At 38.9% G+C, this 288,358-nt stretch overlaps 3 protein-coding genes, 1 long non-coding RNA gene and 1 pseudogene across 14 annotated transcripts; 2 read left to right on the top strand and 3 right to left on the bottom strand.

Moving 5' to 3' along the window:
• The first annotated feature begins 14,390 nt into the window (after positions 1-14,390).
• On the top strand, positions 14,391-28,635 carry CD7 (CD7 molecule). 2 transcript variants are annotated; one of them, XM_072645414.1, is made up of 4 exons: positions 14,391-14,479; positions 23,974-24,288; positions 25,982-26,088; positions 27,460-28,635. In XM_072645414.1, the coding sequence occupies exons 1-4, from the start codon at positions 14,419-14,421 to the stop codon at positions 27,562-27,564; spliced, it is 588 nt and encodes a 195-aa protein (XP_072501515.1). In that variant the 5' UTR covers positions 14,391-14,418; the 3' UTR covers positions 27,565-28,635. The 2 variants fall into 2 exon arrangements, with proteins under 2 accessions (XP_072501515.1, XP_072501516.1); XM_072645415.1 differs by lacking the exon at positions 14,391-14,479 and adding an exon at positions 17,892-19,960.
• A 29,752-nt stretch (positions 28,636-58,387) lies between these two features.
• Positions 58,388-60,055, bottom strand: LOC140523975 (nuclear pore complex protein Nup50 pseudogene; annotated as a pseudogene).
• Positions 60,056-63,584: 3,529 nt separating this feature from the next.
• LOC140528008 (uncharacterized) lies at positions 63,585-97,873 on the bottom strand. Its single transcript, XR_011975019.1, has 3 exons — positions 97,796-97,873; positions 87,830-87,873; positions 63,585-65,342 (listed from the first exon to the last, which is right to left on the bottom strand). It is a non-coding gene; the product is annotated as an uncharacterized lncRNA (long non-coding RNA).
• A 52,493-nt stretch (positions 97,874-150,366) lies between these two features.
• Positions 150,367-212,636, top strand: CSNK1D (casein kinase 1 delta). Of its 6 annotated transcripts, none has more exons than XM_072645408.1 (11): positions 150,377-150,790; positions 159,821-159,931; positions 175,014-175,162; positions 182,596-182,824; positions 183,360-183,530; positions 184,226-184,374; positions 188,011-188,182; positions 191,747-191,886; positions 209,875-209,940; positions 210,763-210,936; positions 212,397-212,636. In XM_072645408.1, exons 1-10 carry the CDS (start codon positions 150,715-150,717, stop codon positions 210,850-210,852), a joined length of 1,353 nt encoding a protein of 450 aa, XP_072501509.1. In that variant the 5' UTR covers positions 150,377-150,714; the 3' UTR covers positions 210,853-210,936; positions 212,397-212,636. The 6 variants fall into 6 exon arrangements, with proteins under 6 accessions (XP_072501512.1, XP_072501509.1, XP_072501510.1 ...); XM_072645409.1 differs by lacking the exon at positions 212,397-212,636 and adding an exon at positions 211,860-212,163; XM_072645413.1 differs by lacking the exon at positions 150,377-150,790 and adding an exon at positions 153,855-157,252.
• On the bottom strand, positions 207,102-269,449 carry SLC16A3 (solute carrier family 16 member 3). Of its 5 annotated transcripts, XM_072645404.1 has the most exons (7): positions 269,288-269,449; positions 245,480-245,543; positions 219,726-219,974; positions 217,653-217,796; positions 215,574-216,338; positions 212,174-212,496; positions 207,102-211,427 (listed from the first exon to the last, which is right to left on the bottom strand). In XM_072645404.1, exons 2-6 carry the CDS (start codon positions 245,541-245,543, stop codon positions 212,210-212,212), a joined length of 1,509 nt encoding a protein of 502 aa, XP_072501505.1. In that variant the 5' UTR covers positions 269,288-269,449; the 3' UTR covers positions 207,102-211,427; positions 212,174-212,209. The 5 variants fall into 5 exon arrangements, with proteins under 5 accessions (XP_072501505.1, XP_072501504.1, XP_072501507.1 ...); XM_072645403.1 differs by having other exon boundaries at positions 207,102-212,496; XM_072645406.1 differs by lacking the exons at positions 245,480-245,543; positions 269,288-269,449 and adding an exon at positions 241,051-241,183.
• Positions 269,450-288,358: the final 18,909 nt, after the last annotated feature.

Genomic DNA, 288,358 nt, shown 5'->3' with positions numbered 1-288,358 from the left:
CATGGAGGTAATGATGAGAGGAGCTTGCCAAATGGGTATAGCAGGAAGAGTGTAGCAGGAAGAGAGAGTGAGGCAGAACTGAGGGAGAGAACAGGTACAGCTGAGGCAGAGTAGCTAGCATGAGTGAAAGACTAGGGAAGAAGTTAAACTGGGCTCAGGCAATAGAAGACCTTAAAAAACAAGTTAGCAGACAACTAAAGGAGAACCAAGAAAATGCTGAGGAAAATAACAGCTTTATAAGGAGGCTAATTCAATTGGAAAAAGAGGTCCAAAAAGCCAACGAGGAGAAGGAGGTTTTAAAAAGCAGAATTACCCAAATGGGGGAGAAGTTTCAAAAGCTCACTGAACAAAATAATTCATTGAAAGAGAGAATTGAGTTCAGGGAAACAAATGACTATGAGTTATGATAATGTTTAATATAAAATTTTGGAATAATCTCTTTGTTCTCTCTGAGGCAAACTCAGAGAGTGCCTCTTCCTATGTCAGCAAAAGCCAGCCAGGGCTGACTCTACATTCCTTGGGAGACCTTTAACCTAGGACACTATCTTGAATAATGGGACTTTCCTTTATATCTTGTTATCTATAGACACATACTATGTTATGGCATATTAATGGCAAAGAAAATATAGACATCTTAGGTCGTAATTTCAATTGAAACTTTGTTTACCCTTTCCTGTGTCAGCTATTTCGAGTACCTGTTTAGGACAGGAAGCCTGGTGGGATTTTCTTATTGTATGTCACAGAGACTATATGTTTACACAGCCTGGAATCGCAAGGCCCAACTGACATTGCTTTGTTAATTGTCCTGTCTTACTAAATTTATGGTTTGCTTAATTAGGAGAGTTTCTTTCTCATGGCAAAATGTATATAAGCTGGAAGATTTCTGCACTGGGTAGCCAGAACATTTCTGGCTCCATAATGCATTATGTTACCGTTGTCTTTAATAGGGAATTGATTAATTAATTAATTAAATCGTAAAATGTACGCATTTAGCCTGTTGCCTTTTCTTAATAAAGTTTTCAGGTCAACAGTTAAACCAAGCAGAAAGACTAGGAGAACTTGCTTATGGGGAGGCTTAAAGGAGGGAAGGCTTGAGGATGGTAGTCCTCCCTCTATTGGTAACGTGTACAAACTTCTTTGTTACCATGGTGTTGGCTTTCTCATTTTGGTTTTGTCTTTGAGGAAGAGAGTTTATATTTTTAGAATTTACCCTGGAAATACGCATGCATATCTATAGCAACTGCTGTTGGTATTGTATTGGTGTTACAAATGGAAATGAGAATGGGATTGCAAAATATAAAATCTCTACTTGGAAACGGGAAGGCTCTAGGCAAGGAAATAGATGTCCTGGGATGGGAGGATGAGAATGGCAAGAGAATGGTTAAAAGCACAGGACTTTGTGAAAACTGGGAACTGAGGCTACAGAAGGGAGAACCCAGAGATTTAGATAGATGTTTTCAAGGAATACCAGTAGAACCAGGGAAAGAAATAGCAGGCGTATGTAGAAAAGGATGGGCATGGTTAACAAATTATTGTATTATATGTAAAAGTAGAGAACAATTGCTAAAGGAAAGGTTTAGCTGAAAAAGGAGTCAGCTGATTTGCATGAGAAGTTTTCTATGCTACAGCATCCAAACTTTCCTTTAAAAGAGGAAGCTAAAAAGTATAAGGTGATAACAGAAAAGACAGTTGTGAGAGTATCTTGGAAAAAGAAGAAAAAATTAAGAACAGGTAAGTGAATGCAACTCTTGCATCTGTGGGGCCTGATTGGGACCGACACCTGGGAGAAGACACGTGGAAGGAAAATGAAACAAATTTAGATGAAGAAGCTTCTTGGAATGTGGGTGCATGTCCAATACTGCAAAGGAGAACCAGGGGGGCCACACAGTGCTTAAGGAAGTGACTGAGGATTTTACTCAGGAGGAGGTCACAGATATTTTAAGTTACTTCACCCAAAAAATGAGAGAATCATTAGCATCTTGGGTGGTGAGAATCAGTGATGAAGGGGAATATGGAAAGATAATACAGATTGTTTGAAATTAATAGATATTAGTCAGAATTCTTTTGTACAACCACATTTTAGTGATTACCATGTTCAAGGAAGTAACAATGGAACTAATTTGTTAGCTTTAGCTGCTGAGGGATACAATAGGCAGTGTCCCACTGACTCTATGTGGCTTGATGGAGATAGACCCTGGTATCCACTTAGAGACTGTATGAGAAAGTTAAAGGAAGAGGTAATGAAAACTGCAATTATGATTGGAGATGCATATGCATATCATAGCACTCCCTTAACAGTTTCTCATAGAAATTTAATAGTGAAATCTGCTCCTCCTGCTTATAAACTGAATTCTGGGCACCTTCTTTCAGAGGTGCTGGATAAGATCTCACAGTTAGGTGACTTAGGGGAATGGGGAAAAGATAAATTTCCTCAATAGAGAAGAGCAAATAGCCAGCGGATTCAAAGTGGAATCAATAGATTCACAAGGAAAGAAATGTTTACTGCTTTATTAAGAGCAGGGATACATTTTGGAAGAAGAGATAGTTTTTCAGCAAATGAACTGTATTGTAAGATGTACTGAGAAAAAGGACTGAATATTAGACAGAACAGGGAAGTAAGAACTGCCCCTATAGAGTCTCCTGAATCATTTTATCCAAGTTCATCACACCTGTAGGGAGAAGAGGAAATTGGCCAAGCCTCAGATCAGATTAAAGAAGTACACAGATGGGATCACAGACCCCATATCAGTTTAACCATATACTGGGAAAATGGATCAAATACTGTAACTGTTGTTAATTCGGGAGAAGATGATTACCAAATTGTGCCTTTAACTCATATATTTTACCATGAATAAGGCTATGATAGTGGGTTCATGGACTCCAGAAGCATAATTGCTTCTGGTTATTGTCTCCTTATTCTTTTTGGCCTTTGTTTGTTTGTTTAACCTGTTTGCTAGATTTGTCTCCTCCAGCCTTAGTGCTCTCCACTTGTAGATGACTGACTGCTTAAACTGGATATGACCCTCTGTCCAAGACTGTGATGTGTCACCCCTGGACCTGTCACTGACCAAGTTCTGAATACCTGCTAAAGAACTGACCCCTTAAATGGGACCTTGCAAAGCAGGTCTACATCCAGTAGACAACTCTACATCCAGTCTCAGCAGAAAGCGGTTATAGAAGAAGAGACCTTCTCCCCTTACCCCATTGTAAATTCTGCTACTTATAACTTAAAACAGGGTAGAATTGTTTCTCTAATTCATGGTTGTGGCATAATACATGATACCTTGATACATGATACAGTGATACATAATACATGGAAAACATCCATCTTTCATGTCTATTAAGCTCACGTAAAATCTTTCTAAAAACTCATAGCTTTTTTCCTTTCTTCCTAGTTCAATATGTGCTGATATCATCATTAATCAATTATCACAAATTAATAATCAAAAATAATACAATCACATTTTGGGATTTTACATAGAAAGCAAATGTATGAAAAATCAGAAGGACACATATTATAGTTATTCTGATTGGATTAATGCCCTGCATATCCACCCCCAGGTCAAATGTCTTTTTTTTTTTTTTGCTTTTTATCAATTATTATAAAAACAATTTAAGACATTATTAAGAAAAATTTGGAGTTCCAAATTCTCTCCCTCTCTTTCTACCTCCTCTCCCCCTTCCCTAAGACAGTAAGCAATTTGATATAGATTATGCTTGTGTAATCATGTAAAATATATATTTCCATATTAGTCATGTGGTGAAAGAAAACACAGAACTGAAAATAACACAAATTTAAAAAGTAAAAAATAGTATGCTTTGATCTGCAGCCAGACTCCATCAGCTCTTTCTCTGGAGATGGACAGCATTTTTCATCATGAGTCCTTTGGAATTGTCTTGACTCACTGTATTGCTGAGAATAGCTAGGTGTAATGCCAATGTGATACCCACAGCAGCCACTATGCATATGCATGTGTATTTCCAGGGTAAATTCACAAAATATAAACTCTTTTCCTCAGAGACAAAGCCAAAATATTTATTCAGATGCCAGATAGCCAATTCCACCATGGTAACAAAGAAGTTTGTACACATTACCAATAGAGGGAGGACTGCCATTCCCAAGCCTTCCCTCCCTTAGGCCTCCCTATAAACAAGCTCCCTTAGGCAAAATTACTCCCTCTCTCACTCATGCTAGCTGCTCTGCCTCAGCTCTACCTGCATTCTCCCAGCTCTGCTTCACTCTCTTTCATCTCTGCCCTTCCTGTTCCATCCATTTGGCTAGTTCCTCCCACCATTGGTTCCATGTGACCCAGGCTGTGGGCTGAGCCAAAGCTCAAAGCAGGTCACATGTGTTTATTGAGGGGGAAGGGAAGATTTTCCAGTTCCCTTAACGTTACAAAATCTAATGGGAGAGACAACATACAAACAACTATATACTAACTCGATACATGTAGGCTAAATTGGAAATAATAAACAGAAATAAGGCACTAACATTGTGAGGGGCTAGGCTAATCTTCTTATAGAAGGTGGGATTGTAACTGACACTTGAAGAAATTCAATAAAGCCAGGAGACAGAGATGAGAAGGGAGGAGATTTCAGGAATGGGGGAGCATCCAGTGGAAAGTCCTAGAACCAAAAGATGAAGCATCTTGGGCATGGAACAGCAAGGAAGCCAGTGTCCCTGGATCTCAAAGTATGGGGAGTGGGGTGAGTAAGGTAAAGTTGGATATGCAAGGGGGAGTCCGGTTTATGAAGGGCTTTGAGTGCCAAGTAAAAGGTTTCATATTTAATCCTGAAGGTGATAATCTACCCTGAGCACTAGAAGATTTGTTTCTGGTTAGGAAATGCCAATCCAAAGATTCCTGGATGATGATCTCTGGAATAAAGGGATGGAGATGCAAAAGATATAGATGAAAAAGTTCAGAATCTATTCCGTACATCAGCCCCACACTGTAGAATTCTTTCTACCTTCTTTATAACTGTAGGAAGCAATAAATGTACATTTCTGGAACAAGCCATGTTCTTAAGCCAGTTCTGAAGAGGCTTCTTCCTTCCAGATTTTCTTCTCAGGTTCCAAGAGCATGTAGGAAAGCTCAATATAGACTCAATATAAAATAGAGTTACAGAAGAATCATTACACTAAGAACACAAAGTTTACCTGAAATTTCAAAAGATTTCAATTGTTGCATCATGAGGGTCTGAATTGGAAAATGAGTCTTTCTCTCTGTTAACATTATCAGATAGATGCTTCACAACGGAAAATAATTTTACACTCCACAATTATCAATGCTATTTTTACGTAAATTGTAAGGCCTCATGGTCTGTATTATCTGTGATTCATATGACAATCAAATTTCAAATTCAAACAATGATTCCTCACTATTCCACTGCTATAGTAGCTTATACTACTTAGTTGAAAGTTACCAATAGGGTTTATCTCTTACGTGTATTACAAAAAAAAGTGAGACATCATTTTACACTTGCCCTTATCAATAGAATTTGCTGTGTGAGGAGAAAGGCAGGGACATAGCAGCATTAGTTCTGTCTAATTTCAGGTATGAGTCATAGGAAGCCAATTGTATGAAAGGATGTCATAGTTGGGCTCAGAATTAACCAGGTGGGAAAATGTCTTGTATGGGAAGGAAATTGAGTCGGGAGGGTCTTTATCTTTAGTCTTACTAAGGTTCCTTCCCCAATTATTCCTTAAGGACAGATATCCAGTGATGGGAATTCACTGATGCCACTCCCATTGGGCTGCTGACATTTTTCCTAAATGATGGACTAGAGACCTTATGAGAGGTCAGACACATAACTGAAATCAAAACTTAGAAATATATCAAATTAAAGTCCCACCATATTCTGCCTTAACTAGCAAAACCTCATTAATCATATGTCAAGGCAGAATGTAATTATTATGTTCATGTGAATTCATACAGTATTCATTAACAGATAAAGCTTTCATATATTCAATATAGTTGATGGAAGCAAAATTCACTATATGTATATGTGTATGTGTGTGTATACATATATATGTATGTGTGTATGTATATGTATGTGTATATATATGTGAGTGTGTATATGTATGGATGTATAATCCTAAAGAATATCTAAATAAATACATGACAGATTTTAAACCTCCCCACTTTTTCTCCTATGTAGATAGGATAAAGGAAGAGGAAGTGCATCTGGCCACTTTAGGTTGGCTTCAGAATACAACTTGCCAATATCAAAACCATTATAAGTTCTAAAAAAAGCTTTAACCCACCGAGTAAATTGAAGGGAGGAACTACCACAGGAAATGACAGAGAGGCAAGCTGGCTGAATGTTGGATAAGTTAGACAAGAAGCACAAATACTCCATTCTGGAGTTTTACATGAATACAGTGAATACCACCTTACACACAGTGAGTAGTTGTTTAAAAATGTAACTTTACTACACACTAATTATTAACAGATATAACATCATGATTACCTAAATGATCTCAGATGAAACTCACTTATTATTAAAAAATAGACTCCTGGATTTCCTGTTTTGGCTGGGAGAGGTCCTAGTTCCTTAGCCTTCAGAGTTTCACAGTACTGTCTGCAACGCTCATCCTAAAGAACTTCACAAAGGTCTCTTAAGAGGATTTTACTAAGATTTTCTACCAACAGTAAATCATTTGCTCCATTATTATTATTTTCTTAAAACAAAAATACCTAATTAAATATTAAGTTTTCAAACATATTTGTTGTCAAATTTTTCGGATACATTTATGATCTAACTGTATTTTTTTATTCTCTTTTTTTTACAAGAGAAAATTTTGCATACCCAATATCTACTAATTAAAACATGAAATTTATTACTAGTGAAATGACAACAATTCAGTGAAATCCACTTTAAAATTGTTACAAGGAAAATCATCTCTCCTACCTTCTTCAGTATTTTATTAAGTACATCCAATAACGTCTAAAATGTAGTATAGAGTTATCCAGTTTGGAGCAATTACAGTCATCTAAAGAGGTAGCAATACTTGATTTATGTAGTGTTTACCACATGCCAGGGATTCTTTTTTTTTTTTTTTTAGGTTTTTCTGAAACCTGCTTCCTGTAGTACTTTAGAAAGTTTAGGTTTTGATTTCTCAATTATTACTTGAATCATTTGCTAGCTTACATTAAAAGGCAGTTATAAATAGCAAGACTGAAGTCTTTCCCTTTAGGAGGCTAACAGGGGAAAATATAACCCACTGAATGATTAATAGTTTGGGTTTCTTTTAACTGTCTTGCTAAATGAATTTTGCTATTCAATTCATAAGATGCTAAAATTAATTTAGTCTAATGACATCAATTTATTTGCAATCTATTGCAAAGTAGCTTTACCTATGCAGTTGCAAATTCAGATCACACCTCTGATTGAAGTTCAATCCTCCTATTCAATCAGAAGAATTTGAGGCAAAAAGTACTTCATTATTACAAATTTTTTTTCAACGATTGTTGTCACTTTCACTTTAATCACTCAGGAGGGAAATGGTTTCTCTAATAGCGTTTCACAATATCTTGGAAAATTTCACAGAACAGTATGTTTTAAAAGCATATTTTCCCAATTAAAAGAGAATTCATGTTTCTAATCATATATCTAATATTCCTCCAATTTTCACAATGCAAGAAAACTAAAAGTCTAAAGAATATCTGGACTTCCAGGAGCCAAGATGGCTGGGTAAGCAGTAAGTTACCCTCATTCTCCTTTACTGACCTTGAATAACCCAGAAAATACCACCCCAGGAAAAATCCTGGAACAGTGGAGGGAGCAGAAAGATAGGGTGCAGCAGGTTTTTGGCTCATGAGGCTAGGGGGATTAATGGGAAAGGTTCCTCTTGCTGTGGCTGACTGGGACCAGTACAGAAAAGGAGGTGGCCTGGCCAGCCAACAACATTCCCCAGGAGGAGATCCTGAGCCCCAGAGTGATAGAGCAGGTAAGTGCCAACGCCAAGACCACTGTGTGCCTTTCCACAGACAGGGAAACCTGCAGACACCAACGTGGAGAACCACCACACACCTCACCCCTCGAGCTTCAGTATAACCTGAGTATAACCACATCTGGCATCAACACACTCCAGTCACCACCACCACCAACTCCAGCTTAGCACCAGGTAAACTATTGAATCTACAGCCTCCAGCTGCCAGAACCTGAAGCCCCAGTAAGCAAAACCAATAACCAGCCCCCTAGCCCGCAACACTGCCCCCTACACACACACACACACACACACACACACACACACACACACACACACACACACACACACACACACACGCAGTGCCTCAAAAGCAGAGATCCACTCTCAAAGCCAGGGAAAAGGCAAACACCATGAGCAAGAAACAACATAGAAAATCAAAGACCATAGATTCTTATTATGGGAACAGGGAAGATCAAAATACAGATTCAGAAGAGAACAACATTGTCACTATACCCACATCTGAAACCTCAAAGGGCAATGAGAACTGGTCTCAAGCCCTAAAATCCTTCTTGGAAGAGCTCAAGAAGGATTTAAAAAGTCAAATTAGAGAGATAGAAGAAAAATTGAACAATTCCTTTAAAAATACAATTAAGAAAATGGAAAAAAATACACTGGAGAATAAAACATTTTGCTTTTTAAGCATAATGTCAAATTTCTCAAGTTCTCAAGTCAAATTTCATGTATTCAGTTAGATAGAATCTTAACTTAGCATTCTTAGAAAATCGACCATGTTATTATCTTTGGTATACTATTTAACCCCAAACCCAACAACAATAGCTGACATTTGTATATGACTCATTATATCAATCACTTCAGAATCATTCAGTCATTCCTTTAACCCTGGAAGGTAAGTGCCATTATTACATATATATATACATATAATATAGTAATTATATTATATTATATATTAACATATTATATACTATATTAAGTATATTATATAAATATATATTAAATATATTATAATTATAATTACCCACATATATTAATAAAAGTGACATGATTATATAATATTAATATTATATATTAAATGTATAATCATTATTTTCCCCTTTATATATCTAATCAAACTCTGTAATATACTACAGTCACAATGTAGCTTGAAAGTTTTCAACCCAATCAGTTTTTGATTTATAATCACTAGTGGTAGTAAACAAACCTCATTTTTCACAGAGGTCCATTATTTTTAGTTGATTCACATTAAAAAAAAATAACACAACAAAACCTCATGGTGATGATGCTCCCAGAGCTCATAACTACTTCTTTATTTCTTTGAATGACCCAAAGAGCAAAATAAATTCCTTTAATTTTTCTAACTTAACTCAACCAGTGTACCTTAAAGTAGTTCTTTAAAAAAAATTACCTACATTCCCTTTTAAAAAAAATTTTCTTCATAAGATCAAAACCATTCCTCAAATTTCCTTTTTTTTTTCAAAACTTCAACCCCTTTTCTTTCAAGCCCTGCATTCACATTGTGTCAATGCGATCTCCAAGTTTTGTTAAACTCTATACCTACTCTCTTCTCATCCCTACTTGCTTCCTCAAACTGTCCATTTTTTTAAATTTTATAAAAACTCTTCAAAACTGGACCTTTCTTGTTACCTTATCCAACACTTTTCTTACTTTCCTATTTGTGCAATTCCTCTAGTTTTTATTTTCCCAAAATATCCAAGACTGACTACAGACTTATCTTTGTTCATTATACTTTAGCACAAGTTTTTATTACTCAAAACCAATGAATTACAATTCTACCACCCTTTTTTGGCTCGTTAAGGCTTACAAATTCACAATTCTTTCAGATTTCTTTCAGACCCATCATTTTTATAAGTGACAAACACACAACTTACTAAGGGTAAATACAAAATTTAAGGTCCCTTTGAGTTCCTAATTGATGACCTTGGAGAAGAAGTCATCTATCTCCTCAAAGTTAACCTCTTTTATGCTAGAAAAATATTCATCTACCTGTTTCATGACCAAGGCCCAATTATGGCATGGGAATATCACAGACATTGGTATCTTAAAAGTTCTTGTCATTGCCTCACTATAATGTTATTATTACCATTTACTTTATTATATTGAACACTTTTTTCTCCACATTTAATCTGCCTTCCTTTTCCAATATATAGTTTAATGCTAATTAGTGCTAATTTTGGCGTAACAATTAACATCAAGAAAACACAGGTGCTCCATCAGCCACCACTACACCATCTCTACGTGCAACCATCAATCATAACAAATGGAGAAGTTTTGAATGCTGTGGATAAGTTCACTTCCCTTGGAAGAGTACTTTATAGGGATGTATACATTGACAATGAGGTTGATGCATGCATTGCCAGAGCTAGCTCAGTGTTTGGGAGGCTCCAAAGGAAAGTATGGGAGAGAAGAGGTATTAGACTGAGTAACAAACTGAAGGTCTACAGAGCTGTTGTGCAGACCCCATTGTTGTATACCTGTGAAACATGGACAGTCTACCAGTGCCACGCCAGGAAACTGAATTGCTTCCATTTGAACTGTCTTAGGAAGATTCTGAGGTTCACCTGGCAGGAGACACTGAGGTCCTCACTCGAACTAATCTGCCAAGCATTGAAACTATGCTTTAGAGAATGCAACTCTTATGGGCTGGGTGAGAAGAAGTGATACAACAAAGCTCTTAAGGTCTCTCTCAATAACTTTGGAATTGATTGTGTAACATGGGAGACGCTGACTCAGGACTGCTCAGTATGGTGTGCCCACATCAGAGAAGGTGCTGTGCTCTATTGAAACAGCCCAAAGGAAACATAGGATAAGCAAATTTGGAGTAGCCACCCCAAATGGTCACATGGACTATCTGCACCCAATCTGTGGAAGATCATTCTGAGCACATATTGGTCTGATCAACCACAGTCGGACACACTGAAACTTGAATTTATCATAGTGATATCATTTTAATCCTCTTCGAGAATGAAGGACAACAACCAACCATATGGTTTAATAGCATTGTGTAAAAGAAGCTTCCATTTTGGTGCTATTGACTGTGAATGATCTTCATTTCTAGATTTCATTTCAAGGGGGAATTGCTTCTTCCTTTTACAAAGTTTTGATATTTTCCAATATTAATTTTCCAATTTTATAGGTTATTGGCTTTTTAAATTTTCCATTGATTTTCAATGAACAGAAATCCTTATCACATTAATTTAACTTTAAGTTCACCTAAATGAAATATGGCTGTATAATTACTAATGGTAATAATTTTAAAATTAACTTTCACAAGGGTCATTAATTGCCAAGATTTCAAATTTTAGGGTCCAATATTATCAATGTAATTATGCTTCATATTTTTATATTTATATTTGACAATGAGACAAGAAACATCCTGAAATAATTTGCAGATTCTGTTCTCTCAAAATTCTTAGTTTTTTATACTAATACTTATAAGCTATATATTCCTTTTATTTTGATCTTTTGTAGTATGAGCATCCTCTATTAAGTGTGTATACACTTAATTCATTACTATACTTTACTATAATGCTTTATTCTCAATTAATTCTATCTTCAATAATTCTTATCCTAACTTACTATAGCCTTACTTACTATAGTTCTACCAAAATACAATTCTGAAGTTATTTTCACTTCCATTGATTTCAGCACAAGTTTTATTGTGCTTCTAAACACTTGATTTAAACTACAGTAGTACCATTAAATTTCACTTACTTTCAGTTGCCTCCTTATTTCAACTAGTTTTTGGCACTTTGGGATTCACTTTCAATCTGAGGTTTCCAGTCAGGACTTGCTTGGTGCCTTCAGGTTGGTTGTTTAAAAGCTCTAAGCAACAAAAGAGTAAATAAATTCCAACCCTACTTACTTTTATTCTTTTGTAATCTAAAGATAATCTAAAACTTTCCTGTTCTACCTTCTAATAATAAAAATTCACACTTCTTTCCTGCAATAAATTTGTCTCAACTTTAAGTACAGTTTGTAAGTATACCTTTAATCTACACCAAAATTAAAATCAATTTCAAAGAGTGATACCCAAAATTTCAGATAGACAACTAACTGAAATTGCTTAGGGCTCAGCAAAATGTGTTTCTTTTTGAATTCTGAGTTGTGGAATTATTTAAACTCACCAGAGTTTCATTTTAATTTCTGCTACAGTATTTCCTAAGTTTTTTTTATTTTAACTCTTCTCTGAATTTTATTGAATTTCTATTTTACTAAATCTCTCCAGAACAGATTCTGTGATTAACAAAAGACTTCTTAAGATTCAACGGCAACTTTTAAGTCAATCTCTAGTCATTTTCAAGTTTCTTTTATGGAATAACTGATCTATCAATTTATGTTTTTGTTAAAACTTCACAAAGTTTGCTGGTACCTCAAAAGCTCATCAAAGTGCTCATAAAAATTTCCAAATCATAATTAGAATTTTCCAGTAGAGAAAAACAAATTTTAATTTCTAATTATTTTTTATTGTTTCTCCTGGTTTATTAGACCACAAGGCATGGAACAAAACAAGTACTTGAAGGCACCTGCTAACATGAAGTAGCACAAAGCACAGATAAGACATAACAGATTTCCCATTCTCTTAAAGATTTCCCTAATTGTATAAAGTCCCTCTCTATCTGCAGCAAGGAGTCCACCATTCCTCAGCTTAGTTCTATCATTCAGAAAACAGACACACAAAGAACATATAACAAGACTTGATACATCATTAAATCAGGCATGAACTCCTAAATTTTCTCTAGGAGATTTTACCTGTCTCGTCTATTAAGTATGCAATTTATGACAATCCTGTGGCTGAGGTCCTGTTGTCAGTCTAAGACTAATTCTTCTGCTTATTATTTGTTTATGTTTTTTATTATCTTACCAGTAAGAAAATGTAATTTAGTAACAATGTCAAATTGCTTTAGTCTAATTTGTCAATTGGGTTCATCTAATTAAAGTATACTTTGTATGTGTATATATGTATGTCTATATATATATACACACACATATATACATATGTGTGTATATACACACACACACACACACACACCACTATTAAAATTGTACTATTTATTCCTGTAATTTGGTTACCTTTTCCTCTAAGTATTTAAAGTCTATGTCATTGAGTGAGAATATATTAAATGTTGACATTGATTTATTATCTATGATGCCTCTAAACAAAATATAGTTTCCCTATTTTAACTATGTTTTTACTGTTACCTAGTCTGAGATTGTGATTGTTAATCCAGCTTTTTTGAATTCATGATTCATAATAAATTTTGTTACAGTACCTTGTCTTAGATATGTTAACCTAATATTTCAAGTATATTTCTTTTAAATAATATATTATTGTATTTCCCTTTCTAAATTTATTTCATTATCCTCTACTGTTTTATTGTTGAGTTCATTCTATTCATGTTCAAGGGTATGATTGTTAATTGTATGTTTTTTTCTTTCTTCCCTTTCTCATGTTCTTCTTTACAAAAAAAGAAGGTGATGAAAGGAAATTTGTGGTTAACATTCCTGATCTGTAAGTACAGCGATCCATTTTCCCCACCTAGCCTCCTAACACAGGTTCTTGGTCCTTTCTTTTTTTTCAGTCTCAGTTTCATGTTTCATCCTTTGATAATGGAGTTCATTTTGTTCATTACCAATCCTATCCTCCTTTTAACTTCCCTCCATTCCCACTCCCTTTCCCTACCTATTCCCCTGTTAAATTTGACACCAGACTCTGTGTGTGCGTGTATGTGTGTGTGTGTGCAAGAGAGAGAAAGTTAACCTTCTTTCATGTGATTCAAATGTACATGAGGTTCGTATGGTGCCCAATTATGTTCCCAAATTCACACTCAGAGTTGGTGCTCTGATGACTTTGAGATTCTAGGGTCAACTCCATCCCCAAATGAATTAAGATTAGAACTTTGAATAGGCTTTTCCCTAAGAGTTTCACCACGATGTCTTAGAATCTCCTTTCTTCTTCCTTCAGGGCTCAGTTCATGTGCCATCTCCTATGAGAATCCTTCCATGATCCCCTACTTACTAATAAGCTGCCCAAATTATTACTTATATACTTGTCTATTTACATGTTTTATCTCCCCAGTAGAATTTTAGCTTCTTTAATGGAGAGATTTTGTTGTTTTCTCTTTGTCTCTCCAGCAAGTTAGAGCAGTGCCTTGCACATAATGGGTGTTTAATAAATCAGTAATAAACATTTATTAAGCACCTACTATGTGCTGTCTGGACTGGACTGTATAAGGTTACATTATCATGGGGAATAATCACAATGCTTTCCATAAAATGAAAACGTTACCATGAAGTCACAAGTCAGGAAGTTAAAAGTTTACATTAACTTGTTTTGAATGAGGGTTTTTAAGTGTGGTTAGAACCAAGAGCTATATGTGGTTTGCACACCTTTTTTCTTTTTTTTGCTGGAGATCAGACTGCCAGAACTAAGGTGAACTTGGGTGAAGATGTTTCAACTGCTGAGGCTCCCAGTGCTCTTCTTGTGTCTCTCCAGGACGCCAGGAGAAGGTATGTGTGTTATACCACAGGCATCTTTGGGTTCCTATTTGATAAAGGAACCAAGAAATGCTTATGGATGGAGCATCTCAGTAGCTTTCAACCTCTTCCTATGATCTCTCTACCCATTTCTTTTCAACAGTTATGAGATCTCTACCCTATTTGAGTTAATGCAGCATAACACATGGAGAGAAAACCTGGGTTTTCTGGTCCTGCCTCAGGACTTACTGACTGGGTGTGACCATCAGCAAGTTACTTAATCCTGTATCTCCTGAGGCAACTTTCTAAGACTATAAAATATAGAGAAGGGACTGAGCTGTGTTGTGGAAGGGAGTTTCTGTCCCTATACTGATGAAATCTGGTCCAGACTGGGATTCTTTAAAAAACCAAAAAAAAAACCCCAACTTTGTTGGGTCCTAGGAACTCAAAGGAATAAAATTAAACAGCTTGCAGGTGAAGTTTAAATTCTATTTGTGAGGCTGAAAGGAGGATATCGAATGTTAACAAAATAAGAATAATGCAAGGTAATTTGAAGAGGGAGAAGGCACTAAGATATGGGAAGGGAGGTAATAAAGAAAGCTGTACCTGAATCGCATTTTGAAGGAAGACAGGGATTCTGAGAGCTGGAGATGAAGAGGAAATGCATTCTGAGCAGGTAAACAAACTGCAAATTCATAGTGGTGGGAAATAAGAACTCAGGAAATAGATAGTATAGTCTAATATGGATGATCCATAGAGCTCTTGAAGAAGACTGAAGTTGGAAAGGTAAGTAAGAGACAAATTGCAAAGAACCTTTCATATCAGGCTGAGGACTTTATATTTTATCCTAGAAGCACTGCCTGTGCCTTCAGAAGATGATTTTGGCAGTTGTGTGAAGGCTGCAAAGAGGAATGCCAGGGACCAAGGAGATAAATTTGGAGGCCATTATAATAGTCTGAGCCAGAGGTGATGGGATGCCTGAACTAGGGACATGGAAAGAAGAGAATGGATGTAAGAAATGTTAAGGAAAGAGAATTAACAAGACTTGGCAACTGATTAGATATTGGGACTGAAAGAAAGGAAAAAATCAAGAATGCATTCAAAGTTATAAATCTGAATTACTGAGAAGATAATGGTACCCTAAATAGAATTAAAGGAATTTAGAAGAGAAATGGGTTTAGGGGGCACAATAATTAATTCTCTTTTGGAAGCAATAAATTTAAGGTGCTGATGAGGCATCCAGGAGATGTTTAACTGGGAAATTGACAATATAGGCTGAAATCCACTTGTAATAGTAATAGGTGAACATGTAGATTTGTGACCCATTTTCATAAAAATCATTCCATCTTCATGATATCATATATATACGTATATACATATACACATACATACATACAGCAAGTGTTTTAAAAGTCAGTGCAATTTTAAGCCATTAAAGTTTAAATGTACATATATATGGATAAATAGATCTATAAAGATTTGTATATATCAAATATATGTCTCCTTCTCTCCAGCTACTCAGCCACCACCTGAGTTCAGCCTTATCATTTCTTGCTTGTACTACTGCAACAAGTTTCTGTCTCCTTGACTCCAATCTCCTTCCACTCCAATCCATCCTCTTTTCATGGGCCAAAGTGATTTTTCTGGCTCTATTTCATCTCCAGGATTAAATATCAAATCTTGTTTGCCCTTCACACCTGGCTCCTTCCTGCTTTCAAATCTTCTTACATTTTACTTCCCTATACATGCTCTACATCTGCTTCCTATTCATCACACATTCCATTCCAAGACATTCCATTTCCCAATTTGTGTCAGCAGTGGCTATCTCTCATGCCTGGAATGCTCTGCTCTGGCACTTTGCCTCTTAATTTGGCTTTCCCAAGTGTCCTTTAAGGTTCACCTCTAATCAAAGAAGCAAAGAAAAGATGGGCAGCTCTCAACACAGCACATAGCATTTATTAGATAGGCTTTCTTGAAATGGAAATTTATATTTTGAATCTCTTACATTCTGCTGTGCATGTGGCAATGCTTTTTTCTTTTCTTATTTTGTATCTAAGTTAATGATATGTTTCTTTTTTCTCTATTGTATATTAAGTTTTAGTATTTAAGTATAAAAGAAAAGAAAAAAGTTAAAAAAAAAGATGAAACTAATCTCACTTTCTGAAGGTCATTTCCCATTCCCTATCACACACACACACACACACACACACACACACACACACACACACACACACACACACACACACAAAACCTCCCCACTACTAGTGACTTTCATTGGAAATTACCTTCTATTTCCTCTATGGACATGTTGTCAATCCCATCAAGAAAGTGAGCTCCTTGAGAGCAGGGACAGTGTTTTGGCTTTTTTTTTTCATTCCCCAGAGCACAGTACCTGACACATAGTAAATGATTAATAAATGCTTACTGGCTGATGAGAGAAAAAGAGAGAAAGAGGGAGAAAGGAAGAGAGAGAGAGAGAGGGAAACAGAGAGAGAGAGAGAGAGAACCAAAGAAAGAATGATAGATAACAAAGACATGGGAGGGTATTAAAAAGAGGGGTTGACTGAAAAAGAAAAGGGTTACCTGTTCTTCATAGATTGGGGTAAAGAGGGAGAAAATGGATGAAAATATGACAGTTTTGATATGGAGACTAGGTAAGATGAGGGGGTTTGTGATGGATAGTTTCCATTTTCTCTGTAAAGTAGGAGGCCAGGATGTCTGGTAAGACTGGGTAAAGGTTAGGAAGCAGAAGCAAGAGTTTCCAGAGAGACTGGTGTGGGCCTGGATAGAATGAGGATGATGAAGCTTGAGCTACCCAACCCTCACCCCACAACCTCACCCCCAGAGCCTGGATATTTCCACCAGCTCCACCTACCAAGTTCAGGAGAGCAGTCTGAGACTGAGACAAGAGATGTATCTGTGACAATTTTTTGTTCAACTTTCTGTTCAGAAAAAACATGCCAGACTAATTTTGCCTTCCCAGAACAACATATATTAAATTCAAAGTTGACCTAGTCTTTGGTGCTTGTTCACATTTCTATTGTGTTAATATTGAAATCCAGTATAACATAAAAGTGTGATTAACCTTAGCAATTTCTGATTTGTGTCTCATTGGTGGCAAGGGGATAAAAGTATGGGGCAGTGATCCGCATGCTAAATACAAAGAAAAAAAATCAGAAAAAGAGCATCAGTTTGGTCAGAAATTGTCCTGATCTTCCTGGCTGGAGACTCTGAAGCTAAATGAAAAAATCTTAGTGATTTATGCTTAATGACTTCCCAAAGCATGAATCCAATTTTTCTCCTAGGCAAAAAGGTAAGGGGTTGTTTCTTCTAGAAAAAGATTGGTCTTTGTGAGGGATTATTTGGACAAAGTGAAAAGATTCTGCCTGGCTGCTATGAGAGAGGAAGGTTTAGGATTCTCTACTCCATCTCCCTCTAGTCTTCACCTTGCAGTGTGGGCGTTGTTAGTCTTTTCAGAAATTGCTATAGTCAACGATACCTTTATCCTCTGCCAGTTTTCAATATTAATTGAAAGCAAGTAGGAAGGAAGAAAAGAGGAATAGGCAAAATGACTGTTTGGTTTCAATCTTTCATAATGGACAATTCAGTAATAACATTCTGCCTACAAATCCTCCTCAGCCTAATTCACAAGCTCCTTTCCTGGCTGTGGTAGGTGGAGGTGGTGGTTGGAGCATCTGAACTTCAAGGGCTGCTCAGACTCCATCAGCTCTGCCTATCTTCATTTCCACTCCAGTCTCAAGTATAGAGTGTTTAAGCTCATTTCTGAACTTGCCCTCTTGTGAGACTGCTCCAAGGGAAGGAGAAGATAACACTATCTCTTTAAGACACAATCTCTCTTTAGACAGGGGAAACAAAAAAAAAAGAGAAAAACAAACTGAAGATGTCCTACCTATCCATCAGACTTCATTTTATCTACTTTAAACGCTTTGGTAGAAGAAATTCTACATTCCTTCCCACTGTTGGAAATTTTGCAGTCCCTTGTAACATCAGTTATGACATTACTGGCATTTGTAATTACATACCACAGGATCAACATATCAGCACTTTCCAAAAGAAGAAAGATTAATCCAGAGTCCCAGGCAATCACCTTAGGGCACCATTCATAGCAAATACATATCAACCGTACATGCCATAGACATATCACAGAGGAAAGTATCTCTTGACAGGCTATTTAAGTGATTGAAGGTCTAAATTGTATACAGGACATGTTATGTACACATCATAGAAGCACACACATATCTAAAGAACATAAGCAAATATGTGTAGTAGCAATCAAATAGGTCTACAGGATAACAAAGTATACAAAATAGCATAGTATGCACAAATAAACACGTAATGAAAACTATGCATACTCAGCAGGCTTAGGTACCTGTACTACATGCATGATAACAGCACAAAGGCAAATAAACATGAACAAGAAAATACCATAACAGAAGAATGTACAATAATAGAAATCTGCATCAATGAATATATGAAATTACACGTGAAGCACACAGTACATGAGTAAACATGGGCATCTGAAATTATCTCTCATTTAAAGTTTAGAGTACCCAGCTTGGAAGATACTAGTAGTTTCTGATAGAGACTATTTTCTCTGTTTCATTCTTGTGTAGGATACTGTCATGTCTCATTCCCACTAATGAAACACACACAGAGCAGAAATTGCTATGGTTTATCACTTCTTTATCTTCAACCAGTTTTTAATACTATTTGAACAGAAATATTAGCAAACTTCAAAGAGCAAGATGAGCTTTGGATGTGCAATTACATGAGAAGTACAAGATACTTGGGTATATGCAAATAGTGTCATCTAACAGTCAAACACTATAATCTGGTAAACATTAATATCAATTAAAATCTGATAAACACTGACATTTTCATTGGGCAAAGATTTATACAATTGCCAGCCTGTAGCACCACAAGTTAATTTGGTCACTACATTATGATTTAGCCTACCCTTCTCTGTGGCATGTCAACCTATCTGCCCATGGTCATAGTTCTCAGTAGAAATATAAACCTGAATCCTTAGAAAGTTCCTAAAAATTCTAGGCACTTAATATATATTTGTTAACTGATGAATCTCTAAACCTGATTTTGTATAGGGTCAAAGTGACTAGTAATGTGACTCTGCTGTATGAGTTATATTTGTACTACATGAATCTCTGCACCTGAAATTCTAGGCAGAAAAGAGTCAATTCTCCTTCCTTTTTTTGAAAGGGTTATTGGGAAGACAATAACCCTGGAAAGTTTATTTATTGTTCTCTTTTGACAGTTGAGGAAACTGAGGCAAACAGAGGTTAAAGTGGCTTGCACATATCCAGTAAGCATCTGAAGATGGATGTGACTGTAAGATAAATGTTCTACCCACTGCCACCAGCTGTCTAGTAATAATCCTAGTAACAGTAATATCAGGCATCGATTATAAAGTGCTTTAAGGTTTGCAAAGTACTTTACAAAGATTGCTTCATTTTGCCGTCACAACATCCCTGAGAGGTGGGTATTATTATTACCACAGCCATTTTGCAGACTAGGAAACTGAGACAGGCAGAGGTTAATTGACCTGCACAGGGTCACACAGCTAAGAAATGTCTAAGCTTGTATTTGTGCTCAGTTCTTCTGGACTGCAGGCTAGCACTCTAGAGTAGTGGGATCACAAAGTAGCAACATCTTTGATAGCTCTTCATTGTGTAACAGCAAAGTGCTTTCCAGAAAAATTGTTCCAAAGCTTATTGACAAGCAGGATCAAAGACTCACACTTCACAGACCTACCAAAAATGAATTTGATCACTTTTCTCCTTTCCACCAAGTTGAAGAGTACAAGGTGGCCCCCAGAGTTGTCTAACTTTCCTTTTTTCAGATAGTCGTTGAACTATCTGTTCCATAACCTTTGACAATTTATCTAACATATTGGGAAACAGATCATACTAATAAATTTCTGTTAATTTCTTACATATTTTGCATATCATATTTTTTCAAAAATTTTTGTAGCAAATAATCTGGTTTCACAAACATATACATGCAAGCACACACACATATATGTACTTTATCCTGGCTGCACTGCTTCCTATTATGTAAAACTCTCTCTCTCTCTTTCTCTCTCTCTCTCTCTCTCTCTCTCTCTCTCTCTGTTTCTCTCTGTTTCTCTGGCTCTCTCTCTTCTTACATAAAAAATCCATCTCTCTTTGGCAACCATTTCTATACTTCATTCACTTGAAGTTTTTTGTCAGAAAGGAATATAGTCTTCCTTATTTCATTAATAATATTCTCATTTCAGCCTAAGCACATAAAGACTTTCTAGGTTATTTAATATTATTCACTCTATTTGCAAAAAAAAAAAAAAAAATTCTACCTGCATTGCCCCACATATCCCTTTCTCCTTGAAATGGGAACGTCTTCCAAAAATCGCTTCCCCTTCTCTCTCCACCTTCTTTGCTCTGGTTCTTTTTCTCTCATTATTTGCCTCATTATTATTATTTCTCTCATTCTTAATTTGGTATTATTAATTAATTTTCCTCCCAATTCTTTTCTCCCCACTTTTCCTTAAAGCCTATTTGCATCATTCAGTTCTTAATCAAGGCAAAATGGCTATTGTTTTATTATTTTTCTGTCATGACCACATTGCTATATAGCAACTAGGTACGCATAAGTGCTTAAATACTATGTCTCGATCTGTGGTTTTGGTGGTTTTGTAAATTAAAAGCTGCCATATTTTCTTTGTGTGCTCCTAATTTTTTAAATCAATATAAATTCTTGAATTGCCATCTTTTGTCTTGAATAAGAATTCATAGCTTGCCAATTTCATATTATAATCTTTAACATTTTATATATCATTGAAAATGATTTTCTCATTCCTAACTTATGTAAGAAAATCTTATGCAATTATACTTGCTGCTTTTTGAGAGGATGCTTTGTTCTTTGATTACTGCATAGTCACATCCTTGTGACTGTAATGTTGTAACTTGAAAATCGTGTGTCTGGATGATTTGAATTTGAGTTTCATCTGTTGTCATCTTTTGAAAGCCTGCAACCTGTTCCTTTTTTGCAATATTTCTAGGAAATTTTCCTGCATTATTTCCTAAAGAGTGGTATTAGTCTCTTTTCTTCTTCACAATTTTTGGGAAGTCTGATAATTCTTAAATTTTCTGTCCTTGTTTTGTTATTCAGAATCTAACCTTTTTGCCTGTGTCAATCCCAATTCTTTTTCAGGATGTGAAGTTTTATTGGTCATTTTTCTTCTTTCCTATTGTTTTTACCATTTTGTTTTCTCCTGAAATAATTTTGTTTTTCACTGAGCTTATTGTTTTACTTATAATTGTTATGTATAGTTCTATACTATCGATTTTCATCATCTGGCTTGAAGGTTTTAGCAATAGGTCTTAGAGTAAGTATAGTGACATACAGATATTGACTGTGGCAGGAACATGCAATGGAGAAGAGAGACTGGGAGCAAGGAGACTTATTAAAAAGCAATCTCAATAATCCAACGAAGAGGTTATGAGGACCTAAACCAACTATACAGAGTCTACAATTGTTCCTGGACTTCTTTGGTTTCAAAAGTCTGTGATCTGATTTTTGCAGCAAGCTTGACTTTACACTGAGAAAAGGAGCTACTTGTTAAAAGATTTCTGACCATACCCTGGCATGTGGCTCTTATAATTCTTGATTTTTTCATACTTGCAAAGAATTTTATAAACTAATTTAGTCATCCCAGAATCAATCCTATTCATTGCTATGTAATCCCCATTCATTGTTATGAATAGAAGCTTCATAAGAAAAGCTGGAAAATCTAGCAATCATTTTCAACTAAACACAGCCAGTGCCTGCTTAGTAGAGTGGACCCACTTCTCTAAATCAGTCTGGTCGGTCTGTTCATTTCATTCTTCATCAGGTTACAAAAGTTCTCCAAAGTCTTAATTTTTATAATATCAATAGGGCAAATCATTCTGGTTCTGCTCACTTTGTTTTGAATTAGTTCATATACTGTTACCATGTATTTTTGTAATCATCTATTTCCTCATTTCTTACAGCGCAATAGTGCTCCATCACATTCACATACCACAATTCATTCAGCCCAGGACAGCAATTTATGCAATAACAACAACACTGTAAAAACAAATAACTTTGAAATCTGTGAGATCCATACAATGACCATTCATAATTCCCAAAGATTAATGATGAAACTTGTTCACCATTATAGAGAGCTGATGTATTTAGAGTATAAAATGAAACATATTTTTGTATACAGCCAATGAGGGAATTTCCTTTGCATGAAGCAAAATTTGCTTTTTGTTACAATTGCATATCTGTCACAATAAATTTGTTTTTCTATTCTTTTTCTGTAGTGATATGGGATATGGAAAGGAAGGGAAGGAAAAGAGAGTTCTCTTAATGTTAATTTTTTTTAAAAAATAGAGAAGTAAGGGTTGCTACAGATGTGGAATGTTACATGCACTTTCAGATAAATTCACTGTATCATTATTTTTATTTATCTGTTTTGCTTTGTTACAAGAAAATTCTCATGAAGTGAGGATAACCTATAAATGTACATAATGAAAAAACAAAACCAATTAATAGAACTTTAAAAGTTAAAGAAGACATCAATATGTCAGTGTTTGTTGTCACAGATTTCTCAAAAATATTTAAGTATATTAGGAAATTAGGTTATTTAAAATCGATAATAATCTCTTTGAATTTTTATTGTTGCTATTTTATATTATATTAATTCCTGCCTATAGCCTTTTCCCTTTCCCCTACTCATTGAGTCCTCTCTTATTGTAACCAAAAAGAAAATAGAGAAAAAGAGCAGTTCAGAAAAACCAACCAATTTGATTGTATAAAACAGTACTTGCAATATTCCACATATGTAGTTCCTCAGCTCTGTAACAAAATAAATAAGGTGCATTTTGATCATTTTTTTTTAAAAAAAGAAATATTTTAAGATCTTCCCACCCTCCCTCATCTCCCTTCCCATAATTCATCTGTTTTATGATTAAATTCTCCCATCTCAGTTTTGGGCAGACCTCTAGTGACAGTAGGCTAGAAATGGATAGATATAGGCCTGAAAGGTCCCTATCACCCTGTTCTAATACATCTCTATTATGGGGATTATGTGCCATTATGATTGCAGCATTCATATTTACCAAGTATTTACTAAGTATAATCAATAAGTATTTACTAAGGTTCTATTATTTAAGAGAGGAAACAGTACAGTGGAAAGAGCAGTGACTAAATCTAGAAATCCATATGACTTGACTCCAAATCCTGATTTTTGTGAACTCGAGTAAGTCTCTTAGACCCCCTGGTCTCTCTAGGTCATTTTACAGATAAGTTTGAATTTTTTCATCTATAAAATGAAAGAGAGAGCTTGAGAGGAGTAAAGTGTAATAAGACTGGAAATCAAGGTGGGAGTTACACTGTGCCACACAGAAATTGGCATGTCATTGCCACTGAGCCAGAGTACAGCATTCAGTGCAATGGGAATGACTTCTTTGTCTCTTCCTTTTTAGAAGTGAAACAATTTCCCCCACTCATCATGGCTCAGGAAGGGGATGCAATCAACATCACCTGCATTACCGTTGGAAAATCAGCTGGGATCTACTTGAAGCGAAGTACTGTCAGGCTCATGGTAGTGACACATTTCTCAAAAAAAAGTGAATCCATCATAACAGAAAGTTACAAGAACCGCACCATCATCTCTGGATCCTTGAATAATTTAGTGATCACAATAACCAATATACAACCGAATGACACTGATGTCTATACATGCCATGCCACAGTATCTGACAATATCCAGGGAAATGGCACCATGGTGGTAGTAACAGGTACTCAATTCTACTCATACTTCAGAAAAGCAAATGCCATTCCCAGAGTCTTTGCTTACACTGTTTCCCCTAATTATAATATATTTTCTCTGCTCTCTGTTTGCCTAAGACCCATTCTCCCTTCAAGGCTCAACCTCAGTTCCATTCCTTTCATGAAACTACACTAGCCCTTAGAAATCCTTTAAAAGCCCCCCCTAGAACTTATGTAATACTTGCTCTCAACCATGTATTGCTTAGTATGTTTTTCGTGTATATGCCCTTTCTTCCAAACTAGTCTATAACCTCCCTTAGAGCAGAGTTTCTATCATTCAACAATTCATTCACTTATTCAATCAACAAATATTTTGAGTATTTACTGTGTACAAGTTACAGTGTTAGGTACTAAGGGGATTAAATAAACATATGGCCCCTGTTCTCAAGGAACTGACAAACTAATAAAGGAAATACAACCAGAATACAAATAATACAAATTAGAATTTAGTCAGAATGTAAGAGAAATACAAACAGAAAGCGAATCTTCTGATATCATAGAGAACTAATTGTGAAGTCAGAGGATCTCCATTTGAATATTGACTTTGCTATTTCTGACTTAGGTGACCTTAATCAAGTCACAAAATCTCTCAGATTCATTTTCTTCCTCTGGAAAATGGAGTAGAGGACATATAAGTTCTCTTCTAACTCTAAAATCTATTTACTCTATGATCATGGGTAAGAATTATTTTGTTTTCTGTATTTGTATCCCCAGCACCTAAAACAGCACCTGACATATGGTAGGTGCTAAATAAATACCTGCTGATTGATAGATCCATCCTATGCTATAAGAATTTAGAGGCAAAAAGCTAGGAGGAGCATGAAAGGCTCCCTAGAGAAGGTACATCCTGAGCCAGACCTTGATGTTTTGTTCAGTCATTTTTTCAGTTGTGTTCTACTCTTCGTGACCCCTTTGGGGGGTTTTCTTGGCAAGGATATGGAGTAGTCTGCCATTTCCTTCTCCAGCTCATGTTACAGATGAGGAACTGAGGCAAACAGGGTTAAGTGACTTGCCCAGGTTCACACAGCCAGTAAGTGTCTAAGGTCAGATTTGAACTCAGGATGAGTCTTTCTGACTCCAGGTTTGACCCTCTATGCACTATGGCACCACCCACCTACCCAAGCTGGATCTTGAAGGGGAAACAAAAGGGGTTCAGTAGAAAAAGAGAGGAGTACACTATGCAGGCATGAACCCTCATGAGTAAAGACATAGACTGAAAAGAATGAGAGACAAGAATAGGACACAATAAGTAGTCCTGAGGTGTTGATTCATGGTGGAGCCTGCCCTAAATTCATCTCCACTCTTTTCCCTAGGATAAAATATAGTGACCAGATCATAGGATCACAGCATCACAGAATATCAGAATATCAGGGACCTTAAAGATCCTCTTTTCCAGTACTCTCATTTTGCAGATGAGAAAAAGGAGGTTCAGAAACATTGAATAATGTGAACACACAGTTAGTAAGTATCAGAGTCAGGATCTGAATTCCTGACACCCAGTACAATGCTTTTTCTACTATTTAAGGACACAGAGATTCTGATGAGTTAAGTCACATGGAAATAGCTGCCCTTTTTGTTTTCACTACTTCCCATCTACCTGTGGGACCCAACTTTAGCTTGTTAGAGCCCTGCAAATCATTCTTCACTTTTTCCTCTTCCTAGAAAAAAAAGGGAAAAGAAAATATGGAAGCCTTGGAGTGATCTTGATTGTAGTATCTTTCTTCATTGGACTGGTCCTGTGGCCTCTGTCCATGATGTTGAAGAAATGGGTAAGTGAATCTGAACTGTGACTTGTGTTTTTTCATTTGGATATTTCCCCACCCAATAGGCTCTCAAAAATCCCAGCAGGAAGAAGAGGCAATATGAGACACAGAAAAACCAACCATTTGGAAATCCCAAATACCATCTCATTTTCTTTTGTTGGGCTCCTTGGAGTGGGGTGTTTAGACTGCAATGTCTATGGAACATTTGGGTCAGAGCCAGTATCAGGTAGGAAGAGCAAGTTGTGTGTGGGGAAGACAGGAGCAGAGTTTAGAAATCATTCGTGGAAATGCTGCGAAAAATCATGAAACATGGAAAGGAATTCTATACGACAAACACTGAAGAGGATGTAGATACCCAAAACTTCATTGTCAGCGACAGTTTGGAGATGCTTTGCTACTCAGAAGCTTGCTTGTGTGCCTGGAGAGAGAGAAATTGCCAGGAAATTCATTGTCAGAGACCTAAATTCATTGTCAGAGACCTAAAACCCCTAGACCTAAGAATTTCCAGTAGAAGAACTTCACTAAGAGTTAGGAGACAGGAGAAAGTAAGAAGTATCTGACTGAATTGTTTTTCCAGAGTGGAAACAAATCTTGAGCTCAGCTCTAATGTGATTTATAATGCCAGTCAGTATTAGACTCCAGGGTCTCTTGGGAGATAGAAATCACTTTGGCTTTATATGTGTGTGGGCACATATACATGCATGTGCATGTGTGTATATGTACATGTGTACAGATATAATTAGAGTTATGGCTATAGTTTTATTATAGGATACATACATGTATCTCATGTACATATACAAGTATGCATATTTTATTGTGTATATGTATGTGTACACATGTGTGCATGTACACATACATACACACTGGATCATGCATAAACATCTACCTGCAAAGTAGACTGAGAAGCCTTGAACAGGATCAATCGTTAACGTCCCTTTCAGGTCTAAAATCTAGGATCCTATGAATTAATTACAGCATGACAACATGAAAACAGAACTGGATTTAGAGACAAAGAAGGAAGGCTGAAATTCTGGCTCTAGCATTTAATACTTTGTGATCCTGGGTGAATCACTACTTCTTTCAGTCTCACTTTCCTCATCTGTAAAGTGATGGCTTTCCGGGTCCTTTATGGTTCCAACTCTTTGATCTCAGATGTGTCCAAAATAGGATTTCATGTCTTCCCACTGCCTTCTTTTACAAATATAAGATGTTATTGTGGAATGAAAAAGATAACAATAACAACAGATTATTACTAGTTAGTGTTTTATTTCTGAAAAGACATCTGATCTAGTCCTAAGGGGACTGCTCAGCTTGAAGGGGGAGAGCTGAGGCATTCAAACTGAACTAAAAATAGGAAAAACTGCTTTTATTTTCCAGGTGTGCAATTTAAGAAAGTCTCAGAATACATCATGTACTGTATATGAAGACATGTCCTATGTCATTCAACGGAACACTTCATGCCAGAACAATCAGTACAACTGACCAACCTCACTGTGGAGACCAAGCAGGAGTACCCTACAGAAAGACATTTTCCTTTTTCCCATTCTGTAACTTCTCTCTGCCTTAGAATAAGGATTTTGGCCTTCCACCAGAAAACAGCCAACACAAATCATCCTAGGGTAAAGGAAATTAAATTGTCTAATGGATTTTAAATTTCATAGAAATGGAAGAGATTGGGTCCAGTATAAGTCAATCTGCTCCCATTCCATTTTACAGACCTGTCAGAGACCACACACATAGCAATTACCAGAGCTGAGATCTGCACCCAGGGTCATATAGGTGGAGGGGAAGAGTAGAAGTGAGAGACTTTTGGAAAGGGGAATGTAATAATATTGCTCCTAAACAGAGTAAAAAAAAAAAGAAATGAGGTCATTGAATTGTCTTTAAAAATATACAAAAGAGAACAAAAAACGGTTCCGAAGAAAACAGACATTGAGATTTGGGTATGAGAAGGAGTTCACCTTTACGCTACAACTGTAGGAAGGAAGCAAGAGACATCAGAGAATGGACAGTTGTCTTAACTTAACCTTCACCCCTCAAGGCAGTATTCTGTATGTTGGCACTGAACTAAACAGTCTGCTTCCTTACTATTCTGTGTCATGTTGCTAGTAGTCTGAATCCTTTACCAATAAGTACTTTGTAAAATGATAATAATAATAAAGATCTATGAAGCTGGCACCCCTAGAGATGGGCTCATGAGTCCTCAGCTTTCAACGCTGTTCTCCTGATGGGGTTTGAATTGTACTTAAGTCTTTAGGGGTATAGAAACTTCTTTTTTTGAGGAGACCATGAGACAGTTTGATATTAGGCCAATGTCCTGAAGGTCACCACATGCATCTGATATTAGGGGGGCCCACAGTGTACCTCTGAGTGCAGGAAGCTAAGGCTTAGTTCAGTCATGCTGGGCTAAGGTTGTGTGCATGAGACTGTCATGTTAGGACTAGCAGGAAAGGATGCTGTGCTAATGATTTCTGCTGATGCTGCGTATCCTTCAATAAAAATAGATATTTCCTGATGCTGATGGAAGAAAATAAAGAAATAACTGTTGATTAAGTGCTGACTATGTGTCAGGTATTGTGCTGAGTGCATTTAATTCTCACAACACTCCCAGGAGGTAGGCGCTATTCTTTTTGTTGTTTAGTCATGTCCAATTCTTCGTGACCCCATTTTGGGGTTTTCTTGGTCAAGAAATGGAGTGGTTTGCCATTGCCTTCTCCAGTTTGTTTTACAGATGAGGAACTGAGGCAGAGTTAAGTGACTTGCCCAGGGTCATACAGGTGATAATTGTCTGAGCCAGGTTTGAACTCATGAAGATTAATCTTCCTGATTCCAAGCCCAGTGCTCTCTATCCATTGTGCCACCTAGCTCCTCTGGTGCTATTATTATCCCCATTTATAGTTGAGGACACTGATGAAGACAGAGATTAAGTGACTAGGAACTCAAGTATTTCCAGCTCCAGGTCTAGAGTTCTATATATGTACCACCTAACTTCCAAACCTATGGGATCAAAGCTCATACTGGTCAGACATTGCCTGGGCTGGCTCATCTGTAATAAGCAGACTCGTGGCCAGACTCCAGTCTAGGTTTATGCAGTAGGGCATAGAAATGCAACATGGAATCATCATAACCATAGCTAGCATTTATATAACAAGCTAAGTGATGCAGTGGATAGAGTACCCAGCCTGAAATCAGAAATACCTGAATTCAAATCCAGCTTCAGACACTAGCTATTTGATACCCGGGGCAAGTCACTTAATCCCATTTGTCTCAGTTTCCTCATCTGTAAAATCATCTGGAAAAGGAAATGGCAAACAACTCCAGTATCTTTGCCAAGAAAACCCTACATGGGGTTACAAAGAGTCAGACACAACTAAACAATAATTAAAATTGTTATCTCATTTGGTCCTTAAAACGATCCTGGAAGGTAGGTGCTATTGTAATCTGCATTTCACAGAAGAAGAAACTGAATCAGAGGTTAAGTGGCTTGTCTAAGGTCAGATAGTTAGAAAGGGTTTGAGACCAGATTTTAATTCAAGTCTTCATGATTCCAGGTCCTAAGCTCTACCCACTGTACCATTTAGGTAAAGGATAGGATTTAGAGTCAGGAGACTTTTGAATTCTGCTCCTAACATCCTGGTCAAATTGCTTAACCTATCTGAGCCTTAATTTACCTGTTGGTAAAAATGAAGATAATAATTTTTGTACTACCTACCTGCACAGGGAATTGGGAGGGAAGATCTTTGCAACACTGAAACACTATTGAAGTGTGAACTATTTTTATTGCAACAATCAGAAATTCTTTGATCTATTTTCCACTAGGTAGAGTGATGTTGGTACAACTAAAACTTCTACTAATTGCTAAACAAAGAAAATATGTGTGACCACATCTTCTCTGCCTTGCATCACTCTGAAGAAATGGTTAGGTTGGTACTCTTAACCACCGAGGAGCTACCTCTTTAGAAAGAGATAAGAACCCTGTTAATATCTAAAACCAGTTAGGAAAAGGGGTTGGACCTGCAATAGCACTGCTTTAAGATACTCCCATAAGGAAATTCTCTCCAGACTGCAGGTTGACACCTCCATAGCTATTAAAACTTAAAACTGCACTAAGACTTTGGAGGCACCCTGTATATAACAGGTATAGTGCTTTTAAGGTTTGCTAAATGATATTTGTCTCACTACATCCTTACAACAACCCTGTAAAGTAGGTGCTATAGTTATCATCATCCCGATTTTATAGATGAGGAAACTGAGGATCAGAGAGATAAAATAACTTGCTTATAGTCACACACGCAGATATCAGAGGGAAGATGCAAAATTTCTTGTGACTCCAGGTAGAGAGGGGCATCTCTACTTTCCCTCCATGTGGTTGGAAAGAGCTATAAGAGATTGGGATAGTCCAGGGATGGGGGACCTGCAGCCTCGAGACCTCATGTGGTCCTCTAGGTCCTCAAATGCTTCCCAGCCACATGTGTCCTCGAGGCCACAGGTTCCCCACTCCTGGATAGTTTATGGACTAGGTTCAAAGATCTATATCCATAGTCTCCTATGTGACAAGCATGTACCATCCATCCTCAACTCCTATAGACCCCTCCCAGAGATAAGTAACTTTCCTTATGCCAGTAGTTCTTCCTGGTCTCCCCTTAAATTACCTTTGATAACACCAACCTTGGAGATGTCACAAGGAAGCTGCCAGTATTGGAATATAAAAATTTTCTTCTCTGCTTGAGAGCAACGTCTTCAATGTTATCACATGTTCAGTCATTTCAGTTATATCTGACTCTTCATGTCCTCATTTGGGATTTTCATGGCAAAAATACTAGAATGGTTTGCCATTCTCTTCTCTAGCTCATTTTTCTTTTTCCAAATGAATAAACTGAGGCAAAGAGGGTTAAGTAACTTGCCCAAGTTTACACAGCTAGCATGTATCTGAAGCCAGATTTGAATTCATGAAGATGAGTCTTCTTGATTCCAAGCCCAGTGCTCTATGCACTATGCTACCACATACATGGAACATTAATGAGGCCCATGAGATAGCTCAGAGTGTAGAGAGCTAAGGCTTGGAACTGCCTATGCAGGATGTGGTTCTCTCCTCATGAACAGCAAGACTGAGCCTTAAGGATCTTCCCAGAAGTGACTTGGCCAGCCTGATGGAGCCATGCTGCGTTAGACACTCAGTGAAATCATTGTTTCCACTTATCATTTCCAATCAGTGCAACGATGTGCCATCTTCCCTGCAAACTTCTAAGCAGAAATTCAATTGCTTACATGGTAACAATTATCTCATTATTACCACATGATTTTTGTAAGGAATGTAATAAGCAAGTTTGCAACTGGCTTGTGCTAGTGGAATCACACTAATAAAGACGAAGGAAGGAAGGAAATAAGTTAAGTGTCTCTATGTGCCAGAATCTGTGCTAAGTGGCTTTCACAAATGTTTTCTTATTTAATTCGCAAGATAACTCTGAGAGGTAGGTGCTATTATTATTCCCATTTTAAAGGTGAGGAAACTGTTAGAAAAAGTCACTGGGTGTTTGAGGTTCAAAAGGATTTGAATCAAAGGGGAAAGACTGAATCATAAATATTTTGGTTAGGGTTAATTTCTTCTCCAGTTGTGTGTGACAACTGCCTTTAGCACTCCCTGCAAACTGACAGTAGTCCCCAGGGGAGTGTAGTAGGTGCAAAATGGACAGCCAAAAGAATTTAAGTAGCACAGCTTCTATTTATCTTGGAAGAAATTCTTGAGGTGAAACATAATAGATGATCAGATATCCTGAAGATAAAGGGAAGAAATACATCCTGCTATCCTGGGGAACAACTAAAGGGATTGTCTTAAGCCTCATACTTATAGATTTAAGTAAATGTCTCAAGGGGGTATTTGTTTTTCATTTAAATTTTTTTAAAAAATATAGTATTTTGGTGGCTATTTTCTATAGGAAAATATGCTGCTATTTTCTTTCTGTGGTACCTGAAATTTGAAGAAATCTGTTTTGTTAGAGATAGATAAATTTCCTAATACTTTTTGATTTAGGTTTAAAAATAAAACAAAAAATTATATCTACTCACACTTATAGGTATATATCTAAAGCACTTTTGTGAATGAGTGTTTATATGGGTGTTTTTTAAAATAGGGAACTTTGGTTTATGCTATATTACTAGAGGTAGGTAGGTGACAGTGGATAAAAAGTATTGGACTTTGGGGGATGGAGCCAAGATGACAGGGTAGGATGGAGAGCAAGGACATGCTCTCCCCGAAACCCTTCCAAATACCTGTAAAAAAAGAAGTGTAAAAATGTTAAAAAAAAAAAAAAAGAAAGAAAGAAAGGAAGGAAGGAAGAAAGGAAGGAAGGAAGAAAGAAAGAAAGAAAGAAAGAAAGAAAGAAAGAAAGAAAGAAAGAAAGAAAGAAAGAAAGAAAGAAAGAAAGAAAGAAAGAAAGAAAGAAAGAAAGAAAGACAGACAGACAAGACAGAAAGGAAGGAAGGAAGGAAGGAAGGAAGGAAGGAAGGAAGGAAGGAAGGAAGGAAGGAAGGAAAAAAGAAAAGCAAATTCTAGAGCAGCAGAACACACAAAATAACATAGTGAAACAAATTTCCAGCCTAAGATAGCTGGGAAGGTCAACAGAAAGGATCTGTTGCACTAGTGTGAGAGAGGAGCGTGGTCCAGCACAAAACACACCAGCACAGACAGGAACTCAGCAAACCTGGAACAGTCTTCAGGAGACTGAATCACTAGCAACTGTGGCAGTTTCCAGACTTCTCAGCCTCCAAAAGGTGGCTAGTTATGCTACTCTGGGCAAGTCACTCACCCTCTATCTTTCGTCAATTTCCTTATCTGTGAAATGAGCAAATAAATAGCGCCTGTCTCTCAGGACTGTTGTGAGGACAAGATGCCACAGTACTTGTAAAGTACTTCCCAGTGCTTAAAGAACTGTATAAATGCTAGCTGTTATTATATGCAATATTTTTCCTCTCCTCCTCCCAAAAAACAACAAACTTTGAAGTTACTGACTTCTACCTGATTGTATGTCTCCCTCAGTAATCCTCTTGGGTCTGTGTCTTATTTAAGTCACTGTTAATCTCTTGCAATTCAACTTATAATTCAACCAAGCACTAATTACCTGGATCATGACAGTGTCAATTTAGTGCAGCTTATGTCTGGAAGGAACTGAAAGTATTGAAAGCAACGTGTTCTATGATGCCCACAAAAAAAAAGTCTTTCCGCCTTGAATACAGACAACAAATATGACGTGAAAGGTCTCAAGAACATCAGCAGTTCTTACATCCTCTAGCCAGAAGATCAAAGAAATTTAAGACATCCTCAAAACCAAACCCCATACCCTCTCTTGGATCATTTCAGTTGTGTCTGACTCTTCATGACCCTTTTTGGGGTTTTCTTGGCAAGGATACTGGAGTAATTTGCCATTTCCTTCTGTAGCCCATTTTACAGATGAGGAACTAAGGCAAACCGTCAAGTGACTTGCCCAGAGTCACACAGCTAGTAAATGTCTGAGTCTGGATTTGATCTATAATAATAGTACTATCAGTATTACTTTTATTATTGTCCTGGGATGCCATGATATGCTTGTTAAAAGAGGCAGGAGAGTAGAGGGGAAAGAGGGCCAGAAGACCCAAGTCCCAAATCCATTTATATCATGAACACATGTTTCTGAGGCAAATCACTTTGCCTCTCCAGGCCTCAGTTTCCTCATCTGCAAAATGAGTTAACGATGACCTCTAAAGTCTTTCCCAACTTTTGCCCCATAGGAGTCACTGGATCATATATTTAATGCTAGAAGGGACTTCAGATTGCATATTGTCCAATCCTCTAATTTTAAAGTTAAGGACTCTGTTGTGTTGTCTTGACAGTGTCATCCACTGGCAAAGGTGGAATTTGAATCTGGGAATTCTAGCTCAAAATCAATTGCTCTTTCTACCATATCATTCTGAATCCAGGGTTCCATGAGACTTCATCAGCATAACTCACCTCATTAAAGAGCTCCTGGCTCTTGCTGCCAATTGCCTTGTATGGAAGTATATACCACTGAGACTTCAGTTTGGGTATAAAAATTCAGAATTAATATAAAAAATATATGAGAATTCATAGAAAATATAATATAAAAAGAATTAATATAAAAAATTAAAATAAAAACAATCTTTAGTCTCCCTCAAATAAAGTCCTTCTTAGACAATGTACAAGTACAACCTATAGCCAGTTCATTTGAAAGTCTTTGTGGTCACTAAACTAAGAATAAGAATCTCTTCTTGATAACCAAACATAGAGATAGATGTTCCTTTTGTTCACAGCCTATCAGATTGAAAGAGGAAGTAGACAGAGGGAACATAAAGGGGAAAACATGCTGTTCAACTGTCCATGGGGTTTTCTTGGCAAAGATACTGGAGTGCTTTGCCATTTCCTTCTCCAGCTCATTTTACAGATGGGGAAACTGAGGCAAACAGGGTTAAGTGACTTGCCAAGGGTCACATAGCTAGTAAGTGCCTGATTCCAGATTTGAACTCTGCAAGATGAGTCTTCCTGACTCCTGGCCCAGTGCTCTCTCCCACTGCACCACCTAGCTGCTCTCATCATTGTTTAGTAATTCTTAAAATTTTGAAACTAAAATTATATACTTTGGTTTTTACAATTGCTATGGAACTTCAACTTTTATTTTATAATTATTATGAAACATAAGTTAGAAATTGTTTGAGGAAGGGATCTTTTCTGATTTAGCAGGAGGAACTCTTCCAGTCAGACCCTCTCTCTCTCTCTCTGTGAGCAGAGGCTTGTACATTTTATAAATCATGTGTCTCTGACAGATTTGGCTAAAATGCAAGAGTAGATTTTTTTCCTTCCACATCTGCTTCACTCTGGTTATCTAATTCCTACCTAATTTGCTGATTAAACTTCTCTTTATCTGTTTTTTCAGTCCTCCACTCAAGTTCACTAACTTTGGTGAGGTTCTCCCTAATGGACTTTATCCCATCCCAGACCTAGACCTTCTCCACTCTCAGTTCAAAAGCCCGCATTAGAACCTTCCTGACTGAGGCCTTACCCAAGCCTTGCAATTCTCCATCTCTGATAAATCTGTATTCTGGCAGAATCAAACCCACAGGAGGCCCTTCCTTCTCAGCCTTGGCCAACAATCCCCAAAGTCCCTGCCTTGCTAAACCTAAATTCTATATATTTGTCACTTCACTTCTTCCTCACCTAGTGATTATTGGTTTTGTCAGTTTATTATCTAACTGTTCTGTTGGTATTTGCAAAGATTTTACTGTACAGTTGATTAAATTTCATTAATTAGTGTCACAAACAAGTTAATATTAAAATGAATACATTTTATAAATGGTATCACTGAAATTAATCTGCTAAAACCCTCTTCTGATGCCTCTACAAGTTGAAACACTGAAGGCTTCCTCATTCTTGAGTCTCAACCCAACAACTGGAAGGACAGATCAGCAATTTTTTTGAAGTATAATTCTGTTTGCTTGCTATTCCCAAAGTTAAATATTAATTTATCTGAAAGCTTCTTGTTAAAGACCAAGGGTCAAGTGGTGGAGGTGATCCCTCCCCTGGCACAGGTAGTTAAAGGGGAAATAAGGAAGAAAGCAGAGAGTTCCCAGACAAGGAATTACTTTTGGTAAAAGTATCAGGAATGAATTGCTGAGATTGAGGCAGGTGCAGCCCCTGGCATAGGTGTCTCTGTACCTGTGGGAGGCCACAGCAGAAAAGAGTCAGAGCCTCTACCCAGAAACTGGGAGGAGGGAGAGGCAGCAACTCCCTAAAAAGTCATTACCCCAAGACCCAGCCCACAAGAATTTCTGGGATCTGAAGATAGGCAGCTCCTAGCAGCTTAAGAGGAGCACTTTTTGTTGGGGAAAACAACTCTTAAATTATATTAATGTAATTTTAAATGTTAATCCACTACTTTTCTCCTTTATTGTAATATTTATTTCATTTTATTATTTTATAATTTATTTCCTGGCATAATTATAATCAAATTATAATTCAAAATTCAATAGAAGAAAAAATTCACTGCCTGCATTTCTTTTCTGGCCATTATTCTTCATTTCATTTCATGATTATTGTTAAAAAATAATTTTGTTGTATTGAGGAGGGGGAGGTATTAAAAACTATCCCCTATGGATGTCTGATAAAGACAATTAATACATGGAAGAGTGTTTCTGATGCTGGCTTGGACTTGTCACACACTTCGTTTGCTAACATAGAAAAATTATAGTAATATAGTATAGGCTTATTGATTTAGACTAGAGCTATAAGAAAATTTCCAGATATCATCTAGCCCAATGATATCAAATTCAAATAAAAATGGGGGCTATTAAAACATATATAAGAGTTGCTGTGGGTCATATGTTGGCTTAGTTTCAAAATATATTATCTTTGTTTTATTGTATTTTTTTTCACTAAATATTTGCCAGTTCTATTTTTCCTCTGATTCAGACCCTGCTCGGGAGTGTTCTGAGTTCTAAGTGACCCAAAAGCCATATGTTTGACACCTCTAATCCGGTCTGCCAAAGCAGGTAAATAAAGTCAGTGTTGTGATTAGGCTTCAAATCTATTAGAAACAGGTTTATTAATGCATCAAGTAGTTATTTGAAGGACAATTATTTACTAAGTATCTTCCCTATCAGCCAAGAGGTCTAGTTTTACAAAGAAAGGTTAATAAGAATTCCAAAGAATTCTAAGCAATTACCTCAACTTAAGAATAGAATGTTTATCTGACAAAAAAAGAAAGACAAGTTGCAAAGCATGAAAAAATCATAATACATAACTTCAAGGACTATAAGATTATGGCAAGTCACAGTCATTCTACATAGTCAGTTCTGAAAACAGGCCTAATTTTATCTGATAATATTCCAAAGGTTGTCAGCAATTCCTCATATCTTGCAGCATGTGCTGGTTTTGGCACATAGACAATCTTAATAAACAATTCAGTTTCATTTTAGAAGCTTAGTTAATCAATTAAGCATTCATTCCTCTTGTGTTTAAATGTTGGATCTAAAATTTGTCTTTGAAACTCTAACATACTACTTTTAACCCAACTACTTTATTTTACAAGTGAGGAAACTGAGGCTTTGTATTAGGTAGACAAATCTCTAGGTTGACAATATAGTCAAGGCTTTTCACATACATACTACTGCTCAGAGCTTATTCAAATAATCAACAGTAAATGAATTACGTCAGTAGGGAAATTCCACCCAGGCATTTGCCAAGCGCCTGCCCTCCCCCTCTACAAACACGTATACACCAAGACTTTGGTTGATTGACCAAGGCTTATTGTTAATTTAGTTGGTTAGCTGATAAGCACTGCCCAATTAAGGCTATTACACAAAGATAGATTAAATGGGTCAACAAGTAGGTAAACCTGCATTGGTTTTTTTATAACAGCAATTGAATACTGCCATGACTCAAGTAAAACCATAAAAACTAAAATCTGAAAGGTCCCATTTATCCAACAAAAGTGGCAAACCTCCAAAGGTAGTCACAGTGGAATCTAGTTTGAAAATGAAAAAAATATTCTGTGATTGACTTCATCCTCTTCTCCTAGAGATTATCTCTTCTCTTGAGTTTATGATTTGGTAATATTTCTCTCTTTACCTTTTCTTTCTATCTATCTGATCACTCCTCCATCTTTTCTGTTGGCTCATCATCCATATCATACCCTGTAACTGTGGGTACAATCCAACCTGGACCCTCTTCATGTCTCACTTTATTTTTTGAACCAAAGATTCAAAACCCAGAGTCAGAGAACTTGGTTTTGTTATGTTTTTTTAATATTTTGATAATTATATTTCAATATGAATGGTTTTCTTTGTAACCCTATAGATTTTATTTTATGCATTTAAAAACATTTATCCTGAGAAGGGGTACATAGATGGCTTCCCCAGCCTTGAAAAAGGGGTCCATGACACATGAAAAGGTTAAGAACCCTGTTGGATACAATCACTTCTTGACTTCATCAGTTCCTCTGGATGTAATTATCATTTCTTTGCAGATGACTCTCAGATTCAGTCCTAGTCTTTCTTCAGACCTTCCATTCCATGTCACCCACTGCTTATTAGACATTTTTACATGGACATGCCATAAGTATCTCAAACTAATTATGACTAAAATATAACTTCTCTTTCTCCCCAAACTCACCCCTTTTCTGAACCTTCCTATAGCTGTTGAGGGCACCACTCTCCATCCATGGTATCATCCTTGACTCCACTCTCACTCATCCCATACTTCTTGTAGTTTCTATCTCTTCAGCATCTTTTTATGTGTCCCTGTCTCTCTACTCACACAGATGCCTTTCTGTCTTTCACCACTTCTTACTTGAACTATTACAAAATCCTCCTAACTTGCTTCAAATCTCTCCTTACTCCAGTTCACCCTACGCTTGGCTGTCAAAATTATTTTCCTAACACATCAAGTCTGATCATGCCATCACCATAATAACTCAAGGGCTACCTATAACCTCTAAGATCAAATACAAGCTCTTACTAGCATTTAAAACCCTTCAGAAACTGGTTTCTTCAATTTAGGAGAGAAAGGAATAGTCTACCTGTCATATCTATGGAGAAGGGAAGAACTTTTGACCAAATAAGAGATAGAGAACATTATGAAATGCAAAATGGATAATTTTGACTAGATTAAATTTAAAAGATTTTGCACAAATAAACCCAATACAACCAAGATTAGAAGGGAAGCAGAAAGCTGAGACACAATTTTTTAATTAATTAATTTTATTTATTTTCAGTGTTCTACAATCACTACCATATAACTTAGATTATTATTTTTCCATCTCTCCCCCCACCTCCCCCCTCCTTTCCTAAGATGGCATACAATTTTATATAGGTTCTACTCAAACATTCTTATTAAATACATTTTCACTATAGTCATGCTGTGTAGAAGAATTAAATTAAATGGGAGAAATCATATAACAAACCAAAATGTAATATACACACAAAAAAATGATCTGCTACATTCTGCGATTGAATTCCATAGTTCTTTCTCTGGATGTGGAAGGCATTTTGCCTTAGAAGACCATTGGGAATTTTTTTCAAGTGCTTGAATTGCTATGAAGTTCCAAGTCTACCAGAAAAAACTCTCACATACTGTGGTCATTGCTATGCACAAAGTTCTCTTGGTTCTGCTCCTTTTGCTCAGCATCAGATTGTATAAGTCTTTCTAGGCCTCTCTGAAGTCTTCTTATTCATCATTTCTTATACTGCAATAGTATTCCATTACATTCATATACCACAATTTATTCAGCCATTGCCCAACTGATGGGCATCCCCTTGATTTCCAGGTTTTGGCCACCACAAAGAGTGCTGTTATAAATATTTTTTGTGCATGTGGGACCCTTTCCCATTTTTATGATCTCTTGGGAGAAACAATTTTTATAGCCAGTGACTCTGATAAAGACCTCATTTCTAAAATATAGAGAGAATTGAGTTAAATTTATAAGAACACAAGTCATTATCCAATTGATAAATTATCAAAGGATATGAGGAAAGAGTTTTCAGATGAAGAAATTAAAGCTGTTTATAGTCACATGAAAAAATGCTCTAAATCACTATTGATTAGACTGCAAGGGTGGGGAACGTGCAACCTTAAGGCCTCCTGTGGCCTTCTAGGTGGTTGGGTCCAGACTTTTGACTAAGTCCAAGTTTCACAAAACAAATTCTTTTATTGAGAGGATTTGTTCTGTGAAGTTTGGAATCAGTCAAAGGGCTACATTTGAGGACCAAGAGGGCTACATGTGGCCCTGAAACTGCATATTCCCCACCCCTGGATTAGAGAAATACAAATTAAAACAACTCTGAGGTACCACCTAAGACCTATCAGCTTGGGTAATATGATAAAAAGGGAAAATACTAAATGTTGGAGGAGATGTGGGAAAATTGGAACACTAATGCATTGTTGCTGGAGTTGAGCTCTGATCCAACCATTCTGGAGAACAATTTGGAACTATGTCCAAAGGGCTGTAAAACTGATTATAAAACCCTTTGATCCAGCAATACCACTACTAGGTTTGTATTGCAAAGAGATCATAAAAAAGGGGAAAGGACACACATGTGCAAAAACATTTATAGCAGCTTTTTTTGTGGTGACAAAGAATTGGAAATTGAGGGCATACCCACCAAATGGGAAAAGACTGAGCGAGTTGTGGTATGTGAATGTAATGGAATACTATTGTGCTATAAGAAATGATGAATAAAAGGATTTTAGAAAAACCCAGGAAGACTTATATGAACTGATGCTGAGTGAAGTGAGCAGAACCAGAACCAGTGTACACAGTAACAGCCACATTGTGTGATGACTAACTTTCATAGACTCAGCTCTTCTCAGCAATACAAAGACCAAAGACAAATCCAAAAGACTCATGATGGGAAATGCTGTCCACATCCAGGGAAAGAACTATAGGGTCTGAATGCAGATGGAAGCAGACCATTTGCTCTCTTTTTGTTGTGGCTGTTGCTTTGTTTCTTCTTTCTTGTGGTTCCTCCCATTGGTCCTAATTCTTCTTTACAGCATGACTAATGTAAAAATATATTTAATATGAGTGTATGTATAGAGTCTATATCAGATTGCACAACATCTTAGGCAGGGAGAGGGGAAGGAGAGGGAGAAAATTTAAAACTCAAAAGCTTTTGGAAGTGAATGTTGAAAACTAAAAACAAAAAAATAATTAAAAAAAAGAAATAATGAGCAAGCAGATTCAGAAAAATCTAGAAAGACTTACATGAACTGATGCTGAGTGAAGTGAGCAGAACAGCAACATTATGTGATGACCAACTTTGGTAGACTTAACTCTTCATATCAATACAATGATCTTAGAAGATTCTAAAAGATTCACAATGAAAAATGCCATCCACATCCACAGAAAAAGCTATGGAGTCTAAATGCAGATTGAAACATGCTCTTTTCTCTTTTTTTTCTTTCTGGTGGTTTTCTCCTCTTGTTCTCATTCCTTTTTTTGCAATGTGTGAGTTAAAAGACCTTTACCCAAAATTTTAAATAAATTCAGAGGCTTCTCAAGGTAAGAACAGAAAGTGATTTATTCAATTCTTGCGAGAAAGGGGCATCCCTCCACCAGGATGGGGCTGATGGAAGGAGGCAACTCCAGAGGATAAAACACTATTATATACCCTAATGCAGAGAATCCTACCTCCTCACTATCCCACCTCTCCATTGGCTGGGAGGTGGACTTACAATCTAAGCACGAAAAACTAGGCAAGACCCAGGAAATATTCACCTATTCCAATACACTTCCTTATTTAATACCTAACTTACTGCTGATGTGGCTATTCTATAACTAAAGTAAAAAAGAGGGGAGGGCAGGGAGGAAAGGGAGCTTAGCTGATGTGGCCATAGTATCAAACAAAGAGAGATTTGATTAACTTCCAAGTTTCAGCCACAATCCATTATGTCCTTATTTGGTAAAAATACCAGTGCTCAGCATTCTCACAGAAAGAAGGGAGGGGAAGGGCCCTGACCACAAGGCTAGATTCCTGGAAATCAGGTATCCAGAAAGAGAGGTCTTATGGAAAAGAAATTTTATTTAGAAAATACAATATTCCCCATATTTTATTATGAAAAGTCTTCACAATGTCTTCATTTCACTCAATCCCTCCTCTTATTTATTATCTGAAGACTTCTCACATTACTGTTGATATAGATTATCTGTTAATTGATCTCCTTCACTTTTTATACTCTCATACCACTCTTTCTTCTCCCTCATACTTTTGTCTATCCTTCTGTCATCATTTGTCTATCCTATCTATCATCAATCTAATGAATCCATTGGCCATCTCTTCTAGTTTAATCATCTCAGAGAGAGTTTTCTGGACAGTGGTGGTGATCACCTACATCATGCAAGGAAGACATAACACCACTTATAACTATGAGTAATAACCGGAGGGTCTGCTTCCACCAGGTATCACCAAACCAAAACCACCAGATGTATTGAAGGGAGAGGACCACGTTTGGATGGGAACATGGGCAATCTTTAAAATTTGTTTCCACACCTAAATCCAATCCTCACATTCTTTCCCCATGATTTCTTCCCTTCACCTATCCCCCTTTATATGAATATAGGAAAGGAGCAAAACTGACCAACAAATTACAAATTACAAGGGGGCAGTCCCCTTGTTATAAGTACAGATACAGAGATTTAAAATACAAAGATAGATCAGTGAATTATCCATTCAGAAGTTCCATCTCATCTGAAGAGGGACATCATCTGATGCAGTTTTCTGACCTAGATGTTCCTTCAGGCCATCTTTAGCACAGCATCTCTGCATCTTCTTCCCTTTATCTTCTTGTAGAAATCCAGATGTCCACTTTCCTACAAAACTGACCTTAATACCACTTTAGATGACCATTCTTAAGCTTTATACACTTATCACTCTTACAAAATCAAAATTGGAACTTTGGCCAATTATCATGTTTAAGAAATCCACATTAGAATCCAGTATTTACATCTTACATTAATTCACTATTCATTTCCCCCATCAGGAGGATGAGATTTCACTAAGGAGTCAATAACAAGCTCCAGCACTTACACAAATACAATAACTATGTATGCTAACTTCACAAGCCCTTGACCTAATTGTCTCTACACTATTACTAAGAATTAAATGACCTTAACTTATTTTTGTTGGTCTAAAGTCCTAAACCTGATAACTTAATTTTAGACTGAACCTCGGATGTTCCCCTACCAACAATCTATAATTTAATAGATCTGATATTAAGCTTGCAAAACCTTTGATTACAGGAGATTGCTGCTAAGAGTAGGGACATTGCAGGGAAACAACATCTCCCTAACTTCATGTCAATTCTAGGCAAGAGTAGATTGTCAACTAGCATCCAGCCAGGTATCAGTGGGGAAATTGAGTCAGGAGAATCCTACCTCAGCCCAGGCTGACCAGCCGCTCTCCCAACCTTACCATGAGATCACCTTTTTCAGTTCATACCAGCATCTGATAGGCTTACTGGCATCATGAATTGGAGGCTCAGACCATCCTTCTTGCTATCCACACCTGGAGTTAGACTCAGAAAAACAGTCGGTTAATAGTCCCATAAAATCTTAAAACAGCAAGCTCCAACAATTAGGTTTCAAATATGACTATAATTTCACAGTGCCTAAGGAATATCTTTTGAAGCAAGTCTTAAGTGGCTTACATGCCTTTCTATACATGTTCTAGTTCCTGATTAAATAACAATCATAAAATCATATTTACCATTAAAACCTAAACTTTTCATCAATGTCAAATTTTACCTGAGGTTACTTGCCTCTAAGAAACTTAAACTAAAATTATTTTCCCCAAACTGAAGATGTCTCTGATTTAGTCTCAGTAATTAATTCAGTCAATTGTTTTAAAACTAATTGCTTTTACATCACTTTGTAACATGGCCCTGGAGAATCTCACCTTGTACTGGCTCTTTAGAGGCCCACAGAGGCATATCACTATGCCTTGTTAATCCAGTTCTCTAGGTTACTGGCCACTCCTCTCCAAACCATGGTGGGAACCCCTATACCATCTGAGGCCACCCTGGGATCCTTCCTCAGTCCCTCTGTAGATCAAAGGAACACAATAGGGAAACTGAGTTAGAAGGATCCCATCCCAGTATGGGGACACAATCGTCTGCTGAGGCTTGTACATTAGGTAATAGATTTCACTAATCAAAAATTTTACCAGGACTCACATCTTAAATTTTAAATTTGTCCTAAAAGACAGTCACTAGAGATTATTTATCACCAAAACAAATTCCTTGTTTAGGAACTCCACATACAAACAATTTACACTTTAGTTAACATCTTTTCTCTCAACATCTCCAATTCAGATTAGATTTTAGGAAGTTCTTTTGTAATGACTGGACTTCTAAAGGAAAAGGGAAATGGGGCCAGGAGGCTTTCTTAAAATTTACCACTGAGCTACCTGGAGCCATAAAATTCCTGATCTCCCTTACCTTGTCCGTTATCTTATAACAAATTAGCTTACAAATATAAATTTGGTAGGTAAGCCTTTCAAAAATCATGCAAAAGATTTTATAAAGCATTTTTTAATACAACTGTCTTCCTCTTTTCTAAGAACAGTTTACAATTTATCACAACACCCTCGTGAACGTAATTGGCAAAAATTACAAGACCTAAAAGCCCAAAGTCTTTTCACATTTAGCCATGTTTCCTTTTACATTCTTTTGTGAATGCTTTATTCATAGCAAAAACTAATTTTAGTTAAAACTTCCTTCTTAACAGCAAAAATGAACTTTTTAATCTACTTAATACATCCTTAGAACAGGCTTGAAAATCACAAATCAGTTCATTAACAATGCAATCTAATATCACAATCATAAATGCCAAATAACAATATCTTTCTGCTTGATCCTGACAGGAAGAGTATTCTCAGATGCCGCTTGTTATTCCTTCACGACAGATTTTAACTTGAAATCATGCCAAGTCTGGATTTATAAAACATTTTAAACCTCCTCTTCTTTGTACTCTCCCTTAAAGAGCTGAAGAGCCCTCTTCCACCTCCCCTCCCTCTCCCAAACCCATCAGACCAGCTCTCCCAGTCTCACTCCAACCTTTAAATCAAATAGGGGGTGGGGGGTAGGCGTAGTCTAAGCACATGGACAGAGTTAATGCTTCTAAATGAAATCTCATTAAAATTCTAAAGCATATTTGCAATTTTTACATACATAGTCTTTTGGTATCAAATGTATTTACTTAATTTAAACACAAAATACAAATTTTAGCTTTTAGATCTCATTAAATCAAAACTCAGCTTTTCACTCCAGACTACCTGTCTTTTACTCTGCTAATTTCCATTATTGATCCTCCTTTGGGTAAGGTAGAGTATTGCCTACCACTCCCATATCTGGGGAGGAAAGATTTTCCCAGATTAAAAAAGTTAAAGAGCCTCTTTGCCCAGGCAAAAGGGTCTAAATAATCTAATACTGACAAAGAGTAACTTCCAAACATGAGACTTGGGAGCTTAATAACTAATAGTAATAATTATAAATCACAGCAAACAATTTTTAAATCTAATAACCTTCCATAACTTTGTCTATTGGTTTCCTAATCAAGCTAAGCATTTTCTTAAGTGGGATGGGGGAGGAGGGAACACAAAGTCCAAACACATCCCACCCATATTCCTCCCTTCCTTTTGTATTTTAAAGGAACCAAATACTCACTACCTCTTCCTTGAGAAGAAACTTAGAGGTTAAAAACCTCATCATTTAATTTAACTTCACAATTAAACTAATAGAGCCACTCTGCAAATACTCTGCAAAGTACCATAAATCTTCCTTTTCACATTCAAAAACTGGCCAGACATTGGTAACAAAATGTAGGTTAAGCATGGATTCTGTATCTGGGTCATTCATATCTAACCCCGACTATTTACTCATGTTCCCTTTTAATTTTTCCAAAAACTCAGATGGAGTTTCATCTTTCTCCTACACTATCTCAAAAGCCTTTTTAATGTTCTAGGGTTTGGGGACAACATTCCTAATGCCAGTTATAATTAACTCTCTCAAGTCCTGCATATGGATTCTATGAGCTTCATTACTAAGGTCCCACAGTGGGGAGGGAGGGGTCCTGAGTGGGGTATTTTTGGTCAGCTGGCACCTCCTTGGCCAGCATTCCCATTCTACCATAGCAGCCTTTCTTATCATGCTCCCCCCTTTTTTTTCACTCCAAATATATCCGTTGGGTCCTAAAAACTGATCTAACTGCTCTGATAAGCCCTGTGGGTCTGCCTTTAAGGCTTTCATTTCTTTCTTAAAATTTCTCGCCTCAGTTGCACTAAGAAGTGCGTTGCACTAAAAAGTGCATTAACGTAGATCAAGCCTCCTTGAGCTGACGGGACCTTTCGTAAAGGAAATAGCTCAGTGGATATTTTTGGTTTCATTTTCAGGGGTAAATGTTCCTGATCTTTTAAAAGTTGTCTCAATTCTCTAAACAGAGGACCATACAGCTTACTAGAACTACATAAGTCCTCCTCCCCTTTGTCTTTCAATTCAGAGGTGGGGGAAAGTCGAGCCACCAAGCCCTCTGCAAGCTGGAGTATATAGGGAGGAGGGAGTGAGAGGAGTCTCAAGGATGTGACTTACATTCTTTCTCCTCTTCCTCCCCCTTTTTTCCTTTTAATACCATCTGCTGGGCTTCTGGTATCCAAAGAGTGGCATAAGTGCCTTCCTCTGAATTAAAGGGGTTTTTAGCATTTACATACAGATTCAATTTTTTTTAGCATACCCAATCTTCTAAAAACCTGTATTTGGGCCATAATGCTCCTAAATCTGCTCCACCCCAGATAAAACAACAATATCTTATCATTTTTCTTTTATTTTTTCCCTTATATTTTGATAATTCATCCCAATTTTGCTAGATTCCTGGAAATCAGGTATCCAGAAAAAGAGACCTTATGGAAAAGAAATTTTATTTAGAAAATACAATATTCTCCATATTTTATTTTGAGAAGTCTTCACAACGTCCTCATTTCACTCAATAACATGACTATGTTTAATATGATGACATGTGTATAACCTGTATCAGATTGCATATTATCTTGTGGGGGAGGGAGGGAGAAAAAATTTGGAACTCAAAATTTTATAAAAGTGAATTTGAAAACTAAAAAGAAAGAAAAAACTGGCTTCTTCCTATTTTTTAGGTTTTTAAAATAGTGTTTAATTTTTAGCATTCATTTTTACAAGATTTTGAGTTTCAAATTGTTCTTCCTCACTTCCCCTCCTCTCTTCCTCAAATGGTAAGCAATTTGATATAGATTATATATGTGTGAATGTGTAAAATATAGTACATTTTATCACATTTGTGAAAGAAGAAACAGACCAGAAGGAAAAACCCACAAAGAAAAATAAAATAAGTGAAAATAATATGCTTTGGTCTGCATTCAGTCTATCAGTTCTTTCTCTGAATGTGGATAGCATTTTCCATCATGAGTCCTTTGAAATTGTCTTGAATCATTGTATTGCTGAGAAGAGCAAAGTCATTCATAGTTGATCATACACAATGTTGCCTTTACTATGTATAATATTTTCTTGGTTCTGCTCATTTCACTTTGCATCAGTTCATACAAGTCTTTCCAGGTTATTCTGAAATCTGTCTGCTCATCATTTCTTATAGCACAACACTATTCCATTACATTCATATACCACCACTTTCTAGTTTTCTTATATATTAATCACATTAGAATTATGTGATTTAACCAGTGCTGGTTCTCGTCACAATGCCGAGCCTTTTTACTAGCTGTCTTCTTATCTGGAATGCCCCCCTCTTCACCTCTGCCTCTTAGAATTCTAGAAGGCAAGGGGTCTTATTGAGCAAGGTAGACTCAGCTGTCAATGTGCAGGGAGAGAGTGAAACTCCTTCCTCTGTGTAGGTGTTAATTTTTTTGACTCATTCCTCCTTCAGTGGGTTGGACCTTCATTTCCAGCCAAGTCCAAGAATGGCCCTGTGGGTTTCTTTAAATGAAACTGAACTTACCTAAAAATTGCTCCTTCAGAGCCTTCTTCTCCAGCTGCACCATGATTGATTTCTAGGTATAACTCAATCCTGAATTCATATCAGGTTTTTGTGGCCTAATCATATTCTCCCTTATTTGTTCTAATAGCTGCAAACCCCAAAATCAACTCCCACTGACCAAACCTTATGTCTCCCCTAGAGTAAGGAACCCTTTCTCCCTTTTATCCTTCTTAATCATTTCATTATAATGTGATGATATTTAGAAAATGGTTTGCAGAACCTAAAGCCCTTTATAAGTGGGCTTGTAGACCCCACATCAAACCATTTTGAATCCCTATTGAACATTATTGCTGTGCCCAGTACTCTGTTACCCTTCACCTAGCCTAGTCTGCCATTGTCTATTATCTCCAAATCACCTTTGGCTACTTCCCACCCTTGATTCCATTCTCTTGGGTCCTGGCCTCTGACCTCTAGTCACCCCAACCTACTGACCACTCCCATCAAGATCCTCCCTAGACTCCTCCTCTAGTCACCCCAGACTATTTGGCCACCCCTAGATCCCTCCCTCCATCTTTCTATATATAAGATCCGCCTTGTTTCCATGAAAATGCTCAAATTCAATCTGGCTCATTTGTCAATACAAGTGATGCTCAAATTCCTTAAGAGTATAGCCAATGCAGAGATTCCTAAAAGTCTGGTCAATATGGTGGATCTCTAATAAACCTGATTTTTCTTTGGCTGAAAGAAGGCTTGAGTAGAAGTCATTCAGGCAAGACCCTCATGTCACAGAAGTCGTAGAAGCTTGGCAAGGCTCTAAGGCTTTTACAAATGTTGTGGCTCAGTCAGCCCTCCAGTCAGCTCCTTTTACTCAGTGGGTGGCTTGGACTAATGTCTCTCGGGAGTCTGGTCAGGCTCCAGGGCTTTTAGCGATTTGAGAGTAGGGCCAGTGCTCTACCAGATTCTTTACTTCAACTTGAATTATAAAAGGATTAGTCTGGGAGTGAGGAGAACATCTGAAATCTCTTTCTGAGCTCCTATGGTCTGCCAGACACTTACAAGCTGTTTAACCCTGGGCAAGTGGTTTAACCCTCTTTGCTTCAGTTCCTCATCTATAAAAAGAGCAAACTTGAAAATTAATGTGTGTTTCTGGTTGGGGAGGGGTGCTGTGTAATTGCTTACAGAATTTTAGTTCCCCAGTATTAACTCGTAAGAATTTTACCTAGTAAGAGCTCCATCTTCTTTCTCCTGCAGACTAGTTGTAATTACTGTTTGTAATTTTGTACTGTGCATAATTTTTTTTAAGGGTTAGAGGGTTGAAGTACTTTGGAAGAATATATCATCTTGCTGGTCACATGACCATAATCCTAGTTCAGTGGAGTCAGACGACCTGATTTTAAATCTATTAAATACTCCTGGAGCCCTGAGTGAATCATTAAACCACACCTAGTTCTTGTTCAGTTGTTTTAGATATGTCCTACTTTCTGTGACCCCATTTGGGGTTTTCTTGGCAAAGATACCCGAGTCATTTGCCATTTCATTCTGTAGCTCATTTCACAGAAGAGTAAACATGGCATGATGACTTGCCCAGGGTCACATAGATAATAAGTATCTAAGATCAGGTTTGAACTCAGGAAGATGAGGCTCAGCGAACCCACCTAGCTGCCTCCCCCTAGCTTCTAGTAGCTGTCCATTCAATTTCATGTTCCTTTTCTGCTTCTTTACATTCACATAAGCAATTTCCCCATGTCTAGATTTCATGCCATCTTAGGCTTTCAAAAACCTTCTGAAATTCTGCAAATTATGGATAATAATGTTTATAATACTTACCCCTACAAGACCGTTATAAGGAAAATGTTTTGTAAACTTTCATGTACCATATGAATGTGAACTATTAGAAAAAGTTCATTTTCTTCAGGGGTTTTTGGTATCTATTTGAGTTTAGCTGCCTTCCATCTCTTTCCAAAAGAGAAGCAATAATGTCAGGTGCCATGAAATTCCCTAGGGAAAGGACTCTATAAATCCTAACAACTCTTGGCCAACTGGCTTCTGTTGCCTCTTGCAAAGGAGACTTAGTCAGATCTGCTCTGGTTGATGTTCCATTCCCTGTCATCAGTCTCTGGCATGCCAGCCTTCCTGGCTTCAGCTTTGCACTCTCACTCTAGCAATACCTTCCCACCTGAACCACAGGTTAACTCTATGATCTAGGGAAGCAGCTGCCTCATACTGACAGGCTGGCACTACAAAGTATCTTATAAAGGAATTAGGGTGTCTCATATCTCTGAATCTATCAAGGATTCTGGGAAATCATAGAACAAAAGAACCCAGAGAGACTTTAAGAATAACCTACTCTGTGAAGCAAGCAGAACCAGAGCACTGTACACAGTAACAGCCACATTGTGCAGTAACTGACTTTGATGGACTTAGCTCTTCTCAGCAATGCAAGGGCCTAAAACAACTCCAAAAGACTCATGATGGAAAATTCCATCCACATCCAGAGAAAGAACCATGGAGTCTGAATGCAGATGGAAGCATACTATTTGTTCTCTTTTCGGTTTGTTTTCCTCATGGTTCCTCCCATTTGCTCTAACTCTTCTGTACAACATTACTGATGTGAAAATATATTTAGTAAGAATGTATGTATAGAGCCTACATCAAATTGCATGCAGTCTTGGGGAGGAGGAAGGGAAGAGAGGCAGAAAAAATTCAAAACTTATGAAAGTGAATGTTGAAAACTAAAAATAATAATTTTTTTTAAAAAAAGAATAACCTACTCTAATCCCTTCATTTTACAAGTGAATTCAGAGAGCTTGTGATCAAGATCATGGCTAGTAAATGGCAAAGCTTGGAGTTTACTCTGGGTCTTCAAATTCCCAATCTTTTTATTGCCTCCCTGAATTCATGGAAAACAGTACTTCTCCCCCTAGGCCTTAGTGTCTAGTACAGGGCCTTGTACCCAGTAGGTGCTCAGTTAAGTGTTTGTTGGTTGACATGGTGACTCTACTGGCAAAATAAGCATTACAACACCCTAACTGTAGCTTGTCTCAGAGAGAGGCTTTTCAGGTTTACCATCAAATCTTTCTCCTTAACCACTTGACATCTCAGTATTGTTAAATCTGATAATCAAATTTGTAGAAAACCCTTCCATTAGATAAGCAGATGGTGTAGAGATAGACCTTTAAGGACACCTCCCATCAAAGGCCTTCAATCGTCCTCCAGATCCTGTTTTGTCATGTTTCCGTTGAAAAATAGCACTTCAAAGCCAAGCATGATTCTAGGCTTTAGGAAATTTAAAAATTTAAATTTAAAAATCTTCCCACTATATTCTAGCTTTTCTTTTAAAAACTTTAATCGAATGTGTAGTGAGAATGTTTGTTGCCTTGACATAACTGCCTCCATTTTGTATTTAGGCCACTATTTTGTGATGAAGTGTGATGGGGTTTTTTAATAGTTTATATTTGTTAAAATATAATAATATCATTATATTATGCAATGTATTGTGTTGAATATTATGTAAGCCCTGTACCAAAGTCCATTCATACAGGACTCTCTCTTTATTGATGCAGATGAATACTCTGCTCTGTGTGAGAAGCAAAGTGGAGTTGGGGAGAACAAGAGAGCTCCACTATTTGAAACTTTTCGAACTTCATTTTCTTCAGTACTCTTCAAACTTTGAGTCATTTTGGGTACTTCTGGCTTCCAGCTTTGAAAAGGAAGAGGCCAACCCCACTTCAGTTTACTGAAGGAAAAGACTCCATCATGAATTTCTCCCTGCCTTGTTATAGTAGAGACTTCAGGGAATTCCCCCTTTGATGAGAGCAAAGGTTTTAACTCTGAAAACAAATGCCCAAAGAGTCAATGAGGTTATGCAACCTCGGATAACTCTGAAAATACCAAAGAGCTCAGACAGCTTATCACAACCACAGTTAGCTCCGAAACATAAAATAATAAAATAAAAACAAATTGCTAAGAGGGATCATAAGCAAAAAGTTTTCTCTATTCTGTTGGAGGAAGGAAACTAGACACATCTACTAGGACCTCTTCTAGTAGGAGACTCAATTTAGTGTGGGCAAATCTCAATACGTATACCAATGACGATGCAGTGAGCTGTAGCCCTGGCAATGAGGGATAACAGCAACAATGAGACAAATTTGATTTTTAGCAGGGCTTCTTGACCAGAACATAGGTACTGCAGGTGCTTGTACAAGTTTGAAACAATTCTAGGATTTTGCTGGTGGCCTCTTGTAGTGAAAAGAAAGGAATAAAAAGAGAGGGGTGGTCTTGGCATGGGGATCCTGAGAAGGGCAATCTCTTTTATTTGAGCTAAATTGTCTCTCTCTCAAAGGGAGTGCTCTTTCATCCTGTAGCATCTCTTTTGTATAACATTCTCTAATTTCTGCTTTACTAGGATTTGGATAAATGGATTTCTTTGCTAAGCATTATGTGTGTTTTTTGTGAAACTAGTATTTGATGGAAAAGGGATCAAGCCTTGGATATACAGTTTGGGATTCCCTTTCCCCCAATAATAATGACAATGCAATCAGAAGTTAAATGGACTCTAGTCATATCCCCTAGATGATCAACATTCAAGGAAACATATATGATTCAAGACCAGTACCCCTTATCTCTGACAACAGAGTGGCCATCAAGCCCCAGTCTCCTGCTTCCCATCCTGGCAAGAAGGAAAGTGCCCTAGAGAAGGAGGAGGGAGGGAGAACTGTTGCAGAGTGAACAAAATCAGAAGAACAGTTTATATAAGGACAATGGCATTGTAAAGAAAATCAACTTTGGAGACAAAGCCAAGGGGGTGGAGAAAAAGCAGGAACTTGCCTAAGTTCTCCTCCAAATTCCCCCAGATACCTTTAAATAATGCCTCAAAACAAATTTTAGAGTGGCAGAATCCCAAAAAGAATGGAGTGGAACAATTTTCCAGCTAAGACAACTAAGGAGAGAAGGTCTGTTGCACCAGGGTGAGAGTGGAACACAGTCCACAGCAGGCCACACCAGTGCAGACCAGGCCTCAGAAAACCAGAAGTAGGCCTTCGGGGGTAACTGAATGGCAGTTTCTGGACCTCTCAGTCCACAGATGGTAAGAAAGTCAGAAAACTGATCAGAAGAAGATTACAGGGATCCTTTTGCTTGAGCTGTGGGCAGGACTCTGTTGTATTGCCCATACTTGGATCTGGATTGAAGTTCAGATCTCAATCTCAGAGTGAAGAAGAGTATTAGGACACCAGAGTTGGTAGGTGCAGGGGAGCTGGTGGTCCACCGTGGAAAAGAGAGCTTGTGGTCATTCACAGACCAGAGCACAGGCTAGGAGAATAGTAAACACAGTTCTCCCTAGATCATATTACCTTGGAAGAATCAAAAACTTACAAGTTTCCTGAATTATCTTTGAAAACAAGTGCAAAAAACCCTGAATCTTCCTCCACCCTGGAAACACTTTAGCATAGAGTTAAGAGTCAAGATATAGGGAGGGAAAATGAGCAAAAAACAGAAAAAGATCCTGTTAATTAAAAAGATTAACAGAAAAAGATACCGTGATGACAGGGAAGATGAAAGCACAAACTCAGAAGATGACAATAAAGTCAAAGCTCCTACATCCAAAACCTCAGAGAAAAATATGAATTGGCACCAGGCCATGGAGGATCTCAACAAGGAATTTAAAAAACAAGTAAGAGAGGTAGAGAAAAAAAATGTGAAGAGAAATGAGAGTGGTGCAAGAAAATAATGAAAAAAGAGTCAATAGCTTGATAAAGGAGGCAAAAAAAAAATACTGAAGAAAATAAAAATAGGATGGATCAAATGAAGAGAAGAATGCCTTGAAAAGCAGATAGGCTAAATGGAAAAAGGTATACAAAAATTCACTGAAGAAGCCCTTAAAAAACAGAGTTGGGAAAAAAAAAAAGCAGAGTTGGTCAAATGGAAAAGGAGGTACCAAAGCTCACTGAAGAAAACAATTCCTTAAAAATTAGAATTAGGCAAGTGGAAGCTAATGACTCCATGAGACATCAAGAAACAATCAAACAAAATCAAAAGAATGAAAAAATGGAAGAAAATGTGAAACATCTCATTGGAAAAAAACAACTGACCTAGCAAATAGATCCAGGAGAGATAATTTAAGAATTATTGAACCACCTGAAAGCCATGATAAAAATAAATAAATAAATAAAAGAACTTAGACATCATCTTTCAAGAAATTATCAAAGAAAACTGTCCTGTTATTATTGAATCAGAGGGTAAAATGGAAATTGAAAGACTACACTGATCACCTCTCAAAAGAGATCCCAAAATGAAAACTGCCAGGAATAGTATAGTCAAATTCTAGAGCTCCCAGGCAAGGAGAAAATATTGTAAGCAATGAAAAAGAAACAATTCAAGTATCATGGAGCCACAGTCAGAACAACACAAGAGTTAGCAGCTTCAATATTAAAAGACTGAAAAGTTTGGAATATGATGTTTCAAAGGGCAAAAGAGCTAGAATTACAACCAAGAATCACCTATCCAAAAGAACTGAGTATAATCCTTCATTGGGGGAAAATGGATATTCAATGAAATAGAAGACTTTCAAGTATTTCTGATGCCTTTCACCAAAGGTGAATAGAAAATTTGATTTTCAAATATGAGACTCAAGAGAAACATTAAAAAAAAAACCATGAAAGAGAAATTATAATTCCTAAAAACTTTCTCATTATTAGGGCAGTTACAAGAATTATACACAGACAGAAAGCACAGATGTGAGTTGAGTATGATGGGATAATTATCTAAAAAAATAAAATTAAGGTATGAGAAAGAAGAAGGAACTGGGAGAAGAGGAAAGTGAGAGGCAGAATAGAGTGAATTTTCTGACATAAAAGAGGCCCAAAAGATATTTTACAGTGGGAGAAAGTGGGCAGGAAGCACATGAACTTTACTCTCATCAGAATTGGTTCAAAGAGGGAATAACATACATGCTCAGTTGAGTGTAGAAATCTATCTTACAGAAAAGTAGCAGAAGAAGGGGATAGTGAAGCAGGTGAGGAGAAGGAGAGAAAGGGGGAGGGGCAGCTGATAGAAGGGAGAGCAGATTGGGGGAGGTAAAAACCAAAAAATCAAAAACAAAACACTTTTGAGATTGAATAGGGTGAAAGGAGGGGGGAAGCAGGGAGGAAATAGGATGGAGGGAAATGCATAGTTGGCAATCATTACTGTGAAAAAATTTTTACAGCAAGTTTCTCTGATAAAGAACTCATTTTTCAAATATATACAAAAGAGTCAAATTTATAGAAATAAAACCATTCCTCAATTGATAAATGCTCAAAGGATAGGAACAGGCAGTTTTCAGAAGAAGAAATCAAAGCTACCTCTAATCATATGAAAAAATGCACTAAACCACTATTAGAGAAATGCAAATTAAAACAACTCTGAGTCTCTACCACACACCAATCAGATTGGCTAATATGACAGAAAAGGAAAGTAAAAAATATTAGAGGGGATGTGGGAAAATTAAAACATAAAAAGTAGAAACTTTACTATTGGTGAAGTTGTATACTGATTCAATCATTCTGGAAAGCAATTTGGAACTATGACTAAAGAGCTGTAAAAGCTTGCATACCCTTTGACTACATAATACCACTACTAAATCTGTATCCCCAAGAGATTTTTTTTTAAAAAGTGAAAAGGACCTATATGTGCAAAATTATTTATAGCAGCTCTTTTAATGGTGATAAAGAATTGGAAATTGAGGGGATGATCATCAGTTGCTGAATGACTGAACAAGTTATGGTATATGACTGTGATGGAATAGTATTGTGCTATAAGAAATGAGGAGTAGAATGCTCTCAGAAAAGCCTACAAAGACTTTCATGAATTAATGCAAACTAAAATGAGCAGAACCAAGAGAATATTTGTAAGTGTAAGTAAAGTGGGATTTTTTTGTTGTTTTCTTTTTGGAGTTCAGTTTCCCAGGATCAGCTAAATTGTAAACATTTGAAGGATTAATCTCCTTTGAACCCTGATAATTCACAGCTGTGCTGAGTCGCATAGGTTTTGTGCCTTCTGGCTCTAAGCCAATCAGGGGCAGAGTCTTTGTTATATATTCTGGGAGGTTGACATTTTGCTTTGGGGGCTCATTTATGATAAGGACCTTTTTATTTCTTGGACCAGACTGTGGGTATCTGTTTGTTAAGACCCCCAACTATTCAGATGTTGGTGTTCTCCTGGTCTGTGGTGTATGTAGGTGGTTGTATTACTTTGTTCATACAGTTGGAGCCCTGTCTGTTGAATCTCTGTGCTAATTTCTCAGCTTGTATTTTCTATACTCACTTTTTTCTACTTATCTGTAATTAAAGTAAAATTGTTTACCTCTTAGAAGCTGTCTTTCCTTTAGAAAAGCACATCAAAGAACCTATGCTAATAAGCCATCTTGGGTTAGCTAGTGTGCTTGCTACTACAACACTGTACACAAAATCCCAGCAATATTGTATGATGATCTACTCTGAATGACTTGACTATTTTCAACAATACAAAGATCCAAGAAAATTCTGAAGAACTTATGATGAAAGGTGCTGTCTATCTCTAGAGAAAAACCGGTGGAGCCTGAATGCAGATCAAAGATATTTTTATTTACTTTATTTTATTGGGGGTTTTTTTGGTTTGCGTTTTCTTTCTCAGTATGACTTATATGGAAATGTGTTTTGCATGATTGCACACGTATAACTTATGTCAAATTGCTTGCCTTCTCAATGGGAGGAGGAGGGAAGACAAGCAGAGAATTTGGAACTCAAAATTTCAAAAGAGAATGTTAAAGTTATTTTTATATGTAATTAGGAGAAAAATAAAATATTAAATAAGAAAAGCAACTTTGAAATGCATAAGAACTCTAATTAAGACATTGACCTCAAGATCACCTATAAAGAAACATGTTACCTGTTTCATGACAGATGGGTGCATGAAGAAACATAAATCTTTGGACATGGCCACTTTATGTTTAAAAATTAAGACAAACTGAGGCAATAAAGTTCCAAGCACATTCATTTTATTGGCGAGACTACTAGTCAACAAAAAACAAAATACGTCTTAGAATCCTCAGAAAGTCAATATACAAAGTAGGGATTAGTGGCCTTCAAATAGTTTTGGGAAGGACAAGAGAACAAAGAACAGGAAGCATCATTGATGGAAAGCAATTCATTGGTTACAAAGTCTGAAGTATCATAGATGGCAACAATATGATTGGCTGGACATTTGGGGCTAGCAACAACCCCTCCTCCCACCCTATTCCATCCTACAGTCAGGAAAAATTGTTTGAACAGAGATGACAGACTTCTTGGAGTCTACTTGCATTCTGTAAGCCTTAGCCTTGTAAATAAGATAATAGATCTCCCTTAATTGTACATGAGTATATGAGGCTGTATAGAGATAATGAAAACGTGCTTCTTTGATTTGTAGGACAACTGAAATTTAACTAACTTAAGGAGAAAAACAACATCTGGACTCATGGACTTCTGAATGTAAGCCAGAGACAAAGAAACATAACTCAGGCAGTTACAGAATAAAATCAATTACAGAATGGAAACAAATACAAAATCAGTATTTATTTATTTTTACCACTGTATGAATTCATTTCCTTGAGTTTTTTTACGTATTATAACAGTGGGGTTTTTTTCTGTTTTTAATCGGAAGAGAGTTCAAATGTAGAAGGTGGCAATACTAATGTCAAAAAACGAGGCCCATTAAAACATTTTTAAATGCACAGAAGAGAAGGAGGCATAGACAGTAGTGGAGGCTCTTTTAATTTGCATTTCTCTAATATTAATTTAGAGTATCTGTTCATATGACTATAGATAGCTTTGATTTCTTCTCCTGAAAACTGCCTGTTCATGTCCTTTGAGTATTTATCAATTGAGGAATGGCTTTTATTTCTATAAAGGTGTCCAGAACATTTGAAAGAAATGTGTGGAATTTATTACATATTTTTTTTCAAAAAAACAAGCAGTATAAAATAGATACTCATGGTTTCATATTCATATGATTTCAATCCTCTCTTATGATCTGCTATGTAAATAAAAATATATTTATGTATATGTATATAGAGAGAGAAATGTTCAAGTTCAGAATATTTAAAAGGAAGGAAAATAAAGAAAAAAATACAACAGTGGAAACAAGGGTTACAACACTTCTCTCCCCTACTCTCCTATCTTCCCCTCCACTCTAAAAATTTTTTTAGGCCTCTTTCATGTTATCTCCAGTGTACAGTGTTATCTATAGTGTCTGAGGTAGCATTTGCTATCCAGGACCCAATTTACCTGTGTGACTACAAATTGGGGGAAGTAGCTCAGAGGAGATGGTACATCATAAAAATAGAAAAACCAAAATTCAAACCCGCATCTGGCACGTTAACAAGTCAACAAACTTCCTGGGCCATCGCCAGTTATCGTGACCTTTGCATTGCCACTGGACTTTGATGACTCTAGAGGAGACAGTGAGGTCAATGACTTTGCACAGCTCTGCCTCATTTCAATCCAATTCACTTGCAAGTCAAGACATCTCTTTCCTAAAGTCATTGGTCCTCTTTGAGAATGAAGGACCACCACCAACAACAGTGTCAGAGGTGAGATTCGAACCAAATTTTCTTCTTGCTTCAAAGCCAGTATGCTTTCTTTCTTCTTTTTTTTAAATTAAAGTTTTTTTTTCTTGACCATATTTATTTTCCCCCACAAAACCTTTCAGAATGCCTATAAGTTCTTAAAAACTCAAAGTAGAAAATTAAGAATAAAAGGACTAAGTTAAAGCGGAAAAAAGTGAATGAATTTTTCACACTTTCTGGCTTCCTTTTTTCTGTGGTAAGATTTTGTACAATTCTTCAGAATTCTCAGTGGTCTTGACACTAATTAGCATCATCTTATGGATGATAGTATTCTTCTCAATGATTGGTGGGTTTGGGACATACATGATGAGAATGTTGTTCTTGTTGGTTTGGAGGAGACAGCTTTGAGTGAAACCAAGACATTCAGAAATATGTTGCTTAAATTGGTGTCAGCTTAAACCAGGAGTTGTCTTCTGACTTCTGGCAGGTTTCAAATGCAGGGTGCCCATGCCCTTCTCTTTTTACTCTTTATATTTTTTTGTAAAACAGTTCGTAGTTGGGACAGCTAGATGATGCAGTGGATATAGCACCAGCGCTGGAGTCAGAAGGACCTGAGTTTAAATCTGGCCTCAGAGAATTACTACCTATGTGATTCCAAGCAAGTCATTTAACCCTGATTGCTTCAAAAAAAACAAAAAACAACCCAACAACCCACCAGTTTGTACTTGAGTAAAAGGCATCCTCTTCTTTGACTTCAGTCATAATTGCTTTGGATGGGTCCTTGTTCTCTTTACCTACCATGTTTGCATTCACCAGTGGACCTTCCCAGGTGAGCCTCCAACATTTTGGGGGATAAGGAAGAGGTGAATTTCATCTAGATCATGTCTGCCAAATATATCTGCATTTCTAGGTGAGAAGGAGAAATTTGCCGTCATGTTGGAGCCCAAGGTGCCCAGAACATAGCTATTGACTTTCTGGCCAAAGTGAAAGGACGCAGTAGTGATATTTCTAAAGCCAGGGACAGTTCCTTGTCAGATGATGTTTCTGTCTTCTTTACTGAATCCTCAGTTTTATATGAATGAAACAAAAAGAATGCCTCTTGTGGCAGCTTTGATGACCCAAAGGCAGGACCAACCTCGTTCTGGCCTTACTCTCCAAACCACCATCTCTGCTACTCCCATGTAACTGCTCATTGCTCTGGAGTGCCTCTCATAGCCTTTAAAGATGGGTACCAGGACAGAGAGTGGGCTGGTGTCTACATGCTTTATGATCCAATTCCCCACAGAGCAATTTAAGGCAGCTAAAGGTTTGTGGTACTTCTGGCACTGAAGATTTTCCTGCGTACCATAGTCAGAGGAGAAAGGCTTCTGGATGTCCCCATTGATCTTGGGATTGGCAGCCTTTTTGTCTGCCCCTAAGACTGAAGAAGAGTCATTGGTTGTGATAGCACCAAACGTTACCGCTGCCTGTGCTGTGACCTTGACAGTAGCCAAGGTGGGTACATAAGACATGCTACTACTTCCATTGGGCAGGTTCTCAAAGAGAATCAGTGCCATTGCCAATCCACCAAGCCCTCCTCTTCTTCCTCCTCTCTTGGAGTTACCAGTTCTCTAAAAACATTATAAAAACCCCTCTATTTTCAGATTCAAAGGCTAAATTCCTTCATTTTGCCTTATTGATAGGTCTATTCTCTAAGACTTCTTCACTTGCCACTGGGACTGTTTTTACTTCTTCCACTTCACCCTCTTGATCCCATTTCCTGTGTGTCAGCTCCTTCTCTGCATTTCTTTTAGCCATTTTCTTGTACCTGTTGCAAGTAGGCAGCTCTTTGTTTCTGCCAGGATGCTTTCCACTAAACCAATGGTGGAGCACCTGAGAGTTCGAGACCACATGTGGTCCTCTAAGTTAGACCTGTATAAGCTGAAGCACGCCAAAAGATTTTGAGCAGCCAGTGAAAAATGTAGAGGAAAATATCCTTTGTATATAGAAGAAATCCTTTGGCATGCTACAAGTGACCCACAGGCAGTAAGCCATCAGTAGGCCACAGATTGTGCAGGCCATGCAGACCTGCTCTAGGTCTCAAGTGTGGCACTTTAACTGAATCCAAATTTCACAGAACAAATCCCCTTAATGAAACAATTTATCCTATAAAACTTGGATTCAGCGAAAACCCCACACCTAAGGACCTAGAAGGCCATATGTAACCTCTAGGTTACCAGTTCCCCACCCTTGCGTGACTAAACCATGCTATAGAAACTATTAAGCAGAGAAAAATTCAGAGAAATTCTTAAGAGAGAGTAGATTCCAAGGAATATAGTGTCTAGACTAATAGGACTGCAATTTTGACACAAAACCAAAAGAAGACATTAATTCTCTAGGGACCTAATGAACTTCAAGACAGTGAGCGAAGCCTGGATTTAGGAAACAAAGTAGAGAGGACTAGCATTCTCTCAGGACAGTAATCTAACAGGTCAGGACGAGAGAAAAACAGCTTAATGAAATAAAGTCAACCTTGAAAAGACAACCTTAACAGTTAACTTTTTTTTTTAAGTCAACTTTAAAAGGATTGTTAAGGGGCAGACAGTGCCATAGTACATAAAGTGATGGGTCTCGAGTCAGGAAGACTCATCTTCATGAGTTCAAATCTGACTTCAAGCATATACTAGCTGTGTGACCCTAGGCAAGTTGCCTCAGTTTCATCATCTATAAAATGAGCTGGAGAAGGAACTGGCAAACCATTCTAGTGTGTGTGTGTTCATCCTTCATTGCCAAAGAAGACCATGTAATCAGAGAAATAATGACATGACTTTCTTTTTGAGTGAGGGAGGGCTGTTCTAGTATCCCTGCCAAGAAAATCCCAAATGGGGTCATGAAGAGTTAGGACATGACTGAAACAATTGAATAACAACAACAAAAAGATTGTTGAATGTCTAAAACCCATAGAAGGCTAAGAGAATAACATAAAACCCTGAACTATGATATCTCAACTGAGAGAGAAAGGGAGGAATAGAGAGAAATTGAAAAAGTTAGTAGTTTTGAGAAGATCAACACGAGACATGGAGGGAAGGGGGAAGAGGGAAATGAGGAATCAGCAGCTCCAGTCTCAGGAGACCAAATGGTTTCAGCCACTCAACTCTGTTCTATGCCTGTCATCCACAGCCCCAGTCATGGCATCCCAGTAATTTCTCCTCATTGCTTCCAGTCTCTTTTGGTCTCCACTGCCCACTATTGTCATGGGGACTCAGCTTGCTGCTGGTTTCTTTGCTTGATGCTGTTGGGGGCCTGTGATACTCTGTTCCACTGACTCTAGAGCCACCCTCTACCCATTCTGCTAGGGCTTAGAAATTTTCCCTAGTGGTTGTGGAGCCTATAAACTACTGTGGGAAATTTCACTTCCTCCCTGAGGCAAGGGCATTGCTACTACTTGGGCATTACCTCCACCACTCTTTGTCAGAGACTAGCAATACCCCCTTGGTTGTTGCCCACTGCCAATGCTATAGGCCAGGGTATCACTATCCTCCTGGCTAGTCCACCATGTTGATGAGTTCAGGAATGTCCATGCAAATCCAAGACTTTCTGGTCAACCATGACAGAGTTTGGGCTCCTCCTCTCAACTGTGGTCATACTCTTCAATGCAGGAAATGTCCTCCTAATGCCAGTCACCTCTGATTGAGAGGAACAGAACCTCTTAATTCCTTGGCCATGAATGTCACTTTCAGAATTGCTCATCTAGGATCAGGAAACAAGATACAAAGCAAAAGAGGAAGCCAATCTTTTTAGGTCAGTACAGCTGCCCTAGCTGTCACGTGCAAGCAGAGAAACATAGAAAGACTTTTATGAACAGATATAGAGTGAAATATGTAGAAACAAGGGAACAATATATCCAATGACTACAAAAAAATTTTTTTTAAACATCACTCAAAGGAAATTGATCTCTGAATAATGGAAAAACTAACAACTGTCCTGGAGAACAGATGATGAAATAAAGTTTCTCCCTCAAGACAAAAAGGTGGGGTACTGCTAAGACAAAATACTATTTTAATAGTCAGACAATTGGATATCTTTGCTTAAATCATTGTCTAAAGGGAAGGTTCAATTTGGAGAGGAAAGTGGTAAATGACTGTGCTATAAAGAAAAAAGGGATTGATATGACATTAAAAATGACCCCAGACCAACCAGACTCTGGAAATATTTGCATCATACAACTATGGGAATTTAAAGGGAATGAAAAAACTAATGGGAACTCAACAAATCACTAGCAGTACATGTTGGTGTGTCTAAGCTTTTCTAAGTGCTTTAGGGGTGGAGAGATGAACTGAAAGGAGTGGTGGCCAAGGGATCTTGAAGATTCATTTTACTTCACAGTTTTGCTAGAGCTTACTCTTGCTAGGGTGGGTGTAGGAGTAGGGGAGGACAGAGAGTGAGGTATGCATGTGGGCTACACCATAAGGACAGGCTCAATCATCTGCAAAGTCTCCAATTGTTCAGTAAAAACTTGACTTCCTTTCATTATGCTGCACATCATGCGTGATTAGTCACCATTATTGCAAAAGCACCACCATTAGTTCCTGCCCAGAACCTAAGAATCCCACAGCACTTGAACATAAATGTCACTAAGTTCACAGGACTGCTTGCCTGACAGAGAGCCCTCAGGTCTGTTGCTTCTTATCTCAAAGGACAATTCTAACTAGAGACTATGTGGTTTTAAGGTATGCTACGGAATGAGCCTCAAACCATAAGGGTAGGGTGAGCTAAAGAAACCGCAGGTCAGAGCCAAGAATTCTGGGACTGTGACAGAATTCAGTTTCAGGTCCTATGAATTAGAACAGTCTTTCCTACCAATGATGCCAATAATAGTAACATTAATAGTGATAATAACAATAGCGGCTAGAATTCTTATAGTGCTAGGGCTTAGTACATGTTACATAGGTATAATATATATTGCACATATATAATGTATATATCACAGCATTATTATCATAATATATAATGCAATATAATGGCCACCTTTTGTAAGGATTTTTAAATTTTATTTTTAATTTATGGAATAAAACAAGCATTTCCATGATATGGTACAAATAAAAAAAAGATGATTGCACATGAAAGTGCAAATCTGCTACATACAACTTGTCATTCCTTTCAAATATACAATAAAATTATCACTGAAATTTCTTTTTTTCTCTCTCTGCACCCTATAGATGGCTACCATTAGACACAAATAAGTGTGTGTATATGTGTGTATACACATATATGTATATGTATGTATATATACATATATGTAAAATTATTCTACACATACTTCTATTTATCAGTTCTTTCTCTGGATGTAGATAGTATCTGTCTAAATATGTCTTCTATAGTTAATCTGGGTATTTATAATAGTTAAAATAACTTATTCACTCAAAATCATTCTAAAATGATATTGCTATTACTATGTACAATGCTCTCTTGGTTCTCATTTTCATTCTTCTGTGCAAGTTTTTTAATATTTTTCTAAAATCATCTAGTTCATCATTTCTCATAGCACAGTAGTATTCCATGACAATCATATACCACAACTTGTTTAGCCTTTCCCCAATTGATGGGCATCCCTGCAATTTCTAGTTCTTTGCCACCACAAAAAGAGCTGCTATAAACATTTCAGAACACATAGGCTCTTTTCCTTTCTCCCCAATTATCTTTAGAAGTAGACCAAGTAGTGGTACTGCTCAGTCAAAGGGTATATTGCAGTTTAATACCTCTCTGACTATAATTCCAAATTGCTCTCCAAAACAGTTGGATCAGTTCACAATTCCACAATGAATTAGTGTCCCAATTTTTCCATATCCCTTCCAACATTTGTCACTCTCCCCTTTGATCATTTTAGCCTGTCTGGTAGGTATAGAATGATATTTCAAGGCTATTTTAATTTGCATTCCTCTAATCAATAATGATTTCGAGCATTTTTTCATATGACTATAAATTGTATTGATTTCTTCACTGGAAAACTGCCTGTTCATATCCTTTGACCATGTATCAATTGGGGAATGATTTGTATTCTTATGGATTTGACAGAGTTCTTTATATGTCATGTTTATATGTTATATGTTCTTTATATGTTAAGTTTGCAAAGCATTTTATTATGTCATTTGATCTCTACAACAACCTTTTGTAGACGGTACTATTATTATCCCCATTTTACAGATGAGGCAACTGAGATTCACAGAGGTTAAGTATCTTGTCCAGGGTCACAGGATTTAAACTCAGGTCTTCCTGACTGGAAGACTAGTATTCTGTCTACTACACCACCTAGCTATCGATTGCCATTTACAATTGAGCCAGGTATCCCCATCCCAGCCTTTACATGTTTTCAGTCTCAGTACCTCCTAGGTACTGCCAGTACCCTAAACACATGGTCTCTCATTCCTACGTCCTATTTGGGCATCCCAGTTTCCTTCCCATCATCCTACCTTGCCATTTATATCCTCTGGCTATGTAACTCCAATCACAACTTCAGATCCTTATAAAGAGGCTCCCCTTCTGATTCCCTCAATCCTTTTTGATGGAAGGAGTTCTCAGGCTGTCTCATAACTTTGCTCATCATGGTAACTTCAAAGAATTCAACTGACTTACCAAACAAAAACAGCCTCACTAACCCTTGTGTCTTTCTGAGTACTTTCAACTTAACTACAGAGAAATCAGAACTACCACCTACAGTGTTTCTCCATCTTCATAACATCTTAAAAATAATGGACTATTAAAGATGGAACAATCATCTGGTTCATGCTACCTAATCAATGCATCAATTACTTCTATGTCTTCTTTAAGTTGCAATTCATGCTCTGCTCAAATACCTCCAATGGCAAGGAATTCACTACTCTTATGAGGAAGTCCATTCTTGTCAAAGGTCTTGTCAAACATTTTCTCAGTTTCTTTTTGCCCTTTTCTTTCCCTCTGCCTAATTAAGTGAGTGAGTGGGGGGCAGGCAACATGGTTTCAAAATGCATTCCCCAGCTATTCTTTTTTTCTTTTAGTTTTTCCCTACTATTTCATTTTTTAAAATGTTTTGTGGATGTTTTACCCTTACATTATAGTTATTTACAGATTTTTCCACCCCATGAGAATTCTCTTGCAACAAAGTAAAACAACTTAGCAAAATTAATAACACAGAATACAGTGGCCTCACCTGAAAGTATATGCATCATTTCACATTGGTAGTATGCCCTCTATTTAAAAAAAAAAAAAGAACAGAAATCAATTTTCTTTCCCACCTCCATCCTAGTTGGGGGATTGGGGGAGAAAAACAATTTGTAACAAATATGTATAATCAAATGAGACATTCTCCCAATGACTGTACACAAAAATGTATCTTATTACCTCTTCATAATGGATATAACATGAAACATAATGAAACATTATCAGTCCTCTAGAATCATGAATGGTCATTGCATTCTTGATTTTGATACCAATCTCTGGAATTTGCTGGCATAAGAGAGAGAATGTGCCTCCACATTTCAGATTAATGTAATCACAGAAGGCATAGGATATCATTACCAAGTACAGAAAAAGTATTCAAGAATTTTCCAACAACCCCATAGGTTAGATAGCTAGGTGCACTGTGACCAAAATCCTAAGCCTAGAGCTGGGAATAAGTGAGTTTAAATCCAGTGTCAGATCCTAGTTGTGTGACTTTGGGCAGGTCCTTTAACCTCTGTCTGGATCAGTTTCCTCATCTATAACATGGGAATGATAATAACCACAGGATTATTCTAAAGATCAAATAAGATAATAATCATTTACCAAAGTGCCCAGCATACAGTAGGCACTTTATAAATGCTTATTCCCTTCCCCACCAAAAAAAATGTCCATAAATCCTTGCCACCAGATGAGTACTGGTGTAAGAAATCTTACAGCTTACAAAGATTCTTACAGCTTACAAACCCATTTGTTTTTAAAGCATAGTTGTTACTGTATAAATTATCCTTCCAGTTCTGCTCACTTCACTCTGTATCAGTTCATGCAAGCTTTTCCATGTCCATTTGAAATCATCTATTTCCGCATTTCTTACAATATGATCGAAATTAACAAAAGTAAGGAGAGCACAGGTACACAAACCTGGTTGAACACAGAAATAGAGAGCATTATCTATATTCCTTACCTCCATTTCCTTACCTCCTCTCACATATCAGTCCTTTGTGATCAGACTTTATATGCCAATATTCCTCTGGTGGCAAGGATTTATTGATTTATCTTTTTTGTGGGAAAAGGAACAAGTGTTTATGAAGCACCTACTATGTGTCAGACACTATGCTAAATTATAATTATTATCTCATTTGATCCTCACAACCATCCTGTAAGGTAGGTATCATTATCATTCCCATTTTATAGATAAGAAAACTGAGTCAGATAGAGGTTAAGTGACTAGCCCAGGAAGTGTCTGACATTGGATTTAAACTCAGTTCCTCTCAACTCTAGGTTTAGGGTTTTGGCCACATTGCCAACTAGCTACCTAACTTATGTTGGAAAATTCTTGAATACTTTTTCTATCCTTAGCAATGATATTCTGGACCTTCTGTGATTATATTTATCTCAGGTGTGGGGGCAAATTTCCTACTCTATGCCAACAAAATCCAGAGATTGCTATCAAAATCTATATCATTCCTATAAATAGATTCTTCCTTGGCTTCCTCCCTTAATTTTGGAAATTAAAACATAGATTGCTGCTACAATTCAATTCAAACTCAATACAAATGCATTTTCTCTAATCCATTATCCCACTCTCCCAGTTATCTAGGCTCATTATCTTAGAGGCAGGCTAGGTGGTGCAATGGATAGAGCTTGGATGTAAAGTCAGGAAGACCTAAGTTCAAATCCAGCCTCAGACACCTACAAACTATAACCCTGGGCAAGTCCTTAACTACTGTCTGATTCAGTTTCTCCAACTGTAAAATGAGGCCTCAATAGCACTTATCTCCCAGGTTTGCTGTGAGGATCAAATAAGATGATATTTTTCTGTGCTTAGCATAATGTTTTAAGTACTTAGTCCAGTGCCCACACATAGTAGGTGCTTAATAAGTGCTTGTTTCTTTCCTTCTTGTCTCTTAATAGGGAAACAAACAGATATGGGGGAAGGGACACTTAAGAGAAAGGATTATAATATGGATGAGATGATTACAATCAAAATAAACTTCCTAATATTAAAAAACAAAATAAAGGTCCCACATGTACAAAAATATTTATAGCAGCTCTCTTTGTGGTGGCCCCAAACTGAAAATCAAGGGAATGCCCATCAATTGGGGAATGGCTGAACAAGTTGTGGTATATGGATGTAATGGAATACTATTGTGCTGTAAGAAATGAAGAGCAGGAAGACTTTGGAGAGGCCTGGAAAGACTTAAATGAACTGATGCTGAGTGAAAGGAGCAGAACCAGGAGAACTTTGTACACAGCAACAACCACAGTGTGTGAGGAACTTTTTTGGTAGACTTAGTCCTTCACAGCAATGCAAGGACCTAAAAAATTCCCAATGGACTCTTGAGGCAAAATACCTTCCACATCCAGAGAAAGAACTATGGAATTGGATCGCAGAATAAAGCAGACCATTTACTTTTGTATTATGTTTTGTTTTGTTTTGTGGTTTCTCCCACTCATTTTAATTCTTCTATCAGCATGACTAAGGTGAAAATGTATTTAATAAGAATATATGTGTGGAACCTATATAAGATTGCACGCCATCTTGGGAAGGGAGTGAGGAAGGAGGGGGAAAGGAAGGGGAGGAACGAGAAAAAACCTAGGATATATGGAAGTGATTGTAAAAAACTGAAAATAAATAAAATAATTTTTAAAAAATAAAATTAAAAAATAAAAAATGGAAAGAAAAGAATTAGAATCTAACAGGGGTGGGTGGGTGGGTGGGAGGGGATGTAGAATACCTCAGATTGTTTCTTAGACATTTGGTCAATGGCTGAATAAATTATTAATACATAGAAGAGAACAGAAAGAAGGTTAGAAGGAAGCACAGAGAAGTAGGACAGTTTTGAAAGTAACATATATAATTTATTATATTTTTTTCTTTATAAAGAAAGCAGTAGAAATTTAAACAAGATTCATAACTTCATTTAGACTTAGCTTTTTGTGTTTTATTGTGTGTATGGAAATGTTCTGTGTGTATGTATGTGTATATATGTAAGGTCAGAATCCTAAAATCTTCCCCACCTTAAAAAGTAAAAACTTAGCATGTTCTATGGGAGCAAAAGATGGATATTTGAGAAGATAAAGACTTTGAAAGAAGCTAAAATTTTCAAAAGTCAACAGAATGATAAATCCATTTCAGGAAGTCTTCTTAGGACTAAATAAGGTAACTGGACAAAAAGATCAGTTTTTAAAATAACTCACCCTTCTCAAATCAATATGAAACAGTTACTAACAAATTGTGAGTACTCATCCATCATTGTATTAGCCAAGTCACTAAAGGTTTTGAAAAGATGTTTCAGAGAATCAAGGAAAGAAGAAAGTAAACTCCTGGAAAGCAGTATCATTTTTCTATTTATTTCTCCAGGTTCTAATATAGTTCCTTGCACATAGGAGACACATTAGTCAGTCATTTTCCATTTAGTAAGCACCTACTATGTGTCGTGCACTGTGCTAAGAAGTAGGGACATTAAAAAAAAGCAAAAATCAGTTCTTACCTCCAAGGAACTCATAGTCTAATGGGGGAGATAACATGAAAACCAACTATGAATAAATAAGATACATACAGGATAACTTGTGGGTAATTTTGGGGAGAAAGCACTAAGATCAAGGATTGGAAAAGTTTTCATATAGAAGTTGAGACTTAAACTGAGATTTGAAGGCATCTAGGGAAAGAAGAAGGTAGATATGATGAGAGAAACATTACAGGCAAGGAAGGACAGCAATAGAAAACACTCAGAGGTAAGAAATGGAATTCTGTGTTCTAGAAGTAGCAATTCTATCTTCATAACATCTCCCTTATGTACACTCTCTTTTCTCCTCTGACACGGCCACCACATTGGTACAGGTCCACATCACCTCACACCTAGACTATTGTAATAGTTGGTGGGTCTCTCTGCCTCAAGTCTCCTCCCACTACAATCCATCTTCAACTCAACTAGAAAACCGATCTTCCTAAAGTAAAAGTCTGAGCCTATCATCCCCCTATTCAATAAACTTCAATAGCTTCCTATTACCTCTAAGATAGAATAAAAAGTCCTCTATTTATCTTTTTTTTAGGCAGTCAGGATTAAATGACTTGCCCAGGGTCACACTGCTAGCAAGGGTCTGAGACCAGATTTGAACTCAAGTCCTCCTGACTCCAGAACTGGTGTTCTATCCACTGAACACCTTGTTGCTCCTCTTTTCCCCCCTTTTTTTCTCTTCCGCTTGACTTTCAAAGCCCCTCATAATATGACTCCTTCTTACCTTTCCAATTTTTTTATACCTTCCTCCCCTCTATGTTTTCCTTGGTCCAATAACACTGACCTTCTTGCTATTTCTAAAACATAATATTCCCTTTCCCAACTGTGAGCACTTTCTGTGGCTGTTCCTCATGCCTGTAATGCTTTCCTTCCTCATGTCTACTTTCTAGCTTCTCTGAATTTCTTCAAATCTCAAGTAAAGTCCCAATTTTTACATAAAAACTTTCCCAGTCCTTAATCTTAGTACTCAACCACTAAGTGAATGGAATGGGGATGTGTGAGAGAGAGTGAGGAGTTGAGGATTACACCTAGCTTCCAAGTATGTATGACTGGGAGGGTGGTGGTACCCTTAACAACAATAGGGATGTTAGGAAGACAGGAGAGTTTTGGGGAAAAGATGATGAGCTCAGTTTGGACATTTTAAGTTTAAGATGTCTTAGGGACACCTAGTTCAAGATGTCTAAAAAAAAGTAGAGATGTGTGACTGGGGATCCAAAGAAAGATTAGGGATTAATGAGTAGATCTGAGAATCATCTACATAGAGATGGTAATTGAAACCATGGTAGCTGACAATAATAACAACAGCTTACATTTATATAGCTCCTTCTGTGTGCCAAGCACTGTGCTAAGCACTTAACAAATATTATTTCATTAAATCCTCGCAACAACTCTGAGAGTCAGGAGCTATTATTATTCTCATTTTACAAATGAGGAAATAGATTAGGTGACTTGCCCAAGTGAGTAAGTATCTGAGACCAGATTTGAACTCATTTTTTCCTAACTCCAGGTCCAACAATTTATCCATTGTGCCACCTAGCTGTTGATGAGGCCATCAAGTGAAATAGAATAGAGGGAGAAGTGAAGAGAACATAGAACAGGGACTTGGGGGACACCTTCCCGTATCAGCAGGTGTGATGCAGATGAAGATCCAGCAAAGGAGACAAAGAAGTGTTCAGACAGATAAGAGGAAAACCAAAAAAGAGCAGTGTCACAGAAACCTGGAGAGAAGAAAGTAATAAGGAGAAGGTAATCAACCATGTCAAAGGCTGTAGAGAAATTAAGAAGGATGAGGATTCATTTCCCAAATATATAGGGAAATGAGTTAAATTTGTAAAAATAGGAACCATTCCCCAACTGATAAATGGTCAGAATATGAAGAGGCAGTTTTCAGAAGAAATCAAAGCTACCTACAGTCATATGAAAATGCTCTAAATCACTATTGATTAGAGAAATGCAGATTGCAACAACCCTGAGGTACCACCTCATACCTATCAGATTGGCTAACATTATAGAAAAGGAAAATGACAAATACTGGAACAGAAGTAGAAAAATTGGGACACTAATGCACTGTCGGTATAGTTGTGAACTGGTCTAACCATTCTGGAGAATAATTTGGAACTATGCCTAAAGGGCTATCAAGTTGTACCCATTCTTTGACCCAGCAATACCACTACTAGATCTGCACACCAAAGTGATGAAAGAAAAAGGGAAAATTTCTATATGTACAAAAACATTTATAGCCGCTCTTTTTGTGGTGGCTAAGAACTGGAAATTGAAGGAATGCCTATCAACTGGGAAATGACTGACAAGTTGTGGTACATGATTGTGGAATATCATTGTGTTATAAGAAATTACAAGTAGGATGGTTTCAGAAAAACCTGGGAAGACTTATGTGAACTGATGCAAAGTGAAACGAGCAGGGAACATTATACACAGTAACAGCAATATTTTAAAGATGATCAATGGTGAAAAACTTAACAACTCTGATCAATACAATGATCCAAGACAATTCCACATTTTCCATGATGAAAAATGCTATTTACCTCCAGAGAGAAATTATCATCTCTGAATACAGATTGAAGCATAATTTTTTCACTTTATTTTTCTTTCTTTTTTTGTAACATGATTAATATGGAAATGTATTTCATATGTATAATTTATATATTGCTTGCTTTCTCAATGAATAGGGGAGGAACTGGAGGAAGAGAGAAAATTGGGAACTCAAGATTTTTTTTAAATGAATGCTAAAAATGAATAATAGATTATTTTTTAAAAAGAAAAATGAGAATTAGATTTGACAATCAAGGAACCAGAGGTAACTTTGAAGAGAGCAATTTCAGTTAAATGTTGAGGTTGGAAAACAGAATGCAAAGAGTTTTAAAAAGAGTGAGAGGAAAAGAAATGGAAGCTCCTATTGTAGACAGCCTTCTCAAGAAGCTTAGCCATAAAGAGGAGGAGAGATATGGAAAGACTGGTAGTGGGAATGGATGGATCAAGTGAGAATTTTGGAGGTTTCTTTGGATGAGAGAGATATGGGGATGTTTGAAAGCAGTAGGGAAGCAACCGGGAGAGAGTGATTAGTTGAAAATTAGTGAGAAAATAAAGATGATAGAGGCAGCAATTCACTGGAGAAGATGCAATAGAATAGGATCACTTGTACAAGTAGAGAGGTTAACCTTGGCAAGGAGAAAAACTACCTCTTCTTACAAAATAGGAGTAAAGAAGGAGACAGTAGCAGAGGACATCTGAGTGGTGTGAGATGAGAAACAAGGGAGAAGAAGGAACTCTTTGCAAATAACTTCAATCTTTTCAGGGAAATATAAGACTAGGTTCTCAGCTGAGAGGGTCAGGGAGGGAGAACTATGGAAGTTTGAGGGTGGAATGAAAAGGTTTGGAAAAACTATTGTAGTGAGTAGGATAATAACTCAATTAGAGAGGCATAAAAGCAAGACATTGCCTCACTGCCAACTGAGATTATGTAATATAAACTTGTAGTAGATCCATTGTAGTAGATTCATGACTTTCTTCAGCTTTGTTCAGTTGAAGATGAGTAGGAATAAATGCGGTAGATGGAATCCAAGACTGGGACTTGACCAGGTATGATTTTTAGAGGATAAAGGGGAAAGGGATTAGAAATAAAAGGATGGCACAGAGCTGAATTGGTTCCCTAAGAAATCAAGATGGGGAAGAAGAAAATAGGGCAGGAGTGATGACCTGAGAAAGAAATAAGGGTGGAGGAGTTAAAGGTTGTTGTGATAATGAACAGCAGAGGAAGAGGGAGAATGGTAACAGATTATGATAAGATAAAGGAATTTCAGAGTTCATGAACATGGATATAGAATACTTGTGGATGGTGATAGGATCAAGGACATGACCTTCTCTGTGTGTAACTGTGATGGAGTGGAAGAATAGATCATAGGAAATTATGAAGCTGAAGAATTGGGGGGCTACAATATTTGAAGGAATGTCATTATGTATGTTGAAGTCCTATAGTATGAGGGCAGGAGTTGGTGAGGAAAGAAAAGATTCACAACCCAGAATTGAGGAAGAAATGAGAGTTTCCTGGAGATCTATAGAAAATACCTGCCTGGGAGGGCGATGGGGGGTGGGGAGGGTGAGCAAAGATGGCAGAGTAACAGCACACACTTTCTAGACCGCTGCCCCCAAGCCCAGCCAAATACCTGTAAAAAAATGACTCTAAACAAATTCTGGAACTGCAGAATCCACAGGATGATGGAGTGAAGCAAATCTCCAGCCCAAGACAGCCTGGAAGTTCCCTAGAAAATGTCTATTGTGTCACGTAGAGGACAGGGAACAATCCAGTATGGGCTGCACCAGCACAAACAAGCCCTGAGCAGACCCTGGGGAGACTGAATCTCTTATACTTGTAGCAGTTTCCAGACTTCAGGACCCCAAAACACTGAAGACAAATTGGAAGGTCAGTGGAAAAAGCCTGTGAGACCAGTGCAGGAGAGTGTAGTGATCTGTCCTCAGCCCCAGGGTGGCAGAGGGGGGAGGGGATGGAGGAACCCAAAGCAGTCACAGCAGCAGCAGGGGCAGCTACAGCCACTGTTTCTGGAGCTCCAGGCCCACAGATTGTGTGGTTACTGACTGGCTGACAGTACATTCCCCACCCCCACTGGAAGCAGAGAACTACCTTGACAAAGAGCTCAAAAGTCAAGTAATTGTCTGGGAAAATGAGCAAAAACCAGAAAAGGAATCAGACTATCTCACTTTGGTGGCAAGAAAAATCAAAGCATGCAAACAGAAAAAAACAAAGTCAAAGCTCCTCTATCAAAAACCTCCAAGAAAAATATGAATTGGTCTCTGGTCATGGAAGATCTCAAACAAGATTTTGAAAATCAAGTAACAGAAGGAGAGCAAAAATTGGGAAGAGAAATGAGAGTGATGCAAGAAAATCATGAAAATGAATCAATTGCTTGATAAAGGAGATCCAAAAGCATGCTGAAGAAAATAACACTTTAAAAAATAGACTAACCCAAATGACAGAAGAGATCCAAAAAGCCAATGAGGAGAAGAATGTCATAAAAAGCAGAATTGGCCAGATGGAAAAGGAGATCCAAAAGCTCACGGAAGAAAATAATTTCTTAAAGATTAGAATGGATCAGATGGAAGCTAATGACTTTATGAAAAATCAAGAAATTATAAGTCAAAATCAAAGGAATGAAAAAATAGCAGACAATATGAAATATTTCACTGGAAAAAACAACTGACCTGGAAAATAGATCTAGGAGAGACAATTTAAAAATTATGGGACTATCTGAAAACCATAATCAAAAAAAGAGCCTCAACATCATCTTTCATGAAATTATCAAGGAAAACTGCCTTGATATTCTAGAATTAGAGGGAAAAATAAATATTGAAAGAATTCAGTGATCACCTCCTGAAAGAGATCTGAAAAAAAAAACTCCTAGGAATATTATAGCCAAATTCCAGAATTCCCAGGTCAAGGAGAAAATATTGCAAGCAGTCAGAAAGAAACACTTTGAGTATTGTGGAAATACAATCAGGATAACACAGGCTCTAGCAGCTTCTACATTAAGGGATTGCAAGGCTTGGAATATGATATTCCAGAAGTCAAAGGAGCTAGGATTAAAACCAAAAATCACCTACCCAGCAAAACTCAGTATAATACTTCAAGGGAAAAAATGGTCATTAAATGAAATAGAGAACTTTCAAGCATTCTTGATTCTGATTTTTGACCAGAGCTGAAATTGTGATTTTCAAATGCAAGAATTAAGAGAAGCATGAAAAGGTAAACAGGAAAGAGAATTCATAAGGGACTTACTAAAGTTGAACTGTTTACATTCCTACATGGAAAGATAATAGATAACTCTTGAAATTTTTCTCAGTATTTGGGTAGTTGGAGGGATTATATACATATAGACAGAGGGCATAGGGTGAGTTGAATAGGAAGGGAAGATATCTAAAAAAGTAAAATTAAGGGATGAGAGAGGAATATATTGGGAGGAGAAAGGGAAAAATGGAATGGGGCAAACTATCTCTCATAAAAGAGGCAAGAAAAGGTTTTTTCAATGGAAGAGCAAAGGGTGGAGGTGAAAAGGAAAAGCTGAAGCTTACTCTCATCACATATGGTTTAAGGAGAGAATAACATGCATACTCAATTTGCTGCAAAAATCTATCTTACGCTACAGGAAAGTAGGGGAGAAGGAGAAAAGTGAGGTGTGGGGAGGATGATAGAAGGGAGGGAAAACGGGAGGAGAAGTAATTAGAAGTAAACACTTGGGGAGGGACAAAATCAAAAGAGAGAATAGAATAAATAGGAAAAAGGATAGGATGAAAGGAAATAAAGTTAGTCTTTCACAAAAAAAGAAAAGAAAAAAATAGCTATCCAGATCTTAGCTAGTTAATAAATATGGATTGAGTGAATCTCAAAGGAGAGTGATGGTGGTAGAGGAAGACCCTAGAAGTGGAGATGGGAAACTAGGAATGTTGCAAATGTCCCTCCCAAACTTATTTCTAACCATGTACAACTCTACTGGAGGACAAATCCCTCTGGACAATAATAGAGTACCTGAATTTGTTCCTCAGTGATTAACATACTTTCACCCCATTATGCCTACACTCTCCCTGTGACTCTGAACCCTCAGTTGCCATAAAAAACCCAGGGCTCAAACCCAGGTCACTATGAATCCAAATCTAGTGCTCCTCTCACTATACCACATTCCTTCTGTACACCGTCCTGTACCTAGGAGAAAATGTATTCACCTTGTAGGACTAGTCTTCAGCTTTAGCAAGCAAACTCCTCTGCAGCAACTCCACAACCTGAGGTAAGTGCAAGTGGCTACATCCTTCCTGCTCATTCACAGGGGAAGTCAAACTCTCAGGGCCACTCTTACATGGTCACCTAGGGAACTTTGAGGTCGTTGAGCTCAAGAGCTGCAGGCAGTCTGCAGAGTGGGTTATAACAATAACCTGGATCCAATTTCTTAAAAAAAACAAAAAGGTATCTATAGCTTGCTTCTTGTTGTGGTCTCAGCTTTGCAAAATTTGTGAACCCTCTACTGAATACAAATGGGTGCCTTACTCCATGGTAACGAGTAGTGGTTGAGAGAGCAACTGAGTTAGAGCAACTGTCATTTTCAAAATCACTCATCTGTATTACTCCTGTAAGAACCACAGTCTTCCAGCTTCTCCCTTTCTCTCACTCAGTCATCCTATCCCTCATGAATGGGGTGGAAGAGCCTTTGTATTTGGTTTGGACAATTCCTCAAGATGATAGGACTTAGTTGCTTAGGAGCCAAGAGCCAATGTGTGTTGGCTCTGAAGTCTATGGGCAATACCTGTAGAGTGACTGAACAGACATAAGGTAAAACGTATGGAGACATGAGCTGGGAGATAGGATTCAAGTTGCTGTTCCAGCACCAACTTTACCATCACGGTGCCTTATTCTTTTAGCCTCTAAGATGAAGGAAATACAAGACCCCAGGGTAAAAATAAATGGGTAGAATGTCATCTGGGAGAGCGGAGGATAGTACTATTTTATTTGTCTTTGTTTGCCTGGGACCTAACAGATTGTCTCGCACACAGTAGTATTTACTTCATTTAATTAACTTGATACCATCTGTAGGGAGAAGAAATATCCTAAGGTCCTATCCGACTCAGGCTAAGTCAGTTTTCCTTTAAAAGTATTGAAACTCTTCTTGATACTTAATTGACTTAGGTCATTGAAATAGCTTCCCGGTGGTCTAGGGCACAAAAACGCCAGGCAAGAGGTGTCAGCAGGAGTCAGACTTTGGTCCATGGAGCATCATGGGTAACACAGGTGTGGAAGCTATACCCAAGTAAATCAGCACTGTCTTCTTGATGAATATCCTTCCCTTGTTCCCAGGCTGTAGCTAAGTAAATTTTCTTTTGTTAATTGTCAGATATTGTACAGGCGTTACATTTGGTTCTAGTTTCAAACCTGAACTACTAGACTGACCTGAGTCACCTGGTCTACTGTGCTATCCTAATGCATGTGAAGAGGTAGCTTCTGAATTTCCTGCTCCCAATCAAGGACTAGAAAGAAAGGAGGTTCCTAAAGGGATGAATAGGACTTCATGGAAGGGACAAGTAAGACTTTTGGGTGGCCAGCAAGGTGACACAGTGGAGGGAGCACCAGGCCTGGAGTTGAGAAGACTCGTTTTCCTAAGCTCAAATCTGGCCTCAGACACTTACCAGCTGTGTGACCTCAGGCAAGTCACTTATCCTCTGTTTACCTCAGCTTCCTCATCTGTAAAATGAGCTGGAGAAGGAAATGACAAACTATCTGGTATCTTTGCCAAGAAAACCCCAAATGGCGTCACAAAGAGTCGGAAATGACTGAAACAGCTGAACTAAAGGCTTCATGATTCTCAGAAACTATCTGTTACTCTTCATCCTGACTATCACAAGTGGTCAGAATGAAACCTTTAAGTCAGAAAATCATGAACTGTTGGGACTGGAAGAGACAGTAGAAATCATCTTATCTAGGGATTCTTAGTCATTTTTATATCATGGACTTCTTTAGCAATCTGGTGAATCCTGTGGACTCAGAATGATGTTTTTAAATGATAGGAGGAAATGCAAAATTTCATTTAGCGGTTAGAAAGAAAAGTCAGATACAATTGAAAAAAATTACACAATGATAACAGGGGGTGTGCTTGTTTTTTAAAATTCAAACCACTTTTCTGGCAGGTATTTCTGAAAGAGGAGGGAATACCCTGAACTTGTGTCCAAAGATGACAACACTTTCCTACCAAATGTTAGATACACAAAAGACTATCACAAGTAGTGACTAGTGAGTAATTTCACTTATCTAAGCAGATAACAAAAAGAAATTGGATAAGCTAGATGGATTAGTATATAACAGAAAACACATAAAGTAAATGAGCTCTCCTTCTAGAAGCAAAATATTTGAGAGAAAGAGAAGAAGAGACAGAGAGACAGACAGAGAGAGAGAGAGAGAGAAACAATTTTTTCATTCAAGGGTAAATTCTTCTATAAAGTCTCTAGAGAGGCAAGCTGGCAATTAGGGCATGTTGAGGAGGAGGCTTTTCTCTATATGTCTGACCTCCAAAGTCTTTTCTCTCTCTCTCCAGAGTTAATCTCCAAGAATCTGGAACATATGTCCTTTCTTGGAGTAGGAAGAAAGAAGTCTTTCTTGGGGAAAGATTCTTTAAATTTCCCTTGAGCTACATTTAAGCAACCCATAACATAACCTACATGGGCAATACATATACCCCATATGCAGGGGTGTTTTCCCATCCAAGTTTATGAATCTAGCCACAAACTCCTTGGAGATCTATGAACTCCAAGTTAAGAATCCATAATCTAGTCCAGTCCTTTCATTTTACAGATAAAGAAACTCATCAAAAGAGATGAAATTACTTGACCAAGGTCAAGAAGCAAAAGTCATGAAACAGCTAAGCTCCTGTTCCCCTGGGTCTTTCTTTATTTCCTTCTTTCTCTTTCTTCCTTATTTCATTTCTATAATTGGAATGCACGATCTAAAGATGCATGGTGTAGTCAATAGAGAATTGGTATCAGAACAAGTGAATTCCAATCCTACCTGGTGGGTTCATGTCCCACTCAGGTGGGACTCCGCAAGTCACTTCAGCTTTCAGTGTCTCAAGACTACAAATTGTAGAGAAGTTGCTGATAGAGGGAATTTCCTTTGTCAATGAAATCATAAGACCAGATAAAAAAAGAATAAAGAATTCTAATTCATATCAGTAGTACTCTACTCAGCAATACATGGATAGGCTGAGGAGAACGTATAAAGAAAAGTGTGGCATAGACTTACAGGTAGCAGGACACCACCTGGTGACCAAACACTATACTCTACCTCTCCAGCAATTAACTCATTGCAGGCAGGGTCAAAGTTGGGAAGTAGTGATAGACTGTATGACAGAAATAAACAGGAATATAAAGAAAACTTTTTCTAAAAAATTTACAGAAGAAAAAAGTGCAGGAAGAAACAGAAATAAGACAATTCTATTACCACTTTGTTCAATTAGGTATAGAGGTAGTAGAAAAACAGACTTTTTTTAAAAACCTCTATAAAACAAAAGTCCATAGTATCCTATACAATATTCTTCCCCCTTCTTTATATCTTGAAATGTGTGTGTCTGTCACTTATTGTTAAGTTTGCAATAAAACTGTTTTTTAATTGTCTAATCATGTTACAGTGTGCTTATAGACAGTATGTCTAGATGTTCAGTTGTTTCAGACTCTTTGTCACCTCATTTAGTGTTTTCTTGGCAAAGATATTGAAGTGGTTTACCATTTCCTTCTCAAGTTCATTTTATAGATGAGGAAGCTGAAGCAAACAGGGTTATGTCACACAGCTAGCAAGGATCTGAGGCCAGATTTAAACTCACAAAAATGAGTACTCCTGGCTTCAGGATCATCTCTCTATCTACTACTGTATATCTAGAAGCCACCACCTAAACCAGCTGTCTCAAAACAAAAAGTACTAATTACTCAAAGCATAGTAGTATAATACATTCTGACAACATTCTCCTTCCTGAATCAACGGACAATTCAAGTGTAGTAACTCTACTGAGTCAGAAGGAATGAATTCAAATCTCAACTCTTCCACTTCAAGCACTGTGACCTTGGACAAGTCATTTCCTTTCTTTAACCTTAGTTTCACCATCTATAAAATGAGGACATTGACTAACTGATCTCTAAGATGCCTGCTAGCTCTAAATCTTATGGTCTTAGGAGTTATAGATCAAATCCTTTTCTGCAAAGGAGATGAGGAAGATCAGAACATTTTCCATCCCTCGATAACCTTTAGGTCAAACACAATGGGGAGATACTGCAATTACAGGGGGAATCAGTCAACATTTGCTATGTGCAGACTCCGATATTCAGCACAAATACTAGGCTACCTTCATATGGTGAAAAGGAAGGCATATTGGAATAGCTATAGGCAGTGGTAAAGTGGATAGGGCTCAGAGTCTGAAAGACATGAATTCAAATCCTACCTCAGACACTTAATAGCTGAATGGGACTATTGAGAGCACTACTCTCACAGGATTATTGGGAGGATCAAATAAGTTGACATAAATAAAGCACTCTAAAAAATCTATATAAATGCAACTATCATAAATATTATTATTTGGAGTCAGAGAACTTGGATTTAATTGTTGGCTGCCCAAAGATAGGTTCATAGACACAAAGTTGGAAGGTTATTGAATATAATCACCTCATTTTACAGATGAGAAAACTGAGGTCCAGGGAAGTTAAGTAACTTGCCAAGGTTACACAGGTAACAAGTAATGGCAAAGCTAACATTTGAACTGAAGACCCCTGACTCCATATCCCATGTGCTTACACAGGCAAGGACTGGATTAGTGCTTGCATAGGTGGGCTAGAGAAAAGAGAAAAAAATCTGAGGTTGAAAGGCATCAGAATTTAGTGGAAAAAAAAAAAAAAAAGAATGGGACCTAGGATAGGGTTTGAGGCCTGAATCTTATTTGTATGACCATGGGAAGTTTTGAAATAATAATATGTCTACAAACTACCAGGTAATAATGAAAAAAGTGCTTTGTAAAAATAAAAACCCTTGAGTCCTATACAAACAGGAGCAATTTTGGCATTCACTATATCCAATCTGTTGCTAAATCTTGTCAATTGTAAACAAGGAGTAGAAAGAGGAGTAACGTGAAATAATTTCAGAAAGGTAGGGTGGAACTTAGAATATCTCTCACAACTACCCACTTCTCTCCTCACTTGCATGGGCCTAGATTGTTGCAATAATCTCCTCATTTTGTCTCCCAGTGTCTCCCCTTGCCAATCCGTTCTCCATAAGGTTGACAAAATAACTTCCCTAAAGCATCAGTCTAGACATGTAACTCTTCTACTCAAGAACCAGCCTTTGGTGGCTCACTATTGCTTCTAGGATACAATAAAAATTTCCCAATTTGACATTTAAAGATCTCCACAGTCTAGTTCCAGCCTTTGAACTTTTTTCACCTCACTCCCCAGGAGGTCTGGATTTATGAGCTGTACAAACAAGATAGAATTGAAGGGAAAGTGAAACAATTTGTTGAACAAAATTCAACAAGGTTGCAATTACCTCCTGGGAAATTTTAATAGGTGATAGGTTTACTTTTTATAACAATAATAACTACTGACATTTACATAGTGCTATAAGGTTTTCAAAACTTTAATATCTCATATGATCCTCACGTTAGGAAGTAGGTGCTATTATTATCCCTATTTTACAGGTAAGGAACTGAGGTACAGGGCAATAAAGTGACTTGCCCAGGGCCACACAGCTAAATAAGTGTCTGAAGCCATATTTGAACTCAAGGTTTCCTTTCTCCAAGTCCAGCACTCTATCCACTATACCACTTGGGTACCTTTTAATGTTTAAATGTTTGTTAATGAATGATTAGAGGTATTTTGTACTTTAAGCATTTAATTGGTGATAAAGGAAATAATTTCCATATACTTGACATCAACTTTGTATAGTGAGTAATATTTCTGGAAGAGATGCTGACCCTTTAGGGTAGAGCCTAGATGAAAGCCATGACTAAGCTTTGTGTAAGGGACTGCGGTAGCTTGATGGCCCAGTGGATAGAGCACTAGTCTGGACTGTGGAAGACTTAGGTTCATATTTAGCTTCAGATCCTTACAAGTTGTGTGACTTTGAGCAACTCATTTAACCTCTGTTTGCTTCAGTTTCTAAAACTGTTAAAAGGGGGTAATAATAGCACATGCACACACAGAGAATTGTTGTCAACAAACATTACTTAATTATCTTTTAAAGAAGTTTTTATCAATTTTTTTGTTTGCTTCTTATGTCACCATAGTTATCTCAAGTATCTCTCTCCTCCCCCTCCCAGAGAGCCATCATATGACAAATTGTATTTTTTAGAGAGAAAGAAAAATCAGCACATGTGATCAATACATTGAAAAAGTCTGGAAACAAGTGTAATGGGTAACACCTGTGAACCTCCCAATTCCACAAAGGGGTAGATGTCTTTTCACATTTCTTCATTCAAGTTCTGAGTTAATAAATATTTATTAAGTTCCTACTATGTACCAAGCACTGCAAAAAACAATGGAGGATACAAATATAAAAAAAAAGAAAGTTTGACCCTGGCCTCAAGGAGCTTACAATCCAATGAGGAACACAACACAAAAGAAAAGCTGGGAGGGCAAGGGAGGAGAAGGTACCTGGCCTGGGAGCATAAGAAAGAAACTGAAGAAGTCTAAAATAAGCACTTCAGGAGAATTCAAAGCTGTCTGAAATGAAGGCTGGAAAATGAGGAGACATCTTAGGATAGGATCAAATTGTGGTGAGGATGAAATGAGAAAGTATTTCTAAAGAGCTTAGCACAGTAGTACTCAGGTGTTTAATAATTCCCTCTCTCCCTCCCTCCCTATTTTCTTTCTGTCCTCCCTCCCTCTTCTTTTCTTTTCTCCCTCCATTCCTTTCTTCCCCAAATTCCAAGCTGGCCACAATGAAAACAAGATGGAATGCCCTCCATTTGTTGTCAGACTCCACCAGGATTGAACTCCATCTATTTGATCACATAACTGGAGGCCCTTTGTGAGAAGCCACCTTTCCCTGCCAGCACACAAATGACATCTATGGGATCTCATCTAGCTCAACACCCTCATTATGAAGTCACTTCTCAAGGGTGAAAGGGACTTGCCCACTATCACCCAATTAGTGGCAGAGCCAGGAATATAATTCAGGTCTCTTGACAACCCCTCTGCTTCCTGTCACGGAGTTGTCACCTCATCCTCAAGTTGCCCTTGAGTTGTTTAAAGGTCTACACCGATGGATAAGCTATAGTATTCCTTTATTTCTTCAACTGAAGTAATTACAAAGAAAACCTGCTTTTTTTCCCTTTCATTTTATGCAGGAGGTCAAACCCATGAAAGTTATATGCCTGACCCCAGCTCTATGCCCTATATTTCTCAGGAAGGGGTGAATTTGAATGAAAGAAGGAGGAAATCCCATAATGTATAAAGTGTGGCATTCTGGGTACTTGATATAAGTTTGCATTGGGGTACTTGATATACGTTTGCACTGGGGTAGAGATGACATGACTTTTGAAAAAAACCTTCAACTTGAACTCCAGAATGGCCACAAGACATTTGGAGGAGGGAGGAATGAAATGCTGTTTTGTGGAAAGACTGGGGAAATCAGTCTGAGATACTGGGTTTTAAACCCATCTGGGATTAGCTACCTAAACTAGGTAACTAAATGGATAGAGTGCGAGACTAGAAGTCAGGAAGATCTAAGTTTTCCACTTAGTAGCTGTGTGACCCTGGACAAGTCACTTCACCTCTGTTTACCTCAGTTTCCTCAACTATAAAATGGAGAAAATAGCGACATCTGCCTCCCAGGGTTGTGAGGATCAAATAAGATAATTTATATAAAGCTATTTGTAAACTTTAGAGTCATAGCAAGGCAAGTATTGTTGTTGACTCGGTGACTTTCAGCAAGTTCCTTTACCCTTTCTAGAACTCATCTTCCTCATTTGTAAAATGAGGATATTGAATGAGATGAATCCCCAAGTTCCCCTCTAGGGCTAAATCTTTAATCCTATGACTATAAGTGATCCCTGCCACCCACAAGAAGTCCCTAAAAAATGAAGTCAGCAGAATCAGGAAAATGCTACACACAAGGCTTGCAAAAAAGAACCAAAAATGAAACTCTTTTGACTAGTCTTGACCCCAGAAAAGAGTTGAGAAAGTGACCCTCCTTCTCTTCTTTGCAGAGGTGGGAGGGGGGAAGGAAGAGGGATTCTGAATGTAGCATATTTCATATCCTCTTACAATGTAGGTGGTGTGTTTGTTTCAGTAAACTGCTCTCCCATCCCCCAGCCTTTTTTATTTCATTGTTACAAGGGACATGTTGCCAGGCAGGAAATATATTTAGAAATGAAGATGATATATAATAATGAAAGATATCAAATAACTAAAAAAACAAAAACAAAAGTCCTTAGATCTTCTGAAGGTAAGTGGCTCAGACCTGTACCTAATATTTTTCTTTCTTTAGGAAAACTTACCCAAAAATGACTGAAGTAAGCAATATGAAAAGAATTCTCAAATCAACTTATTAGGACCAATTCCAGAACACTCACCATCTGGGGACCCAGAGAGGCTACTATATCTCTAGGAAAAAGGGAAGTTAATTTGGGATGAAAAGGGGTGGAGATAGAGAAAAAAAGATTCAGCCTCTGGTAGCTTCTTATTTTAACTAGTTATTCTTACTACCTACATGATAAACTCAATTGTTTCTACGTTGCTTAAGAGTTTTATAGGCACCTTTAAAATTTTCAGTATCCTAAACTAAGCCCAAGTCCATGCCTCCCAGGAGTGTGCTGGAACCAGCTCTAACCATTTGCTGACCCAGTTTTTTTTTTTTTATTTTTTGATAAACATTTTGCTAAGTACATACACCTCAGAAATCTGCAATTGCTACAAATCAGGCTTGATTTATTATTTTGTTGATTAAAAGTGATAATAAGTTGATTGGAAGTGATAGTAATGCAGATTATGCCTAAAAATATATGCATGCATTTCCCTCCTCCCTCCAAAAAAGAAAAGCTTATTAAACATTTAGCAGCATAATCATTGAGCTCAGCAGGTGTATAGTGTGTTAGCCCTTCATAGCTGAAGAAGACCACACCATCAGAGAAATGATGACATGACTTGTACTTGACTTTGTTTTGAGTGAGGGAGGGCTGTGCAGCTCACCAGCCTCACTTCTCCTCCAGAGCCATCTGAATCCAGTGACCAGATATTCATCAGGATGACTGGAGATGACCCAGGATGAGGCAGTTGGGGTTAAGTGACTTGCCCAAGGTCACACAGCTAGTGAGTGTTAAGTGTCTGAGGTGAGATTTGAACTCAGGTCCTCCTGACTCCTGCACTGGTGCGCTATCCACTGCATCACCTAGCTGCCCAGAGAATGAAGTTATCACCACACTGGAGGCTTGGTGATTCTAGACTAGTGTAGTAGTAGTAGTAGTAGTAGTAATAGTAGTAGTAGTCATAGTAGTAGTAGTAATATTAGTGGTGGTGGTAGCAGTAGTAGCAGTCATAGTAGTAGGAGTAGTAATATTAACAATAATAATAGCAGCAATAACAATAATGTATTTATATAGTGCTCTAAGGTTTGCAAGGTGTTTTATATCCATTATCTCATTTGAACCTCACAACACTCCCTGATACTCTATTTACAATTCTGCAAAAACTCATCATCCTTCTATTGCTTATCAACATCCCCACACCTCTACTGGCCCTATACTCTCATGGAGACCAGAAGCAGGAGGGCATCCCTCATTATGGTCAGTGCCTTGTGGATCCTAACAGAATCACTGGCATTGGTCCATTCCAAAAGGAATTCTCTCTTCTTCACAGATGAGGAAATTCTAAGGTAGAGCCAGAGCCAGAGTTCAGATCTCCAGTCTTTATAACCATCTCCCAAAAGGTTCTCTCTTTCACCTTTGGTTCCCTATGTATTCAGAAACTTGAGGAGTGGGGGCAGGCATAAGAGGTAGGAAAGGAGAGCAGAAGAGCATAGTCTATAGTAAAAGAAAATGTTAATGTACAGATGGTCAACCTGGTATCTCGGACTTTATAACTTTAATGACCTATTGTATGGTATTAGGTAAGATATTATCTTTTCTAGTATTGATCACATGACATGGGTAGACACTGGCACAGGACCAGCAAGCATGACATGCCCTCATCAAAGAAGGTGGTTTGCTCTATGAACAAAGCAGAATTGAAGTAGCTCAAAAGAAATGTAAGATGTTCAGATTTAGAGAATCTACCACAAATGTTCATGTGGACTATTCTTGTCCGACCTGTGGTAGAGCATTTTGAGCTTGTATTGGTCTGATCAGCTACAGTCAGACATGCTGTAATTTTATTCTAACTAGTGATATCATTTTAGTCCTTTTCTATAATGAAGGACAACAACCAACCAATCCTTCTCTGGACCTGTTTTTCCTTCAGTGCAATTACAGGAACAATCACTGATTAATAAAGAATCATAAATTGTGGAGCCAAAATGAACCTTAAAAATAACAGTCCAATTGCCCCCCCCTCTCCTCTCTCTTGCTCTTCCTCTCTCTGGAGTGGAGGAAGGGGAAGTAGATCTAGAGCAATGATTTTGTTTGTATGGGGAACTTGGAGCATGTGGGAAACACAACAGGGGTATATACACTTGTGTCAGCTCTTACTCTGCTGATTGTTAATTTTCAGTAAGACCATTTTACACCTCAGAAATTAGCAAAGCTTTGATTGTTTTGATTATCTAAATTTAAACTAAACTTAAAAGTAATGGAGAAAATGTTAAATAATACAGATTACATTTCTAGAGTTAGTGTTGAGACATTTACCAGAACTGCCTTGATATTCCCCTCTCATGTATGGGGTCCCCAGTATGACTATATGTCACACACACACACACACACACACACACAGAGTCAGCTAAGGGAGTAAATCAATTCTAAGCAAATTTATAGTAAGAGAAGGTAAATAGCATATTTCCTAGTACTCCCATTTCACAGATTCTACAAATACACCATAAATAAGAAGATCGAGTACTCATTGGAACTGTGAGTGAGGGACAAATACATAAGAGATATATGTGACAGGCATAACCCTCATATGTAGGGCACATCCTTAGACCATTTATCAGGTGAGGAATGATTATTTTTCCATGCATTTGTATCAATTGTTTAAATATCTTGGAAATGAGACTTTTGTCAGAGAAACTTGCTGCAAAGATTTTTTTCCCCAGTTAATTGTTTTCTTTTCATCTTAGCATCATGAGATTTCTTTATGCAAAAGCTTTTTATTTTATGTAATCAAAATGATCCATTTATTTTTCTAATTTGTTGGCATGTGAACTTTTATCATGTAGAACTATACTATATACTATAACACACTATAAGGTACATACTATAACATCAGTATTATAAGAATGAGCAATCTTAAGGATTTATAAACTAATGAAGAATAAAATTAAGAGAACCAGGAAAAATAAATCACACAATAATAACACCATAAAAATAAACAAGTTGTAAGAAATATGATCAATGCAATGATCATTCATGATTCCAGAGGAAACACAGTCTATTCATTGTTGGGGGTGTAAGCTCAGTTTCATGAGGACAGTCTCGGGCAGGTAAAAGTGAGGACCTCTAAACCTCAGAGTTCTCATGAGGCCCCCCAGGGAACAGCTGCGAATTGAGGCGTGAAACATGGGCTATCTCGTGCATTTCCACCTCTTCTCAGTGGGAAACTTGCTGGGGAGAGCATCCCACCCTTGAGATTGGCCCGTGGTCTGAGCACACCTGTTGTTGACTAGCTAGGGGCTGAGAGCACGCATGGTATTCACGTGCAAACTATGCGGTGGGAGAGCTTAAGTAGGGACAGGAAAGCCTGAAGGCCCTCTTCTGGATTCAGAGTCCCCTCCAGGGGCTCTTCGCGCTGAGGGGCCCTTGGAGGGAAGAGGGTCCCTCCCCTCTCCCGCTCCCATCCTCTTGCTGTACAATCCTTGCCCCTTGGGAGGAGGAGGATTCCTCTCTCCTGGGGAAGAATTCACCCTGCACATGTAACTAAGACCCTGAATAAAGCCTAACCCTTGTTCAACTCTAGAAAGTCTCTTCTCTCAACACGTTTATCCAGTTGGCCACTGAAGACCTGCGAAGGTAAGACTTGGGTAGCCCATCGGCCTCTAGGCCGAACAATTCATTAACTGGGAGGTGATGGATTTAAGGTGAAGAATGACACATATATATTTTTGTGTATAGTCTTTGGGGGAATATTTTTTCCTTAACTATGCATATTTGTTACAAAAATTTGCTTCTTTTTATTTTTCAATAGGGTGGAGGTGGGAGGGAGAAAAATAGATTTCTATTAAATAGTAAGGTGGGGAGGGTGATACAGATGTTGAATGTTTTATGTACTTTCAGACAAAGTCACTATTATTAGTTTTACTTAACTGTTTAGCTTTGTTACAAGGGACCTCTCACAAAGCAGCAGTGATCTGTAAATGCAATATAAAAACAAAATACATCAATAAAACTGAAAAAAAAAAGAAAATCCTCAATCTAAATTTAATTATGGCTTATGTCTAGAACCATTCCCTATTGGGTGTGGCATCTGAGGGTGTGGGGAGGGGGAAGGGGAAAGGAATAAGCATTTACATAATATTTATTGTGTGCCAGGCACTGTGTTAAGCACTTTTTACCAAATATTATTTGAATCTCACAGCAACTCTGTGAGGTGTGTACTGTTATCATCCTTATTTTACAGTTCTGGCAAAGGGAAGTTATGTGACTTGCATGGAGTCACACAGCTAGTGAGTATCTGAGTTTGGATTTGAACTCAAGTCTTCCTAACTTCAAGCCTGGGGCTCTACCTACTGTGCCACAGGGGTTCATTGTTCCACCGGTCTCATGGTAACTGGGTATTCTCTGCTGGTGTCAGACTCTTGCTCCCTGCTGCCAGATTCTACTCAATCTCTTCAGTACCACTTGGCAGCCCTACAAGCTCCTTTCTACTAAGTACAGTAGCCAGACAGGTTCACGACAAACTTCAGCCACAACTTCTACACTTAACTACAAAAGCCAAGCAAAGTACCCCTATGTCTATGTGGGAATCAAAGTATTATGTTCCAGAAAATTATCTCACTTAAGGTAAAATATTTGCTAGTTCCTCCTTGGGTTATCATTCAAATATGTGAGTCAGAATAAAAACTAAGGTAAGGAAGTAAAGTTATTTTCCTCTAGTCATTTAGCCAGCACTTTCACCTTTATTATATATATCTATCAACAAAACCCTAATTGTTTTGGTAATGTATTTTGACCAAAACTTCTGTGGTACAAAAAGGTTAAATGACTTACTCATATTCATACAGCTAGTAAATGTTCACCACAGGACTTATGTAATCCAACTTAACTTCCCCAAAACCCCCAAATTTGGGCTAATAATGATATACCTTTAAAAGGATCACAAAGAGTTGAGAAAATTTTACAAGAGAGGAAAGAAACTACAGTTAACTGTCATTGGAGAAAATTTATAAGCCATTTTGACAAAACTGACATAACTACATTTTGATGAGAATTTCTGAGAATATACAAGTGTTTTAGAGGAAGAGATATTTGCCAACGCACAAGCAGATAAACAGCTAGACTGATAAGATAGGAGTGACTGGAATGGAAATGAGGCTGAACAGCCAGAAGCAATTGACAGCTGGTGAGAATTCCAAATTACTTTGGCTTCAAGGTCCTTCACAGCTGATACATTATTTGAATGTTTTGTTAGGTTTCTTTATTAATTGATACTTAATTGATATTTAATAATTATTGATAGTTAACAATTGATAATTTTAACTTATCTGCCTCAATTTCCCCCTCTGTAAAATTAGGATAACAATAATACCTATCTCCCAGAGTTGTTGTGAGGATAAAATTAGATAATATTTGTCAAGTACTTTGCAAATCCTAAAGTGTTTTATAAATGCTTGCAATAATGTAAATTAAAAGAACAAAAAAATGAAACTCCTCTCTATAATTATAATGACCAGTCTTCACCCCAGAAAACAGTTGAGAAAATGAACCTCCTTTTTTCTTTGCAGAGGTAGGGGGAGGGAGGTTTGAATGTAGAATGTTCCATATCCTCTAATAATGTAGGTGATGTGTGAGTTTCAGCAAACTTCTGGTACCTTTTATTTCATTGTTACAAGCTTCTATTAGTAGTCTACAAAAATCAATATGAGATAATAGTTTGACATAGCAGTCAAAAAAATTTTTTTTAAATCTTGGCCTACTTAACAGAGACACTATGTCTAGTAGGGAGGTAATGCGCATTTACTAAGCACTTCCTAAGTGCCAGGCATTGTGCTAAATGCTTTAGAAATATTGTCTCATTTGATCCTTTCAACATCCCTCCAAGGTAGACCCTGTTATGATCCCTATTTTGCAACTGAGGAAACTGAGACGGAGATTAAATGGTTTACCTGGAGTAGCCAGATTTGAACTCAAGTCTTCCTAATTCCACAATCAGGATTCTATTCATTGCACGACCTAACTGTCCCTAGTGGGGTGTGGATAGGAGTAATAGTATCCTTTAACTCTACACTGATCAAACCATTTATGGAGTATCATTTATGGAGCATTATATTCTAGGTGCCCCTGAGAGAAATGATTATTAATAATCAATATTTGGCGGGGAGACTCAGAGGTCTCCCCTCTTCCAAAGTCCAGATTTTAAATTCAGTCTCTTGAAGGACATTAATGATAATGAGATTGAATTAATTCTCTTCAATCTTGGTCAGACCCCACCCAACTTTACAAGGAACTTAATCTAAAGTGGAGAAATCCTTTGTGTTTGTCCTTCGTAGCCAAAGAAGACCATGCCATCAGAGAAATAATGACATGACTTGCAATTGACTTTGTTTTGGGTGAGGGAGGGCTGTGCAGGTCACCAGCCTTACTTCTCGTCCACAGCCATCTGAATCCAGTGACCAGATATTCATCAGGATGACTGGAGATGACCCAGGATGAGGCAATTGGAGTAAAGTGACTTGCCAAAGGTCACACAGCTAGTGAGTGTCAAGTGTCTGAGGTGAGATTTGAACTCAAGTCTTCCTGACTCCTGCTGTATCCACTGCACCACCTAGCTGCCCTCATTGTTTAAGTAGATGATAGAAGAAAGAGTGAGGAGCCAAGAATGGAGGACAAGGAAGCCCTGACAGGTCACGGTGGTAAAACAGAAATACAAAGAATTCAGAGGCAGAGCCTAAAATAGTCCAGACTAAAGATAAACAGGCCAGCATCTGACATCATAAAAGTCAGTAAAGGGGAAGCCATGTGGCAGAGTGGATAGAGTGCTGGGCTTGGATATACAAATAGGATAAATTGGAGGTAATCAATAGAGGAAAAGCACTAGCATTATTAATAAAGGATTCCTGTAGAAGTTTTTCCTGGGAACTTGATAGAAACCAGGAGGTAAGATGAGGAAGGAGAGAATGCTAGACATGGGCAACATGTCTGGAGGTGGAGAGTCTTGTTTAAGGAACAGCAGAGAAGTCAGTGTCACTGATCATAGTGTGTGTGTGTGTGTGTGTGTGTGTGTGTGTGTGTGTGTGTGTGTGTGTGACTAGAAGGGTAGGAGGGAGCCAAGTTGTAAAGGAGTAAATGGAACTATTTTGCATTTGATCTTCAAAGGGATAGGAAGCCACTGGAGTTTACTGAAGGAGAGGGGATGTGATACTGCAGTCACTGGGAAGAAAATGCTTTTGTAAACTATTTATATTTATATATCTATGCATAGATATATGATACATTTCAGGACCACTCTCTATTATCTGTGCAAATCCTACCATCCTTTAAGGCCCAATTTAATTCTCATTTCCTTCAGGAAACCAACCTTAAGTTCCCAAAGTGATGTCTCTTTCCTCTGAGTTAACCTAAGGCTTACAGTATGTGCCACAGCATTTTAACAATCATATACCATTTTGTATTGTATACCACTGTCTCATGCATATATCTTGACTCCCTCTTGAGATTATAAATTCTGTGATGCCAGAGACCCTGTAATAGGACTGTAAATTTAGCCTTCCAAGGGGCCTTAGAGAGAAGGTTAGGGTTCTCATATTTCCATATCCATTTCTGAATTCCAAGGTATCTAGAATAGTTATCAGGCACTGAAACTTCAGTGGAGACAGATCCTTTTGTCTAGATAGTCCAGGGCTGGGGATGGTCTAAGTATACAGTTTCTCCATCCAAGAATGATATGATGTCACTCCTGGCACCTCATTGAGCACCTACTCTTTGAATTATAGCTGTGAACTTGCTGCCATCGTTGTCTCTGTTCTAAGAGAGAGGGTTAAATGACCATCCTTTTATTAATAACATGTTGACCTTATTAATGAGTATTATTAATTAAATTACCCAGGAAAATATGTATCTCAAACTTTTTTAATCATAACATCCCATTTTAGGAAAGAACTTGATAAGGTGAAGGGAATCCATAAGATGGTAACCAGAATAGCAAAGAGCCATAAGATTATGATTTCTATCAACTATTTGAAAGAAGAGAGGATGTCAGACCTAGAAATGAAAAGACATGGTGGGGGAAGAGAGAGAAATATGCTATTGTTTTAAAGTATTGAAACAGGGGGTGGAGCCAAGATGGCGGAGTAGAAAGACACACATACGGAGGCTGCCCCCACACAGCCCATAAAACACCTGTAGAGAGGGACTCTCAACAAATTTTGGAGCAGTGGAAGTGGAGAACAACAGAGTGGAGGAGATTTCCAGCCCAGGGTGACCTGAAAGACCCACAGGAAATGTCAATTGCACCAGACGTGAAGCGGAGCTCAGAGCATGGAGCCCAGCCCAGCCTTGGCTGTGCATTCACAGCTCATGAACAGCCCTCTGGGGCAGAATCTTCATTCGGGGAAACCCCAGTCCCAGCAGCAGAGGGTCCGCAGATCCCTCAACCCGACAGGTGCCAAAGGTCAGTGATGGGGTTTATTAAGCTGGCCAGGAAGGGAGAAGGGCCTTCACATTGGGCAGGCGGCAGTAGTTCTCAGGGCAGCCCCTACAGCAGCCTGAGACCATAGCTAGATCGTCAAAACCCCTGGGGGCACTGAAGAGTTGAGTCTTACCTCAGCCCTGTGTAGATGCCCTGAAGCAGCTGAATGGAGGCCCTGCCCCCATAGCTTGACTGAATCCCACCCCCCCCAGTGCTAGCTTGGCGGAACTGGAAGTCAGCTGCCTGTGGAGAGGAAACGATGCTAAGATTCTGGGCACAAAAATCCTTCCCTGCGCCCAGACCAGTACATACTTGATTGTGCCACCTTGGAGGAACTGATGTCTTACAGGTCCCCAGAGTATACCCTACTCTTGACAAAAGACCCAAAAGTCAAGTAACTGGTTGGGAAAATGCCCAAAAAAGGGGGGGAAAAAAGACTATAGAAGGTTACTTTCTTGGTGAACAGATATCTTCTCCCATCCTTTTAGATGAGGAAGAACAATGCTTACCATCAGGGAAAGATATAAAAGTCAAGGCTTCTGTATCCCAAACATCCAAAATAAATATTCAGTGGGCTCAGGCCATGGAAGAGCTCAAAAAGGATTTTCAAAATCAAGTTAGAGAGGTGGAGGAAAAACTGGGAAGAGAAATGAGAGAGATGCAAGAAAAACATGAAAAGCAGATCAACACCTTGCTAAAGGAGACCCAAAAAAATGCTGAAGAAAATAACACCTTGAAAAATAGGCTAACTCAATTGGCAAAAGAGGGTCAAAAAGCCAATGAGGAGAAGAAAATGCTTTCAAAAGCAGAATTAGCCAAATGGAAAAGGAGATTCAAAAGCTCACTGAAGAAAATAGTTCTTTCAAAATTAGAATGGAACAGATGGAGGCTAATGACTTTATGAGAAACCAAGAAATCACAAAACAAAACCAAAAGAATGAAAAAATGGAAGATAATGTGAAATATCTCATTGGGAAAACAACTGACCTGGAAAATAGATCCAGGAGAGACAACTTAAAAATTATGGACTACCTGAAAGCCATGATAAAAAAAAAAGCCTAGACATCATCTTTCATGAAATTATCAAGGAAAACTGCCCTGAGATTCTAGAACCAGAGGGCAAAATAAATATTCAAGGAATCCACTGATCACCTCCTGAAAGAGATCCAAAAAGAGAAACTCCTAGGAACATTGTGGCCAAATTCCAGAGTTCCCAGGTCAAGAAGAAAATATTGCAAGCAGCTAGAAAGAAATAATTCAAGTATTGTGGAAATACTATCAGGATAACACAAGATCTAGCAGCTTCTACATTAAGGGATCGAAGGGCGTGGAATATGATATTCCAGAAGTCAAAGGAACTAGAACTAAAACCAAGAATCACCTACTCAGCAAAACTGAGTATAATACTTCAGGGGAAAAATTGGTCTTTCAATGAAATGGAAGACTTTCAAACATTCTTGATGAAAAGACCAGAGCTGAAAAGAAAATTTGACCTTCAAACATAAGAATCAAGAGAAGCATGAAAAGGTAAACAGTAAAGAGAAATCATAAGGGACTTACTAAAGTTGAACTGTTTACATTCCTACACGGAAAGACAATATTTGTAACTCTTGAAACTTTTTTCAGTATCTGGGTAGTTGGTGGGATTACACACACACACACACACACACACACACACACACACAGCACAGGGTGAATTGAATAGGATGGGATTATATCTTAAAAAAATGAAATTAATGGGTGAAAGAGAAATATATTGGGAGGAGAAAGGGAGAAATGGAAGGGGGCAGGTTATCTCTCATAAAAGAGGCAAATAAAAGACTTTTCAGTGGAGGGAAAAAGAGGAGAGGTGAGAGAAAAAACATGAAGCTTACTCTCATCACATTCGACTAAAGGAAGGAATAAAATGCACACTCATTTTGGTATGAAAACCTATCTTACAATACAAGAAAGTGGGGGAGAAGGGGATCAGCAGGGTGGAGGGGGATGATGGAAGGGAGGGCAGTGGGAGGAGGGAGCAATTTGAAGTCAACACTCTTGGGGAGGGACAGGATCAAACGAGAGAATAGAAGCAATGTGGGGCAGGGTAGGATGGAGGGAAATATAGTTAGTCTTACACAACATGACTATTATGGAAGGCATTTGCAAAACTACACAGATATGGCCTATATTGAATTGCTTGCCTTCCCAAAGGGAATGGGTGGGGAGGGAGGGATGGGGAGAAGTTGGAACTCAGACTTTTAGGAACAACTGTTGAGTATTGTTCTTGCTACTAGGAAATAGAAATACAGATAATGGGGTATAGAAAGTTATCTTGCCCTACAGGACAAAAGAGAAGATGGGGTTAGGGAAGGGAGGGATATTAGAAGAGAGGGCAGATTGGTGATAGGGGCAATTAGAATGCTTGGCGTTTTGGGGTGGGGGGAGGGGAGAAATGGGAAGAAAATTTGAAACCCCAAATTTTGTGGAAATGAATGTTGAAAAGTTAAATAAATAAATAAATTTAAAAAAAAATAAAGCATTTAAACAAACATATGGTAGCAGAGGGTGTTCATCTTGTTCTGCTCCCCTCTAGAGCGACAAGCCAGGAGCAACATGTGCATGTTTTTAAAAGAGACATAGTTAGGTTTAACTTTAGGAAAAATATATTAACAGAGTTCTTCAAAATTCTAAAATGGGGAACTTTGGGAGGATAATAGGTTTCCTATGGTGCAGATTTCAAGCAAAAGCTGTTTGTTGGGAGTGTTTGTAGAGCAGATCCTTGTTCAGGTCCGTGTTAGACCAGGGGTTTTTAAGCCTGGGAGCTGTAAATTTGTTTTATATAACTGTATTTCAATGAGTTCTCTTGTAATACTATGTATTTTATGCACCGAATAATATTATTCTTAGGAGGGGTCCCTAGACTTCCCCAGACTGTCAAAGGGCTCCAAAGTTTTGTATCCAAAGGACACCAAGTTAAGAACCCCTGAGTTACAATATAAGTTTTCTGATGTCCCTTCCAACTCCATGAGTTGGTGATATGAGGAGATTGAGGTTCTGAGAGATCTAATGCCCAAAGTCGCAAAGTCAATGGAGCAGTAACTTCCTAAAAAGAAACCAAGCTCATTAAAGGTATTGTTTAGGGTTTATCTTCAAATTTCACTGCTATGAATTTGAAGCTACATCGCCATCTTTCTTTCGCAAATGTTGCCAATGCATTCACATAAAAAATGTTCTTGTACTTGGACACAAGAGGGCACCATTTCCTAAGGAATTGTTCACCAGCACTTCTAGCCCTTGATCCCTAGAGTAAATTGTTGGGTTTGAATTCGTTTTAGGAGAAATACAGATTGCAGAAAAGAAAGATCTCTTTGAAGACACTACAGGAAAAAGGGAGCATTTCTAGTAGATGCTGGAAAAGTATGAAATAATGAAAAGAGTGCTGCAACTGGAGCCAGAAGACCTGGGCTCAAATCACCACTTTTAATCCAGTGAGAGGTTAGGTAGGTTATTTTTTGTTTCCAAGCCTAATTTCTTCATCTGTAAAGCGAGGAGGCTAATCTAGAGTTAGAAGTGGGGAACCTGTAGCCTCAAGTGACCCTCTAGGTCTTCAAGTGTGGTCCTTTGACTGAATTCAACCTTCACAGAACAATTCTCCAAAAGAATTCAGTCAAAGGACTGCCATGGATCCCCTACCCTGTCCTAGAAAGTAGGATGTAGGGGTAAGTCCAGTTCTAGATCTTATTACTTACCAGGTAATTTATTACCTACATTCTTTCTCCCTGGCAACCGAAAGAATGGTGAACCAGGAAGCTCTGATATGCACTCTGTCACTGTTTTCATTGTGAAGTAAGATTACAAGACTAAGTGTGATCTAAGACTTAGTATCTGGACTAAATATGATCTTGACAAGTCAATATGATGAGGGCTGGAGGGGGCGGGAGGTGGTACAAGAAGTCCTGCATGGGCCATCTCCAGAAGAATTCACGAACTCAAACATTGTTGAGGTCAAGGTAAAGATTAATTATGCTTTTCAGTGGGCAAGAGTTCTTACGGAACCTGCAACCTTAGAGAGGTACAGGTAAAGTTTATAGAGGATATTTTATAGTGAAACATATGCCAAATATGCTAAGCAGGTGATTCAGGGCAGGATTAGGGCGTTGTTAAAGAGTGGTTAGTTCTTAAAGGAACATGCACTTTTAATATCTACTTTGCAGGTATTTTATGCAGAGTTCATCAGGGAAATAGCCCAAGGGGGTGAGGAGGGGGCCTACATAGAGGTGTGGTTTTAGGCTTGTCAACTGATGGTCAGGGCTGACTGAGAAATACCCAGGCTGATCTCATCAATGTCTTGTTAGACAAGATAAATGTAAGGGATACTCCTTGTACAGTCCTTGTATGCATGTCTAAGTCTAGATTGGTCAGTGAGTAGTAAACGTCATTATGACCCAGGGCATGGCCCGTTCAGTCAGTACACAGCTGGTTCAGACTAATAAATTCTATAGGTGTAGCTGGCTACTGTATCAGGAAGGGAGATAATGATTGTTACTGTGGCAGTCTGTGTCCTTGGGCTGGGGAGAAACTGCCTGGGATAGTATCTTGAGGTTAGGGACAAACGTGATTTTTAGAGAGAAATGTGGTTTTAGAATTGGGGCCAGGCACATGCACCCAAGCACCCCGTCAGATTCACCTTGTTATCCTCATCTATTTGTCTCCATATTCTCCAAGATGGATGATTTCATGGGTGTGGATGTGAGTATGGAAGCAAGCCGCCCTGCCATGCCTCAGGAGATGGTTTTATGAGGGGCCGTGACCAACCTTCTGTGTCAGATTCTGGCACAACAGACACGTGGCAATAATAATAATAATAGTAGCTAACATTTATACAGTGCTTTAAGGTTTTGCAAGACACTTTGCAAATATTATCTTGTTTGATCCTAACAATAACGCTGGAAAATAGGTGCTATTATTATTCCCATTTTATAGATGAGGAAAGTGAAGCAGACAGGAGTTAAGTGACTTGCGCAGGGTCACACAACCAGTAAGGGTCTTAGGCCAGATTTGAAATTGTGGTCTTCCTCATTCCATGTCTAGTGAGTACTCTAACCATTGTGCTACCTAACTGCCTCTCGTATTTCACTGAGTCAGACTTATAATCCATCCCGTTTGGAAGGAGCTGCCAGAACTTGCATTCTACTGGCTAGACTAGGAAAGCCTAGGAATCACCTCTACTCCACAATGAGCCTTTGGAGTAGGATTCTAAAAGAACTCTACTTTGTGGCTTTATTTTCAGCCTCAAAGAAGATACTGTCCATGACAGATTCTGGATACTTCCCAGCTGTGTGACCCTGGGCAAGTTATTTAACCTCTGTGTGCTTCAGTTTCCTCATCCCACAGCGTTGTTGGAAGGACCGAATGAAGAACTATTTATAAAGTACATTACAAACCTTAAGGAATTATCATCACTTTGGGCACTTCAGTTGTGAGAGAAGGGCTGCTGGAACCCAGAAAAAAGAAAGGAACCTAAATATTGAAAGTAAATTACAAGGAAAAAAACATTATTCTGTCAATCTAACACTTAAGTATTTCCCCAGTATTAAACTTGACAGATAGATGTAAACATAGCACTAGAGGAGGGTGGTATTTTACAGAAGAGTTACTATTCACATGGATTGTCTGAGCCCAGGACAAGTCCTGTGTTTTCACTTGTGCCAGTGAATGCACATCTTGTGATCTGACATACAGCTCCTTTCTTCCTCAGCTCCCACTTAGTCCATTGGTCCTTGAGCTATGAGTATTCTTATAATTTGGTTAGGATGATAGCTTTCAACTGGAGTTTGAGCGAAGGGTAGGCTAAAAAGAAGATTGATTTTCGGTAGTCTGTCTTCAAAAAGACAAGATATTTTGCAGGGAATTCCAATTATAATAATAATAATTAATATTTACATAGTGTTTACTATGTGGCAGACATTGGTCTAAGTACTTCACAATTATTATCTCATTTGATCCTCCAAGCAATCCTGGGAGATAGGTGCCGTTGTTATTTTCATTTTAAAAAGAGGAACCTGAAGTTAAGTGACTTGCCCAGAGCCATACAACTAGTAAGTGTTTGGCATCACATTTGAACTCAGGTCTGCCTGACTCCAGGTCTGGTGCTCTATCCACTGTGACACCTAGCTGTCTTGATGGAAATTCCATCCATCAAAATGCAAATGGATAAAGTGAAGTGAATTGACCTTGGCCACACTGCAGGTCAAAGGCAGCACTTTGTAATACTTTAAATCATACATTCAGCAAAGTTGCAGGATATTTTTTTAAAAATCCACATAATCATCATTCCTTTATATTAACAATAAAACCCAGCAGGAACAACTAGAAAAAGGAATTCCATTCAAGATAACTACAAAAGGTATAGAAACCAAGATACTCCTAAGAAGGGACCAGTACAACTTGTAAACTTCTAGGGTTCATAGATAGGTTAGACTAAAGACAGACTGATTGGTTGCTATAGGTCATGTGACAGGTTAGGATAGAGACAGACTGATGATGGGTGGCACATAAGAAACAGCAGACTGTACAGTGGCAACCCTACATTTTTCCATGGGCTGCCCGAAATCCTTTGGTGGGCAATAATATGTTGTACAGTCTTGCCTAAGAACCATATGAATCCAATAAACAAAAAATTCTTTGCATATAGACCCAAATAATTGGAGAAACATCTAAATGCTTATTAGTAGTCCAAGCCAATATTGCAAAATGATAGTAGTACATAAATTAATCTATTCAGCGCCCTGCCAAACTACCAAAGAATTATATTACAGGGCTAGAAAAAAATCATAATGAAATTCATAAGGAGAAAGAAAAGATTGAGATTCTCAAGTGTAATAATGAAAAAAGTATGAATAAATTTCATTTCAAGTTACACTACAAACTAGCAACTATTAAAACAATTTGGCACCAGTTAAAAAATAGAGTAATATAAAACATAAAGATGCAGTAGGTGAGTGTTTGATAAATCCAAAGACCCCCAATTACTATAGGTAAATAGTCATTATTTTATAAAAGCTGTTGGGAAGACCAGAGAGCAATTTGATAGAAATTTAGTACAGACCATATAGCTCACATTATATATTAACATAAATTCCAGATAGATATATGACTTAGAAGGTGACATTATGAGCAAATTAGAGGAGCAAAGAAGAAATTACCTTTTAGATCCATGGATAGGAGAAGAGTTCATTTCCAAACAAGGGATGCTGAGAATCACAGAAGATAAAATGGATAACTTTGATTATATAAAAATAAAAAGGTTTTGCAAAAACAAAACTAATGCAGCTCAAATTAGAAAAGAAATCACTAACTGGGACAAAATTTTTACAAGTTTCTCTGATAAAAGTCTCACATCCAATACATATGAGGAACTGATTCTGATTTATAAGACAAAGATTCATTCACCAAGAGATAGTCAAAGAATACAAAAAGGCAGTTCTCAAAGAAAGAAATCTGAACTATCAATAAAATGAAAAAAAACTACAAATTACTAATAGAGAAATGCTTATTAAAGCAATTCTGAGTTTCCACCTCACACTTATCAGATTGGGAAAGATGACAAAAGAGGAAAATGACAAATGTTGGAGGGGGTGTGGGAAAATAGGTACATTAATATCTTGTTGGTAGAGATGTTACTTGGTTCAACTATTCTGGAAAGCAATTTAAAACTATGCCTAAAAACTAACCAATTCTATATATTCTTTGACCCAGTGATAGTACTACAAAGCCTATCCCTGAAAGAAATCAAAGAAACAAGAACTACACACACACCCACAGCCACCCCACCCCACACATTTGTGTATTGACTCTTTGTAGAAGCCCTGAACTGGAAATTAAGTGTGTCATGGTATACGAACATCGTAATAAGAAATGACAAAACAGAAAGTTCCAGAGGAAACTGGAAAACTTCTCTGAAGTGATATACAATAAAGTAACTAAAATTAGAGCAGTAATTTATAAAATGACATCATAAAGAAAACAAAAACTCTGATCATTGCAATAATAATAAGCCATGATTCCAAACACGTGAAGATAAAGCACACCAACGACCTTCTGCCAAATACAGAAAGAGACACTCAATTTTAAACAGGGACAATGTGTGAATTTGTTTTGCTGAATTATGCATAATTGTTATGAGTATTCTCCTTTTCTTTTTCTTTATTATTGTTCAATGAGGGGTTGGGGAGATGTGAAACTATGGACGGGAGAGATAAATGCATGTAAAAATAAATTTCTTTTTCAAAAAAAAATTTGTGTTCTTCAATTGCTTAGCATTGTTATCATTTATGAATCTGTTCCCCCTACTTAATATAGAAGAAAATTAAGTAGTCTGGTTTTGCATGATTAATGTGAAGATTTAGGTCACTGTTTAGGTACATTAAGGGATAAGGGATACGTTCCTCCGACAGTGCAGCTGAGGTATAAGAGGAGATAGAGCAGAAAGTAGCTCCACCTGAAAGTCTTAAATACATTGGAGAAACAGAGTATCCATGGAACCTCAAGGTAGCAGCTACCCTCTGGGGAACCGGTCCATAAGTATGAGAGCAAGTTAGATATTCTCCAGAGGAATGTATTCTATTGTGAAGGTTCATCTGGTATATATTTGGAGCCCTCGTGCATTTGCAAGGATCCAGTGGAGGAGTATATGTCCAAGACTCAGAAATAGCATTTTTTAAAATTTTACACTATAATTGGACAGTTTTCTAGTGTGTTTCCTTTACTAGTTTCTTTGTTTGAAATTTTCACTTGTTTGAATGGTTATGAACTAATGACAAAAATGTTACCTCCAGATAGAGAACTGATGGATTAGGACTGCAGACTGAACCATACTTTCTTTTTATTTCTTTTAATTATTAATATGGAAATATGTTTTGAATGACTTCATATGTATAGTGTATATTGTAATTCTTACCTTTTCAGTAGGTGAGGGAGGGAATGGAAAAAGGGAGAGGATTTGGAACTGAAAATCAAAATAAAATTGAATTTAAAAAATAATATTTATGAATTGATATGTTATTTTTCTGTACCCCTTAAGAGTAGAGAAGCTAACATGAGCATCCCTAGTATACTGAATCCTTGAATACTGGTTCCTAGCAATTTGCCTAAAGCACACTATGGAAATTCATTCATATTTTTCAAAAAAACAAACTTTAAAGCAGACCTAAACTGCTTATCTAAACAGCTTGGCTGAGATTCTACAATTCCATAGGACTTTCCTATGGAAGGTTTTACTATTGGCCTAGATAACCCTCCAAATGTATAATTCTTTTTTCAGGGGTGGGGGTGGGGGCAATCTCATACCTGTTTGATGAATTTTCTAAATTTATTTTCCTTTTAAATTAGCACTTGGTCTAATAAGGAATGAATTCAGGCATACATTTGGATTCCCTATGTGTTGCAAGGCTCCAGGGAGAAAGTGTAGGTGCCCAAGCAAGCATTTAGTGCTCTCAAAATGGTCTGCTTTGAGACAAAGTCTGATCACTGCCCTCCAGTACTACTATCTACATATTCCTTATCTGAGTGTGATTCTGATGCAACACGCTTATGAGTTTGCCCATTTGGAGTTTCAGTAGACTATAGCTGGCCTCCACCAGTATCAGCTGGCTGAAAATCCCTGCTGATTAAAAGTAATAGAACTTCAGACTCTACTTTGACACAGTCCTCCTGCCATGCTTACTACTCTGTATCAGAGCTCAGAATGGACTGAAGACTTGAAATGAGACCTCCACTCCTGAGGTCAGAACCACACAATTACTTCTTGCTTCTGAACTTTCTTCTTGCTTTTTACACAGCCTAGTGTCCACTCCTCACCCTGGAAAGTTACTCCTAGATTCATTCCTCAGTCCATTTTGGATCTTTGACCTGAACTGGGTAGTGAACAAATGAGCTGCCAAATGGCACCTATTCCTGCATCCTACAGAGGGTCAGGATCCCCTGTGCTGGATCTCAGACCTCTTCTTGCCTTGGTTCACAATCTCTCACTATATTTAGATGTTCTTCCCTTTCTTGCAAAGAGCCCAATCCCATCATCTCCAGACTTCTCTATCTGCCTCCTTATGCTACACTTGGCTAACAAAATGACTCACTGTAATTTTCTTTTGAATTTCTCCATCAGGACTCAGTCTTGTGCTTTTTCTAAATCTGAGTTGTAGGAAGAAGCTTGGCTGTTACTCAACAATCTTGGCTCCATCTCCCTTGACTTTGTTTTATTCTTTCTCACTATCTTGCAGAGTCATTAGCTTCTACTTTGCCAATTCTAATTTTTAAGGAATTTTTTTTTTTATTTTTTTGTTTTAAGTTTTCAACATTCATTTCCACAAAATTTTGAGTCCCAAATTTTCTCCTCATCTCTCCCCTCCCCCCACCCCAAAATGCCAAGCAATCTAATTACCACTGTCACCAATCTGCCCTCCCTTCTAACATCCCTCCCTTCCCTTATCCCCATCTTCTCTTTTGTCCTATAGGGCAAGATAAATTTCTATACCCCATTACCTATATTTCTTATTTCCTAGAAGTATGCAAGAACAATACTCAACAGTTGTTCTTAAAATTTTGAGTTCCAACTTCTCTTCCTTCCTCCCTCCTGACGCATCCCCATTGGGGATATAGGCCATATATGTGTAGTTTTGCAAATGACTTCCATAATAGTTGTGTTGTGTAAGACTAACTATATTTCCCTCCATCCTATCCTGCCCCCCATTACTTCTATTCTCTCTTTTGACCTTGTCCCTCCCCAAGAGTATTGACTTCTAATTACTCCATCCTCCCATTGCTCTCCCTTCCATTATAACCCCCCCACCCTGCTTAACCCCTTCTCCCCCACTTTCCTGTATTGTGAGATAGGTTTTCTTACCAAAATGAGTGTTCATTTTATTCCTTCCTTGGGTCAAATGTGATACCAGTAAGCTTCACATTTTCTTTCTCACCTCCCCCCTTTTTCCCTCCATTGAAAAGTCTTTTTCTTGCCTCTTTTATGAGAGATAATTTGCCCCATTCCATTTCTTCCTTTCTCCTCCCAATATATTCTTCTCTCACACCTTAATTTCATTTTTTTAGATATGATCCCATCCTATTCAACTCACCCTGTGCTCTCTGTCTCTCTCTCTATGTGTGTGTGTGTGTGTGTGTGTGTGTGTGTGTGTGTGTGTGTGTGTGTGTGTGTGTGTGTGTAATCCCACCAACTACCCAGATACTGAAAAAAGTTTCAAGAGTTACAAATATTGTCTTTCCATGTAGGAATGTAAACAGTTCAACTTTAATAAGTCCCTTATGATTTCTCTTTCCTGTTTACCTTTTCATGCTTCTCTTGATTCTTATGTTTGGAAGTCAAATTTTCTTTTCAGCTCTGGTCTTTTCATCAAGAATGTTTGAAAGTCTTCCATTTCATTGAAAGACCATTTTTTCCCCTGAAGTATCATACTCAGTTTTGCTGGGTAGTTGATTCTTGGTTTTAGTCCTAGTTCCTTTGTCTTCTGGAATATCATATTCCATGCCCTTTGATCCCTTAATGTAGAAGATGCTAGATCTTGTATTATCCTGATTATATTTCCATACTACTCAAATTGTTTCTTTCCAGCTGCTTGCAATAGTTTCTCCTGGACCTGGGAACTCTGGAATTTGGCCACAATGTTCCTAGGAGTTTCTGTTTTTGGATCTCTTTCAGGAGGTGATCAATGGATTCTTTCAATATTTATTTTGCCCCCTGGTTCTAGAATCTCAGGGCAGTTTTCCTTGATAATTTCATGAAAGATGATGTCTAGGCTCTTTTTTTGATCATGGCTTTCAGGTAGTCCCATAATTTTTAAATTGTCTCTCCTGGATCTATTTTCCAGGTCAGTTGTTTTCCCAATGAGATATTTCACATTATCTTCCATTTTTTCATTCTTTTGGTTTTGTTTTGTGATTTCTTGGTTTCTCATAAAGTCATTAGCCTCCATCTGTTCCATTCTAATTTTGAAAGAACTATTTTCTTCAGTGAGCTTTTGAACCTCCTTTTCCACTTGGCTAATTCTGCTTTTGAAAGCATTTTCTTCTCCTCATTGGCTTTTTGAACCTCTTTTGTCAATTGAGTTAGAATATTTTTAAAGGTATTATTTTATTCAACATTTTTTTGGGTCACCTTTAGCAAGTTGTTGACCTGCTTTCCATGATTTACTTGTATCTCTCTCATTTCTCTTCCCAATTTTTCCTCCACATCTCTTACTTGATTTTCAAAATCCTTTTTGAGGTCTTCTATGGCCTGAGACCATTGAATATTTATTTTGGATGTTTGGGATACAGAATCCTTGATTTTTATGTCTTTCCCTGATGATAAGCAATGTTCTTCCTCATGTGAAAGGATGGGAGAAGATATCTGTTCACCAAGAAAGTAACTTTCTATAGTCTTATTTTTTTCCCTTTTTTGGGCATTTTCCCAACCAGTAACTTGACTTTTGGGTCCTTTGTCAAGAGTAGGGTATACTCTGGGTATCTGTAAGATCTCAGTTCCTCCAAGGTGGCACAATCAAGTGTGTAATTGTCTGGAAGCAATAAGAAATTTTTGTGCCCAGAATCTGAGTAGTAGAGTTCCCTCTCCACAGTCACCTAGCCTTCAGTTCCACCAAGCCAGCACTAGGGGCTGAGACTCAGATAAGCTGTAGGGGCAGGGCTGCCATTCAGTGTGAGATAAAGATCAGCTGCTCACATCCCCTAGGAGTATTAGGTGGGGACAGGGCTGGTACACAGGGCTGAAATAAGAATCAGCTGCTCAGCCCCCAAGGTTTTTACAGTCCAACAATGGATGCGGGCTGCTATAGGGGCTGCTGTGGGAGCTGCTGCCACCAGCCCTATGAGGCCTCTGCTGCCTGAGGCCAGAGCTATGGGAATGCTTTTCTCCCTCCTGGGCCAACTGAAAAAACCCTCTCACTGACCTTTGGCACCTGTGGGTTGAGGGATCTGGGAACCACTGCTACTGGGGCTGGGGATTCCATCCCTGAGGCTTGCTTGGGTGGGCTGGGCTCCACTCTGCATCTGGTGTGACAGATGTTTCTCATCAGCCTTTCAGGTCACCCTGGGCTGGGAATCTCCTCCACTCAGTTGTTCTGTGGCTTCTGCTGCTCCAGAATTTGTTGAGAGTCTTTTTTTACAGGTATTTTGTGGGTTGTGTGGAAGTGCTAGTGTATGTGCATCTTTCTACTCTGCCATCTTGGCTTTGCCCCCCAGAAATTATTTTCTTTAAAGAAGTTTTGCCAACTATTAATTCTCTTTCATAATTTTCTTGAACTGCTCTCATTTCTTTTCCTAATTTTTCCTCTGCTGCTTTTATTTGATTTTTAAAATCTTTTTTTGCTCTTTTTAAAAAATCTCTTTCTTTAGATCTTCTAGGAATTCTTGTTGGGTTTGCATCTAATATGTATTTTTATTTGAGGCTTTGCTTATAGATGTTTTGAAGTCAGTTTTTCTGAGTTTGAGCTTGAACACTAGAAGTTTTTATGGTCAACTTTTTTTGTTGTTTGCCCATTTTTCCAGCCTATTTCTTGACTTTGGACTTTATGTTAGAATTGGGCTCTGCCCTCTTCTGCAGGGAGCAGATGGCTAGTCTGAGGGTCTGTGGCTAGACCTGGGGGGCCTGTAGGTTTTCACCTCTTTCTCTTCTTCATCCTTCTCCTTTCTCTTCTCTTCTTCCTTCTCCTCCTTCTCCTCCTTCTATTCCTCCTCTTCTACCTCTTCCCTCTTCTTCCTCTTCTCTTGCAGGGTTTTCATTTTTGATTTCTTGAAATATAGCTCTGAAAAAATAGGCTTTTAAATGGAACTGTCTGCCTCCACCTTAAAATCCTAATCACATTTGCCTTTCACTGAATGGGCAAATCCTAGCCTATGTGGTTCATTGTTTAGGTTTGCCTTGGCTTAGAATGAGTGTAAATAACAATTGCTTTCTGTTCTGGCCAGAAATTCTGAGGGTCTTTTTCTCCCAGACTGATACCTTGTGTTTGTAAATTGTATTTTGTCTCACTTTCTACCAGGCCCTCAGTCATTGAATGGGCAAGACCTCAGACAAACCAAGACATGAGAAAGACTTTAATTTAAAAAGGTCAAGGTCACCCAAGGCATCCTGGGCTATCAGTTGTCATCTTTACCATAGTCTTTCTAATGTACTTTGATGACTCTAGAGGAGAGAGTGAAGCTGACAGCTTTACACAACTCTGCCCCCCTGACATTCAATTCAAGCACAAATCAAGATATCACCCTCAAGATGTCATTAGTCTTCTTCCAGAATGAAGGACAAACAGTAACAGCTCCTGGCCAGCCCTGACTCCAGGACTTGCAGACCTCTCTTTCTCTCCACTTAAACTGTCCTAGGCTGGAAAAATGAGTCACATTAACTTTTGGTTGTTGTTATTATCCCACTCAGAATTTGATTTGGCAGATGTTTTTTAATTGTTTAGGGTATTGGGTTGGTTTGGGATTGTTCAACACAAATGCTCCATTCACTCTGCCATCTTGACTCCACCCCAATTAGGCTTCATCTTAAAGGAAGAGAAGAACTCTGTAAAACTAAAGGAAGGAAGCAGTACATTCCAGGTACATGGGGATGGCCAGTGCAGAGATAAGAGATGGAAGATGGAGTGGTGTGTTAGAGAAACAGAGAGGCCAATATGGTTGGTCATAGAGCTTAGAAGGATAATGTAAGATAAAACTGGAAAAATCTAAACAGAGTAATTAATATTTTATCTTAGAGGTAATAGGAAGACAATAGAGTTCATTGAGTAGGAGAGTTACATAGTCAGCTATGTGCTTAAAGAAAAATGCTTTGGCAGTAATACATAGAATGGGATGGACTGGAGAGATGATGGGTTATAGGCTCTGGGAGCCCCCTTGAACTCTCCTTGAATCTAGGCCTTTCATTATAGCTTTGCCCAATGGCCTCTTGATCTTATCAAATTGCCCTTAACCTAGCCTAGCCCTCCATCTTCTGTTACCTGTCTGGATTGCCTCCAGCTGCTTCCCACCCTTGATCCCATCAAAATCCCACTCTCTGGGTTCTAACCTCTAATCACCCCAGTTCCATCAAGATCTTCCTTAGACTCCTCAAGACCCGCCCTACACCCTTCCTCCCATCACCCTGGACTACTTGGCCACCCCTAGATCCCTCCCACAATCTTTCTGTGCATAAGATCCATTCTGTCTCCATGAAGGTGCTCAAATTCAATCTAGCTGAGATTCAATCTGCCCCACTTATTAATACAAGTGTCACAAATGCTTAGGCACCCAATATGGCAAATCTTTAATAAACTTTGTTTTCCTTTGATTGAAAGAAAGGTTGAGTCAAATTCATTTAGGCAGGACCTGGTGTGTCAGTATTTTGGGGTCCTGAGAAACCCAAACCTCAACAGAAAGACTTGAGGCAAGGAGACCAATTATGTGGTTGTTGAGATAATCTAGATCAGAAGATGACGAGAGATTGAAGGTGGTGCAAAGGATAGAATGCTGGGCCTGGAGTCAAGCAGACTCATCTTCCTGAGTTCAAATCTGGCCTCTGACACTTTCTAACCATGTGACCCTGAGCAAGACACAACCCTGTTTGCTTTAGTTTCTTCATTTGTAAAATGAGCTGGAAAAGGAAATGGCAAATCAGTCTAGTATCTTTATCAAGTCCAAATGGGGTCATGAAGACATGACTAAACAACAGCAACAACAGGTGCATGAGTAGAGAAAAGGGGTCAACTATGACAGATGTTCTGAAGATAGAAGCAGTAAGAATTGAGAATAAAGGAGAATAAAGAATCCAAGATAATTATAAACCTGAGAGATAGGAAGGATGGTGATGCCTTTGACAAAAATTGGGAAGTTGTCTAAAATGTCTCACACTCCACTTACTAAGATGCAGTATAATTTTAACTATAAAATCCTCTTTATGGAAGTGAAAGACTTTATAAAGTTCTCATGATTACAACATTCTAATGACAGAACAAACTAGATCATTTTATATTTTGAGTGTTATACCAGTCAAACAACCAAAGGGTTGCTTTATAAAACTAGAGAGGATAATAACCAAATTTATCTGGAGGAACAAAAAAGTCAAGACTTTCATAATAATGAAAAAAAGAAAATGGAAAGAAAAAGGTCTAATAGCACCATATGGAAAACTACTCTACAAAGCAGAATTCATCAAAACTGTTTGATCAATGGGACAAATTAGTTTAGAGAAAATTTAATACAGTAGCACATTGTTTGATAAATCCAAGGAAACCAACTACTGGAATAAGTACTCGCAATTTGACAAAAATTGCTAGGAAAAACTGGAAAGTCATATAAAAGAAATTAGGCTTAAACAAATATACCACATTTATTAACCTATATATACGACAATAAATTCTAAATAGATATAAGACCTCAATAGAAAAGGTGATAGAAAAGAGAGATCCCTTCACAACTCATGATGGTAGAGAGTTCTTGATCAACAAGGGATAGAGATGATCATAAAATTTGAAATAGACAATTTTGATTACATAAAAGTGAAAATTATTTTTGTACAAATAAAGTCAGTGTAATAAAAATTAGAAGGGAAAATACTAACTGGGAAAATTGCTTGCAGAAAATTACCTTGATACATCTCTAATATCCAATATATTAGGAACTGATTATTCAAATAAATAAAAAACAAAGACCACTCTCCAACAGGTAAAGGACAAAAGGATATGTAGAGGTCACTCTCAAGGCAAGAAATTCAAGCTATCAAAATTCAAATGAAAAAATACTCCAACTAATAATAAGAAAAAATACATATTAAAACAACTCTGAGGTTTCACTTTATTGTCATCAAATTAGAAAAGATGACAAAAAGGGAAAATGGAAATTTTTGGAGGAGATGTGGGAGGACAGGCACAATTACATACTACTGTGCATTGTTGTGAATTGTTCCTGTCATTTTGAAAAGCAATTTGAAATTATACCTAAAAAGTTACTAAACTGTGCATACCTTTATAAACAGTATTTTATTTTTTCCAATTATATGTAAAGACAATTTTTAACGTTCATGTTTACAAAATTTTTATTGCAAATTTTTCCCCTTCCCTCCCTTCCTATCTTCCTAAAATGGTAAGCAATTTGATAAAGGTTATATATGTGTGCATATCTTTTGACACAATGATACCACTAATAAGTATAACCTTTGCCTCTTTGGGTGGTAAAACTCCACATTATGCACACATAGGGAAATATGACTCATGATTGACAGAACATTGAGCCACAACACTGCAGTATTGCATAAGAATCTTAATTTTATTGCACACAAACACCAAGAGAGCACTGGAGAGAGAGACATGGGTCAAGAGAGAGGAAAGGCTAAGATTTTTTTTGAATGATAGAAGCTTTAGAGACATGAGTCAAACTGACCCCCTCATCTTGTCCCTTGACTTCCAGCACTTTTAACTCCAAAAACTGCTGAGAGGGGACTCCCCTTTAATGAAATCATCCTCTCACTGATTCAGCTGAGATCTTTTCTCACTCCCAGATAAAGGGCTCATTTATTAATGTGTATTCTTTTCTCTTTTTTATCATTATTATAGCGTCCTCAATTTCAATAAGGCTGCTTTCTTTGATAAATACATTTGTTAGGTGTTCCTGATGATCTTTTGAGTAATCAGTATTTGGTGGGAAATGGTTAAGTTGATGAATATAAGCTAAAGATTATAAGTGAAGTATCTATTTCATACCACTATTTCAGGGTTGGTATATAGATGAAATTCTAGACTTATACCCCTCTTGGAGACTGGAGGAAAGATCACCTACAATCAGTGGTCCTAAATCCAAACTGCTCCTTCCTCCCAGCTATACTTCTGGCAGTCCCAGTATGGCCTTCTTCTCCTCCATAAAAGGAGGTCAGATCTCAGATCACATATATTCATTCAAACAATGAACCATTCCTTTATACATTTAGACAGCACCAAACATTGATGTATATCCCAAATACATCAAAGAAAGGAGGAAAAGATCCTTATGAGCAAAATTATTTATAGCAGCACTTTTTTGCTGTAGTCAAGAACTACATTGAAGAATGGCCAAACAAGTTATGTTATTTGCATGCAATAGAATATTACTACATGGCAAGATATGGCAAAAGGGGGTGGAGCAACAGAAATAGGAAGTAACAAGAAGTAAGGATGTAATAAGAAGACATCAAAATAGGAAACAGTTCAGGAGGCAGTTCATCTCCAAAAATCCTCCAAACAGAACTAGAAAACATATCAGATACATCAATGCACTATTGGTAGAATTGTGAACTAGTCATCTCGATTCTGGAGAGCAATTTGGAACAATGCCCAAAGGAAATGTCTTAGTGTCTTTCCTCTGAGGCTCACTTTATCCTGCCTAATCCTTGTTTGTATGTAGTTGATTACATGTTGTCTTTGCCATTAGATTATAATATTCCTGGGAGCAAGGACTGTTTTTTGTCTTTCTTTGTCTCTCCAGAGTTTAGCACAGTGCCTAGCAAACAATAGTGACTCAATGACTCATTGATTAGGAGGCTCAGACAAGATAATGTATGTTAAAGTACTTTGTGAATTTTAAAACAGTTGCTGTTCTGTTGTTACTGTTGTTTGCCCTTAGTTCTTGAAGAGGACTTCAGGGAGGTGATGCCATGATATGCAAGTGAATTGGATTTAAGTGAGGAAGGGCTGTGCAAAGTCACCAGCCTCACTTTCTCCTCCAGAGCCATCTGGTGCAGTGGTCAGATGTAAATCAGCACAATTGGAGATTGCCCTGGATGCAGTGAGAGACCTTGGCCTTTTCAAGCTAAAGTCTTTAATAGGTCTTAGCTTGACTGAGGTAACACCCATTCTGATTAAGGCTTAATAAGAATTGAGGCAGAAAATGGCCTTTTACCTAGTCAAAAAAAAATAAGTCTGAGAAGGGAAGAACCTCAGGGTTTTTGGGCTAAATAGAAACGATTATTATGTGCATTGATTCTGAGCCAATCAGGTCTGGAACAATGATCAAGTAGGGCTTAAAACAATATAAAAATGTTCATTATTGATACTACTGCTGCTGCTACACAGCCTCCCAAATTGTAGAAATGTAAAGGAAGTTCTAGTAACCTTCAGCTTCTTCCCAGATGCATTGATTCCTGGACTTTTTGTTTCCAAGATGCTACTAGGTGGCATAGTGGAGAGAGTGTTGGACTTGGAGTCAGGAAGGTCTGAGTTCAAATCTTGCCTCAAACATTTAGCTGTGTGACTCCAAACAAGTCATATTTCCTTTCTCATTCGCAGTTTCTTCTTCTGCAAGATGGAGATAATAATGGTACCTACCTCACAGGGTTGTTGTAAGGACCAAATGATAATAGCATATGTAAAGTGCTTTTCAAACCTTAAAACCCTATATAAATCTCTCTCAACAGCCCCTTCCTGTTCTAATGCCATCCATGTCATCTTTCATTTAGTTATATCCTGATTCTTCCTGATGGAAATCTGTTAAACAGAATGTTGGTTAAGTACAAGTGTCATAGAAACAGAGAAAAACTAGAATTTATTGACATTCAACAACCATTTCTTCTACATTTGTGTTGGATGGCAGAGGGGGGAGGGAGTTGTCTCCAGACACCTGTCCTCCTAGGACCTCTGGAGGAATGAATGCAATGTCATTCCCCTTTAGTGGAGTCCCTTAGCCTGAATGTTCTTATGAAGAAAACAAATTCAATATGATCTCCATGTGCCCTCTGAGCTTCCCTGTCTGAGCTTAAGGAATCTTACTATATATAGGAATCCAAGTGCACATAACAAGAAACAAGCTTATGCCTGGTGTCTCCTGTTTCCCCAGTACCTTTTGTCTCTTTTCTAGTAATAAGGACACACCATTCTGATGGCCCCCCCCCCTTGTTTCCATCTCCAGTCACTCACCCTATTCCTAGGTTGCTTCCAGTCTATCACTTTATCTAATAACTATCTCTATTTCTATTGGCTTCACACCTTTCCTTTCCCTGACACCCTCCCCACCAGCTCAAGAGGGTAGTTTGTTTCCATGTCAGCTCTTGGGAGACACTGCTTTGTAACCAAGAATCCTTGTCCAGTAACCAAGAAGATAGATCACTTGCAGGTTCATGTAGTGAAAAGCAGCGTGGTATAGTGAAAAGAACATTGACTTTGCAGTCAGAGAACCTGTCTTTAGATACCAGCTCTGCTAATTACTACTTGTGAGACCTTAGCCAGTCACTTAACCTCATTAGGCATCAGTTTCCACATTTGTAAAAAATAAGCAGGTCAGATGAGATCATCTTAAAGCTCTATTTCATCTCTAAATCTATAACGACTCACAAGAGAGCTAGTATTGCCTTCAAACCAGTCTACCCTCTATCCTAAATTTATATAATGTTTTAAAGTTTATTTAACACTTTCCTCACAACAAACCTCTGGGGTAAATAGTACAATTGTTATTATCCCCATTTTACAGAGAAGGAAACTGAGGCTCAGAGGCTGTGACTTATCCATGGTCTCATGAAGAATAAATCATATGTATAGATCATGATACTCTATGCATATTCATAGCACATAAACAAATAATCATAGAGAACAAGAAAAATGCAAAATTAGTAATATTAAATCTTATTTCACAACAAAACATATGTAATTATTAAAATATATGCAAATAAATAGCAAAACATAAGTATATGTGTTTATATATGCATATATGTGTATACATCTATAGCTATCTCTATTATCTCTGTCTCCATCTGTCAAAAACCTATACATTCACTAGCAAGTCAAATCCTCATCTAATAGACAGATACTTCTCTCTCACATTTCTAAGGGTACCCTTGAGGGGTTGGAGTATCTTTCTAGTGCTATCAACTGTGATCTCCATTCTGAAATGTTCCCCCAACATCAATCACTAATGTGAGTCAATATCACCTCAATATCATCAATACCATTGATTAGCCCCTTGCTATCAATTAACACATAATTTCTAACTGGGAAGATCAGGGCATACTTCCTATAGAGTACAGCACTTGAGCTGAGCTTTGAAAGAAGCTAGAGATTCTATGAGGTAGAAATAAGGAGGGAATACTTTCAAAACATGGGAGATGGCCTCTACAAAGGCACAGAAATGTTATGTATGGAGAACAACAAGGTCATTTAGACTACATTAAAAAGTGTGTAAACAAGAGGAACATGCAATAAACTTAAAAAGATAGGTAGGAAACAGATTTGTAAAGGGCTTTAAATATCAGAAAAGAGGACTTTGTATTTTATTCTAGGAGCAAAAGGGATTCTTATAAGAATACCTACATACCTGTAACTTCCCATATATATATACCTACCAGACTGAACCCTCAATCGTAACAAAAATTAAGCAAAGGTGTCCACCACAGAGACTGTATCTGACAATGTACATAAAACTTCATGTCCTAGTAGTCAATTGTGAGTTCTTAAGGGCAAGGACTGTTTTGGCCTTTTTTTGTATTCTCAGCGCTTAGCATAGTGCCTGGTATGTAGAAAGCCCTTTATATATGTTCATTGACTTGATTTGATTTTCACCTTAATGATCATCTTTATTTCATGTTTGGTGAAGAACTTCCCTATCCATGGCTGTGAAAAAAAAAATCTCCTCCTCTTCTTCTTTTATTTGGTTATATATTAAGACCTTTTATACCTAGGAGATATATATATATATATATATATATATATATATATATATATGTGTGTGTGTGTGTGTGTGTGTGTGTGTGTGTGTGTGTGTGTGTGTGTGTGTGTGTGTCCATTTGGGGTTTATTATGATATATAGCGTGAGATGTTGGTCTAGACCCAATTTCTACTAGACTACTTTTCAATTTTCCCGGTAGTTGCTGTCCTTGGGTTAATTAAACCCTATGTCACTAAGTTCAATTGCTTCAGGGTGTCATGCCTGAAATCTTCCACTGATGTTTTTAACCAGTGCCAAATAATTTTGACAATTTTTTTTTGTAATATAATTGGATATCTGGTACTAGTTGGCCACCTTTCTTCCTACTTTTATCCATTTTATTCCTCACTATTCTTCAAACTTTGCTTTTCTAGATAAATTTTGTTATTGCTTTGCCTATTTCTATAAAGTAACTAGTCAGTAGATTAATTGGCACTGGGTCTATGGATTAATTTATATGATATTTTCATTTTTACTACATTAACATGACCCAACCTTGACTAATTAATATTCCCCAGTTATTTGTCTTTATTTCCATGGTTTATAGTTGTAATTATAAAAGTTTTTATTACGTCTTGGGCTTCTTAATATACAGATATTTTGTATATTCTATAGTCATTGTTAATGGATATTCTTTTTTCTATTTCTTTTGGATTGTTTTTTTTCTTAATAGTATGCAGAAAAACTGGTGACTTTTATAGGTAATTTTACATCCTGCTATCTTGCTGAAGTTAGTAATCATTTCACTTAATTTTTAGTTGAATTTCTAGGGTTCTTCAAATGGGCCATCTACTATTTCCAAAGATAATGTTATTTCCTTTCTGCCTATACTTATTTTCTCAAATTTTTTCTTGCTTTTTATTGCTTTGAGAGGCAAAGTGGATCAAGAGCCAGGCTAAGGTCAGGAAGAAGGGAGTTCAAGGGAGTCTCTAACAATTTTTGGTAGTGTGACCCAGCAACAAGTTATTTAATTTCTTAGTCCTCTAGACAACTCTTTAAGACAATAAATTGTAGCTGACCTACGTTCACAGAAAGTTTTCTTATCTGGGAGCTCCTATGCCAATGAAATCTAGTACCTATTCTTATCTTACTGGCATAGTTAGCATTTCTAGAACTATATCAAATAATCCCAGGGCCAATAAGCATCCTTCCTTTACTTCTTATCTTAAAGGAAAGGCCTTGAGCATTTTGACACTAGAGATAATGCTAGCCCATGGTTTTAAATAGATACTAGTTATCATATTAAAGAAAAGCCCATTTATTCCTATGCTTTATCATTTTTAACAGAAATTGGCATTGTTTTCGTCAAAAACCTTTTCTCCACATATTGATATAATCGCATTATTTGTATTATTTTTGTTATTTTATGGTTTATTGTGCTTATAGTTGGCCTGATATTTAATCAACCCTGCATTTCTGGTATAAAACCATAGAGTACTGCTTCTAATATGTTGTTATAGCTCTTTCTAATACTTAATTCAATATTTTTGCGTAAATATTCATTAGAAATACTGGTCTGTAGTATTTTTCTCTGCTTTATCTTTTGTTTGTATATTAGGACCATATTTTTTTTCATAGAAGAGTTTGAGAAGATGTTTCTTTATTTTTGCAAACAACTTCTGTAATATTAGAGTCAGTTGTTCTCTCATAATAATGTGTAATAAAATAAACTTGTAAGTTTGAGTCCGGAACTTTTTTCTTTGGGAGTTCATTCATAACTTGTTTAATTTCTTTTTCTGAGACATTTAAGTCCTCTATATTCATTTTGTTCATCTGAATATTTTACATTTTTGTAAATATTCATCCATTTTTTGTTTGTTATCAGTTTTACTGGCAAAAAATCGAACAAAATGGTTTCTAATAAATTCCTTTTTATATGTGTTATGAATTCTTTTTTATATTTTTGAGTATTGTAATCTGGTTTTACTTTCTCTTTTTTAGCTGTTTTCCCCCAGAAAAACAACTCCTACTTGTGTCTATCAATTTAATGGGTTTTTTGTTTGTTTTGAATTCTGTTTATCTTTTCTTTGATTTGCCAAGATTTCACTGTTTGTGCTTAGTTGGAGTTTTCAGATTTGTTGCTTTTATGATAGTTGGAGTTTTTTGGGTTTGTTTGGTTTTTTTTTTTTTTAGTTTCTTGTGAAACTAACTTTCTTATTTTTTAGAGATATTTTTTTTTCTGAGCTTTGGCAGAATCCCAAAAGTTTTAGCCTGTTGTTTAAATGCTCTCACTGTCTTTCATGAAAATATATATTATTCCTATGATTTATTGTTTGACTTAGTTTTCATTTTGGTTTCTATCTTTGCTTAAAATTCCTTTTGCTGATTTATTATGCCACAGTCAGTAAAAGATATGTCTAACAATTCTGATTTTCTGCATTTATTTATGAAATTTTTTATGCCCTAGCTTCTGGTCAATTTTTGTAAAGGCATCATGTATAGTTGAGAAATAAATATACTCTTTTCAATTTTCATTCAGTAATTGCCATATATAAAACATATCAAAATTTTCTAAAATTTTCTTCAATTCTTTAAGGTCCTTATTATTTATTCTTTTTTAAAAATGTGTTTAACTCTAAAAGAGATTTGCAGAATTCCCTAACTACTATTATTTTGTTCTCTATTTCTTTCTGTAATTTGAATAGCTTTCTTTTAAGTACTTGGATGTTATGTTATTTAGCATGAGTGTATGTGTGTGTGTGTGTGTGTGTGTGTGCGTGTGCATTAAGTATTGATATCATTTAATTATCAACATTGACTTTAAATAAAATATATTTGTTACACAAGGTCAATGTGATAAGTCTCTGCATATTTGTTGTAAGAGTTTTGTTCTTGTTTGCTTTTTTGATTTTTAATTAAGAGGGTGGAAAGTAGAAGAAATAGAGTCTTCCTCCACCACCCCACAAGAGAAGAAAATGGGGGAAAAAATCAGAAGAAAAACCAATAATAGAAATGCAGGAAAACTTTGAAAGTTACATGTTTGAAATACATTTTCATATTAAATGTTATTTATTTAATATAAAGTTCCTCCCCCTTCTTCTTCATTTCTTTCCTAGTATATTCTTTTTTTCTTCCCTTTTCTTTCATAGCTTAAAATGAATAAGATGGAAGAGAATCACCTCAAGCCTAGTATTTTCCCATGTTTACTCTCTTTATTACCCTTGAAGATTTTAAAAGGACGCTTGTCTCTTCTTTCCCTGTTAGAATGTAAGCCTCAATAATCATTTGTCCTTTCCAGTTGCTCACATGCATTTACTTGCTAGGTTTCTCTTGGTTTTGTGTTTGTGTTTCAAAGATTCTCTTACTCAGGAATTCTTAAAATTGCTTTATTATTTTAATGATCCATTTTCATCTACTAATATTTTACTCAGTTTTGCAATATTATATTCCAAGATTTTCTCTCTGTTTAAGTAGTTATAGCATAGTCCTATATTATCCTGCCTTGAATCTTGGTACTTTATCTGTTTCTATCTGGCTACATACACTGTCTTTTTTTTTCTTTGATCTGGAAACTGAATTCAGGTTATGACTTGTCTGGTTGTTTCCAATTATTCCCCCCAGAAGGTGACAATGGTTTCACTTTGTCCTCTGGTTCTTAAAAATCTGGGATATTTTTGACTTGATTTATGATTTATTGAGATATGGTGTCCAGATTTTTTGTTTGGTCATGATTTACAAGAAGTGTGGTGATTCTCAAATTATAGCTCCTCCACCTATTATCTAGGTGAGTTGTTTTTTGATAGTATTTCCTTATATTTTCTTTTAATTTTTCAGGTTTTTTTTTTACTTCACTCTACTATTTATTTTCTCATGGATTCATTGGTTTCTGTTTGTTCTGTCCTCTTTTTCAGTGAGTTTTTACTTGGATAAATTTTTCCATCTTTTCCCTAGGATATTTGTTCTTCTTTCAACGTTTTCCTTCAGCCTTAACATGTATTTTTTGTGTCTTGTTTCATTTCTTCCAGTCAGTATTGGAATCCTTGCAGTTAAGCCATTCTTTTCTCTAAGGCATTACTTGTGTTGCTTTCTTTTTCTTCTTGAGCTTCTCTTAACTCATAGTATGTTTTTATTATATTTGGAGTTTTCTTCCATTTGCTCATATTATCATCTTGAGTTCTTTTTCTAAATTTTAATTTAATTTTTTTGATCAATGAAAATCTGCCTTCTCTCCCTTTTGCCTTATTTCTCCCCTCTTTTCTCTCCACACTCTCCAATCAGAAAAAAGAAAAATGAAACCCCTATTACAATTATATTTAGTCAAACAAAACAAATTCCACATTGACTACGTCAAAAAAAAATATTTTAATCTGCACCATGAGTCCATGAGAGTGAATTGATCAGAATTCCTAAATCTTTCAAAGTTTTTCATCTCCACAATATTGTTGTACAATTTGTTCTCTTGGTTCTACTCAATTCACAGTGCATCAACTCATAAAGTCTTTCCATGTTTTGCTGAAACCATCCCCTTCATCATTTCCTAGTACAACAGATATAATAATATCTATTCATACACCGTAATTTGTTCGGTCATTCCCCATTTGAAGTATACCTCCTCAATTTCTAGCTCCTGGACATTACAAAAAGAGTTTCCACAAATATTTTTGGACATAGGGGTCTTTTTTCTCTTTTTTAAAAAGTTTCTTTGAAATAAAGATCTAATGGTGGTGTTTTTCAGTCAAAGGATATGCATGGTTTCATTAATTTGGGGGCATAGTTCTGAATTACTTTCCAGAATTGCTAGACCAATACTCAGCTCCAACAACATTGCATTAATGAATCTGTTTTTTTCCCAATCCATCCAATTTTCATCATTTTCCCTTTTTTGGTCAAATTTGCCAGATCTGATGGTTGTGAAATTTAACCTCAGAGTTATTTGAATTTGAATTTCTCTAATTGCTACTGAATTAGGGTATTTTTAAAATGTGATTATTGGTTGCTTGACCTTCTTCCTCTGAAAAGTGACTATTCATCTCCTTTGACCATTTATAAATTCAAATTTGAATCTGTTACATGTCATAGAAATGAGACCTTTATTGAGACACTTGCTGCATAGGTCCCTAAGTGCCCCACCCTCACCCTCATATTTAATTCTCTTGAATGAAGAAAAAAGCATTTATTAAGCAATTACTATAGGAAAAGCACTGTGCTAAGCACTGAATAGACAAGAAATTTTCTTCTAATTTTTGTTGTATTGACTCTATGCAAATTTTTAATTTTATATAATCAAAATTGTCCATTTTACATTATGTGTGTTTCCTCATCTTTTATTTGCTCACAAATTCTTCTCCTATAAATAGATCTAACAGATGTTTTCTTCCTTATTACTCTAATTTGTTTATGATGATTTCTGTCTATCTTACCTTTAGATTTTTTCCTAAGATCAAGATCAGAGAGCCTCTAGGTAGTTTGCCTATAGACAGACAAGTTAACTCCTCAGGCATTTATTAACCACCTACTACTTGCCAGGTACTATGCTAAGCATTAGGAATACAAAGAAAGGGGGAAAAAATGGTCCCTGTTGGCAAAGAGCTCTCAATCCAGTAAGAAAACATGAAACAACTATGGACAAACAAGATATATACACGATAAAGTCTTGAAGTCTACTCAAAGGTTAGAGAACATTGGAAAGGAAACTACCTGCCATCAGGCCCCCTACCATATTTTCCCTTGCTCCTTGGTTTTTGACTGAGCTCCAAACTGAGCTGTATTCAAGGATGTGCTGCAAACAGCTCAGAAAGGCTCTGGAGAGTCATTGTTAAATTTTCAGTGTGAACATGTATACCGTGGAAATCAGCAAACACTACAAATTGGGATTTGACTTATTTTATTGTTACTGTTGATTGTCTAGACTTAACAGAGTGATGGGGGAAATGTTAAAATGCAAATTAAACTTAAAAGTGTGTCCTGTATACTTTGATAGTCAGTTACTAAACATTTTCCCGGCATTCCTCTGAATGTTGATAATTCTACCAAGAGTAGAACTTCAATTGAGTGATGAATTTGGAAACTAGAAAAGTGAGAAGAGAGTGGGAATTGATAGTGGATGTCATAAGTAATCATAGCTGTTTCCAGGAGTTTGGTTGTGAAAAAGAAGAGACCTATTGGATAGTAGCGGGAGGAAATGGTTGGATCAAACAAAGGTTTGTTTGTTTGCTTTTTAAAGTATAACTGCCTCAGAAACAAGCCAGTGAAACAGTTTGGGAGAGCCAAAAGCCTATGGAGAGGTGTAGAGCACTCCTGCAAACTTCAGATATGTCCAAGCTGGCTTTGAAAGGGACCTTCTGAGCAAGTCCTATGCGGTTAGGTGGACAGATTGTGTACAAAGATGAAAGAGCACTCTGGAAGTCCATAGATCAGTAGAGGCCTACATCACCCATTATGTCTAGCCCCAGAATCCTTGCCAGCTTCATTTCACTCCCTGGACTTTCCACCAATCACCATTCCACTATAAATGCATCCACTTTTTCTAGCCTCCCTTCTTTCTAGTTCTGGAATCATAATGAAATCAGCTCTATAATTATTCCTAAAACAGCTGTGTCAATTTATTCCTTTGTGGCTCCACTCGCCTTACACTTACTTACAGAGAAGTAATTTTCCAAACCAAAATATCCTTTCCTAGCTATCACTCTCTTATATGCCCTGTCTCCCTTACAAGGATGTATGCTCCTTGAGGACAAGGATTTTCTGTGATTTTGTATTTGCATCCATAGCATTTAGTACAGACTTGGCACATAATAAATGCTTTCTTCATTCATTCATTCACTCACTCATGCCCTCTTTCCCAGAAGCCTAGCTCAGAAACTTTCTACTCTCCCACATCCCTGAAGCAGGAGTTTGCTTCCCATTTACCAGACTATCACTGTTTTTTCCTCTGATCCAGTTTCCGGGAGTGGGGACAGTGAGTAGGGAGAACACCATTTGTGCTCCTTTCAGCTGCTGGATAAAGCAGCTGGCATTTGGAAGCTGGCATTTTACTTGCTATTGTTTCTGTTATCTGCAGTTGCTAGTTAAAAAAAACTAAATAGCCATTTGCCATGAATTTGTTAGTTCTAAAGAACATTGCTGAGATTGAGAGAAAATTTACTCAAAGGGAGAGGATTATTTTTTTCCCCAATATAGCCAGGATAAGGTGGAGTTGATGAGGGAGAATGTTTGCTATTTTAAATCATTTTCCAGAATGCATATACATACATTCATCATTAGGTCATACCTTTTTGACTGCAGTATGAGAAAAGCCAGTGAGGGAATAAGCTGGACAAATGTCTTTCTTTCCTCCCTCCCCGACTAGGATTGTAGGAAAAAAGGAGAAAGTGACAGATTGGTAAATAAACTGTGGGCAGAAAGCTTTTTCTGCTTTATACTCCCAAGAAAAAGGGGGAAAAAAACCAGGAAGATTGTGGACTAGGGTCCAAGATTCTCACTGATCATGGCTTGCTGACTTTGCCATTTTCACTCCTGTCCTCATCTGGTCACTGTCTCACTCCACTTCCCATCTCCATCTGTTTGCCTTTGCTCCTTTGATCACAGTTCTAAGCATCTCAGTTCCAGTCCTATCTTATGCCCCTCCCTGGCAAACAGGAAAGGGCCTGGCTAATACATATGCCATCCTGTAAACTCCCAGAGTGACTCTTTTACTTCCTCAGCCAGTTCACCTGGCTTATGCTTCTCTTATGAAATCCCATTCTAAGTAAATAGAAATCAGAAACATATGCAGTTTCCATAGCTACCATGTGTCCATCTGTGGACTTTGAAAGCTACCTCTCAGTCACTTGTCTCTAAGGCAGGATTACACAAGGTTCAGAGAGGTATGGGTATGTTTGTAAGCAGTGGGGAAGGATGCAGTAGTGGATAAAGAGAGATTGAAAATTAGGGAGTGAGGGGATGACTGAAGAGTTAAACTCTTGGAAGATACAGAAGAGAAAAGAATCAAGGAACCAAGTCAGGAGTTGATGTTCGCAAAGAGAAGGAACACCTTTTTCTCCAAGACTGAAACAAAGCAGGAGAGAGTAGGGAATATGATGCACAAATAATGTAAAGTCTAGTATTGAGGAGGAAACAAAAAAAATGGTCTCAGTTTTCTCTGCAAAGGATTTGACAAGGTCCTCTGCAGATAGGACTCTGCCCTGAGGCCAAATCCCTCATGATGTTAATAACCTATTCCTCCATCAATGGCCAACAAGCTCCCACTCGATCATATCCATTCCATTCCCGTGACATTGAACCCCCAGTTATAATTATTTATACTATGTTGTTCTTTATCCCCTACTACCTGCTCCTTTTTTCCATCCTCCTCAACCTAACCTCCTTCCCTTAATGAACCATTTGAAAGCTACCCACCCCTTTCACATGCTGTCTAGAATGACTACTCCATAGGTATCAAATGTGCTTTCATCTTAAATCTTTCCATCTTTCTGGCTCTCTTTGAGACCTGGCTCCATCTGGATGACACAGCTTCTCTGGTCATCCTTTTTAGTACTGGTTGTACTTGCACTCATTTCCCCTGACTCATTGGATGAGGTGAGGGTATTGGAATATGACTTGTTTCCCACTGCCACTTCAAGATGCTATCCCATCACCATCACTCAGTAACATTTTCTCCTTTAAGGCTCACTCAGTCCAGATCTATTGGCCCATTAAAATTCTAGAAACTGTTGCCTACACACTTCCAGAATATTATCCATTTTTCCTCAATGAGTTCAATGTCTGGTTCAGTCTTTTTCTTCTTTCCAGTTCCCTCCCTCATACTAAGAAATTTAATATATATATACATAATATACAAATTATATACACACACATATAATATATACATATATAATATATAATATATATATGAATACCCCCTCAGCCACCATAATCTCTCAGTTCTTCAATTTGCTCATTTCTCACAGCCTATTCCTTCACCCATCCTCACTGAGACCTTCAGTCTCTCAACCATGTCCACGTCAAAGAAGGTGTTATACTACATGAGCAAAGCAGAATAGTAGAAACAAAGGAAATGTGAGCTGCACGAATCCACAGCCACTTCCACTCTAAATGTTCTAATAGATCAGTTGTGCTCAGTTTGCAGCAGTGCCTTCCAAACTCATAGTGGACTGATCAGTCACAGCTGAACACACTGTACCCTGACTCCAACATTGTGATGTCAATGATCTTTAGAAATGAGGGATAAACAACAATCACCACTGCCCTGGCTACATTTTTCTCTCTTCCTTATCTTGTCCCATGGTGAACCAGTTCAATTCCACACGGTCTTTTTGAGTCCCCATAGGCAAAGTCCTATCAGTGATCTTGTCCTAACAAGTCTCAGCCCTGGATTTCTCCCACCATTCACTACCTTCACTCCTATTCAGTTGCTGCCAAACAAAATTGGGAAAAATAAAAATCATGAACCTGGGTGGATCCAGTACAAATGTATGCTACATAATCACAACTAGGCTCTCTCTTATTCACTATAGCTGCTTTTCCAAGACTTTTCTTCAGTCTTTAAATTTCTTATAGTTCCTCCTTCCCCTATCCTCTCCTCTGAGCACCCTGCCTCATATTATACTGAAAAAAATTGAGATCATTTGCCAAGAACTGCCTTTTCTCCCTTCTTTCTCAACTCACATCATTCAGATATCTTCTGGAACCTGAAGTTCGGATTCACCCCTGTCTCACATGAAAAGGTGGCCTTTCTCCTTGCCAAGACACACTTCTCTTTATGCACAGGTGATCTTATTCCATCCCATTTATTTAGCAGATTGTCCCCTCTATCATCTCCACTTATCTACAGTCTCTTCCTGTCTACCAGCTCTTACCCTACTGCCTACAAACATGCCTATGTCTCTCCCATACTCCAAAAAGCCCTCACTTGATCTGTCTGTCTCTCCTACCTATCATCCCTCATCTGGCTGAACTCCCTGAGTGAGCTGTCTATAATTGACATCTACTTTTCCTTTCACTCTCTTCCTAACTCTCTATATAATCAGATTTCTGACATTATCCAAGTGAAACTATTCTTTCCAAAATAACTAATAATCTCTTCACTGCCAAACCTAATGGCCTTTTCTCAATCTTCATCCTTCTTGACCCCTTGGAGATCTTTGACGTCATCAGTCTCCCTCTTCTCCTTTGATGCTGTCTCTTCTTTCTAGGTTTTCATGACACTGCTCTATCCTGGTTCTCTCTTTACTCTTTCTTTTCCATCTCCTTTGCTGAATCTTCACCCAGGTCACTCGTAACTGTGCAGGCTCCCCAACATTCTGTCCAGAGTCCTTTTCTCTTCTCCCTCTATACCATTTCACTTGGTGATATCATCAGCTCCCATGGATTCAATTATCATCCTTATGAAGCAAATTCTCCTGTCTGTTTATCTAACCCTAACCTCTCTACTGACCTCCAACCTTATGTTTCCATATCCTTATTGGACATTCAGAAGTGGATGTCCTATAGACATATTATACTCAACATATCCAAAACTAGACTCCTAACTTTCCCTGCAAAAACCTCCCTACTTCTTAACTTCCCTATTACTATAGAGAGTATCACCATCCATCCATTCAACCAGGCACCCAAGCTAGGTGTCATTCTTTTTTCTTCATTTTTTCTCATTTTCCCCACCCCCCTCCTGTTACCAGCTCCTGTCCTTTATATACACATCTCTTATATTTTCTCTTCCAACACTACCAGCACTATAGTATAGGCCCTTCATCACCTCACACTTAGACTATTGCAATAGCCTGCTGATTGGTCTGTCTGCCACAAGTTTCTCCCCACTCCACTCAACTGTCAAAGTGATCTTCCTAAAGTACAGGTCTGACCATGTCAACCTCCTACTCAATAGACTTCAGTGTTCCCCTATCACCTTCAGGATCATAAAATACTTTGGTGTCCAAAGCCCTTCATTATCTGTCTCCTTCAGTCTTTCCAGTCTTCTTGTCTTAATCACCCCATGTGTGCTGGGATCCAGTGACACCTGCTTCCTTGCTGTTCTTTAAACAAGACAGTCCATCCCCTGATTCTGTGTTTTCACTCACTGTCCCCACCCCCTCACCCCATGCCTGGAATTCTCTCTCTCCTCATCTCTGCCTCAATTTCCCTAGCTTCCTTCAAATACTGCCTTCTATAAGAAACTCTTCCTGATCCCCTTAATGTTAATGCCTTTCCTCTGTTAATTATCTCCAGTTCATCATATAAATGTATATATGTATTATATTTTACATATACATATATATTGTTTGTACCTAATTGTTGTATGTCTTCTCCTTCTGAGATCCTGAACTGTCTTTTGCTAAGCCTGGTATATAGTAGGTACTTACTAAATATCTGTTACCTTACAGACAGAAAGGGGAAAGAATATTGTATGTGGCATAAGAAGATAAGAAAAAATTTGGAATAAATTCTGAGAGGAATGGGATAGAAATCAAGGAAGAGTGGCTAGGTTAGTGAAATATGGTTAACTCTGGCCTCAGCCTCTCAGGGATGGACCTGTTACCTTTTCCTTCTCTCAGGGTTCTCAGGTACCCTGAAGTGATTTGTTGGGGTTGGGGCTAGGGATCTCTTTTCTCTACCCACTGGCTCAAGCCCCTACCAGATAAATTCTCTTCATTTTTTAGGAGCTCAGTGACTAGCATTCCAGTTTCATTTAATATCATATTAGCTTTCACAAAGGGGTATTTACTTCAAAGACATAGCAAAAGCAAACACCTTGATAATTCCCCTTATATCACCTGGGGAGGAGGTAAGGAAGGGAGGAATTAAGCTTACAACTTAGCTCAACTGCTTCATTTAATTTGCCTAAATCCACCTTAAAAACTTGGCCTCACTGCCGGCTGCTGGTGGGCTGACTGGATTTCTGGACTGCCAGATTCCTAGGACTTTCTCCCAAATCAGATCAAAATCTCCATTCCCTTCACCTAGAATAGAAGAGAATAAAAAAAAAAAATTAGAGACCCAGACCCATTTGTTAGGAAGGCCATATGGCCCCAACGGAAAAAAGAGGCCTACAGGTCTTATCTCTTTTCATGGGTTTTGAATGAAGGAGTCACTTCCACTCTCAGAAATGAATGCGGAAAAAAAAATACATCCATCAATGCTGCATATCTGGGAAAAGGCTCCTCCCAAACTTATGGTGGGCCTATGCAGAATGTCATTGAATGGTCCAGTCATAGTCTACCTGAAGTAGCTCTCTACAGTTTTTTGCACTGATGACACCATCTAAGCAAACTGATGGTGTCTGCGTAGGCACCAGACACTCCATTACATTAGCACAGAATAGGGAGAGCCCAGGTGAGACTACATAACATAAATTTGTAGCGGCCTTAGCCAGCATTATTATGTGACTTCTTCCATCAATGTTCAGTATTACATCTGTAAGAGCAGAGAAGGAAAACGGTAAAAGTAATCTAGCTTTGGGATACAAAAAGAAATGAATGGTGATAGAAAAGGGGCAAAGGGACTCAAGGGTAGAGGACAGGGTAAAGTTGAATTGACTAAATGTAGGATCCAAGATTTTTAAATAAGGAAAATGAGAGCAGGGCAAAGGCCTGCGAAAACAGAGAGGGATAGAAGTCTTTGAGTTTGTGATGGGAACTGAGAATAGGTATAGGAGGGGTAAGGCACAGAGAGATGAAAAGTGGGGAAATTACAGCCAACTAACAAAAGTTTGTTTCAGAGTTATAGACGGTGGAGATGGTGAAGTCAAAGGTAGGACCTTCTCTACTAGGTGTGAAGATAGAGGGAAGACGCAGGTCATGAAAGTTAAGGAAAGTCATGAACTGGGAATCCAGGATATTTAAGGGGACATGAACGTGTAAAGTGAAGTATCTAGGTGTAAGGACTGGGGTCTGGGGAGGAGAGAAAGGCTGTGGACCAAATATTGAATTTCTTGAGAAAGGAGATTGACCTGCGGGCTAGTAGAGAATAGCCACAAGATTTAAATGGGGAATATATCTGAATAGAGTGAACTTCAAAGAAAAAGAAACTTCTAAGTATCAGTGATAAGGCGAGAGTCTGGAAGTAGCAATGGGGAGGGCCTATTTAGGGCATAGGTACATGTAGTACGTGTAGTACTTTCAAGTACATGTAGTGCTTGAGAGAATGACCAGGAATGTCTTTTTTGGGGCCACGACTGAAAGGAAATGAAAGGAGTGTGAGCAGCCTAATATGAAGAACAGTTTGTTACCGATAAAACGAGTTCCACAGAGTACAATGAAAGGAGAGGTTTAATAAAATAGTGACATGGGGGGACAGTGGTGGAGAGGAGTAGGGTGGGCAGATAGGCCAGACCTGGCTAGCCAAACTGACTACTGTCAGTACTGCCTAGTACTTCAAGTTCAAGATTAGAACAAGATGAGACATTATGATCATTTAACACTTAACAAAAAGAGATTTAATTAGCCATAGAAGTGGAAAGATATCCAGTGAGTATATAACTGATTCAGCTCCCAGCAATTTCCTCATACTATTGCTGATCATGATGCTGGTCTGATTGATAGGAAGCCCTGATACCCTGACTGAGGAGTGGGGGATCTGCAGTCTTGAGGCCACATGTGGCCCTCTAGGTCCTCAAGTGAAACACTTTGACTGAATCCAAACTTCACAGAACAAATCCCCTTAATGAAAGGATTTGTTTTGTAAAACTTGGACTCAGTCAAAAAGCCACACACAAGGACCTAGAAGCCCACATGTGGCCTCGAGGCTGCAGGTTCCCCGCCCCTGTGCCTGACCCTTTTGGATTCAGGCAGTCAGGAAGAAATATTAACCACATAACCTTTTATTTTCCTATGTCCATTAAGTCTCAAAGATAGTTTTAATACCTTTTAAGGAAAAGGACTAGCTTAACCCACATGACTGAGGACCTCAGTAGATATTCCTTTTACCACACCACACCCCTTGGTGGATAGGTTTTAAGGTTCTCCTAGAGGACCTTTCAACATTTCAATGACTTTGGGTTGCTACTGAAAAACCCTGATCTCAAAGATGTGGAAAGCCTAGTTTAGGCAGCAATGGAAGGGGAAAAGAAAAACAAAATCATAATGATGGCTAAAACAAAACAAAATCAACAGTCATGGTCACAGCTCCCTAATGGGTAACTGAATATGGGGAAATGAAAGCAACAAATACCAGGCTTCACTGTCCTCCTTCAGAAAGACCAAATCCCAGAAATAAAGGACCAGATCCATGTGGTATATGGTGATGAATCTTTGTAGTTTGCAGTGCATCTCCCAGTGTAAAGAGGTGATGATGAACAGAAGTAGTACTAGGAACCTTGGCACTATGGCAATGATGAGATTTCCTGCAAAGTCATTGGCTCTTATCATCTGTTAGGGTCATCTATAGTAAGGTATCTAAGAGGTCATGTACTACCTACTCGCTTGCAGCCTATCCCAAGATCAGGATTAAAACTGAGAATCTCCCGGTACCATCTCCCATCTAATGTTCTCCAGCCCACCAATAATGACTTCCCCCTCTCTGAAAGTCCCACAGAGAGTGAAAGGGACACAAAAATCTTTGCTCCTTCAGAATTCTCTAAGGATTTTCTCCCCTTCTTCTACAGGTAGTAGGTAAACAGTTTCACTTCCTCCCTTTTGCCAGAAAGCAAGATAAGCTTTAATAATCATTTCTTTATCCTATTAACTCTCACTAGGGAAGAGTTATATGACCACCTGTACTGGTAACAACATGGAGGAGTTCCATCAGTTCCAGTTTACAGAAATACCTTGAAGATATTGCAGGTTTGATTTCAGACCACTGCAACAAAGTGAATACCCCTACAATAAAGAGGATGTACATGAAATTTTTGGTTTCCCAGTGCATATAAAAGTTATGTTTATACTATACTGCAGTCTATTAAGTGTGTAATATCAAAAAAAGTACACGCTTTAATTTTAAAATATCTTATTGCTAAAAAATGCTAACCATCATCTGACCCCTCAGGGAATTGTAATCTTTTTTGCTGGTGGAGGGTCTTGCCTTGAGACCGATGGCTGCTGACTGATCAAGGTGGTGATTGCTGACAGTTGGGGTGGCTGTGGCAATTTCTTAAAATAAGACAACAATAAAGTCTGTCATATCGATTGCTTCTTTCTTTCACAAAAGATTTCTGTAGAATGTAATGCTCTTTTATAGCATTTTATACATAGCAGAACTTCTTTCAAAAATGGTGTCAATCCTCTCAAACCCTACTGCTGCTTTATCAACTAAGTTTATGTAATATTCTTCTATATTATTGTGTCTCAGGGAATAGGTGGCCCAAGGAGAAGGAGAGAGATGGAGAAATGGCTGATCGGTGGAGCAGTCAGAATATATGCAACATCCATTGGTTAAATTCACCACCTTTATGGGTACAATTCATAGCACTCCAAAACAACTACCATTAAAGAGCATTCATCCAGATCACCATAACAGATGTAACAATAATAATAACAAAGTTTGAAATATCGAGAGGATTATCAAAATGTAACACAGAGTCATGACGTAAGCACATGCTGTTGGAAAAATGGCACTGACAGACTTGCTCAGTTCAGGGTGGCCACAAAACTTCAATTTGTAAACAATGCAATATTTGAGAAGTACAATAAAGCAAAGCGCAATAAAATGAGGTAAGCCTGAATAATAAGCAAAAGTCTGCTGGACATGCTTTTGCCACTGTTCCTGCCAGAACCCACTCCACTGACCCCTGTCATTGGGTCCTGTGCCATTGACCAATGCCATGAGAGCTATTATATGCTGCTAGTGGTGCCTATGCCAATGACTACTGCCACTGGAGCTGACACTACTACCCGCTGCCTCTGGAAATTGTGCCACTGCTACTGAGACTTTGTCCAGTTTGCTAGTGCCAAGTGCTACACCTCTATGGTAGAGCCTAGCAATCCCTCAACCCCATGCCATAAATATTGCTGGTACTCCCCTATGCCAAGCAAGGAGGGCTGCCATTAGAGAGTGTCATTGTTTGGTCAATGCTCCATTACCCTTTGCTAGGGTCTATCAATGCTCCTTGCTCACACTGATGGGATCTAAGCACTGTCCTTCTCCGATGGTAGGGCTTCAACACCCCTGTGGATATTGTCATTGCCCCTTTGCCTGGGCAGGAGCATTGCTATGTGTTGCCACTGCTAGAGCCTGAGCCCTGCCTCCTATGCCAGGGACAAAAACTACCTCTTCATCCTATGCTGGGCCAGATGTTGTGCTACCTTCCCCACCAAGTAGTAGCACTGTGGGCATCATTGCCCCTTGCTAGTCTCCTACTTAGATGAGATGAAGAATAGTCAATTAGGTTAGCTCAGGTGACTCCAAAGATTGCCTCCTTTTATCAGTGGTCTTTCTTTCTAATTTTGCTGCCAGTCGGCACCAATTGAGAAACCCAAGAGCTCCTTATATCTCAATGTCACCAATGCTAACACCAAGGCTAGGGATGTCCAATCAATATCACTCACCTATGCTCACAGAAAGACACAAAGCAAATAAGGCAAAGATTCTTAGGCCAGTATGTATACTCTAGCAACCATGTACAAGGAGGTATTATTTCTGCCAAGATGAAAGAAGGTGCCTAGAACCTGAGTCCCTCAGAGACCCCACACCCTTCCTTCACGGGAAGTCCCAAAGAGATACAGAGTTAGAATTCATGGTTCCAAAGTGAGAGTAGAAGCTGTCTCTTTTTAAATTGACATAGCAGCCCTTTTCCCCATTATGATAATGCGTTTATATTTATATTCAAAAAGGTCTCCAGCCTCCTGGAGAGGAATAAGCATTGTTCTTCCCAGTACCCTATACCAAAGAATATCAACCACATCCATATGGTACAGTTCTCAAAGATCTTCTAATCATATGCACAGAGTGCCTCAGATGGTATGTTAGTATGAAAGATGGGAGCTGTTACCTGAAGAATTGTGATGTCATGTAAGGGAAATGCCTTGGAGAGAATGTGGAATATTCATGGAAATTTTGTAACTGGTTTCAGTTGGCTAACCACATGGTTGGGAGGAGACCTCTGTTGGCTACGTAGCTAGACCAGATGAGTCTATGGTGGCAGAGGCCCCAGATCAGATTGTGGCCCATATGAGAAACAAGAGGTGGGAAATCAGACTAAGAAAATTCATCATTCAGCCCACTCAGTCAAGTTTCAGGGGATACAGTGGGAGGGGAAAGCCCAGAGGATTCCAGACACAGTTCAGAATAAGCTGCTGACACTTGCCTCCCCATGTTTTAAGAAGGAAGTCCAGAGACTCATGGACTGTTTAGATTTTGGAAAACTCACATTCCCTACTTGGTTATCCTGGCAGTCCACTTTGATTGAGTCACCCACAAGTCAGTTTCTTTCAAGTGGGAACCAGAACAGGCTACAGCCGTAGTTGGTGTAAGGCAAGTTATTTGGCAATCTTTCCCCTTGGGCCCTTGTGACTCTGCAAAGCCCACGTTTCTAGAGGTCTCTGTCCATAAATATCAGGCTTCATGGAGCCTTTAGCAGGCACTAAGGGGTGCCCAGAATAAGCCACTGTTAGATGTCTGGAACTCCAAGCTCCCCTCAGCAGCCACTCACTATAAAGCTGTTTGCCTCTCACTGGGCCCTATTTGCTACTGAGCAGATGACACAGGATCATATAATCACCATTTGTCCAAAGTTGTCTATTATGTGTTGGGTGATGTCTTTAGCAAAATGAAAAGAACACAGGGGTCTTCTACTGCTAAATGGAAACTGTATTAGAAATGATGCTTACCTAGGTCTGTCTGGTGTTAGTGCTCTTTACAAAAAGGTGATAATTATGTCAGAGACTGAGGTCTCCAGTCCATACCTTGGAATCTGTGTCCTCCACTGGTCAGAGGGCTCTAATCCATAAAGGCCTGACTCCTGAGAAACACCATTTTGCGTGGTTATGCAATGGTTCAATCCACTACAAGAAAAATATGTAACAATTAAATTACAACAATAACTAATCTGACAACAAAAGATACCCTATAGAATAGGGGTACTGGCAAGTCCTTCCAGCTGGCTGAGCTCCTGGCTTTGTGGCTTCCATGTAAAAGAGTTTTGAGGGATGAGGCAGAAATAATCTTCATCTATACTAGTTCCTGGACAGTGGCCATGCTTCTGGCCAAGTGGTCTGGCTCCTAGAGAGCAAAGGACAATCAAAAGCAAACTAAATAGCCATTTGTGAGACATGTCAACACCTGTCAGAGATGTATGCTAAGCAATCAGGTCAGAGCTGTTACAAAGTTTGGGAAGTGGGTTCATTGTCATTTTGGAAATTCAGGTGATGATGCCATGCTGTGGTGAGCACAGGACCATGTAATCCCTTGTACTAAGGAGAAAGCAATTATTCCTAATCCAAATGGCCTTCAACCTGTCCTCAACTGGCAAATGGAACTCTCCCATCTCAGAATGAGGGTTCCCCCACTGATAAACAGATGCATAATTATGTCTTTGATTGCCCACATCAGGTGTCCAACCTCTCAGAAGCCATGTCTGTAACAAATCAATGCTACCCTGGAAAGGGAAAGGGTTTCCTTGTGCAGTGTTTTCTTGGATCTGTTCTCCAGGAAGATTTACCTAATAAGAATATATTGGTTTTGGACATAGTTTTAGCTGATCCTCTCTAATCTTTCCTTATTCCTTCCCCTGAAGAGCTGCCTTAGACTCAAGGTCCTTACCCCATGAGAGGGCTCCACACACACTGGAGAAACAGCTCAGATACCCCTTGATGGATAGACTTTCTTTCCTTTGGAATGGTTCAGGGAATTCCCTCCCAGAAAGGGTTTGGAGGATCCAAGGGTGTGGTCTTAGAAAGCATTAAAGGAATTCTCCTTTCTAATGGCCTGGGGAAATTGAAATTGCCTGCGTCTGGGTGAGTGGGTGGGGACTGAGAATACCAAGGGAGTGTCAGTAAAGGGAACAGCCTTGATATCACCTTAGGTCCCTGGATAAGTTGCAGGCAGGAGACTTATGACCTCTTAGTCACTTTACTACAGATAACTCTGATGCAAGATAAAGACTTGTGGATTTTTCCAGGAGAGTCCTAGTCGAAGTCCAGATGTTCCTGGAGCTTCTTCTGCTCTTTATCACTATCTCACATCAGGAGATGAAATCTGCAACTCTACCGGAAGTGACTTCATCTGAGCTGGGGCTCTGATGTTCTTGGTGTCGCTCTAGCTCATCATTACCATTTTGCATTAGGAGAGTCACTGTGAACCTCAAATATGTAGCATCACTCATCACACAGACCAGATTGTGAGACTTTAAGACTTAGTCTTTATGAAGAAGCAAGGAAAGGCTTAGGACTTCTGGCTTTTAAACTCCTCCACATTTTTGTTTTATTTTTATTTTGTTTTGTTTGTTTCTGTTTCCCTTAGTACTACCTATGACAGAAGGACTGTCTAGTTGTGGAAGGTCTTCTAGAAAATCATTTGGACCTTGCCACCCAGGGGTGGTATGTGATAAAAACAGCAATTTCCTGATACAGCTGCCTCCCCAGTTCCCACCATGCAACCTAATTGACTTCAGCTTCCCTGACACAGCTTCCTGAAAAGGTCCCAGTCTCATATAGTCACTTTCAACTCAAACTTGATGGATGCCTAAGATTACATGAAGTACTATACCATCATGACTAGAAACATTTCCACGTGGAGACAAGGGGATGCCACATTCAAGAGAAGCTAAGCCACTGTATCCTTGTTGCACATCCTTGCTGGACTAGGCCAAAATAAAGCTCCTCCTTTGTTAAATTTTCAGTCATTTTTGAGTGTCTCATTTCATCCCAACTTTGAACCTGAACTAAGAGGGTACTGGCCTTAGAACTATGTCTACAACAATAACCATCTTAATGGTTTTTGCTGGAGAAAAGAATTCAATGCAGATTTTTATTTTGTCAAATTTCTTTATAGCTAATACAAATTAAGTTCAGCAGGTTCTTGGCTGCATTTTTAAGGCTATTGTGTATCCATAAAGATGTGGTCTATTGAAGAACATTGTTTGGGAAACCCTACCTATTTTCTTCTCACGTTCTCATTAAGAATGTACTTAATATATACTAGGTGATTCTCAGGCATTTGGCCCAGTGAAGGCTTAATAAATGTTTGTTGACTGACTGATTGATTGATTGATTGACAAGATTTTGTGGAGATGAGAAAGTAATCATATAGGTCAGTAGTTACTGATGCAATTTTCAGTTAGTATACTAATCTATTAATCTATATGTAATAGTATATGTATCTATTAAATTAAATTAATAGCATATTAATCTGTATATAATAGTATACTACTCTGTTAAATTAAATTAAAAATAGTATACTAATCTGTTAAAAATAGATTAATTAAAGAAAAATTCCCATTCTGGATAAATAAGAAATTAGAGAAACATATACTTGGATATTTGTATTTTTTATTTTCATTATAAAAGATTTTGCTTTCACCTTTGAGTCAGTGTTTAGGAAAAATTAAGTTAAAATACAAACTAATTATATGTTTGCTAATTAGTAAACACTTTAAAAGCCAAATTGAGATAATATACTAAGTTGATTTAGAAAAAATTAATATGGCTTTTTAACACATTCAGTGTTATAGTTAAATGGAAAAAATAAAGAGCAATTTATAATTATCACCACCATTGCCATCATCATTATTATCACTATAACATTTTATTATTATTGCTATTTTAATACATTATTACTACAACATTTATATAGTTCTTTAAGGTTTGCAAAATGCTTTATAGAATGAGGAGTTCAGACGGCACAGTAGTAGGAAACAGTACAGTGAACTCTCTTCCACAAATTCCTCCTAACCAATGCACCAGAAAATGCACCAGACTGTGTTTTGATGGGGAAATACAGAAAAAGTCACAGGGAGTCATTATTCATTCCAGCTCAGCACAGGGAGAGAGGGAGTGCTTTAGATACTGGGGATGGTCTAGCCAGGAGCACTCCTTGAAAGAAGCACTCTGGCACCCAAAAAGAGGCTATGTAACCAGGGCAAGAAGAGGTCTCAGACCCATGCCAGGACAGTTTACTGCCATTGGGACAGGTGTGAACTGGCAACTTGATTGCCCAATACCCAGCTCTGGGTCACAGATCCAGGTCAGATTGAGAAGGGGACCTACACATAGGGTGGCAGTGTACCGAGAAAGGAGGAAGTTCAGAAGCCAGTAGCAGTGCCTTGGTTCAGACCCTCAGAAGCAGAACAGGAGCTCGGTTCCAGCAGTTAACTAACTTAGCCTGCAGAGGAATAACCAGGGTAGGAATCACGGAACACGCACACACACACACACACACACACACACCAAACACACACACAAAATCATGGATCTATCAAATCATGGGCCCATCAGAATTATAGATTCATTAAAATGTAAAAATATTATTCAAGGACAAATCCAAAATGCACTATTATTCTTTATAATTATTAACATGGGTCCTCAAGATAGATTTCTCATCTTTTCCTATTTTTACACACATCTCTTGCTTTCCTGAGCTGGATAAAGAGAACTCTGTAACTCTGCTTCTAATGGTAAAGAGATAGTAAAATTGAGCAATAGGCTTTGATTCTATCCTCTCAGAAGGTTTCTAGATATCTTAACTTAAACAGCATCAAATTTTTTTCTAAAAAAGACTTTTATCAAAATATTAATTCCATTCATAAAAATTTATTAAACACCTATTATTTGCCAGGCACTGGCCAACAAATAAGAAAAAGAAATCATTCCTGCCTTCGTGGAGTTTATAATCTAATGGGGTGTCCAACACACAAAAGTAAAAAAGACTTGCGTGAGGGTGGGAGCGTTGTTCTATGGGATGGAAGCCAAACATCTGCTGATGAAGAAGAGTGGAGTTACTAGGAAAGTTTGGAAGGAGTTTAGCGTTCTACCTTCCAGCCAGTCAGCTGGGAAAGATAACTGAAGGTGAATTGAGAAAGCAGAGAGTGACCAAACCAGAGTCAGTCTTCATGATAATGAAATTTCAGGTGATCAGCTTATCCTTGGGGGTTGGGGAAGTAAGGCAAGTGGAGGAAGGGCACGTTGTTCCAGCAAGTGTGCGGTTGAGAAGGAAAACCTAGCAACAACAAAACATTCCCCAAGGAAGCAGCAACTGTTCTTATGAAAGGAGATGCCCCACTCACTAATCTTTATTCTTCCCATCATCCAGGTCATCTCAAACCTGTCCTCCCTCGCAGAGAAAATCTAAGACTTCCTTGGTGAAGAGTGATGCTTTTCCCATGCATACACAATGTTTAAAAAAATAATCATAAATTTAAAGTCTTGAGTCCACATTAACTCCTTTACATTTAATGGTAGTTTCCCACTATAAATATATGTTATCAGCTGTTGGGTTTCAAGGGCTTAGTGATCTTATAGTGATCCTTCTGATTCATTGTGACATCATCAATTGTATAGAGACCATCTATGAACAAATAAATTAATTCATTAAAAAGCATTTCATTCAATAAACATTTTACTGTGAAAGGCATTGCGCCAAGCACCAGGAATGCAAATACCAAAAAAAGGTCCCTACCTGAAGAAGCTTACAATCTAAACACATAAAAAGAAGGTGGAAAGGGGGATAGGGAAGGAAGAGGAAAATGTATCTCCAGGTCATAATGGAGAAGTCAATCAGAGAAGTTCCAAATTAGTGCAGCCAGGTGAGAAATGAGAAGCTCTTTATGCCAGGCAATGTGCTAGAAATTCAAAAAGGGGGACAGTCCCTGACCTCAACAAGATTATATTCTAATTGAGAGATACCACACATAAAGGAGAATGGAAGCCAGAAAAGGGAGTTTTGGTCTGGGGAGTCACAAGGGTGGCAAGTTGATCTACAGAGCACTTAATTGACATGACCTTTCCAAAGGCATATGCTATTGATTTGATTAACGTGCCCAGAAAAAGAGGAAGTAGCTTATAATCTAATGGGGTGTACAACACACAAAAGTAGTGGTGGAAAAGGGAAAGGGAAGGTGGAGTTATTCAAGTAGCAATAGGAAGATGGTAAAATGGACTTGATTAAATGACTGAATGGGAAGTAAAGATGAAACGTGACTACAGTCTGGATTCTATGCCAGCTAGATAAGTGGGCTAAGTTTCTACTCACTGAATCACCAATCAAAATGACTACGCTACAGGAATAGAGTTCCAAAGATTTCTAAAATAAGTTAGTTAACTTCCCCTGGCATTAGGGACATGGATGTCCCAGGTAGAGGGTATTGGTCCAGGTAGAAAGAAGTAGGCCAGTGGCAGCAGGCAGATTAGATGAATATGAAGGTGAGATTAGTTAATTAGACTGCAAATAGATCACATTGTCAACATTGTCAAAATCTGGAGCTAGGTATTTACCATTTCTTATTCACTGTTTCCTATTCCTACCAAAATGCCCAACACGTAGTAAATATTCAGTAAAAGTATTTTGTTTGAAGACAAGTATCATCTATCTACCTGTCACTTATCTTTACTTTCATTAAGTTAGAGAGTGGTGCTAACAAGGTCAAAAGATAAAATTTGATCCTGAGTGAGGTCCATGTAACTTCGTTTTGTTCCACAGTGCTTCTAATCCTAATCAGTCATTTGTTAGTGTATCTTTGAGGTCACAAGAAAAATAGTACAAGAGAGCATGTGGATGGACCAACTATTGAAAAAAACAATCAAAATTGCATGTCCTATTGAGAGTAGGTCAACAATGTTATCTTGGTATATAAGAAGCACTGTATTAAACAAACATTTATTAAGTGCCTATAATATGCCAGGCAGGCACTATGTTAGGCCCTGGGGATACAAGGATAAAAATGAAATAGTACCTACAGAAAATCAAATAAAAAATACACAAAGCAATTCCCAAATGGAAGGCTCCAGCACCTGGAGAAATCAAAACATGTTTCCTGTAGAAAGTGGTGCGTGAGTGGAGAATTCATGAAAATTAGAGATTCTGTAAGGTGAGGGATGAGAAAGGAAAGTACTCCAAGCTTGGGAGGTATAGATAGGAAAAGGAAGATGGACTATCACCCACAGAGAACAGCAAGTAGGCCATGCTACCTTCCTAACTTATTAAGGAATAAACTTCAGTAGGGAAACTAAAATCATAAGTAGCTGAATATATTTTATATCATTTTATACCATTTATATTTTATCAAGTACTATCAAGTTATCTGTTCTTCCTAAGTATATAGGAACAAACTATTTGCAATTGATAAAAGGAGTTAAATTAAGCACTAAGGCAAAGTTGCCTCCTTTAGGACTTGGAAGAAGGAAAAAAGATTAGAGGGATATAAGATCCCACTGTGTGATGTAGAAAAACCATTTGATTCAGTAAAGCAAAATGCTGACTTAAAGCCTCTCTTCCAGCAAGGTATCTCCTACCCATATATCAATAATTCAAAATTCCTTGAAAGAAATAACAAGTAAATTTATTCAAGGAATAAACTCAGTATAAACACCTGGAACAGCATAGAACAGGGAGACATGATGTTTACCAAAGGTGTTTGCCACTTAGAGGAAATTCAATAGGCAGTCCACTATTTGTAGCCAGGGAGATCTTCAAGAAGCGTGTGTTTAAGGATGACATTTTATTGACTTCATCAAGCTGTAGAACACTGAAGAGCATCCTGGAAGAGTTCTGTCACCGCTTGAAAGAATTTAACTTGACCCTCCACACGTTTATTACTTTAGCAAATAAAGAATTTCTTATGACAGGGTCCTGAATGATCAGACTTTAGATCTTGCCTATCAGTACATATATATGGAACAGTTACTCAATTCAAATGGACTATAAATTTGTTCTAGGTTCATGGGCTAATTCCAAGAGTTGGAGAGAGGATCAGGCCTTCACGACTATTCTCCAACAGTTAGCAACTGATGTTATCTAAGTGAAGAATTATGTGGCAAATGTTACCCTTTGTTGTTGTTGTTCAGCTGTTTCAATCATGTCTGTCTCTTCATGACCCCATTTGGGGTTTTCTTGGCAAAATCCTGCATTGGTTTGCCATTTCCTTCTCTAGCTCATTTTACAGATGAAGAAACTGAGGCAAACAGGGTTAAGAGACTTGTCCAGGGTCATACATCTATGTAAATGTCTGAGACCAGATTTGAATTTAGGTCTTCCTAACTCCAGATCTAGCACTCTTATCCACTGCGCCATGTAGCTGCCCCAAATATTACCCTACTTGTGACTAAAAGGTGAAAGCAAAACCCAACACACAACTCATTAGTATTCCTGTGACATATATTAAAAAATACAAATGAGATAAGTGAAAGCCCGCTGTATTTCTAATAGATATTAGACTAGGACTGCGAAAGCTGTCTATGTACTTCCCCTGAGGTACTTCCCAGAAGAATGGCACAGCCCTCTATATTGTTTCTTTAAGTCCTGTGCCTGGTCTCCATACTAATGCAGGTGAAAGTGTCTGTGAAAGGCTCTTGGGATGAGTTTTCTTTAGAAACAGTGTGATTTAAGGCTCAATTGTTCTTATTTGTATAATAAAAAAAATCTCAGTTTTTTTCAGGCCTTATCTGTGAGGTCTCTACTGTTCAAGAATCCTGGAAGGCTTAAAAGCACTTATTAGTCAGGTAGTCCATACCTCAGTTTATGGGCAGTTTTCTCTTACTACTAATTGGCCATGGCATATGAGCCTAGCCCATGGATATTTCCACACTTGTGATTGGTCATTGGGTTAATTTGCTCCTGGCACATATTCAAGACACTAATAGTCCTTAATTGTAGGTGCCAGTTGTCTTAGGGAGGCAACAAGTAGAGGGAAATTTATAAATGATTGTTTCTCATAATTAACCTAAAGATACCATATATTCTGTGACATTGGTAGGTGGCAGTTATCCCAGAATAGACGGTTTTCTCTGTTTGGATACTAATAATAAATATCCTGAGAACAACCTTGACAGAAGTTACTATTATCTTAGCGATGAGAGAATGGGGAGAGAAGGTTGGAAACTTTTGAAAAGAAAAAAACTATTGTCCTTTGACTAACAAATTTATAAAGCTACTTTTGGCTATGTTTCCAAGAAAACTATTACTTCTCAACGTAATATAAACAAAGGATTATAATAAACCATATTTAATACAGACTTTCACCTGGCCATCTTTTCCAAATCTCTTATTTGTGAAGTTCAATTGTCTTTTCAGTCCTTATCATTTTTGACTTGTCTGCAGTGTGTGACACTTGTGATCACCCTCTCCTCCTAGATATTTTCTGTTCTCTGGGATTCATGCTTCTTGATTCTTCTGTCTTTCTGGCTGCGGTATCTCTTTCTCCTTTGATTCTCCTATTTAATCCTTTTACTCTGCATCTATCATATATTTTATCCTAGGCCTGCTTCTCTTTTCATTTCATACCTTCTCTCAGTGACTTCATCAGCTTCTTTGGATTTAATAATCATCTCTATACAGTTGACTCCCAGAGTTCTAAATGTGGCCCCAGTTTCTCTTGAATACTATTCTCATATCTTCCACGGCCTACTGAGTATTTCTAATTGGATATTCCTTAGGCATGTCAAACTCCACAAGCCTCAAATTCCACAGCATATAGTGTACTAGATAGAATGTTGGGCAGGGAGTCAGGAAAACATGGGTTTAAATTCTGCCCCTGAAACTTACTAACTACACAAGTTATTTAACCTTACTCAGGTTCATTTTTATCTTCTGTAAAATAAAGAGGTTAGATTTGATGACCTTTAAGAGTCCTTCCAGATCTCAGTTGATGATCCTATGATATCCCTCAAACCTCCCCTTCTTATTAACTTCCTAGTTTCTGTCAGACATTCACTAGTTTTCCAGTCTCTCAGGTTCACAACCTTGAAATCACCTTTGACTTTTTATTTTCTCTCAATCCACATATTCAATGAATTGTCAAATCTTGTTGATTTTATGTCCACATTACCTCTCGGTTCTGGCCCCTTTTCTCTTCTTTTACAGCCACAACTCTTCACTAATTCAGTCCCTCTCTGGTCTGGATTATTGCAATAGACTCTAAATTGGTCTTCTTGCCTGTAGTTTCTCCCCTATTCAGTCTATCCCCCACAGATACCAAAGGGATTTTCCTAAAGCACGGATCTGACTATATCATTGTTCTGTTCAAAGAAAAGCCTCCAAAGTTCTATTGCTGTCACGAAAAAATATAAATTTATCTGTTTTGCATTTAAATCCCTTCACAATCTGGGTCCAATCTACCTTCCAGGATTACTAATACTCCCCTTCACATACTTTCTGTTCTGGTCAAACTGGACTATTGTTCTTTGTACATGACATTCTGGACTGCTAGGTAGTATAGTGGAGAAAGTGCTGTGTCTGGAGTCAGGAAGACTGGTCTTTCCAAGATCAAATCTGGCCGCAGATACCTACTACCTATATAATCCTGGATGAGTCACTTAACCCTGTTTGCCTCAGGTCCTCATCTGTAAAATGAGTTGGAGAAGGAAATGGCAAACCACTTCAGTGTCTTTGCCAAGAAAACTCCAAATGAGGTTACAAAGAGTCAGACACAACTGAAGAACAACTGAAAACATGATATTCCATCTCCCCTCTTTCTATGTGGGCATAGGTTGTTCTCTAATGCACTACCTCTTCCCCTTCACCCCTTAAAATTACAAGCTTCCTTCAGAGCCCAATTCAAGCAGCCACCTCCCCCATAAAACCTTTGCTAAATCTAACCCACCTAGGAACTAGTGCTCCCCACTCCCTAAATCTTTCTTTTTAAAAAAAAAAAAATTCTTTTTTTTTGTGAACTTAACAATCATCAGCAAACCCATACATTTCAATAAACAAAAACAAGAAGATTGTATAAGAAACTGTTCACTTTCTGTTTGTTTTTAAAGAAATAAATATATGTAGAACACACATATACATACATAATAAATATTGATGCACATATCAGTCATAAATGCATATATGTATACATATACCAGCCATATACATACATTAGCCATGTCTGGGAGTGCATATCTTGAAAGACTGATTATGACATATAGTCCTTAGGATTGTGACCCTCTGAAACAATCAAGGTTTGACCTAGCCTTTGGTTTATATTTACTTGGCTCTCCATTTTTACTCCTCTCTTGTTTCCCCAGGAGGGGATTTACCCATCTGCATCCCTATTCTTTATACCCAGTGGTTTGGTTTCCTCACCTGTAAAATGAGGAGGTTGGATTAAACTATCTCTAAGATCCCATTCAGCTCTAAATCCTATGAGCCTATGTTTCTATGATTGTCTGAACAATTTATTCTTTCTTTCCAGCTTCAGCCAGTAGTGGTAGATGAGGATTTGGTGAGTACAGATTAGGATCAAGGTTATCCATCTCACTGCAACAAAGAATGAAAGAACTAGGGTTAAATACAGAGTGAGAAAGGAAAGCCCTGCTAGTAGGACACAGGGCATGAGTGATGGAGAAAGGGGTCCATTATGTGCTCCGCCAGATTTTAAGAAGGTCCGCTTGTGTGGATGTTACAAGAAGAATAACCATACTTGGTTCCTTATGCTATCAGGCTCTCACATGGTATGATGAATGGTAGTCTTCTGTTTGTATGATACTTGGGCTGCCTCTAGAGGATATGGTCAGCTTGGGAAGCCCTGAGATAGTCATCAACCATAGGTAATGCAATGTTTGGTGTTAGTGCAAAGAAAAACCAAGTTCATTCATTGACTTATAGGACAATTTTCCAGTGAGCAATATGGTTGACCAGCTATCCAGGTGGTAGGAAGTATAACAATATTGAACTTTTGGAATTTTGTCTACCCATTGGCCTACAGTGATATTTTACAGAAAAATTAATCTTTACTATAGGGTTGTGAACAATATGATCCAGATATGTGAAAAAAAATCTGAACATCCCAACTGAAAGTGACATGAGAAAGAAAACTATAGAACTGGAAAACTTTCAGAAAGACAGGTGATCTTGGCCAGGAGAAAGTGAACTACCTTGGTCAGGGTAACTACAAAGTGGCATCATATAGATAACATACCTGGGATGAGAGTAGGTCTCTGAGAAAATCTAGTGTTCCTGCCACCTAAGAGAAGAAGGAGAATCACTGGGTCCTTGGCAAAACATATATTCCATATAAGTAAATAGCTCAGAAGATATCAGTCATAATTATAGCACCCAAAAATTTCAGGTGAAGTTCTTAAACAAATTGTTAGTGTCTACTACTCTGCTGTTAAAAGTAGAAAAGAGCTGCTCATTAAAGCTCTCCATGAGAGACACCTCCCTCCAATTATTTTCTATATACTTTGCATGTATTTTGCATTTACTTCTGTGATAAAATATAAACTACTTGAAGCTAGGGACTATTTTATTTTTGTCTTTGTATTTCTATTATCTGACACAGTGTCTGGCACATAATAGGCTTCTGGATGTTATTGTTTAATCATTTACAATGATCATTATAGTGAAACATTGGGTTATAGATTTATTACTACAAGATTAGAAAAGAGTAAATGTCCTGATTTTCAAAAAAGGGAAGAGAATGGAATCTAAAAACCAATGACTTTAACTTTGATTCTTGAGAAAATTCTATAATATGTTATTAAAGGGATGGTCATAATGACACAGCATGGACATGACTGAAACAATTGAACAACAATAAAATACTTTGCTCTGGTCAGACTACAGTTGGAATATGTGTTTTCAATTTTGACCTCATTTTAGGAAGGTCATTGATAAGCCAAAGAGTGTCCAGAGGAGAGCAATCAAGATGGTGAAGGAAGTCCAATTAGTAGCATGCATGGCACTTGAATGGGTTCCCTTGGATGGAAATATATTCCCCATCACTGGAGGTAATCAAACAAAGGTTGAATGGCCATTTGTCAGGGATGTTGTAGATCTAATCTTTTTCTAAGTATGAATTGGTTTAAATAGTACCTTCCAATTCTGAAATTTCATTATTCTATGATACTGTGATTTTTTAGTGGAGTATTGATTGATCCACAGATTCTCTAACAGTACTCCCCACTCTAATCGTTAGAGAGTAATCAATGTTCATTCCCAATAGGGAGATGATTTAAAATCACAAAGGCCTTGTTCTTTTTTTAATTAGAGTTTAAAAAAATAAACAATAATTGTCTGTCTTTCTTCCCCAATGAAAAAAAACAAAACAAAACTTTTATAACAATTATGTATAGTTGAACAAAAAAAGACATTCCTGCATTGACCATGTCCAAATAATATATTTCTCATTCTGTACCTAGGGTCTAGCCCCTCCCTATGGGAAGGAATGGTAAAGTGGATACCATGTTTCATCATCAGTACTCTGGAATCATGGTTGACCATTTCATTGATCAGAGTTCTTAAGTCTTTTAAAGTTGTTTGTTTTTACAGGGTTGTTATTACAGAAATTATTCTTTTTACTTCACTCTGTATAAGTTCATACAAGTCTTCCCAGGTGTCATTGAAACTGTCTCTCTGATCATTTCTTACAGTACAATAATATTCCATTAATTCATATACCATACTTTGTTCAGCCTTTCCCCAACTGATAGGTATTCCTGCCCTGCCCCACACCCATAGTTTTCAATTCTTTGTTACCACAAAAAGAGCGGCTATAAATATTTTACACATATGGATCCTTTTCTTCTTGCTTTGATATCTTTGGAGTATAGGCCTAGTAGTGGTATCTCTGGGACAAAGAGAATGTTCAGTTTGATTAGTTTTTAGATATAATTTCAAATTGCTTTCCACAATGGCTAGACCAATTCATAGTTCCATAGCTAATATGCCTGTTTTCCACGCCCCTCCAAAATTTGTCATTTTCTCTTTTTTTGTCAATTTTGCCACTCTGATGATTGTGAGGTAAAACCTAGGAGTTGTTTTAATTTGTACTTCTCTAATTATTAGCGATTTGAAACATTTTTTCATATGTATATTGCTAGCTTGGATTCTTGCTTTGAAATCTGTTTATTCAGATCAAAGTCTTCATCCTTTAATGCTGCCAGTTTTCCTTGTAGGCATACTTTCTACATTTGCATTGTTATTTAGCTTTTTGTATATTGATAGCTTTTTATTTTTCCAGTCATATTTCAAAATCTCTGAGGTCAGTGTAGAGTAATGGAAAATGCAAATTTCTTCTAACAATCTCTCATGCAGTTTCCTCATTTTAAAAGAGATATACTGGATAATTATGATAATAATAATAGTAGCTAGAATTTATAGAATGCTTGAAGGTTTGTAAAATGCTTTACAAATATTATCTCATTTTATCCTCACAACAACCCTGAAAGGTAGATTCTATTATCATCTCCATTTTTTTATAGACAAGGAAACTGAGGTAGTCAGATGTTAAGTGACTTACTTAACTGTCAATTTAAGTGTCATAGCTAATACATATAATTTTCCTTCCATATTTCATTATTGTTGACCTTATATAACAGTACCTAGTTTATCAACATGCATTTTACAAATTCCCTGCACATGAAAATGGAGCCTCACAAAGCGAAATCAACCCTTTACCTAGGGAGTAATTGAAAAAAGAATTCACTATCTGTTTCTTACAGAGAGGCAGAGAAGTTTCTTCTTATGTAGTTACAGAGAACTAAGTTACAGATGTCCAGGAGAATCTAATTTGTCTTCCTCTAGTTCCTACAAAGGTAAGGAAAGCATGTGTGTTCCTAGAATTTCAAATGCATTTGCCCAAGGAAAAATGCTGAATATGGCAATTAGGAAGAGTTGAAATAGTACTATTATTAGTCTTTATGGTTTTTTCAAGGCAAAGGGAAAAAAAAGTTGGACAGAGAGGGGGAGGAAGGTTTGTAGGCTTACCTGGGAACAGAGCTGTTACTTATAACATTGTTCTTATTGGGAAAACATGTTTGAAATTCCAAAGAAATAACTTTAAAACTTTTGAAACAGAACTCATTTGTAAGCTTGAGACTGCCTGTACTTCTTTGTACACTGTACAAACCACAATAGGCACAAAGATAGTTGGACTTGGTGTTTAGAAGACCTAAGTTTGAACTCTGCTTACTTACTGTATAAGCTTGGGCAAGCCACATTAAACTTCTGGGCCTCAGTTTATTCACTTATAAAACAGGGACAGTAATAGTACCCATGTCACAGGCCTCATTATCAAGAGATGATGTATATACACTTTGAACGAATGAGAGGAAGAGCATGTGATAATTTCTTACTTTGTGCCAGGCATTGGAATAAGCTATAACGGTATAAATGAGGTAATCCCTAACTTCAAGAAACTTGCATTCTGATAGGAGGAGGTCATCACATATGAAAAATGGAGGCCAGAGAAGTTGTGATCTGGGAAGTCACAGGGATGGGTGATGATAAGTGTAAAAAGAAGGCAGTCTTAAAACTTTAAAAATGTAAATTGTTATTATGACTTCTGGAGTATTTGTTGATAGATCTAATAATCTTACTCCTCTCGGTAGAAGGATTCAGAGTAATAGCAAATATGAAAAGCTATTATTTGCTTGATTAGTCCTTCTAGAAAAATTCATTATACTTCTGTTTTATAGATTTTAGAATCCACTTTCCTTTTTTCTCAAAACACTTACTTATAATTGAGTATTATAGGGTGGCCTCCTGCCACCCTAATAGAAGAAAGGGTTAAAGTCTTTGGAAGGCCAGCTATGTCTAAACTTCAGTACCTCCTTCCCCTGATTCCCAGACTATCTTACAGTTAACTATTTTGTATTTATGTTTGTTCTGCATATATGTTGTTTCCCTCATCAGAATGTAAGTTTTTTGTAAGTAGGTTTTTTTCATTTATTTTGTTTCCCCAACAGCTAGTACACTGCCTAGAACTTAGAAGGCATATAATCTATTGATCTATTGATTGAAATAAGAACATTAAAATCCAGCTCAGGTTTAGATAAATGTCCCTATTTTTCAGATTAGTAGACACCATTCAAGAAATAATGTTTCCTAGATCAAAGATCCTTTAAAAAAAGTCCTAGAGTCTTGAAGGTGAGCTTCTTGAGGGGAAGGACTCTTTTATTCTTGTCTTTGTATTATGAGTGCTTAGTTGTTGTTTGTCCTTTGTTTTTTGTCTTTGAAGAGGATCCATGACACACGGGTCTTGCCCTGTGTGTGAATTGGATTTAAGTGAGGCAGTGTTGCAGTCATCACTCTCACTCTCTTTTCCTGAGTCATGGAAATTCAGTGGCAGGACAAAAGTCAAGGATGATTGGCAATACTCTGGGATGTAGAGGATGACCCTGGTATCTTCTACACCTCACCAAACTCTAATCGTCCTGCTTCATGGCAGTTGAAACAAATTGTTGTCATCTGCCCATTCCACCAAGGAAAGTCTTCACATGATTGGGGTAGACATCTCCGTAACTCACGACATGTTTGAGGTCTGTTGGTTACCCTCATTCTGGTTTATCTGCTGAGAAGGTTTTACTGGAGTGTGGCCACAGTTCATGCTACAGCTTCTTGGAGTCACAGCTGAAATGTCAGGTGAATCAAGTAGACACCAAAGGTGGAGGAGCAGCCCTGAAAATGACTAGGCAAGCCCTCATACCATAGGTCCTAGACCTCCTGAACACAAGATGGACCCACTCAGCACTTAGCACACACTGGCTTAACCAATCAATCAATCAACCAGCATTAAGGACAGTTCCTGCCCTCAAGGAGTACTTTCTAAGTACCAGAAAAAAGTGAAACAGTCTTCTTCCCTGTCTTCAAGGAGTGTGTGAACTAAAGGAGGGGACATGTATATATGCAAATATATACATAATCTACACAAAATAGAGGGTAGCTAAGTGGCACAGTGGATAGAGCACTGGGCTTGAAATCAGGAAGACTCATCTTCATGTGTTCAAATCTGGCCTCAGACACTTAGCAGTATGACCCTGGACAAGTTACTTAACCCTGTTCCTCATCTGTAAAATGAGCTGCAGAAGGAAATGGCAAAAGCATTCTAGGATCTTTGCCAAGAAAACCCCAGATAGGGTCATGAAGAGTCCAACTCAACAACAAAATATACAAAATGAATATAAGGCGGTTTTGGAAGGGAGGGCATTCACAGCGGGGGACCAGAAAGTGCTAGAAGGAGGTGTTAGAACTGAATCTTCAAGAAAACCAAGGATTCCAGAAGCAGGAGGTGAGTAGGGGAAAGTGAGGAGAGAGAGCATATATTACAGGCATTGGGATGGCCAATGAAATGGTACAAAGATGAGAGATAGAGTGTTATATATGAAGTCTGAAACAAGCCTAGAATCTCTGGGCAGTAAAGAGCATTGTAAGACAACTAGAAAGGCAGGAAGGAACCAGAATGCAATTGATTTGATTATGTGCCAACCCTCCCTCCCCTTATATTAGAGACAATTTTTATAATTTTAAGTTTGTTTATTTTTAGTTTTCAACATTCACTCTCATAAATTTTAAATTTTCTCCCCCTCCCTTCCCTCTCCCCTCACCAAGATGGCTTGCAATTTGATATAGGCTCTATATATACATTACTATTAAACATTTTAACCTTAGTCATATTGTATAGAAGAATTTGAATGAATGGGAGGAACCATTAGAGAGAAAAAATATACAAAAAAAAGAAGATAATCTGCTTCACTCTGCATTGACTCCACAGTTCTTTCTCTGTATGTGGATGGCATTTTCCATCATGAATCCTTTGGAATTGTTTTAGGTCCTTGCATTGCTGAGAAGGGCTATGTCTATCAAAGTCAGTCATGAAATACTGTGGCTGTTACTGTGTACAATGTTCTCCTGGTTCTGTTCACTTCACTCAGCTTCAGTTCATATAAGAGAGACAATCTTTCTTGACATTAATTTTCTAGAAGGATTTATTTGAAAGAGAAAAATATTTTGGACAACAGCTGGAAACCGCTATCCGTTATCAACTTTCTGGAATATCTTAGCAGCAACCAAATACAGTGGTCAAGTTAACAAGCATTTAAGTGTTTGCTCTCAGAAAGAAAAATATTTCCTGTTCTCAAGGAGCTTACTTTCTAACATGAAGGAAGTGGAGGGGAGAGAAAGGGTACCCACCGGAAGAGATGGGGAATGGTACGGAAAATTGGGGAAAGTCAGAAGCACAGCCTAAAGAGGAATAAGACATGGTTGACTGGGGCATCCTTCTTAAAATGAAGGCTTAGAAAGCAACCCGGTAACCAGAGGGAGAGGCTCAAGTGGGCAGAGGGCAATTCCAGTATGAGAATTCCAGAGGTGAAGTAAACTTCCAAGGTGAAGCATGTTAGTGCAAAAGTCTAAGACAGTCAGCAGTAAGGCTTGGAGTTGGATGTAGGTAGCAATTCAGTATAGATTAAGGAGAAAGACTGGACGGTGGGCTTCCTCTGAATACTTCAGAAGGGCCGTCCACATTTTGAATCTCTTGTAATAAGGGATTACAGTTATAGGGCCTTTGTCAACTGAAATCCCTTCTCTACACCTTCCCTTACCCTTTCTCTGTTTTTGTTTTTTTCTCTTGTGAGGCTTGGCTATTTTTCATCCTACAGGTCTAGGTGAGAGAGAGAGGAACAGAGAGAGAGAGACAGAGAGACAGAGAGAGAGACAGAGAGGGAGAGAGGGACAGAGAGAGAGAGAGAGACAGAGAGTGAGACAGAGAGGGACAGAGAGAGAGAGACAGGGAGAGACAGAGAGACACAAAGACAGAGAGAGAGAGTTCTCCACCATGGATTTCAAAGGCTGCTGAGAACTCCCATTTTCCCGAGACTCCAAGACAAGGGCCCCAAGTCTTTGCTTTCTTGGGCTCTTAAAAGACCGCCTCTTCCCCTGCCTCCAGCTGCCCAGGACAAGAAGAGGGCTAAGTGGACATTCTGCAGGGCTTCCTCTCCCCAGCTTGTTTGCCTCCAGTCCTGCCCCTGCCCTGACCACGGAGAGGCCGGTGAGGACAGGCTCGGGCCACAGGCTCCTTTGGGCCCACGAGGAGGTGGGGGAAACTGATCCCGAACCCGAGAATCTTTCCCCAGTGCCGTCTGGGCGGTGATCAGGTAGAACTGAGCCAAAGGGGTCTGGGACCCCAGCCTTCTCCTCGGCTCTCCCCATTTCGGGGGTTTGTTTCAGAGGCTTTGGAGAGGGTCTCAATGGCAGAGGGGGGCTGGTTTAGAAAAGGAAGTGTTAGGTGGACGGGGGGGTCTGGACGGGGGGGATCTGGACGGGTCACTGCCTAGGGGTGCGGCGGGGGGGGCTGATGTACAGGTAAGGCTCGGCTTTCCCCAGGTGAGTCACTACTGACACGTCCTCCAAGAGACCACGGCCAAACCGATCGGGCCAGGCGCACCACACAAGCCCAGGGAGGCTCTCACCCCCAGCCCACCCGCCCAGCCGCAGGCTCCGGCCGCCTTTGCCCTCACACTCCGCTCTCCCCGCCCCCGCCCCGCTGGTGTCCCCAGAGCAGCGCGGGCCCCGCCCCGCCGGGTTGCTAGGGGAAGTGACGTCACAGCGCGATGGCGGCGGCTCCTTTAGGCGGCTGAAGTGGGATTTAGGCCCGGAAGATCCGAGTCCATCCGTGGTGGGGAGAGGGCGAACGGGGCCGGCGGGGGCCGGAGCAGGGGCGGCGGCGCTCGGACTGTCCCATCCGCCCCATATTGAGGCGCTGGGAGCGGCGGGGCGGCCGGAAAGCGATGGTGAAAGCGGGGCCGTGAGGGGGGCGGAGCCGGGAGCCGGACCCGCATTAGCGGCAGCAGCGGCGCCGCCTCCCCCGGAGCGCAGACCCAGGAAGCGGTCGGGAGGGGAGGGAGCGAACCAGGCCGGAGCCGAAGCCACCACCGTCATGGAGCTGAGAGTTGGGAACAGGTACCGGCTGGGCCGAAAGATCGGCAGCGGCTCCTTTGGAGACATCTATCTTGGTGAGGATTGAAGCCCAGTCCCCTCCCCCCCCCCCGGCCCTGCTCCCGCAGCGAACTACCCCCCTTTCCATACTGCCCCCCCCATACACTCGGCTTCCTTTCACCCCCCAGCCCCGCATTGCCACCCCCCCCCGCCCCCGGCTCCTGCCCTCTCGTCGCTTCCGCCAGTCTTCCTGGACCATCATAGCCTTTCATCACCCCGGGATGCTCTCCCCCCATTACCCTCTGCCCCAGGTTTCCCCATTACTGTGGTGTACCTCAGCCCAGACAAAACACCCCACCCCACCCCAGCACCTTTGTTGAGCCGCAGCCTGGGCTCGGTCCTCATACCCCTCGGTGGCCATCTCCGGCTCTCCGGGGGAATCGAACTCGAGTCTCGAGCCCCTGGAGCAGCTGACACCTGCCTGGGAAACCTGGTTGGGCTGGCCTTTGGGGTTTGCCTTCCCCATGAGCTAATTAATGGCCGGGGGGAGGGGAAAGAGCGGGGAGCCTGGAGGGTGTGAGACTTTTTCCAGCGTCCTGTTTGGTTGCTTGTAATTACTTTAGCCCCTTCTGAGAGTGAATCATTTTGCTTCTCTGGTGAATCCTTGGGGGAGATCTAAGACCCCCTGGTGTAACAGCTTTAGGTTCTAACCACTCAGACCATCCATCCATCCTGTTCTCAACTCCCCACCTTTTCCCACCCCCACCTCCCCCAATCAGATTCTGGCCCTGCCCTAGGAGACCAGATCATTGGCTTGAGGGCTCAGGAACCCGAACTGATTGGGGGTTAGAGGGTCATGGAAGGTCTGATACTAATTTTTTCCTGATTCTAGGTCTGACTTTTTGAGTCTCCAAAATAATTTCTTTGGAAAAGATCTTAACATCAAGGGGAAGGTTAATTCACATTTCATCAGCAGAACTTCGACCCTAGGGTTTTATTAGAATGTTAGAGATGGAAGTTACCTTAAGCAGTCCATCTCTCCTGCTCCTCATCCCCCATTTTTATAGCTTAGGAAACTGAGGCCTCGAAGAGGTTTTTTTACACGTTCAAGGTCATACAGCTTATTCATGATAGAGCTTGAACTCAAACCCATTTCTGACTCCCGGATTCGTATTTCTCTCCTTTATACCAGATTGCTTCTTTTGGCTTTGAAATTAAGGGATGAAATCAGCAGTAGCTCTTGAAAGTTAGAACAGTTTGAAATATATTGCTTCCTGAAATTAATATGGTTAAGAGTCTGAATGAAGAAATAAATTTTTGTGTCAATAGTGCTGTGGATTTGAGTTCAAATAACTATTATGTTTTATTTTTTTTTTAGATATGGTATTATGAAGGGGGTATTTATTGTAATGGATGGCTATATTTGCTATAATGCAATTGCCAGTAAGTAAATATCTGAGAGAGCTGTGTTCTTAGTTACCTGGGATGGTGTAACACAGTGCACCAAAGGAAATCTTTGCATTTTCAGTGAAGATCTAAGAGACTGGTGATCAGATTACTGTAACTGTGTCTGTGCTTTTTAGAGAGGATAGGGTAGGGCTTTTGCTACCTCTCCACTGTATTGTCCAAAAATAAACAAAGGCCATGTCTCTTTCAGAAGACTCTACAGCCCCATCTTACTGCTCTCTCTGGGATCCCCATGTGTTCAATAATCTCCATGTGTTTTGTACTCGTGGGGGAAAATGTCAAAACAACGCTAATGCAGTGTGGAAATGGAGAACTACACACTAGTCAAAAGTCCGGAAATTCCACAGTTACAGTTCCTACAGCAACCTTGTTACAGATACGTTCTTGCTTTAGTTCCTTTTTTCCTACCAAACATAAACTTGACAACAGTAGCAACCATGATTAGAGTCATAAATGGAGAAGGTAGAAGGCCCAGGGTGCTATATCCAATCCCTCTGTGACCTTGGGTAAGTGACTGAAAAGCCTTCCTGGGTCCCAGTTTCTTCCACTTAAATGGCTTTGGATAGATATCTTTTGCCACCAATTAACTTTTTTTGGGGGGGGAGTGTGGAAGGAGGAGAATTTTAGATAACTTGAATTCTTTAGGAATGTTAAGAAGGATCACAAATAGGATTGTCTACTACTGAAAGGATGTGCCATGAGTTGGAATGCCTACAAAATCAGTGCCATTATTTTTGTAGCCTTTAGTTGATGAAGTTTATATGTTTGTCTCACACACACACACACGCACACATTCTTCCAAGTGCTTAAAGATAAAGTAATTTAAACTTGCCTTCCATGCCGTGTTAATCAGTGTTACTCTCCTTTTAATGATAGGAAAGAAACCCAGAAAGGCTAAATAATTGGTGTCAGGCTTATATAGAATTAGTCATTAGCAAAACTACAGGCTAGTACCTGAGAATTTTCTACTCTGGAAACAATCCTTTGACTATTAAAATGTGGAAGGTAAGTTTGTAATTCATCATTTTCTCTGGGAAAACTAACTTTTGGATAAATGATCTATGTTGTTTCAGCATGTGGGAATGGAATAGGTGTGAGCAATAATACTTGAATGTGGCAGAAGTTTTGGAACTGAAAACTTTTTTTCCCAGTTTTTCTCATAGAAATTCTACTTTTCACAAGTAACTCCTTTCTAGCATGTTCTTGGAAAAATAGTGTACAAATTTAAAGAGTAAGGTGTTCTTTGTGTTGAATAGTTTAGGATTTTGCTTGGTTATATGTCTTTGAAGGTTAGATGTCATTTGAATTTCAATAATATCTCTGCTTTCTACTTATTGCTATAAAGACATCTTTTCTCCTTTCTTTTCTGGGTCCTTCATCTCACACCAGACCCAGGAAAAGGAATTGAGGATCTTGTAAACCATAAAATAAAATAAAATAGTATTACAAAAGCTGAGGTAGTTTATACAATGAAGACAAACAGAAGATATTTCTTTGTTCCTGGTAAACCTGGAGAATGACCCCTCTTTTGGGGTTTTGTTGCTCTTTGAATGCAACTTTTGCCCTACTCCCTTGAAGTAGAGCAAGTTTTATAACCATAACGCTGCATTATGGTTGGGTGGTAGTATTTAAATATTTATATCTAAGTAGTCAGCCGGTGCATTCTCAGCAGCGCTTTGGAAGCAAAGTGTTCTGGGTAAATGCAAGCTGTTTCGCATATTTATAGAAAAATGGATTTTGGCAACTGTTTTTAACCTTGGCTTCTGGATCCTAGGCAACAAACAGTAGACCAGCTATTAGCCACACTAATCCCCTTACCAGGAAGCAAGTCTTATAGAACTTTGTCTTGGGGTCAGAGGCCTTGGTTATTGTATTATAGGTTAGCTTTTCTTTCTGAACCTGGGTTCTAAGAATCTATTTGGATTGTTTTTCTGATTTTATAGTAATTGTAGACAAAATATTACCCATATACGATTTGATTTAATTTTGTCGGCAATTTTTTGGTGGCCTGTAGGTATTTGATAGTTTCTAGCCTTTTTCAGCTGGAGTGTTTAGATGTCCTTTTCCCTTCTATTAACTTTAGATTACTGATGTATGTATTATCCAAAGTGGTTGCTTTCCTCCTCTTACGTTGCATTCTTCTAGGACACCCCATCCCCACAATCAAGTGGAAACTCTTTAACAGTAATTTAAGGAAAACATGGGTGAAAAGGTAAGTCTCCCATAGTACTACCACAGAATGGGTCTTTTGAGAAGCGGCACAAGTCTTGAGGAATCCTAAGTTTTAGGGGCTGACACATTCTGACGCACATACGGTGTGATCTTAGTCTAGTCATTTCACCTTTCTGCTCCAGGCAGATTTCTAAAACCATAAATTGAAGAACTAGCCATTAATATGCATTAATAGAAGGACTTTCCCCTTGGTTAGTTCCCTATGCCAAATCATCATTGAAATTTTTGGTATGTACCAAAGAAGAAAAAAATCTCAAATGCAAATATGAGTGACCCTAAGGATTATCTAATGTTCTGTATTATTGAATAAATGCAAAAAAATTTGAAGCTCTTTTTTTGTTCCAAGCGCTGTGGCAAGTGTTGGAGATAACAAATAGAAAGTGAGATGGTCCTTGTACTTCCATTTCATTGCATTAATACAGACAATTGAGGGGGAAATGAATTATTATTCCTTTTATTGTTACCTAGCATTGTTAAAATTTGCAAAGTACTTTACAAGTATTATCTCATTTTATCCTCATAATAACCCTAGGAGGTAGGTGCTCTTAGCCCTATTTTAGAGATAACTGAGGCAGGCAAGTTAAATAACTTGCCCAGGGTCACACAGCTGGCCTGTCTGAGACTGAATTTAAACTCTGGTCTTCCTGACTCTTAGTCTGTAGCTCTATCTACTGTGTCACCTATTGGATTGGATCAGAGGATATTTTAGTAATGTTTTCAGAACTAAGGTAATTTCTGACAATCACAATAGTAAAGGGAGGGCTATTTCAGTTTGCCTGGGACTAGCTAAGAAGAGATTATTGCAGTTATAAGGGATTGCATATGAAGATTGTTTTTGTTTGTTTGTTTTTTTTGGTTGGTGGTAGGTAGGTAGTTTAGGTAGATAGGTGGTTTCCATTTAATGTCTTTCTTTCTGATGTGCGGTAGTTTGATTGGAGTAAGAAACTGTCCTCTGGTTCACTGAACTTTCTTTTCAGAACATTGATAGTGGTACATGAGCAAGTACAATCTTGCTTTATTAATGCAGCCCACTGTTCTGGTTCAGTCATATGAAAGGACTGCTAACTACTCATTCTCTGTACTAATGCTGAAGATGAGCCAAGAAATGGGACTGAGAGGACATTAGTGTGCCTCTCAGACCTATGATTTGCTTTTCCCACTGCCAAGACAATATGACTTAATGAATTTTGAAGAACGTATAGTTTTCAACAGTACATCAAGGCATACCAGAGTGTAGTTCAATTAAATTTGTTTGTACTGACCCGAAAGTGTTGTATCCAGAAGTTGCCCTCTTAACAGAGGATATACCATTTTGCTACTTCTTTACTATAACATTTACCCCAGGCCGAATTATTCGTTATCTGAGTTGTGGAGTAGCTTCCTTACTGGACCTACGAGAGCTGGTTTCTAAGTCTGACCTTAAGGTTCAGGTCTAAAACTGAATCTGTCTTATTATAAAACTTCACACAAAAGTACAGTCTGGGAGCACTTCACAATTGCCATGTATTTTGTGGAATATGACCAGGTCAAAATGTAACATAACCCCTTTGTCATGTCTAAATGGTAAGGGCATGGTTTTATATGTCTGAGATCCTTTCCTCGCACTGAAAAATATGTAGCATTTTGGTCTAGTTGCTGGGGATGGTGGCTGTTAGATAATGAAATCAGGAAGAACTTTCACTTAGCTGGAAATGTACTTCTTTTTTTTTTTTTGAAAGTATTGTCCATAGCAGTTTAGAAATTTTCATTACACATTTTGTCCAGGATCCTCTCACAAGTATTTCTGTTGGCTTTTGGTTTAGTACCATACATGTCACCACATGAGTTAGTGTAACCTCTGGTAATGTCATTAGTTAAGATGGGTTTGGGGGTATTATTACTTGGTATATATTCTCATCTTAATGTTAAGAGTTAGTAGCTATGTCCACATATTCTTTAAATACTTAAAAGAATTTTGTCAGCGTAAATATTTGTGAACCCATTGTACCCTAGTAGATAGTCTTTTTGAGTTGTTAGTGAAAAGTCATCACAAATCAGTTTATAGGGCTCTCCAAATTTAGCTAGGTTGGTCCTCAGGCAGCAGAACCTAAAGTTTTTGGCTCATCTCCTACTTGAAACTGTTTTAGCTTGGTAGGTAGGTCTTGTCATAAGTTATACTTTGCTAGCAAAGGCTTCTAGAAGCCAAGGTCACATCCATGCAATAAAAGACAATACACTGGAGTGGAATTTTAGTGAAACCTAGATAATCAGCAAGCATCTGTTAAACTTCTACTATGTACCAGGCACCAGGAATACAAAGAAAGAAATGAAACAGTCCTGCACTTGGGAAGTTGACATTTGTTTTCTTAATCGCCTCAATATTTTTTGCTAAACTTTGCCTTCAGGACTGTACTTAATCATTTTAGCTATCTGGATTGTTTCTTTATGTTCTTCTGGGGAGTAACATCCTGTTTACCTTGAAAGTTAAGTGATGGTTTGAGTAAGAACTGAAGTTGCTGATCACATAAACCCAAGCTCTAGGTACAGTCAACAAACATAGCAACATACAGTCCTGTGTAGAAAAAGCTATTTAATGTTCATATGTTAATGAACTGAAGCTCTTCTTATATTTAAAATATCTAGTTCCGATGGAATATTGTTAGACTGCTACTGTGGAATGGATTCACTAACCACAAATAAGAGAATCTTCGTGATGCTCATGGATGGTTGTGTATATGACTTCTGAGAGCCCAGGAATTCAATTAAACTACAGCCACTGGACTTGACATGCCTGTCTCACAGATAAGCTACCCAGGAAGTAACAGCACAGGACAGATCTTGCTATTACATCTGTGTGGCAGGTAGTACTTGGTCCTCTTTTTCCCGTAGCCAGTCATGAGAGCAGAACATCCCTTTCATCTGTGTCAATCAGTATAAGGCTGATTCCCAGGCTATCTGTTTGACTAGTTGGGCTCTCTCTGTTTGCTGTCAAAACCTGTGGTTCCTTTGGCTCAGCAGAGGGGATGAAAAACTGCTGTAGCTGAAGGTGACAGAAATAGTCTAAGGAACATTGTCCTGTGTCTGTCAGATGGGCACCTTCAAGGATAGCAGGCCTTGGGAAGTCTGCTTTGTGCTGCTATCCAACTACCTTGTCATGGAGTTGTACCAGCTGCTCAGTTATGATGTACTGACAAGTTTATACAAAGGAGAATCGTATCATAGGTTTATCTCTTCTTCTTAGAGAAGTTTAGCAGATTGATCATAATATTATGCAATTAATCTCAGTCATAATATTCCTTAACTGAATTTGTACATTCATTTCCAGTAATAATTTGGGAGAGCCACTGAATCCGTGTATTCTACTTATTTTACTCTGAGATTTTCATATCAGTTGTATCTTGGTGTACTGTCCTAATTGCATTAGTCAGCGTTGAATATACCATATAATGTTCTAATGAGAATGTTCAAAAATGGCTCATGTTGAATGGTAAATTGATTTCTTGATCAACAAATAGTCTTTAGTAATAATAAAATGGTGGTCATTCTTGAGAGGGGAGTAGTGATTCATTTTTCATAAGTGACCAAATGCCCTCTCTTACTAGAGTTAAATTGTCTCAGGCAGACAAGGCATGACTCAGATTCTTTAAAGTGTTTCTTGAATATGACTAAGTTATATGACATGAGGATTCTCAGAGGGGTAGCTTTTCTTGCAACTCAGATTACTGTTCGTAGCATCTTTCCTCTTAGGAGCTCAGAGTACTTAGAAAATAAAAAATAATAACATTTCCAGAAAAAAGAAAATAATAACATTTCTCCCTGCTGTGTATTCTTTTGAAACATAGCATATCTTCCCACAGGTTTTTAATAGTGGGGGAAGTTGAGGGGGACTGTGGTGTTTTGTCTGAAGCCATTCATTCAGTGAGGCAGAGTCAGTAGCAGTGGTAAGCAGATTTCCAGACTTTGCTCATCTCAGTGTGAGTTGTTCTAGGCATTGGCTGCTCTTATCCTATGGTCTCTTAGTCTTATGTGTCTTGTGAGGGAAAGAACGTGAGTGTTATGTTCTACTCCTTCATCATTCATTCATTCCTATTTGCAAAGCCTGGTTGAATATAAAGCTTTGGGTTACAGGCTAATTTGGGCTTGTTTTGTGAATAATTGTAGCATTTGGGTGTCAGTACCTTGTTGTGGTAGAGAGTATAAGGCCAGATGTGGGCATTTTCTGTTATAGAATGAAGCAGAGATTTAGATAAAACTAATTGTGATTCCATCCCCAAAGCTGATGACAATTATATTGATTATATAGTGTGATACTGGCAAAAGTCAACAAAAGGTTGTTGGTATTTAGTTGTTTCAGTTGCATCTGACTCTTCATGACCCCATTTAGGGTTTTCTTGGCAAAGATACTGGAGTGGTTTGTGTTTTCCTTCTCTAGCATATATCACAGAAGAGGAAACTGAGGCAAACAGGGTTACGTGACTTGCCCAGGGTCATACAGCTAGAAAATGTTTGAGACGAGATTTGAACTCAGGAAGATGAGTTTTTCTGACTTCAAGCCTGGCACTCTATTTACTGTACCATCCAGCTGCCCCCTGGGCAAGAGGTGCTTTTGCCTTATCTGAGAGGGAAAAGGGTCCTCTTTATTTACAGATTTTATGCTACTGATGTTTTACATGCATGCTTGGAATTTTTTGCCCATAAAAGTTTAAGGTTTTGCACTAGCATTGGTATTTGTACTCTTGCCTAGTCTTCCTTGTGACCCAGTAGCTCATGTTTTCAAGTTCCTGGTAGAGGTTAAGATGCTGTCATTGTCCATAAAACAGTCTTCAAACTTGTTTGGAAATTGAACCTTTGGCTTCATTAACGTTATAGTTAGAACATCCCAGACATTTTGACATTTGGTATATGCTCTTAGGTCCTCAGGATGATCAGTTTCAGGTTGTTTGGGTGGATCATTGAAACCTCAATCTCACCACTAGAAAAATGGTTCTAAATATAAGCATACTTGTCCTATTTGTAGGAAAAACAGTACTGGTAAATGAAGTCATGTGTTACGGGAGGACATATATAGTCACAATTGCCATGTAACTACTAGAAAGAATGAATGTCTTAGTTGGTTGCACATGGTAATATACTAATCTAGGCTGATTAAAGAATAGTCAAAAAAAGAAAAAAGATTAGTTTTATCTCTTTGCTGCATGGCTTAGTGTTTCTAATAAATACTAACATGAATGGGTTAGAAGAAAGGGGAGTTTTTATCGTATTTGGAAAACTTGCTTTTTTAAGCCAGCTCTGAACATCTTAAAAAGTAATAAAAATTTCTATAATTTAGGATTTTAAAAAACTCAGTTGACAGAAATTAGCAAAAAATGCCTTCTCCTAGTAGGTTGAACCCAGGTAACTAATTTTTACAACTTTTTTTCCCTCACTAGGTACTGATATTGCTGCAGGAGAAGAAGTTGCCATCAAGCTCGAATGTGTCAAAACCAAACACCCTCAGCTCCATATTGAGAGCAAAATCTACAAAATGATGCAGGGAGGAGGTATGACCAAACACAGTGAAAAAGAAGATTGAACTTTTGTGTCAGGGCATTTTCCTGTATGTTCTAGCGTTAAGCTTTGGAATAAGAGAGAAGAGCTCCCAAGATAAAAATAACATTTTTTCCTATCCTGTATTTTTATTGGGGAGATCTCAACACACAATAGAAAGAATATTGTACTGAAAGGCAAGCAACTTGGGTAATAGTCCCAAATCTGTCACTAGCTAGCTGTGTGATCTTGTGCAAATCATGTAACTTTTTATGGGTATCAGTTTCCTTATTTTAAAATAAGGGGTTTGATAGCTCTAACATGTTATGAAATTGCCAAGCTGGTTCAGTTTCTTTTATACCTGAATTACGGTGTGAAAAATCAGCACATCATTCTTTCAGTAAGCGTTTATTAAGTATCTACTTCGTGCCAAACCCACTGACTACATGGACAAAAGTAAAATAGCCCTTACTGTCAAGGACCTTACATTTTATTGGTGGCGATGGCATAATTAAAAGTTTGGGCCCAGAGAAATAATAATTGGGAATATCAGAAAAGGCTGGAAAGTAGCATTTGAACTGAGTTTTCAAGGAAATGAGCTATCCTAAGTGAAGAGGGAGTACTTTGCAGGCATGAGAGGAGAGCCTGTAACACAGAAATGGGACATAGGTTGTTGACGTGAAGCTGGTTTGGCTATACCAATGAGTATATGGAAGAGAATAATTTATAAGCCTAGAAGATAAGTTGGAGTCAGATTGTGAAAGAATTCAATTGCCAGAGTAGTTTATATTTGATTCTAGAAGTAATAAGTAGCTTCTGGAGTTTTTGAAGAATGTAGTGACATGGTTTGATCTGTGCTTTAAGAATATCACTTTGGTAGTGGTATGGAAAGTGGATTGGAGAGTAGGGAGACTTGAGGCAGAAAGACCGATTAGGATGCTGTTAAAATAGGTCAAATGAAATGTAATGAGAGCCTAAAGTAGAATAGTGACTGTGTCAGTAGAAAGAAAAACAGAGATGAGAGATGCTATAAATTTGGCAACTGATTAGGTATGTAAGATGAGGGAAAATGAAATGAAGGTGATTAGAGTTCCAAATCTGGAAGACTTAGGAGGATATTTGGTGCCCTTGAAGAAAATTGGGCAATGAAAGTGGTGTATATGGAAGAAGAGGAAGACAGTGAACACATATTTTGGACGTGTTTAGAATATACCTAAAGCATCCAGGGGGACCTGTCCACTAAGTAGCAGGTACAGCTGGATTGGACCTTCAGAGAACAACTAGGTGCGAATATGTAGGTCTCAAAGCCATCTGTATAGAAGTGATCATTTAACCCATGGTGGCTAATAGAGTCACCAAGAAAGTGTAGAAAGAAGAGGGCCCTAAACTCAGCGTTTGGGGGTCTACCCTCAGGGTGCATGGTAAGAAAGATACAGTACAGTACAAAGGAGAGTGAGATGGAGCTGTCCGACATGTTGAGAAAGAACCCAGAGAGTGTAGTGTCACAAAAATCCAGGGAGGAGAGAGAATCCAGGAAGAGAGAGTAGACAGCAGTGTCAGATTCTTCATGAGGTCAAAAAGGATGGAGATTGAAGGGGCAAAGGCCATCAGATTTGATCATTTAAGAGATCATTGGTAACTTTAGAGAAAACCGTTGTGATGAGATCAGAAGCCAGTCTTGCAGGGGTTGAGTAGCTAGTGAGGAGAGAGGAAGTAGGAGCAACAAGTGTAGATGGCTTTTTTTCATAACCAAATAGCTTGAGGTAGTCTAATCTTGAGGTCTAATGTTGAGCTCTGGATGTATTTTGTAAACAATAGAGAATAATCTTGTAAATGGGGAGGGATTAAAGAGGGAGACCAATTGTGGTGACAACCTGCTGGAGGAAGTGGTCTAATCTAGAGCCTGAAAAGAGTTCACTTTGATGTGAAAGTCCAGCTCTTCATAAAAGTTTGAAATGCACAGAGAATGTGGGATGAGAAGGGAAAGGAGAGGGCTCAAAGTACTCTTAATTTTCTCTTGTTAAGTTTGAAGTAAGGTCTTCAGCTCAGAAAGTCAGGGCCTAGGCTGGTTTGGGAAGCTTGGTAAGAGAAAGTTTAGAATAGCTTCTTTTGGAAGTGTGATAGGTGATTAGTTAGGCAAGAATAAAAGAATTGCTTTGCTGCAGTGAGGACCCAGTTGAAATTAGATATCAAATTTCTGGGTAGCTCAGGAGCATGTGAGTAGGAGCCAGGGAGGTAGATGGTGGGAGTGCCTTGGGGTTTGGCAAGGCATGAGCAGGACGAAGAGGACAAGGGATTGGAGAGTAGAAGATGACAGAAAATGTCAAAACTTGTGGGGTTAGAATTGAGAAGGAGGAAGTGTTCAGGACAGGGATGTTGTGCTGGGAGAGTACTGACAAGTGGAGAGACTGGATCTAGGTAACATGAACAATAAACTTTTACTTTGGCAGCCTGGCATGTGGAATTCTGGAACTTCCATACGTACATCAAAGCTTTTTTTTGTGGGAGTTGTTATCTGCCAAATTGGTGTTATACTCACTCCCTCCTCAGGCTTAGCATTTTCCTGCTCAGAAATCACAATGTCTCTCACCTGCATAATAAAATATTGAGTTCTTAGTGGGAATTTTAAAGCCTTTCACAATATATCTCTTACCTACTTTAAAGGGGGGTCCTGAGTGTGTTCTAGAGAAGAATGAGACATGGCTGCTCTGGGTTCCCTCCTTAAATGGAGGTTCTTGGAAGAGCTATCCAGCTAGAGGAGGCTGAGAAGGCCAAAGGGTAGAAGGTATTCCCAGTATTTGAACTCCAGATTGGAATGAAGTTACAGGATGAAGAGCTTAGGGGCATGGTAGAGGAGGAAATTCAGAGTAGAGCCTGGAGAGGAATGAGATACGAGATTCAATTGAGTATAATAGTAATGTCAGAGTAGTGGACCAGTGGTAGAATGATGGGGAGTTTTAATAGTGTGCCCAGTACCTTAAAGAGTTATGTATGTGATAGATTCATCTATTTACATGACAAAGTGGTTCTTATGAAGCACCAATCTCAGCAAGGACTGTGTGTCTGTTTTGTACAGGGAACATTGGAAACCTGAAAAATAAGCATTGTTCCTTTAGGAGAAATCTTTAAAGATGATTTTTGTACTTTTCATTGTCCTTCCAAGTTTTGGGGGTGGTGAGTAAGACATTCCCAATTCTTCACTGAAGCTGACATTGACTTACTCTAATTCTAAAACACAGTGCCTGTAATCAGATAAGAAGTTAGGATTGATATTTCACCCTTTTGATAGCTGTCTTAGAAATTTTCTGTCATTAAAAACCATCAAGTGTTTCAAGACTTCTTTAATGTTATATTTTGATAGTAAATTTGTATGGAATAAACAGGAATGTTTTAACACAAATTTAGCCTGCCTTACACTATCTTTAACATAAAACATCATTATACCTCTGCACCATTTACACTACATGTCTCTTAGCTCGTTGGGTTAATATTTCTTTTACTTAAAAATCCAAATCTTAAGTTAATTCCAGTTCATTCCACTATGATTTCTTTCAAGAATGTCTTTACTCTTAGCTTAAGTTTACAGGTATGTTCATTTCTTGTCCCCTATAATTTTACCCATCTGATTCAGGGGAAAAGGGTTAAGGAATGTGAGATCCAAATTCCCTATTGTTGCCTCCAGTTTGCTAGTTATGAATTTCTACTTGAATTCTGAGCACATTCCATTGTCCTTTGCAGAGAATGGAGAATTCCTTCTGAACCCTAGAACCTGCCAGAGTTGCTTATAGCATCCTTCTTGTTGTAGCATCACATAGTTTAGAAAAACCAGTGAAGCACTCTTCTTGAGCTTGACCTAGGGGGAAGAATGAGGAATCCAGTGCCAGCTTCACCTGTGTAACAACTTTGGCTAGAATTGAGAACAAAAGCAGCTAACTCAGAGCTTAGGGTTGGTATTCTTTATTATGTAAGAACCACCATGACCTGATGACTTAGTACGTTTAAATGCTAAAGGGGGCAAAAGCTATTCTGAAGCCTAGGAGGTACTTAGACAGCCAAGCTGACTGTTGCTCTAAACAAAGAGTTCTTAATCTTTTTTGAGCCATAAAAGCCTTTGCTAATAATATGGTAAAGCACATTCCACACCTCTTCTCAAAATAATTACTTTTTAAGTACATAAAATAAAATACATAGGACTACAAAAGAAAACCAATCATATTAAAATACAATTACATTTTTTTTGTTGTTGTTAATTCACCTATCTCCTGAAATATACCTATGAACTCCAGGTTAAGGACCCCAGGTTGAGAACCGTAGTTGTAAATAATTGGTTACTTAGCTTAAAAAAAACCAAAGAATTACTTGGCCTTGGGAAACTTTAAAATTCAGTTTAAATTTTCTCTTTAGGATTACTGAAAGCCAAACAGGATTCCAGGGGGTTGAGAGATATATACTAGAAATTGACAGCTATACTTCTCTTTTTTCTAGCTCTTCTTTTTTCTTAACCCAGAGCCACTGGTTTGTTCCTTAAATTGACAACCAAAACATTTGGGTTCACTATAAATTTGTTAATTGGACTCAACTGGGCCCTCATCTCAGCAGTGTGTTCCTTTTATTCATCTATAATTAATTCTCCATCCTACTCCCCAGAGGCTTTCTTAAACCTTTTCTTTTCAAGTTTCTTACACTATTCCCTTCCCACTCTCAGCTAAGCACCTTACAGAGACTGTTTACATGAGCTTCCTCTTCTCCTCAAATCCCTGGATGTCATTCTTTTCTCCCTTACTCCAGTATCTGATAAAAGGTAGGTCTTCTTACCTAGGCCTGCTACTTGTACTATTGATCTCATCTCCTCTATCTTTAGCAGATTGCACCTTGTATCGTCATCGTTTCCATCCTTAATCTCTCCCTTACCTACTGGGTCCTTTCATACTTCCTGAAAAATATTCCCAAGTCTCACTGATCCTGAAAAAAAGCCTCATAGAGCCCTCAAGCTATCATTCCATTTCTGTCCTTTCAAGGAAAAAGCTGTTTAGAACCATTTCCTCCACTTCCTTTTTTCATTAACTTCTCAAGCCTTTGAAATTATTCTGACTTATCTGAAACTGCTCTCCACAGTTATCTAAGATCTCTTGTTTGCTTAAAGTTAATGGCCTTTTCTCAGTCTTCCTTCTCAGCCTCTGCTGCATTTGTCATTGTTGACCACTCTCCCCTCCTTTGTTTTTGTTCAGTTGTTTTAGCCATGTTCACCTTTGTGGCCTCATTTGTAGTTTTCTTGGGGAAAGATATTAGAGTGGTTGGCCATTTTCTTCTCCAATGGATCCATTTTGTGGGCAATCAGGGGTTAAGTGACCTGTCTAGTATCACACAGCTAGGAAATGTGAGAAACTGAACTTGAACTCAGATCTTCCTTACTGCAGGTGCAGTGCTTTATTCACCGAGCCTCTGTCTTCTAGATCCTCTCTTTCCTCTGGTTTTTGTGATACTGTTCTCACTTGGTTCTCCTTCAGCCTATTTGACTGCTTTTCTTACAGTGTCCTTGGCTGGTTTGTCATCCATATCATGCCATTAACTATGGGCATGTCCCAATGTTCTCTTGTGTCCCCTTTTATTCTCTTTCTGTAGTCTCTCATTTGGTGACCTCATTAGCTCTCATGGAGTTAATAGGCATCTTTATGCTAGTGACTCCCACTCTATATATACTGCCCTAACCTCTCTCTTGAACTTCACTCACACATTTTGAATTGTCTGTTAGGTGTATCAAATTGGAAGTTCCATAGGCATCTACATGTCCAAAACTGAATTCCTTATTTACACCCACCTTTCTAACTTCCCAGTTTCTGTCTTGGTACCACCATCCTTCAGTAAGCCTGGTTAAACATCATTCTTGATTCCTCACCTTACGTGTCCTATCAGTTGCTAAATTTTCTCTCTCCAACCAAAATGTCTTACATTGACCCCTTCTTTTTATTCATACAGATACTATCCTTAGTTTAAGACTTTATCATTTCCTCTTGACTATTTTTCCTGCCTCACATCTCTTCTTTTCCAACTCATCCTTTACACAGCCACTAAAGTGATTTTTCTAAATTGCAAATCTGACCATGTCACTCCCATACTCAGTAAACCCTAATGGCTCCCCATTGTCTCTCATTTATCTTTTAAAGCCTTTTACAACCTTGCTTCAGCTTTTGTTTCTATCCTTAAGAGCACACACGCTCCCTTCAACAGACACACATTCTCCTCAATATAGGCAAATTGGCCTTCTCTCTGTTCTTCACACATGATGCTCCATTGCCTTTGCGTTGGCTGTCCTCTATGCCTAGGATGCTCTTTTATCTGATCTCTTCTTAAAACTTTTTTTCTTAAAATTCTTCTCAACAACTACATTAAACTTTTTATTTTTCCCCCTTTCCCCCCACCTCTGTAACACCCACACAACAAAATTTACATTTTTATACAGTTGTCTCTCCCAATAGAATATAAGTTGTTTGAGGACAGAGCCTTTTATTTTTGTCTTTGTATCTCTGACAGCTAACATGTAGTGCTTAATAAATGCCTGACATAGTGTAGTAGCTTTAATAAAATGCTTTTTGATTAAGGGTGCATCTCATTGACTTCACTGCTGCTTCAAAAACACATGAGTGGGTACTTGAAGGCTGGTTTTGACTGAATATGCCAGGATAATGAAAACGGTAACTGTTGCAGTATTGTGGATGGCTGAAGTTATTGCACCCATAAAGATACCATGATTGAGTTACATGTATTCTTAATAGTACTCTGCATTCTTGTTGCAATGCTAAATTCTGTGAGCAAAAAGTATTAAACCTGGGATTTCATCCACCATTTTAAACTGTTGGAAGCTGCCAGTTATCTTAAGTAATCCATACTATTATAGCACTAGCTGATCTAGGAAGATCACACTGTTGAAATGCCTTAGAAAAGAGACAACAATTCTGGTTCTTAGTTTTTTTTTCTTAAACATGGGAGCCAGACCAGGGAACTTGCTAGCTTGGCTGATGTGATATGGCCTTTTTGTCTAGGTATTTCAAATGCCAAGTTCTAATCTCCTTTATACTTGTCTAGTACCCTTTACAATGAAAGCAACTTCAGGGTAGGAGAAAACACAAAGCTGAATGACTGCATTCCATTCTGTGTGGTTACAGATAACATGCATACATTTTCCTTGTTTTCAAGATCTTACTCATGGTAATGATGTTAATCTCATCTGGTAGGGCCTCCATCACAATGATGCCACAGGATCTTAAAAAGCCTAATATTGTATCCAAATAACATATTAAAAATGCCAGACTTGAGAATGATTCCAGCATTTCATTTCTGACAGGATTGCTAAGAGATGTATTATAGAAGAGCACAGTAATTGCCCTATATGACATCATCCCTAACTGTCCTGTAAGCTGTAGCCTAAAATGTAAGTTCATGAAATATAGCATAAGTAAATGAAAATTAAATATTGATGGAGCAGCGAAGTGGCACATATATAAAGTGGTGGCTTGGAATCATAAAGATGAATTTAAATCCTGCTTTGACACTAGTTTTACCTACTCATGGGGCTCTTCTGAGAATCGGGTGAGGTAAAGCACTTATTTTCATGCCTAGAACATGGTAGGCACTTACTAAATGCTTATTTTTTTAAATTTAAAAAAAAAATTTTAAACATTAAAACATTAAATTTAAAAATAATTGACTAAATATTTGTTAAATTCCTATTTAACACTAACGCTAGGTGCCCAGGATATCAGCATTAAAAATGCACAGTTCTACCTTCAGTGAATTTATATTCTAAGAACTTGGGTTACATGAATACAACATGAGACCAGAAAATAACCAAAGGAAATGGTCTAGGAAAATTTGAAGAGAGAATATTTGGGGTCAGGTGGGGGGCAGTAAGAGACAGAGAGGACATGGAGAAAATTCTGAGAGACAGACAAGAAGGGAGTACATTCTGGACAAAGAGGATGGCTCTTGTGAATGCACAGAGCTTGTAGTTTGAGGAATAGTTGGTTGAATCACACGCAGAGTACCTGAGGTGTGAATAATGTGAGAAAAGGCTGATGTTTTATTGATCCCCTTTTGTCTTTACATTGAGTCATTTCTTGGTATTCTTTTTCTTGCCCCCATTCACCCAAAACCTTAAGTTTTTCCCTTTACAAAAGTTATGCAAAACTAGTCAACACAGCAGCAATATTTGACATTTGATAGGCCAAAAAAAGATTACCTTGGTAGCAATGGGAAGGATGGATTAGAAAAAGGAGAAACAGTAAAGAGGCTGAGCCATTTGTGCAGGCTATAAGGGGACCTGGACTAGAGTAGTGCAGCAGTATTCTACCAGTCCCTCAGGCTTGTGGCCTAGATGTCATCCTCAGCTCTTCACTATCTCTCACCCTCCCCACCCCCAGTATCCAGTATTATCCAATCTGTTGCCAAGACCTATCAATTACAACCTTTGCATTATCTCTGTAACATGGCCTCTTCCCTCCTGTGACACTGCCACCACTCTGTGCAGGTCTCATTACCTCACACCTAGAGTATTGCAATACCCTGCTGGTGGGGCTGCCTGCCTCAAGTCTTTGCCCACTGTAATTCATTCTCCATTTAGCTGTGAAGTGATTGTCCTAAAGCGCGTGTACACACACACACACACACTCTCTCTCTCTCTCTCTCTCTCTCTGTGGGCTCCCCATTTCCTCCAGGATCAAATAAAAAAAACCTCTGTCTGCTATTCAGAGCCTTTTGTAACCTATCCCCCCATCCTCCTACCTTTTGAATCTTCTTATATCTTATACCCCGCCATATACTCTTGGATCCACTGACAGAAGCTTCCTGGCCATTCCACAAACGCTATACTCCATCTCTTGGCTCTGGGCATTTTCTCTGGCTGTCTCCCAAGCCTAGAATGCTCTCTCTCCTCTGCTCTGACTACTGACTTCCCTGGCTTTCTTTAAGTCCTTCCTTTTCCCTAAAATCCTATCTTTCTCTCCCAACCCCTCTGAATTCTAAGGCCTTCCTTTTAATTATTTCCTATTTATCCTGTATTTAGTTGGTATATATTTGCTTGTTTATTGTTTCCTCCACTAGATTGTGAGCTCCTTGAGGGACAAGGACTGTCTTTCGTATCTTTTTGTATCCCCAGTACTTGGACAGTGCCTGGCACATAGTAAGCACTTAAGAAATGTTTATTGACTGACTTAACTGTAGTGGCAATAGGGAGAACCTACCAGATTGGCAGTATTTCATATTTGATCGGTGAGAGGGAAAAGTAAAAAAAATGTCAAAGGGGATGAATCCTAAGAAGAACACAAGATTTTGCAATTCGGAGAGTTGTCTTCAAATATTTGAAGGGCTATCATGTGGAAGGAAGGAATAGATCTGTTCCTGGGGTCTGATCTAGAACTAACGAATAGATGTTACAGGGGACAGACTTGGGTTCCATATAAGGAAAGGCCTTCAAGCTGGCCAACAAGGAAACAGATTGTCATGCAGTGTTTGCTTGAATATTTCCAGCAGCACTTCATTCCTTCATTAGGTTAGACATTCATCTTTGATGACTTAAGCTTCCTTTCCTCTCTGATTCTGTATTTTTAGCTGCCCACAGAATATTTCCATTTATATGTCTCACCATCACCTATGCACAACTGATCAAAAACTGAACAAAGCCTACCTTCTTCCTACTACTGTTTGGCTTTCATAATCATTTTCCAACTCCCCCAGCTTTGAAACATTGGTGTTGTCTTTTGCTCTCTTCCGTTTATCTTTGTTTTTCTTCCTTCAAACTATCTCTCGTTTGGCCCTTCCTTTCAATTCACACTGACACCATCCTGTGCTAGGTCCTTGTCTCTTCAGTTATGGACTATTCTGAGTCTGCTAACTGGTCTCTTACCTCCCATCTTTCCCTGCTTTTACTACAGTGAAATTTATCTTCTGAAAATAACACTTTCATCATATCTTTTAACATACAGTGGTCTCAATATTTTCCTGCTAAAAACAATTTCTGAAATTTTAAATTTGGTATCCAAGTCCTTTTCTCTCTTCACAATATGATCTTTCACTTATGCCAACTTCTTCACTTATAATCTCTCTTTCCCTTGTATCCTGTCCCTCCAACACATGTATCATTATTCACTCCCATCCTTTCTTTCTGACTACCCAAACCACCTCTATTCTTTAAGACCCAAATCAGGTCTCACCTCTCATGAAGCCTTCCCTAACTGCATTGATCTTTCTTCCCCACCCAAACTCCTTTGACATTTTTTGTTTTTAAAGATCATAGAGACCTAAAAAAAGTCTTTGACTCTAACTTCTTCATTTTACACATGAGGAAACTAAGGTCTAGAGAATTTAAATGTCTTGCCCAGGGTTACATAGTCTGAGCATCAGTTGAACCCAGGTCTTCAAACTCCAAGATCAGAATTGTCTACAACATTAAGATAGCACTGTACTTAAATCCCCTTCTAGGAGTTATGAAGTATCCTGGGCAGCAAACTTGAAAACCTACATGCATAGGGTTTCTGTGACTTCTTTGTGACTTTGGAAGAGAAAAGGGTATTTGGGGAAATGGACAACTAAGCAGAATTGATGATAATTGAACAAGATTCAGGATCATAGTTTAAGATAAACATAACGATAGATTCTTGGCTAGGGGCATTTTATTCCATAAAAACTAGGCAGAGGCTTCCCAGTCAGATCAGGAGACTCAGCCTGAAAATGGAAGAGAAAGGGGAGAAAAATATCCAAATTAAACTCTTGAGAACATCAAGTGGGTGTATGTGTATGTGTGTATAAAATAATGGTAGAAGAATTGCCTATTGATTTGCAGAGATAATTTGGGGGAGGGGGGAGAGACTTGCTATTTTAGGTGTGAATGTGAGTCTACTGAATATGGGTCATAAACAAAACATGCCTGAGATTGTGATTCCCGATTCAACTCAATAGTATCACCAAGACTCGGGGAGACAGTGTTTGTTAACTATAGTATATCAGTGGAAGGGTCTGTTTTGTTCAAAAGAAACATAATAGCATATCAGTAACTATCAAGGAAATCTGTACCTTTTGTGTAAATCTACTAACCAAGTTGGGATCATGGTTGAGAATGTGTGACTAAGCATAAAAGGAGAAACAGAAATTACATCATTGTAGGAGGTATAATATAGACCACTTAGCCAGAAGGTAGTTCCTGATGCAGATCACAAAATTGGTTCATATACATGATGAAAGACCATCTGCTGAAAATCTTACACCCTAAAAGCAGAGCAAATAATAAAATACTTGACTTGCTGACAGTTTTACCTTTTAGAAGATAAAAGCAGCAGAAGAGCTTCAACCCAGTTCTGACCAACCAGAAAGTACTGGGAGACTGGAAGCATTGGGAGCCACAAGATAAAATAGCAGTTATTATTAGCCAGAGAAAGGAAACTGAGTATGGTCAAGACAAAGCCTTTGATTTAGTAAAGCAGATTTCAAAATCTACAGAAGTATGGCTTAATACTATAAAAAGGAAGCTAGCTCCAGATAGATGACACTGTCTCAAAATCAAATTCTAGTGATAAAGTCATGAATGATACCCATGTTAAAGAAATTAAGGAGGCGTTAAAAGAGACTGATATACTCTTATAGCTTCAGACTCACAAAGGAAACTTATAGAAGATGGAATCAGTAGAATATAGTCGAAGAAAGCTATAAAAAAAGATGGCATTGTAGCTTTTAGAATAACGTCAGGAAAGTAAAACCTTACGACTTTTAAAGTACCATAATAATCTAAAGCTTTTTTTCTCTAAATTTATTTGTTTTCTGTTTTCAGCAATCACTTCCATGAGTTTTAAATTTTCTCCCACTCCCTCCCCAAGACGGCATGCAATCTTATATGGGCTCTACACATACATTCTTACTAAACACATTTTCACATTAGTCATGTTGCACAGAAGAATTAAAACAAATGGAAGAAAGCATGAGTAAAACTAAACAAAACCAAACATAACAAGAGAAAATAATCTTCTTCATTCTGTGTTCCTACTCCATAGTTCTTTCCAGATGTGGATGACATTTTGCATCATGAGTCCTTTAGAAATGTTTTAGGTCCTTTCATTGCTATGAAAGGACCAAGTCTATCAAAAACAGTCCTTGCATACTGTGGCTGTTACTCTGTATAATGTTCTCCTGGTTCTGCATGCTTCACTCAGCATCAGTTCTTATAAGTCTTCTAGGTATTTTTGAAGTCCACCTGTTTGTCATTATAGCACAATAGTATTCCATTATATTCATGTACCACAACTTGCTCAGTCATCCCCCAGTTGATGGGCATTGCCTCGATTTCCAGTTCTTGACCACTACAAAAAGAGCTGCTATAAATATTTTTGTACATGTGGAACCTTTGCCCATTTTTATGATCTCTTTGGGGTACAACCCTTGAAGTGGTATTGCTGGGTCAGAGGGTATACACATTTTTGTAACCCTTTGGGCATAGTTCCAAATTGCTCTCCAAAATGGCTGGATCAGCTCACAGCTCCACCAGCAATGAATTAGTATTCCAACTCTTTCTATATCTTCTCCAGCATTTATCATTTTTCCTGTTTTGTCATGTTAGCCAATCTGATAGGTGTGATGTGGTACCTCGGGAGTTCTTTTGATTTGCATCTCTAATCCGTAGTGATTTAGAGCATTTTTTCATAGATTTAGATAGCTTTAATTTCTTCCTCTGAAAACTGCCTATTCCTATCCTTTGACCATTTATCAATTGAGGAATGACTTGTATTCTTGTAAATTTGACTCAGTTCTCTATATGTTTTAGAAATGAGGCCTTTATTACAGACGCTAGATATAAAAATTCTTTCCCAATTTTCTGCTTCCCTCCTAATCTTGGTTGCATTGGCTTTGTGCAAAAAACTTTTCAATGTAATGTAATCAAAATTACCATTTTGCATTTCATAATATTCTCTATCTCTTATTTGGTCATAAATTCCCCCATTCACCATAAATCTTACAAATAAACTGTTCTTTGCTTCCCTGATTTGTTCATAGTATCAGCTTTTATACCTAGATCGTGTACCTGTTTGAACTTTATTCTGGTATACAGTGTCAAGCATTGATTGGTCTATGCCCAGTTTCTGCCACACTATTTTCCAGTTTTTTCCAGCTGTTTTTCATATCAACAACAAAACTAACAGAAACCATATGATTATCTCAATAGATACAGAAAAAGCTTTTGACAAAATACAACACCCATTTCTATTGAAAACGCTGGAGAGCATAGGAATAAATGGAGCCTTAAAATATGTAGCATCTACCTAAAACCAGCAGGAAGCGTTATATGTAATGGGCATAAGCTAGAAGCATTTCTAGTAAGATTGGAGGTGAAGCAAGGGTGTCCTCCATTATCATCACTGTTATTCAATATGTTACTAAAGTTATTCTTTTTAATTGTTTTCTTTTTTTCCAAGTCCTTTTTTAATTTCAAAGTAAGCCTCTAAGAGAGATTTGTTACTTTGAGCATATAGAGGAATGATGGAAAAAAGAGCATGATCTTCAGGCTGGAAAGGGTAGAATAGATTTGGTTAGGAGTCAGTTGAAACTGTTAAAATTTCAGGTAAAGGGATAATTAGCATTTGGCAGCTCTTAAATTTCAATTGCTCTTGTAGGATAAATTATAACCATGGGTACTGAAAAGGCTCATAGATGGAATAGCTGAACTATCGTAAGCAGTCTTTCAAGAATTTTGGAAAACCGGACTGACGTTGACGGGAATACTAGACTGATAGAACAAGAAGAAAACAAGCATTTATTAAATGCTTACTATATGCCAGACACTGCTAAATACTTTATAGGTTTTATTTTGGGAATGTTGTAGGCATAGTTAACCTGGTTTTCAGCGTGGCATTTAAGAACATTTTAAGATACTCTTTTGGACATGCTGGATGGGGGCCGTAGGTTTTATGATAATACAATTAAGGTGATTCATAATTAGTGGAATTGCCTATACCCAAAGAATATTGATCAATAGACTAACAAGTCTTCCTGGAAGGCCATTGCTAGTAGTATACCCCACTATTTTACCAAAGCTCTGTTTTGTTCAGCATTTTCATTATTAGTAACTTTTTATTAGTAAATTGGATGAAGATCTTGATGGCATACTTGTCAAGCCTAGAGATGATATACTGGCTAGAAAAGTTATTTAGTTGGGTGATAGTCAGGAGCTATAAAGTTCTGGTCAGGTCTAGTAAGCTAAAAATAAAAAGAGAAAAATGTAAGATCCTGCCTGTAATTCAGAAATATCAAGTATAGGATAGGGAGATAACTAAGCAGCATTTCATTTGAGGGGAACAAAAACTTGAAAGTTGTACTTGACTTCAGGCCAGTTTGAGTCAGCAGTGTGTTGAGGCTATCAAAAAAATTAAGTTAATAGAAGTCTACCTTGTAACCCCACTGCATACTTTGTACTGATCAGACCTCTTGGAGTATACAGATAGATAAACAAGAACAGATTTAGGGAAGTCACAAAAATTTCAAAAGTAAGCCATGTTATTAGAGAAATAGTTGATAGTATTTTGGTTTAGCACAAAGTCAGGAGAGGGTTAGAAGGAGGAAGAGAGAAGGTACTAATAACTACCTTCAAATACTTGTCCTGTGGAGATTCTGTTTATTCTGTGAGTCTCTAACACTAAGACAGGTGGATGGAAGTTACAAAATAGTAGATAGCAGTTAAACATAAGGAAGAACTCTATAAGAGATCTAGAAAAAATAAAATGCACTGTTTTCTGAAGTAATGGATTCGCTCTGTTCAGACAGAGACTGATTACTTGCTAGGGATATTGTTGAGGGAATTGAGCATTGAGTAAGGGATTGGTCTGAATCTTAATGACTTCTGAAGTCCCTTCTGGGTCTTGGAGCCTGTAATTTTGTTATACATCTCACCGTTGTCTCATCTGGTGTAGCTTTTATAGTTAGACTTCAGCTCCTTAAGGACAGTGACAGTTTTTCTTGTCATAAAATTCTTCTCTTTATCTTCTCACCCCCTCTTTAATACAAGAAAGCTTAGTGGTGACAAATCAGATAATCCATATTTAATGAAATTTATATTTTTTTCAGTGGGCATTCCTACAATTAAATGGTGTGGGGCAGAAGGGGACTATAATGTCATGGTGATGGAGCTTTTGGGACCAAGCCTTGAAGATCTCTTCAATTTCTGCTCAAGAAAATTCAGTCTGAAAACTGTCCTGCTACTTGCTGACCAGATGGTAAGAAATTATTTTTGATGAGAGTAAATTAGGTAACAGGCATATTGTAGACATTCGATAAATATTTATTGGTTGGTTGTTGATTTTGGAGCATAGATTTGGTTTTTGTTTTTCATTGTTGTGAAATACATTTTGGGGAAAATAATACTCTATGAATTATTGATAATGATTAAAATATTCAGCGAGTTAATTGATTCTGTATTTCTCTGCCTAGGTCATAGTTTTAGCACCAAAACAAAACTTACTCAAATTGCATGGGCTCTCCTGCCTCATTCACAATCAAATTTTTCGTACAGATTAGTCTTTACTGATATTTCAGTGTTAATTTTATGTTATGGTCATGCTGTTGCAAAAATCCTCCATTAAAATCCTTTGATGCCCTCTCATGTATGGAGATGACCCTGGCCACCAGATCATACCAGGTAATGCCAGAAGACTTCAGACTCTGGCAGGCCTTACCAGAATGGAAGGGTTTTGAATATGGGCATCTATATCTGTTGTGGGACTAGCCTAGTTAAGTTCAGAGAGGCTCATCAACAGAAGATTGGCCACCAGATGATTTTTTTGGCCACGGCAACAATCAGTCAAGATGAGAAAGAATTGCAGTATACATTAGTGAAAGGAGTACCCCACATTGACAGCAAGAATCTTTGGAAGTATTGAAGTAGTAAGTACAGACAGTTCTTGCTTTATGTAAGGGGACTGTTCTGCAGACCTCTACATAAATGTAATGTGAATTTGCCTGCAAACATGGGTAAGGGATGGAGGGGGCTGGCATATAGTTTTAAGGACATTGGGGGCCAGAGAGAGAGAAGTGAGAGCAGGAGGAACACATAGGGGCCAGGACCAGCCATGTGGGAGTCTGGCCCAGAACGAAGAAGAAAAACAGAGGGGTAAATATGTGGGGGCCAGACGTGGACACAAACAAGTGAAGACAGGCAAAATGCAGGGGGTGCTGGGGACAAACAGATGATGGACACACAGGCGGGGAGTGGAGGTCAGAGTGGGGAAAAGGTGGTCTCTCTCAGTGCTAGTGGTCTCAAGTCAAGCCCTTGAGCTGGTGACTTCTTTTCTGTGAGTCCATTCTTCTGTTTTCCCTCGGAGGAATTTTTTTAATAGGGAGGTTTGTTTTTGTTTTTGTTTTGATCAGGAGGTGGGAGGCCACAGAGAACTGAGTCAAGGAGCAGGAGTAGAGAGAGCATAGTATAGTACAGTAAAGTTACATGGGTAATTTTTTTTTTTTGGCATATGAATTTTTCAAAATTTTTTATATATAGTTCAGTTTTTGTAATGTGAATTCATGTAAAGCAAAAACTGTATTGCAAGATCTCTTGAGATAACTTGATGTCAAAGGACTACTGCGTGGACAATACTCTTACAGGTTATTGTGCACAGGAAGCTGAATGTTTTGGTTCCACCTAATTTGTTTTTTCTGGACTTTTACTTTGTTTTGATCATCTCTTTAAAAATCAGTTTTTATTGATATTTTCTGTTTCTTTCATTGTCCCTTCTCACTTCACATGGAGTGATCCCATGTGATAGATAATAGTTTTTAGAAAGAAAAAAAATCCTCACAACTGATCAAAACTTTGAAAAAAGTCTGAAAACATGTTATGGCCAGCACTTGTAGACTTCCCAGTTTTACAGAAGGGCAGATTGGGGAGTGTTCTTTCATATCCCTTTGAATCCTGCTTGATCTTAATAATTTTGTTGCGTTCATTTTTTATTTCTTTGGCGCATTCTTTCTATTTACGTTATTGCAGTTACTGTGGATATTGTTTTCTTGACTCTGCTCACTTCATTGTGCGTTGATTCAGAGATACTTCCATGCTTCTTTGTATTCATAACACATCGATACCATAGTAATATGCCATTACATTCATATACCACAATTTATTAAGCCATTCCCCAGTTGATGGGTATCTATTTTATTTCCGGTTCTTTGCTATCACCAGATGTGCTGCCAAACATATGGTGGTGTATGTGGGGACTTTCTTCTGCTTCTTTGAGTTATAAGTCTAGTAATGAAGTCTCTGGTTCAAAAGACAGGGATTTTATTTGTATAATAACTGATTGCTTTCTAGAATGTATATACCATCTCACAACTCCACCAACAGTGTATTAGTATCATTCCACAACTCCTCCATCACTGATTGTTGCCATCTTATCATTTTGTCAATTTGCAACATGTGATCTGAAACCTCAAGGATACTTCATTTTTGTTTCTCTTATTAGTGACTAGGAGCATTCTTACATGTGACTTTCGATTCTTTTTTTGGAGAACTGTGTGTTCGTATGCTTTGACTCTTATTGGGGAATAGCTATTAGTTTTAAGTATATGTATTTATCAATAACATATCTTAGATAACAAAATTTTATTAGAAAAATTTGGTACAAAGATTTTTTTAAACAATTTAACCACTTCTTATTCTTGGTAGTTAATTTTGTCTGTGCAGAAGCTTTTCAATTTCATGTAATCAAAGTTACCAGTTTTATTTTTGCAATTACCTCTGTCTTTTGTTTCCTTAAGAATCTATCTTCTAAACATAGGTGTAAAGAGTTATCTGATCTGTTTGTCTTCTACTTTTTTATAGTATGCTCTTTAATATTAAATTGATGTATCCATTTAGAATGTATTATGGAATATGATGTAAGGTTCTAGTCTAAGTCCAATTTCTTCTAGACTGCTTTCCAGTTTTCTCAGCAGTTATTACATAAGGAGTTTTTTCCCAGGTAATTTATTTTCCATTTTATCAAACACTAGATTATTGATTTCTGTTGTTTCTGATTCTCCCTTGTCTGTTCCATTGATCCTTTTTTCTCTTTTTCTTTATTGTTGTTCAGTTGTTTTCAGTCATGTCCAACTTCTTGTGATATGGGATTTTCATGGCAAAGATAGTGGAGTGGTTTGCCATTTTCTTTAACTCATTTCTTTTCTTTTTTATTATTATTTTATTTGTTTTCAATGTTCTACAATCACTTCCATATATCTTAGATTTTTCCCCTCGCTCTCCTACCTCCCCTCTCCCTCCCTGAGACAGCATATAATTTTATGTAGGTTCTACACATACATTCCTATTAAATATATTTTCACCTTAGTCATGTTGCATAGAAGAATTAAAATGAATGGGAGAAATCATAAAACAAACCAAAACATAATACAAAAGAAAATGATCTGCTTCATTCTGCGATTGAATTCCATAGTTCTTTCCCTGGATATGGAAGGCATTTTGCCTTAAGAGACCATTGGAAGTTATTTAAGTCCTTGCATTGCAATGAAGGACTATGTCTACCAGAAAAATTCCTCACACACTGTGGTTGTTGCTGCGTACAAAGTTCTCCTGGTTCTGCCCCTTTCGCTCAGCATCAGATCATATAAGTCCTTCCAGGCCTCTCTGAAGTCTTCCTGTTCATCATTTCTTATAGCACAATAGTATTCCATTATATTCATATACCACAATTTATTCAGCCATTACCCAATTGATGGGCATCCCCTTGATTTCCAGTGTTTGGCCACCACAAAGAGTGCTGCTATAAATATTTTTGTACATGTGAGTCCCTTTCCCATTTTTATGATCTCTTGGGGATACAGTCCCAGAAGCGCTATTGCTGGGTCAAAGAGTAATAAGCACATTTTGTAGCCCTTCCCCAGTTACATGTAAAAATTTTAACATTCATTTTTAAAACTTTGAGTTCCAAATTTTCTCCCTTCCTCTGTCCTCATCCCTCCCTCATTGAAAAAGGCAAGCAATTCTCTGTAGGTAATGTATAGCCATGCAAGACACTTCCATAAATAATCATGCTGTGAAAGACTGTTTCCCTCCATCCTATTCCACCTTCACCCCCATTTATTCTATCATCTCTCTTCCTTTCCTGCCTTCCTCAGAAGTATTTTGCTTCTAACTATCACACCCTCCCTCCTCTCCCCCCCTTCTCTTATTCCCTTTCCTCCTACTTTCCTGTAGGGTAAGATCAGTTTCTATATCGAATGAGTGCGTATATTATTCCCTCTTTGAACCAATTCTGATGACGGGTCTGACTCTTAGTGACCACATTTGGGGTTTTCTTGGCAAAGATACTGGTGTGCTTTGCCTTCCCCCTAGTTTCAACCCTGGTGCTCTATTCACTCTTCCACCAAATTGCCCCTCTCTCTCTATTCTTTAACAAGTATCAGATGGTTTTGATGACTGCTGCTTAATAATGTTTGAGGTCTGGAAATGATATTCCCTCTTTTCCTTGATATTCTAGGTATTTTTTTCTGAATGAGTTTTGTTGTTGTTTTATCAAATTCTGTAACATATTCCTTTGATTTGGTTGGTATAATTAAAATGTAAATTAATTTTGGTAGTTATTATTTCCATTTTTATCGTATTAACACAACCTTGCCATGAGCACCGAAGAAATATTTTGTAATTGAATCTGTACATGTCTTGTGTATGCTTTGGGAGGTTGGTCCCTAGATATTTTATGAATTTTGTGGTTATTTGGAATAGGATTCTGTTTGCTTCTTCTGTGTTGTTCTGTAGAAATGCTATTTATTTTATAGCTTGCGACTTGGCCAAAGCCATTGTCTCATTTGTCTGATTTCCAAATAAATCATTGTATCATTAGCAAATAGGAATAGTTTAATCTCTTTACCTCTCTTTATGACTTTAATTTCTTTCTCTTATCTTCTCACTGTTAGTATTACAAGAACTATATCAGATAATAGTAGATAGTAGGCATCCTTGCTTCACTCTTTATTAGAAAAGTTTCAGATATCTCCCTTGTGTATATTATGTTTGCTTTTGACTTTAGATAAGTGCTTTTTATGATATTAAAGAAAGGTCCTATGTACCTATACTTTGTAGGGTTTTTAGCAAGATTGTTGTACTTTATCAAAGGCTTTTTCTGCATCTATTGAGATGTTCGTGTGATTTTTTTGATGTTTTGTATTTTAATGATTAACTATGTTGATTGTTTTCTTAACATTGAACCATCCTTGCATCCCTTCTACTTGGTCATAATGAATAACGTCTTGGATAAATTGCTTTAATCTCTCCAAATTTTGTTTAAAATTTTCATGTCTGTTCATTAATGACATTGGGCTATAGTTTTCTAATTTATCTTTTCCTGGTTTAGTTATTAGGACTACATTTGTCTCATAAAAAGATTCTTGTAGAGTGCCTTACTTTTTGAGAATAAATTTGTGTGGATAGAATGTGCCCATGAATCCAAGGGTTTTTTTAATTGGTACTTCCTTTACAGTTAAGTCACTTTCCTTTTTTGAAATTAAGTTATTTTAAAGTCTCTATTTGATCTTCTGATAAATTAGGTATTTTGTATTTTTTAAGGTATTCCTTTATTTCTCTTGTGTTCTCAGTTTTGTTAACATGTGACTATGAATACTATGTTTTATTTTTCTTTTTAGTCCTGGTTTTGTAATTTCACCTTGCTCATTTGCTATTTTATTGATTTGATTTTCTGTTTTCTTTTTCATTAAATTGGCTAAGGGTTTATCCATTTTATTAGTCTTTTCAAATAATCAGTTTTTAGTTTTATTATTTCTGTAGTTTTTAACATTTTATTTCTTTTTTGTATGCCTCTTTCCAAAAAAGGATTTTTTTTTACTGTCTTCGTTATCTTCTGTGTCTATTCTAGACCTTCCTTCTCCTGATTCATGATCCATCCCTATAATTATTTTGGTCTCTCTCTATTCTCCGAATTCTTCATGCAGTCAAAAATTCCAGCAGATCCACCACAGACTTTTCCCTTTATTTGTTTCTGCCACTTCCTTATACAACTTACCCCTCCATTTCCTGATACTATAGGTGTCAGAGAGGATACTGCTGTGTATTAGGGTCTCCCCCTTGATTATGCAGCCTACCACAGAGCTGTACAAACAGTTATTGTTTGTTTTTATTTCCCCTCTTGCCTCAAAGTCTCTTTCTTGGGGGTTCATGCTCTCCCATTCTCCAAGTTGCCTCCTAGGAAATATGATTCCTGAGGTAGGTTGAGTATACTTTAAAAGCACTAAATCCACTAGACCACACCCAGCTTAATGTCCCTATCTCCCTTCATAGACCATCTTCACCCATAGGAGAATTCATCAGTGGAATCCTTCTACTACCAAAGCAAAGCCTACTTTTTTCTCTCCCTCCTTTTCAGTGCTCTTCATCACTCACTACCCTGCAGGCTGGTTTCTTTCTGGAGGCTGAGGATTACAATTCTCCGTTGTTAGCTCTGGATTTGACTTCTGTCCCATCATCTATTCCTCTCCATCCTCCTGCTCTCTCCTCCCCCTTTCATGTATGTTCCCATGTTGTAATGTAGTTCTACTGAAAAAACCACCATTTTGCCTATAGGTAGTATCACCTTGTCCATAATGCTCTAGGCCTATCTTTGCCTCGTTACTGCCATCTTCACCTCCATCTCCTTGTGTAGCTCTAGGAAGAAGTCTCTTACTGGTCAGTTAGCTGTTATTCTGTTGCTGTTTATGGCTCCTGCATTTATTCACTCCATTTACGTTTCTGTTGTTTGGAGTATTTAAGAAGCAAATAACTTCTCTAGTTCTGGTTTTCTTTTTTAAAATGTTTGAAATGCCTCTTTTGTTATTGGATGTGTCTGCCTTTTTTCATTTATCTTTTAGATCAGATTTGAAGAGTAGGCCACTCTGAGCTACATCCTGATCTCAGTTGCTCTTTAGAATACATTATTCCATTCTCCTAGTTTGCTGATAGGTACAGAATATAGTCTTAACATTATTGGAATGTCCTTTCCTTTATGTTTGAAAATCCTTCCCCTGGTATCATGTAGAACTTTTTGTTTCTGATTTGAATTGTTAAATTTAACCTCTGTGTGTCTTAGAGTTTAAGCCTTGGTTTTTTGTTTTTGTTTTTCTGGAGATGATGTATGAATTCTTTCAATTGGTATTCTTTTTCTATGGTCAGAAGTCCTGGATAGTTTTATTATTTCCTGCGTGATAGTGTTATTTTGGGGGCAGGTCATAATCTTCAGGGAGACATAAGATCCTTGTTTCTAAGTATCCAGTCTTCAAGATCAGTATGTTTTGTTTGTATAATTAGCATATAATGCTATTGTTTTTTACTTTTCTAGATTATACTTCACTTTTTTCTTTCTTTTTTTTTGCATTCCCATTCTCTTGTTCATTCCTTGAATCTGCTCAATGATGCCATACTGCTGGTAGTATGGGAACTAGGGGAGGGGTGCTGAGTTTAACTTAGTGTCAATGAGTTTCGTGGGTTTGGGGTTTTATTTTTTATGACTTGGATTCTGGGTGTCCATGACCATGGAGACAGCTAAAGTTGTTTTATCTTTGGTGCGTAGTTTCTGTTTCGAAGAGGTTTGAGAGGTCATAGGGATGAGAGAAAATGTCTAGTCCTCCATCTTGTTGCTCACATCTTGAACCATCTCTTTTTACTTCTTGCTTTTAGATTAGTCGGATTGAATACATTCATTCAAAGAACTTCATCCACCGTGATGTGAAACCGGATAATTTTCTTATGGGACTGGGAAAAAAGGGTAACCTGGTCTACATCATAGACTTTGGGTTGGCCAAGAAGTACCGGGATGCTCGGACCCATCAGCACATACCTTATCGTGAGAATAAAAACCTCACAGGAACTGCTCGTTATGCCTCCATCAACACTCATCTTGGAATTGGTGAGCCTGTGTGTAGTATACTCTTCTGCCTAGAAAACCAGAAGTCACTGACCTAAGAGAACCTGCTGGACTACTTATGTCCCAAATCTGGAAAAGTACCAGCTGCTAATTTGGGTTGTTGGGCATCATCAAAATGTGCAAACTTCCAAATTTATGGGTCCAGTGACCATTACATCCTTGTGACAGATAGGTTGTAGCTTCTGAGTAACTGAATTGAAAGCAGTTTTTTGTTTGTGTTTTTTAGGATTTGTGGGGCTGTTAAGTGTTTGCTTTTTATGTATAGTCAGTCAATTATGGCATTATTTTACCCCAGTCTGAGGGTTAGTTCACTTAGTTTAAGGGAAGAGTGGCAATTTATTATAAATCCAAAGTACCCAAGAAGTTTTATTGTGTTTTTTAAAGATTTTTTTTCTTTTCTCCATAATGTGACTGTTAAGCATTTACTTTGTGAGTGTTTTGTTATTTGTTTAAAAACACAGTGAATGAATGCATGCTATCACCCTGTCATATATTTTTTTTCCTCCTTTCTCTTCAGAACAATCTCGAAGGGATGACTTGGAGTCCCTGGGCTATGTGTTGATGTACTTCAATTTGGGCTCCCTACCCTGGCAGGGGCTGAAGGCTGCTACCAAGAGACAAAAATACGAAAGAATTAGTGAAAAGAAAATGTCCACTCCCATTGAAGTGTTATGTAAAGGCTACCCTTGTAAGTCTCTGTTGGGGTCTACCTGTTCCACACTGTTAAATTTCATTTAGTAAGTTAAAGTCTGTTCTGTCACTATATGGAAGAAGTATAATACAGTAACCAAACAGAATGGTAATAGACTTGCTTCTAGGCACCTCTGTTTTGTCTTTAGAAGAAGCATTGTGGAAGGAAACATTTTTTTTTTCTCTCTCCACAGACAGAAAAGTGACAGACAATTAATACTTTGCACAACTTTTCCTTATCTTTTTTGCTGCTTAAATGCTGAACATCTCTGATAGTCAAGAGTAGATGTAGGTTTTTGCCCAGTACATTGACTTATCTCTTATATGGCTAGCTTTCTTACTCCGTAGCCTTACCTTATTTCACTTGCTGCTGAAGTAATTCTTTCAGTTCCTGATGTTACTGTTCCTTTAGCTCTTCTTCGTGTTCTTCATCTGGGCATTCCCAGAACATGTGCCTCAGTTCTTAGTAACATCAGAGTTTCCCACAATAAATTTCCTTTTGGGATCTATGTTCCAGAGCAATGATGAGTACATAAGATTTCATCTATGCTTTAGATCATGGATCTTTTTTTTATGTGTGTGGACCAACAGGAGATAAAAATAAATGCATCTGTAGGGGGCAGAAATTGTACTAACACTCAAAGCTGGTTTCCATAGTAGAAATACAGCTTTGAGTTTCTTAATGTTTTGCAGCTGAATTTGCCACATACCTGAATTTCTGTCGTTCATTGCGTTTTGATGACAAACCTGACTATTCCTATCTGAGACAGCTCTTCAGGAACCTGTTCCATCGCCAGGGTTTTTCCTATGACTATGTGTTTGACTGGAACATGCTTAAATTTGTAAGTACCACCGTCTTTCCTTTTAAGGACGAGGGTTCACAAATTGATCATTTTTTTTTTTAAGTTTTTGAGTTATTCAGGTAGCATTTCCTATTTTCTACCTCCCTTTTAAAATTACTTGGATAAATATGACCCCAGTAATATTAAAATGCTGGAGTAAAAAGGGAAGAGACATTGGAGTCCTTCAAATGTTTATGCCTGTACCTGGCAATCTCCTGACAACCTGGCTATGTGTGATGGGTCATCACGACAGACTGATCCCAGAAAATGGACTAATGGGGCCTTGGGAATTGTGTTTTGCCTTATTTTTAAATACCTATCCAAGTATTGTGTTATATCTTTCACTGGAGTTTTTACCTTGTTTGCCCATAGTTAATCCACTTTGTAAGTCCCAGTGCCATACTCCTGCTAATCCCTTGAACCTTTTTTCTTCCTGTGACAATACTGGGTTGGTGATATTTGGTACAGAACTAGTAAGAATTCAGGCTTAAGCTGTTCTCCTTCCTCTTTCATAAAGAATTCGTTCTATTCAGTTATCAACCGAGAACAGAAATTGAAACCCTTCTAGGGTGATGAAATCTACAACCTACGGAGTTAGACCTCTTCCTCAAATAGTATGCAGAAAACAGGAAGCTTTAGGGTGACTTTACAGGTTGAAAAGGGGCTAACCAATAATGCCAAGCGTAGTTTGCCCCAGAATTTGGGATTAGTTTCATTTTTGCCCAGTTTAAGCATTTGTTTTTGGAAAGAGTCAGGATCACTGTTAGAGATCCTTGAAGGATTATAGAGTGGAGCAGAAATCTTAAGATTGGAGGCCAAATGTGCTGATTTTTGTTTTATAAGGGGAAATGAGGTTGGAATGTGTAAACATAAGTCAACAACTTCATCCTCAAAAATTAGTATGTATTGTTAAATAGGTGGTTTGTGAACATGTTGAAAGGTGAGTTGTGACTATCAAGAGAATGGCTTCATTATAAACAGCCATGCCAGTCTCACATACATTTTCTGACAGGGTAACTAAATTGGAAGATGAAAAAATGCTATAGAAATAGTAGGTACATTGAACAAAGCAGTTCTTGTTATGCTTGTGAAGAGGTGATCTAAATAATAAGAAAGTCAGATCAATCTGAGATTGGTGAAAAACTGGACTCCAAGTAGCTATTAATGACTCTCATCTTGGAGAACGTCTTTACTGAAGAGCACTGGGGATCTGTTTTTTGCCCTGGACTATTATTCATCCTTTTTTTTTTTTTAAATCAGTGACCTATGAATGAAGTATACTTATCTAATTTTCAGATGATAGTATGGTTGAAGAGATAGATAATAAATTGAATGACACAGTCAGCCTTCAGAAAGATCTTGACTCCCTAGAATAATAGGCTGAACCATATAATGTGAAATTTTATAGGGATAAACATAAAGACATGTTTGCATTCAAAAAAATCAAACTCAAAATTCTAAAATGGGAAAGCCATGGCTGGGCAATAATGTGAAAAAGATTTTAATGGCCTTCATATTTAGTGCAAGTCAATATGTTATGGCAACCAAAAAAGCAAAAACCGTCTTGGGATACATCGTGAAAGGCCTAGAATCCTAGACCAGGGAACCACCTACTCCTCTATTCTCTCTGGAAAAGAGTGTTCTTAGTATCCCATCATAAGATGGAGATGGGGAAGGGAGAGGGGACGCATCTAGAATGTTGATAGGCATCAGAATCTTGCCCAATGAGAATCACTTGGAGAACAAAGAACAGACAGACACTTAGGAGAACCATGAGTACTGTTTTCAAATATCCAAAGAGTGTTGGCTAGGAGAAAAATTCAGCTTGTTCTTGGCACCCCACAGACAAAATTAGGGCCCCTGGGTAGAAGTTGCTGAGAAGTATATTTCAGTTTAGTGTAAGGAAGGGACTTCTTTCTAACAGAGATCTAAAAATGTAATAGACTCTTCAAATAGTGGCTTCCCCCTTAGGCTCTTGGGGTGAAAACTAGGTGAATGCTTTGAGGGAAGGTATATTATAGAGAGGATTCTAGAGCAGATTGAACCAAATGGCCTTTAGTATCCCTTCTGTCTTACAGAGTCTGATTCTGAGAGTAGACCAGTATGGATGATGGAACTTGAAGGTGTAAATAGTTACATCATTCATTCATAGGCTGCATGGTGGGGGTGGGGAGAGTTAAATGTTTTTATTCTGTGTGAATTTTACCTGTTCACTTCAGTTGTATAATATGTGACTGTAATTAAGAGGTTTCTGTGGAAGGACCATTGGAAATTTTGTAATTTTTCTTTTGTGCTATCCCTTCCTTCTGAGAAAAAGAGAGAAACATCATAGGCAGCGTTCTTGTTGTTGAACTCTAGTTCTCAAGAAAATGGCCTTAGGTTCCTGCAGAACCAAGAGGATTGGAATCTTGCTAGTGGAGTTGAACATGCTTGTTGATCCTTCTATTCAAAATTTGGTTTCTCAGGGTGTACAAAGTCACTTATAATTTTTTTCTTATATTGTTTTCTTTCTATCAAAGGAATTTATTAGTCCTTAAAAACTGGTTGGCCAAGACTGTCATAGCTTCTAAAATGACATGTATGAAAATACTTGATAAATTGTAAAGCCCTTTTCTGAGGTTCTGCTGCTGGCGGTCCCCTGGTGGTGGTAATAACAGAGAGAGATGTACCCATGGGTTTGTGATTTGGATCATATTCTTAATTTTGTAGCAGAATTACACTATGAATGCAGCCATTTGTGTCCACATCCATCCTCCTCTAGTGTAACTCCTTCAATGATAGCGCTTTGCCTTTTCTATCCTACCTACCCTCTTGACACACACTAAGTGTAATTCACTTACTAACATAACTCTAATTCTTTGGCCTAATTCTACCAACTCAGATGTCTCTGTATTTTAGCAGCATCTGGTTTCATACCTGCTTTGTCCTTCTACCCACCCTCTCTGTACCCTTTCTTTGACTGTACTTTGGCATTTGGTAATCTACTTATCTTCCTTCCCTATCCTGCTGCTACCTCCCCCAAAAGGTCACATCACAGTAAATGAATGCTTTGTGTGATTTACGATGGAATTAAAAGGGAACATTCACGTAATCAATAGTTCTAGATACAGGATTTGCAGGAGCTTTTAGAGCTATGATACTTTTTATCAGTGTCTTTCCCCTTTCTATATGATTGCATTTAGGAGTTGTGAGATGGAGTTGCTCTTGCTTAGGAAGGAAGGAAAGAAACAGCCATTTATTAAGCACTTATTGTGTGGGCTACAATCCTGGAAGATAGGTGCAATTATCTCCATTTTTCAGTTGAGGAAACTGAGGCAAAGAGAGGTTCAGTGATTTGGCCTAGCATCACACATCTAGTGAGTGACTGAGTCTGAATTTGAATTCAAGTCTTCCTGACTCTAAGCCCACTAAGTGCTGTCTATACTGAGCCACCTGGTTGCCTCTAGGTGGCTTAACAGAGTTCTGCCCTTGTGATGACAATAGTAAGTCTCCTAACCTTTCCATGTTGTTAACCTTATCACAAGACAAGTCTTCCCCCAAATATAGTTTAGTGTTTTTTCAAGTTGCCAAGTAATTTTAAAGGAATCTTTATAAAGTTAGCAGTAAGCCAGGTCTGATAATGTTGACCTTCCTCAGGGTGCCAGCCGGGCAGCTGATGATGCTGAAAGGGAACGCCGAGATCGAGAAGAGCGATTGAGACACTCCCGAAATCCAACTACTCGAGGTCTCCCTTCCACTGCATCAGGCCGCCTCAGGGGAACGCAAGATGTAGCTCCTCCCACTCCCCTTACCCCTACCTCACATACTGGTAAGTGAACCCACAAAAGCTGCTTTCCCCAGTAATTTATTTTTGTGGGGTTTTTTCTAATTTAACCTTTTTTTTTTTTTTGGAAGGAGTTGATGGTTTAAGAACCATGCCCTAGATTTAGAACTTGTGGGATCTTTTCCCAGTTCAAGCTCCAGTTTACTCTGGGATCCATATACAAATGAAACGATACTTCTTTATCTGAGTAATTCATTTAATTGTTAACGGGTTAACAATTTCGACTACTGTTTATCAGTTAAATTTATTCTGATAATTACCTCCATCCAGGTGATACAGCTCTCAGAAAAAAAAGTACCTTTATGAAAGCATTTCACAGAATCACAAAATCTGACAGTTGGAAAGGATCTCAGAGACCATCTCATACAACCTATACCTATACACAGAAGGCATTCCCGCAGTAAAATGAATCCAAAGTGATCATCCAGTATCTTGTTCAAAGAGCCCCCTGAGGTCAGGCCAGTCCACTTTTGGACAGCTCTAATTTTAAAGAAGTTTTCCTAATATCAAGCCTAAATTCACCTCTTTTCAACTTCTAACCATTTATTGCTTCTGGTTTCAGCTGCCTGGTGCCAAAAAGAACAAGTCTAATCCCTCCTCCACTTCAAGTATTTGAACGTAGTTACTCTGTCCCTCATGAGTCCTTCTCTTCTCCAAGCTAAACTTACCAGTTCCTTCAACAAGCCCCATATATCATGGCCTTAGGGCCCCTTCACCATCCTGGTTGCCTTACACAGGACATACTCCCCTTTATCAGTGTGCTCAGGCAGTAGTGCCCAGAATGAAACACAATACACCCCCACCCAACCCCCCCATGTGATATCTTGTGAGAACAGAATATAAAATTATCACCTCCTTACTCCTAGAAGCCCTGTTTCTCTTAATGTAGATCAGGATTACAATAGCTTTGTTGTCTGCCAAACACTGCTGTCACATGGAGTTTGCAACCAATAAAACCCCAAGATGTTTTTCAGAACTGCTATCTATCCATACCTACCCCCAACTTGTATTTGTAGAGTTGATTTTTTTTTTGTACTCAAGTGCAAGTTAACTTTACATTTATCCTTATTGAATTATTAGAATCAGCCCAGTGTTTTAGCCTATCAAGATCTTTTCAGGGATGCTAACCACTATTGTGAAACTATCTTTCAAGCTTTGTGTCACTCGCAAATTTAATGAGCATACCACCTATGTCTTTATCCATCCAGGTCATTAGGCCAATTTGATCCTTGGGGTGCTCCAGTGGAAAGCTAGGTGAAAGAGTGCACCATAAACAGCTAGGTCTAAGAGTCAGAAAGACCTGAGTTCAGATTTGACCTCAGATATTAACTGTGTGATTTCAGCAAGTCACTTAATCTGTTTGCCACAGTTTACTCAGCTGTAAAATGGGGATAATAATATCTACCCAAAAGGATTGGTTGTGAGGATCAAGTGAGACAATATTTGTAAATCGCTTAGAATGATGCGTGACACATAGTAATTACTTAATAAATGTTTATTCAGTTAGCCTTCAGTGTTCACATTGAATGGTAAACTCTTGAGTCCAGCCATCCATCTAGTTTTGATTGTATTCTCATCTATCTAATCCTCTTCTTTCCATTTTCTCCATAAGAATAGTATGAAATACTTTTGTCAAAGATTTTGCCAAAATTTTGGTAAACTATACCCATGGCATTCTCATCCATTAGTTGTTTTATTAATCCTGTTAAAAAAGAAGTTAGGTTATTCTAGCATGACTTGTCTTCATTGAACACATGCTGGCTCTTTGGAATCACTGCTTCTCTTTCTAGATATGCACTAGCTGATCTATTCTAGAATCTTCCCAGAAATGAAAGTCAGATTCACTGACCTATAGTTGACAGGCTCTATTTTCCTCTCTTTTTTGAAAAAAGGATAATATTTGCTCTTCTCCAATATTTGTGTACATTTCCTTGTGTACATTTATTTTCCAATACAGGTTATCACTGAAAGAAGCTCAACAGTCACATCAGCCAGTTCTTTCAGGGCCTGAGGAGATATCATCTAGGTTGGATTATCTGAATCTAGTATCTCTTTACTTTGGGTATCAACTCCTTATTAGTCATTTTTATTCTGTTATTTCCAACATAAAGACCATTCTCCATTATAAAGAAAACAGAAAAAAAAAGTTGAGTAGTTTTGTCTCCTTTCTTAGCAGTTAACATTTTGCTCCTATTACAGCTAAAAATAATTTTTTTTCCTTAACTTCCCTCACAAGCCTTAGCTCATTCAAAAGGTTAATATCTCCACCACTATTTTTACAGGATTGTGCTATAAAACTCACTTTTCTTCCTCAGTGGAACTGTATCCCTTCGTGTCTTCAGAATTTCATTTTTGAGCATCTGCCATTCCTCCTGGGCTTGCATCCCCTCCATCATTTTAGTCCACGGAATCCTACCTATCTTTGCTCTGAATCCTTTAAAATCTGCCTTCCCTGCCAGATGTGGTCAACACAACTCTAATCCTAATTAGAGTTCAGAATTGTTAGAGGGTTATTCCCAGGTCAGAAAATGGAGCAAGTCAAAACTCCCACACTGTTGAGTAGTGAGATTGGGCCAAAGAAGGGACCTAATCTTAAAGATTAAAGAAAGGAATTCTGCTTTCCCAAAATCTAGGATGCACATCAGACTATGTCCAGATTTCCTCCCCTCCTCTCACATAAACTCTTAAGATGGAATGGTATCTTACCCACAACGTTTCCACAATTTTCTTTCCTAATCCTCTTCTCTGTTAGTGAGAGTCTTATCCAGTATCAAATTTCCCTTTGTTCATTTCTCTTTCCTTTTGAAGAATAAAATTATCAAAACCACTTGCTACCTTTTTTTTATCCCATTATTACCCATATGTAAATAGTACTTTTCCTCTCATTATGATTTGATTTTGATAGTTGATAGGTAGGTAGCAAAGCTAGAGTACTGGACTTGGAGTCAGGAAGACCTTAGTTCTAATTCTGCCTCAAGTCCTTGGTAGTTATGTGACCTTGGGCAAATAAGTTTCTTCTTCTGTGAAATCAGGAGATTGAACTTGAACACCTGTAAGATTCTTGCTAGCCCTAAATCCATTATCCTATGAATGGATCCCCAGTCTTCCTTCCTTTGAGCCACACTGTTTTCTGGTTTGGAAATCTGTTATGATTTTTATGAAAGATTTTGCTTCTAAACCACTATAAACAAAGTCCTTGTGACTTATTTGGTACTAATGTAATGCAGAGTTCCCTGATATCTATCTTGTGATTTTAATCATTTGAGTTAAACTGATGGTCTAAAAGTATCACAACATTTCGCAAATGGACCAGCTTTGTCAGTATTCATCCCACCAAGTTTGTCCCTCAGTTTGAACTCTGAGGTTGAAAAATAACCAGTGAGGTGATAAAACAAAACTATTCGTATGCCTGATATGTGTTGAATGAACTTATTGAACATGATTTTAAAAGCAAAAATGTGCTAAATAATGGAGTTCAAATCTAGATTTTAAGATAGATGAATAAGGAACTACCTTACAGTTTTACTCAATTGGTATCTTTTCACCTAGCTAACACCTCTCCTCGGCCTGTCTCTGGAATGGAAAGAGAGCGGAAAGTGAGTATGAGACTGCATCGTGGTGCCCCAGTCAATATCTCTTCGTCTGATTTAACAGGCCGACAAGATACCTCTCGCATGTCAACCTCACAGGTAAGGAATTTAGGCACTCCTTACCAGGGGGAGAAATAGGGATCAAAGTATGATAATGTGTGTAAATGTGATTCCTCAGTATTAATCTGCTGCTTCCCCTGCACTGACTAGACAGAATGGATCCCCCTGTGTCTTGTGTGTGATTTGAGGGTTTGGTTTTTGTTCTTTACCTCAAAGACATTAATGGAGCAAAGCCTATTTGAAATCATTTGAATATTTTAGAAGTCTTTCCAGCTTCCTAGGTCTCAGAGTTGTAATTTGCTCTTTTCCTGCCAAAGTTGAGATTCACAAAGGGAGTTTTGAGCTATACAGACTTAAGGCCCTTTTCCTTAAAGAAGCCAAAGAGCAAAGAACCATTAAGGGCCTTTTTTCTTGTTGTTATTATACTATGATCATGTATTCTGGATTTCTGTCTTTCATAGACATAATCTAAACAACAGGCTTGCTTGTACCTCTTGTTCATATGACAGGTTATTATTATAGCCACTGCCTGGAAAAGTTTTCCTCATTCTTTTTGGTTAGAGAACTAAACCCAGTAAAAGAGCAAGATGAGTCAAGGTATTGATTTAAAAAAAAAAAAAGTTAATATCTTGTATAAGTCATTTTGTAGTGATCAGGTGTCCCTTTGCCCTTTGGACACATGTCAAGTCCTGGGTACAGATTTCCACAGTGGCTGATATGTAACTTTCTTTTCCCTAGTACAGTATTATGGAATTGGGCTAAATTTGGTTTTACGTTTCCTCCATATCTTATTTGCTCTCTTCACTAATGAGAACTTGCCCACTGAAGTAAATATAAACTAGCTGCAAGGTGGAGGCAGCAGAGCCATGATACAGAATCCTCAGCTCCAAAGCAGGCCTCGGATTTCTCCCTCTTAGCCACTTTATTCCATGCACTTTCTTTTTCTCTCTTCACTCTGCTTTGATGCATACTGTGACATACCTACCTCAACCAACTAGGACAAATCTTTACGTGTGTTATCATTTTTTTGCCCTAAACAGCTTTCCTTTTTGTTCCCTACCCCCATCAGATCCTGTATGTTTGTGGTGCCCTTTAAGTAATTAGAATAGACTAAAGCAAAATCTCTTATGATCCTTAGTCACTTGATTCTATGCTTGTTCTCAACTTGGTTACTGCCAAATGGCTTGCAAAGTTTTACATATAGGATACGAGTTACCCTGGTCAACACTGGAATTCTTGATTTGACACAAGTCATTTTGAAAGATTAGCTGGAAGATTGGTTCTTTTGGCGGCTCTTGAAATGACATCCTTTTTCATTGTGATACATTGGGATAGACTTTTGCCCTTCTTGCTTAATTGAAGTTATAGTTTGGTTAGTGACTTAAGTATGTTGGGTGACAGTACATAGAGTGACAGAGAATAAGCCCTGCATTTATCCAAAATTATAGCTATAGAACTTTGTCTTGTGGAGATAAAAATTGCTTTACAAGTTCCCTTTGTGATTTTTTCCTCCCATTTTTAAAATGTTCATTGATTTGGTGAAAGTGGGGCACATGTAAGAGTGATTGTTTCTGGGAATGGCAAATAATATTGATGAGGTAGCCAATTTCCCTATTAGGAGTATGAGATCTGGAGTACACTTGCCTTGTGGATGGTACTTAGAGTAATCAAATTTTAGATTTTGAGGGTATAAATATTTGAAGGCAATATAGGTGACTGAGTATGCCTTTTCCCCATGAAATGAAGTGGCGCAGTGTGGAATGTAATACAAAAGGTTATCCATAGGTCATTTCCATTTTATGCGTCTAGCATTCATATTAATTTAACGACCCTTACTCCCATGGGACTTTTGGAGAACTCTCAGACGTTAGGGTAAACAGTACTGAGGGAGGTGAAGTGATTTTTCCTAAGTACCTCTCTTTGCCTGGTCCTGACTAGATTAGTATTCTAGCGTGGCATGGCTTTGGCGGGGTCTAAAAATTGTGTGTGATACTTATAGGATTGTTTCATGTTGTCTGGCACTTTGGCCAGTTAAAATTTGATCAGTAGGTTTGGAATACCTAATTTAAAAAAAAACAAAATCAATCAACTATTTAAAAAGTTTGTATCTAAAATAAAATTATAGAGATTTATAACCAGTGTTTTGGCTCTCAGAAGTGTTGGCCCAATTCTTAGATCAAAGTTTATTAACCTCTCCTGCTACCTTTGATGTTGGCATAATTAAGTTAATACGACACATATAGGAAGTTCCTTGTCCCTCTTGTCAAGGCCCTAAATATCATAGAGTAATTTCATAATATTAATTGGCAAAGAGCCTCTATTTCTCTTTCTTCCTTCAAAATGGTTCAGTTGGCTTTCAGCTCTTGTTCATTTCACTTTCCTCTTACCTGATCAAGAAGGGTAATGTTGATTGGAAATCCAGGGCTGTGAATTATGGGAAAGAATCTAAAAAGATTTTGATATTAAGTAACAGTATATCCTCTTTAAGAGGAGAGATGGCTTCAACATTTGTCAGTGGTCTTCACTTGGGAGTGGTCCTATGAAGGCACCAACAGCTATAGATAGCTGGATCAGAGACATTTCATCCTCCTGCAGACCTTTATTTCTACGTTTTTCCATCTTCTGAAGTACAGCTAAGGATACTTTCTGAAAAGGTCTCTTGGTTCTGCAGATGCAAACCTGTGTTATCAGCATATTCATATTCTTCCCCCCAAATCCTGCTGAGTTCCTACCTGTAGAGATCATTTCTAGATAAGCCATTTTTTTTCTCATTAGCCCCCAAATTTGAGTTCTGTGAGTCTAAACCAAAAAGGGGTGGAAATGGCGGGGAGGGGGGGCGGGGCGGCAGTTAAAACAAAAGGTTGTTCTTCTTTGGGTACTATGTACTTGAGCACTCGTTTCCCTGTCATTTTATTTATGGTACTGTATACCAGTTGGTTTAGGAACTAAGTTAAAGGCTGAATTGTCTAGTAATTATTTGGCATATCTGACTTTGGTGTTTTTGCCAATCCCTGAAAAGGCTAAACCAGTATTAATACATATATATAGATATATCTAGTTCCCAGGTCTGACAAAAAATAAACAGCCATGATGTTTGCAAAGAATATGGCCAAATGGGCGGGCCGTATACAGTAAGTCAATCAGACATAGGCTGTCATATCCATAGACTCCCAAGAGCTTGCAGAAGCATCTTCCCAGTCACTGATTGCCTCTTAGGGGCATCTGCTATTGAATCTTGACTTTGGTTTTCCTTTCTGTTATCTTGCAGTCCCAGGAAACAGACCATCTCCAACAGGGAAAAAAAATCTTCCCTAGCCAAATAGAACCATCTGTCTCAACAACTATATAGTTCTTAAAGCAGCAGGTGTATCTGTTAAAGCATCTACTAGTGTACTCAAGAGATTTGTTATTTCTGAATGTTTAAACTACCATTGGTGCAAACACACTCTTAGCCTTTTAAGAGACTTAAATCTCATTTGTTTCTCAAAGACCTAATATGTAATTTAGTCTGAAAAATGTTTCAGAATAGGAAGGGGGCAGAGATGGGCTCCATCTCAGTAACATTTTATCATTTTGGAAGCCTTTATTTTTAACTGGTTGTTTGTCACTAAAGAAAGTTATGTACTGCCTTAAGATATTATTTAAAGTGGGAGGAGGGAGAATGCAACCTATTTCACTCCTCAGCCTCAGCTTCTTTCCCTTTCACACTCCCATATGGCATCTCTGAAGGGTACTTTCTTTGAGTTCAAAGTTTTTAATTCCAAAAAGCTCTGGGATTCTGGTTATTCCTTCCCTTGATCCCTCTCCTCAAATCTGGTTTAAGTCCTTTATTCTGCAAGTGAATAGCAATTGACATCTAGCTCATTCATCATTAACTTGTGACCATTACATCCTAAGGAAAAGAAAAATACTACCAATTTAGAACAATTGTCTTCTTTCTGAAATTAGCTTATTTTACCTGCTGGTCATCAAAAAAGTTCTCCTGCTCAGAAGATACGTGGGTCCTGGGATTCCTGCCCTTTGGATTGCTGTTGGGTTTTACCAGTTATGCCTCAGAGCTGGCATTCTTTTCCATGCTACCAAGAATTTGACAGTAACCCATTTTCTCTCTGTGTGGGAATCAATTTGAAGGATTTCCTAACTGTTTATAAATGGACTTCCTTGCCAAACTCTAGGGACTGTTTTCTAGACTGTTACTTAAGATGATTATTCCTTCAGGATCACATAATAGGGTTTGTTAGTCAAGATACCAGAGGCTTTGCTTCCAAAGAATCCAAACAGCTTGATCTGGAAATTTGCTGAAATACAGAAATTTATCCATTTTGACTTATTCTTCCACAATCATTGACCAGCCCTCTCAACTTAGTGTTTAAGGATGAAGTTAAATACACCCAGCATTTGGAAACAAAACTGAATAGAGGAAGTTCATACGGGATCTGTTCTCTTGTCTGCCTTCTCATGGATTAGCTTTAAGAAGAAGAATGACTAGCTTCTCTAATTTGGGGCTTGGAAGATTTAAGCAGTATTTGGCAGGGAAGGGGATGGCTTCTTGGGTCAGAAGTCTAGATAGTGTTTGATAGGCAGTACGCTTGAAAGAAAAAAAATTCATGTCATCACCTGGGATTCCCCTTTCCCCAGTATTTTCTTTTAAAAAATAAATACTAGATAGCAGGCTCTTGTAGAGCTGGTTATAAAGAGGTTTCTGCATGTTTATGTTGTGGATCTGGTTTTGAGATTAGGAGAAATTAAGATCTTTGGAAATAGGGGCTGCACTTAGGAAGTCAGGTGGGACGGTGACCTCATGATGCTGTGTTTGGCCAGCAGGACTCTTACCAACAGCTGTCTTTTCCCCCCAACTCAGAATAGCATTCCTTTCGAACACCACGGCAAGTAGCTGCTCGTCTACCCGTTGGAAGGCAGCACTGGGTGAGTGTGTTGATGTTCAGTCCTGGTCTCCTTAGCCAGCAAGACTCAAGGGCTGGGGTGGGAACTGACCACCCTTCTTTTCCCTGTCCTTCCCACCTTTGGGAGCCTCCAGGTGGGGCTGAGCTTGCATGCCAGATACTTAAGTTAGATTGAGGGTTTTTGGTATGAATTTCAAAGTAGCTGGTTACTTTGCATGGGAGAGAACGATCTCTGCATTGAGATGTGGATCTGAATAAATTCAAGAAATGGAATCCAGTTGTACTTTTGACAAAGACCTGCCTTCATATTGTCTCATCAAAGCAAAGGGCTTTCTTATAAATGAAACCTATTTAATGTTGTTGATTCTTCCCATTTTCCTCTCCCCCAATCCATGCTTCTCCCTGCCAAAGACTTTGTCAAATCCTGCTCTGTTTGAAGCAGGAATTCAAGCATCCTGTACCACCACATTTGCACCTGGCCCTTTGGAACCTCCTGAGGCTGGTGTCTCAAACAGGCATAATGGCATCGATCTACCTATTTGGAAGCAGATGGGGCCAGACTGTTCTTTGTTTTATAATGTCTAGTTGAGGAGTTCCATGCTTAAGGTTGGGGTTAAATTTTTTTTAGTTCTTGCTGAATTGAAAGACCCTTAATGGTCTCAGTGCTTCCTAGCTTCTTCCGTCATCTCTTTTCTGCTCTTCATTTCTTTTTGTGCTCTCATGTTGTTTTTCTTTTCAAACTCAGTCACTTTTGCCCACCTTCTCATCCATACAGCTACTGTCTGTATTAACCCATCTAGCCGTAGCCACCTGCTCTTTACTCTTCCCACACCCCTTTCCCTTGCTGCAGTTGGTGCATGGCTGGAACCTCCTGCTTACTTTCTCATTGGCAACTCAACACTGCATTTCCTGTGAACAGCAGACTTGCAGCTTTGGTCAGGTCTAGTCCCTGCTGTGTGGTACTTGTAGTTTAACGTTGTAGTCATGGAAATATCTTGATGGGAGCTACTTCTCACATCTTCTCCCAAAGTGGAATGTCTTAGTACTCAGCTGGGGCTTGTGTAGCCATTTCCAAAAAGGCAAGACACTTGTTAAGAGGGAGGAATTGGAATAGGTTTATCTCCTAGCCCTCTTGAATTCTCATCAGATCAATTTCAAGAGCTCAGCTAAGTCATAACCTGATTTTCCTTGCTTGCATGCCCCTTCTTCCTTCCCTGGTTTCTGTCACTTGTTCTGCTGAACACATTTTCCTGGTGGCAGAGGTGCTTTCCGTCTGCAATTTCCTTCCAGCAAGCTGTGGGAGGAGGCGACCTAGAGTGGGTGCTGGTTGGCATTTATGAATCTAGAGCTCCTGATCTTCCCAGGGCTTTACCACCTTGATATTTTGCACCCACACGACTGGTCCTGCATTTCTCTGGCTACACGCTGACATTCTCCTGTGCTTTGGCTCCGACAGATTCCCGGTCGGGTGACTTCCAGTGGTCTTCAGTCTGTCGTGCACCGATGAGAAATCTCCTTTTTGCCGTGGAGGGGCAGACAATGCATGGCTGATCTACTATGTTACCTACCAATGGCTTTACTAGTGAAACGTCCCCCGATCTAGAACAGAAAACGTTAACACCAGGAGCTCTCCAGGCCTTTTTACCCAGCGATGCTCATGGGGGAAACAAAATAATACCCTAAACTGAACAAACTCCAAGTGCTGCCATCGCCAGGGGCTGAAACCTGATGCCCCCTCACAAAGAACTCAGTAATAACGGGGCTGGGAAGAAAAACCAGAGTGTAAGAGAGAGACAATTTGCAAAGAGAATCAAACTCCCATTCGAGAGTCTTTTCATTTTTCCCTCCACTGGTGGTAAACTTATGCTACCCCTTATTATTCTACTGTAACTATAAATCTTTTACTTGGTTTAAGACAGTTTTGTATCATTTTGCTAAAAATTATTGGCTTAAATCTATGTAAAGAATTCTGTCTTTTTATTGTTGCATTTTTGTCTGTTTTTTGTTTTGTTTTGGTTTTTTTTTTTTGGTTTATATATATATATATTTTTTTTTTTTTGGTCTGACTTAAAGATGTTGACTTTTGAAGAATCCTGCATCAGACACTGGCTTGGAGTTTCAGGCAGGGAGTGTATGTGAATTAAAATGATCAAATTTTTTTTGTGTTTTTTTTGTTGTTGTCTTTGTACAATCCAGTTTGGAGGGGGTTTTCTCATCAAAGTTTTATATACACATATATATGAGTAATATATGTGTGTGGCTTGCAGTTTCATTAACTTGCTTTCTGGCTGTCTTGTTCGTTCTTCCCTGTGTAAAAATCAAAAGGCCCCTACAACACAAAACCAATTGGAATTTCTTGCCAGTCTTCAGTGCATTCAGAGAGCTAAGACTGCTGCTTGAAAGGTGTGGGGCTACTTTCAAAACAATGCAAGACACTACTCTTTCCAAACAAGCATGGGAAGGGAAATAAGAAGTCTGAAGAATATTGAAGCCAAGGCTCTTGAGACCCAAATTGAACAGCTGGGAGTTCTTAGGATTAAAAACTGAGTATATGTTTCTGGTTTCCTTGTGAGAAGATTGTAATTGAGAGATTGTGGGGTAGCGTATGGTTTTCTCAATGATATTGGTTGCCTAAATGCCTTTGAATTGGGGAAAATTTAAAGTGGACTATAAATGCTACCAGTACAAGATTGGCACTTCATTTATAGTAACAACTGTGTGCTCAAAAGAAAGTAACTGGTCTGCCATCATTTGTTGCCAAGGTTTATCCACATGGGCTGAACAGATGAAGGGGAATCCCTGGAAATGCCAAGAAATAGATGCTTAACAACCTGCGTTTGAAATTTTAACATGCCAACAGATTATGGTCATGCATTTATGGGGCAAGGTTTTTTGTAGCCCTGAGTTGCATGTGTGAACCGAAGAGAAACAAAGAAAATGCAGGGTTGATTCAAAACCTACTAGAATGGAAATGTTCTCCATACACAGCATCTTTTTCCGCTAGAGGCTCTTGGGGACATCTGCTCTTGGTAGCTTTTCATAAAAGTGATGTTTCTTATCATTTATCTTGCAGCACTCACAGAAACACCGAACTGTAGTGATACCAAATCTTTACTCAAGCAAAGTAGATGTGAGCTTTTTCTGTCTTGGGAATCAAGGTGCAATATATACACACACACGCACGCACACACACACACACACACACACACACACACACACACACACACACACACACACACACACACACACAGGTATTTTTATATTTCTAATCAGCCCAGTGGAGAGTCTGTCCTGTTTGGAAGCTAAGCTATACCCACCCCTTTCTCCCACCCTTTATCCCATAGTCTCATTCTCCCTGACCCCCTTAATTTCCTAGAACTGAAACATTTGTTCATGAAGACACCTAATTTTTAAAATTGATGTTGCAGTGTTTGGCCAGTCATTTTCATTTTCATCGCCAATAGTTGTTTCATTTAATTCCAGTAATTGATTTTTTTTTCCAAGTCCTAATCTGGTTGCTTCTGTGAGCTTTTAGGGAGTGTTTACTTGACAGGGTTGGGGGACCTGAGTTTTGGGAGTCCTGTAGAAAGATTCAAAGTGTTGATTAGTGGAGGGATTTTTTTGTGTAGCTGAATGTCTTAATGTGTTAGGTTTTAATCCTTCAGGCATGTCATTATCAGCTACAGTCCTACACTAAAGTGTGCTTTCCCTGTAAATATCTGTGGTTTCTGATGTAATGCCAGAAAGACATATCAAAGGCAGACTTTCTTCCTCCCTGTATCCAGGACCTGAAATTGACAGAGTATATTTGAAAAGTGGTTTCAGATGCAGATTTCTAGAATTGTGTTTGGTTGTGGACAGTTCTTGCCCTTCCATGATATTTAACTCCCCACCATTACCTGCAGGAAATGTAGTTAGAATGTCTGTATCAACCTGTGTATTGGTAACAAATATCTCTGAACAGCTCATTTGTATTACCACTGTATTTGTGTACTTTAACAATTGTGTAAATAATAAATTCATAATGACTTCTACATTTCTCCCTCTCTCCTTTCATGTCGTCTTTATTTCACTTGCTCGAGAACAGTTCAGTGTGTGTAAATTAATCATAGGAGCATGAAAATGATTTTTCAAAACTGGTTCTTATTGTTTTGAAAATGAGATTTGAATTAATCTGTATTAATTCTTTGAGATACTACTGACTATCCCTGCATGCTGATTGGGAGCTAGGATCCTTGATAGGGTTGAACCCTTTGGACTTCTCAAAGTCACACAGTACTATATTGTTTGACAGATTTAGGCATACAGTGGTCTAAAAAGGTTTTCAGAGTATTTTTCTCAAAGGGAATGTCCTAATCTCCCCATTTAACAGTACACTGACTAGGTTGCTCTCAGATTTAGCATGTTCTATGTTTTGTTTTATTGCCTAGGAACTTGATTGTGTGAAGGTGTGAAACTTCTAAAGACCCTCTTACTGCTAAGCACTTTTGAATGGCCAATTTCAGTTTTTTGAAACATTATTCCTGTCATTTTCTGTACTGTGCTGTTTTGCAAGTCAAAAAAGGCAGAGAAATGAAATGACCCACCCAGTCTCTGGTGGCTTATTTAGTTTCTTGGAAGGGAATGGACTGACTTGAGTATCCTTTTTGGGAAGAGTCATTCCAGTTTACATTTAGTATTGAGGAGACTCCCTCAAAGATTAAAAATATAAAAACAGGCAAGCTGTGAAATAACTATTCTGCTTACTGGCTGGTAGACTAGTGCTTCAACACCCTGTCCAACTGAGTGTCTCTATGATCAACTTCTTGGTGGTCCAACTCTTAATACAAGAATTCTTAGAACTGAGTTGCTGCTGTTCATACAATACTGATCCCTAGTTGAGAAGCCACTTCATATTTAAAGAAGTCAGAGCTTATCGATATATGTTCAAGCAAGGTCCTCTAGGTCAGGCTGTATGTTGTAGCTTTTTATTTCACCATTTCTACTTCCTGATCTGTTCTGTCTTAAAATCAGTGGCAGCATATGGGAGAAATAAGAGGTTGAACAATCAATTTGTTGTGCAGGAAACTTGATTCCCTTCCTCTCTTCCTGTTGTCACACATACCAGAGTCAAAGTCACAGTTCCTCTCAGCCCACATTTGTATTTGGAAAACAATGAACTACTCATTTGAGAAGTACAGGACTGTATAGTTCATAGTTTTCTCAGCCACTTACAGAACTTTAGACAATACGTTGTGCTCTAAGGACATAAATTAATCTGGTTAGCAACCTAGTGAAGAAAGTGGTGAATATTAATCCCTCCCACTTAACAGAGATGGAAAAAAGCTCAGAGGCCCCAGAATGGGGCCCTTGGATTCAAGTTCCCAAGTGATTCTTTGGAAGAGGTAATGGCTTCACTCCTTTGATAACCAAACCATGATGTTTTAAAGTCTGCTTGTTTTAATTTACTCTTGTATTTGGAGATAGCTTCCCTTTCATTCTCCCTCTGTTGGGGGAGAGGGATGCGTAGAATTGCTGCTGCAGGTCATATGTTAGTTTTCTTGTCCACTTGGCTGAAGTAACCTGCCTGCCTAGGGTGAGCAAAAGCCCAGGTTTTTATTAAAGCCCAGTCTTTTCAATGCTTCCTCTCCAAACATCCCCTTCTCATCCATGTGCTGAAGCAGCTTTGGAAGAAGCTGGCAAAATGATTCTGCTAGCAAATGCCTTTGAGCCACAACAATGTCTTTCAGCGGTGTCCCAAAGGTTTGAGGAGTTGTGTGCCATGACTCATGGGACTGGTTCATAGTCACACTCATGCCCAAGTCTCCGAACTCCCCTGCAATATCCCTAAATTTGGTGCAGAGCCAAACGAGTTAGCTAATCCCTGGATTATACAAGGAATGCCCTCACTTTCTCACAGCAAACAGGCATGAGCCAGTCACAGGCCTTTGCTTAACGATATTGGATTCTGGTTTCCATCATTGCCTAAATTTGAGGTGAGCCTCCCTGTTTCCCTAACCAAGCAAGGTGATATCTTAAGCAAATGAATAGAACTGCTTTCGGCCTCCCTGGAGGGCTTTCTGCAAGATGTTCATTTAATCCTTACTTGTATTGTGAAAGCAGACCTGGATCCATTTTATTTGTCCTGCATCTGCATGTTATATCAGGTGAAGCTCCAGAAGGATTCACTGAGCGTTTTAAGTTTTTCTGATGACTATGGTTGGTCAGTCTTGCTATTGGCATTTCTTGTTGGCTTATGGATACTTTTTTGTTGTGTTTCCCTCCGTCCGTTGCTGTTTGCTTCAGTTGCTCCATTCCCTTCCCCTGCTTCATATTCTTGTCTGCTAGCTCTGTCTTTAAAATTCTTTTGGCTTCCAAGTGGACATTCAGAACTCTCTGTTCTGTCTGCAGTTCTCAAATTAGCCCTTTCCATTAGGCTACCACTCCACAGTGAAGTCATAGAAGTAGGACTTATATCAAGAGAGCCCTTTGAACCTTGTACTTTGGTCCTTGGTAGTGTTTTATGGTGGATTAAGGCCCTTCACCTAGACCTATGATTTCATTTGTGTAGGGAACTCCTTAGGAGGAATTTCCCTGTGCCAGGTGACACCTGCTCTTACTTGCCTAGCACATTGAATCCAGGCCTTTACTCTGAGACCACAGCTCTTTACATATTAAACAACATTAAGTTTCCATTTATTTCTTTATTCACTCATTCATTCATTCATTTTGCCTGCACCTCTGTGTGTGTGCTTTACTGAATTTACTGAATAGAGTCTAGGTCTCCTCACCAGTTTCCAGCTGGAGTTTAAACATAGAGCTTATTCTTTGCAATTTTTTTCCGGACAATTCTTGGCTAGTTTTCCAGTTTAGTACCCCAGAATCTCACTCCTCCCCATTACAAACTGTAAACATTGTGAGATACCATCAGGTGTACTGATGTATACTTTCCCCCACAAGAGGGCATATGAAACTTAATTTTCCTTATTCCTCCAAGGCAGAGGGGTTAAGCCAGAAATTCAACCCAAATTCTCTTCAGTAACAAGGATAAAACAGCTCTCAGTGGGAGCATTGAGATTACTTGGTAGTCATTCAATAGGAAATCGATTGGCACCATGAAATTCTGCCTTGGTGTAGGGTAAACGGAATGCCTGTGGGGGCATTTGCTTTGTGGGATTTTAAAGTGTTTCCATTGTCTTTTGGTCATATATTTCACGTTGAGGTCACCACTCGAATTTGATTCTTGTGAGGGAGCTTAGAAGGTCATTGAGACCAACACTTCTATTTGGGGGAGTAACAAGAACAGTAATAATAACCGTCATGTACATGACTGAACAATGCCAGAGTGGCTGGAGGGGGTTTTTAAGTGCTTTACATATATGATTTCATTTAATCACCAAAACACTGAGGTAGATGTTATTCCCATTTTACAGATAAGAAAAAGACTGAGAGGTTAAGTGATTTACCCAGGGTCACTCAGCCAATAAGTACTTGCAGTAGGACTTGAACCCAGACCTTCCTGGCTTCAAGTCCAACATGCCATCTACCTACCATGCTATGTAGCTGCCTGTCACGTCCCCTCTCTATAGTATTCTTGACCAATTCTAAGTCCAGAAGCCAGTTTATTTCACTAAGGGAAAAAAAATCTGCCAAAAAGTAAAAAGCACATTCCTACAAGGAGGGAAGAACTTTGAGAACATTGTCAGGATTCAGTAGGAAGAACAATTATGTTAGACCCCTGAAGAAATACAACACCTCTATAGCTTCCTTAAGTCATAGCATAACTTCTCAACTTGCCAGAAGTCAAAAATGAAAGAATCTCACCTACTGTTAAGACACTGGGAAATACTGGGAATCTGCAAGACAGCAATGTATACTTTAGCATTTATAAGATAAGTGAAAATTCCCTTATTTGACACTTAATCTGTACATAGAACATTCCTTCCTTGTTTCCCTAAGAGATGATTCAAGGCAGTGAAAAAGAATCCAGGATTCTTTATAAGTCAGTAAGGCTGATCCCTTCTCCATATCTTTGTCACCAAGTGCAGGTTGTGGTACAACCACCGCTTGGCTCACAGCCAGCTTCCTACTCTTCTATACCTGGCTATGGAAGTACTACTTTCCCCACTGTTCACTATAGAGAACAACAAAATACACACAAAAACCCACTGGAGTTAGGCTGAGAAGACTTAGATGGAATTTGTGACCCTGGGTGAGTGATTTAATATTTCTGGACCTCAGTTTCCCTCTAAAATGAACAGGTTAAATCACATTATCTCTAAGGTCCCAGCTCAATCCTATGATCCACTGAAGGGTCAGGTTTCCATTTCAGGTTCAGAACCACATTTTATTTTTAAAGTCCATCCTGGATCTGGTACTATTGCCTTTTCAAAGGAATTTGACCTTGTCATTCAGAATCCTTAGCTTTGAATCGGCTGGCTTTACTGAGGCTCAAAAACTCTTTATTCTGCCCATATTTGCTTTGTCTTCACTTGGCTCTGGTCATATAGAGCCACATTTAACCCATCATCCTCCATTCAAGCTCAAGAATTTTCACAACAATGCATGTAGCAGCTCTTCATTAATCTAGGTATTAAGAGGTTATCAACTCATTTTGCAGTCCAGGAATTCATTTCCCTTACTCATACTTCAGGCTAGGGAGAAAAACATTACCATGTCTGAATACAATGTATCACTTTGAAGTAACAAGAGTCATTGTGTGACCTGTAGAATGTCCTCTTACTTTAGAGACATCTTTTACAGAAAGAGATTGTATGAGGGGTACTATCATGTTATTGGCCTGGTTTACTAAATCTGAGTTCTACTTCTGGCTCTGCTTCTAACTACTTGTGTAAATTTTGGGCAAGCTTTCAGGAGCTCAGTTCCCTCAAGGGTAAAAGTAAGGATGTTGTACTAAATTATTTCTAAGGTCTCTAGCTTTACCATTCTAAGAATCTACATTAATAGGTCTTATCTGGTTGTCAAATTTAACTGGTCAGTATTCCCCCAGTAGAAGCCCTCCATATAGTTGGATTAGTAATTCAGAAACAGAATCTAATGGCCCCTTCAGCAGTTATGAAGCAGACCACTTGGGGTGTTTTAGAATCTCAATCCCTGTTGGAGTCTAGACAAAAGATTGATGCAAGTGCTTTAAGGAAAAAATAGACAATCCTGTCACCAACATGGTTATGGCCATAAAGGCAGAGGCTGAACCAGATGATATCTCCAAATCCATTTTCAGATCTTGCCATTCTGTTGTTCTAATTTTCTCTTCCAGATGGTTGAATTAGCCAAGTGATCCCAGTCATTTTACAGGTCATAAAAGTGGGCTACCACTACTATACCGAAAGGGAAGAAAACTATCAGACTATTAAAATCACAAACGCAGCAAAGGAAGCACGTGGCCATTGGTCACCCTGTCTTGTCTCTATTTGAAGAATCCACACTCCTTATTCAAGAAATTAGAGGCAGGGTTTGGCAGTCTTTTCCTCTCTAGCTTGTTTTGTTATCTGCCAAACCCACTTCTAAAACCCAGTAAGTAGGACAGTTAACTGAAAAAGAGTGTAGCAAGAGGCTACTTGAACTTAGTAGCATAGTGTTTTTTATAAAGGTGATTTTCCTTCCTTGTTTGACAAGATCTACTTTGGAGAAGGAAATTGTCTTTGTGCTAGGTAAAGAGCATTCTGTCTGGTGTTACTGTAGCTACTGAATCACCAATTCAGAAATGACCTCAGAGGCCATGATCATGCAGCTTCTACCTGACCAAAAATCGTTTTTACAAAATTGCCAGCAAGTGACCCAGTCAGTACAGCTTCCACTTGAAAACCTCCAGTGAAGGGAAGCCCACAGCTTCCGAAAGCAATGCAGTCCACTTTTGGACAGCTCCACTGTTAGGAAGTTTTTCTTTATCATCAAACCAAATTCTAACTCTCTACAATTTACACCCAAGGACCCCCAATGCAGTCCTTTCCAACCAACTTGCCTGGGATATACTCACATAGCCAGCTTATTGCTCTGCTCTACATTTAGTAGGTATTTTATAAATATTTGTCTGTGATGACTTGAGAGCAGCTGTGCCATGCCTATACCAGGAAACTGGAAGCCAGAAGTATGAACACTCACATTAGAAATAAAAAGGTTCTTGTTTTATTGGAAGGGCAGCTGAATTTGAGGTCTTCTGTAAAGCTAAAGAATGTAGAAACACTAGAGATCCTTTCTGCCATCTCTTTTCATAGGGAAAAAGAGAATGAAATGGGATTCTGAAAAATAAAGTGCACTTATGGCAACAGTACAAAAGTAATACCATCTCATTATTGTGAATTGTCCCATGCCTCCATCTCTTAAAATTAGAGAGTTTTTCCAACACAAGTCTTATAATGGCATAAATATTTATTCAAGTGTGTTATAGCAGTTCACCAGAAAAACAGGTGACAAATCCACAGTGTAATCCACATGCCACATTTAAAGTGCTTTTACACAGAAGCCAGGTGTGAGGGAGCTTGACTGTAACTTCAAGATAGGCATTGCAGTATTGGATTGAATAATTCTCAGATCAGAAGCGCTCCCTTGGTCCCATCCCTTCACTCATTCTCTTCCCTCAAACCTGCCTAATTACTGTCCCGATGTAATAAGCTTGAAACAGAGTCAGTCTTGGGAAAATTTCAAGGCACGCTTGGGTATGTGGCTTAGTTTCATTGCATAGGATTCTAGTGGATGCAAGGAAAGAGCTCTCCATTACTCCCCCAGTGGCTAGTTAAAGGAAACCAGTAAACTATTCCCATTGACCTTCTTTTCCTCCCCTTCTATTAGAGGACATTTCTAAGGGAGGAAATACTAAAACATACTTTCTTACCAGAGGCTTTGAAAAGAGACTTTGTTTAGCAGCTGATTTCTTGACCAGAGAATTTTTTTAAAGACTTTCCTTAGCAATAGAGTAAATATAACTGACCAATGATCATCTGTGATGTGTGAGCAGGAACTTCATTCATACAGCATATATCCTGGTCCAATTCCTGCTCATAAACTTTTTTTCTACGTACTAGACAGCTTTAAAAGATAAATTAGATCCCTTATTCAGTAAGTACATTTTCCAAAATGACAGGATAGAATTTACAAAGGAAGAACATTGCCTTTAGGTATTCTAGCTTCTAGAGGCTAGAGAATAAGTTTAGGAAAATATTTCCTCATGGCATCACAGTCATCCAGAGTCATGGGCCCCTACCTTGAGGATCAGCTTAAGTTTAAAGAATTTCCCTACTGTCATGGGAATAGCTTGAAAAATTATTTTTTTGAAATAAGATTTTGAATAAGAACAAGAGATGAATAGTTTTCTTAACTCCCTTATTCATGTTCTTGGAGCATCAGCCCATCAGAAATTTGGGCAGCATTCGGATTTTTTTGTATCTAATCAGCACTTTAAACAAAAGGTTAAACTTTAAAAGTACAGTATTTTACCAGCCTCCAGTTAATTTTGTCTTTTTATTTGCATTCATGGGGGGAGGGGGAATGAAGGGAGAGTAGTTACCATTTTATCTCCTACATCTTGGTGATTTTCACTTGCTAAATTTGAAGCTGGTTGTAGGAACATGAGAAAATTGGAATCATTTTAGGGTGTAATCCACAGGGATAGGAATTAAGGACCAGACCCAGAAGAACAAGCCTGGGCTCCATCTGACCTGTGGAAGGATCAGGCATTCCCTATCCCTGGTAGAGTTCACCCACAATAAAGAGAGGTTCCATGGGCCTTGGAGACCAAACCCCTCACCCATAAGAATGAAGTAAACTCCCCACCAAAACCATTCAATTGTAAGAGCTAAGAACTACAGGCCTTCTGTCCCATCTTTGTCTATATTATCTGTATCCTAAGAGGTATCTTTGAGGATGGTGCTTACCACTCTCACCTTCCCCAGTCGCACCCCCAGAACATTCAGCTATCTTGATCTCAGAATTATTCACCTGTCCCCTAAAAAAGCAGACTGCTGTACGGAAGCTGAAGAAAGTTGCCTAAGTTTTCCTGGTTCCTCTTCACATGGCCAAGTACAGTCATTAATTATGTTGTTGCTAAACTGACTGACTGACTGATTTTCCTCATCTCCTTTCCTCATTCTTTCTGACCGATCTCTCCTGGAAAATGAGACTGGAGAAAGAATAGGGTCAGTCATACCTTATTCACACTCGTGTAAATAGATATAGGAACTGGGGAAATGGGAAAATCTGCTTATTCCTAAATGATTACAACTTATAGTTGAGCTGAAAGAAGGAGTATTTAGGTATGGGCGAGGCAAAAAGGACTGTGCTGGCTTCTTGCTTTGGTCAAAGAGGTTAAGGAGCCTATGCCAGATTCAGCTATATCCCTCTGCAAGAGTTCAGGTCAGCAAATCAGTATTTTTCCCTAAGATTAAAATAAAAGGTAAAAGTATTGGGTTAAGTCAAACTTAGAGGAGCAAAGAACATCAGCTGCACCTGTGGCCATCTGCACTGTTCTGCATACAGAGAAATCTAAAGTCAGTGCTAACTGAATTGCTACCCTGAACCCTTGACGTTTCCAGTTTAAGCAACAGGACACAAAAGTCAAGGACTTGGCTCTTATGTTGCTGTCATCTACCCAGCCCTGTCCTAGATTTCCTGTCAAGATTTGGGGGACAAAAGAGCCAGGTGAAATTTTGAACCCACTGTGGTCCAGTGGTAGTGGGAGGACAAGAGAGCATGCATAATACCTGCTGTTCCCTCCCCTGTAATGAGAATGAGATTCCTTCCTAAGGTTTTTCAGCGACTTGTTCTGGTTTAGTACAATCAATGTAGCTGCCCTAGGGAGAGACTCAAGTATGGGGAAGAGAAAGAACCCAGGGCAAGAGTCCACCATAATAAACCCTGAAAAGAAGTTGGGAGGTGCCAGCCAGCTAAAGGTGGGACCTACAGGAAAGAGATTAAAAGGGAAATAAGACCCTGTTTTGTTTGTAGTGCTCTTATCTGACCACTTTTAATGCCCCATTATTTATATATATATATATATATATATATATATATATATATATATATATATATATATATATATATATATATATATATATATATATACATACTGATGAAAGGGAAAGGAAATAAAGTTTGGGCCCCTTCCCTCTTTCCTTCTTCCTTCCCCCAGACTCCAAGGTCAAAGAAGGTCCTTTTTCCCCTTCCAGTTGGACATATGGACAAGCCAACAAACAAGGTTGGCCATCTATTTTCTATGCCTGCCTCTTCCTCTCCCTTCTAAGAACTCACTCGCATCACTTCCTGCCTAGACTCTAGAGACAGAGCACTGAGCTAGCTATACCACAGAAGCGCCAAGTGAGGTGCCTGCATTTCTTCACTTCTAGCAGAGGACTGAGCATCAAGAGGCCTGGATTCTCTACCCTGTTCCACATCTCTAATGGCAGGAACAGCTTTTTCAGGCTGGACTTTCCCCTAAATCACAGTGGAGCTGCTTTGGCAAGTCTTGAAAGTCACTTAGATCCATGCCAGATCAAATTGCAAGGTTGCTAATACAACTTCTTTTGGCCTAAGAGCCACCAGCAGAGAGCTCAGCCAGGGCCCCAGGCAGTCATTTACAGGCTTAAGGCATTGACCAGGGTAGGTTGGGACAAAAAGGAAAGGAAAGGAAAAACAAAGGGAATAGGTTAGTAGAAAGGGAGGAAAGGGAGATGTATTTTATAGAAGGCACTTTTAACAGTTGCCTCTGATACTGCTCGATGGTGCCAAAGCCATAGATTTTCCATCCAGTGGAACAGGGTAGTCTTCATCCAAAGTTAAATTAAGGGGAGGCTGCTGTCTTTTCTGTGGCAGGCCACAACCAAGAATCTAGGTTTTAAGATCCACAGTGGGATGAGTGGAAGAGGAATTCTTGGGTATTTTAAGAATAACCTGGGAGGTTGAAGGGTGGTATGAAAGAAAGGGAGAGTGGGAGGGGAGAACTACCTCTTCTGTGGAGTTTAGTTCAACCACTGGAAACCAGGTTGAAGACATCAGCTCTTTATTGCTTTTCATTTTACAGAGGAGCAGGGAGATGTCATCTCGCCGGCTGCATGCAGCCCGCCAGGGGGCCCGATGCTGCCCCCAGCGCCTCCGCCGCACAACGTACTGAGGCGGCCTACACCCGGCCTCCTCGCACAGGCCGGGCTCCGCCAGCCTTGCAGGGCCCCGGGCAGTCCACCAGCCAGGAGGGCAGGTGGGTGTGTCAACCTAGGGCACCACTGCAGGAAGGTTGGTGGGGTTGGTCTGGATGGTTGGGGAGAGCCTATTCTAAGTGAGCCAGGGAGACTGGGAGGCTAGAGGAAGCTATCTGTCATCAAGGAATGGGGGCCAGAATGAGTGCATTTCACAGTCAGTCAGAGCGAGTCATGAATGGAAAGCAGCAGAAAGTTTTGTTGCTGTTGTATTTTTTTATACATAGGGAACAAAAACACACATTGTGACTCAAACTGTACCCTAAGTGGCTCTTATATTATCATTAAGCCTCTATACTAGCCACTCATGAATAGATGCCCCATTCAATTCTGAAAACTATGTGAAAGATGCACAGCTTCCTAGAATGGCCAGAAAGTGGAAGTCCTCAACCTAACCCCCAAATATGCATGTGTGATGGCCCACAGCTTCTGTTCCAGTTAATACTGTTTTGGTTTCTTCTTCTTGATGCCACATCTGATTCAACTCTGTCACCTGTGCAATTCACAATAAAAACACCACTTTAAAAGTTGACCCAGGTAGACAAGAAAACAAAACCACTTGGGAGAAATGATCATTTCCTTAAGAAAAGTAATCCACAAAAAAATGATATTTAGGTTGAGCCAAGTAATGCCATATGTCTCCCAATTTACAAGACTTTATGGACGTCCCAGAAAAGGACTGAGTTCCTAAGGCTCTCTGGATCTCATGCTGCTCATTAATCTGAAACTATCCAAATGTGAAGACCCCTTGCTCTTGATACAAAACATTGAGGAGAAAGTTAGGTGCTAGCAACACCACAAATGAAATGAGAGCCACAATTGAGCAACATTAGAGATAAACTTAGGAACAGCCCCCTCCCCTATGTACCCACCCTTTCCTAACTCCCCTCCCCAAACCCTGATTAAAATAATTTTTTCTTTGAAGTGTGAGTTTCTAGGTACTTCAGCACAGTGATGGGTAGCAGAACTGCTAAACTGGATCGACACAGGCTAGTTCCCTGGCATAAAAATGTTGTAACCATGCGGCTTGGCTTCTCCACCACAGATCCGATTTGGAATGAGATGTTTCCAATCCAGTCATCTCCTCCTTCCCCCTACCCCCCCACCTTCCCACTCTCCCACCCCGCAAAAAATGATCATGTGATGATCCGCCGACCAGGCAACCAGAGTCAAGCCGATATCCCCGCCCTAAGCTAGTCCTATTTCTAAAATAAATAAGAGTGTTGAAATTTTTTGTACCTTTTCCCTCTACCCTCTCCCTCCCTGGGCTCCCATTCAGACAGAGGTCTCTGGGCTGGTCACAATCTCCCCATTTTTCTCAGGTTCTGCTTTCAAGAAGCATTCCACTTCAACAGAGTCCATTTTAGCATCGTCCGAAGACTTGTCTTCCAGTCTGTCAAACTCCTCCCTCTCCACAACCTCCTTTTTGGTCTGAGGTTCTTCTGGTTTTTTCTTAATACAGAAGATGTTGCCCAGAGCCAGCACCAGGGCAGCGGTGACCACCTCAGCTCCCGCCAGGATAAATACGTACTTGTAGACGTGAGTCGCATCCAGGAGTTTGCCTGAAAAAGGACAAGAGTCACACCTCAGGACTAGGGGACCCTGCTCATGCAAGATGAAATATTGTTAACATGTAGGCCGCAACCTGATAAAAAATAACCTGGAATGAGTTTTCCCACTAAAATCTATCGATTGTGCCTAGTTAGTGTCTGTTTCTGACATTTGTGAGGATTCTCAGGAGCAGTGTATGGACACCCCCACCCCTTGGCCCCACCCCCCACTCCTGAGTCAGTATTTGTCATTTTAGGCTCCTTTTTCGTATTTGGACTTTTTTAAATCTTCTGAGCTAGTCTTTATTAACTCCACACTGAAGGCTTCAAGACTTAACAGTGAGCACCACTGGCCGGTAATGCTCTTCCACCAACTGCCATATATGCAAATCCTTTTTTCTTTCTTTCCTTTCTTTGTGCCTTCTGCCTTTCCTCCTCTCTTTTAACTTCAGTAAACATATGGAACTTGTTCATCTGAATGATGACACAGGATGAAAATTGTTAATAGGTTCAAGAACTGTTAAATAAATTCATAAATTTATTCTGCATAATGCATAATTAAAGAAAGTTAGGACATCCTTAACCTTTTGAGGCAAATATCAGGAAGAACCATTATGCTCTCATATAGCATATTCCTATGGTGCCAAATACCAGAGACTGAACAGTGCGTTGACCCATTGGTGTGATCCATTATGACATTTCTTAGGATCTAAATCTTAGCTCTATATTGGCACTAGTGCGTATTGCTTAACCCCACTAGAAACACTTGGGTTAAGTGGATTGAATATCTTTGTCTCAGATGGTATCAGAAGGAGTCACCAGAAAGTTATGGAAGGCTTGCTTGCTTTGGTTCTCTGTGCACAGATGCCCCAAAACCTAACTGAATACCCTGCTAGTGTCAGAACCAATTTCTGAGGCTAAATCTTTGCCCTACTCCCCTCCCACACACCTCAGGCCAGTGGTCTGTGCCATCATCCTCAGGTGGAAGTCAGTCAGCCAGTCAACATTTATTAACTACTCACTATGTGCCTGGTACCGTGCTAAGTGCTGCGAGGTGTACAAAAAGGAGCAAAAGACAGTGCCTGCCCTCAGGTAAGGCACACCTCCTCATTGTGCCCTGTGTAGCTTAGGTTCTGAAGCTTAAAATAGACTCATCATTCTTATGTCACTGTCTACTGTTTCCCTCCAAATAAAAATCAGGAGGAGCAAAGATGAGGCTCTAGGTAATTTCTTTTTTTCTCTTTTATGAAATCAAGGTAAAGTGTAGACAGAGAAAATATATACATATACATATTGTGTATACACACACACACACACACACACACACACACGTATATTAGGTTTCTTCAGCTAGTTTCTCTAAAGGGAACCTATGATGCTTTAGAGGTCTAGAATTATAAAGGTTGAAGTCATCTAGATCAGCCTTCCCTCCACTGCAGGAACATAGCTTTGATACCATCTCCTCCCCAAAATGGCAGTTCTGTCTCTGTTTGAACACCTCCAATGACAAGGAACTATTTCATTTACAGATATTCACTATAACAGATTAAACATGAAGATTCTTGAGCACTAATAAAATAAGTCAGCCAAGGTTACATAGCAAGGACAAAGGTTATAATTTGAGGCTGGTTCCCTCCTTCAAGGATCAGGCTTCTTCTGATTCAAACTACTCTGAATTCTCATTTTAAAGTTATCTTTCCAATTGATTTTTCTAAGCAACAGAAGTCAAAATGTGTTCTCAACACCCTCCCCTTCTCCCACCATACTTTACTATTAAGAAAATTTACTTCTTTAGTCAATCTCACCTCTTTAAAGCGTATCTTTTTTTCCTCTGAAAGAGAAAAATGAAAAACAAGAAGGTTCCCTCCTCCACTCAATTCTTTTATCTTACAGTGGGCCTAAGCAATGTCAAAAGTTTTTGGACACAGAACCTATCAGTTATATAAATAATTATTTTTGTTCCTCTGTGTGGGAATCCCAATTAATTGCTTTCCTGAAAGGAACTAAGGAATGAGTTTTAACCACTTGGCATCTTACTCTCTGTAATTTCTGCTGCCATTCCAGGTTCACTGAGATATCTGATTGATGTCAGAAGGTTCTATCTTGTATTACCTTCACAGGTGTAAATCTTCTTCTAGTTTCTGGGCTCACCACCTGAGGCACAAACAGGCATTCCTTCCCCTTCCCTCCCTGAACAAAGCTGGGCTCAGACCTCAGACACCAAGGGACAAACTAATTTTCTTTGGGCTACAAATTGGAAACGGGTTGGAAGTGAAGAGTGGGGCTTGTGTTTGCTTAGTAATTTGACATTGAAGACAGCCTAATGTAGTGGAAAATGAACAGGCCCAGGAATCATTTCACTCCTCTGAGTTTCATCCTTTTTCTAAAGTAAAGGAGTTTGTATCAGGTAATCTCTGCCTAAAAATTTGTTAATACATAATTTGTTAATATGCTACCATTAAGGGGAAGGGGAAGGTGGGGAGTGGGCAATAGTGCTGCATTGGTAGCCACAAAATATTAAAAGAACCAGAGGCAGGCAGGCCTTCCAGCATATTAGTTGAAACCACTCTGTGAAAAGCCATTGACAAGAACTATAAGGAAGAGGAAAATCCAAAGAGGTTGAGATTTGCATAGGTGAAGGCAGTTACCTATGCTAATGAGACCATGAATCCATGGAGATATACCCTGCCACTACTACCACAACATTACTTTCCTCAAAAGTAAAGACTAGGTAGGAGAATGTTATAGACATATACTTTAGTTACCAAACCGCAGTCCTAAGGATTAATATGCCCAGTGGGAGGTGAATTCTTCTCCCCTCCTAGAAACATAGCCCAAAGTGATAGTGATGCATAATCTCCTAAAAAAAGTCGTACAGGGGTCTGGCCTATGCTTTCCCAACTAGGCAAGAGACTGGCCTCAGTAATTAAGGAAAAAAGTTAAGTAACAATGACTAAATATTTTTGTGAGCATCTCATGGACATGATTGGAGTCTTCAATGTCCTGCCAGATGCCCTACGACCTATCCTACACTTTTGGGAAGTTCAGTCATTTCTGGAAAAGAGAAAAAAGTTAGAAAAGACACTCACCTCCAGAAGGGGGTCCAATTAACACAGCAATTGCCTCCATTAGTAGAACAAGGCCAATGGCACTGGAAAACTTTTGGGTGCCAACAATGGCCATGAGCACTTCAAACTGTAAGGCTCCTACCATGCCATAGGATATGCCAAAAAAGATACAGAAGACCACCAGGCCAGTGTAAGAGTCTGAAACAGAGCCCGTGAGATCAGTGAAGCCATTGAAGAACATGGCAAAACTGAAGAGGTAGACACAGCGGGGTCTGACCCACTTGGTTCCAGCCACAAATCCACAAATGGGCCGGGCAAAAATGTCAATGAAGCCAAGAATGGTCAGCAGAAAGGCAGCCTTGGTGTCATACACTCCCATATCCTTGGCATAGCTTACCACAAAAACAGGCGGTACAAAAAGCCCCAGTACCAAAATAGAAGCTGCAATAGTGTAGACCAGAAAACCACGGTCCTTGAAGACACTGAAGTCCAGAAGCTTCTTTGCTTTCTTCTTTGATGCTACCTTAGATCCTTCAAGCTTCTTGGGACCATCCAGAGGCCTCATCAAAGCCCCACATACACAACAGTTCAGAAGCATACCCCCCAGAATGAGGAAGCCCCCTCGCCATCCATAAAGGTCCTGTAAGATCTGTCCCAGTGGAGAGAGTGCACAGAGGAACACAGGGCTACCAGCAGCTGCAAGACCATTGGCTATTGGGCGCCGCTTGTCAAAGTAGCGATTGAGCATGATGAGACAGGGCTGGAAGTTGAGTGCCAAGCCCAGGCCTTAAGAAGAGGAACAAAAACAGACTTAGAAGCTAGGTGGCCCAGCCAGTCCCTTCCAAAGATGCCCCCTCCCCCATTAAGATCAAAACATCAATCTGACTTGTGATCAGCTATTATTGATTCTTCCCATGCTTTTTTCTCTTATTTCATTTAATGATTACAAACAGCCTTCTATGATCTATATGTAAAAATTATTAAGGGGTGGCAAAGTTTTCATAACATGCACCTCTTCTCCCCATTAAGTTAGTGTAATGTAGGGAACATAAAATCTTTTTAATGTCAACATGAGAAAAACAAACACCCACAAAAATAAATCTCCTGTCCCCCAAATTTTGTAATGCATTAGAAGGCTATATGTAAATGACTTTCCTTTAGTCTAGTTGATTTTATTAACATTATATTCCCACAGGGGACTTTTCTCATAAATACAAAGCCCCTATCACCAAATCTGTATTGGAATCAGGATTGGGAGATGAGGCACCTGACTTCCCTGTGCTAACTACCTGAGTCTAGGCTTCAGTTGGAACAGGAGTGGGGAACCTGTGGCCTCAAGACCACCTATGGCCTCCTAGGTTCTTGGGCTTTTGACCGAGTCCAAGTTTTACAGAACAAATCTTTTATTAAGGGGATTTGTTCTGTGAAGTTTGGATTCAGTCAAAGGATCACACTTGAAGACCTAGAAGTCCACATGTGTCCTTGAGGGTGCAGGTTCCCCACCCATAAGATAGAAGGAATCTGGTCTCTTTACCCTGGATCCAGAGATCTCTCCTATTCTAGAATCTGCCTTGTCTTTCAAAATGTGTTACATACATACCACTGCCCCTAGAGAAGGGACCTCTCCTCACTAGCAACAGACACAGCAAGAAGACCACAGGAAGCCACTGAACCTCATACGTACCTGGCAAAGTCAGGTAGAATAAATGCTAATAAATCAGTGGCCTTTCCATTACACTTTTTTAGCCTGAGCTGTTATCAGCTCAGGAGGATTCAATGGAAAACCCTGGAAAAGGAGAAAATGATTGCTGGCCTGACTGCCCCCCCCCCCCCCCCCATCTCCAAGGACGGTTGTGAGGCTCTGAGGAGGCACTGTGTGTAAAGCCCTGTAGAAATGCCATATTTGCTGTTGCTGTTCTGTTGATGCCTTTCCACATTACCTAGGACACTGAGTTCCCTTGGTAGCTGGGAGTGTCACTTTCTAGCTGCTGTAGCTCATGTGATCCCTGTTGGGGGGCTTCAGATCACTGGGAACTGCCTGTGTTAAAAGTTTAATAACTACCTGTGATTTTCGATCCTTCTCTGGGCTCCCGTACTTACCAGTGATGACTCCAATCGTGAGATAGAGCTGTATAATACTGGTGCAGAAGGAGGCAGCCACCATCCCCAGCGAGGCAAAGAGGCCGCCCACCAGCATGACTGGCCGGCAGCCAAATCGGTTCACACACACGCTGCACAATGGACCTGAGAAGCAGGAACAAGGCTTATCAGGTGCCCAAGGCTGCAGTCTGTCCTCTTGTCCATCCTCCCCCAACCTCTGAAATCACCTACCACTGCACTGAAGCACAGCTCTTTAATCACCACAAGTTGCAACAGCCATCAGGTCTAACAAGCTGCGGTAATTAATAATGATGAAGTTTTTTGTACATTAAAAGGACACATCAGGAGGATGCGTACTTTTGAGGGGTTTTTTTGAGGGGTTGGTGGGTTTGCACATACTCCATCTACACTCTAATAGTCACACAATTGTGAGATAATTTTGCCAGGAACAACTGCATTTTTCATGACTTTAGAATGGAGTCATCGTTTATATCTCACCCATGCGAGATGGAGTTTAAAACTCACCCACTGAGTTTAAAAACCATAGACGTTCTCTGGTTGATCTGACCAGGCAAGGCCTCACTTGTGCAAGAACCTGCACTTTGATTCTTCTTAGAAGTTGTTACCATCAGATTGTTTTCACTGTTCTTTTAATGGCACCCCATTACAGTGAGTTTCCACAGGTGGAGGTTCTGTGACAAGAGTTTTACCCTAGACTAGTTTACTTCCAGTACCATGGAATTCATTCAGCATATATCTGAGTGCCTACTAAGTAACCAAGGCTTAATCCTGGAGGGTTGTCTCCCTGCTATTACTGGTATCCAGTCAATGCACCCTCTCTTGACAGGATACAGAGTCTTTGGAATGAAGAGTTCAGGGAATACAAACTTAAATTTAATATATTTCTAAGTGAAACATAATTACCATAAAGTAAACTTCATAGAATCATTCAATTTTAGAACTGGAAAGTACCTTGGAAATCATTTCATTCAAACCTCTCACTTTACAGAGGAGAAAACTAATCCTTAGAGGGGGAAAAGTGTAAGTCATGTAGCCCAGATTTGAACCCCTATCATCTAGATGCCAAAACCAAGGCTTCCCCACTCTCATTTATCTACCTCATGATACCCACAAACACTGTGGCCAAACAGAATTTTTATATTACCTATCTAAGTATCTACAATTCTTTTATCATTATAAACTACTGCTACCCTTCATTTGTTCAGATGATCAAGAATTATCTGTATTTCAGTGATGGAAACCTTGCTACGTTGTCTTATGACAAGAACCTTTTGGTACTTGAATAACTATTCACTTGGCATATGCTGAATTAATGCTCTTGGATCATTCATATTACAAGGCTGTAGTCAGTATACTTAGTATTTAGGAAGCTAAGAAAGGATGATAATCTAGTACAAACTATTTTACAAAGAAATAAACCCAGAGAGATTAAGGTCACACAGGTTACACATAACAGAACTCTGGGATTCAAACTTAGGTCCTTAGGTGCTGTATGAAATGGTCTTTCCACATGCTATATTAGGCATATTTTATATGGGAGAAAATTAAGGCATAAAGTTCATACCAAGGTACAGAGATTGCACAGATCCAAAATTAGATTCAAGAAATCCTGAAATCTAGTCCTTGAGGAAAAACAATGGGGCACAGGGGCTAAAATACCCCTCAATGCTTTAATCACACAAATTAAGCTCTACAGATTTGATTAGGAAGAGTGGCCCTCAATATGCTTCCTACATTAATTAACTAGACTCAATAAAGGTGTATGGTAATTAATTATAATGGAAATGGGACAGATTCCAGGAATGGGTCCTCCCAACCCTAAGTCATATATCCCTGTATGAATTTTTCCAGACCCTGAACTATGCTTGCAGCACTTTTCTCCACAGATTTGGGAATGACGGGAAGAAATGTCTTGATTCACAGGTATACTGTGTCTCAGGGATCCCACTTGCCCTACCCTAGTTACACTGCTGTTTCTCAAGCACTCCAGCTTCTAGGGGCTGAGTATTTCCTTAGAGAATGCCATCTATATTCAAGCTGGCTTCTTCTCACCTGTCCCATAGAGCATGGCCAGCAGGATAGATGAGATCCAAGCTGTGTCACTGTAGCCAACGTTAAACTCCCGGATGAGTTCCTTAAAGAAGACGCTGACTGCTTTGGGGAAGGCATAAGAGAATCCTGTGATGACAAAACAGCCAAAGAGGATGGCCCAACCCCATCCACCATCTGGGGCCTTGACACCTGCTGGACCATCGTCAGCCACCACCACTCCCATGCTGTCACGTGATGACTCTGAGCTGTCTGAGAAAGAGGGAAATACAGAAGATTGCATTCTAGGTCACCAAGGTGATAATCTCATCTAAGACACCACAGGTTTAGGGAGGGGATAAGAGTTTTTACACATGCAAGAGATATATAAGAAGTAAGAATCACATACATCAGAGTTACCCACCTGGTGCAGGGAAACCAGGAAATCAGGCTTCCAAACAATCTAATTCTGAAACTTTTCCTCTGCTGTGAGGTATTTTGAAGGACAAGACAGAGATAACATAATACAGGCCTTTTAATCCCAAGGCCATTGGGATTTTCTTCATGCAGTAGTAGCCTTTACCATTCTTATGAAGGGCTGGAATCAATACAGCCTTAATTTATGGTTAGTCAAATAGAGGCCCACAACATCTAGTAATGGTTTTTTCATACAGTAAGAAGTGAAGTCACTGTAAAATGAACATTGTTAAATATTGACTCTGCCAGCCTCGCTTATCAACCTTAAAAATTAGGGAGGCAGGGGTATGAGAGCTGAGGGGTCTGTGATTGAGATTCCCAAAAGCCATACCTTTTGCACCTGCTTCTTTCTTTCCTCATGCCCCCACAGCTTAAAGGGTAGTAATTTCATTGTTTTTAAAAGCTTTACCTACAGAAAACTGACTGGATTACAACCTCTCTTTAGGAAAAGGAACTTTAAGAGAGCCTGGGATTACAAAATGTGATGAGTTTTATTTTTCACCCCCCATTCACTCCATTACCTCGCTTTGTGCCCTCTGACCTCCTGCCAGTTTGCAAGCAACTCCTTACTCCATAGCTGACAAGGTAAAAAGTGGATTTTTTTGAATTGTCAATTCAAGGGAAGCATGTCTTGCCTATTAGGGCAATGAAGCACTGAAGTGGAATACAAAGGAAGCGTTTTTCCTCTGAAGCTCTTTAAAAGAACAACAAAAAAAGCATTTGCCTTGGACGGCTCAGTCATTAAACTACTGGAATCAATTGATAATAGGTTATTTATCCACTGCTTATTGTGTACTCAACCTGAAGTTTGAATGATAGAGCAAATGATATGCCAGCTATGATTTTATAACTAAGTGCAAGTCATCTCTACATTACACGTGTCCAAGAAATGAACACAAGTTAATAATAACTGCGCCTCAGCTAGGTCTCTTTACTAAGGGCACCCCCCAAATGTCAGCAAACCCATTAGAGTCAGTGCCCCAGTGGTTGTCTCATAGTGTGTTAGATCTAGAAGGGGACCTCAAAAGTCAACTAGTCATTGGCCCTTTCATCTTGTAAATGAAAAAATGGATTCAGAGAAGGGACTTATCCAAGGTCACACAGAAAGGCAGATCCAAGCCTAAGAACTTGGGTCTCCTGACTCACTTGAATGCTCTTTCCATCATACCATGGAGCTCCCCACTGATCAGCAGAGGGCACTCTCACCCAGTGCTTCCTTGCTCAACAAGAAAAAATATAGACAGATGACATTAAAGGTTCCCAAATGCACTCCATTACCATCCTTCAGACTGTGATATCATCTGCCTAATTAGAAGACCCTTGTTTGACAAAACTTCCTGAAATTAACTGGTTAATTAACAGTTAACAGGAGGCCTGGCATAGATGATGTGAAGGACCCTTTAAGCTAAAATAAACAAAAAACATCTTTTGTCCAATGTGAAACTTTTAAATAAAGGATTGTTTGTTTTTGTTGTATCCTCAGCAACCTAGCAGAATCCCCAGCATATTCATATTTAATAAATATTTGTTGAATACCTAGATCATTAATAACAGAGGTGGATAACTACCACAAATATGGTGGGCAGTTAGGCCCCCATCTTCCAAGGCACAGTTTTCAGACTCTCAGGTCACCGTTGTTTTCTTCCCCCAAATAAAGGCAAAAACTGTGGTTTACCAACTGCCACTGGGCTTGTCACCTGCTGACAAGTCATGAGGATCCTAATTAAACAGAACAGTAGACCCCTAACTTCTTGCCCTGGAGAAAGAAGGCAGGTACAAAATAGACACTATGCACAAAGTGTTTTATTCCTGGCACACCACTACACCTATCCCTGACATCCTTTCTTTCATCCACGTTTGCTGAGCCTGGGATGGCCTGAAGGGAGCAAAGTTTGAGCACTTGAAGATTTCTTGAAATTCAGACAGCATGCTACATTCGGAGGGATCGTGCTTTCTCTGTAAACCAGAAGAGAAGTCTCATAGGGGCTGTCTGGGAAGATCCAGGCGAACTCATTCATGCAAAAAGAGAAAGCCTCCCAGTCCATGGGGTTCAACTGTGCAGCAACCACTCCCATTACCTAGTAAGGAACTGGATGGAAAAAGAATGTGAGACATTTTTTTTCCATTTCTTTTTTTCAGATCTGTCCTGAAAATTCTTGATGATGGGTCATTACCTGGGCCATCAAACTAATTCAAGACTCATTACTCAACTAAACACTCTCCCATTTGAAGGTACAGCTGGGCCTTAGGTCCCTGAGAAGTAAGAGTTTTGTCTGCTAATCCTAAACTTCTTCCAAAGTAAATAGTAAACCAAGCTGAAAATTTAACATCCCAGGGGCTAAACTACCTCTCAATCAAACATGACATCCTTCAGTTCCTGCATATAGAGGCATTGGCAGGTAACAGGTGGGAGGGTGGCCAGGAACATACAAAGTCCAAGCCTACCTTTCCCCAAAGGCTGCTGAAGCAGAGAAGGGGAATGCTGAAATACTAGGTTTAAAGATTCTGAATGGCAAAATACCTAGGGAATGACAAGATCCCGATAGTACTAACCAGTAGGGGAGGGAGAGAGACAAAGGATCAGTAATCCAAGAGAAAAGCTGCCTCCAGGGAAACTAAGTACTCTTGGACGATTCTGGAGTCATTTAGCAGAAAAACTGGATTTTCTAAAAATGCCAGACTCTTCACTCTCAATTAAGTAAGAGAAGGTCAGGAAGGTTTAAACCAATTAGAATTCAACTTAAAGCAGTTAGAACTCAAAAGCCACTCTTTGTTTATTCTGTAACTTGCAGGTGTCCCCTTGCTTCACAAGCTGAGAGGCTCAAAAGCAGAACATTTGCGGCCCTTCCTCAACAGGCTAAAAAGCTTGTTAAGGTAACTCACATTTGGGCTTTCCTCATAAAGCGTTGTAATAAGAGCAGAGTGAAGCAGGAAAGAGGAAGCTCTAAGCCTGGTGCAGTATGTCCAGTCCACTGAGTGCTGGGCACATGTGTGTGCATACCCCAAGCTGAGTGGCCTTTTGGTGACATTTATAACCACCCTATCTATATAAGAGTCACATACCCAACCCAGAAATAACCCAAGCAAGACTGCCCTTGGGGCCTAGGGAACACTGGTCTGTAAGGAGCCAGGATCAGGTCACTTCTCTTCTCAAGTGGCTGAGGTAGAGGAGATGAGTGGGGACAGACACCTGGGCTCCCAAGCCAAAACAGCCACAGTGTTCTTCGTTTTATGTTTCAAAACTGAAAGGATCCTTAGAAACCAGCTGGTCCAAACACCCCTCCCTCCCCCAACCAAAATGTACTTTATATATAAAGAAGCAGGCCCAGAAAGAGGGGCAGTGATATGCCTGAGATCAATAAGTTGTAGAACTAGAATTTAAATCTAGATCTGACCCTAGAGCCAGTGAGCCAATGCCCCTTATACTACTTGCCTCTCCTTTACAATTGAGAAACATCCAGGGACCAAACACACAAACTGGTCAACATGCCAAAATTCGCCCCTTGCCCTCCCAAGATCCTGAAGCTATATCCGTGGATTGGGCTACACCCTGGCAACCTGTCTCTTGAAACAAAGGTAACAAGGTAAGGGGAAATGCTGCCAGATGCTCCAGGTAAGGTGAAGGGTTCAAAAGGAGCTGGATCTTGTGCCGTTTTGAGTTGCCTTTGTATCATTCCAATATATAAGATTTTTGAGTCTGTAAGATCACAACTGCAAAGGACATTTCCAGAAAACTGACGGAAGTTTGAGAAGGATGCCATCTTCTTCTTAAGAGACCTAAGGAGATTTCTGTAACACTTGCCTCTACAAGATCTCACAAATGAAGATGGTAGATACTGAAGACTGCTATTTTTGTTTTTATTTTATTCTTGGGACTGCCGTTTTGGTGACTTCCATAAAAAGTAGCTGATGGTGCGCAAGGAAAATAGCTTGCTTTTCCTGAGTCCTTCTGTCCTAGCTTCCCTTGTGTTCTGCAACTGCTTGTGAAACTCCCCTATTGCAGAGTATAGAAACATGCATTTACTTTTCTGACTTCTGATGTCCTAGCCATGTTCTCCCTCTGATGACAAAGGACACAGACTGATAGACTGAACTACCCAGTATTCCAGTTTTCAAAGAAAACTGGTTTGGCCCACCAGGCCAAACCAAATCCTACCCAATTTCCAATGTGCTATGATAGAAAGACTACTGACTAGGAACCAGGAGTCCTGGGTTCCTAGTTGTAAGAGTAAGGACCTCGGCATACACAGGAGGGCCTACTGTACAGGTTCTGTGATCTGCTTTTTTAAAGGGAAAGCAACTTTTGAGGGGTCAACAATTTATTTTAATCAAGCATATATCATTTACTTAGTTCAAGGGGAAAAGTCAGTACCCTGAACTTCAGAGAAAATACAGAGAAATAAAGACCAACAAACAGGGTTTTCAACTCTGACTATACATTATACATACATCACAGATCAACAGATAAGATCCATTATGTACATACATAGTTACCAGAGAGAGAAGCGCCAACACCTGGGTTTTCAAAGGGACAGAGAGGGCGCCTCCTTAGTGGCTACCTAGAATCTCATCTGGCCAGATGAGCCCCAAAACAAAACCTCACCTCATATACTTTTAAGAGCCAGAGGGCATCACAAGCCTTGAGAACCCGTGCCTCATTAGAAATTAACAAAAGGTATGGACCTTCCTACAAAACAAATCTCCCCTTAATGAGCATACCCATTAATGGGTGGGGAAGATCTAGGTTTTCCACTAGTCACATGGTCTTAGGCAAGTCTCTTCATATCTTTTGGCCTCAGTTTCTTCCCCTGTAAAATGATCTCTAAGATCCATTCTTGTCTTAACTGTTATTGTATTACTCTGCCCACATACTCATTCCCTGGCTACAAGGTTTGCTACTTGCTTGAACTTCACTACCTAAAGCCAAGAGTGGGTCCTAAACATCCAGAAGACTCTGAGATTGCCACCCGGGAGAGCAGCCACCCACCGCCCAGCTAAGAACATGGACCCACACAGACAACAAAGTGAGAATCAACCCTGTGGGGATGGTCATCCTTTCATGCACATGTGTGTCCCCATGTACATATGGAGGCACAAAGAGGCCAAATTCACTCTCTATGTCTTGGCTTCTTTTCTCTTAGAACCATTTGCTCTTTCACTGATGGATGCCTGACCCTTAGCAACCAATCAATAAGCATTTATTAACTGCTAACTTATGTGCCAGGCACTGTGCTAAGCATTGGGATCTCTGCCCACCCCACCCCCCAAAAAGCAAAATATCCATGCCCTGAAGGAGAGATGTATCTATCTATCTATCTATCTATCTATCTATCTATCTATCTATCTATCTATCTATCTATCTATCTATCTGTGCCTACAAGATATAAACAGAATAGATGGCAGTAGCCTTAGAGGAGAAAGTCCTCACATGAGGGTGGGGACAAAGGCCCCCCTGCAGTAGAAAGTAGCCTTTGAGTTGAATCTTAAGGGAGGCCAGGGATCCAAGAAGGATGCAAGAGCATGCCAGGCATGTGAACAGCCAGAGTAAAGAAACTCGATTTCTCTCAAAGAAAAAGTCCATACCTCTGGGTGGCACACTCCTCAACCAAGAGATCTTGACTAAGTTCAGGTCCTTGGGTGCTCAGACTTTTGACTGAGTCCAAGTTTTACAGAACAAATCCTCTTATTAAGGGAATTCGTTCTGTAAGTTTGGATTTAGTCAAAGCGCCGCACTTGAGGACCTAGAGGGCCACATGTGGCCTTGAGGCCGAAGATTGCGAGGGCCTCCTCCCCTTCTAGGCTGTTGTTGCCACTCTGAGCTCCACAGCCTTGTTCACATATGTTTGGCCTATAAGAAAATGGCCCTAAAGAGGATAAGCTTGTGATGCAATGCACCCCTACTGCCTGGAAAGAATGAATCAGGAAATCAGGAAATTCTGCCACTTCCTCTATTCTGAGATCTTCCACGGGGAACTCCCTCCAAACTCTTGGGAACAGCTTGAGACACATAGAGTTGTTAAATGAGGCTTCCAAGATTAGGCAGCCCAAAGTAACAACTCGAATACATAGAGTATCAGGCAACAAAGGCCTGGGAAGGCTGTGTCACACGCTAGATTCGGAGTCCACACAATTCACTTCAAATTCCAGCTTGGCCACTTCCTACCAGTGTGACTTCGGTTTTCTCACTGGACAAAATGAGGTGTTTGGATTAGATAAACTCAAAGGTCCCTTTCAACTCCAAATCTTTCAACCTTTTTTAAAATAGGAAACTGAGGCTTTGAAGTGAATATTACCCAAAGCCATAGAGTTGGAGCAGAGATTCAAATCTTTCTCCCCTCTCACCCCTCTTCTTTCTCCATCCCTCCAAATTTGTGAAGGGCCCAGAAGTATATCCTGTTACTGTACTGTGTATGTAGTTCACAGTAGATTGGATCACTCCACCCCAACCCCAAAGCAGAGAGAGGCTAAGGAGTACTAACTGTGCTTCTGTAGACTCAGGAATGTTTAAGCATAACCTTGACTCTGTCATCCAGCCCTCCTGATATAGTCTTCCATAGTGTCTTCCTGATTTATGCCAGCTGGAAGTACTATGATGATTCAGTCTCCTAGCCCTGCCTTCCATTATCTTCCCCCATCTCCCCAACTGTCAATCTACCCCAATACTCTTGCTTCCCAGCCAAGAGAACTGGGGCAACAGAGACCATCAGGCCTTATTTTGGAGGAAGGATGCCTCACCCTTCTGGTGTTGGGGAAAAGGGACTGAAGTCATCCCCCCAGGGCCTTGCACAACCCCTAGAACATAATAAGCACTCAATAAATCTTTGTTCCAGTCATTTCAATTTAACAAGTTTTTCTTAAGCATTTACCATGTGCCAAGCACCTGAGATACAAAGGCAAAAATGAAAAGAAAGGTGCATTCTACTGGGAGGAAAACAGGTTCTTGGAGAGACAAATACACAATATATATAAAGAGCAAATGTATATCTAGCTCTTAAGGTTTTCCTGCCTCTACCCAGTACTACTGAAAAAAAGGAGCAAATCTCCTGGGGGAAGAAGGAGGAGGCAAGTGTATAGGAGAAAAGAGTCCTCAGTCAGATGAGGACAAGCCAGGACATCTCTGCCTGAAAAGGTGTACCAGCATAGAAAGGAGACTATGGAAGAATGAAGATCCCTGGAAAGAAAGGTGGTTACACAGGCAACTAGGTGGTGCAGTGGATAGAGAGATGGGCCTGGAGTCAGAAAGATCAAGTTCAAATCTGGTCTCAGTCAGATGTATTATTATTAATACTAATAAGTATTAGCTGTGTGATCCTGGGCAAGTCACTTAACCCTGTTTGCTGAGGTTCCTTGTCTATAAAATGAGCTGGGAAAGAAAATGGCAAAGCAGGCTAGTATCTTTGCAAAGAAAACCCCAAATGGGGTCACTAAGAGTCAGACATGAATGGCCTAAGGAGAACTACAGAGGACCCTGGAGTCCAGCATCAAGGGGCCTGGCCTAAATCCAAATCTAGAGCTGATACAGAGCTCACTGGGAAAGTCCTGAAGGGGGGATGCTAAAAAGGAAGTGGCCTGAATCTTCCAGTTATTTGAGTTGGGAGTCTACATAGTTCATTCATAGTCGAGTCAAAAACCTGTGTTAGAAAGTCAAATTTTCTTTTCAGCTCTGGTCTTTTCATCAAGAAAATTTGAAAATCCTCTATTTCATTGAAAGACCATTTTTTCTCCTGAAGTATTATACTCAGTTTTGCTGGGTAGGTGATTCTTGGTTTTAGTCCTAGTTCCTTTGACTTCTGGAATATCCTATTCCATTCCCTTCGATCCCTTAATGTAGAGGGTGCTAGATCTTGTGTTATCCTGATTGTATTTCCACAATACTTGAATTGTTTCTTTCTAGCTGCTTGCAATATTTTCTCTTTCACCTGGGAATTCTGGAATTTGGCCACAATGTTCCTGGGAGTTTCTCTTTTTGGATCTCTTTCATGCGGTGTTCTGCGGATTCCTTGAATATTTATTTTGCCCTCTGGTTCTAGACTCTCAGGGCAGTTTTCCTTGATAATTTCATGGAAGATGATGTCTAGGCTCTTCTTTTGATCATGGTTTTCAGGTAGTCCCAGAATTTTTACATTGTCTCTCCTGATTCTATTTTCCAGGTCAGTTGTTTTTCCAATAAGATATTTCACATTATCTTCCATTTTTCGAATCTTCACGCTATGTTCTGTGATATCTGTCTTTCTCATAAAGTCCTTAGCGTCCATCTGTACCATTCCAGTTTTGAAAGATCTATTTTCTTCAGTGAGCTTTTGAATCTCCTTTTCCATTTGGCTAATTCTGCTTTTGAAAGCATTCTTCTCCTCATTGGCCTTTTGAACCTCTTTTGCCAATTGAGTTAGGCTAGTTTTCAAGGTGTTAATTTCTTCAACATTTTTTTGGTTCTCCTTTAGCAGGGAGCTGATCTGCTTTTCATGCTTCTCTTTCATCCCTCTCATTTCTCTTCCCAGTTTTTCCTCCACCTCTCCAACTTGATTTTCAAAATTCTTTTTGAGCTCTTCCATGGCCTGAGCCCATTGGGTGGGCTGGGGCACAGAATCCTTGATTTCTGTGTCTTTGCCTGATGGTAAGCATTGTTCTTCCTCATCAGAAAGGAAGGGAGGAAGTGTCTTTTCTCCAAGAAAGTACCCTTCAATAGTTTTATTTCTTTTCCCTTTTCTGGGCATTCTCCCCAGCCAGTGGCTTGACCTTTGAATATTCTCCTCACACCCACCTCACCTCCTGATCCTCCCAGCCAGCGTTTGGGGACTGAGATTCAAATGCTGCTTCCCGCCTTAGGGCTTTTGGCGGGGGCAGGGCTGCTATTCAGTGTGAGAATTAAGTTCAGATGGTCAGGTCGGGGCAGGGCTGCCTCTCAGGCCCAGTTCCCTCAGGGGGTTTATGCACAGACCTTCCACAATGGATCCAGGCTCCCGCCCGCTTGGGGAGCCCTTGTGTGCAGCCGCCTCTCAGCTTCTATCTCCCGGGGGGGAGCCCGAGCCATGGGGGCACCCTACTCCCCTCTCGACCCGCCAAAGAGACTCTCTCACTGACCCTCGTCACCTGTGGGTGGGGGGGCTTGTGCCGCTGCTGGAGATCCCGTCCCTGAAGCCTGCTCGGATCTGTACCTCTCGGAGCCCCGGCCGCCACAGGTCTGGGCTGGGCTCCGCGTCTGCAGAGCAACGGACCTTTTGCGAGAGGTTTGCAGGTCCCTCTGTGGGTGGCCGCAGGATATCCCGTCTCCATAGCCCGCTCGGATCTTTTCCTCACTGTGTCGCGGCCGCTGCAGGGCTGCACTCAGCTCCCAGTCCCAGCGCCCAGTCCACAGCGCGAAGGATCCCCCGCGAGAGGTTTGCAGGTCTCTCCGGAATAGAAATCTCCCTCACTCCAATATTCCGTGGCCTCTGGGTGCAGAATTCACCGTGGGTTGGTCCCCTCTAGCCGTTCTGTGGGTTGTGGGTTCGGAGCTATGTGTATGTGTGTCTTTCTACTCCGCCATCTTGGCTCCGCCCCCCTCCACGAGTCAAAAACCTGGGTCAGTGTTCTTAATACTGTTGCTGCTCAGTTGCTTCAGTCACGTTCGACTCTTTGTGACCTCATTTGGGGTTATATTGGCTAAGATACTACAGTGGTTTTGCTGTTTCCCTTCTCTTACTCATTTGATGGATAAGAAAATGGAGATAAACCCCTTTAAGTGTCCAGGTTCACACAGCTAGAAAGTGTCCAGGATAGATTTGAACTCAGGTCTTCTTGACTCCAGGTCTGGGGCTCTATCCACTGAGCCACCAAAATCTGGTAGGCTTCCAGTGTATGGATGGGCCTAAAGATCTTAAGGGTTTCCCAGGTTTAGGTAAAGACTATTCCATCCTCTCCTCACTCTCAGGATATATAAACAACCCAGACCATCACATCTATCTAGTTCTGGGACTACCACCCCTATGCAGTATCTCATTTGGCTAATTTCATGTTGTTGTCAGAATGCCAGCTACAACAAGGGCACCTCTTCCCGGGAACACTTCTTTGACCATTCTCTTTCTGGGGTGACTCACTAAGATGGGATGCACCTTTAATTAGAGCCTACTTATCCAGAAGCAAGTCCAAACCACTTATACCTAGGGCTAAAAGAGATCCAGGCGTGCTCAGCCGTGGAGACTAAGAAATAGCCTCACCCACTCTGTGCAGCCTGGAGGAGTCCTTGCTGGAGTGGGAAGGAAACTTAAATCATTGTAGTGTCATGATAAGTACTCTGAGCTTGAAGTCCTAAAACTTGGGTCTACATGCAACCTTGTGCCCTGACAGTCACTTCATCTCTCCGAGGATCAATTTCTCCATCTTTTATTCAAAACGACTATTTCTGAATTGTTGCAATTGCTTTTCAGTCATGTCCAACTCTGTGTGACCCTGTTTGGGGTTCTCTTGGCAGATACTGGAGTGGTTTGCCATTTCCTTCTTCTGCTTATTTTACAGATGAGGAAACTGAGATAAACAGGATTAAGTGACTTGCCCAGGATCACACAGCTACTAAGTGTCTGAAGTCAGATTTGAGCTCAGAAAGATGAGTCTTCCTAACTTCAGACCCAGCACTCTATACACTACACCATTTAGCTGCCCCATAACAATAAATAGGTAAATACAAGATAATTTGGGGAGGGGGAAGAGCATGAACAGGAATAGCTTCATATAAGAACTGGGGCTTGAATTGAGCTTTGAAGGAAGCTACGGATTCTGAGGTGGAGAGGAAAATGGAGCAGACTCCACGCCTCTGCAGAGGAGGACCACTGCTGAGCTTGGAATGGAGGGCTTGTGAATGAGAAGAGTAGTCTTTTGGTCCTACTAGAGATGCCTTCAGGGCAGTGACCCCCACTTCCCATCCCCATCCCCAACTGCTCACTCCATCACTGCCACAGTCCTCAACCCAACCCTCATACTCTTCCTTTCCACTGAGGTCACTGGAATGTCTCTACTTCACAGGCAACAAACCTGCTTTCATCTTAAACCCTTTCCATTCTCACTCCCTCCATCTTCTGGCTCTCACCCAGACCTGGCTCCCTCTTGATGACACAGCTTCTCTGGCCACCTTTTTCAGTACTTTTCAATTATACCCCCTATTTGGGAGAGGTCTGGTAGGGGAAGGAGAATACCACTTATTTTCCAATGCCACTTCCATACTCTCCCACAGCTAGGTGGTGCAGTGGATAGAGCACCAGTGCAGGAGCCAGGAGGACCTGACTTCAAATCTCAACTCAGACACTTGACACTCACTAACTGTGTGACCTTGGGTAAGTCATTTAACTCCAATTGCCTCATCCTGGGTCATCTCCAGTCATCCTGATGAATATCTGGTCACTGGATTCAGATGGCTCTGGAAAAGTGAGGCTGGTGACCTTGCACAGCCCTCCCTCACTCAAAACAGTCAAGTGCAAGTCATGTCATTATTTCTCTGATGGTATGGTCTTCTTTGGCAACAAAGGACAAACACACACACCAACCGTCAGCAACCATTACTCCTTTGAGGTTCACGCTTTTCAAAATTATCACCCAATCCAGCGTCTGGTGGCAGTTAGCTACTTCCAGGATATTCTCCTTCCTTGCTTGACGAATTCAGTGCCTTCTTCAGTCTCTCTCCATTCCAACCCTTACCTTCATATCATGAAACTTCAACATACATATTGTTGCTCCTTCAAACACCCTAATTTCCCAGTTCCTCAATCTATTCCATTTCCATGACCTACTCTTCCACTCCACTTCAGCTACACATAAAAACAGATGCTCATACCCTTGATCTTGGGGCAGCTAGGTGGTGAAGAGACTAGGGTACCAGGTCTGAAGTCAAAATCCGGCCACAGTCACTTACTAGCTGGTCAAGTCACTTAACTCTGAGCTGAAGAAATGGCAAACCACTCCAGTGTCTTTGCTGAGAAAAACCCCAACTGGTGTCACAAAGAGTCAAACAATTAAAATGACTGAACATCAACAACACCCTTAATAATACCATCATCCGGAGAGGTGGGAGCAGTTAAGTGATGCAGTGGGTGGATTCAAACTGCACCTCAAATACTTACTTGCCTTGTGACCCTGGACAAGTTACTTAACTACTGTTTGCCTCAGTCTCTTCATCTGTAAGATGGGGATAACAATAGTACCTACCTCACAGGGTTGTTGTGAGGATCAAATGAAATAACTGAAAAGTGCTTAGCACAGTGCCTGATACATCCAGAGACTACAGCTGTCCCTTCCACATTGGGGAAGGGGATATTTACAGTACTTTACTGTAAAATTTAGGTTAAGTATTTGGTCATAGGTTCAGTGTTGTTTACTGGCATTCATGTGTCCTCTGCAGCTTCCACAAGACTCCCCCAAAATTCGCATTTAATTTCTTATGCTAACCCATCATATATAGAAACCAAGATGGGTAAGTCATGATATGGAAGGGGTAACTGTATATAAATTCATATTCCCTTCCTTTTCCCTTCATGCTATCCAAAAGGTCGGCCCCCTAGTTAACCATTCTGCTCCAACCAAAAGGATCAGCCTTCAAAAACCCACAGCTCTTGGCTCTTGCATCTTTCTCTGTGGCCATGTTTGTGACCCCTTGGTCCTTATGATCGATCTCTAGGCCTGACAATACCGGACTGGTTATGTTGTAATTTTCATAGGGATGAAAGGTGTGGGGGAAATCTCAGTGGCCTAAATCCTTGGGGACTCCAGGTGATTCAGCCTCCTGAAAATCTGCCTGGTCTTCCATGAGATAGTAATCTTTCCCTGAATACTCAGCCAACAGCTCAACTGCCAACCACCACCCCTTCCCACTTTGTTCATGTCCTATCTTTCTGGGTGATTTGGTCTTTGGCTCCTAAAGTGCAGCACAGTACCTCATCCTCAGTAAATGTTTACTGATTGAATGAATCAGGTGCAAACTCCAAACAAGTGGCCAATTGCTTTACAGAGGTGGGAGCCGGTAGTTTCCAAATTTGGATTCAGGGCCACACCTGGGAGGTTAGCCTCAAGGCAGCAGGTTCCCCATCCCTGCTCTATATAACACGTCAATAAAGCACAAAGGCAAAGTAGAGATAGAAATGGGGTTGCCTGCAAATCCTGCCTTGGGGAACACAAAGTACAACACGTTTGGGGAAAAGGAAGAGCCTCCAGATACTGACTTACCACCCCAACTAGATTCCTTCCCTGCCCTCTCCTCCTCTTCCTCATTTCCACCTCCAAAATGGGGTGCAAATCTTGCTCCCTTGAGTTCCCAGAACCCACCAACCAACTTATCTCAGAATCCCTTTAGGGAGCGGAAGAGAAGGAAAGTCTTCCCTGTCAGTTTACAGCACCTGGAGAACTTATCTCCCAACTCAGACCCCTGAGGCATGAGCAGTGACCCGATTTCAAAATTCAATTTCCTTCAAACTTCCTAACTTTCTTCCAGGCAACAGCAGTAGTAGGAACCCAAATACCGAGTGACTGAGCCTTACCCAGCTCTTGTTATCACCCCCTATTCTTCTTCCCCATCATTTTCTCAACTGCAAAGAGAGGGCTATTTGTGTCTGACTTCTCTTGATCCCCAGCCCTCTCTGCCCCATCCCAGGGTCTTGTTCCCAGTAGCTTTGGAAGCTGCCTTACCCCCACCCCTAATGTCTGTAGGCAGATTCTGACCTGCGACCCCCAGCTACACATTCCCAGATCCTATCACTTCACCAAGGATCACCTTTACATTAGGGAATTTGGACTCTGGACTCTCTGGGGATTGTAGCTACAGGGGAAGGAAGAGGAGAGGGCTGCCCTGGACGCCCCTAATATTCCCTCCACCCCATAGAGGGCCGGGGCCAGCCTGTCTGCTCAGAGGAAACTCAGCTGCATAGGGACGTGGGGGACGTGACGAGCAGGGAGAGGAGCTGCTACCGTATTGTCTATAGTACTGAGCTCAAGTTACCCACAGCACAGCTGTATTCACCAGAGTATATACTCCATTAAAATTACAGGAACAGACAAGTTCTGTTGCCATTCACCAGGGCTGCTGTGTTTGGCTGAATCGATCACGCCACCGGCTCACCGAGCTCAACACAATCACCGATGTCACCAGCTGCCACCAGCCCACCCCTCCCCCTACAGGTAGAGGTCCCACAGCTGGCCATTCAAGAAAGAACTGGCGATTCAAATGTTCCCCTTCCCTTACCCTGCCAGGTCTTTGTTTCTAGATGGGATTTCCACCCTTCCAAGGTATGTCTGCCAGATTCTAACAGTACAGCTGCTGTGCACCTTGTGGTGTTGGCACAGCAGGGCTTCATTCATCTTTTACCCCAGTTCCCCCTCCTCTCATAACCCTTCCTAGGAACCAAGAGAGCAGTGTTGCCCACAGCTCTGCTGAGGCCATCATCACTCCAGGTCCTGCCTTAATTTTGAGGCCAGCGACATTGTTCACCTTCTTGCACCAAGGGTACAAAGTCCCTGTGAAACCATTCCATAAGAAACCCTCTCACTGCCCAGACAAGTCTTTTTAAGAGGCCTCTTCTTCAGCAGAGTGTCTCACATATGTATGTCAAACGGATCTCAGAAGTTTGTGTGACTAATACACAGGCCACTCTGAACACTTTTTCCTTCCTTCAAGTGAGTAGGATCTTGGGGAATGACTGCTGCCTGATGGTGAATATAGTCTTCCCAGTTTCCCTTCTGAGTAATAACAACCACTCTCCTAAATAACTGAGTGACCCTGATTGACCATAGTCCCCTGATCCACCCTCACCCCTACTGCTCACCTAGAATAACCAATCTCAGAGAGACATTCAAGGAATCATCTAGGAGCTTTCTTGGACACTCACAGACTCACAGAACTTTTAGAGATACAAGAGACAAGGAAGAGGAAGAGACAAGACCAAAGAAGTAATTTATGCAGTCAGTTAGGAATTTAGTCAGGGCTTCTGACTCCTAGTGCTCTCCTATCACCCCAAAGTCTTAGGAAATATTACTCCATGGAAGGAATGGGGAACCTCCAAGTTATATGGTGGAGACGGTATGATATGTAGGGCTTACAGTAAGGAAAACCTGGATTCAGACCCCATCACTGACACATTCTAAATATAATTAGTATGACCACTTTAACTTCTCTACTCAGTTTCCAAGATTGGAGTTGAACTAATTTATCTCTAAGGTCCCTTTCAGCTCTAAACCTATGATGTTCCTCTCATTTCCTAAGATGGTCTCCTTTTCCCAAGGGCACTGATGAAAGGTATGATCCACAGAAAGCTAGAATAGTACAGACATAAGTTGGAGATACTGCAGGTTCCGTTCCAGACCCCCACAAAAAAAGTGAATGTTGCAATAAGCAAGACATGTAATTTTTTTTGGTTTCCCAGTGCATAAAAAGTTATGTTAACACTATACTACAGTTTATTAAGTGTGTAGTAGTATTATGAAACATGAGATGCACAAAATCTCCACTCCAAATGTTCACAGGGACTATTTGTGTCCAATCTATGGTAGAACCTTCTGAGCTCGTATTGGTCTGATCAGCCAGTCGGACATGCTGTACCTTGACTCCAATATAGTGATGTTATTTAGGTACTCTTTGAGCACAAAGGACAATAACCAATTATTATTTTTTTAAAAAACCATACATATACATATACCTTAATTTAAAAATACTTTTATGCTAAAAAATGCTAACCATCATCTGAACTTTCAGCAAGTTGTAATCTTTTTGCTGGTGGAGGGTCTTGCCTTGATGCTGCTGGCTGATGACTGATGGGGTGGGTGGTTGCTGAAGGCTGGGGTAGTTGTGACAATTTCTTAAAATAAGACAACAATGAAGTTTGCCACATCCATTGACTCTTCCCTTTATTTGCACACTAAGAGGCCACTGTAGGGTTATTAATTGGGCTAACTTCAATACTGTTCAATAGGGAAAAGCAAGGCTGGAGAAGAGAAAAAGAGATGTGGAAACTGCTGGTGATGGAACAGTCAGAACACACACATTTATCTGTTAAGTTCACCATCTGGTATAGGCGTGGTTTGTGGCACCTCAAAACAATTGCAATAATAACATTAAAGATCACTGATCACCAAAGCAGATATAATAATAATGAAAATGCTGGAAATATTGTGAGAATTTCCAAAATGTGACACAGAGACATGACGTGAGCACGTGATATTGTTACTCAATGCAAGATGGTCGCAAACCTCCAATTTGTAAAAAAAAAATGCAGTACCTGCAAAGCACAGTAAGTCAAAAGTGCAATAAAATGAAGTGTGCCTGTACTCAAATTGGGAATCAGTCTCCAGAGATTTTTCGAATAATTGGGCTCATTCTGCCTCCCTTCCTTCTCCACCTTCAACAAACTCACCCTTCAGGACATCCTCTAACTGATGTGTTTATGATAAAGATCCTTCCATCTCACCCAACATAAACTGAAGGGTTGATAAGATTGATTTAAATAATTCTAAGATGGTTATTTAAATCTCTTCTCCCTTTCTTTTTTTTTCCACTTTCACTCTCTAATGGTCATTTCTGAGAATGTATCCAGTCCCCTTAGAAACCAGCAATTATGTTGCATCATTAGTTGATTGTCTCCTAGGATATCAGAGTGTCCTGGCTTGATTGTCTAAGATTAAAAAACAGCAGAACTGAGCCTCACCAGTGTCACCATCAATGACATCACTACCTCTCAGCAATTCCAAATGGTTCTTCTGCCTGGGTACAGGGTAGAGAGCAGGTAAGGGGTCCTCTCTTTCTCCTTGGATTTCCATAGGTATGATATGGAAGAACTCCAGAAGGAGGTTTATTTCCCACCTAGAAACCTGAACTGTGCTTTCCAGGATGAGAGGCTGCAGTTCAGGAGGCAAACCAAATTTCAAAGACCTTCTTAGCCACCATAAAGGTGTGGGAACATATTCATAGTTAACTTCTGCACAGTCCACACTATCCTTGTGAGGCCACTGACTACTGACCTAATGGACAGGAGGAGAGTGGGAGGCAGGGGCAAAACAATATCATGTGGTTTCCCCATTTCTTCACCTGTTAAAAAAAAAAGGATGGGGGGGGGGCCTTTACACAAGGTGATCCCTAAGAGCCCTTCCAGTCCTAAATCCTCTAGAACACCTAAGGGCTTTGGTTCCAAACTAACCAAGTCCCTTATTCAATTTGGCAATGAAATGGGTACTACAAGTTTCTGCTCAGTTCCAGGAGTCTCCCTTTTGCTACCAACTTGAAGCTGTGACCTGAAGCCAAACCCCTAGGACACTTTCTGACTCCTGCCCCACCCTGCAGTCCTTCTGTCAATTCTGCTGCAGCTCACCCAAGCAACATCATCTTTAAATTCTCTCATAGGTCATAGGATTTAGAGCTGGAAAAAATCTCAGGGATCATTTAATCAAACTTCTTCATTTTGAAGATGAGGAAACAGCCACCCTAAAAAGCTGGTACCATCTCTTGTATTCTATACCAGATATGGTACTATAAGTCACACCTAGGATTTGAGCCCGGTCCTCTGACTCTAAATCCAGTGCTCAAACACTCACTGACTTCAAATTTTCATTTAACCTTGGTCAACTGATCAAGCAACATATTCTAACAGAAAGAAAGACTATATAGGATTTAAGACCTGGGTTTGAATTTCAAGCCTGCCGCTTACTTGCCGTTTGACCTTGGACAGACTCTCTGAATTTGTTTTTTTATCTGTAAAATTATCTTCATTACGCCCACATCACAAAGTTATTGTAAAGATTCAACAAAAGAATGCATATAATAATGTGCTTTGTAATCACATTTTGTTTTATAAATGTAAGCTATGTTTTTTTTTCCATCAGCTTTTTCACAGATCCCTTTGACCAATAAGAAAATAGCTGGGTATTCCGATTTTTTAAAAATTTCCTTTGAAGTTCACTTAAATTCTACATTCATTTTCTCCTTTGTATCTTCGGAACTTTTCTTATTGATGTTTTTCTTAAAAGGCAAGCTTAGCATCCCTCAGGTAGGGAGAGTAACTTCACCCATAGATACCTTTTCCCTTTAAATCAACATATCCATTCTCAGTAAACCCCTTGAGGGTAAAGGCAGTTTTTCATTTGTATTTGCATCCTCTACCCTAAGCACAGCTTGAATACAGTAGGTGCTTAATAAATGGTCCTCAAAATGAACTGGATTGGGATCTGTTGCTGAAAGGGGGGAAAGGAACCCTGGGCTCTGGAATTCCCAATGCTTGGCTCCCAGGTCATCCTCATCACCCTTTCCATCTTGTTCAGAGGCCAGGCAGCTGAGACACTGGCTCTGATAAGTAGGAGATACACATGGTGTAAACAGGAGGAGCATAGGACTAAAAGTCTTATTCAGTTGGGTTAGTGAGTACACTACTACTGTCTATCAATGTGACCTTGGACAAGGTCCTTCACCTCTCTAGGATAGTTTCCTCCTATGTAAAATAAAGGTTTGGACTACATTATCTCTAAGATTCCCTTCCATTCTAATTAACATACTTTGATCAGATCTATAACTAGGTAGACTGGCATATCGGTGGTGGATTGCAGAGCTACAGAGGACAATCCCATCTCCGAAACAGTTGTACCAGAAAGTGGCATGGTCCCAGAGAGGTACCACAGTTAAGAGGCCTTATTGGTATCAACAAGGGGCCATTTTGTCACATACCACAAAAGGACTTGGAGATATGGAACAGGGAAGAGCATTCCCCACGTCCACACTCAGGAGCAAAGACCCTTTTATCCTGTACTAGCAACAGCTCTGGCTAATCCATGATGCATTTGTGTTACTTTTCAAATGCTAGGAAAAAGGAACAGTTTAAATTAAGAATCTCCAAGTTTCACAGAGTCAAGTTAAATTGTTACAAAGATAAGGATGGTAAACCCTCTGTAGTTGATATTAACCCAGCATACCCAAAGACCGAGGGTTTGAGGCTGGCAAACTTAAATTAGACCCTTAGCCAGCCAAAATCACCCATTGTGTTTGTGGAATGATATGCAATTCCTACACCAATCTGAAAACATCTAAGAGTTCTTAATCCTATATAATTCAAGGAAGAGGAGAAATTGGCAAACAGCGACTTTCCCCAATACCAACCAAAGCTCCAATTCAACATACAGTTATATGAGATAGTAAAGACAAACCCCAACAAGAAACAAATAATTCTTTACAAACACACTTTGTACAAGAGTACAGAGTAGCATTTATGCATCCTGTGATTTTTTTTTAAAAGGAGCTATCCTGAAAACCACCAACTACTTATTACCATCCTTAATCCATAATCACACCTCTGAACCCCAACTCTCTAACCTAAAGCCAAAGAAATCCTAAGTCAAATCGAGAAGACATAAAGCTTTCCCCTATGGAATCTCTTTTTCAGAGAACTAGGAACAGATTCTGAGAATACTCTGGGAAAACTGAAGCCACTAAACATCCTCCCACAGTGTGTGTGTGATTATTGTTGAAGTTTTTAAAACTCGAAGAAATGGAGAAAGAGGACAAAAAGGAGCAGTACCAGTCCAGAATTCCAGCCTTCCCTCTAATGAAGTTAACAGAGGCACGTGTGCAATTTCCTTCCCTCTGGCAAGAGTCCTAAGGAAAAGGTTAGATTCTGATACATTTCTTAGACACCAGAAGTCATTTTTCAAAACCCAGAACCACACTAGGGAACCCTAATGGGACATCCAGAGAGGCCTGAGTAGAAGATTAAGAGACAAGAATTAAATCGTGAACCCACCCGGTTCTCTGCTGACAATGACCCACTCAAAACTCGGGCAGCCTTTGGGGCCTGGTCTTTTCCAAGTCTGGGGTCGAGGTGGAGAAGGGAGTCAGGCTGAGAGCCGTGAACTAATGAGGATGATACCCCGGACAGCAGAACCATATATAGTACCTCACCGGGTCATAGGGCCGGCTACAGCCACACCGCAGTCTGTTGTGGGACTGGGGGTGGGGAGTGGGGTGACGTGGAGGGGCTCAGAAGGGGTGAAGGAAGAGTGCCTTCCCCTAAGCCCAGCCGATGCGATATAAACAGTCCAGAGCTATTTATATACCCACTCCCTCCGTAACGCGAGCCTGGTCATTGCTTCTGTCCGGCAATCTCCTGGCCTAGAGCCCAAAGTCAGCCAACTAGGACCCCGACGTGAAGGTCTCCTGGAGGAGGCCGCAAAAGGGCGGTAAATGCAGGTCCCAGTCGCAAAGAAAGGGAAGATTGAGCCCCAGCCCAGCTGGGGGTTAAGAGCCATGAGGAGGCAAGGGAGTACCGAAGTGGGGGAAGGGCCCGGAACCCGAGGGCTAGACTGGTCTGAGCAGGGATGGAGACTGAGGATCTCTGGACTGGAAAGCGCAAGGGTGGAGATGTGATCATGGTGGAAGGGTGAGGTGCTGCTCTCGAGTTGGGATGGGGAAGTTCCTGAACCTAGAGAAAGGGAGCCAGCTTTCTAGCAAGGGGTGTCCCTCTGGTTCCTGTCCTGATTATGGAAGAGGGATGGTTAGCAAGGTAGCCACATGGCGAGGGCAAGGAGAGAGGAGCGGGGAAAGAAGAAATCGGGACAAGAGGGGCCTGGGCACTCTCTGCGCTCCCCGCCTGGCCCCAGCTCCTCCACAGCAGACGGGATGCCTGGAGCTGTCCGCTCAAAGCCAAGAAAAACGAACTGTCCACCTCCTTCAGCTCTCGGGCCTGGGGGCGCCTCGCCGGCTCCCCAAAGAACTGGACCACCCCGCCCGAAGAGAGTCGGCCACCTGCTCCTCCTGACCCGGTGGAGAGAGGAGCAAGAGAGAGACAGAGCGAGAGAAGGGCTTTCCGCGCCGCTGCCTGAGCCGCGGCGAGCCGAGCCGGCCCCGAGCAGAAGCATCCGCAGCAGCCAGCGTCACCCGCGGTACCTGCGCTCCTGGTCTCAGGTCTCTAGTCCCTCCCGCTCCCGCTCCAGCTCCGGCTGCGGCTCCACCCCCGCACACCAACGGGGTCCAGGTCCAGCTCCAGCTCCCTCCAGCTGCAGGAACAGCCGCTTTGAGAGCGATTTTTAAAGCCTTTCGCTCGCCTGGGCTCAGCACGTACCCCGCGCACGTCACCATCTCTGTCCTGGCTGGGCGCCTCATAGCGCCGCCCCCAGTACCCCGCCCGCCGCGCCCTGACCCCAGCCTGGGAGCTTGAGCCTGGCAGTCCACGTGGAGTGGAGGTGCAGCCTGGGGATCCCGGCAGTCTGTGGACGCCGGAGCCACCCAGGAGTCCCCAGTTCCAGGTCTTGGCACTTTGAGGGCCCGAGCTTGGGGGAAGTGGAAAGAGAGGGGTGGGTTGCGCGCCCCGCACTGCTCCCCGGTGCCCAGACCCAAGGGCGGAGCTCGAACGGGTGATGGATCCCAAGGCTTCCTACCGTGTGCAGTTTCCGGGTAGCCTGGGGTGGCTTTGTGGACTAGTTGTGACAGAGAAACTGGGAAATATACACAGGTGTCCCAAGACTCGTTTGGTCAGGCTGTGCTGGTGGGAAGTCCTCCGAAGTTCCCTATCTCCTCCTCGCCAAGACCCCCATTTGCTAGGTTTGCCAGTGACATTATCCAGCCTCCCATTTGCAGAATCGTGGGGTCATCTTGAGTCTTCCCTCCACTTCACGCATGCAGTGTCCGACCACATCTTGTCTCTTTCATTTTTACATCATCCCCCTTATTCCCTCATTATTCCCTCTTCTGTACTACAATTTGACAGATATATGCTACCCAACTATTTCAGGACAGGAGTATTTGCACCATAAACCCAGTCTGAGTGGAATTCGAATGTTTTCTTGTCCTCACCTCTACCCCAATTTCTCATGTTCCGCTCACCACCTGTTATAATGCTTCAGATCCTCCAAGATCCAAATTAATCTCCGTACCATAACCTTCCCATATGTGCATATCATATACAGAGACCTCTACCTAGGAAGATAGATGCCTACACATGTATGTATATATGTATGTATACACATATATAAATGTATATGGATACCTACATATAGACATTGTCATGCTAATCCTCTGTTCAAAACCCCTTTGTCCACTGAATGAGGTTCAGGCTCCCTAATATGACACTTAAGGTTTTCCACATTGTGGAGTTCAAGTCAAACAGAACTATTTCATGTCTTGCATACACACTACACGCTTTCCTCCCCCCTGCCTCATCTTGAGCTGTTCCCTATACACAGAATCCTCTCCTATATTTTCATCTGGATATTCTCTATGCTTCCAATCCTTGCCCTCCTCTTCTCTTTGCCACAACTGAATTCCTATGTGCCCTTAAAAACCCAATTTGAATGCCACTTGCTTCATGAAGTTACCTTCCCCCTTCACTCCAACTTGGCATAGAAGGTTTTTGTGGTTCAGTTGTGTCTGAGTCTTTGTGACCCCATTTGAGGTTTACCAGACTGGTTTGTCATTTCCTTCCCCAGCTTATTTTACAGATGAGGAAACTGAGGCAAGCAGGGTTAAATGACTTGCCCAGGGTCACACAGCTAGGAAGTATTTGTCTGAGACCAGATTTGAACTCCCAAAGATGAGACTTCTTAACTTCAGGCCTAGTAGTCTATCCACCGAACCCCCTAGCTATCCAAGATACCCGTAAGAATCTGGAAATGAAATTGACCAGTCACCATAAATACTGGTAGGGTGGTTCACTGAGGAGATCAGGAACACTTGAATAGGAGTGGCTAGACCTTTCCCACCTTTGGACCGGAGGGGCAAACATCAGAACTGAGACGCTGAGGGAGTCAAAGAAGAAACGACTCTGCCAATCATAGACTAAAGGTCACTGCCATCTCTGAAAAAGCATATAGATATTCCAGCTGAAAAGAGTTCTAAACACTCCAAAGTATAATACCACACAGCTGAGCCAGAGGCTAGAGGTGATAGAGACCGTAATCATTTATCAGAGTGAGCCCAAGTGGTCCAGTGGATCAGCCAGTTCACCAGAAATGCCATGCCTCTTGAAAAGGCCTGAAGCCAAGTGACCAGCTTGGCCCAGTCTGGCAGCAGCTGCCTAGTGAACTGGCTACCTGCCTGACCCTGTCCAGAAGCGAAATGACCTGTTTGGCCTAGTTGCAGCAGTTGAGGCCCCAGAGCCCAGCATCTTGTCTAGTCCAGCCCACCAGCAGAGCCTGGTGAGAGAAAAACTCAGCAGCTGACTGATCTGTCCAGCTGATACCCCATCCCCTGCCTGGAAGTAAACTTCAATGCACAAAAACACATCCAGAAACTTTGCCCACTGAAGAAGAGTTCTGCCAAAGAAGTGAAGGATAATTTGGGTTTTTTTTATTTAATTATTTGTTTTCAGTTTTCTACCATCACTTGCACATATCTTAGATTTTTCCTCCTCCCTCCCCCGCCAAGACAGTGTACAATCTTATATAGATTTTACACATATATTCTTATTAAATACATTTTCACCTTAGTCATGTTGCACAGAAGAATTAAAATGAATGGGAGAAACCATAAAACAAAACAAAACATAACACAGGAGAAAATGGTCTACTTCATTCATCCAATTCCATAGTTCTTTCTCTGGATGTGGAAGGCATTTTGCCTCAAGAGTCCACTGGGAATTTCTTAGGTCCTCGCATTGCTATGAAGGACTAAGTCTACCAGAAAAGTGGCTCGCACACTGTGGTTATTACTGTGTACAGTGATCTCCTGGTTCTGCTCCTTTCACTCAGCATCAGTTCATGCAGGTCCTTCCAGGCCTCTCTGAACTCTTCCTGTTCGTCATTTCTTATAACACAATAGTATTCCATTGCATTCATATACCACAACTTGTTCAGCCATTTCCCAATTGATGGGCATCCCCTCAATTTCCAGTTCTTGGCCACCACAAAGAGAGCTGCTATAAATATCTTTGTACATGTGGGACCCTTTCCCATTTTGATGATCTCTTTGGGAGACAGTTCTAGAAGCGATATTGCTGGGTCAAAGGGTATGCACATTTTTGTAGCCCTTCAGGCATAGTTCCAAATTGCTCTCCAAAATGAATGGTTGGATCAGCTCACAGCTCCACCAACAATGAATTAGTGTTCCAACTCTCCCACATCTTTTCCAGCATTTATCATCTTCCTGTTTCGTCATGTTAGCCAACCTGATAGGTGTGATGTGGTACCTCAGAGTTGTTTTGATTTGTATCACTCTAATCAGTAGTGATTTAGAGCATTTTTTCATATGACTATAGACAGCTTTAATTTCTTCCTCTGAAAACTCCTTGTTCGTATCCTTTGACCATTTGTGTGTTCGTCCTTCATTGCTGAAGAAGATTGTGCCATCAGAGAAAAGATGACATGACTTGCACTTGACTTTGTTTTGAGTGAAGGAGGGCTATGCAGCTCACCAGCCTCACGTCTCCCCCACAGCCATCTGAATCCAGTGACCAGATATTCATCAGCATGACTGGAAATGACCCAGGATGAGGCACTTGGGGTTAAGTGACTTGCCCAAGGTCACGCAGCTAGTGAGTGTCAAATGTCTGAGGTAAGATTTGAACTCAGGTCTTCCTGACTCCTGCACTGGTGCTCTATCCACTGCACCACCTAGCTGCCCCCTTTGACCATTTATCAATTGGGGAAAGTGAAGGACAATTTGGAAGAAGAGAAGCAAGAAGAAAGAATTTTAAAAGAAAATGTGCTATCCTTACAACCAAGCATATTGATCTTGAAGACAGGATGTATAAAGACAACTTAAAAGTGAAGGGTCTGAGGGAACACAAGGACAGCTAGCTGGCACAGTAGATAGAATGTTGGGTCTAAAGTCAGGAAGACCTGAATTCAAATGTGACATCAGACACTCACTTAGCTATGTGACCCAGCGCAAGTCACTTAACTGGGACATCTAGATAGTGCAACACTGAGTTTGGAATCAGGAAGAAAGCTTCCTCAGTTCAAATCTGGCCTCAGATACTTACTAACTGTATGACCCTGGACAAGTCACTTAACTCTGTTTGCCTCAGGCTCCTTATCTATTAAATGATCGGGAGAAGGAAATGGCAAACTGCTCCAGTAGCTTTGCCAAGAAAACCCCAAATGGGGTCACAAAGAATTGGAGATTAAACAGCAACGTGTCACTGAAATCACAAGTCCACTAAAGAGAACACAGGTCAAAAAATATAAGCACTGTAATTCAAAAAATGACACCGGAAATGTCTGCACACAGAAAATGAAATGCCTTCAAAGAATCCACAGATCTTCAGGAAACAAACTACAAACTCCAACTGAAATAATGATTCCATTTAACAATTCCAGGGACATATATCTGGAAATTAATGTACCAAAGCACAACAAATTTGTTCATAGATGCACATTACCTTTTAGCCACTGGCTGTGAATCCCTATGAATTCCATCTTGCGTTTCTTCTTCAGTCTTCTCATCTGCAAAAGAACAATGATATCTCACACAGAAATAATGGTGAAGAGTTACTGAAAGTTCCCAAAACCCTCTGGCTGTGAGTGTGAGGCCCTGGGTTCTAGGCTCTACTCAATGTCTAGCCAGCTTTCTGATCCTGAGCAAATCATACCCTTTGTTGGGTCTCATTCTCTCTTCTGTAAAGATGACCGGATTGGACTAGATGGCCCCTGAGGTCTCTGCCAATTCTTACCTTTTATGATTCTCTGAAATGTAAGAGATGATGACAATAACTGAGTCACAACTGAGAGTTCTGCCAGGTCATTAAAGCTCTCTTCCCCCACTAAAAGCACCGGAATTCTAAGAGGTTTCAAGCAACCACTGGCAATAACCTTCTGTCTATTAAGGAACAGAAAGAAACAAAAGTTACCTAGCACTATCCCTTTGCCCTCCAAATCCTAAACATACTTTCACTGGATTATAGCTATTGTCAAGTAGCCAGTCTCAGGGTTCTGGGCTAGGCTCAGTTTGACCAATCTCCTCCCCTGAAGGGATTCAGTGAACTCCAAGACCTGAAGAATCTCATGTGTCCACAAACTTAAGGATTAATAGATTCTGGAGATTTAAAAAAGTGTATGTAGAAATAATTATTCTAGACACATTTTATTTATTCAAAGGAATGAATACGAAATTCCAAACAATATAAACTGTCTTGGAGAAATGTAGTTCTTATGTGTGTGTTTGTGCTTCGTGGCTGAAGAAGACCATGCCATCAGAGAAATGATGACATGACTTGCACTTGACTTTGTTTTTGAGTAAGGGAGGGCTGTGCAGGTCACCAGCCTCACTTCTCCCCCAGAGCCATCTGAATCCAGTGACCAGATATTCATCAGGGTGACTGGAGATGACCCAGGATGAGGCAATTGGGGTTAAGTGACTTGCCCAAGGTCACACAGCTAGTGAGTGTCAAGTGTCTGACGTGAGATTGAACTCAGGATGACAATTGGAGGTTAAGAGTAACTGACATTTATTTAGCTCTTTAAATTTTGTGAAGACTTTGATGTACATTATCTCATTTGAGCTTCACAACTTTATGAAGCAAGTAGCATAGAGGTATTATTTTCCCTATTTTACAGACGAAGAAATCAAGGCACAATGAAAAAGACTAAACAAATATCTGTTCTCTCCCAACATCCATCCATCAAATCCCACATTCCTACTCCTTTTCCTCCCCTCCTCAGTTTTATAGACTCTGTTCAATGTTTACATATTCTCTGAGTTTCTAGGTACGAATTTGGAGTTCAAAGTTTAACTGTGTCTATGTCCATACACAGGTGGATCCCATGCAGGGGAGGTCAAGTTGGAGCTGGATCCAACTTGAAGATTAATTATTGTTGATTCCTACACTTAAGAAAGTGATGGAAAAAGTGTTAATGTGTGTATTAAATTTAACAATGTGCTGTAGATGTATTCTTCTCTCCTTCCCCACCACCTCTAGTGAACTGATTGTTAAAATATTTACCAGCATACCCCTGGTCCTATATACCTTTGGTCTTTTATGCTTGTTATGGTTTGTTGTATCTATGACATTCATATCTCCATTTTGCCCACATTCACTGTACATATAAATCTTTTTCTGTATGGGTAAAGGCATCAAGGCCTGGGAAGGGAGGGAGTGCTGTAATGGCAACCTGAACTCCACTACAGCCACAGTTCCCTCTTCTCATACCTATTTCCAGAAGACACCTGTGCAGAGTCCATGTCTGTGTCCTCTCCTACAGCTTCCTGGGGAAGCCATAACCCACCAAACTCTTCTTTAGCATCCTTTGGAATACAGCTTCAAAAACAACATTACTAAACCTGGCTGGGGACAGATCCCCTTATCTCTCCATACAGTAGCAAGAGGGCTCAGTCTAGTGGTTGAGTAGCAGCAACTCACTCTGAGATTACGTAAAGTAATAGAACCATTGACTATTAAAGTTGAAAAGGGGACTTAGAAATCATCTAGTCCAATGGTTCTCAAACTTTTGGTCTCAGGACCTCATTATACTCTTTGAAATTATTGAGCATCCACACATACACAAAAAGCTTTTACTTATGTGGATTATATCTATTGATATTTACTGAATTTAAAATATTAATGTCTTAATATTATTATGAAAATAGATTTGATTTTGTAGATACCCCTAAAGGGGTCAAGGGAATTCCCAGAGGTGCCTGAACCACATTTTGAGAATCATTGATCTAATCTAAACCCCTTAGTTTTGAACTGGGGAAATTGGGTCTTTGAAAGGGGATGTGACTTCTCCACTATCACACAAGTTAGTGGCAAGGCCAGAATTGGAATCCCTGTCTCCTGACTGAGTCTGGTGCCCCCTTCCACGATGCACTGCTGCCTACCTCAAATCACATCTCTTTAGGGCTACTAAAACTCTTTGCTTTTTTACGGAGGCTGTGGTGTGAACAGGCAGAAGAACAGGAGTAAGGAGCTACAGGTTCAAATCTATGCTTTACTGTTAACTAGCTGCATACCTGTTATCAGGATACTTAACATCTCTCAGGTTTCATGTTCCTTATCTGTAAAATGGGGAAGATGATAATAATAACTTGAGTTTCTACCTCTCCTGAACTTGGCCAGGATGCCCCAGCTGCCCTCTCACCTGGGAGCATCCTTCTATCATGCTGGCTCCCTGCTCCCATTGGTGCCCTCATTTGGGGGATGGGCACAGTCTGACCACACTTCATTCCTCTCCTGGCTGTCCTTCTGATTCTTCCAGCTTTACTACAGTCCTCTCTTACATTTTGCTCGCATTCTCCTATCATAGGTACCTCCCACCCCCTGGGCTTTTTAGTTTCCTTTTATGTTGGCTTCACCTATTAGCAAGGAAGCTCCTTAAGGGCCAGGACTGTGTTTCTTTTTGCTTGTATTTGTACCCCTAGCACTTAACACAGCTCCTGGCACACAGTAAGCATTTAATAAATGCTAGTTGCCTGCCTACTTGCTCTCTTCCCACCCCTTTCCCTATAAAGGAGGGTATGACCAGGATAGTTCCTGAAACAGGCTAACTGAGTAAGGAATCCCTGAATGGGATGGGGGAGGGAAAAGAACCTTTAGAGGTTAATAATGGATTTGTTTTCAATCCTATTGAAAGCTCAGTTGATAGGACTCTGGAGTCAGGAGGAGCTGAGTTCAAATTTGACCTCAGTCCCTTGACACTAACTATAGTGATGTGACCCTGGACAAGTCACTTGACCCCATTTCCTCACCCCCCCCCCCCAAAAAAAACTACTGAAAGCCCACTTCTTAGAATTGCTTCTAAGTCTTATCCTCTTAATGGGAGTAAGGTGAGGAGGAGGGAAGTTAGACAAGGTAACTACTATGAGTAATTTTTCTGGAATAAGAAGCAGATTTTGACTCAATAAAAGGAAGCACTTTCTAAAAATCAAAACTCTTTACCATGTGAAAAATGTTTAAACGTTTTTTTAATGGGCATTGCTTTTTGCTTTATTTTGTTTTATCTCATTTTCTTTCTCATGGTTTCTTCTATTCGTTATAATTTTTCTATGCAACATGAATAATGTGAAAATGTGTGTAATAGGAATGTATGTGTAGAACCTATATGAGATTGCATGTCATCTTGGGGAGAGAGTGGGGGAGAAGGGGGAGAAAATTAAAACTTATGAAAGTGAATGTTGAAAACTAAAAACAAATACATTGAAAACTGTAAAAAAAAAAAAAGAATGGGTAGCCATCTTTCAGGGATCTTGTGGAGGATATTCCTCCACTGGGTAGGGAATTTGACTGAGATAACCTTCCTAGTTTAAAAGAACATAATTCTATATGTAAGTGTTCTGGGACAAAGAGGATCAGGAGATTGCTATACTGCTGAAGGCAGAAACCAGGACAGTACAATGAACTGAACATCCCTGAGGAGCCAAGACATTCTGATGAGAGGGGAATATGAGAGGAACCCATCTGAAACAACACCTTCTACCTTCTCTGTGCACACATGAAAGTAAACAGGAATGGTTCATGCAAAACTGTAAAATCTGGAAAACTTGGGTGACCCTCATTTTCCCTCTCAATCTCTTTATTGTCCAATGTGACCATCGCCTACACTGTTACCATTTTCTTTCCTCTTGGAGAACCCAGTGCTTTTCTGCCTTCTAATTGCCTTATTCAGTCAGGACAGTAAATGAGTTCTTGTGAGCCATTTATGCACCAAAAGGATTCAATTCACATGAATGTTAGGATGTAAGCATCTTGAGAGGAGGAATGCCTTCATTCTTTTGCATCTCCAGCACCAAATACTGGGATATAGTGGGCTTGATTAATTGATTGCACAGGCCTAGGCGCTGCATTTCTTTGCTTAAAGGCTTATGATGGTTTCCTATGGTCTAAAGGATAAAATACAAACTCCTGACCCTTGAATTTAAGGCCTTCCATAATCTGACTCCAAATTGCTTTTCTGACTTTGTTTTCTATCATTGCCCTTCATGCACTGACGGTGTTTTCCATCTAAACTACATTACTAATCATCTGAACTCAGCACCTCATCTTTTACCTCTTCACATTTTCACCCCATGCCTGAAATCCACTCTCTGCTAACCTCTGCCTTTCAAAATCCTTTTCTTTCTTCAAAGTTTAAATGTAGGCACCATCTCCTTGCATGAAATTTTCCCTGGTTCCTAGCTTACTGTCTGGATCTCTCCTTTGCCTTCATCAATGCCTAATTAATCAGTTAATCATAATGCGTTCCATCATGCTGGCAGAATGTAAACTCCCTGAATTACAAAGGAAATTATTTTTAAATTATCTCTACCACTTAATTAAGAGTATCACTTTGTTTTTTGGACCATCTGGATCTCAATTAATGTTTGTTAAATGAATGTATTAATTCTCCTATTTGTTGAATTTTCTAAAAGCTCTGGATCATTCAAATATATTTCAGAAGATAGGCAATTTGTTTAAATCTTTAATCTTTATTTTAGTGGGGCTGGTAGATTTCTAGTCAAAAGAGAATAGTAGAACTCTCCCTAGCCCACTTCACAGATACTCCTTTCTCCTCTGGGGAGGATTCAGTTTACACTTTCTTAAGCACCTATTAAGTGATTAATAGCACAGCTAAGTGAGAAAGTAAACACTACTAGAAACCTTTTATGAAACAAATATAATAATTCAATGTCAGGAAATAGAACTAGCAGTAAAGGAATCATTAAAGAAAAAAACCCCTAGTACTGATGATTCATGGGAAAATTCTATTATACTTTTAAAGAACAGTTGGTACCCATACTACTTCTTCTCAGAAGTTGAAAAAGATAGTACCAGCCAAGATTCCTTTAAAGAGACAAATGTAGTCCTAATATCTAAATCAAAGAAAGATAAAGCCAGAAGAATTGTAGACCATTGTCATTCATGACGATAGATTTAAAATTTTTAAATAAAAACCTGTCAAGTAGACTACAAGAAATCATTATGACCAAGTTGAATCTATACCTGGAATAAAATAGTCAATATAACTTATCATATTAAAAACAAAAATACTCCAAATCACAGGATTATCTCAATGGAGATAAATCTTTGACAAAAATCTTTGACAAAATACAATACTCATTAATGTTAAAAACCCTTCAAATTATAGGTAGAGAAGGGTTTTTAAAAATATATATCATAAAAAGTCTATATCTAAAGCCAAAAGCAAGCATCATATATAATAGGGATACCTTGCCCAATAATCACCATGGTAAAGTATGGATACCTGCTCTCCCCACTATCACATAATACATGAAATTCTAACACTAGCAAAAGACAACAGCCATAAGAAATTAATTAGAAGCATAAAGGCAGGTAACGAGGAGGCAAAACAATCACTATTTGTTGATGATATGATGGAATACTTGGAAAATCCTAGGGAATCGGTAAAGATACTAATTGAGACAATTAATAGCTTCAGCAAAGTTGCAGGCTACAAAATGACCTCCCCCATATCAACAGCACTTCCACATAATAACAACAAAATCCAAAGGGCAATAATAGAAAGGGAAATCTCATGCCGGATAATTGCAAAATGTATGAAATGTCTGGGAATAAACCTATGAAAGTACACAAAAGACTTGTATAAATTTAATTACAAAGTGCTCTCTGAAGACCTAAAGAACAAGACACATAACCATAAGAATATTCAGTGCTCACAGCTAGGCTATGCCAATATAGTAAAAATGGTAATATGATCAAAAGTTAATTTTAATGCTATACCAATCAAATTAGCAAATGGATACTTTATAGAACTTGATAAAAATAATAGCAAAGTTCATTTGGAAAAATAAAAGACCTAAAAGATCCAGGGAAATGATGCAAAAAAGTAAGGAAAAAAGGAGAAATACCTGGAAGTATTCAGATCCTCTATATCATGACATAACTATATCAAAACTATTGCATGTAAAATAAAAAATAGATAAATGGTTCAATGGAACAGACTGGGCAAAGTAAAATCATAAACAATTGAATTAAATAACCCAATGTAATTTTTCATTCATTATATTTTTAGCATATAATTTATAACAGCATTTTTTGTCATAGTGAAAAATTGGAAATAAAGTAGATGTCCATCAATTGGGTAATGGTTGAGCAAACTGTGGAATATGAAAGCAGCAGACTATTACTGTCCTGCAAGAAATTATGTATGTGACAAATACAGAGAAACGAGGAAAGAGCTATGTGAACTGATAAAGAATGAAGTAAGTAGAGCCAAGAAAACAACGTATAACACACATACATACACACACACACATACACACACACGTACCAAAAATACATAGAGCAAAATTATAAAGAACTAGCATGCTTGAAAGAAGAGATAGAAGACAATCTCCCCACTTTGAAGAGGTTAGAAGTCCACAAAAGTTATCTTTTAGACTTTATTGATGTATTAAATGGTGATGTTGATTTTTTTCCCTCTATCTTCCCTTTTGTCTGTCTTTCAAAAATACTATTGGTTATATAGGATGGCTCTCTATGAAGGGGGAAACAGAAAGATACTGGAAGAAATTATGATAATGTAAAAAAAGCCCAAAATACATTCACAAAAACATTTTTTTTAAGAAATACTGTACACAACTTTGGGAGAGACGCAAAGTTTAGCTAAGACACAACTCCTGCCCTATATATACCAAAATATGTATAACAGCACTTTTTATAGTAGCAAAAAATTGTAAACACAATAGATGCCCACCAATTGTGGACTGGCTAGGCAAATTGTGGTACATGAATGTAATGGGAATATTGCTGTGCTGTAAGAAATGATGAATATGATGAATACAGAGATGCACAGAGTTACATGAACTGATGCAGAGTGAAATAAACAGGGCCAAAAACCAATGTGCATCATGGCTTCAAAAACATAAAACAACCACAAAAGAGCAACCCCAGAACAATCCAAAGTAAATGCTGCAAAATTACAAAGAATAAGTCTGGTCCTAAAGAAGGGATGAAAAAACATTCATCACCCCACTCTTTTTCAGAGGTGGTCCACGGATGTTTGTTGCATTACATATACTGCATTTTCACATTTTTTCATGATGTACTGATTACTATCGCTAGTTTCTTCCCCTCTTCTTCCTCTTTTTCTTTAAAAAAAAAAATTTGTTCTACTCAATAGGAAAGTATATGTAGAACCTATACAGAACTGTATGCAGTCGTGGGGAGGGAGGGGGGCAGTGGGGGGTAGGTGTGGGGGGGATAAAATCTCAATTGAATGCAGTGATTGTTAAACATTAAAAAAATAAATAAATAAATAAATAAAAAATTTGTTCTCTGGGAGGAAGATGCTGGGAGAAAGTCTAGTGTTACAAAAAAACATATATGTATGTGTATATATATATATACACATATGTGTGTACATATATATGTAATTTTGTTTTTAAAGAGAAGAGTCAGTCCTTGACCACGTGGAGTTTATAATCTGGAAACAGAAATATGGGAGTCACCATAGCACAAAATATTGTGTAAATATGTAGGAAAAATGAAAAGAAAGGATTATATGAGGTATAAAAGGAGATAGTCATTATTGGGGGTTAAAGGAGGAGGATAGACAGCAAAAAGGAGGTGACATTTGACCTAGGCTTTTTAAAGATGGTTGGGAATTCAACTGGAGAAGGAGAGAAAGAGGGTAAGAACTGGTTGGCTTCAGAATATTATGAGCAAAGGCAAAAAGGAGAAAGTGCATGGATGGCTAGTAGTGCCATTTTTCTGGAATAGGGAAATTAATATATAGGTGAAAAGTTCTGGTGTCATTAGACTATGGAATGACCTAAATTACCTAAGGAGGCTGAACTTTATTGAGGAGGCAATCAGAAGCCATGGAAGAATTATGAGCAGAGGATTAGCATGACTGCTCTGCTCATAAGGCTTCTGTCTGGCAACAGTGGGAAGGATGATTTGGAGAAAGAAGAAAATCATGTCAAAGCCTCCTAAAAGACTATTGCAATAATCCAGATGTATGAGAATGAGAAAAATGTATGGCAGTGACATAAGTGATGAGGAGGTGGATGTGATAACTACTGGAGAGAGAGAATAAATAAAGCCTAGAAACTAGGTTATAGGAGGTGAGGGAGAAGGAAAAGGCAAAGATAAACCCACGGAATCCAACATGGGAGAAAGGGTAAATGGCAGTGCTCCTGGCAGAAACAGTGAGTTCGGAAGTAACAAGTTTTATGAAAAGGGTGATGAGTTCATTTTTTGATATGTTGAGGTCATCATGAGTGAGTATGAGTGGGTCATCTAAGTAGAGATTCCCTGTGTATAATTGGAACTACCTGTCTAGAGCTTTGAAGAAAAGACAAGGTCAGAAGCAGGGATTTAAGAGTCATATGCATGGATGCGATAGCTTAAGTCTTGGGAATGAATGAGATTGCTAAGGGAGAAAGGACAGAGGAGAGAGAAGAGGGATAAGGATAAAATTTCAGGGAATGCTTATTTTAAAAGTAGAAGAAGAGATATGTAAATAAAAGAACTGGGAGAAGGCAATAAAGAAGCCAAATATCCAGAAAGAAAGGGGGTGAGGTAGGGTGGGGTGAGGAACATTATCAAATATTTTAAAAAGATCAAGGAAATGAAGCTTGGAAAAAAAATACCATAGCAGGGTGATGGTGACCTTTACCTTTGAGAGAACAGTTTCGATAGAATATTTGGGATGGAAGCCAGATTACTCAAGTTTGAATAGACTGGGCAGGAAAGATGGAAAGCAGCACCTGGTATGGGCAAATTTTAAAAAGAAGTTTAACAGTAAACCTTCACTAAATTCTACTTTGAATTTTGTTGTGGTATGGAAGTGATCCCCACCTTCTCAAAGGGCAAACTCTGGAAAAAATTCTATCATATTGGAAAGTCTTCAAATAAGGCCTCTAATAACTCACTCTAAAGCTGTTTGCTTCTTCCACTGTGCTCTATGGAATGCTTGCTCCATAGGCAACAAATTTCTTTTTACCTATGCATGTGACAAGGGAGTGAGCAGTGGGGAACAGGAGAACATAAGTACAGAACTTAGTCAAATTTATAAAAATAAGAGTCATTCTCCAGAAGATAAATAAATGGTCAAAGTATATGAACAAACAGTATTCAGAAGAAAAAATTAAAGCTATCTATAGTCATGAAAAAAATTTGAAATCACGATTGATTAGAGAAATGCAAATTAAAACAACTCTGAGGTTCTATCTCACATTTATCAGAAATGACAAATGCTGGAGGGGATGAGGGGAAAATAGTATACTAATGAACTATTGGTAGAGTTGTGAACTGGTCCAACCATTCTGGAGAATAATTTGGAACTATGCCCAAAGAATTAGAAAGCTGTGCATGCCCTTTGACCCAGCAATACCACCACCAGGTGTGTATCTCAAAGAGATCAAAGAAAAAGAAGGATTTATATGTACAAAAATATTGCAGCTCTTTTTTGTGGTGGCAAAGAACTGGAAATTGAGAAGAGACTCATCATCTGGGGAATTGCTGAACAAGTTGTGACAAATGATTATAATGGAGTACTATTGTGCTATGAATGATAAAGGGAGGAATTCAGAAAAACATGGCAAGACCTCTGTGAACTGATGTGAAGTGAATTGAAAGAAATTGAAAGGAAGAGCATAGTGACAGTAATGTTGTAAAGATGATCTACTGTGAAAGATTTAGCTATCCTAATCAATACAATGATCCAACACAATTCCAAAGACCTCATGATTAAAGAAAAATGCTATCCACCTCCAGAGAGAAAACTGATGAACTCTGAGAGCAAATTGAAATAAAATTTCTTACTTCTTTATTTTTCTTGCTTTTTTTTGGAATATGGCTAATAGTTGATATCATATTGCTTGCTTTCTAGTAGGTAGAGGAGAAGGTAGGAGGGAGAGAATTTGGAACTTAAAATTTAAAAAGAAAAGAAAGTTAAAATAAATAAATAATTTCAAAAGGAAAAAATTAAAAGAATTTAAAAAGCTTTTTTAAAAAGCTTACTAAAAATTTGAAAAAAAAACCCATAAGTCCTAATTATGAAAAAAAAATAACTAGAGACAAAACTAGAGGAAAATAGAAGCCTGATTTTAATAACTTTAATTTTGAATGGATTAAATAATCCAATAAAATGAAAGAAAATGAGAGATTGAATATAAAAATAAAATCCCAAACATGTTGCTAACAAGAAATTGAAAGTTATAAAATTATAAAGAACAAGTCTGACCCCAAAGAAGAGATATGAGAAAATACCTTCTCCATTTCCACTTCTTTTGCAGAAGTTGGAAACCATGGATGTGGAGTAGTTCCTATTCTATCAGCTCTTTTTCCCCTTTGTATTGATTGTTTTGCTGAACTTTATCTATTTTGCTTTTGTAAAAAATTCTTTGTTATAAAGGATCACTTTCTGGGAGGGAGAAGGATATAAGAGGAAATCTAAGAATAAAATATTCATAAATATAAATATTCATAATTCAAAAATATTCATAAAATCTATTTTTAAATTTAAAATGTTCAAAAATCCAAAATTAGAAAGCTTGAACCCAACTAAAAGCAAAGTCATTCCAGAGGCATTAGGGGACAGAATAAGGATAATGGGAGAAGAAAATGGATAAAATCTGCAAAGATTATTATATCAAATCATTTTCACCATCAAGAACAATGGAGCCTCCACACTTGGACCCTAATATCAAAGTTCCAAATGTACCTACTATGGAGGCAAAATAAAATAAGACCCATCCATCCATAACTCATAAATCAACAAGTATTTCTTAAGTATTTATCAAAGCTGGGCACTATGGTAAGTGTTGAGGATTCAAACAAAAAGCAGAACAAAATCCCTGTTTTCAAGAAGCTTATATTTGAATTTGTTGTTGTTCAGTTGTTTCCTTCTCCAGGTCATTTTACAGATGAGGAAACAGATTTAAGTAACTTGCCCAGGAGCAAACAGTTAGTAAGTATCTGAAGCTGGATTTGAACTCAGGTATTCCTGGCTCTCTATCCACTGAACCACCTAGATGTCCTATACATTTGAATGGGGAAAACAACGGATATAGAGGCTGGTATCCAAGGAGGGTTATTTCTGTCAAGAAAGTAACTGGGAAAATGAATGGCATCACAGGAAGGCAGATCAACACACTTTTTCCAAGAGCAATCACAGAGCTGATTTCATTTTGATTCCAGAACTGGACATAAGGCATTGGGACAGGGGAGAATTCCAGGTATGAACAGGTTAAGTCCTTAAGATTGGGTTTTGGTGTGGAAAGCATTGCAGTTAAAGAGACAGCCAGAGATCAGAGTGAAGCATAGTTGGAACCCGGTTCTAGATGATAGACCTAAAGAGAATAAGAATAGGAAAAGCACTCAGATTGGACCATGTATATGGAAGAAAGCCATGCTGGAAAACACATAATTATGAAGCCATTGAAAGACTGATATGCAAGGAATCTGAAGGAGAGCAAGATAAAAAAACATCATGGAGAAAATCTCAGACCTTCTCAACATAAATGTTAGGTATATTATAACATATATCTTATTTCTTATTGTTATTGCTTATTCTTGTAGTTATTTGTGTTGTCTCACCCTTTAGAATGTGAGCTCTTTGAGAGCAGAGATTGTCTTTTTTTTTCTGTTTGCATCTCCAGTAATTATCATAGCATTTTCCACATCATAACCACTTAATAAATTCTTTTTCATTCCTTTGTTAACTAAGATAAACATTGGATTAAGTAGAGTAAAAGGCTACCTCAAATGGATGTTTTCCAACAAGGTATCTGCCATCCATAAACCAAAATCATTCAAGATTCTTTAAAAGATATAACAACAGAAATAACTTCATTCAGTGACGATCTAATCCTACATATCAGGTTTAATCATAAGCATTACCTTTTAATCATCAAATAGAAACATGTACTCTCAAAGGTACTTGCCACTATGATGGAGGAAATCCAATGCAGAGTCCAAGCTGAAGAAGGATGATCTGTGGAAGATGAAGTGCTCTAGGTGTTCTGTTTATAGACAATACTGTGTGAGTTTCATGAAACACCATTATTTCAAAACCTTCTGGAAAAGATCTGTAAATACTTAAAAGACCATCCCCAGAGAAAAGTGGAATAAGAATGTCTATTGCCCTGATTATATGTACATTTGGATGGCCGACCTACAGAACTTGATTATACATATAAATGTAGGGGAGTATATATTATATGTATATATGTGTGTGTCTATGTATGTATCATAGTCAAACAGTGCATCTGGAAGTGTTGGGCTCAGCATTGAACAGGAAGAGAAGACTAGTCTGAATTGTCTTTGGGAAGTGTCATCTCTTTTAATAACTTTAAGCTTATCCTAGATACAAAGGATACCAATATTTTGCCAGTGTTGCTAGATGGCGATGAGATATGGAATGCAGTAATCTCCACAAAATAAAAATTTAATATCATACCAAAGGCAGAAGCACATGGTAGGTGGGAGAAGGCTTCAACATATAACCTGTGAGGAACTTCAAAGAGGGAAGAAGTAAAAATGTCATGAAAGAAATATGTGCTAGGCACTTCCAGGACAAGATATGCACGCACTCAGAATTGAATACAGAAATACATTTCACTCAAGAGAAAAGTAGGAGAAGGATTAAGGGAAATATTAGTCCTGAGCAAAACAAACTCTAATTAAAGATGTACAAAATATTTATACTTGTTTTGTGTGTATGTGGTGGCAAGGTATTAGAAACTAAATGGTTTCCCATCAATTAGGGAATGACTGAACAAATTATGGTATGTACATGTGAAAAAATACTATTGTACCATAAGGAATGATGATGGAGATGGTTTCAGAGAAACCTGGGAAGACGAGCTGATGACGAGTGAAGTGAACAGAACCAGGAGAACAGTTTACACAATAATAACAATATTCTGAAGTCAAACAACATGGAAATATTTAGGAACTCTGATTAGCAGAATCACCAACCAGGATTCCAGAAGATTAATGAATAGATAGATAGATAGATAGATAGATAGATAGATAGATAGATAGATAGATAGATAGATAGAACATTCTATCTACCTCCTGATAGAGAGGTGAAAGTTTTCAAGGTTCAGAACCATTGAGATGAGGAAAGTATGAGGGTGCGTGAAGGACAACCATTAGGAATGAGTACAAGTAGAGTATCAGTGCCTTGAGAGAGGTTATTGGCAAAGGCAGGTGATTGAGCTTGTCAAGGCCCTCCCTTGAGGTAAGCTTGGACCAGGTAGTGATTTTGCATCCTATAAAGTCTCAGGAGATTTGCTGCATAGTCATCAGGACCAAGAAAAGTTATGCCCTGGAAAAGTTCAGACAGGAGTCAAGAGTTGGCAGTTCAAGGTCTATCTGCTCAGGGGTGGTCTCTGGAGCATTAGAGAAGGCCCTGGGCAAAGTCAGAGGTTGGCAGTGAGTGATAAGAATCCAAGGCTTGCTGGAAAGGTTCTAAAATAAGGTGGCTAAAGGCAATTGGCTTGGATCTGGAGTTAATTCAGGTCTTTCTGACAAATCTCTGGCATAAAGAGGTCAAAGTTGCAAAAGGTTAAGAATGAACTCTAAGGCACTGTAAAATGAATTAAGGGTGGTAACTATATTTAGAATGGAAAATATCTTCACCTAGTCAAAGCAATTGCCATCTCCACCCTTGACCATGTTAAATGATTTAGTGACTATTACTCTATTTGATGAAGCAAATGGTAAGTAAATTCTTACCTAAACTTTGGACCTTTGCTCAGCCTTCAGTATAAAAATTTTTGTGTTCAAGAATTCTACACATTGGGAAATCTCATTTTCCTGCATGATCGAATCAACCTCAGTACTCGCATCTCTTCAGTATCCTCTGGCCCGCTGATTGGACCCTCTCACTAGAGGGCACAGTCATAAGATCCAAAACCTTAATTTAAGGAGGGGAGCTCCTCATGGTCTGCTCCCATTTCTCTTCCAGTTGCACTGCTTCTGGACTTTGTTGGACTTCTCCATCATGTACTGGGTTCTTTCTTTCCTCTGGCCCTTTTTTCAGGGTGTGTGTGTGTGTGTGTGTGTGTGTGTGTGTGTGTGTGTGTGTGTGTGTGTGTTGTCTTTCACTGTTATAATAAGCGCCTTGAGGCCAGAGATCATCTTTCTTTTTATTTGTATTTATATCCCCAGTGTTTTCAGTGCCTGGCACATAGAAGGTGCTTAATAAATCTTCAGAGACTATTATTTATAATTGGATCTTCAAAATTACTTATGTTAAAAAATCTTCTTTCTGTTAAAACATTTTTCTTTCTTAGTAGAAAAAAAGCTTGGAGAATGCAGGAAAATGTGTAATTTGTGCACTGCTCATATAAGATGTGTATATTCATATGGGTTGTCTTAATGTATCTTGAGGGAAGGCATGGATGGATATGTCAGGAACCTTACCCTGCCTTTCTTCTCCTAAAGACACTTTAATTCTTTCCTGGAAAAGAATAGAAGAAGGGACGTGAAGCTCCTCTTCACCCTGAGACTGTGACTCAGAACTGCATATGGGCAATTCAACAAGGTCCTGAACCCAGGGCCAGCAAAGGATCCCTGTAATCCTTTTCTGACCAGTTGTCCACCTCCCCTTATTGACTGCATACTGAGAGCTCTTGAAGCTGTTGCTACCACTGATGCAGTCTGAGGCTGGCACGGCAGCTCAGCGTGCATCGCATTCCAGGCCAAACACCACCCCGTGAGATAGATCTTTCTTGCTGACCTCCTAAGCTGTTTTGGGTTGGAAAGTTGTTTCATACAACCTTTTACTGGTTCTTTTGCTCCAGAATGCAATTTGAGGTATTATTTTAAAGTTGTTTGGAGGTGATTTGGGGAGAGTTCAAGTGAATTCCTGCTTCTACTCCACCATCTTGGCCTCTATAAAGATTTTTATTGCTGGTTGTAGCTTTAAACAGGGAGGGTAACCTCAAGCTTGTACTTTTTCCTAAAATGTGGGTACACAAATGTCCAACACAAATGACCACTAGCAAGTCAACCTATCTAAACATATAGCAAACAAACATTGGAGTTCTATAGATTAGAATATATCAGGTATGAACGAACTTTTAGCTAGTTGAGATCCCACTCAACCAAGAGATAGACCTTGATCTCTCCCAAGGAGAAATTCCCTGAAATCTCTAGGGAGACAAACTGGAAATCAGGGACATATTAAAGAGCCTGCTTCTCCTTACATGTCAGCAAGACATGTCTCTCTCCCTTCTGAAGTCAATCCTTTGAAGAGTCTAGACCATGCATGTCTCACTCTAAAAGCAGGAATGAAGAATGTTTCTCTTCTCCAAAGTTCTTAAACCAACTCTGCCCCTTGTTCAGGCATTCAGCATCATCATTAATTTCTTCTGTAAATAGCAATTGTTTTCTATTTTGGCCAAAAATTTTGAGTCTTCCTCTCCCAAATAGATATTTTGAAGATAATAAATTGGGCCATCTTTTGTCCCAATTCTTATCTATCCCTTAGTCATTTAATGTGCATTGCTTCAGAAAAACTGAGAAAAACCTTAATTTAGAAGGGCCAAGGTCACCCCATTACATCCTGGGCTACCCTCCGTCCTCTTGACTTTTGTCTTGCCACTGGACTTTGATGACTCTGACGAAGAGAATGAGGCTCATGATTTTATGTAAATTGGCCTCACTTAAATCCAGTTCACATACAAGTCAAGACATTCCCCTCAAGATCCTCTTTGAGAATGAAGGATGAACAACCACAACAGTATTTTCTTGACGAATTAAGAGAGTGTTATGAAAACTTCTCCAAGTTTGAAACCTGGGTGTTGCTTAAAGTATGTTTAATTAGTAAAATTGTCTCTGACTGGCTTGTGTCCAAAATGAAGAATGCAACATCTTTTTATTTGGACACACAGAATGAGTAGGTATGCACATGGGCCATAATCTACATAGTTGTAGGAAATCACAGATCATTCAAGTATTGCCAGTTATGAAGAGTTTACCTTTCATTTAGATCTGACACAGAGACTTCTACAAAACATCTTCTTTTTTGTAATTTTTGTCTGCTCTTTTCTTCCTTCCTCCTTGCGTGTATTGGAGTTCTCCTTTCCATAAGGTGTGCTGCCTTCAGTTTAAATTAGTGCTTATAGAAATAACAACATTTATGTTCTATCTTCCAAGTAGTTCCTAGTGTAGATAAAGGGGCAGCTAGGTGGTGCAGTGGATAGAGCACCAGTGCAGGAGTCAGGAGAACCTGAGTTCAAATCTCACCTCAGACACTTGACACTCACTGGCTGTGTGACCTTGGGCAAGTCACTTAACCCCAATTGTCTCATCCTGGGTCATCTCCAGTCATCCTGATGAATATCTGGTCACTGGATTCAGATGGCTCTGGAGAAGAAGTGAGGCTGGTGAGCTGCACAGCCTTTCCTCACTCAAAACAAAGTCAAATGCAAGTCATATCGTTATTTCTCTGATGTCACGATCTTCTTCGGCAACGAAGGACAAACACACAAATATGGATAAAGTAGAAGGATCAAGGAAATACCTTTTTTTAAAAATTAGAGACAACTGAATATATTTGTAGACAGTTGAGAAGGAATCCATAGAAGTGAAGATTAAAGGTAAAAGATATAATGACTGACAGAGCAAGAATCTGGAAGAGGCAAGAGGTAATGGGGATGAAGGACAAAGAATATCTTTAATACTTGTAGAAGATATGCTGGAAAATCTTGCTTAAAAAGAATAAGAAGAAACAAATTACAAAGTAGAAAAAAACATCAGAGAAACCTATCTCCACACAAATTTGTACTAGTTGCATTTTTGTGCTTCTAAGCTTGTTGAGTAAAGATTGTCAATCCTTCTTAATCACCTACTCACCAGTCACAGATGACATACTTTTTTTGTTGCCTACAGGGATCAAGTGTAAGTTTTTTCTTTCTCTACACTGGAAATCTGTAAAAATAAATCAATAATTCTTTTTCATCTTGAACCCCCAGATCTCCAGTGAGAATAATTTCCAGTGTAGGAATACACATAGATTGACAAAGCATGAGTAAGTCACATTTATTATAATTGCTGGCTTAAGAACAAAAAGTTTGAACAGATTTTAGGAAATAGAAATAAGCATCCTGAACTGGAGGAAGGCTTGGAGATGAGAGGAGAACCAAAAGGAGAAGGAAGATGAAAAATCATTACCTTGGGGGCCTACAGTTGACAAGGGTTTTCAGGATCCACCCATACAGTCCAGGTCTTGGAGTTTGTCATTAATAAAAAGAGCCAAAGTGGGATGTCCAGTGCCCTCACTGAGAAAACTAGGGCTCACAGAGTCAAGTGGCTTGTCCAGGGTCAAGCAGGCAGCAATTATGTGAGGCTGAGAGACACAAGGTCATCTACTGCATTCCAGGGCATCACCAGTTATCTTGATTTTTGTTTCCCCCTGGGCTTTGAGGTCTTTGGATGAGCGAGTGAGTCTGATGACTTTGTGTAACTCTGCCTCACTTAAATCCAATCCTCACATAAATTAAGACATCGCTGTATGATATCATTGGTCCTCTTTGAAAATGAAGGTCAAACAGCAACCAGGTTTCCTTGATAATACCAAGACAGAACTATACCTAACCAATCCATCTATTCTTACCTACCTCCTGAAAGGAGGGCAGAATTCAGAGTCCATTGTCTCTGTAGATTCTGGCCCTGGATCTACCCTTTCCCTCCTCTTACCTCTTGTCCCAGCATATTACTCACACTATCTCCCTTGTACAGCAATTCGTAGCCTTAAGGTTCAGAATTTTTACTATTGTAATAGGACATCTAGCATTCAGAATACCTGGAACAAGGCTCCAAAGAGATGCTCAAAATTTGCTCAAGGATCCCTTCAGTAGGGAATGAAAGGAAAGCCAGAGACATCTGGCAGAATGGGACCATATGAGAAAACAGGAACATTAGCCACTACCATTAGCTAAGGCAAAGGAGGATATTGTGGAAGTTATGGAGTCAGATCAGTGTTTACATGTGTGTAATGCTGATTAAATGGAATGCTGGATAACAGAAAACTTTGGGTGCTAATTATAGATATTACAGGAAGAATAAGTATGTGAAAAAAAAACAAAGCAAAAAATGTGTGTCCATATAGATTACAAAGGTTCTTAGCTTGGGGTCTAGGAACTTGTTTTTCTAAAAATATTTTTGATAATAATATATTTTGGTATTTGATAAAATAGATTTTGATAGATTTGATACTTTGATAATATATTTTCTAAAATATATTTTTATTTTTCTATGTAATTGTTTTTCTTTATGATCCTATGTTCCATTTTATGAATTTAACCTAATTCTGAAAAGGGGTCAATAGACTTTATCAGATTGACAAAGGGGTCCAAGGATACAAAAAAGATGAATAACTCTTGATATACTATACTGACAGTTATTTGTATGAGCAACTGTACTTCCTGTTTGTTATACCTAATTACCATGCTATACTGAGAGGATTATGAATCATACAACAGTGAATGAGTCGGATTAGCTTTTAGTTTTGTTGAATTTCAACACGACTTTGTTCGTATCTGCTCAGTCTTCAGAATTTATTGTTCATATGATACTTTCATATAGATGTAATCAGTTATTTGCTCCTGGTTTTAAAAAATTAGAATAAGCATTGATTTGTGCCCTTGGCAAATATCTCTTCCTGTCCTTGCTTTGTCTCTGCCCTATGACCATAAATTTACAGCTAGCTGTAACAATAACTCTGTCTACAGGCCCATGTTTAAAAAAAACTGTGATAATTGGCATCAATAAAAATTGATCAAAACAATTGAAAACCACTACTATCATAGGAACATAACACAAAACATAATAAAATAAACATAAGTTCAAAATAATAAACAAGCATATTCAAACATGGAATAATTAACAACAATAAATTAGCAGCAATAAATATGCTTTTTTAAACAGTATTTTATTTTTTCCAATTACACGTAAAGACAATTTTTAACATTCACTTAAAAAAAGTTTTGAGTTCCGAATTTCCTCCCTTCTTCCCTCCCTCCCCATCTCTTCCCTAAAACAGGTAAGAATTTTAAACATATATAAGATGTCCTATTATAATAGCAAAAATTCTGGGCATTAAGAATTTAAAACATATTTCCATATTTGTCACGTTGTGAAAGAAACAGACCAAAAGGAAAAAACTACACACAAAAATAAAGTAAAAATAGTGTTCTTTGATCTGCATTCAGGCTCCATCAGTTCTTTCTCTGGCTATGGATAGGATTTTTCATCGTGAGTCCTTCATCATTGTTTTGCTGAGAAGAGTTAAGTTCTTTACAGTTGAAGAACGTACAACATTGCTGTTACCATGTGTAATATTCTCTAGGTTCTGCTCACTTCTCTTTAAATGAGTTCATGTCAGTCTTTCCAAGTTTTTCTGAAATCCACCTGCTCATCAGTTCTTATAGCACAATAGTATTCATTCCATTACCTTCATATACCAAAACTTGTTTGGTCATTCTCCAATGGGTAGGCATCCCCTCAATTTCCAATTCTTTGCCACCACAGAAAGAGCTGCTACAAATATTTTTGTGCATGTAAGTCCTGTTCCTTTTTTTTATCTTTGGGATATAGACCTAGTAGTGGTGTTGCTGGACTAAAGGTTATGCATGGGTTGATTGCCTTTGGGCATAGTTCCAAATTTATGAAATTACTTTCAAAACACATTTTGCATAGGCAATCTCTAATACTGTCCCCTATAAACATGTGGGACTCTTTCACTAGGATGAATTGTAGAATCATAAATTAGTGTACTTTCTGGTCTAAAGGATCTAGTTCCTTTATCTCTGGGTGATTTTTCTGCTCCTTTCCTGTATTAATAGATGGCCATTAGTATCTGACCATTAGGATCACTATGAACGTATTCAGTTAGACCTGGGCTGTTGACTCTCAGGTTATTTGTACTGTGAGTTACATCTGTACCCTAAGAGCAATTCTAGTTAAGAAAAGAGTTACTTATCAGCTCAGCTCTTTTGCCCTATAATACTCAATATCTCCTTCACTAGAAACATCAATTTCAGCCTCCATCATTGGTTCACAGAGCTTTTGTATGACTGGTGGATGATTTCTCTTAATCAGCATTTGCTGAGGTGGGTTTCCATCACTGGAAAGCCCAACCCTGCTATGATCAACAGGTGGTTATGGTGAATAGTCTTAATAAGGATCCCTCTATTTTCTGGGGTTATTTTGTAAATAGTCAAGTTACAGTTTCTCAACTCTTTATGGGTTAGTTTTTCTGGATCAGCCACTGCCACTTCAGAGACATGAGGACCTTTCCTTCTTCTTCCCACCACCATCGAATAATCAGTTCCATTGACCCCAAGGCAGGGAGCAAAAAATCTTTACCTATCACTCCTCCAAACCAGCAATGTTCAGCAAAGAGATCTGCAAGACCTGCTACCACTAAGAGGAATCACTGACTTTTCCCTTTCTTAACTGACCCCCATTGCTCAAGTGCTAATTTCCCATTAGGTTCAGGGTGCCCAATGCCAATTGCTGGGCCCTCCAGATCTCTCCCTTGACTGCAGATATTTCAGAGCCTCACTCCACTTTAAATAATAAACATTATGCTCTTGGCGGGTTATTGACCATCTGTCCCAAACCCCCAAATGCTCTGGGTCTTGTCACCTGCCCTGTCATTTTCTCTCTCTAAATGTTAACTGGTTTTTCCATCTGCCATGAATTAACATAAACATGAACATTCCATTATGTAATATCTTCCCCACTTAGGTGAGCCCCTTGAAAACTTTTTTTATTCTATTTTTATCCTAAGCACCTTAGCACAGTGCTTCCACATGGTAGGCACTTGAGAAATGTGTTTATATTCTATTCCATTGGTGAGTTGATTGATGCACCCCTCTGATGCCAGATTTCTCAACAAAACTCTGTCTCCTTGATAAAGTCTTTTTTTTTTTAAATAGTATTTTACTTTTTTCCAATTACATGTAAAAAAAAGTTTTCAGTATTCAGTTTTGTAAGATTTTGAGTTCCAAACTTCTTTCTCTCCCCCTCTTCTCCTTTCCCTCCACCCCAATAGGGCAAACAATCTGATATAGGTTGCACACATACAATCATATTAAACATATTTCCACATTAGTCATGTTGTAAAAAAAGGATCAGAACAAAATGGAAAAATCCTTGGTAAGTTCTTGACAATGTATTCTAGCATCATTTTATCTTTAGTTTCTATTTTAACTTCTCTGAACTAAAAGCTGTGATTAGCCAGTAAGCTTCTTTCAACTTTTCTCTCAAGTGAGAAATGTTCTGATGGTGAATGGTTGCATCACTACCTTCAACTGATTTTCCAAAAGACAAGTTGATAGGTAGGCATGACTTTGCCCAGACATAAGCAAGTGTAGTGTAAAAGAACATAGAATCAACATGTGTGCATGTTCTAGAAATGACACACATTGACTCCTATGAAATTTTTTGTTCCCAGAGTTCCCAGAAACATCAACAGTGTGTGGCTAAAGGTTAAAACCTTCAGATTGGGAGTCAGCTTGTGGAAAGTAAAGAGTAGATCTAGACTGTTTGACACCTGCCAAGGTTAACATTTTCTTGAGTAGCTCGCTCTCAAAGTTTTTATCTTGGTCAGAGTGAATCCTGGCAGAGACTCCATATAATGAAAAATACTTTGCCCAGCAACACTTTGGTTTCTGACTAAGAATATATTTATTCTATATTTAAATATATGTATTAATGAAATATTAAATATTTCTATAAACATCTAAATATACATATATAAATATTTATACATATATATATGTATATATATATACCTGGTGAATGGCGAGTAACCATTAAGATATGATGTATTTTTACTATCCAGAAACAGACAGGAAATATAGTCAAATTCCAAAGGCCTTCTATATATTCTCCAAATATGCAGCATGAGTTGATAATGTTTTTGTTTGTACACATCTGACACAAGTTTCACCCTTCTTAGTGCCATCAGCATTCATCTTGGGTCGATAAAATCTGTTTCTTACCAATTGTAGTGTCGTTTCTTGACCCACAGGTCTAAAGGTGTATTTGGACGTACGAGACATTCATACTATTAAGTCGTAAGCTCTGGGAAGCACCTGCTGCTTTTTCCCCTGTGTGGGAGCAGTCACAGAGTACCTACACATGTTCTAAAGTGGAGGGCTGGGCAGGATTTCTTTTTAGATGTCATTTTAAAAAATGCCTTCTTAGATAGTGTAATAGGGGTGAAGGGTAGGGCAAAAGAAGGAATAGAATGCATATGAATAGAATATACATGTATATTTGTGTGTATGTATTATTATTAAATATGTAGGTGCATGTTTACATATATTCAGAAATATATTAATAGAATATATGTTTATACATATATTATTCATAAATATATGCTTATGTATATTTACATATATTCATAAATATATAAATAGAATAAATATGTTTATATATTATTCATAAATATATGAGTATTTAATATATTCATAAATATATGAACAGAATACATATGTATAATATAAGGTAGAAGTTCATATTCTTATTACCAGATAGAAAAGGTTTCTTAACACATATAATACCCAGGTCAGACCAGGAGGCAGTTTCCCCAGAAGGGAGAACACTGCCTCCCCTCACCTCTTTCCTTGGACTTAAGGTCTCTGGCTATGGTGGAGAGAACTTAATAGACAAGTCACAACTGTCACCAATCTGACACACAGTGTTTGTACTTCAGGATCAAACTTCCCCAGATGACAACTGGATAATCTTAAGATGGGGGAGGGGAGGCAGAATTAGGATTAGGGGTATATTTGATATACCTCTTTCTCTTCTGTACTATTCTCTGACACTTTGCACTTTTTCTTTCCCCTGTGGACAGCAAGGTGACCCAGTGGATAGATCACTGGGCCCAGAGTTAAGAAGACTTAGTTCTTACCTGTCCTCAGACAGTTAACTAGCTATGTGTCCCTGGGCAATGCACTTAACCTCTGTCCACCTCAGTTTCTGTAACTGTAAAATGGGGGTAATAAATAGCACCTGCCCCCTAGGGTTGCTATGAAGATTAAGTGAAATAATATCTGTTAAATGCTTAGCACAAAGCCTGGTGCATAGTAGGCACTTAATAACAAATATGTATTACCTTTCTCTTATCTCCTCTTGTTGTCTAGCTAAAGTACTCATCACTTTAATGTCCCTTTAGCCACTGCCATGGCAGCAACTTGGTAGTGACTGCCCTCCATCTCCAAATCCTACAAACATGTTAAGGGGATAAAACAGTACCTTATTCTAAAACTAGGCTCACAGAAGTAGTTGTGACATTTTTGGCTTTACTTCTCCTTAAGTTTCTCTTGGTCTTGATAGAAGGACTACTGACTACTGTGTTTGAGCTCCAATGGGGCAATCACTTCCAACGGTCTAAGGGCTGGCTGTTGTCATAGCAATGCTATAGGTTCTTTTTGCTATAGTTCTTGGGCTTCAGACCCAGGTTCCATTGGCAGAAAATGGGGAGATGCACAATTATACAAACTATTTACTCAGCACATCCCACTATGAGATCTAACCCATGCCATCCCAACCACACCAAATTCCACCTTCCATGTCTCATCAAACTACATTCTGCCTTCCATAAACTACACAAAACTCCACCACAATGACATGGGGAAGGTGCCATGTGGAAGAAGGAGTTAGTCAAAGAAGTTGCTTTAGAGGCAGTATAGAAGGAAAGACAGGGTTCAAGGTAAGGTTCTGTGTCCTGGGACTATCAACCAGAAATGTACCTCTGTTGCAGATTGTTTTAACAACCAGGGGTTCAATGATCAGATAAATAATTCCCAAAACTCAATTATCTCTCTTCTGAATTCTGGTCCCATATCCCCAACCGCTGGCTGGACACCATTTTGACACCCTCTCCACACCTTAAATATGACATACCCAAACCCGAATTCCTAAACTCACCCCTCCTCCAAACTTCCTATGGGATACTACCTTCCTCACAGATACCTAAGTTTAAATCCATGACTTTGTCCTTTCCCTTACCCACCACAGCCAACCAGTTGCCAAACCTTCTTAATTCTATCTCCAACATCTCCCTAGCATCTATTCCCTTTTTTCTCTTCTTAAACAGCCATGACACTAGTTCCAACTTTCATCACTTCTCAGCTGGACTATTATAATAGCCTCCTAAATTGGCCTCCCTATCTCCAGACTTTTCTTTCTCCAATATATCTTTCATACAACTGTCAAAATAGTTTTTTCAAAGCCCAGATCTGACTATATCACTCACTTGGTCAAAAATCTTAAATAATAATGCTAACAACTAACATTTTCTATAGCACTTACTATGTACCAGGCACTGGGGTAAGCACTTTATAATTATTATTTCACTTGATCCCTACAACAACCCTGGGAGATAGTGTTGTTTTTATGTCCATTTTATACATGAGGAAACTAAGGTAGACAGAAGAAAGCAGACTTGTCCAAGGTCACATAGCTAATATGTGTCAAAGATTGGATTTTAATTCAGGTCTTCCTTACTCTAGGTCCAGTATGCTATCCCATGTACCACCTCGCTGAGGTACCCTGACCTACCATCACCATAACCAACTCCATCTGAAACTATTTTCTATCCTCAAATATTTCTAGAGCATTTTGTATCTCCATTACTACCTATGTTTTATAGTTCTTATGTTCCTGTGTCATGTACCAGTCATCCCACCTCCCAACCACCCTTGGAAAAGAAAAGACTGGCTTTTATCTTAATATTTCCAGCATGTACTAGGATGCCTTTGCCTCTGCTTGTTAATTCTTATATAAGTTTCTGATACAGAAAAGAACAAATATATTTGCTTTCAAATACCAAATGTTTTTATTAGAAATCTGAGAATATTATATAAATGTGTGAATCTATGAAGGTATATATGCATATATAGATACATAAGTATATATGTATGTGTATACACATGCATACATATGATACCTCCTCTAAGGAATGACCTAACTAATGGTGAATATCCAGTGCATTCTTCAAATCTTTACCTTTGCAGACTAAGGTGTAACCAGGTAATGGTCAATTGTTCACTAATCGACAAACATCTCTAGTGTTTAGAATTGCCTCATTTTTGGTTTGTTTGTTTGTTTTAAACTCTAAGGATCTCCTTAGTCATAGTGCAAACGAGTGATGGGGGAAAGGTACAGAGGCAATCTTAGGGAAGGGAGTTCAGTGTCTCTACTGGCCTTTTCATATATTCAAATAAGCTATTCAAAGCTTCATCTCCTCTACAAGGTAAAAATTTATCCAGCTGAAAGACTGTGGGAATGCTAAGAGGCAATATAGTCTAATGTAATCTAATAGGTCTCTTTAACTTTCTCCTTACCACCTGCAAATTTGCCAGTGTGAAACAGACTATATGTTAAAAGAGGCCTATATTAGACACAAACATACGCAAAAATACACACATATACAAATGTGGGTGTATATACCTATCTATTATTCTCTCTCTCTCTCTCTCTTACTCTCTCTCTCTCTCTTTCTTTCTCCTCCACACCAATGTGATGCTGGAAAATTGTCAATCCAATATGCATGTGCTCAAATCCTCAACTGAGGATCCTGAACTGTCCTTTTTTGAGTATCGTTTGCCTACCTCAGCTTTGGATAAGTCAGGTGGACTTTAATGGGCCTTGGGATGTTGAACCCTATAGTTCTCCTAGAGGTCATGTTATCATCTAGTTGTCCTTCCAAACATTGTGCTTTACCCATTTGTTGACCCGGTTCCTGCAATGCTTATGCAATATACGTGTTAGGGCAAGGTTAATTTGTCATTTGAGTAAAATCAAGGTAACAAGCCCCAGCCAATCAATGGGTATGGAAGGAAAAGGAAGACTATCTGGGTAGGATTCATATTGAATAACTGAATATTACAAACCACTGTAAGGACTCCCAGTACGTGAAGTCGCTGATTAGCTGATTTCTCCCATAACCATCATTTTGAGGAGGACATGCAAGGGGAACCATGTCTGTGCTCCTGACTCTCTTGAACTTCTTCAAATCAGGGACCCAGTTACCTTCTTTATATCCCCCATTAGAACAAAGGACGGAGGACAGAGACTGTCTTTCTTTCTGGAATAGAAATGTATTTCCAGAATTTAGCATAGTGCCTGAAACACAGTAAGCACTTAGTAAATACTTGTTGACTTGAACTTTACCTTCCTCTATTAAAGTGTAAAACTGTTTGAGAACAGGGACAGTCTTGTTTTTTTTGTATTTGTATGTCCAACACTTGGCATAGTTCCTAGCATATAGTCATAGAGTGCTTAACGAATTTCTTCTTCTTCATCTCCTCCTCCTCCTTTTCCTTTTCCTTTTCCTTTTCCTCTTCTTCCTCCTTTTCCTCTTCCTCCTCCTCTTTCTCCTCCTTTCTGACCATTTTAGCAGTTTGGTAAAGCTTATAGACTCCTCTTCAAAATAATAAAATAAAATACATGGGATAATAAAGCTATTTTATATTATGTACACATATACATTTATATTTCCCATTCAAGTTCATGAGCTCCCCTCTTAAGTTAACAACCCCTACAGCTAAATATATTGCATATTTCTTCAGTTTATCTACTCAGTAAAACTTCTGCATACAATAGGTACTCAACAAAGATTTGTTGAATTTTTAAGGTGATTAAAAATTGTGGATGTAATCCTCAAGAAGATTCTCCTCATTGGGAGAGATTGGTTACTCAACTCCATGTTTGTATGAAAGGGAAATTAGCAAGACCTTGAGGAAGAAAAGAGGCCCCGGTCTCCCGGTTTTCAGCTTCATAGTTCCAGACTCTCTTCAGGTCCCTAAAGGGAAAGAAAGACTCTGAGGAGAAGTCAACATGTAGAAGACCTGGCATCTTAATCATGTCTCTATCCCTAGCTCACTACACTGGAGATTTTGAAGAATTTCTTCTGGGATGAGATATAGGACGCTTTAGCTGAGCTGGGATTACTGAGTATTGTCAGATATATATATATATTTTTCTCTAATTTATGTTTGCTATGAGCTTGGAAAAATAGGTTTATTTACTATTTGTATGTTCATTGTGGAACTGACATTTGGTGGAAAGGGAGTTGAGACAGAAACAGAGACAAAGAGAGAGTTGTGTGTGTGTGTGTGAGTGTGTGTAACTTGGGGCATTCCATCTTCCTTAAGGTATAATCAGGAGTGCAGCTTGAACCTAAAATTATCTTCCCTAGATTAATGATATTTAGGGGAATGGATAGATATTTCTAACCTAGCAACTCTTCTCCTTGAGGAGATCAGACTGACCACTTTCTGGCACCAATCTCCTGCTTCCCCTTCTAATAAGAATTAAAGTGGGTAGAGAAGACTTTAGGGATACCTATTCATACCTTCCTACAATCTGCATCTAGACAGATCCATATGGACACACAAAATCTACATGGGCAAAACACTCACCCCTTACATGGATTAGATTAGAAATGCAGATTCAAGGTTAGACTTAGTTTCTGGAACCTTAGATCTTCTAGGTCAAAGATATCAAATTCTCTTGCAAAAGTCATAATGCTGCCCCAACCAGATTTATGTGTAATTAAAAAATATATAACAAAATGAAGAACAAATGCAGTACAACATAGATAATGTTAATTTGTAGTTTTCTAATTCAACATGCACCCACCAAGGGTCTCTTTCTATTTGAGTTTGACACTCTTGGACTACTCCTCATTTTTACAGAAATAAGGACAGCTGTGGACCCAGAGAGAGGACCCTGCCCTTGCTTCCCTTGCCTCCAATTCTGCACTACATATATAGGGGGAGAGAGGCAGAACCTAGTAATTTATTGGCTTATAGAATTACAAGAATATCTAGTTACAATCTATCATTCAGCACCTGCCACTTACACCTTCTGCCTGTGACCCATGTCCTTTCCTGGGTACATTCTTACCCAGGACTCCTCAGCTCAAGTGTTTAGCTTCCAAGAGTCTGGGCACAAAATGAACATGCCCTGCCTGGATGCCAACATTCTTGTGACACATGACAATCAAACCCAGATTCTATTTTTATGGTTTGATATTTTATTATTTATTTATTATTATTTATTTAAATCAGCAGAAATATTTTTGGAAATCAGTTAATCACACCCATTGAACAGCATAGAAAGCAAGAGGGACAAAAGATTTCATTTTCAGGGTTCCCTCCTTTAACCTCTGCAGGTTTAACTGAGGGTACGTTGGCTGGTTGACCTGTTTTTATTTTAAATCTTGGGGAGCAGGTGTCAAATCTCAGTCAAAGAAGGAAAAGGAAGTAGTAGAAAAAAAAACTAACCCTGATAGGGGAGGAGAAGAATAAAAGAGGTGAAATATAAAATCCCCACGTGTTCAGGGCTCGTCCAAGAGGGTTTGAGTCTGGTATCCTCCCCTGGACTAGGGAAGGTTTATTTATGTTTCTTAAATCTTTGTTTACCCTTTTGTATTTGAAGGTTTCATTTTTCTCTTAAACTTGGCAAATGGGATAGAGCTGTTAAATACTAAAATTTAGGATGAAATGCCAATTAAGAGGGAGAAATTAGGAGGACTTAGGAGAGGAGATTTAAAACCACAAATTTTTCCATGAGAGATCTCTGGTTTAAAGCTCAGAGATAGCCAATAGAATTGTTGATTTATTTTTATTGCTACCAGGCCAAAAGGAATACTTTTACTGGTTTCTCTACGTAAATGAGTCAACCACAGTGAATGGGGCAGTTACCAGTTTCTTGGGCTTAGTTTTAAAGAAAAAGTTAGCTCTTCAAAGGAGAGAACCTAAGAGAATCACTAGAGGAGAAAGCCATTCCCCAGAGTATGTGTGGCTCAGCCCCTAAGAAGACAGCTATTCCTCAGTACAACATCCACCACTGTTAAATTTGAAAATCAAAAACACCATCCTCATCAAACCTGGCATCCTGTGACATCGTACAAACATAATAGCAGAGTTGTAAGAATGTCTGATATTTGTCCAAACAAGATTCTGAATCATACCAGAGTAGACCAAGAAATGAAGATATGGTTTTGCTGGGTTCTCAACTTAAGTGAAGGTTTTGGAGCTCATGCTTTCTCTCTTCAGACCAAAGGGGAAGAGGATACTGACTTATGAGTACCAAAGATAATTGGTTCTTGAAAGATAATGAGATTTCCCAATGAAGAGGCTCCTGGGTCAAAATGGCATGGAGAAATCCAAAGAAATGAGTGTAGCCAGGAGGGAAATGAAGTTCTAGAGTAGCATATAAATACTAAGTGCTGTAAGAGTTCAGAGGAGAGATAAGTAGAGTTCACAATTGTCATTGAACAGATTTGCGTAATGGAAAGAGTCCTAGGACTTCTGAGATGTAAGTCATCATCCCTTCCCCTTTCATCATTTACTAAATCTTGAATAAGTTACTTCCTCTTTGGTGCTCAGTTTCCTCACTTGTGAAATGACAGCATTGGGCTAGATGATCTCTAAAGAGCCTTCCTCCTTCAATTATGTTTCTTTAAGAAGATTAATCTAATTTACACAAGCAAATATTTCACCCTTTTCTTTCTCTTAATCTTTTCCTCTTGCCCCTCCCTCTAATCAGACACATGATCTTGTCAAAACAATTTATAGGTATATATAGATAATCCATAAATAAACTAGTCTCAGGGAATATTTGTGTCTCCAAAACAGAATTCAATTCAATAGACATTTCTTAAGATCCTAGTTTGTACTTATACCTACTATGTGTTAGGTTGGAAGATAATGGGGTCAAAAGAACAAAAAGTAAAACAGTTCCGGCCCAGAAAGAGCTTACATTCTAATGGAACACATGATCTCAGATAAGTATCATATAAGGTAATCTGAGGATGAAGAAAATCACGAACTAGAGGTATGTGATAGGGAGAATCAGGAGAAGTTTGAAGGAGGAACTTCTACCAGAGCCGATGCTTGAAGGAGAAATGCATTCCATTTGAGGGTTTGGCAAGATATTGAATACATCTTTTGTCTCAGAATCACAGAATCATAGATTTGAAAGTTGCAAGGAACCATTAGTACTCATTTAGTCCAACTCATACATGAAAAGACTCACTCACCTCTGCAATATGAGTCAATAAGTTGTGAGTTCAAATCCTGGATTAGACATCTATTAGTTGTGTGATCCTGGGGAAACCTCTTAACCTTTGTGTGCTTTAGTTTACCTATCTGTAAAATAGAGATAATAGCACCTAGGTCCCTGGGTGGTTACCAGGATCAAATGAAATAATATTTGTAAAAGCACTTTGTAAACCTTAATATATTGTTCAATAATTCTTCAGTTGTGTTCAACTCTTTGTGACCCCATTTTGGAGTTTTCTTGGCAGAGACACTAGAGTGTTTGCCATTTCCTTTTCCAGCTAATTTTCCATATAAGGAAACTGAGGCAAACAGGGTTAAGTGACTTTTCCAAGGTCTCATAGCTAGTTAGTGTCTGAGGCCAGGTTTGAACTCAGGGAAATGAGTCTTTTTGACTCCAGGCCTTGTGACCTATCACTACATCACCTAGCTCTAAACCTTAAAGAGCTATATAAATGTGAGCTGCTGTTGCTGCTACTGCTACTACCATCATTATTACGAAAAGGTAGTCCAGCTTCTGCTGAAGACTTCCAAGGAGAAAAAATTCACCATTTCTCAAGGCAGTTCATTTCACTTTGCAATAGCTCAATTCATTAGGAAGTTTTTCCAGAAATCAGATCCAAATCGTCCTCATTGCAATTTCAACCCTTTACTCTGGGTTCATTCCCCTTCAGTCAAACAGAGTAAATCTAATCCCTCCTCCATATGACAAGCCTCCAAACTCTTGAACACAGCTTTCACGTTCGCCCAAGTCTTCTCTTCCAAGGTTAAATATGCTCAGCTCTTTCAACTGATCTTCATATGTTATAGATCAAAGAAAAGAATCTGACAAGACCTTAGCCTAAAATGGCCAGGGTCTCACATTGCATCCTGGGCCATCTCCAGTCATCCTGATGAATATCTGGCCACTGGATCCAGATGGCACAGGAGAAGAAAGTGGGGCTGGTGACCTTGTATGGCCCTCCCTCATTCAAATCAAAGTCAACTGCAAGTCATGTCATGATCTTGATGTCATGTTCATCTTCAAGAATGAAGGACAAACACAACAACAACCTTCATTTCCTTCCCTTATAATTCCAAGACTCTTGACTATTCTGGTTGCCTTCTTCTAGACACTCCCCAGCTTTTCAATAATCTTCTTAAAAGTGTGGCACCCAGAACTGATTCTCCAGACAAGGTCTGGTCAGGACCAAATACGGTGAGACTATCTTCTCCCTATTTCAAGAAGCTCTTAGTCCAAGATTGCCCTAGCTTTTTTGGCTTCCATGATCACTATGTTGACTCATATCAAGCTAGCAGTCCACTAAGACCCTTGAATCATTTTTCAGAAAAAAAAAAACTACTGTCTGACCAGCTTCCCTTGTTTTGTACTAATGAAAATAATTTTTTTTGCCACACTGCTAGGTTCAAATTCTGTCTCAGACACTAGCTTTGTGCTCCTGGGCAAGTCATTTAACCCTGCTTGCCTCAGTTTCTTCATCTGTAAAATGAGCTGGAGAAGGAAATGGCAAACCACCCTAGTATCTTTGTCCAGAAAACCCCAAATAGGTCATGAAGAGTCAGACGCTATTCAACAGCAAAATTTTCTTTTTGTTTACATAATTTCAAGCATCATGTATATTCTTTTACTGGTTCTATTTACTTTTACTATGTATCATTTGATGTATGTTTTATCATATTTCTCTCATATTTGTCATGTGTTAGGGTGTAATGATATTATGTTATATTCATATCTCAATTTCTTTAGCCATTCTCCATCATTGTGTACCTACTTTGTTTCTAGTTTTTGAAAGACTGGAGAAAGTAGAGGGGTGGCAACGACAAGGGAAATCTATAGGTCCACTCAGAAATGTCTCCCCCACAATTTCCATAGTTCCTTTCCTGATTTTCCCACTGTTTGTACCTCCCTTACTTGACTGCTTGGCTGTTATTAGTAGTTTTTCAGTCATGTCTGACTCTTTGTGACACCACTTGGGGTTTTCTTGATAAAGTTATTGGCGTGGTTTGCCATTTCCTTTTCCAGCTCACCTTTACAGAGGAGGAAACTGAGACAAACAAGGTTAAGTTATGGTCATATGGCTAATAAGTGCTTGAGGTCAAATTTGAATTCAGATCTTCCTGACTCCAGGCCCATCACTCTATCCATTCTCTACATGCATATGCAAGATAAGCTAAAAGTTTTAATGTCTAGGGTTTTTTTGCTATTACAAAAATGATGCTATTAACATCTTATTATATATAGGGCCTTTCTGTGTTTGACATATTGAGAGGTATATATGTGTGTGTGTGTGTGTGTGTGTGTGTGTGTGTATAATATATGTGTGTGTGTAATATATATATGTATTTGTGAATGTAAGTATATATATATATAGTCACACGTGTGTGTTTAAGTACATATATACACACATACATATATACACATACATATATCCATAGCTTATATTTCTGTGTGTATCTATGGATATAGATACACATATAATTTATATTTGTGTGCATGCATCTATGTATATTTATACACATGTAAAGATATATATAGAAGTGCTCATAGCTTATATTTGTGTTGATACATATGGATAAATATGGAAAATATACATACATGTATGTGTATATATGTGCCTCTGGGTATATATATCCACTGCTTGTATATGTGTACATCCTAACAAATATATATGTGTATATACAGGACCAGCCCAGACCGTGTGTGTGTGTGTGTGTGTGTGTGTGTGTGTGTGTGTAAGTAATCCTCTCTGAAGTAAAATGATAAGAATAGTAGTGACTTTTCTTACAACCAAACTATCATAAGAAGTCTTGTACGCACAATTCATGCATATTAGCTGTGGAGGAAGGAAGGGGAGGAGCTACACTATAATGGATTTCTTGTATACACTGAGTCTGAGTGATGGGTAGGGAAGGAAGATATGCTCTTCCTCACTTACCACAACCACAGTTTCATCATTTTCTGAAGCATAGTGGTTGAGGGCTCTGTCCTCACAAAGACCAGTGATGTCATGGGGTATTTGTTCTGTGGTAAATTTCTTAATGGCTCACTGCCCTAGTTACTTGGTTGATCTTTGGCAGCGCTGGGCATAGATGAGGTTCTGATAGATTATTGGGTTTTATATAACTTCACCTAGCAAGGCTATTACCTAAGGGCTAGAGTCTGTAACAGGGCTATGTTCCTACCATACTGGCTGTCTGCCCGTCAGACAGGACATTAATCCAATCTCTCTTTATTAATCTTTCTGTTTTCTCAGCAGATCAAACAGAATTATCCCATGAAATTACTAATGAATGCTGAATTGGAATGGGAACCCATGTTGGGAAGGTGGCAGCATCCCCACAAGAAGGAGGGATGAGTAATAGTGGAGCTGCCATTGTAGCCAAACTCTTTGCTGAGCACGTGTAAGCTGGAAGGGAAATTATTTTTAACATTTACTCTTCAGGATGAGTCAATATGTGACTCATGGTTCAGCACTACTCAGAAACCTACATAACAGCTGATGATGACTTGCCATTTCAAATCCATAGTCCTCCTTCTGGCTTTCAGTTGACTCCCACAACTAACTTCCTTCATTTCATCAAGCTTCTCTGTCCTCATTGCACTATGTGTATCTTCTAATTCGGTTAAGCCTGCATCTGCCTGCATTTTAGCTGCTAGTTCTTACCTTACTGCCTTTACTAAAGTCATTTGCTCTGCCTCTTTGAGCATCTGTACCACTAATTATTCATACATAGAGTGCTTGGTGGAAGAGAGGTTGAGGAAGAGAGTCTAAATTTGTGATTTTATCTATGTGGTTAACTCACAGTGAGAAAATTATACCTATGGTGCATATCAGAAACTCATCTGTGACTTATAGACTTTTTATAGATTTTTATAGAATTTTTTAGAGAAAATTCTCTATACCTATGATGCGTATCAGAAATTCATCTCTGACTTATAGACTTTTTATACAGGGGACATACATGAGTTAAATGGCATTCATGTTGTATTTGTCAGAGCCAAGATTTGAACTCAAGTCTTTCTGATTCCAAAATTGGCCCTTAATCTATTATGGAAGAAGGGAATGAACAAACAAATGAATAAAGAAAATGAAAGAGTGAATAAAGAAGAAAAAGAAGGAGAAAGTGTTGAATAGTGATGGGTAAAGGATGTGGTCTAGTTGTGTTACAAAGAAACTCCATGATTGGTAATTGACAGTGTGGATATGACTCTTATTCCCACCTTCTGATTGGTTCATCACCCTTTGGTGTCATGTCAGTATCTCCATGGAGTTGGGGCCCAACTTTAGACACCACTAGCTAAGATATTGCTAAGATATCCATTCCTCTTGACTCTTTGCAGTCTGATTTCTTGCTCCACTACTCTGCTGAATCTGCTTTCTCCCAGGTTACCAATGAGATCATACAACAATAAAGGTATTAAATATGTATCGACTGTGAAAGGTTTTCTCAATCTTATTTCTTTCTATTCAGATGAAGATGTTTTATTCATTTTGGCCATTATTGCTGGCTTCTCAGGCCATTCCTGTGACTATATTCAAATTAGTACAGTAACTCCCAAGGGTTCCAGCCAATTCAATTCAAATCAGCTTCTAAAACTCTCAGTCCTCACCCATCTTGGCCTCTTTATAGTTTTTGACATTGTTATCCATCCGACATTGTTATCCATCCTCTCCTGAATACTCTCATCTTTGGTTTTTCTGGAATTTTTCTTTCCTAGTTTTTCTCTTACTTGTCTGATCACTCCTCATCCTCCTTTGTTGGAGAATCATCCATCTTCTACTCCCTTGCTGCATGTATTCCCAGTATCCTGGTCACTTTTTTCCCCTCTTTACACCCTCTCTCTTGGTGAACTAATGTATTCAATAATCATCTCTCTGTGGATAATGACCAAATCTCCTGAACTGATGCAACCATGCATCTACAACTGCCTCCTAGATATTTCTGATCTTCCTGGAGTCAGGAAGACCAGAGTTCAAATCCAACTTCAAACACTTACTAGATATCTGACCCTTGGCAAGGCACGTACCCTCGATCTGCCTCAGTTTCCTCAACTGTAAAAAAGGGGGGGAGGAAGAATAATAACTGCAGCTACCCACTAGGGTTGTAGTGAGGATCAAATGAGATATTTGTAAAGTGCTTAGCACAGTGCCCATCACATAGTAGATGCCATATAAATGTTTATTCTCTTCCCTTCCTCTTCTACCAGGATGTCTCTTCTATTCCTCAAACTCAACATGCCTCAATCAGAACTCACCATTTCCCACTACACAACTTACCCTTGCTCCTAAAATCCGAATTTTCACATTTATGTGGAAAGCCTTCATAATCTGATTCTAATCTATGCAGAATCTCTTTGATGCCCTTTACCAAAACGGGCCTCTTGTTGCTCTTCATATTTTTACCTTCCATTTCCCATCTTTCTGCCTGGTAGGCACTCCTTCCTCCCTTCTATCTCTTAAGAATTACTAGTTTGCTTCAAAATTCAATTCATGTCACATTCAACGTGAAGCTTTCCCTAATACCCCTCCTGGCTGTTAGTGACTCCCTTCTCCCCCCATTACTTTGTATTTATTTTGTGCAAAATTATACATGTGCATGTTGTTCTTCAATAGAGTAGCAGCTTCTTGAGAGCACAAGATTTTTTTTCTTTCTTTGTATCCCCAGTACCTAGCACAGAGTAGATCCTGAAAAAATTATAGTCAGTTGATTGATTTTATCAGGAAGCCAGGTTCTAAGTCTCAGATTCCTTCCTGATTCTTCTTTATTCTTCATTCCCTACCTAGATCCAATCTGTTGCCAGCCTAGGTCAATTTGCTACCTGCCATGTCTCCTACATTCTCTACACAGCTTTCAAAATAATATTCCTTAAATAGGTTGAGCTATGTCACTCTCCAATCAAAATTCTTCACAGGTTCCTGGTTCCTCTAGAATAACGCCCTAACTCCTCAGCCCTCTACAACCTTACTCTAAATTGTCTTCCTGTGCCATATTTCATATTTCTTCCTTCCAAGCACTCAAGTCCCTGCCAAATTGCTCTTTTGATCTTCCTCCAAATTTTGCAATCTACCTCTTGTTTCTGCGTCTTCATACAAGCTGGCTTCCAAACTTGGAATGCACTATCTCCTCACCTAGGTCTTTTAGAATCCTTATCTTCATTCACTCAGTTGATAAACACACATTAAGCGCCTACTATGTACCATGTATTATGTACAGGCACTTTGCCTAAGCACTGGTATTACAAAAGGATAAAATACAACCCCTGACCTTAAGAAGGTCACAGTCCAATCTGGAAGACAACATACAAAAAAACTATGTAAAAGAAAACTACATAAAGGATGAAGTTGAAATAATCAATAGCAGGAAAGAACTAGAATTAAGGGGGAGTCAGGAAAGAATTCTTGTATAATATGGATTTTAGCTGGGTTTTGAAGGAAGCCAGGGAGGCAGAGATGGGGAGGAAGAACATTCCAGGCATGGAGCACAGCAAGTGAAAATGCCCATAATGAGGAGTGTCTTGTTAAAGGAAGAAGCAAGGAGGCCAATGTCACTGCATCGCAGAGTACATGGAGAGAATGAGATATAAGAAGACTGGAAAAGGGATGGACAGGCTATGAAAGCTTTGAATGACAAAGTGTTTTATATTTGATCTTTGATGTAATCAGGAGCCCCTGGGATTTATGGAGTGGGAGAAGGAGAATGACATTTAGGAAGAGCATTTTTGATAGCTAAGTAAAGAATGGACTAAAGGGGAGAGAGACTTGTGTCAAGAAGACCACCTGACAGGTCATCACACTTTCAGGTGTGAGACATTGAGAGCCTGCACCAAAGTGGTAGAAATGTCAGAGGAGGGAAGGTAACATATTTGAGAAATATTATGAAGGAGAAATCAAGATAGGTTTTGATAACAGATTGGATATGGGGGAGGGGTGAGTATGAATGACTAAAGGATGTGGTATTATAGATAGTAATGGGGAAGTTAAGAAGAGCAGAGGGTTAGGGCAGGGAAGTAGAAGAAAATAAGTTTAATTTTGGACATGTTGAGTTTAAGTAGATGTCTATGGCACATCTAGTTTGAGATGTTCAATGGGCATTTAGAGATGCAAGACTAGAGGTCAGCAGACAAGTTCAAGTTGGGTAAGTAGATTTGAGAATCATCAACACAGAAATGATAAGTGAATCTTTGGTAACTGATGAGATCACCAAGTGAAATAACACCTAGGTGGCACAGTAGATAGAAGACTGGACTGTTGTATTTGTTCTTCATTCTCAAAGAGGACCATGACATCAGGGAATGATGACATGGCTTGCAGTTGACTTTGATATGAGTGAGGGAGAGCTGTACAAGGTCACCAGTCTCATTTTCTCCTCCAGAGCCATCTGGGTCCATGGCCAGATATTCATCAGGACTACTAGAGATGACCCAGGATGCTATGGGAGACCCTGGCCCTTTTAGGCTAAAGTCTTTTTAGATTCTCACTTTGAGTGAGGTTAAGTCTGTTCAGTGAGTCAAGGATGGCCCCTTTAATAAAAAAAAAAAAATCAAACTGGTTGGGGAAGATCCTTAGGGTAGCAGGCCAGAAGAGAAACAGCTACTATTTACTGTTTATAATCACTCTGTCCTAGGAGGGCAGGGACCAGAAAACTGGGCTTGGAATCTGGAAGGCTTATCTTCCTGAGTTCAAATCTGGTCTCAGACACATAGTAGCTGTGTGACCCTGGGCAAGTCACTTAACTCTGTCTCAATTTCCTCATCAGCAAACTGATTTGCAAGAGGCACACCACTTCAGTATCTTTGCCAAGAAAGCCCAAATGGGATCATGAAGAGTCAGATATGACTGAAGGGAATAAACTACAACGACAAACAACAAAACAGAGGAAGAAGAGTAGGGGACCCAGGACAGAATCCTGGGTGTAACTCATGGTTAATGGGCATGGCCTGGATAAAGATGTAGCAAAGAAAACTGAGAAAGAACAGTCATATAGGTAGGAAGAGAACCACTGAAAGAGTAATGTTATGAAAACCTAAAGAGAAGACAATATCCAGGATATTGATCCAGGGTGATCAATGGTTTCAAACGCTGTGGAGAGATCAGAAAGAATGAGGATTGAAAAAAGTCATGACATTTGACAATTAAGAGATCACTGGTAACTTTGTACAGCGCAGTTTCAGTTGAGTGATGAGGTAGGAAACTAGACTACAGGGAATTAAGAGAAAAGTCAGAGGAAAGAAAGTAGAGGCATATATTATAGGTGGCCTTCTCAAGCTTCAAATCTCCTATACAAAACCTTTCCTCATTCCCACCTCCCCAATATTAGTGTTCTCTTCCTTCTCAAATATGCTGTAATTTATTTATCTCCCCATCCCAAGATAATGTAAACTCCTCCAGTTTCCTCCAGACAGGAATGGGTTTTTTTTGGTATCCCTGGCATCTAGCACAGTGCCTTGTATATATCAATCAATAAACATTTGTTGAGTGCCTATACAGTGCGAGGCGCCATGCTAAGCACTTAATTATTTGATAAAAATGAATTTAATAGCCTGAAATTTTCAGAAGTTACCGTGCTAGTTTGAACACAAGCATGGCTAAATAACCAAGATGAAGGAAATAGGTACTGACAAAACAAATGTAACATTGATTTCAATTAAAAGAAATATGAAAGGAGAAAACCTTTCATAGTAAATGTTCATGTTATAAAGTCATCTTTTGTAATCAACATCTTTATTTTTACCTATATATTTCCTTTCCAAAGAGAATTCATTTGAGTGATTCAGCTTACATTCAAGGGCAACTGATTGAGAGGCAGTTGATATAGTAAAAAGAATGGCAGCCATGGTATGAGAAAGACTGAGACAAATTCCAACTCTGCACTAACCTGAAGGAAGTCCTTTTCCTTCCCAGATGCTCAGGTTTCTAATCTGTAAAATTGTAATGACAATATCCACATTCATAAGATTGTTTTGAGAAAGGCTAGTTTTTAGTTTTATGATTCTCCAGATCCCAAAGATAACTGGGCTCTATTCTAAGACATACCTCCAGGCAAGTAAACTGTCCTCAGAAGCCTTGGCAAGTTAACAAGGCTGCTTTGGAGGAGATGAAGGTAGTTTGGGTAAAGAGCATGAAATTTTTTTTTGATTCCTTTTTAGACCCTGCCCTCCCACCCCCCCACCCCCATTCAGTTGTAACCAAGATCCTGACAAGTCAATTTCCGTAGTTACAAGCCTGATGAGTTCCTAAAATTTTGGAACTGGACAGCCAAAGATCAAAAGGAAAGTCATCGTTATGAAACCAGTAGGCTTATGGCCCAGGAAAAAGGCCAAATGTCCAGGCTACCAGGCCCAACATCAGAGCACCCTGTAAAACCCTATTACCAAATGTTATAAGCCTTCTTTCCTACAATCTGGGTACCTCTTTAGTCCATTCCTCAGAGCTCTTACCCAAGAACAAATTACTTTCTTTTATAGGCACAGCCCACAGTACTTACCTCTTTCCACTTACCTTATCTCTAAATAAGATGACTCATCTGCTGCTAGATAGGGAAACTACTTATAAGGAAATTTGTTCACCCACTCCTGGGCGGGGACCTAGTTCTCACTAATCTTTCTTTTAATTTTTTTTTCTTTATTTTTATTTATTTCCTTATATACTTGCCAATTATATAAAAAAATTAAAATTCATTTTTTAACAATTTTGAGTTCAAATTCTTTCTCCTTCCTACTCCTCCCCCACCTCTTGAGAAAGCAAGCTAAATGATATCAGTTATACATGTCTCATTACTCTTTCACTCAGAAAAGAAATAGGAAAATGAATGTTTTGACCCAGGGATTGATTTCTTTGGAGTAAATTAAGTAGTCAAAAGCCTCATATCCACAAAACAAAACAATAGACAATGGAAGAAGGAAAGGGAATAGAAAGTGTTAGGGTTTAGAAAGTTTGAATAAATGAATAGCACTTTAGAACCTTCTCTTAAAGTGAGGGAGTGGCAGCTAGGTAAGATAAGTTCTCCTCAAATCATAGGTATACCATTATTTTGATATCCTGTCAAGGTATGATTGGGGGCAGACAGCTCAATGTCTTACAGGTCACCCTTTTGTTGCTCATGCTATTCAATAATATAGAAAAGGAAAAGGGAAAGAAAAAAAAGTCTGGTGATCCAGTAGATAGAAGACCTACTTTTGAGTCTAAACTTCACAAAATAAGTCCCCTTCTTCAGTCAAAGGGCCTTATTTGAGGACCTAGAGGGCCACATGTGACCTTGAGGCTACAGGTTCCCCACTCCTGGACTAGATGATCAAATTTCAAAAGTACAGAGGACAGATAAGTAGGGTTCCATGGACTAAAATAAGGAAGGATGAAAAGCTCTCAGGGATGACTTTTTGAAGACATAAAGAAAAATCATTTGCATGAAGAATAAAAGAAAGTTGTCTGATGAGACATTTAGATAAATAGAAAATTCATCAAACTAATTTAGATTTGAAGCAAAGGTAAGTAGTAAAGGATGAAAATAATCATGGCTGATGTTTATATGGCCCATTGTTGTGTGTGACGTGCTTTACATGAGGTCCTCCAATAAATTGGAAGCATGAACAACACCAGGAGTACAATTCTCACCAAAGTACCTTAGCAAGTATTTAAAAAGAGCACCAAACTGAAAAAATGGTCAAGAAATTCGAAGAGAAACTATTCATCTGAGGACTACATAAAAAGGCAGCCAGAAGTAAAACACACAGCCAGAAATCTTGAGGGAAGGAATCCCTCCAGAAAAGTTGGGATAAGCCCAGGGCTCTTAGAAGCTTACTGATGCTCCAGGGACAGAGAAGCCAACAGTACTGTGAATAATGGACAGGAAAACCAGAGTTCACCAAAGAAAAATTTCCAGTGTGGCTGGATACCCCTACTCTCTGAACATGAGAGGGGGTGGGTGGAAGGAGAAGGAAAGGGAAAGGAATAAGCATGTGTACAGTGCCTACTATGTGCCAAATACTTTTCAAATATTATCTTATTTGGTCCTCACAACAATCTTTGAGAGATGGATGTCATTATCATTCCTATTTTACAGATGAAGAAACTGAGGCAGATAGAGGTGAAGTGAGTTGCCTATGGTCATACAGCTGTTAAGTGTTTGAGACAAGATTTGAACTCGGGTCCTCCTGACACCAAGCCCAGCACTTTATACATTGCACCATCTAGCTACACTAAGACCTAGGATGATAAAAATCAGATTAGGATATCCTAGAGCTCTGAAAGTTGGCAGCATGCCCACCTAAGACAACTCAGAAGGCACCGACTACTATAGGACTCAGAATCCAGATGACATATGAAATCCTAACACTGTTATCAATAAGTACAGATAAGATAGTGTTAAGAAAGAAATTGAGATTAAGGTTGAATAATACCCCACATGCCATCCAAGGGCACAGGATGCAGGCAAAGCCCAGCCCTCATACAAAGTCCTTGTTCAAGAAACAAGGCTAGAAATATGAGTAATGACCCTGATAATAATAAGAACATTAATAATAATAGTAAATTCAGAGAAGCCCAAGGCACAACTCTAGAAGTTCATGATAGAGAAGAAACAAGTATCCCTTAAGAATTCTAGCATATTCAAATGTCACAGAGGACAAAGACAAAGAATACTTAAGATGAAGAACAGTGGTTTTGTTCTATTTTGGTAGGATTTAAAGAGGAAAGAGAGGAAAAGTGAATATATTAGGGAAGAAAGAAAAAAAAGAAAGGGATCTTACTATCTCACACAATAGTGATTTATGAGATGACAAATATACAAACATGGAAAAAGGGACAGGGAGAGTAGGAATGATATGAACCTTACTTTTATCTAAACCAAATAAAGGAGGGTTGAATACTCATGGCTACACACACACACACACACACACACACACACACACACACACACACACACACACACATACACACACACACATTCACAATTGGGTGTAGCAATACATGAAATTCAATAGGAAAGCAGGAGGGAATAGGAATGGAAAGAGAGCTTTAAGAGGGACAGGAGAATCAGAAAGGGCGTCTGACAAGAGAGAAGGAAGCCTCTCTCCTCCTAGCACATGCCCTCACTCTGTCTTTCTCCTTATGACTCTCAATTTATCAAGTGGGTGATCAAGAAAAGCGTTTGATGACCATTCCTGTCTCAGTGTTCTACACCTCTGAGCAGAAGCAGCATTTTGACCACTACATCTGCTTCTTCTTTATGAGGAAAGACTCGACTTTCATGGCCA

This window comes from Notamacropus eugenii, chromosome 2 (assembly GCF_028372415.1).
Source record: "Notamacropus eugenii isolate mMacEug1 chromosome 2, mMacEug1.pri_v2, whole genome shotgun sequence".
Lineage (NCBI taxonomy): Eukaryota > Metazoa > Chordata > Mammalia > Diprotodontia > Macropodidae > Notamacropus > Notamacropus eugenii.
Note: the sequence above shows the minus strand (reverse complement) of the source record. Positions and strands in the feature narration are given on the sequence as shown.

Coding starts and splice junctions, on each gene's coding strand:
- CD7 (XM_072645414.1), top strand. CDS start 14,419: ATGTTTCAACTGCTGAGGCTCCCAGTGCTCTTCTTGTGTCTCTCCAGG. Junction 14,480..23,973: donor CTCCAGGACGCCAGGAGAAG/GTATGTGTGTTA, acceptor CTTCCTTTTTAG/AAGTGAAACAATTTCCCCCA. Junction 26,089..27,459: donor CCATGATGTTGAAGAAATGG/GTAAGTGAATCT, acceptor TTTATTTTCCAG/GTGTGCAATTTAAGAAAGTC.
- CSNK1D (XM_072645408.1), top strand. CDS start 150,715: ATGGAGCTGAGAGTTGGGAACAGGTACCGGCTGGGCCGAAAGATCGGC. Junction 150,791..159,820: donor CTTTGGAGACATCTATCTTG/GTGAGGATTGAA, acceptor TTCCCTCACTAG/GTACTGATATTGCTGCAGGA. Junction 184,375..188,010: donor ACTGGAACATGCTTAAATTT/GTAAGTACCACC, acceptor GACCTTCCTCAG/GGTGCCAGCCGGGCAGCTGA.
- SLC16A3 (XM_072645403.1), bottom strand. CDS start 245,543: ATGAGAAGACTGAAGAAGAAACGCAAGATGGAATTCATAGGGATTCAC. Junction 219,975..245,479: donor TCACAGCCAGTGGCTAAAAG/GTAATGTGCATC, acceptor CCTCTTTCTCAG/ACAGCTCAGAGTCATCACGT. Junction 217,797..219,725: donor GGCCATGCTCTATGGGACAG/GTGAGAAGAAGC, acceptor CCTGCTTCTCAG/GTCCATTGTGCAGCGTGTGT.